Here is a 288358-nt window from a genome sequence, read left to right as displayed (position 1 = left end):
TGCAGCTGTAAGACCAAAGAAAATCCACATGGCAAGTTCACTTATGTAATGCTTAAAAGTTGGCCTTGAAAGTCAGCTTAGGATAGCTTCACTGAATTCACTGGAGAAGAATAAATAAGTCCAGTTGGAAGGGCTTCTCAAACAGAGTGTAAGAACACGTGACGAGGTTGCTCTCAGCAGGGCTGGGCTCATCATTGCATTTCAAAACTCAAGAAGAAATCTTGGCCTGGCTTCTGAAATTAGGGTGGGTTCATTCTGCGATTTAAAATATGCTCAGATCTATTAGGAAATGCCAATTGTATTGACCTTTTACATGCACAGAAGGAGGGTTGCCAGTCTGCAAAAAATGATTTTGCTTCTTCAGGGTTCCCCTCCACCACCACCAAAGGTTAATCTCAGGCTCTGCCAAGGTATCAAATTTCCCTCACACTCCCCCCCATTTTTTAGGATTTGGAAGTGTTGTCTTATCACCAGGCCCTACTCTCCAGCATCATACAATACTGGTGGCCGGGGGGGGGGGGGAGGCAGACACTAGGCTGCAGGGAGGTGTCTGGGAGGTTGGTCGCATGTGGGGGAGGGGGTGATGCACCCCCCTCTGCAGTGCTCCAGGTGTTTCCCAGGCTTGTTGCATGGGGGGTTTGTATGTGTGTACATAATGCTCATTACTGGAAGCGCCGGTAGCTGTGAATTCAGCCCACTTGCCCTTCCTTGGATCTGAACAGCTCTGAAATAGAGACATTCCAGAATTGGGGGAGGGTGTCAAGTGCAGGCGCAAGAGGTGATGTGGTGACATCATTCTGTTGCTGTGTCACATGGCCCCTGGTGCCATTAGGCCCCAGAACACTTCTGCTACTATCTGATATCATCAAGACTCACCTCAGAAATCCAAGGTTTTAGGATACAGCCAACTTGGCAGCCCTACGCAGAAAAAGTGTTGGCATGGGCCCAAGTCATCAGGAGAGGGACTGATTACTTATATTCAGAGGGAAGATATCTCTGCATTAGCCATCTCCTTGGAGGAAGTGCGCCTTGGAGGAAGGCCAGGATAAAAACGTGAACAATAAAAAAAAATTATATGTTCAAGAATATAGTATAGTATATGTTCAAGAATATAGTATAGTATATGTTCAAGAATATTAGTATAGTGATGTTAAGGCGGGCTGCCGGGAGCCTGAATGCTTAAGACTACATCAACACTAACAGAGTTAATTTCCTGCTTCCTATAAATGTCAATCTAGTTGAGGGCCTGGGTTTTACAATGATCTTCCCTATACAGGTCACTATAAGCATTCAAACTTATAGTGACCTTAAGACAAGTGACCTGTATAAGGAAGATCATTTTCACCCTAGTAAGGTTCTAAACTATGTTAATTAGTATGAGGTGCAGGGTTCCTCCGTACCTGTGGTTTCCATTTATGCGGGAGGCTTATGAGGCTTATCCTTATGAAGTCATCATCTACCAGAATTCACCTGTAATGCACTTGAGAGATACAGCACTAAAGCAGCAAGCGTTTCAGGCTGTAGAGGTTCATTTAATTATTTAAAAACATTTTGCAGAACCTTACAGAACAGCTATCTGGGCCAAAGTTCACTTGGGGACTCTAAAAAAAACTTTCAGAGAAGATTTATCTCCTAGACAGTCAAGTCCATAAATGAGACTTTTGCTTTTCCGCTTTGAAATGCCCATTGTGGTTATTTTTATTTTGTTTTCCAAGAAATGCTTCTTATGGTAGAACCTGGTAGAACCTGGAATTTCTATGAGTAGGAACAGGATTTGACCGAATTTTGTTTTTGATCTGCCAAAATAGGATTATAAAACTTAATTAGAAAAATGACACAACTTGGATTATAAATAGAAGTGTCAAATATATTTCATAATATTCAGCTCTCTGATTTTAGTATATCCTTCTTTGAGCAAGTAGACTGCATTTTTAAAATGTCATTCAGTCAAAGTACCATAGCCTGATTTAATCCATTTTCGGCCCCATCCTCTTGAGGGCCTGTGCCAATGGAAAGCACTTTGTGGTTGTGCAAGGCACACTGGGGAAACACTGGAGCCTTCCTGCTATTGCTTGCAGAGAGACAGAGGTCTAACGGAGCAGGTACGTCCAGGGGCAGGGGTAGGGCAGGGAGGGGGATGAATAGGATGGGGGGAGGACAGAACAGGCAGGAGATGGGATGGGTGTGTGAATCAAGCCTAGGGGGTGGGATTGGTGGTTCCAGTGTGTGCCAAATCCAGAGGCCCTTCTTGGGCCTGGTCTGCCTGCATGAATCAATGTAGATTTCTGCCAGCTATATCTTTGGAGCAGGTCTGAATTGACCCATTGCGGCTTCTGGGACCAACCCCAGGGCAAGAGGAAAAATGTTCCATTATCCCAAGGAGACCTCCAGCACCCAAAAATCCCCATGTGTACACACCAAGAGTGTAGTTGAAGGAGCAGGGGTGGGGAAGCAGAGTGCCAGGACTTTACTTACACTAGGACTGGTGACATCTTCATCAGGATCACTCAGATGCTACCCTTGAAACATCTTGAAGTGGACCCTATCTGTGAAGCATCAAGCTCACAGGAGGCAAACTGAGAAATTTGCCTGGGGATATAAATTAATGCCCAGGCCATTGTCTTTCCTAAGAGCTACCTGAGAGAGAGAGAGAGAGAGAGAGAGAGAGAGAGAGAGAGAGAGAGAGCACATAGCTCATATTATTTTAAGGCTATGGTTTTAAGCAAATTCACTGGTGAGTGAGACATATTGAACACAGTGGGGCTTGCTTTTGAGCAAATATGCATAAGCTCTAATGTAAGATTTATAGTTATTTGTGATATTTTCCAACCCCATCTTCACTTGTTTTGTATTTATTTTAAAACTTTTGGAATTCAAGTGTTTTCTGTAACTGAAGTTTAAAAGCAGAAATAAGTGGCAGAAGAAAAGAGCACCCTAATTAAGTGTGATGGTTAAAAGGATGGTTGAAAGGAACCTATATCTCTCTGAACTCCAAATACGAGAGACAAACAGTGGGATAGGACATGCTTGTGAGTCTGTCAGAGGCATCTAGTTGGTCTGTTGGAAACAAAGTGCTGAAGTAGGGGTCTAATCTTGGTCTAATCCAGGGGTGTCAAACATAAGGCCCACATGTTGAATCTGCCTCCAGAAGCCATTTATGTGGCCCTTGCTTTAATTGGGCTCTCCCAGCTTGATAATTGGGCTCTCTCAGATCTTGAAAATATAAACAAGATTTGCACATGTTCTCTTCTGTTGTTTGCAGCTGATGAGTTTCTACATGAGAACAAAGTGCCATCCACTGCTTAATAATCTCACTTCTGGCCCCCAGCAAGCACCATAAATGCTAACTTTCGCCCTCTGTATGATACAAGTTTGACACGCCTGGAATCCATCGGGACAGTTATTATGTTCACAATGCTATGTTCAGCAATAGAAAAGTGGTTCTATACATAAGCTGTGGTGCTTTTTCAGGTGGCCATAGTCTAAACAACAATTCTTGCCAGATTGGTTCTTAAAAGCTGACTCAGAACTTCAGGAAACATGGCCTAAGTAATGAGGAGACTATAACATTGGTTTGCTTTTCCTCAAAAAAAGCCTTCCTGTGCTTTTTCCGAGACTGGATTAGCTAGCGCAACATTCTCTTTATTGTGGTATTCTTCTAGCATTCCCCCTACTGACTTCAAGATACGTAGCTGATCTCCCACTACCACGTCTCAAAACCACAAACACTTAATTGGTTTCCTTCTCTAAAAACATATAATTCCCCGTTTGTATTCTTTTTGGTGATTCAGTACATTCAGTGAAGTGGTTCAGGGAAGCAATTTCAAATGTCGGCATCTGAACTCAGGCCATAAGAGATACTGGCTGCAATCCACAAATTCTGTAGCTTAGGGCTACCTCTGTGTAGTCTGTGAGGTTTGAAAGCTATCGGAGCACACAGAGACTATATTAGTACCAGCTAAGCATCTGCAAGAGGAAGAGAACAGATGAGAAGTAGTTTCCATATCAACTATATAAGACTTTTCAAAACCAAAGATATATGAAAATTTAATAACCAGACAAATCCTTTTTAAGACTTTGAGAAGCCTGAGGGCTGCATATTCATCTGAGGCCTACCTTGGCTGCGCACTGCATTCTATGTCAATGTCATTTTTTTTCCTTGGTGAAAACAGCTAGATATGCCTATGTTCTTTAAAAATAAAAGTATATATAAGACATCCAAATTTAATATCACAAAATGTATAGCATTATAGCTGCATGTCTCAAACACCAAAAAGCTATTTGGATTCTACCTGCAAAACACAGCATTTCTGCCTACCAGATTCTCTTTTCATCTACGAATATGTACGTTGCTTAAATAAAAATAATAAACTTTAAAAGGGTCTTTTATGCTTAGTCAAGAATCCTTGTCAATATTGCAACATATTGTTTTCTTGAGACAAGAATAAATACAAAAACATGAGCAATCCAAACTTCCCATTAGGTTTAGTATATATAATGAACTCTGTGTGTGTGTGTGTGTGTGTGTGTGTGTGTGTGTGTGTGTGTGTATTTGTTACATTTGTTATATGTATGAGGAATCTTTGAAAGGATGTGCATTTTACAAATGGTTTTGTCTAAAATGGAATTTTACAAATCATTCTTAAGCCATAGAATCTCTCTCTCTCTCTCTCTCTCTCTCACACACACACACACACACACACACACACACACACACACAGAGAGAGAGAGAGAGAGAGAGAGAGAGAGAGAGAGAGAGAGAGAGAGCGCCACAGGAGGAATCACAAAAATAAAACATAGTGAGCTATAGAAAACCTTTCTATGTGTGAAAAGTACATCACTTGTGCCTTGTGAACCACTTTTTCCAGAACTCATGTCACTAGGTAAATACTAGTATGAAGTCACTCTACAATCTGATGAGATGATTGCTTTTCCAAGAACCCTTCTGAACATAATACTGAAAACAGAAAAGTGAAAAAGGAAATGATTGGAGTGTGCCACTTGGCAACGTATTAAGGAATTTCCAACTATAAGCCCATATTTAATGCAAGCCTTTTTTTTTTTCTGAAATACTAAAGGAGGTCTGAAATATTACTTAGCCCTAAATTTCCCTTTTGCCATTACAGCCTAGTACAAGCAAGATTTGGACCAAGGGAGGCTGAACACTGAAGGGTCCAGATAGACTCCAAGCGGTGGAATCTCATGCTGAGGCTAACATGTTCCCAATCACTTACAGTGCAATGAGACATACGTTCTCAGAGGTAAGTCCGGTTGAGTACAACAGAACTTCCTCCCAGGAAAGTCTGAATTGCATTGTAGCTTCGAAACTTACTTCTAGGGGATTAATGGCCCCATCCTATCATAGTCTGGCCTGCAAGATGCAGGGCCACTACTGTAGCTTCCCTTGCATCCTTTGGGTCAGATGGGGACCAGGCTGGCTGGGTGAGGTAAGGGAAGAAATATTTGTCTTACCTTTCTGGCCACTCTGTGGTCCCCTCTAAGCCTACTCAGATCTACACTGGCATTTTTGCTGATGTAGATCTGTTAGGAGAAAGGGGGTGTATCACACCCAGGGCAGGGGTTTCAGATCCTGAGGATGCTGCTGCCACCAAGATCTTCCTCATCCCGCCCCCTTGGCCTGTCCCAATCCCATCCCAAATCTGTCCCTGATCTGCTCCCACTGCCATGATAACCATGTCGATGGCTGGTCTGCCCACTGCTGCTGCTGATGGGTGGCCTCCGGGCCTTTGCACTGGACGCTGTGTTCCATCAACAGTTGGAGAGGTAGCCACAATGGTGGACATTGTGGTACATTGACATACTTCAGGACCCACCAACATACTATGCTGATAGGACTGGGCCCTGAATCAAGTTATATCCAAGGACTATATTTTAGCCCTTTGATCATATTAACAACCATATTCTAGCAGTGGTTCCCAAACTTTCTAGCACCAGGACCCACTTCTTTTAACAACACTCTATCCAGACCCACACTGGTAAAAGTTTAGGTTTACCAAACTTTTAAAAAAAGAGATCTAAAAATAAATATTTTATTTATTTATTTACTTATAAGTAATGTTAACCAGAAAAAAAAAATCCTCAAGCATTTATCTCCCTACATTTACACATGCTTGCAAACTCCCGGAGCTGAGCTCTTTGCACGGTAGTTAGCAGCTACAGTATTTGATTTTGGAACAGCCTCAGAGCTTAAGGCAATTAGTTATCTGATCTTTCCTTCATCCTTTGGTGACCCACCAAAATTCATGTCACAACCCACCAGTGGGCACCAGTTTGGGATCCACTGTTCTAGAGACCAAGGGAAAGAGAATCCCTTTGAATGTGTAACTGAAATTCCACCCTTCATGGTATTCTGCAAATCCTGTGGAACAATTTGCCAGCCTGTATAGTCTCAATCGTTCTGCTTTTGTTGGTGATGGTAAATTCCAGAGAAACTATGATACATATTCAGCTATTCAGTCACTGGGTGACCTTGGTTACATCAATCTTTGGTAGCCATGGTTTTCCCCAGTAGAAATGGGAATACTAGAGGGAGCTTAGAATTGTTACCTAGGCATGCTTACAGAATTCTCCTTTGCCTAATTTTTCCCAAGATTTTTTGGTGCGATGCCAACTACCACAACTTTTCACCCTAGTTACAGCTTTGCTGACAGGACCTGCAGTTCTTCAATTCCTTATTTGCTTCCAGAATGTCAGCATGAAAAAGAAAAGAGCAATTCAAAGGAATAAATACTTTTTTTTTTCTCCTGAAGAAATGAAATATAAAAAAGTGCTTAGAAATTTTGGTGCACCCCTATAAACAGGCAACATTTTAAAAACTTCCTTTTAACATACTTTTTAATCAGAGTGCGTTACTTGACAAATGGTTTCTAACACAGGAATTAAGTTAATGTTATTGAATGTACCCTAGTCACAATGAGGATCCATTCTCAGATGTCCCAGGAATAGGGTAGCCTTTCCATTAAGACAGATGGAGAAATAACAGTACGGCTGCCATAGTTACAAGGGGACAAATCATTACCTGGATAGCTTCATCTTTCTGTTTCAAAATTGTCAAGTGTGTTCCATAAAACACTTCATCATATTGTCAGGACAGGACCAGATCATTCTCTTGCTGTTCAAGACCCCTGGGTCTATCATGCTGTGTGCCGCATCAAGCAGAATTATATGGAAATCAGTTCACATGTGGATATTAACCTCTTCTAGCCATGCCTTTTTCTCCCTAATCAAGGATGGAGAAACATTCAGCAATGAGTTCTTTAGGCAATGCCTTACTAGGAGATTATTTTAAACTTTTGTTTTTAGGGCTGTAGCCATTGTAATGTACAGAGGAGTAGTCCACACAAACATGGAGAAAAATGGTTATTACAGCAACCACAACAATTTATACGGCTTACTTAGCATAAATAAATTCAACAATGACATCTGATATAGTGCTAAGCACAAAGCTAGTGTGAGAAACACTCATGTGATTCTGGTGGACTGTATGCTGTGTTACTCAACCAATGGTACAGGCAACACCAGTGATACTTGAGGTGGTGTTTGGTGGTACTTGTGGGAACCCTGGGCACCTGCCACTGGGCAGCAAGACCAGGAAAGTGACACACCAAACAGCAGTAGAAGGCTTGGCTTGGTGAGCAGAGTTCCAAAATATGCTTTTCTATGCTTGAAAAAGCCCTCCGGTCCACCCCGAGCCTCTTACTGGTGCTTGTCATGTCGCATCTGGCCTCCCGACCCAGAAGTAACTGGTGATGATGTAACTTCTGGTGGTACTTTGAATAGGTGGACCATGTGAACTGGTTCGGTGGAGGACAAACACTGAGAAACACTGGTGTAGAAGTTCAGAAATTACTTGTGCAACACAGGAGAAATCTATAATGGATCTAAATATAGCAAAATGTGATATTTACCCCGAGTGCACAATCTTACCTCTGTCCAATCATGCACAATGCCTGCTACATTGGTTGATGAGGCCATCATATTCCTCCTGTGCAAGTATAATTTCAAGCACTGACATACATTTACATGCACATTCAAGTACATGACATACATTTTGGCCCAAATCCTAACCATTTTTCCAGCACTGGCATAGTGGTGCTAGCAGGACATGTGCTGCATCCTGCATTTGGGTGGCCCTCATGGAGGCCTCCTCAAAGTAAGGGAATGTTTGTTCCCTTATCTCAGAGCTGCATTGCCCTTATGTCGGTGCTGGAAAGTGGGTTAGGATTGCGCCCTTTGTGTGATAACCAGAAGACGGACAGCACTGGCTCACAAAGACCTAAGAAAAGTAGTAGAAACCTACAAAGGGTTCAAGAGTTCCATTCAGTAATATCCCCACACATTCTATGCTCTTCCATCAAACGATCACTTTGGTGATTTTGTGTGAAGCACACCTGAGATGGCAGAGCTCATGGCAACCATGCTGAAATGTTACCACTGCAATCCAACTATAACGTTGTATAGGATGCTGCAATGCGAGTTTGTCGATTTCCACCAGAATAAAAGTGTGGTTTGTGGATGCGGAGAGCCACTGAATGCCTGCTTGTCTCCAACACAGCGCCACTAAAAGCAAGGGAGCTGTTCCAGACTGTTTGGAAACTCCATAATTGTATCTCTTGAAAGCCAATGTTACCCATGAAGTGACATGTGGCCAAAAAAAAAAAAAAAATAGCAAACCCACATGTGACCAGGGCTCTGGAATAAACGAATCTGTGCAAGTACGTAAGGAACATTTGTTTTTCTTACTTTGCAAAACTGAGGGGAGTTGTCACTGGCAGCTCTCTGGACAAGGTTGGCAAAGGCAAGGTTAAATCGAAGGCAAGCAAAAGAAACACATCAAGTGGATTTTCTCCAAGACCTCATATGTGCCAGAATTAGTCAGATGGTGTAGCTGTATGTTCAAGGAATGAAAAAAAAGATTCCAAAGTGCATGAAAACTTGACACATTATTCTCATAAGAGGCAATTGAGAAACTAGAAGTCTGTGTAATTACATTACATGGTTTTTTTCCCCAGCAGATGGACTATAACACCCTACAAATCTAACTGGTGGAATGAACCAGATGCAACATAGAGTTTCATATATTAGTGCAGATATTAGTCACACGTTTCTCCCTTCAAGATTGGGCTATGACGTATTATGGAGCACTTACATTTTTGTGTTAGGTGTTCAGTAGTACACCCGCTTGCTAAGGCCTGCAGCTCTGCTCTCCCTGGAACTATTTAAATGAGCCTTCCAAAACCTTTATTTGAATAGACAAAATCATCTGGCTATTTAGGATATGCCAAACCAAATATGCAAACTGAAGCCACTTGCTGATAATAGCAAACAAAACTGATACAAAAAAGATTGTTATGATTACGAGAATGTTCATGGATCCGTTATGCAAGGAACAGATCTGTTGTACATCTTTTGCACTTAATGTTTTGCACTTTTGCACTTTGTTTGCTGACAAATCTGCTTGAATACAGTCTTTTCCTTCAATTTGCCATCAGAAAAAGGAGTCTTGATGAGATTTCAGCGCCATAAGCACTTGTGTTTCACCAAGGAGCTTAAGGCAGTTCATGAGTTTATTCCATTTTTAGGCTACTTTTCTTCAACAGAACTCAAAACAACGTGCATGTGTCACTTAGGCAGTGACCAGGCCTAGCTCTGCTTTCCTTCAGCAAGATTATCTCATCATGTGCCTTTTGACCAGAACTCCGGTCCAGATTTTGTTCTCACATCCCTCCTGTGCTAAAGGTTAGACTAGTGATAGAGGGTGAGTTGTGGAAGGTCAGCAACTGAGCTTCATATATAATCAGAGATTTCAACCCAGCTCTAGATAATGAGTTTCCCAAGACCACACAGTGAGCTTCATGGCTGAATGCGGGGTTTTCCTTGGGTCATTGCAGTCTGACCCTGCCACACTACCCATTTGTAACACACTAGGTCTCACAGTCTGTAGTGTGGAAACCATGCTGTAGTGTGGTGAAAAGGCATCACTCTCGGGGGGGGGGGGGTTTAAAAAATCTATCTCTTTATAAACCAAGCAGTAGACTGAAAGTGTGCTCATAGAAGTGATCTGTGATTGACTAATAGGCATTAGCACAAGAAACACAATGGTTGTTTTCCAGACAGCAAAGTACTACATTACATGACAAGAAAAATGATTCACAAAACTGTATATATGCTGGGCTTAAAATGAGGCACTTAAAGTGAAATTCAAAGTAAATACTCTCCCAAGGCAAAATATGTGAGAAACTACAAGGGAAGTCACATGAGTTTCTCTAAGAGAACTGCAGTTCTCAAGGGGTTTCTGAACATGTTCATGTAAAAATCAACTACACTGTGATGCATTAAAACCTGAATACGTTCCTCAAACTAAGCACATATCTGCATATTTTGCATAATTTACACCTGCTGCTATTTTGCATAATTTTGCAAATTTTGCAAATTTTGCATAATTTACATCTGCTGCTATTAGGCATGGATAAATACCTAACTCTGAAGTCCCAAACTAGTAGAAAGTTTGCTCAGCCTCTCCTGATTGTCCACACCCTGGCAATCCCACTGTATCCCATCACATGCCAAGTAGCTGTTAAAAGTTTTCTGAGTTCCAAATGCAGCCTCCTCTTGAACTGAGGGGGCAGAATGAATGGGAAGCACAGTCTTGAACATGGCTAGATCACGTCCCCTTGGGCCATGCCTGAACATTTTAGCAATCTGTTCTAAACTACCCTGAGCGCCAGCCCATCAAAAGGCAGAGTAGAAATATTCAAAATGAATCAACATTTTGATGGGGAGATAAAGGAGGGCTGCTGTGCCAGATCTCTCCCCTGCCAAGACCCCAGATATGCAGACATGCTTTTTTAGTTTGTGGCTAGATATGCAAGCTGTAGAATTTTCCCATTAACCATTGCAAATCAAATATGAGCCTGCAGTAATATCTTAGTTACATTTTCCATCATTATTTGGCTGGGATTTTTCCTTGCTTGTCTGGATATTTTGACTTTCCGAAATAACAGTTACATGAGCTTCGCTCTACTTTTAAAATAACTGCTGGTTTGTTTACAGCATCAGAGGCCATGTGAAGGTTCTTCACGTGTTACTCTTTTGACATGGAGATTAACCCCACTCACAATGAACTCTCTCTCTGTGCGCTCCTTTTGGCAGCCTTGTTCTTATTGAAGAGGTGTAAATACTTTACTGGATGTAGCCACAAGGCAGTGGAGGTTTGGGATCAGAGTTTTCCTTCTCTCAGATGAGCTGCCTTCCCAGACTAAAGAGTCCCATCTACCCGGTGGCTGTTTAGTCACCTCTTACAAGTACAGCCAAACTGGGGGCCTATTCTTATCCCCAGCCCCCAGGGGAATGCTGGAAAAAGCTTCAGGAGTTATGGAAAAGGCTTCAGGAGTCAACCTCGAGGCAAAATCCGGAGCCGCAGTCCCTGAGGCAGTTCATGGCTGAACACAATCACATTCTGGCAACTCCTGCGACGCTGCTGGAACCAACCGTATTAGCCTCTGCCTTTCCATTGGACCATTTCAGCAACATGGAGAGGGGGTATTTGCTGCATGGGTAACAGTCTATCCTCCATATCTACTTTACCCAGGCTTCGCGCACTGGAGAGGACACTCTGTTCCAGAACCACCATTCAGAGCGCGATACCATAGTCTTCTGAGACTGAAGGATGCCAAGAAGAAATACTTTATGCATGGCTCTAGCCTTAGTTTTTACTTACATTATCCATTGTTGCAATATGAAACAGTCCCAAATAGTTGTTTTTGAAACATGCTGTCTCTGGAGGGATGAGTTGATGTGATACATTTCTTAAAAGTACACGTCTCAAAGATACATTTTCACTCCAGGCTTTGAAAAATAATAGATGAAATGCTGAAACAATGATTGAGCCAGGTCCCATAAGTTAATATCAGACTGGCTTTTAAGTACGAGTGATTGCTCATACAATTAGTTCATGTTCAGTGCAGTAAACATTTGGAAATTTTTCTTTAAAGAAAATAAGAAAATATCTCTTTCAATAGTACATCCAGACAACTCCCAACAAGTGTAGGGAAGAACGAGAATTTAAATAGGAAAGCAAGTGCTGACCTAGTATACATTATGATGCAGTCCAGCATGTTGCCATGCATGTATGGCCAACCTGTAACTGGTAGACTGGATTTAGCCTTTTGACTGCATAGATATGTAAGAACATAAGAACAGCCCCACTGGATCAGGCCATAGGCCCATCTAGTCCAGCTTCCTGTATCTCACAGCGGCCCACCAAATGCCCCAGGGAGCACACCAGATACGGGTATGCCATGTGATCATGGCAATGCACCACATTTTAAATAAAGTTGCCCACAACTTAAGGTAAGAAAACGTATGGTTTAAAAAATGTGAGATACTCCAAATTTTAATGTTAGTTCCCTTGGGAGGGGCAGTTGGTTGGCGCAGAGTGAGAGCTATTTTGATGGGGTGGGGGGGAGGTTAACCCAGAGGTCTGGGTTTTCCATTATCCAATATCATGGTGACCAGACAATGCTGGAGCCAAGTTGCTGGGAGTTCTGGGACAAAGCACTATATTGGTGTCCCCATGGCATAATGGTCCCTCATGCGCCTCCAAGTCCCCCAATCCTGGCGACAAGTGATGGCTTCTTTTACCCTCTCCATTGAGGAACTGGAGAGGAATCTGTAATGGCAGCAGGTCCTCCCCCGCTTATCTTCAGAAAGTAGAACTGCTGTGCCCTGCCCCTATTTGCCAATGAGGAAAAAAAATGAGACACTTCCACTGCTGAGTGCCTCAGTTGCAGCAGCAGCTCTTTCTTTCTTTACACCCTCCCCATTGGGCCAGTGAGGAAGTTGAGAGAAGGAGGAGCTGACACACAAACATCTTGACAAAAGTTTAGGGCAATGGTTCCCAAACTGTGAGCTGGAAAATCCTCATGAAAAACCCTCTGCCCTTATACAATGTATAGGATTGTAGTTCTAATGGGGAACTGTGGCCAGTGGCCCAGTAGGCCAAGGGAGCCACCAGTTGAAAAGGTTTGGGAACCACTGGTATAGGAGTTGGCCTGGCCAGTCAGGCTCACTGAAGTGTATGAATATTCAGCCAATGCCTGAGCTGACTGAGCTCTAACCACTTCCGTGGCTGAATCATTGTTCTTCAGAAACAGCTGCAGTAGGTGCACCAGTCAGACCTTGACAAAGGCCTCCTTTGTCACAGTGGCCACCTGAGCATTAAGTAGCAAGGCTGATCCAGAACACCCACCAACTGCAAGCCTGCTGCTTCAAGGAGAGTGTAATTCAGTGAATATAAGGACATAAGAAGAGCCCCACTGGATCAGGCCAAGGCCCATCTAGTCCAGCTTCCTGTATCTCACAGCAGCCCACCAAATGCCCCAGGGAGCACACCAGATAACAAGAGACCTCATCCTGGTACCCTCCCTTGCATCTGGCATTCTGACATAGCCCATTTCTAAAATCAGGAGGTTGCACATGCACATCATGGCTTGTACCCCATAATGGATTTTTCCTCCAGAAACTTGTCCAATCCCCTTTTAAAGGCATCCAGGTCAGATGCCATCACCACATCCTGTGGCAAGGAGTTCCACAGACCAACCACACGCTGAGTAAAGAAATATTTTCTTTTGTCTGTTCTAACTCTCCCAACGCTCAATTTTAGTGGATGTCCCCTGGTTCTGGTGTTATGTGAGAGTGTAAAGAGCATCTCCCTATCCACTTTATCCTTCCCGTGCATAATTTTGTATGTCTCAATCATGTCCCGCCTCAGGCACCTCTTTTCTAGGCTGAAGAGGCCCAAACGCCATAGCCTTTCCTCATAAGGAAGGTGCCCCAGCCCAGCAGTCATCTTAGTTGCTCTCTTTTGCACCTTTTCCATTTCCAGAATAGACTGAATACTTCCTACCACTTCAGCTTGGAAGCCCACCAACAGCATCTCCATCTTTTCTAGACTGAGTGCCTCCTTATTAGCACAATATGTGCATCCTCCTCCATCATGTGTGAAAAAGATCATAGATTCATTTTGTTTTGTGCATACACAATGTAAAATCACTACCAGTGACAGCTACCCAAGCCAAGGGCATATAGGAAAACACACTTCACATGTGACTGCGCATGTGTGCTTTTTCTACATCAGCATATGTATTTATGTATACATATGTATGTAGGGGACAAAATACATGAAAAGTAAGCCTGACCGTGGGATTATATTGCTGAGTTAAAACAGAGATGGGCACCACCACCCTCCCCAGTTTGATTCAGTCATGCTGACTGATGGTAGAATTGCCAGACAGCCAATATTGTACTGGACAGGTCAGTGAAACTGTGTTCTGTCACATAACCAACACTGCATAGCTAGCAAACTCCCCCAGGCTTTGCCTATAATCCTCCCCTGGCTTCGCCTCAGACCTACCATGCCTGAACCCTGATGTGCTAATTAATTTGTGACTCCACCCCTGAACTGTCAGTTAAGTTTCCTGTAGCTGCTCTTACTCATCTTCTAGATTCTCCCCTCCCCCCCACTTGTCCTGCCCTATCCATAGCTGATGGTCAGTATTTTTGAAATAAAGAACTGGTAATCCTAAATGATAGAAAACATTCTCTGTAAAACCGTAAATACTTTTACAATGAGATGCTGTAACTTGAGCCTTAGAAGCTTCAAAAAGACACACCCACCAAGCGTGCATGGTATTGCATCACCAAACGATGGCTATACTATTAGCCTAATAAGAGCTGGTCCAATCTTGATTATTATCATGGCAACAGGTATACGGTTCAAGACTTTAATGCTTCCCATCTGTTTATTTTCTCTGCCAGTGTACAACTAGCTAGCAGACACACCTCCTCTTCTTTTGCTGTTCAACAGTTTCCCTCTCGCCCAGAAACAGAAAGCCTGGCGGTGTTTCTCATTTTCCTCTCCGAATTACTTCCTGAGCAAGAAACCTTGCCCATATGAGAGAGAACCATATCCTTGGGGAGCTGTTGAATTACACATGCCTGCAAATGTTTGCCCACATGAACTCGCTCACAGCACTTCTAAAGCCAAAGTCTGACATCATGATGGTTGATGTATTGTTCAAAACAAAACTATTATAATGCAGGCTAATTATGTGCTTCCTTCACCATTTTATTAGTTTATTGATTGCTCCCTTGGGCCATTTTTGAGAGCATCTTATTTGTCTGTGTGGTTTTAGTTCTTCGCATTTCGTGGTTGTCACTGGATGTGATCTCCAAGGGGACACATTAAACAACAACAACATTTTGTCTTTCTGTGGTGCTTGCTGATTTTCTGGGCATTCAGACTAAAGGTTTACTTTCTGAATCAATTCATAATGTATGTACAGGAAGGTACATTGTGTAATGTACTTTGTATGTACGAATATCCACCCACAGGAGTTGTCTACTCTTGTGTATTGTGTCACTCTGGAGGAGGAGACAACAAGAGCCAGCAGCAACTGTGAATGCGGCATGCTGAGAATGAAAATGGAAACTGCCATTGTATCTTCCATACAGAGGCTTCTCTTAAGGCCCATTTATCATTCCTGAGATGGTGAGATGGTGCTTGGCTTGTCTGCTGCTTTGCCGTGCCTTCTTTTCATGCTATTGTGGTAATATTTGGACCCAGAAATCACAGGGGAGGGACTAAGAACATTATTCTTCCCAAGCAAACGTTCCTCTCCCTCCTGGCTCAAAGACTGTTCATTATTCTACATGCAAGACAATGTACTTGTTTATGGGCATTCTGGAACAATTTGTGTTCCCGATATAGAGTTGAACCTGTTAAAAGCTAGCCCTGGAACTGCCTTCCAGTCTGAGAAATGGGGCCTATATATATTCATACATGCATGAATGCCTCAACCATTCTTGAATTCTGTATTCCAAGGGTGGGTGGAAGAGAAGCAAGTTCTGAATTCAGCCAAGTAGAACTTACTATATTTTCCCAAAGTGACTAATCTGGCACTCTACATTCTGTAGAGTAAGGTAAGGACAGAATTTTTTTCCCCATGAGTCACCTTGTTCAATTATTCAAGCAAAGAGACTAACTAAAGAGCACATGGAGTATTAAGGCAAGTTCATATAGAAGCCAAAAAGCAGGACTAGATTAAAAGAGCCTTGAAGTAGAATTGGGATGTGATGACTGAATACCCCTTGCTCTCTTCTTTTACTCTCCTTAAGGAAAATCTCACCCCTCAACAGAAAAAAACCTCAGCCATAGGAGAGAGGCTTCCCTGAGACAATTAGAAATCCTCACTATTGCAGAAAATCTGCAGGGCCAAGCAGACATACCGTGTTGTGAATTCCTTTTCTTTGTGGTTGGTCAGATTGGTTGGTCAGGTTCTTTGTGGTTGAAGTTGGTCAGATCTTTGTCCCAGTACTCCTTGAATCTGTTGCTATTGGATAGATTTTGGGGGAATTCTCCATGTACATGATAGGTAGACATCCACTGAGAAATAGATCTGCCTGATCTCCTTGTGGCAACAGAACCTACTGATTTAGGCCTTGGTATAGGGGAAGATCAGGATAGACACTGGGATCATATATTACTATTATTTGTTTGTAAAAATATTGTGGAAAGGCAAGTCAAGTTAACTGGAGCTGAAGCTATTGGGTGTATGTGTGTTTTTCATGACTGCTGTCAAATAATTATACATACTCCTTATCTTGTCGGTTTCAAGATGACTGGGAAATAAACTGCAGGTTATTTGCTGACATTAGGTACTATATCATGTTTCATGGGAAAATAACACTCTGCTCAACTGTTCATTCAAATGCCACTATTCATTCAAATGTAATTGAGATTGGCAAAAAGCAGCTATTTAGTCCTCCACCCAGGTTTTATTTCATAGCTGAAGAAACACATGTAAATATCCATTAATTATTAAATAGCCATTAATTAAATAGCCATTAATAGCAATTCCACAGTGAACTCTAAATTCTTTCTACAGAAACTTTCAGGTCTTTATGCCCTATGCAAAGAAATTCCTCAGGTGTCTGTTTCCCTCACTCCGGTCAACATTCTGTAACTGACTCTTCCTCCTCAGCACTTGGTGCATGTTTTGCGATATCATAGCAGCACACCCTATTGCATAAATATATAAATTATTTGGGATTTTGGCAGGGGTAGGAAAACCCAGTGTGGCTTGACTAGAGTTGAGTCTAGAGTTTCTGCCCCCCCCCCCAAACTCAACTCGAAAATGAGTCATAATGGGGGCATTTTCTGAGTCACAGAATCACCCTTTATTGACTCTAAAGGACACCCCATCCCCTTTAAAAAGCCAGCTGTGGAAAAAAAATGGGGCTGCTGCCAGGGATATGTATGTGTGTGTGTGTGTGTCAGAGTTCTCTTTAAACACTCCCCTGTTGTCCCCACTTATCTGTAAACAAGGCAGGAGGGGGTGGGAGGGACTGCGAGAGAGCAGGGACAGAAGTAACAAGAGGGAAGGGAGATCACGCGTAGCAGTTGCAAGGCTTACCAGGATAAGCCGATCCTTGGCAGCTCTATTCAAAAGTAGTCCTACTTCAGCTGGTCATTCAGTGAGGATTTCTCCTCCCCACCAGCCATGTGGTGGAAAGCATGTTCACTATGAACTGAATGTTTGGCCCATGAGATAACACCACGAAAATAGTAAGCAAGCACACCCAGACACAGGCAAACTCGAGTCAGCATGCATGGGGATGAGTGCTGAGTCAGAGGGCCCCAGATTCGAGTGTTTTTCAGAGTCTTCCATGAACACAACTCACAAGTCAATGAGTCACTGAAAAATGTGCATTTTTGTGACTCAAGTCCGAGTCACTGATTTGAGTTCCCATCCCTGGGTTTTGGACATCCAAATGTCCAAAAGACTGACATCCAAGAGACTGACATCCAAATTGGCATTCAGCAAGCCACTGACTGTCAGCCTACTACGCTGTCCAGCTTTCATGTGTAAACAAAGTGAAATGAAGTTATCATGGAATCAACACAAACCCTTTGGCTATAGCAGGAAGGAAATCTAAATAAATAAATAGCAATTAACCACGTAAGAGTCGATTTGAAGTGGAACAGATTTTTTGAATTTTCTGTCAAGAATAGGGCCAGAAAAATATTCTAGGAAAAGAATAGCTAATCTTAAAGAAACAGAGACTGTAAATGGTCTGGACATCTTTCAAGTGTAAATCATTTTTTTGCCAATGAGTCAAAAGGACAAGGCCAGATGAGGCCGACAGCTCGGAAAGGGAGAAAGTTTGGATGAGGAGCTTCCTGTATGCGAAACATCTGTGCAACGACATCAGAGGCATGCTCTCTACACAGCCCTGTCTCTAGGCATTTGCGCAATGGCACATCAAGGCCAATATCTGCCACTTTCATCCCAACACCTCCAAAATTCTAGACAGATCCAGCAATGCAGTGATTCTGACTAATCAAGACCCCAAGGAGAAGATAACTTTAGAAGTTATCTGTCAGAACCAGTGACCTAACTTACTAACCATGGGAAGTTTCCTTTCTTTGCAGGATGAAGCTTCCACCAGAGGGGAAAAAAATCTTTCCTTTCAGAAGACACCTTGCTTTGGAGGAAGGAACTCCTACAATGCAACGCAACGAAATGTTACTAGTCTTAACCGTAGTTCATAATAAAACTGTCTGACCATAGGAATACAACACAGATGACTTACAACCCAATCCTATTCCACCAGTGCAGCCATGGAAAAAACGGGAGCTCTGTATCTAGTGGGGGGGGGGGCAGATTGGAAGGCTTCAGCAGGGAAAGTGGATTTAAATATCCTTACTTCTACATAAGTCTCCTTCTGCAAAGTGCAAACACTAGCACTTGGACCTGCGCTAGCAATTTCACTCGCACAAATCTGAGGAGAGAAAGGGCGAGTGGAGGCTGCAGAAAAGGGGGGAAAGATGTGGTGCACACCACTGCTGCTAGATCACCTCCTCCCACACCATCCCCACGGTGCCCCCTTTCCATCCCCCATCCCCTCCTGTCCTCCCTGCAATCTTGCCTGCCTCGGCAGGTCTCTGCACTTCTGGCGATGCATGTGGGAAGGCCCAGGCCTTCCTGCCAGCACGCTGCTGGATAGCACTTCATGGCTGCCTTTCAGTAGTCACCACCAGCAGAATTTGTGTTCTGCTGGCATAAGAACATAAGAACAGCCCCACTGGATCAGGCCATGGCCCATCTAGTCTAGCTTCCTGCATCTCACAGTGGCCCACCAAATGCCCCAGGGAGCACACCAGATAACAAGAGACCTCATCCTGGTGCCCTCCCTTGCATCTGGCAGCAGAAGTCCACAGAATTGGGCTGTAAGACCATATCAGAATCAAAGAGTCATTAAAAAAAAATGCAAATGTAATTAAAACACACAATTTTTAAAACCAACCACCGCATTTTCCCTTGTGGATTTGTCTCAGCCTTCCATAGTAAATGTGAGAACCCACTTTCTCAACGACAACTTTTCTTCAGTCACAAGGAAAAGATATTTAGTTTGTTAGTAAAAGTAAACCAATTGTGAAAGCAAGGTGATTGTGCTGGGGATTGTGTTGCACAGGCCCTTTTTACAAGTTACAGATGGTCCAAATGAACAAAAGCACTGTTTAAGAGAGGGAATGGGTGTTGTTGAGACTAGCTTGTTCCCAACCTATGCAATCTTGTGAGAACACATGTCAAGAGTCCTCTGTGCATACAGCTGTACGCGCAGGGCTCTCTACACAAATTCTAACCAATGCACCTACTTTGGGGGAAGGAACTGATGTTGTGGTACCACTTCTCCCACATGCATTCATTTAGCCCATCCATAACAACTGAGAAGTCTGTGGATGGTAGGGAGTGTCTCAACAAATCCCACATGAAAAGCATATTATGTTTGGTCCTATGGAATGATCCCGTAACATCTGTTTAGAGCAGCAGAGATAATTTTTTGGAGTCGTAGTGCACAAATGCTGACCTTGTTGGATATCCTCTTAAATCAGAATAGTGACATAATTAGAATCGTTTTATCATAAGGTATCCAGTAAATTCAGCTGAAGCAAAAGTTGGTGATTGCCAAGTACTAGGAAGATGCTGCCACGCTGCTGCATGGTGCTGATTTTTAGGGGAAACCCTGGAGCTAATCCATCTACATTGGCATGGGCTCCTTGAAAGAAGGGCATAAATATGAATAATAAGAAGAAGAAAGGTGCAAACCATGTTTGCAGAACTGTCTGACTAAAGCTGGATTGAGATAGGCTGTTTGTAAAAGCATTGGTGCTCTTCTGGAAACCAGTAATTTGAAACACCAAAATCAGAAGAGAAATTCAAGTGAGGAGAGCTTTATAAGCATCTCTAATTTTTGATCAAGGAACCAATTAGATTGTCTACATCACTATCTGCAACTGGTGGCCAAGAATCCATTTTAAACACAGTTACTGTGGGCATCAATTGCATGTGTTGCTCTGTAAAATACACAGTAAGATTATTCTCACAGTGGGGAACACTGGAAGTGAAATGATTCTCTTTGCAGCTATTGGCATTTATTATTTTCCAGAATAAAACATCCACCGTATTTTCTACCTGTGATTTCTATTGTATTTCATCGTTTCCACTGGTCATAATAGGTCTTCACTTTCTGAAAGGTTCTCTGGTCCTTCTTCTGCAGAAGAGATTCAACTACCACAACAGAATTGAACAATGTTAACATTGGTTTATTTATTAGATTTATACTCCACCTTTCTCCCCAAAGGGCACCCAAGACAACACCTCTGGTTGTACTTTTCACAAAGGCCTTTGGTTGCTCTGAAAGAAAGACAGTTGTCTCTCCTGTTGCAGGCCTAGCTATGTTGTGCTATAGCAAATTGCCCACCTGCCAGCATTTTAAAAGCTAAAAGAAATAGAGGCCTCCTGCTTGCACTGTCCTCTTCCAGCTAAATGTCAATGTAAGAACACCAGACACTTCAACAGTGGCTTATTATTTTAGATGAAAATGCCTTCTCAACCACAGCGAACTACCGAGTGAGAAATTAGATTGGAGACCAGAAGGGAAACAAATCCAATGGGTTTGTCCAACACAGAGAAAGAAGTGGTCTGAACTAACAGTGGGAGATTTTGCAATTTTCTGGAGACTTTTAAATATAGTTTTAGTCGTTTCCCCAAATAATGTAAATACTAAATAAGCAAACAGGACTTATCCCTGTCCCCCCATGTCATTCACACCACTGAAGTGCCAGGACTTTTTGTAATGGTCCAGGAAGCTAAACACTCTGCTCTAATTTAGGAAGTTGCAAGATGAATTTTTAGGAAACACAATATGTTGAGCAGCACAACATTTTAAATAAATTTGTCCCGAATTTATCTATTATTTAATTGTGCTGCTATTACACTGCCAAAGCCAAGAACTCAATGGTTAGGGCTATTACAACATATAATGCATATTTACTCAGAAGTAGGTCTTTGATTTCAAAACGTTACTAACAGCCCAATCCTATCCCCTGTCAGTCCACAACATGCAACACTGCTGATGGAATGCACACTGCATACTATGGTGGGGGCGGGGGAGACGACCAGACTGCCTGGGAAAGGTAAGTAAAAGTATTTTTTAATTACGTACCTATAGGCTTCCTGGTAACCAATGGGTCTCCTTGGACCCACAATAGCTATTTTGCTCGTGTAGGTCTGAGAAGACGTGGGGGGCCATGTCAGCTTGCAAAAATGGGGATAGCACCCTGGGGTGTGCTACCGCCAATGGGATCCACCATTTTGCACCCTCAAAGTGCCCCTCCCGCTCCCCACTAACTCCTCTCACCCTCAAAACACCCTTGCTGCTTCCTTTACCAGTGCTGCATCTGGCAGCCATTGCCATGTGTGTAGGGCCTCTGGATATTTCTGCCAGTGGCCGCAAAGTACACGGTACTAGCGCACCTATTGCAATGCCACAGTGGCAGTTACGGCAGTGGACCAAGAGTTCCACCACAATAGGTGGCCCATAGGAGTGGACCATTAAACCCAACTGTGTCAGCTTAGAACTGAAGGCTTATTTCTTTTGGCTGCATGCCACACTGCAGCTTCCCGCAGTGCTAGAGGCATCCAGCTTCCAAATAGCGTTGCACAATACTTTTGTTTTAGCTTGATAATTCCTATCGCTTTCATATTTAGGACCCCATTCATCCTGCCATTTATTCAATAAAATCACAATTGTTTCAGAAATATCACCCCATTTTCCTTGGCTGATTTCTTTTTGTAGTGAAGGGTGTAGTGAAGTACAGTCGCGCAGAGGGATTTTTCTTTTCTAAATGGGTTTTTAAATTATAAAAGGAGTAACAAAACTCCTGGTGTTTACCTTCGAGAAGCTGCTGTGCTTTACCTCCCCCCACCCCACAATACCCAAACATTGCATTGATCCAGGGCATCATGCAGAAAATATGGCTGCTGCCACAAAAACAAGGAGGTTGCCATTGGCAATCACTTCCCCCCCCCCACAACATTCTGCCCAATGCAACATCCAAGGGCATTGTGTGAAAAAATATGGCAGCTGAAAGTGAGCAGTTGCCAAGAGGAGCTCTGATGTTCATAAACTTTAAAAAGTTTAATTTTTTTTTTAAAAAAAAGCTGTCAAGCTGCTCTTGGTAAGCCTGTGCCCCCTCTTCCTTACAAATTTAATGATCCCAAATGAGCCAGGTGTCCCAGGTTCCATCTGGCTCATTTAGGCCCCATTGGCATTCATTTTGAAATGAGTGACATTTGGATCAAATGAGCCAAATTCAGTTCAATTTTCCATTTGTTCCAAAATGGCTATCACCCCTATCAAATAATGTAGCTAGGGCTTAAATACGTTCTAGGGCTTTAACTATTAAGTGTGATTTAGTGGGCACTGCAATCAGTTCATACAGTCCAAACAGCAGGGAATTGAAAGCTTCTTTCCCTCTCCCATCATCAGAGCTGAGCACTCTGTGAGTACAAGCAATGGATTTACTGCTTTGGTGACAGAACCTGTGGAATCTATTGATAATGCAGTTTCTGGAGAGCCAAAAGACAGCATGTGTACAGCCAAAGTGGAGAGAAAAGCCGAAAAGCAAATTACCTCCAGGCTGAATCATAAGGCTTGCAGTGCTCTGTTAACGCAGACTGACTGCCTCGGATCATGTTCTACAACAATTAGGAGAAATATGCTTTATATCTGCTGAGACCTTATTAGTGATATTAGGCTGTCTAAACAAAATTGAGGGGCAATTGGAAGCTATAACTCAGAAGTCATTCCAGCCAGCTCTGAGTACCGCTGGGCTACAGCCTCTGGCAATTAACACCAAGGGCACCATTGAATCATCCTCCTCCCCAATGGAGACATCAGGTTCCAGGGGGCTAAAGCCTGAAGAACAGAGGAAAGTGAAACAAACACTTCAAAATAACCAGATTTTAATTTGATTCCCCAGAAGGGATGCCCACCTCTGGAAAAATAAAGAAAAGGTACTCATTTCTCTTACTCAGCTTCTGAACTCTCTGATACCCTCATCGAAACTAAAATGTTTTCACTTTTTACCCTTCCATTCAGTAGAATGTTCCTTGAGTTTAGGTCAGCAAACATGCCTTCTCTGATATTTCCCTCAGCACAATGGTTCAGAAGATTTTATATCTATCCACAATGTGTGTTTAAGGAGCTGGGCATTAGACCATTAATTAGAAATAAAACCAAAAGTGCAGGGGCAAACAGTGCTAGGAAGTCAGATGTGCCAATGGCATGCAACTTAGCTAGCTATGGTGATACAACTGTAATTCATTCTACTGAGAAGGATGGATACCAGGATGTACTGACTGAAGTGACTGACCTAAAGACAAAACTGGCCAAACTTTTGGAACAAAATAGACAGACCATTGCTATGAAGGAAAAGAATGGGATGCAGAGATATTAAGTGTTGTGAGTGATCTGACAGACCTAGATATTCCTATAGGATCAAGCCCACTTTCCAAAAAGCAATTAAGTCCCAATTTAGAAGCTGTCAACATGGGGCAAGAATCTGAGACGGAGAAAATGCAGCCAGCAGAATTATGGGGGAACATCTGTCAGCCTTTGACAACTAATAAGGGGGATACAGAGGCAGTGCCTAACCGTCCAGGTCTACTGCTGACTTCAGATTCTCATTTCGATAGTTTAACAGCTATTCTTGCCCCAGATCTGCTCCCCCCATCGAACAACTCACAACCCGAAACTGAAGATGGACCGGAAAGAACAGAGGAAATGGTATTGGTGGAACTTGAAGGGACATTAGACCTGACTGCAAGGTTGAATAACCTGCCATGTGCTTTGGAATCTACAACAGGATCCCTGAATTATGAAAATATTCTGCCTTGTACTGAGACAGGCAATGCCTTAGGTGCAACTTGTCAGATGACCTACGGAAGTCAAGATAATAATCCTATGGAGGTAACCAGCCCCAATGATTCAGCTGAGGATGCTGGGCCAAAACAACAACAGGACAACATGATGAGTGACTGCAATGTGATATATGTACTGCCGCAAGAGTATTCTAAATTGGATAGCGCTCAGAGATCAAGCTTACATCAAGCTGCTTCAGTGTCAGGGGATGAGACCATGAGGTTGGGAAGGGAAATGTATGCCCAGAAGATCTCAATGAGGCTGTATACAAGGAGACCTGACTCTATAATAACATCTCTTTCCAGGAGAGGGGGAATTCATTAGATAAGATTTTGTCATGGAACATTATGGAATAGAGAGGGAAAGTTAATGATAAGGATTTTTCAGAGTTGTTAAAAGGATCTGACATTGCCCTATTACAAGAAACATGGATGGTTGACCAGATTAATTTAATGGGCTTTAACTCCTATTGTGTCCCAGCATTTAAGGTGAATGCAAAAGGGCGCCCCTTAGCTGGATTTGCAACTCTGGTCTCATGTCGCTTAAGTGCTGAACCTATTGAGATAACTAACTTAGGGCGCAATCCAATCCAACTTTCCAGGACTGGTGCACCCATAATACAGCCCCGAGGTAAGGGAACAAACATTCCCACACCTTGAGGAGGCCTCTGTGACTACCTCCCCACCACAGGATGCAGTGCACACCCCATTGGCACAGTTGCACCGGCACTGGAAAATTGGATAGGATTGGGTCCTAAAGCCATTATGTTCAAGCTACCAAGGTTAAGCTTAGAGGGAAGTTAATCATTTTAGTTAATGTTTATATTCCCCCAACACTTCTAAGCCCCCAGCGAAAACAGCTGTGGAATCAATTGAGTGATATCATGGAGGATCTTGAGAGGCACTACCCACAGGCCTCTCCTGTCTGGGCTGGGGATTTTAATGCACAACTTGGATCCAATTCTTCAACACTGCGTAAAGTCCTTAGTATTGATTTAGACACTTTGCTACCCTATCCCTACTTGCATAATAGCATATCAAAGGATACACACTCTAATGCTGCAGGATTGTATTTGACTAGATTCTGTTTTCAGTATAACAGTATATGAGTAAATGGCTCCCCTGGTTTTAAAAATTTAGGTGAGTTCACCTATATAGCTCAACAGGATGCCAGTATTATTGGTTATATCTTGATCCCACTGGCCCTGAAATCAAACTTCAGGGACTTCTATGTAGGTGAATCCCTTGCCAGTGACCATCTCCCATTAATCTGTCTTCTAGAAGTAGAGAAACCAGCTTATAAAGATTTGTCTTCCCCTAAGAACAATCTAGTAAGGCTATCTAAAATTGGGGCAGACTCCATTACTAAACAAAAATTCTATCATTTAATGTGCAACCTAGCAGAACCATGCAGCATTTTTATTTCGTTAGAGGACCCACATGAGCTATTTAAATTGTATGATGGGATAATTGGACAAAGTGTGGTAGAAATGGGTCAATCAACAATTCACTTAAGGGGTAAAGAGTATTCGGATAAACGATCTTTGTTCGATAAAGATTGCAAGAACCTGAAAATTTGTGTTAAAGAGACATATCAACTGTATAGAGAGTCTAATTCTAGTGTTGTTTGCTCTCAGTATCTCCTTTTGAAAAAACAACTGAAAGCCCTTATCAGAGACAAAAGAAATTGTTATATCCTAGACCAATGGAATAGCCTGATACAATCCATCTCTCTGAAAAATTCCAAAAAATTCTGTAGTATTGTGACTAGTGCCTTCTATAAGGATGGGGATGACCTTGTGCTAATTCCCCCACAAACTTTGGTTCAACACTTCTCTTCCCTGATTTTTAAGAGAAACCGAAGTATTAGTCCTATAATGGACTGGATTCCTGGAACTCCCTGAATGGCCCCCGGTTTCCGTTGAGGAGACCAGAGAGCTTATCAACCAGTTAAAAGCTGGTAAAGCGTCAGGTCTGGTTGTGATACCTGCCAATTTACTAAAAGAACCTGAGTGGTGGGTCACTCTGTTGGCGTACCTTTTCACTATAGTTGACAGAACTGGTATATTATCTAATGATTGTACAAAAGCTATAACTGTCCCAATTTTTAAAAAGGGTGACCATAGCACACCATCTAACTTTTGCCCTTTGTGCCTTTTATCAGTTCTAGGGAAACTCTATAGTAAACATCTTTATAATAAATTGATGGAATGGATCAGTGATAAGGTTGTTTTAGGCACCGAACAACTTGGATTTATACAGGGAAAATCTACACTAGACCATTGCGTCATATTGTCTTATCTTGCTGATAAATTGGTTGCGAGAACTAATTCTAAACTCTTTGCTGCCTTTTTGGATTTAAAGGCTGCTTTTGATTCAGTGGACGGGTTCATACTCTGGAATAAACATATACATCTAGGCATAGAGAGAAGACTTCTTCTCCTAATAGGAAAACTGTATGAGAATACTACGTGACAGATTAGGGTTACACAACAAGAACTATCAGAGCCTTCCTCAACAAACGGTGGTGTTAAACAGGGTTGTATTCTCTTGCCCATCCTGTTTAATCTTTTCTTAAATGACTTAGCCCTCCACTTAGCAGACGTCGATGGTCACAGCCCCAAACTGGGCTCATCCTCTGTCCCCCTTTTGCATTATGCTGATGATGCAGGTATTCTCTCTAGGACACACAAGGGGTTGAAACAATTGCTTTCAAGTTGTGTGGAATATCTAAAGAAGAATGACCTTCAACTCAATTATGACAAGTCAAAAATGTTGGGTTTTAGCAAATTTAGAAAATTATCTAATTGGACTTTTGAAGGCAGTAAGATTGAACAAGTGAAACAATTTAAGTATTTAGGAGTCCTCTTTCAGCACAATCTCTCTTGGATCTCCCATCAAACAGCAATTAGTGCTAATGCTAAAAATACTGCTTTAGCTATTGCACGATTCTTCTACAACAGAGGAAACTCCTATGTCCCTGCACTATTGGGGTATTCAGAACTAAAATTGTTTCTCTGATTCTTTACGGAGTGCCAATTTGGTTGGAAGGCTTGGACCATACCTTGGAGCAGATCCAGGGTATGTTCTTATGCAAAATACTTGGCATGCCGGGATGTGTAGCTTACACTGCGCTTTGCCTCAAAGCAAGGTTAGGTCGGCTTGAGAGAGTGGCCTGGTTGAGGTTCTTTAAATATTGGATTAAAATCTACTATAACCCAGACCAGAATAACCTACTCTATCTTCTCTTACTTGAACCTGAGCCTTCAAGAGAGATGCTCCTCTTTAAAAGAAAAATTAAAACTCTAGGACTCGATACTGGCATAATATGTGCACTCCAACTGGAGCAAGTATTCCATCTCCAACTCAGTATTGGAGTCTACAAAGACTCCGATACATTGAGCAGCAGGACTTATGGTGTCTGGCCCTAAGATCTGCTCACCCCTATATTTTCAGCTTCTTGTTGAATACGGGCATATGGCTGATTATTTGCAGTGGCATAGCTAGCGGGGGGTGGGAGGTCAGCCCCAGGTACCACCCTTGGGGGTTGTAACACCACAAATGCCCCAACATCACTAACATCCAGAAAAACCAGAAACAAAAAATGCATTGAACCCTATGGAAAATGAAACTGAACCATATTGCGCATTTACTCATGAGTAGGCAAACTTGCCATAGTTCATCAGAAAGGGCAGGCTGAGAGGAATCCATTGACACCAGAATGGTTCCTATCCAATGAAAGCAGCTCCCAAAAAACACCCAAGAAGGAAGTCCCTCCCTCTAAGCAGACAAATGTATTAAACCCTATGGAAACCAAAAGTAAACCACACTGTTGCGTTTACTCATGAGTAAGCAAATGTGCCTTGGCTCCTGGTCAAGTCAGGCAAAGAGGAATGCAAAGCTAGCTGCATGGTCCCCATCTAATGAAAGTGGAGCTCATCAAATGCTCTAGAAGGCAGCCCCCCGAAAGAATAAACCAGAGTCTTGAGCTGGTAAGGTGGGCACTGGGGGGGCAGCTGAAAATCTTACTGATTTATTTGTGGAGGGTGTTAGTGCAGGCAGCAACCCCCCCGAAAGAATGAAACAGAGGCTTGAGCTGGTAAGGTGGGCACTGGGGAGAGCTGAAAATCTCACTGCTTTATCTGTGTGTGTGTGGGGGGGGGGTGTTATTGCAGGCTGGCTGCAGGGAAAATTCACTTGGTGAAACGGGGCTTCACCAAGACATAGTGGAAATGGAAAAGGTGCAAAAGAGAGCGACTAAGATGATTGCTGGGCTGGGGCACCTTCCTTATGAGGAAAGGCTACGGCGTTTGGGCCTCTTCAGCCTAGAAAAGAGACGCCTGAGGGGGGACATGATTGAAACATACAAAATTATGCAGGGGATGGACAGAGTGGATAGGGAGATGCTCTTTACACTCTCACATCACACGAGAACCATGGGACATCCACTAAAATTGAGTGTTGGGAGAGTTAGGACAGACAAAAGAAAATATTTCTTGACTCAGCGTGTGGTCGGTCTGTGGAACTCCTTGCCACAGGATGTGGTGATGGCGTCTAGCCTGGACGCCTTTAAAAGGGGATTGGACAAGTTTCTGGAGGAAAAATCCATTATGGGGTACAAGCCATGATGTGTATGCACAACCTCCTGATTTTAGAAATGGGTTATGTCAGAATGCCAGATGCAAGGGAGGGCACCAGGATGAGGTCTCTTGTTATCTGGTGTGCTCCCTGGGGCATTTGGTGGGCTGCTGTGAGATACAGGAAGCTGGACTAGATGGGCCTATGGCCTGATCCAGTGGGGCTGTTCTTATGTTCTTAGGGCTGGCTTCCCCTTATTTATCTGTTTTTCTTTAATTTAATTATTTAATTATTTTATTTTGCTTGATGATGTCACTTCCAGCCGTGACATCACTTCCGGTGGGTCCTGGACGGACTGTGATTCTAAAAAGTGGGTCCCAGTATTAAAAGTTTGAGAACCACTGCCTTAACTCAAAACAGGCCAAGGAGACATCCAGGGGGGAGGGGTGACACCCTAGTGACCAAAATTCTGGAAATTGTGTCTTTTAGGAATAATACCATTATGTTATATATAATTTGATGCAGAATTTCATCCATTGCTTGTGGGGAAATATTCACTGCATTTATTTTTCTGGCCATTATTATTATTCATTCCATGTCATGACTATTACTATCTCTCAGTCTCACCTACCTCACAGGGTTGTGGTGAGGACAAAATAAGGGGAGGAACCATGTACACCACCCTGAGCTGCTTAGAGGAAGGGTGGTATAAAAAGTGAATTAATTAATTAAATGATATAATTAATAAATTAATTAAGTCATATGGGGTGACCAAAATTTATGGGCCCCAGGTGTCAAATGACCTAGCTACGCCTCTGATTATTTGTATTTTTTTTAATGCCCTAATGAGTGCAGAGCCTTTGCTCTCACAAGAAGTAATATTTTACCTTCAGAAGTATTATATGGCAGGTTTACAAGAACTCCACTGGAAGCAAGAACATGTGAGTGCTCAGTGAATGTAATTGAATCTTTATATCATATGATCCTGCATTGCCTCACTATAAAGGTTTTCACCAAGCATATTTAAAGGAACTCCTCAAAAAAGAAAAAAAGAAAAAAAGGAGGGTTGGGCTGATCATGAAAAGATCCGATTTCTCCCTGCAGGTATAAACAGCAAATTATCTGAGAAAGTGGCAATGTTTTTGAAATTAGTTATTATGAGAAGGACAGTATGTTCTACTGTATCTAATGTAGTTGAGGATTTTTAAATCTGTTGTTTTTTAAGTTATATTTCTGCATCTTTATGTCAATAAAGGTATTCTGAATAAATGAGTGTGTTCCCAGATCGATAATTTAATGACAATGAGACCCATGACTTCAACACTCGTCATCTGCAGCAAAGTCTATTTGGCAAACTATTGAGGGCTCTAGTGAGCCCAATAGATTATTTTCTGTGGAATATATCTTAATTTTAGATCATGGGAGAAGGGGAAATTGCCGTCATGCCACCCTTTCATTGTACAATGGTTTGTCCTAGGATTGCATTACATTTCCTTCTGCAAATCTTTATGCTAACTTTCTTAAGTATGCTGTGCGCTTGTTAAGAAGGCTGTTTGCTTAATATGGTGGAAATCTTATTTATAGTCTTGGAGAATACTGTCTCTGAAATGCTTTTCTTAGCCATGGCTGATTGCTGGGTTGCTCAAAAGTTTTCACTCCATGACTGGAAGGAGCTTTCCATTCACAGATGCAGCCCTATCTCCTGTGCTGATTGCTTTCCAGGAAGCCCCTCTTGTTTAGAGAGCAGATACTTTGCATTCAGTCCATTGAATTGCAAATATACATTACATACCCTTAGATTTGGGCAATGGTATTGTAAAAAACTACATTCCAGAAATTGTGCCCCCAATTTTTGCAATTCATTGCTGTTTCATCTAGTTTAAAATCTAATGTGCATGGTCCCAGTTCGAGAATGCCTTTAAAATCAAAACCATAAATAAATTTTGTTCAGCTGAAATAAACTCTCAGTTTTCTTTCCTACTTTTAACATAACTTCCTCCTTGGATTGGTTTAGGAGTGAATTGGTTGATGTTCAGATGTGATTATTTCTTTCCATTATGGTAATAGAATACTTGCCTGCTGGGAAAGAAAGCGTTTTATAAGAAGAACGAAGGGGAAGGAAACTGGCAGAGAACTACATGTGAACATGTATGGCAATACTGAAGACTAACTTGAATGGACATCAATCTGGAGAGGGGAAAAAGCTTTCACATTCTGAATTAAATACAGTCCTTGATCTTTAAAAAAAAAACCCCACAACCCTAACCAAGGATAGGAAACACTAATTCTGTTGGTATTTATATTATTGAACACAGAATCACATTTTGGCTTGCCTCTAAGCTCTGTGTGAATCCAGATTGTAACGTGCAAAAGGGATTTTGTGGTGGTGGTGAAGCTTCTGACACTGGCTGGCTCTGCTTCTTGGCTCTCCCAGAGGGACTAAGCAGCCTGACCGCCTTTGGCTGTAGCTGCCTGCCACTGGCTGAGCTCTTCCATCTGAGCTTGTAAGCAGTGTTGCAGGCCAGATGTCAGAGCATAAAAAAATAAGGGCTTCCATACAAGATACACAATCTTTTGCAGTCATGCATGCTAATATCCAAGAACTCAGCGTCACTTGGTACAGCACCAACTTGAAGATCGTGGTGTCACGTTGCCGAAAGGAGTCAGCGAGTTTAAATTTTAACCTAAAGCATGAGCAGGAAAGTGCTCTGAAGGGGTTTTTCCCCTGCTTTACCACTTTTGCTTCTCCAGCAAGAGCAAAAGAGAACATTAGTGAAGTATCCCCTCTCCTCCACCCCCTGGCAGCACCTAGAGGATGAGAGTGTGTGGGACAGGTAGTTCTGAAAAGGGGGAACAAAGACAACAAGGTATTGGGGTCAAGAGGTTGCATTTTTCAAAATTCTGAATTAGGGTTTTATCAAAAGAAGATAAGACTTGGCATCTTCAAGAATGTACTTTCTTGGCTTTGTGCTTGCAACCACCACTTAATCTTGGACTGCTGCTCCAGTGTGGCTACACTGGCTGCTGGTTCATTTCTGGGCCCTATTCAAGGTGCTAGTCTTGACATTTAAAGCCCTATATGGTTTACAGCCAGCACTTTAGAGAGACCACTTCCTTCCGTATAGTCTGGCTTAATCTCTTCAGTAACCAGAGAGGGCCCTTTTAGATGTGGGGCGGCAGCAAGAAATAGGGCCTTCAGAGTAGTGGCAACTTGTAGCATTCCCTCCCTTTCTGTTTAGCAACCTTCTGGCAGAGCCTAAACTTTTTCTTAGATTAGCCTTGTGATTTCAGTATGATTAGTTTAGTGTTGGAATGTTCTGTGGGTTTTATGGGTACTGCCACCTTCTACATCTGGCTGTCCCTATACACCTCTCACCTCACCAGCCAAACACTCCCACAGATGCATGTTCTTCATTTTTCCCAGTGTACTCCACTATCAAAAGGTTTTAATTACATGAGATAGCAGTGCACAGTTCTCATGGCAAAATGCCCTACAGTAGGCAAGCTGCCTTTTAGCAGCCAGTCCTCCAGTTAAGGTAACTTTGAAGTCCTATAAGCTAACACACTAGCCCTTGTAAACCTCCGCTCCCCCAAACTCCAGGAACTGAAGTCTCTGGCTTGCTTTACTAGATGGCTAAGTGGTCCAGGCCAGATTTAGATGGATCAGTTTCCTCTCACACAGACACAGGCTGTGAATAACTAAGGGCGCAATCCTAATCCCTTAGGTCAGTGCTTTCCAGCACTGGCATAGCGGTTCCAATTGGACATGAGCTGCATCCTGCACTTGGGTGTCACTCATAGAGGCTTCCTCAAAGTAAGGGAGTGCTTCTTCCCTTACTTTAGAGCTGCATTGCCCTTATGTCAGTGCTGGAAAGACATAAGGGGTTATGATTGCTTCCTAAAGGTTTATCTTAGAATCAGAAGTTTGGTTACCCAAGATTTGAAAGGCATTTAGTTTCTTAGAGTATACATTACAGTGCAGTGCACATACAATTCTAAAGCAATAAAGCTGAGTACCTACTCAATCCCTATCATTCACCTGATCCTCTAACTACTGAGCACAGATGGAGGGTAGCTCTTCCACCTATACCCAGTATACATGCAGCCACCCCAACAGAATAGAGAGCAGCCACACAATGCACCACCTGCAGCCACCCTTTATACCTCATGGTTAATTCCTGACCAACCAGAGACTTGGACCAGCTAGAAGGTAGCCCCCACCAGCTGATGCAATGTTGAACAATCAAGCCCATCCTCTTCTACTTGGGGAATCCCTGATGCACCTTGTTATGTAAGTAATGTATGTATGTAATTGTAAGATTGGAGCTTCTCTGTGCTAGGCACCAGGGTCAACCTGCCAGACTGCTAAGCTCAGCTGTCAGTCAAAGGCTGGTGAGGAACCTTGCTGTCTCCAAAGCAGGACAGTTTCCACCTCACAAAATGGAGTAAGACCTAGCTAGTGATTTTACCTTGTTCATCACACCTATGTTTGACTGTTGTTTTTTTTGTATGGTTTGCTCTTTTAGTGTATGGGATTGCTGCTGGGTTTTTTTTTTTTTTGGTTATGTTTTAATTGTTATGAATTGTTTTTCGTATATTTTATTTGCTTTTGGTGTCTGAAAGGAAAGTGGGATCAAAATTGAATAAATTAACTGAATAAAATATCTTCCATTACTTTGCCTCTATTGGAATATGACTCTGCTCCATCATACACTGAATTTATGAAGTGTTGATACCATTTATAATGAGTTCAAGACAGTGAGCACCACAGACAATTCAGTTTAAAAAATCCTAAATCAACAATCCTAAGGCTCCCTAATTATGAAAGAGAGCTGCTAGGTTCTCTCCCATCAGAAGGAAAACATCTACACAGGCATTTTTGGCCTCGCTTGTGGAGCAGACAGACAGACATTAAAGGCAGGAATTTTGGATAATTAATGATTTGCTTTGAACAGTGTCCATTAGGAACAGTAAAGGCCAATTCAGTCACATGGGCAGAACTTCAGACTCAGCTAAGGTCTGCACCCATCTTGATTAGCAGAAGTTGTGGGTAATCGGCAGAATATCTATTTGTAAATTCCTGGGGGAAATATGGCTACTCCTCCATGTCTGCTAGTACAACCAGAACATTTATCTTGAGAAATATTTCAAGAAGAGTTCAGGAGTGAGGAATATATTCCATAGAGCAAGCGGAAAGCCATCATTTTGAAGCTGTAATACGTTCATAAAAAAGTACCCTAGCATTTTTAATATCTATGTCTTCAGGCCCTGAATTTCACTAGAAGCAGAGTAACATCTCTGTGAATGTAATATTTTGATTTTCTCATCTGGCTTAGTGAAGGTGCCAAGTCTTGAAACTGGGGGTTTTGGAAAGGCAAACATAATACAGGCTGAGTCTCATTATTCGAAAGGGTTCCCAGAACTCAGGTGGATTGAAAAAATCTCATTAAAGCAAATCCATTTAAATAATGATGTCCCTTTAAAAACAGCCCTGCTGACTTTTGTGATGTAAGACAGAGTTATTAGGCAGGCAATCCATCAGTCAGTTTCTCTCCAAGTGCTTAGAAAGGCTTCACTCCCTTCAGGAACCCCTCCCTTCACCCAGAGCAAAGTGATTATCTTTCTTTTACAGGGGGAAGGGAGAGTTCTAAGTGCCTGGAGAGAGACTGATGGGTGGATTGTCAGCTGGCTGCCCTCTCATTAATGAGGCTTTTATTAAAGACTGTTTTCCTTTAATTTAGAGGGCCCTTATCATTGTGTTGAGATAGAAAAAAAATCTCTTTTTCCACAGGTGAAAAATCCTTGGATAATCAGGTTATCACGATTGTTTCTACAACAGTAAGAAAAGTAGTTTTTTAAACTGTGATTTTAAAAGGATGCATTTTTCCCCTTCTCCAGGTTGCTATGTGCTGCTTTGCCCTTGCTACTAAACAGCCAGTATGAGGCAAGACCATGTGATGATACAGCATCACACATGCTGTGGCAGACATTAGGAGAAAGATATACTGTAATCCTATACTAAGGGCGCAATCCTAACCAGGTCTACTCAAAAGTAAGTCCTATTTTGTTCAATGGGGCTTACTCTCAGGAAAGTGTGGTTAGGACTGCAGCTTAACTTCCCTGGGAGCAAGTCCCATTGAACATAGTGGGATTTACTTCTGAGTAAATATGTATAGGATGTGAAAACTGCTTTGGAATGGAATAAGATCTGAAATGTTTTCTCAGAATAAACTGTTACACTCACCAAGAGATGGAAAATTGGACAGAAGATAAACAAAATGCAGTGCATATGTTCCTTGAGAATAAAACTGTGTTATCTGTCTTTAAATATGTGAAATAATGCCTGAATCCTCTCCTGTTGATTTATCATCTTGGATACTGCAAGAATTTGGCTCTGAAGGAACCACTCTCTCTGTAACCCAGACCTATAGCCTGGTCTTGTGTGATCTGAAGCCAAAGTTCCAGAGGAAAAGAGACTGGGATGAACCACTGAGATACAAGCTGTTCCTTCAAATCGTGATTGGAGAGGCACAGGATGGTCCAGGGACAGCACTGCTTCAGAAAGGGTACATGCAATGAGACAACCATAGCATGTCAAATTCTGCAGCTTAACTATTCACTCAAGCACAGTAGATGTTGAACGAACGCTACCACGAATCTCAGTAGTGCCTGCTGAAGACAGCCTTCCTGGGCCTGCTCCACCCGCATGGGTCAATGCGGACTTGTGCCAGTGATAACACTGGCTCAGGTCTGAGTTGACCCATAGCGGCTGCTGGGGCTTACTCCTTGCCTTTAGCAGCCAAAACTCTCCTGTGGAAGCCACAGCTGTACCACCGCATCACCGTGTGGGGGATTAGGTATGATTACTAGGGCTATGGTCTCCTATTGAACTGCAGAAGCATTTCTGTCTTCCAGAAGTATCCTGGGACAGTCCTGCACTTTTACTAGTACTCTGCAGAATATCTAATTTGGAACACTGGCAGTGGCAACCATCCTTTTGATATGCCCGGGGGGCAAATGCAACATTATAGGCACCAAAGGGAAGCAGCTTTGGTGGCTGCCATATCTGGTAGTGGCAATTACTCCACCCCACTTCAGCTCTTTGGGGTTTCTGTTTGCGGTAGCATGATGGCATCGGTCTGACTGCTGTGGCGAGATGCTGCTAAACATGAATGATCATCTTGGTGATGGCTACCACACAAAGAGGTCAAAACTGGTCACCTTGTGGTAGCAGATGTTTCTCAGTTATTAGTCTCTGATTCTCTTCAGGTGTTTAAGGAAATGAAAGAGCATTACTTGTTAGAGCTATTTAAAAACATGCAAGAGTCAGAAGGGCAGCATGAACAAAGAAGTCCACCATAAGCTCACAAAAGTTAAAATATAAAGATAATTTTAAAAACCAACATGGTTCTTTGCTTCAAAGTCTTTCAAATGAATCACTTAATTGCAACAGTATGGCTTTCAGGCCACCTTTTGAGCCCCTCCAGATGCTTTTCAAGGCAGCCTTTTTAAGATGGGCAGCTGGTGCTGCTGCTTTCCAAAAACATATTTACATTTCCCCCCATGCTTTTTAATGAACAATGTTCTTCCAAATGCCTAGTTCTCGTCCAGCAAGCGTTCCTTTGCATATGGTGAATGTCACATGGATGAACTCAGATGCCCTGACCCAGCAAGGGAGGTATCCAGCAAGGCACATGTATCAAGTCTTGCATGTGCAGTCAATTTGCATGCATAGCTACATCATGATGCTCATTTGGTCTTCACTAATTTGTTTGGCTATGCCTCTTGATAGAGGTGCACGCGCACGCGCACACACACACCTAGGGCCTGGCAGTTGCATCAGGTCTGGGAAGGTCTCACCTGAATTGACCATTTTCATTTAAAAAAAATTTTTTTTTACTGGCAGTGCCTGCATGACATTAAGGAAAATACTGTGTCAGGAGGCTCACCTGGGTTGTCTAGTCCAAGTCACTGTTACAAAACAGAGCACTCTATTCCTAACAATTAGAGGCCTTTTAAAATTCCCAGTAATGTTCCCTTACTTGTTTTATTAGGTCACTGACTCTCAAACTTCTTTTCTTCAGTGTACACCAGAAGGAAACCTGCCTGACTGTGATTGAACATTGCATTGCATAGGATCAGCAGCAGACCTCCCCAGCCCCGTGCCCAGGGCAAAGATTCTCAATGGCGCCCCCTCGCAGGGTGTCGTCGCCCCCCCTCACTCCAAAAAGCCACCCCCAATTCAACTGAAGCTCAAGGAGCTACACACAACCTCCACCTGCATCGGGTAAACTTCTGTGAGGTTCCTTGACACTTCAAACTGTGCTTCCAGAAAACCAGAAGCACAGTTTCCGCCCCCGTCAGGAGCCTCAGAGAGGCTTCTGCGGGGTCCTAGTGGCCAGTGCCTGGGGCTTTTGCCCCATCTCAGTCTATGGTAGGTCTGCTGCTGCATAGGATTGGCAGAAGTTTTCCAGGGCGCACTGAACATCACATTGCCTTGAGGGCTACTCCTGTTCCATATGGAGTGAGTGCCCTAGAGTATACTCCACATAACATTTCCCTATGGCTGCATGTTTGGTAGGGATGGGCAAGCTTTCATGCTCAGTTTCACACCCACCAAATGACAACCTATTCAGTCAGTTACTAAATTACTACTATTAGGGTGCAGTCCTAACTTGTGCTGCAACAGGCAAGCCAGGAGGCTTGCGCTGTATCCAGCACAGGATTGTGTCCAGAAGTGGCTCAGCCAGAGGTAAGGGGAAACTTTTCACCTTACCCCGGGTAAGGGCTGCTGGTCACAATGGGTCTCCTCGGACTTGCGCCACCTCTGGAGGTGGCGCAAGTCCAAGGAGAGTGAAGCAGCTTGAAGCCGCTCCATTCTCCCCGGGAACGGGGTTGGATCATAACTGCCGGATCCCAGCCCCGCCTCCCACTGACCTTTCCAGGTCTAAAACCCAACAGAAGGCAACACGACCCTATGCCAGCTATTTAGCAGGCACAGATCTGAGTTACCCCATTGAGCAGGCTGGGGCTTTACCTGGGGTAAGAGGTTAGATTCTAAAACTTTAATTAAGTATAATAATTTAGGGAAATGTTTTAAATAAAAACATAGGGATCCAAAAATGTAGAACAACTCTACAACTCTACATCCTGTGTGACAAGGAGAAGTTGGGTGTTTGGAATCTCCTAAACGTTTCTCAGCCAAGCATCTGTTAATCTTTAACTAAGATTCTGATAATGTTTATGATTTCTTGGCCTATTTTCATGAACTATTTTGCAAAGAGGCCAATGCAGAATTTGCTAGAGATGTTTGTCCATTTCAAGTGGTTAAAACCTCCCCGCTGCATGTCTTCTGTGTGCTGCCTCAAATTTGTCAATGCTTTCTGATTGATATTCAGAATGGGGCATTAATTTATTTAAACAACATTCATTTTGGGGTCTGAAGGATCTGCTTTATCCTGCCAATACACCGTTTACACAAAAGAGCTTAATTATCCAAGTTGTGGTTTTTGTGGTGGTAATTACTATATCTCATGTCAATATGCTTTGTGTTTATTTGTCTCTACATATGAATAATGTTTTCTAGTCATGGTGTCTTCCCTCATGCTTTTTATCCTTAGTTACTAATTAGCTGCCTATAATTAAAGTTGTATAGACATAAGCCTGTGGGTTTGTTATAATCAGTAGGAGGATAATTTCATAATTTCCCTTCCTCATATATACATTTCTCCAGGTAGAATATACTGTTAGCATTTATACACAGCTTTTTCTAGGCACGAAACAAATTCGATTTTTAAAATGTATAATTCCTCCCCCCCCCCCAAAAAAAAAACCCCTCTAGAAAACATATTTAGGATAATTTTCATGTCTCCAGAGCACCTTTTTTGTTTGGTTCAGGTTGTATCATATTCACGCTTGCACCCAAATAATTGTTAAATAGTAAATCATAAATGTTTAGTTCATATCATTGAGTTTTATTTGCTTGTATGGGTATTTTGATTGAATTTACTGTGACATTTGATTCAGAAAATGCAATTCTTTGTTGAGCACCTCTGATGCTCACCAAACCAGATAAGCCACTGGGCAATACAGTCAGTTCTTGTTATCCGCTAGGGTTGGGTTTCTGGAAAACCTGGTGGATACTGAATAAGTGGATACTGAATCATTGAGCCTATGGGAAAAATGGGGTTAGGCCCCTCTTCACTATACACTCTGAACTGTATGAACTTGAATCTTAACTTCAAGTTTATGGGGCTGGGTGATAATGAGGGCTCATCAACATCTGATGCTTCTATCCCTTGACTCCTTGAAAGTTGCTGGCCCAACAACAAGACCTCAGAGTTTAGCAGTAATGAAGGGGTTGCTTCACCTGTGTTCTTCCTCCATATGCCTCTTGACTTCTTCCCTAGGCTTGCCTCAGCTCCAGAGCAACCTCAGGTAACCTTCCAGGAACCTCTCATCATCAGCCTCTTATTATCACCAAGGTTGTGAAGGTTCAGATGGAGTCCCCAAGTTGGTGCTGAAGAAGGTGGGGCAAATCTGGAAGTGGACACAAATATGTCCAGCATATTAATTATTGAATTATTAATTAAATACACAATTCTGTTGTTCACAAACAACTCCATGAAGTATTTCCTACCTTAGCTTTATCGAATTAGTGCAAGAACAAGAATTTTGCCTGTATAACCAACATGACAAAGATTGGTTCAGTGATCAGTCTTAAAAATAGGGAACATTTTTCCAGAAGCTTCAACAGCTACATACTTCAACAGCTACGATCCAGGAAAGTTAAGGACATCTCAGTCTCATTGAAGAAATTGCATGTAGGCCCTTAACTGTACATTTATGTTTCACTGATTTTAATGGCACATATGCACTCTTAACTTTTGAAGGCTGGTGCCCATAGAATTTATGTTAAAATATCTATGTTACTTTTCAGTGACAATGTACAAATGAAATATTTTTTTAAAATGCAAAACTGCAAACCCTGTAAACAAAACGTTAAATTATAATGATCAAACCAAAGTTTTAAAAGTTGCATTGAATCAGTTGCTTAAAAAAAATACACATTTTTGGATACATACTCCTTCCAGAATGAGTAAATATATTTCCACAAATCAATGCGCAAGACAAAAAGACAGACAGAGGCTGTCTATCTGCAAGTCACTAGCCACAGAGTCTTGTGAAAAAATGAGCTGAAAGTAATGTTGTGGTTTGTAGCATATTCACATGCTGACAGAGCTAGTTAAAAGAAATCTATGGAGCTTGCTCACACCTGAATGCAGTCATTAAAACCATATGCCAGGGCGGGGTGGAGGGAATGATCCCAGGATTTCCTCAGGTGCCTGCTCATTATTTGTTTGAACAATGGGGACCTGGGGGAACTGTTGTGGAAATGATAAAAAATGGGAGAAGGTGTGAAATACAGTGACCCTACAAGCTTCCTTCTGAGAGAGACCTCCTATAGGATTGGAGGGGTAGCTTTTGTGCTGGGAGGGGAGGGGGAGGTTCCCTGTCTGCTTCAGTTTAGAACATGGGTCTCTAAACTTTTCGGCCAAATGGCTGCATCAAATATCTGGCACAGTGTTGAGGGCCGAAAAAAAATTAAATATATACATTAGAGATGGAACTTGAATGAATGGGCTCAAACGTCCAGGATTTCTCCCAAGCACCAACACAGCACATACTTAAATGGATTCCCATTCCCCCACCCAACAAGCACAACTCTGGTTGTGTTTGGTCAACTGGGCCAGAGGCTCTTAGGGCAGCAGAGGCTGACTGCGGGCCACAAAGAGGCTTGCCATGGGTCACATCTGGCCCCCAGGCCAGAGTTTGGAAATCCCTGGTTTAGAAATTAAAGGGTACTCCTCAGAACCGTTTTTGTACAGGGGGCCTCTTGTGGTCTGCACTGGCATAAGTCAATAATATTATTGGCCAGCATAGGCTGATTGAGGTTTCTGCATTGATACAACCTCACTGCACCCCTACGATACACAGCCAATGCCTGCCCTCCCCTCACCACTTCCACTTCGGCAGTGCCCCTCTTCCCCCTTGTGGATATAACTACTGGTTATAGGGGTCTCTGTGTCACTTGTGGGAGGCTTTGCCTCCCAAGCTGAACTCCACATGGGCTGTTTCTGGATGCTTGGGAACATTAAACAACATCTGGCACCTTTACACTATGGCTACTTCTGGGATCTCGGCAAGAATAAAAGAAGAAAGCAACGAAAGTCAAGGAGACAAAACTCAAGGTTTTGCTGTCCTGTGGTGTCATATTTCCCCACCCCCCCTGCCAATAGCTGACAATGTAATAATGCGAGAGCTGGGAAAGGCATAAAGCAATGATGTCACATCATGTTCAGTGTCCTATTAGATGAGAAAGAGGAACAGGAGATACAGAGATGACAATTCTGTGTATCTTGCAATGCCAAAGCCTGTCCCAAGACATGACATGTTCACTGGAACAGAAAAATGGGTTTCCAGCTAAATACACATATTTACTAACCACAACTCTGGATCGATCCCTGGCAATAAAAATGACCATAAATACTTACAAGATTTTTTTTCTTCAAAAAAATACATTGGAGACCAAAGATTTTTGGCAGTATCACTTATCAAAACACCAGTAAGCCCAAACTACACATTCCACGTGAGGGTGGCCCAAGAGGTGGAAAAGCTATGTCCAGTGGGGGCAATCGAGAGTGGAAAAGCAGGAAGAGGGAAGGGCTCATACTGCTCTCCTTCCTGTTTCTGGCCATTTTCCCACTACACGTTTACTCCTAAGTGGAGTTTTAACCATTTGAAATCCTTATGGGGGTGGGAGATGCTTGGAGGGGCTTGAAAGTGGAAAATGACGCCAGAAAGCTATCAGAGAGTCCTTCCTCCCCCAGGACTGGTCCTGAGAGCCTCATCAGCAGTAGCTTTTCCTTTTCTAAATGGGCTGTTGAGCTACTGTTGCACATATTGGTGCGTGCCGGCTTGTTCGGGCCTTCATCTGCTGCAGCTCCTTGACCTTCCTTTCGTCACATTCCCCATTCCACTGCTAAGCTTCTTTGAGGCAATCATTAGCTTTGTTTAGTTTTGACTACAGTCTGACAGCTTTCACAGAAGAAGCTGGACGTTTTAGAGATGTTTTAGAGACCACAGCAAAGGGCAGTTTACAGGTGGCTGCTGTCTGCATGACCTTTGCTTGTTCAGATGTAGCATATTTGGCAGGAGTCGTTTTGAAACTTTGCAGATGTTCGGGCTTCGCCCGTTGCGTTCAGCATCCTAGGGAGTAGTTTGCCATACCCCTGCCTTTCCTGGGAACAGACACATAAAACCATCCAAGTGTAGCATTAGGGAGACTGGTAGTAAAGTTAACGGTTTGGCATTGCTGTGATCTAAGCTGGCAAAGAATATGCACGTTGGCTTTGCTACGTAGCCCATTTTGGTTTGCAGAGGTACATATGAGGAAATGCACTTTTTTCTGTCCCTTCTGAGCCTTTGATGAAGCTTGTAACTGCTTCACGGTGCAATCGCATTTCAATGTTGGGTTGCCCTTGCCTTAGGTATCAGCATCCTTGTTGCAAAAACTGGGCCTTGGAAGCTGCCTTATACAGAGTCAGATCATTGGTCCACCTAACTTGGTATTATCGACAATAATTGGTAACTGCCCTCAAGAGTTTCCAGCTGAGGGGGTATTTCCTAGCCCTGGTACATAGAGACACCAGGAATGGAAACTGGGTCTTTCTGTATGCAAAGTAGTGCGCTGCCAAGGAGCTACAAACAGTGGCACACCTAGGGTATTGGACACCCAGGATGGGCCATTTGAAGCCATGGGTAGGCCTGGCCTCCCCCTCAAGATCCTCTGGAGGTGGCCAGGTCTACCTGTTGGTTTGAGTGGCCACTCAAAATGATGGATAGACCTGGCATCCACCTTGAGATCCCTGTACTGGCCACTCAGTGGCACATTTGACACCCTGGGTGTACTTAATACCCAGGGTGGAATACCCCACCTGCCCTGACTACACTACTGGCTACAAATTCTTCTCATCATTTCTGTCTCACCATATAGTAAAACTCATGGGGCAGAATAGTAAAAGTGACATCCAATGGTTGAGGCGATTGACTTTTGTGTGGATTCTGGGGTTTCATCCCATCTTTCTCTTTCAGTTCCTGAAGAATGAAATGTCACCACCACAATCCCAATAGCTGCAAAAGGTGAAGGTGGAGACAGAGAAACTGGGCATCACTTATAGCACATTTCATGGCTAGTGTGGTCCCCTTAGCTGTTAAATCTGACACCACCACTATTGTTGATTGTATGTATGTATGTATGTATGTATGTATGATGATGATGATGATGATGATGATGATTATTATTATTATTATTATTATTAACAGTATTTATATACTGCTTTTCGACTAAAAGTTCACAAAGCGGTTTACAGAGAAAAATCAAATAACTAAATGGCTCCCTGTCCCCAAAGGGGCTCACAATCTAAAAAGATGCAAAAAGAACACCAGCAGACAGCCACTAGAACAGACAGTGCTGGGGTGAGGTGGGCCAGTTATTCTCCCCCTGCTAAAAAAAGGAGCACCCACTTGAAAAAGTGCCTCTTACCCAATTAGCAGGGGTTTTACCCAATTAGCAGGGGTTTTACTGAAGCTTTATATGCAATGACTGCCTTACATGCATTTGATAGATTGTGTAGTGCTTAATGAGGCTGTTGGCCTGATTAGTTCTTCTGTGCTGTTTAGAGAATTTAATATTTACAAGATTAGTATGTTGCCAGAATGATGGCAGTGAGTTTTTTTTGGCTTTAGCTGTTTCATTTCCACAATTCCGTCCAAAATTATCATATTGAGTCCAGCTGTAAAACTCAGATCTTACAGATGGGAGCCACAATTCCATGTAGATTGCAAAGCCATGGCTATTAGTACACAGTAAAATCACAAAGCAGCATCTTATCTGGGTTGAGACTTTTTAAAGAAACACTTAATAAAGACCAAGAGAGTATTACATGGATATGGTAGTCATTATTGCTAATGCAGAAGGTGAAGCTGTGCTGTTTGAAACCAGGCACCAAATCAATCCAAATGGGCCTGGTGTTTGTGAGTGGTTTTACCCAGCTGTTAAGAAAACTTCTGAATCATTAACGTTCACTTCTGTATATAAGCAGAGAAACCGAGTTGTGTCTTAGATCACAGTCTACCAGAAATCTATGCTGCATGCCCCAAAGCATGGAGAGTGAGCCTCTGTACTCTGAAATGAGTTCAAGGTCTTCACACATGCATATTCATGTTATTCTTCACTCTCTCTGGGGAGACATCAGACATTGACTGAAGCCCTCCAACACAAGGAACAGCAGTAGGAGTAACCCAGCATGGCTAACTTGTCCCATCTTCCTCATCTGCAGTTCACCTCTTTCAGATGCTACTGAGAAAGTCCATTCATGAATGGGGGAGGGGGGAGAAGACTGCTAGCGTGCCCATTCTTCAGTTCTGCTTGGAGTGTCCTTGGATCACACCTATCCCTTTCAACATCTCATCCCAATCAGGGAAACAGAGAAAGAGCAACATTGAAGAGCACCTCTCCTTCTTCCCTGCCAGAGTGCTAAAGTGTCCTCCTTTTGAGAGTGGTTCCCTGTTTTTCCAACCCAGGTGGCTGCCTCTCCTTGCTAAGAAGTGCCCTCCAAGTATGTATGCCTGCCCATCTGCACAGATGATGGGATGGGCTCAGAACTGGGCATGACCTGAGGCATGACCTAGACCCCTCCCTCTCTCTCATACACATGCACATTAATCTTTCAGCACATGGAGAGCCAAAGAACAAATCAATGACAGACACTTGCAAGTTCCATGTTCAGCATGCACACAGATTGAACAATGTCCCATACTTGCCAACAATTTGTGGTGATTTTTCTTCTGAACCTCATTATTGTTTAATGCCAGAATCTGTTTTCAGTGCCAGGTATCCATCCTGTCAAGAAATAGATGATAAGGTTGTATAAACGGCCATTTAATAACCCTAAAAATTCATTCATCTGACTTTCCAGGGCAATTATCCAGTTTCAACTCACACTCTTGAACCTCTACCAGCTTTTCTTTTAGAAGTCAAAGACTGTTGCTGGGTCAAATGTAGATAGAGCAGTGGTTTTCACATTTTTAGCACCGGGATCCACTTTTTAGAATGAAAATCTGTTAGGACCCACCAGAAGTGATGCCATGACTGGAAGTGACATCATCAAGCAGGGAAATTTTTAACAATCCTAGGCTGCAATCCTACCACATTTATGCAGGAGTAAGTCCCATTGACTGTCATTGTTCAAAGCATATACATAGTAGCCTGTTAAAAGTACAGATCTGTAACATTTCCCCAAATGCAGTCACATACCACAGGAGCATCAAGTCTAATATATTGAAAATAAAATATTGAAATGAGTGGGGACCCACCTGAAATTGGCTCGCGACCCACCTAGTGGGTCCCAAACCCACCGTTTGAGAAACACTGAGATAGAGCAAATAAAAGGGTTTTAACTCTGTTCATTTTTCCAGAGTGAACACTGAAGGAAAGAGCTGAGGACGCTGCAGTCACTCCAGTCCTGTTTTAAACTATTTATGGGGTGACAGTGCCACACTGAGGAATAGAGCGAGATGCAAAGCAGGATGCTCCAAGCACCGAGATGTTCTTAAATGGAATGGCAGCTTGCAGTACTGTGATTCAGCAAGTAAACATGCCAACCACACGACCTTATCATATAGTAATGAAAAATAAAGTGGAGAGAGAGAGCGAGAGAGAGCGAGAGAGAATGTGATTTATTTCTGTAGGATAATATTGCATTGAAAGTAGCAGAGACAAAATGTATTTCCGAATAATAACACTGAAAATTCAAGTAAATAAAGCAAGGTGCATGCCCGATCTCATCTGATCTTGGAAGCTAAGTAGGGTCAGGCCCGGTTAGTATTTGGATGGGAGACCGCCTGGGAATATCGGGTGCTGTAGGCTTATACCATAGTCTTTCGAGACTGAAGTTTGCCAACCAAAGCAAGGATGATGACAGACTGCAGAAATTTGAAACCATTTCTCACATGACATTTTCAGCTGTTTGCCTATGGCTGCATGGAAGCATTGAACTCCAAGGGACTTGGTTCTGCATAAAAATATAGAGAACTGGGCAGAGTACTGTCTTCAGTGGAATTTAAAAAGTATAAAGCAGGGGTGCTCAGACTTTCAACTTTAGGGATGCTGGACCTTTAACAAGTGTATAGAAGAGAGAATTTCAGCAGGTGCAGCTTGTCATCTGTGGGATGACAAGTTGCACCTGCTGCAATTCTCTCTTTTATACACGTGTTAAAGGTCCAGCACCCCTAAAGTTGAAAGTTTGAGCACCCCTGGTATAAAGGATGATATCATGTATATCATCACTGTTTGCACACAAGCTCCTGGTTGAGTGTACATTTAGCAGCACACTTAGGTTCACCTCTGAGTACAGTGTGAACCCAATATCCACAAATCATCGCCGCAGATGCCATGACACAGGGGGAACGCCTCTTCCAGTTTGCTTGTCAAACAGGAAGTGGCTGGGGGTCACATATTCATAGATTCCCATATCCATAGGGGGTCCTCCATGGATAAAAAGGCCTGACTGTAACATGTGAAATAGCCCTTTGAGTACATACATCTTCATCTTGTGTCCTGCTTACTGGGTTTTACTACTGTGAAACTGCCCATGCTGTCTTCTTGTTGGGTCTGTGCTGCCTCAGTTCAGAGCCAATGTTCAAAGTCAGAGAAGACACAGAGCAGCCTTAGTGGGTGTGACTTGACCACTTCAGAATGAGAGGGGGGAATATTCCTTCACAGGAATACTCAGCACCAGACAGAACATATCAAATAAAAGGGAAAGTTCAAACCCTTCTTATGGGCAGGATAGCTTTCAACAGTCAAGCTGTTTTTGACATGCAGTTCTCTTTCTTGCATTCTGAAGTCTCCAGAAGGCTGTATCATGTACAGGTATAACCTAATTATCCATGGATTTTTCAGCTATGGTTTTATCTCAACATGATGAGATGGGTCCTTTAAATTAAAGGTAAAAAGTCATTTAAGAATAGCCTTGTTAATGTGAGAGAGGGCTGCCAGCTGACAATCCATCAATCATTCTCTCTCCAGGCACTTAGAACAGCTTCACTCCAAGGCAAGCGGCCCCTCCCTTCCCCCTGAGTATGTGAAAGAAAGATAATCACCTTGCATTGGTGAAGGGAGGGGTTGCTAGCTTAGAGTGAAGCCTTTCTAAGCACCTGGAGAGAGACTGATAGATTATCTGCCTTATGACTGTCTTACATCACAAAGGTCAGCAAGGCTGTTTTTAAATCGCCCAGCAAAGGGACACTGGTTTTTAAATGGATTTGCTTTAATGCAATTTTTGCCATCCACCTGAGTTCTGGGAACAGAACGCTCATGAATAATGAGACTCAACATGTACTATTTTCTGACTGTGTGGACTAGCTCTCAGAAGCTCATAGAACTCACCTTTTTAGACTCCTCTGGACAGGAAACCTCTTCCTCCTACTTGTTGATGCCCAAAACTTTCCAACAAAGATGTTAACAGTATCAAGTACTAAAGAACACAGTGCCTGAGGGGCTTTCATCTTTAATAACATTGGTTGCTTTGCTCATGTTTAATTGATATGGGAAATGTTTGTATTATTGATAAGGGAAACAGTGACTTATGACTACAGAAATGTATTGTTCATATATGCAGATTCTGTTGGCTTGTGCTAACCTGCAGGTTTCTGTAGAGCCTTTAGCCATAAGTCTGGCATTTTGAAGATGAGGTGTGACTGGGCAAGTTATTTGATTTTAATATCTGATACCTCAGGTGTGTGGAGGAAATTCCCTTCCTTTCTTTTTGTTTAAGTCAGATATATTTTTTGCTTCAGAAGTTTTAAAACCTGTAAATAAAAAGGAGTGGTTATTGAGGGCCCAATCCTATCCAATTTTCCAGTACCAGTGTAGCTGTGCCAATGGGGCATGCACTGCATCTTGTGGGTGGGCAGCAGTCACAGAGGCTTCCTTAAGGTATGGGAACATTTGTTCCTTTACCTTGGGGCTGCATTGCAACTGCACTGGTGCTGGAAAATTGAATAGGATTGGGCCCTAAGAGGGTTACTAGGTGTTGCTTCAGAGTTACTAACCTTTACTCAAATGTAGTGCAGATTATAAACAGGTTTCACTTGTGACGGTACTGCTATTCCCTGTTCTCTTGGGATCTTAGAAGCTTCTACTAATTCTGAGCAAGAATTGTAGAAAGGCCCGATGAGTTCCCAGACTCCAAGCAAGTCTGTGAGCTTATTCCTTCCATACAATTTAAAACCCAATCACACCTCTTTAAAGCCCTTAAGACAAGTCTACAGGAAATGGAATGACATTTTATTGTACAGATCTTTAAAAACCTATTAAAATTTGCTAGGTCTGTATCCCCAAATGCTCTTTGTGAGTTGGTGGGTTTGTGTTTTTGTTTTTTTTGTCAGCTACAGGAAAGCTAAGCATCACAGAAGACAGTTTTTTTGAAAGCTTCCCTTTCCTTCAGTCTTCATTTCATTGTTTCCATGTTAAACACTTACACACATGGGGGGAGGGGAGTACTAAATAATATGAACAGAAGGCCAAACAACCACATTCCATGACATTCTGTGGAGAATAAAGTAAAAGGGGATGGCACGGGACTGTAGACCACAGCTGGACCCTCTGGTTTCCTTCAGTGAAGGAGTTTCCAACCCCTGCCTCTAAAATGTTTCTATAAACATTCTGTCGATAAACAAATCCACCCAATTTTCTTTCTTTTTTTTCAGCTGAAGAAACTCCTACTAGCATTAAAACTCCCTAAGAAGCTATGGCCATGATTACAGCCACAGCACAGCCATTGCCTGGTGTTGGTGTGTCCCCAGGTAAAGGTCTCCACGGGAATGCCCCAAATGGCACCCGACCTGGTCCGACCCCAAATTGTGCCCAGGCTGGCTTAATGGATGGCGGAGAAACAGTTGCTGCGACTGCAGCCAGTAAGGTCTCCTGCAACTGGTCATTCTTCAAGGCTGCTGTCTGTAGTGGCACCATTGTGAAAACCTCTGAGGCACACAGGGGCAGCTTGGCTATAAGACTGACCAAAGTGTTCATGCGGCTGGGGAAGACAGCATATTAGTGGGGGGGGGGGTGTCTTGCCAACTTGTCCTATGTGGCCATTTCTCATCCTCTTTTTGCTTGGAAAGTGAGAAAGAACATTTCCCTTTCCCCTTGGAGCTGTAGCTGAGAATTATAGCCACAGACCTGGAGCAGATGGCAGTAGCTGCTACAATCTTCTTCCCCAGAGTTCCAAGCGTCTAAGCCAGCATTTTCAACCTTTTTTCATCTCATGGCACACTGACAAAGTGCTAAAATTGTGAAGGCACACCATCAGTTTTTTGATAATTGACAAGGCACACCGCAGTGCAGGTGGGCGGGGGGGGGATCACATCTCCCATTGGGCTTACTAATAAATAACAAAACTCCCACAGCACACCTGTGGACAATTCGCAGCACACCAATGTGCTGTGGCACAGCTTGAAAACCACTCAAGGAAGTGATGTGGTTTGCATCGGTGGTGGATTACAGGGGGATTTGGGGTGCCCTTCAATCTGAGTCTGCAGCTGCCACAGCCCCTTCCCTATTGAATCTCAGTGGATGCGTGGGGGGAACCTAGAGAAGTTCGTAGCCTGAATATATTAAAATTTTTACTGTGCATTAGCTATAAAGGCTCCTAAGCTCAAGACAGTAAAACTGAGGTTTTAGATGAGATTGAAATTGCTTCCCCGTCTTGAAAACATGCACAACCAGTTTATGTGCTAGATTTTTCTTTATCGGGGCTTGCTTGTCTTTCCTACTAGCTGGATTCAGTACTCTGAGAATGGGACTTCTGAAACTGTGGTCCTCACCCTGCCCAGCCATGTTTTTCTTGGCTGCATAAATTGATTTCTAGCACAGTTTCCAAATCCACAAGCAAATAGCTTAATATTTTAAGCTTTAGCACACAACTGGAATCACTTTAGCACACAACTGGCAAAAGATTAATAACAGAATCTTGTTGTTTCATGTTACCAGAACTCCTGATATTTATGGCTTAGAAGAAACATGTACCATGTACACAGATGCACTCTTCAGAGTTTATATTCATGGGAGGAGCTGCATGTTACATCTGTAGCAAATGTAAGATTTGTTTGCAAGCTCTGACCTCAGCCTAAGCTTTTTGGAGAGATGCGCTGTTTCCACTTGTGTTCGCTCTCTGATGTGAAGTGGTAGCCTGTTTCCAAGGTTTCTGATGCAAACCAAGGTTGCATGGCCTAAGACTTTGATTGAAGGCCAGCATATGGCTTTCAAGTCTGAGCTATGATGCACTGTAAAATCTCTGTCAATTCTTGGATATTGCATAAGAATAGATGGTAACAAAGTGCCATCAGACCAGCCAGACCCAACAGAGCCACAGAGTTTAACTGGAATCCCAACAGAGGATGATTTCTCAAACATGTGCTCTGTGTCTGCTCTTCTAACTTGGTATAGCTTTGTAGATGCTGACAAGTTATTTTCAAAGTGAAATAAATGATCAGTCATGTTGAACGAAATGAACCAACCACCAGATCAATCCGCTTGCCACCCTAGGACTGAAATATTTCAGCGAGTAGAACGTGATCAGGGTATGCATGCACTTTGTAAGGAATGAAACACTGAAACAAATGGGGCTCCTTCATTTTATTTGTAACTCAGAAAGAACAAACTACAACATGGCTGCTAAAATGTGTTTTTCTAATGTTTTTGCATTGGCTTGTTTTGATTTTATTGTAATTCACCATGAGTTCCTGAGGGGAGAAAAGCAAGATATTTTTTTTTAAGTAAATAAACAAATGTATCTAAGACAGTGTTTCTCAAACTGTGGGTCGGGACTCACTAGGTTGGTCACGAGCCAATTTCAGGTGGGTCCCCATTCATTCCAATATTTTATTTTTAATATATTAGACATGATGCATTTGGGAAAATGTTACAGACCTGTACTTTTAACAAGCTACTATGTATATTCTTTTAACAAGGATAGTCAATGGGATTTACTCCTGGATAAGCGTGGGTAGGATTGCAGCCTAGGATTGTTAAAAATTTTCCTGCTTGGTGATGTCACTTCTGGTCGTGACATTACTTCCAGTGGGTCCTGACAGATTCTCATTCTCAAAAGTGGGTCCCAGTGCTAAGTGTGTGAGAACCACTGCCCCTGGCACAAGACCCCCTTGCTATGGCAGGAGTTTTCTGGGTGCAGCCAGTTTTCAACTGAAAGTACTGCAAAATGAATGGGATTAATGGGATGCAGTGGAGGAAGCTGGGATAGCACCCCACACTGTCTCCCTTGCTGGGGTGGGGGACACACACAGAAATAATGGGTCTTTGGCAGGCGGCAGGTAATGATGGATTTTTGCTGGGGAGTGGGAGAAAACCTGTTATATATATCTGGCCTCTGAATGTCAGATGCAAGGGACTGGCAAGATAACATCTTGTATGCTCCCTGAGGATCTGGTGGGCCGCTGTGAGATACAGGAAGCTGGACTAGATGGGCCTTTGGTTTGATCCAGCGGGGCTGTTCTTCTATCCTTAAAATTGATTCTGTGTTCTTAAAACAGGAATGTGTTTATGTGCTTTGGGCTGAGGAAAAGTGAACAAATTGCCAATGAGAAGAGGTGACCTGGAGATAAATTGATAAAACTTGCTTGTTAAAAGTTTTGTTTTAAATTAGTGCTGCATGGCTGTGAGGGTGCGATTATGGGGTTTCATGAACAGCCCCTGCATTTCAAAATTTCCCACATCCCTTCTGGGAGTAAAGGAAACAAATGTCATTTTAACAAGCCAAACAAATTAAGTTTTAAGTAACAAAAAATGAAGAGAATAGGTAAACAAAACCCCTAGAACATATTATTTCCAAAGTCATTTTAGCCTCACAGAAAACTAAGTTTTGGTTTTATAACCCTAGCAAAATGTTTAAACTGAAGTTGGTCAGTTGCCACATAGCTTTGCCAGGGCTCTGCTGACTAGTCCATAGGACCAAGAGACCCAGGACATCCTGTTCTAAAGTCATCAAGTTGCTCTTAGTGAAATGGGTTTTACTGTATTTTCCCACAGCTGTTACAAGAGTAATATACTCATTGACTCCATAAGGCTTTTGAAACTCCAGGCCTGAAATGTGCTGTTGATTTTACTCTTTCTAACACTGCAGATAATGGAGTGTTCAAAATCTGGATAAAATGCCAGTTTCCAAATGATTTCAAATACATAAAACAGAAAGCAGATTTTGTTCTCAAGGCTCTATCAACATGCCAAGCAAAGATCTTTAATATCGCCAGTATTACTAACACATTATTATTCATAAAACAAGACAAAAGAAGAAGAAACCTCATACCCTACTTTGCTTATAAACATAACCCAAGATGGCTTATCAATAAGCTCCTTTTGTCTGTACAGTTTGTTACTAAAGCAGAAAACTGTTCTCTTTTGGGGGGGGGGGGGTAGAATTATGCATTATTTTTCCTCTAAACCCAAGATAAACGGCATTAGTTCAAAGACTGCCAGCAGGCCTTTCAAAAGTTCACCAGGCCTCCGGGGTAACTTCTTATCCAATTTGTGCCATTTCAGGAGGCTAACTGATGAACTAACCACAGGTTTGACTACTGCAGGAGAAATACTCATTAACCTGCAGTCAGCTTCTCTATAAACTAAGGACTTCTTACTCTAAAGTTTGCTTCTTCACTCGCTACAAAGGAAACTGAACCCAAAGATGTTGTGGCTCAAGGAGAGTGAAGCCAACAATGCTTCAGTAGCGCTATGGGTGCAGTGTAAACACAACACAATTGTTGGGCAGCACTCTTTAAGACTTCAGTCGCTATCTGGTTCATATGGAATCTGAAAGTAACAGTCTGTTGCTCCCCAAAATTGGTCTTAAGTGAATATGTATACATAACATTAAGAAGAGATGTGCTGGAGCAGGCCAGAGGCCCATCTAGTCCAGCTTCTTGTATTACACAGTGGCCCATCAGATGCCTCTAGAACACACAAGACAAGATACCTGTAACCTGTTGCACTTCCTTTCATCCGGCATTCAGATAGGCTACCTCTAAAGCTCACACATATGCATAGTGACTTGTGATGGGCTTTTCCTCCATAAATCTGTCCAATCTCCTTTTAAAGGTATCTAGGCTAGATACCAACACATCTTGTGGTAAGATGTTCCACAGATTATTTGTGTACTACGTCAACAAATATTTTCTTTTTTCTGTTCTGACTCCCCTGCCAGTCAATTTTAGTGGATGTTCTTTGGTTCTGGTATTGTTCAAGAGGGAAAAGAATCACCCTCTGTCCCAGGCAAATTACATAATAAATGCAAACAGAGATTTGGATTGGAGAATTTTTTTAACCACAAAATGGGAGAAATTTTAAACACCACAAAAGAAAAAAGTCAACTTCCTCTTATTTTACAGTGTAAACATTTTTTCTCCACTGAGTTGTTGAATGAAACAAAACTTCTGCTTTAGGAGGCAAAATTATTTAAAACATTTATTTTAAAGCAAAATTAGACAGACAGTTGAGGTTACATAGAAATACAAATTTCAACCAGAGCACTAAACCTCTTCATTAAAAATGCACTTTTTAAATCAATTAATTTAGGTGTTCTTGAATCGACTGACTAGTTAGATCATATTTAGCAATCTGAAAAAATCAGTAAAACAAAAGATTTTTTAAAATGTGCAAATATTTTCTGAGAATTTTGATACCATCAATAGTAAATGGCCCCTAAATATATGCTTATTACATAAAGCTTTTTTTTTAAAGTACAATAAAAATACAAATTCTATTTGTTTAAAAAAGCCATTCATATGGCTACTAAACATCCTCATTGTACAAACTGCAAAATACTATGTGACAAAACAAAATAAGAGATTTTTTCCCCCTATGAAATGTAGTCTACTCTTAGTGATCTCATCTATATCTGTATCAATAGGCATACAGGTCAGAATCCCAAGGGTTGCACACTGTGTTCTGCTCATGAGCCTGGGAACCTGCCCCCCTTCCCACTGTATACACTTGCAGCCCCTTCTAAAAGTCAGGGGAGCCCCCATTCAATGTGGCTCAAGAGTATGCAGTTGGAAGGTGGAAAAAAAAATCAGACACCTATCCACATGTGTGAGGAATCATTTTCACACATATACAGTTTTCTTTGGATCATGCTATAGATATAGATATACATGCCGATTGACTAAAAAATAAAGAAGGAAAACTTAACACAATACAGAAGAGTACAGACTCAATGGAGCTGCTAACCTAAGCAGATGCCTGAGTTAAAGCAAGTAAAGAATCTCCAACTGCTTGGCTATCTGCTTAAGCACCCTCCAGGACTGAAACTAAGCTTAAAAGGTAATAATGTTGCATAAATGCATTCTATTTTCTATGGAAATCTCACTATATAAGATCAAAAACTATATTTTGCAACCCAAGTACCAGAAAACTAGTTCTTTTCCCCTCAAAAAAATAAAACCAGCAAAATAACCTCTTAAATTTCTTTTCTTATTTTTCCCATTCAGACCCCGCTCCCCACAGATTTTTAGTTTCCTCTGTGAAAGGATTCTTTGAGAACGTCCCCATTTTTACTTTTTTAATAGACCTTGAGCAAAAATATGACAAAACATGGGAACATTAAGGAACAAGTTCATTGGTGAATGCAAGAAATGCAAACAGCGAAGATGTTTGTTTATTGCTCATTTAAAGGCTAGTGAAAAAGTCTGCAGAGGTGGCAATGATACACTAACACTCAGCGACTAGTTTCTGTGTAAAATTACAGGTGATAGCAGGATAATCTGTCCCCACCAATAAGCAGCTATCAATTCCTCCCTGTGTGTTTGTTGTCAAAATTATTATCACTGTAGGATAGAGAATGAAATTATTTATTGTAGGATCCAGGTGATATTCTGTCCTGGCAGTTTGCAGACACAAACTGCCTACTAGCTTCAACAATGTCTAGGCCATCACCACCCAATGGGCAGAATCTTGAAGGCTTTGATATGCAGAGAAGGTTTTTCTTCAAGACAGGATTTCCTCTCAGCAACTTGGCCCTTTACTAGGCAATTATGAGAATACAGTACCAAAAGTATGGGGCAGGGCAACTGGAATAAATCTAATGAATTTTCTACTGCATATAGCAATTTAACATGCAGCACAAAGCACTTCTGATTAATCTTCACTCAAATCAATAATACCTCCAAGGAACCTTGTTGATGAGTGGGGTGCTGTGTCCCAATGTGAAACAGGGTGATGTGTAAAGGACATGCTTCTATGGAAGTGTGGTAGTGGAAATAGACAATCACCACGTCACTACCACCTAACGTCAGGTTGCTGTGGAACAAGCCCCAAATTACAGAGTCCCTTTGGAATGGGAAGTGAGCTTACTTGTAGCATATCTAATGGCAAACTGATTTGTAATGATATTGTTTGTAACAAAACAGCAGGATTTTATCTGGTAAACATACTAGATACAGGGTAGATTAACATGTTATTAATAGTATGTATTAAAGTTGTTAATCTAGAGTATTCATCCACATAGTAATGGCACACAGTCACCTTAATCTGATTCAGATATGCACAGAAAATGCCCCCATGCATTTCTGTGTCAAAGGACACTCTTTATGCATAAACCCAGTCACTAACTTGAATGATGTGTTAACTTGGATTAACAGAACTGTATGTCCGTACTGGAAGGCCCAGCTTGAATGAAGGTCAGTAACAGGAATGTATGATGTGGTATCTGCAGCATATAAGACTACAATCCTATGCGTACTGAAATGGAAGTAAGGCTTATTATTGAACACAGTGAGTTTTCTGAGAAAATAGGTTTACGGTTGCATTGCAAAGTGATTTTTGACAAGACTGGATGATCATTAGCCTAAAGATTTAGAACCAACAAATTGACTGAGGGGATCTTATTTTAAAGTGACGCCACCATCAGTGATAGACTGAAAGGATATTACCTGCCAACAGAAAGAGGTATGTATGAATGTTTGAAAAAAACTTCTCACAGCACATGGTGAGTTGTTGTTAGGTACAGAAGATGACTTCCCCAATGTGGAAGGCAAAGAAAGACAGCAGAGTGATTTCATTTAGATTTCATATACAAGTGTAACTTTTTACATTTGTACAGGGATAATACTGGAACCTATTTGGAGTTTTACAGGAGCAAACCTCACAAAAAAGTTAACATGTTGAAAAACAATTTTTGGCACATTTAACAGCATTTGTAGTACATTTTTTAAAACTTAAGGTGGTGTGTTTGTGTGTTTTTTAAAGATAACAGAATGTTTTCCAAAATTCTGTTCCCGGCATCAGCACCTGCTGTCTAGAGGATCGAGACAAAATACCGTGCCTTCAAGAGTCAGTCCCATTTTGAACCCCTCCTGAAACAGAAAGAAAAAAACCCAAAGTGAGCAAAACAGAAAGAGAAAAAAAGAAAAGTTAAAAACTTAGAGATATAGACACTGCTTTCCTGAGTAAAAATGTTTATCGTGGCTTCAAATCTTCCTCTACATTTTTAAATGTATGGAAGGATTTGTCTCCATAGGAACTATGATAAGACAAGTGCTTTCATTCAGAGCACAAATCTGTCTTGTTGGGACAAATACACCTGTTATAATATTAATTTTGGATAGCTGAAAAAAGAAATGCACTCAGTACTTAAAACAAACAAACAAGATTTGTTAGCTCAGTAGTGAAGTCCATTTGAAATACGTATTTCTCTTAAGCTCAATAGATGTGAAACAACTGTGGAGACCAGTGAGGCATCTTGAAATATTTTGCCTGGTCTGTTTTTCCATTTCCTGAAGATGGTGGAGAGTCCTGTCATCCCCACAGTCCATTCAGAGAACAGGGACAGTGGAGCTCAGAGAATAAGTTGAGAAACATCGAAGTAGGAAAACTGCTTTCCTGACTTCTACAGCTCCATGTCCATGCACATTTTAGAAAGGGATGACCTCTTTACTCCAACAACATCAGCAATAACCTTCCTTGACCTGGAAAGCTTGAGCAGGATTGGCAAAATTAATGCACAAGCCTATTATGTACATAAGAATGCATGGAGAATGGTTAGCCACCAAAATCAGTGCTCTGGATTTTATGGATATTGAAATGCAAGAGCATTTCATCATTATTATGGCTACATGACTGAGGGCACAATTCAGAGGAGGACTTGGGCCAGTGCAAGTCCCTTGTGCCGGCCAAGGAGGGTCACAAACATGCCAGAAAGCAAGTTTGCACCTCCTCAGGAGTAAGTCACGACAGCTCACGAAGGTGCACCAGCACACGGAGGCTGAATCCAGCCTCCGTGGTGGCTTGTGCAGCAAGCCTAGCATCGGTCTGGCTGGGCCGACGCAAGGCTCTGGGGTGGGTGGGGAGGAGGCGGCAGGGAGCAGGAAGGGTGGTGGGCGGCCCCGGGGCGGGCGGGGAGTAGGTGGTGGGGATCCGGAAGCTATGTGGGATCCCAACCCCCGTTACTGGGGAGTTTGGAGCAGCTTCAAGTCGCTCCGCTCTCCTTGGACTTGTGCCACCTCAGGAGGTGGCGCAAGTCCGAGGAGACCCATAGGAGCAAGGGTGCCTTACCCAGAGGTATGGGGGAAAGTTTCCCCTTACCTCTGGCTGAGCCGCTTTGGGTGCCTATCCCACACTGGATACAGCACACCCCTCTTGCACCCTGAATGTACGTACAAATGTGTTCATAGTTTAATGTGGAAGAGTGCCCTTGGTGTATCCTAATGAAAATTAGCCACGTTTTCTGAAGAAGGAAAATATTTATCTGGCAACTGGCACACCAAAGACTAGGGAATTCAGTTAGAAAATATATACAGTGGATTGTATCAGATTCCTTTCTTGCTGGCTTTCAATTAGAGAATCACAGAGAAACTTTGCTTCCTTGTTGAAGGGTGTTGCCATATGTTCATTACAACCTGGAATAAATTACCTTGGATGAGGATCTGACAATGTGACAGCTCTATTTTTCAGTACAACATCTTCCATATGAAATAAATATGAGCCAGAAACTGTTACTGGCAAAGTAGCTTTTCAAGATAAGAAATGTTCCTGAGCAAGACTGGCCTTTTATCAGGACCAGTTCACTTGTGTAGAATTTTAAGTTTTTAGTTTGATATATCAGAAATGCTGCTGAGAATGATTGAAAGGTTAATTGAAAGGTACTTCTCCCTACTGGGATTTCAGTATTCCTTTGAGCTGAAGAATGCAAAATTATTTTAAAAGAACATACTTCCAACTCAATGTGCTTTGGTGCTTTTGTGAAGGCATATTTGTAAAAAGTTAATATTAGATTTGGATATCTGTGTGGCTTTTTAGACATACCATGGAAACTAGATATCTTCTGGGCAGTGATCATGGTTTTCGAAAGTAAAAATATGATCATAGCCTTGGTACATATGTTTATACAAGCAAGTACCAGTGGCACTTCCCTGAATTGCCTCATATGTGAAATGATTCTTCCCTCACAAAGAATGGAGGTGAATTGCGGGTGGAAAGACATCAAGTCGTTCAGGCACCCACATGAAGACAACCAGTTCCATTGCCCATATCTGAAATGGAGAATATCAGCGAAGTCATCAAAATGGTGACATTGCATGCTACAAGCCTGAAGTCGAACAGTTTCACTAAAGTTTTAAGTAAGCCCATACCTTTCAATAGAAACATGTATACCTTAATAATTTTCCATTTATTTATTTAGAAAATTGTACGAGTATATCTCACCTATTAGCTTAGTTCTCGGCTAACTTATCATTCACAATGGATTAATGCAGTCAGTGAAAAGCTCAGAAGGCTGTGTGCCACCAACACTGCTGTGCAGATCAGCCATCAGAGGGTCTCCGCTGGCAGTGGAGGTGAACTAGGTCAGGGAAGACCTCAGTGGCAGCTGTGTGTGCCAGATCTAGAACTTCCGTATGAGCCCAGACATGCTCAAAAGGCTCCTTAAGGCGACTTCAGCCATAGGGGACCATGGAGCTGCTCAGAAGGTAAGTGAAATTTTTCTTTACCTCTCCCACCCAGGCTGGTCCACAGACAGCTCACAGGATGCAGTGGATGCTCCATCAGCATCGCTGCACCATGAAGACTGGGCCACGGACAGCTTGTAGGATGCAGCAGATCCTCCATCAGCATCGCTGCACCATGCAGGCTGGCCCAGGACAGGATTGGACTCCTGAAGTGCTAAAGTTTAACTCCAACTTTCCTGTACACTAATTCTACCATTAAATACATTAGCATTACAGCACAAAATATTTTGCAGGAGATGAACTGAAATTCATGTAAAAACAATATACCAACCATCGTTGACGCTGCACACCCGTGAAAGCACAAAAGATAGAAGAAATATTAGAACTTTTGGTAGACTGGTTAACAACAATGCTAACATTCCTAATGTAATTATGCATACAATAAGCACCTATACTAAATACTAAAGTCTATGCTTTAGTATAGACCGTAATAAAACTGAACTGAAGTCAGATAATATGAAAGGAATATTCAACTTTTTATGATATTCAGTGAATTAAAAAGATACATGTGATAAGAAAATATACAGTTGCTTGCAAGAAATCACTATCATGTTGTCATCTTGTCTTTAATGCTATTAAAAATTTCCCCCATTGTTGAAAGCTGTAAAGCTTTACCATATCTTTTCTATATAATATAAATATCACAAAATAGTACAAAAAGGTAGCATCTTTTTACAGTGTTAAAAATGAAACCAGAACAATGGCTTTGTGGGGGGGGGGAAGAGGGGGAGGGTAGGAACAACAGCCCAATCCAATCCACACATACCTGGGAGTAAGCCCCATAGACTCTCATGGGACTTACTTTTGAGTAGACATGCATAGGATTGGGCTCTGAGTCTATAAAGCTGGAATGATGCGGCAGGAGCAAGGTCAACCTCACCACTAAAGTGGATTGGAAGGGGGCAAAGCAATTCCTTTGTTGAGCCTATTGGGGCTAAACAAATCAAAGGACTGAACAGGATGAGTGATGACGACCTGCCATGCTAAGAAAAGGGGAAGATGAATTGTTGCACATTCTGTAACACAGGACTCCAAAATGGCTACAATCAAATCTGGTTAAGGGACTCAGAAATGTCACATTCTGGTGAATCTAATCTGTCCTTGAAGAGTTCCAATTTGTGGAAGAACAACATGTGTTCTGCACACAGACAGTAATGCATGTTTCTGACACGTGCATTCCTCCTTGGAGATTTTGCACACAATGATGACGTTCCATTAAGCTTGCAATCTTCAAACCACATCCTTAGTGTAGTCCCTATTTAATTGATGGTGCTTCTCCAGAGGAATCAAGAAGTGATCTTATTAAATCCATTTCCTCTGGGGTAGCACCACAAGAGCTTGCAGAGAAGCATAATAAACAGCATGGCGTTAAAAAAAAAACCCTCTAGGAAACCTCAGCAATTTCTCATCCCATGGAGGTTGAAAAGCTCCATTGACAGATACCTGGATTAACCCACTTCCTTCTTTTTTTGTTGCAATGGCAACAGCATTTCACATGTGGTGAACAGATTGCCCATTACATGATTTCACTCTTAAGAGCCCAATGTTTACATGGTAATGGAAAACACTTTTATTTTATTTTTGTAATGGTAAATATTTGGTCACCTGCATCTCATCTAGTTTGGACTGGATGTCTGGAGGGAAATCTCCTGCTCCACAGCTAAAAGGGTCAAAAGGTTCTGCTCCAAAAAGGTCTCTCTCTAGAAATAAAAAAACAAAAACAATAAGTCAGCAACACGTGGAAGGTGGAGGCACTAAGATGGGTGTTTAAAACATTTGTAGCCAATGTGATTCTATATTCTAAACTTGTCAGAATGTGAGGAAGGTCCTAAAACCTGAGGAAGGGTTGCAGGAAGCCACCCTAGAGCAGCGCATCTAAATCTCTCTCCAAAAAAGCCACGACAAACTAAGTTTATTTAATTTTCCACAGATTATCTCAGTTCTCCCTACAGTATGCTTTCTTAACTGATCACAAGGCATCTACAGGCAATTTCAGGCTGTTTTAATGTACAGAGTAGCATCTTCTTGGAACCTATAGCCATCACTCCTGCTGGCCATTGGGAAACTGAAGCAGGCAAGAGTAGTCACCAAGTAATGTCATGTGTAGAACAAGTATGGCCCAAATCCTATCTTACTTTCCAGCACCGGTGCAGCCACAATGTGGCCCCAACGTAAGGGAACAAATGTTCCCATGCCTTGAGGAGACCTCTGTGACTGCCACCCCACTACAGGATGCAGTGCATGCCCCACTGGCACAGCTGCACCAGCACTGGAAAACTGGATAGGATTTGGCCCTGTGTCATTTCAGAAACCCACTCTCAATTCACCAGCTTGTTGGGTTTGCATAATGACTAAATTATGTTCTCCTAGCAAAATAGGAAGCTCCAGAAAACTTCAACAGAACTGAGCTGAAATTAATCAGCAGAAAGAAAGGCACTTAAAACTGTTGGCTTCCTATAGCCTTTCCAGGCACAATTCACAGCATATAGTGGAGGATATAAGTCATTGAATTAATAAATAAGAAACCATGCATATTTGAGACCTCACTTGTACAGCAGCTTCCCATGTGCTCCTGCACAAATGGAACTGTGAAAAAGTGTTTTGAGGCAACCCCTGCTGGGTAAGTGAAACAGGTTTCACTGCCCACACCAGGTTCTCTTAGCCTGATGGCATGGTAGAGGTCAACATGCAGGCGCATGGACAACGGGCACTGCATGTGCTGAAAAGATGGTCGTTATCTCTTCAATTAGCTGATCTATATGTTTAGCAAAAGAGGCGGCATAGCCCTGCGAGGGCTCCACCACATCAGACCAGACTTAGATGGGAGAATTGCATGACTTATGCCATGATCATTCGAACAATTTTACACAAAGAAAATGAGCACAACTGAAAGCCCAGAGCAACTTCTTGCTCACGTGTAAGAATCCTCCCTCTTTTCCCTGTGCTATTGCATTAATTGGAATTTTCTTATTTCTGAAATTTTATGGTTCAAATCATATGCTGCTTCAAAGGATTAGATCTGGCTGGCAGAACTATAAAAACTCATTTTGATCTGACGAACAAATCTTGTATTAAAACAGAAAATTTCCCAAACTATCACAGGATTTTTTGATACTCTCCTGTATACATTTTGTCCCACATATAACCCTGGCATGACTTTTACAAATGAAATGAGAGTGCAAATGTATAAACACTGGTTGTCCTGTATATGCATTTTTCAACCACAATAAAACTTCAAGAGACATTTAAAGCAGTATTTTGTGTGTGGTTATGTAGTATTCAGGATCAGGGAGCTCAGGGCTTAAAATTGACATTCCTCTTTCAAATATTTGTTTCAAAAAATAAATCTTGAAGTAAAAATTACTACTTTTGTACACAGGATGAGCTAATTACAAGGCATTCTCATGATAATGTACCTGATTGTTAAATTCAGTGAGAGAGATTCATGTTAAGTTACTAACCATCTTTGATCCTACACTTGTAGTTCATATTTCTATATTTAATTAAAGTAGCAACCATGCAGGACTGGGACGTTGGGAGGGGACACTGAACCCTTTCCCCTGCACCACTGTTCCCAAAACAGGTGCCATTGGTGCCAGCGGCAGCTTCCTCTCATGACAAAGACCAGCTGGGCCATGGCGAACTATTTTTGTCAGAAGCACAGCATGATGAGAAAGGATTAAACACTTGTTCCCCATCTACCTTGGTCCTGACTGGCTACCGTTTTAAATTTAAATTTTTTAAAAAGCAAGATCACAAATGATGGTGTTGCAACTCTCAGGCACAAACCTTTCTTTTGAGAAAAACATCATCTCTAGGCCTCAACAGAAGCTACTGCTTCAAGGGTCTTAAAGGTGACACATAAATAGCAAGATTTTGGAAAGTGGTGATTGCGGTGGCTTTTAAAAAAAGGGGGGAGGCATAAGATGTCATTCATGATTGGATTTTAGTTGCTCTGTCCTTGAAACCTTTTGATCTAGAAAACTCCCAGTCTTGCAGAAATTGATTTGAATACACATCAAAGATGTCTTTTTGGCATTAGGGGTGTGAATACCCCTAATGGCATTGGGGCATTGGCATTTTTGGCATTGGGGTGGTGGTGGACAGGTCGATGAAAGTGTCGACACAATGTGCGGCGGCAGTGAAGAAGGCCAATTCTATGCTTGGGATCATTAGGAAGGGTATTGAGAACAAAACGGTTAGTATTATAATGCCGTTGTACAAATTGATGGTAAGGCCACACCTGGAGTATTGTGTCCAGTTCTGGTCGCCGCATCTCAAAAAAGACATAGTGGAAATGGAAAAGGTGCAAAAGAGAGCGACTAAGATGATTACGGGGCTGGGGCACCTTCCTTATGAGGAAAGGCTACGGCGTTTGGGCCTCTTCAGCCTAGAAAAGAGACGCTTGAGGGGGGACATGATTGAGACATACAAAATTATGCAGGGGATGGACAGAGTGGATAGGGAGATGCTCTTTACACTCTCACATAATACCAGAACCAGGGGACATCCACTAAAATTGAGTGTTGGGCGGGTTAGGACAGACAAAAGAAAATATTTCTTTACTCAGCGCGTGGTCGGTCTGTGGAACTCCTTGCCACAGGATGTGGTGCTGGCGTCTAGCCTAGACGCCTTTAAAAGGGGATTGGACGAGTTTCTGGAGGAAAAATCCATTATGGGGTACAAGCCATGATGTGTATGCGCAACCTCCTGATTTTAGGAATGGGTTAAGTCAGAATGCCAGATGTAGGGGAGAGCACCAGGATGAGGTCTCTTGTTATCTGGTGTGCTCCCTGGGGCATTTGGTGGGCCGCTGTGAGATACAGGAAGCTGGACTAGATGGGCCTATGGCCTGATCCAGTGGGGCTGTTCTTATGTTCTTATGTTCTTATGTTAATACCTAAAATAGCTGTGGATCTCTTTCCTTATAATCAGTCATTGCAGCTCCCCTACTTATTTCCTTCAGAGATTCCAGAAGTGCTGGAGATTTTCTCTGATTTCCTGAGAACATAAATTGTACTTCTTCTTTGATGTTTCCCTCACTAAGTCCTAGGCTGCTTGCTGGAGGCAAGAAGTGACCCTCTGCTGCTTTCAAACAGTTTTCTTGTTTTCTTTGGCCAAAAGGTGCCACACAGTGCTCAAGCTAGCCAGGGCTAAGCACTTTTCATGCAGTTCAACAAAAACCACCTCCTTTATTACTGTGTGGGTAAATGGCCACATGTTTCACAAACTCTCCTTATGCGCTTTCCAATTTGTTCTCAAATAAAACACAATTAAATTTGACTTTTTCAAAATGGCACAGAGTTTGCTAACTTGTGGCCTGCTTTATGTTAAAAACACAACTGAGATATGAGTAAGATGCTAATGATTAGAGCTGAACTGGACTTATGTTATTGTGCTCACTCCGTTGCAAATGCGCTTGGCAGTACTGAAAAATGCCTCTCTTCTTTCAGTGATTCCTTGGCACTTCTTGGTGGGGATTCTTAACCTTTTTAACTATTACACACACACCCGAATGCCCAATATACATCCATACCACCTTTGTCAGTCTGTTAAAATCATCATCACTACCACTACCAGGTACCAATATGACTTCAAAAGATGCCAATAGCTTGGTTTAACTTTGCATATGGATAGACAGGAACAGAATGCCTCAATCTGTATTGATAATAGTGATAGTTAATAGTCTAATACAGCAGTGTCCAAACATTTTGGCAGGAGGGCCACACCATCTCTCTGACACTGGTGTCAGGAACCAGGTAAAAAGTGTTAATTTACATACTGAACTCAACAGTTTTTTCGGGCTAGGTGCCATGGTCTAGCTTTTTTATCTAATGAGCCTAAACCAAGTCTAAAGGGGGTGGGGGGCTATCACCAACACTAAAAACTGTTCAAAACTGAAAATGAAAAACAACAACTAAAACTCAACCTAAGAAGCTAAAACTAAAACCAAGCTAAAAACTCTGAAAACTAAAAACCCAAAGGCTAAAATAACTAAAGATTAAAAATAAAACTAGAGACTAAAAGCAAAAATAAAGACTAGAATACAAAGCTAAAAACTTAAACCTAACAACTGAAACTTGATTTCAGTTGAGCTTCCTCAGAGGCCACAGTTTTCCTCAGGCACTAGAACTTGGTGCTCTTCTTATACAGGTTGTAACTGATTGCCTATTGAATTAGGGAATATTGTTGTCAGCTGTTAGCTCCACCTGGCTGCTTATTCTCTGAGTAACATTTTTCAGGGCTGGTAACCATGTGTTATTCACTCTCATTGTTTCCTCTTTCCTATTCAGATTGTTTTGATGCTTATATATTTCAATTGCTTCTCTATACATACATGCATGGTAATGAATAGTATTAGACAACAACTCAGTGTGTTCAAAATCCACTTTATGTCCTGTTGTCACTGAGTGTTCTGCAATCGCTGATTTTTCAATCTGTTTTAAGCGACAGTGTCTTTCACGTTCCTTCACTCTGGTCTGTATACTCCTTTTTGAAGTGCCAATGTATACCTTCCCACAGAAACATGGGATCCGATATACCCCTACCTGTAAACGTGAGTCTCTTTCATCTTTTGGTGGTGGTCACAGGATTTGCTGTAGCTTGACTGCTAGTTTGTAAATTGTCTTGATATTTACCTTCTGTAGCAGTCTTCCTATACAATCTGTGACATGTTTGATATAGGGGAGAAAGGCCCTGGCCGTTGGTACTAGTGACTTCCCTTTTTTTTGAGATTCGTTCCTTTGTCTTTGTTGGGAAGCTCTCAGGAAGCTTCCTGGGTGACCTTGGGCCAGTCACTTTCTCTCAGCCTCACCTACCTCACAGGGTTGTTGTGAGGACAGGAAGGAGGGGAGCAGCTGTGTATACCGCCCTGAGCTCTTTGAAGGAAGGGCAGTATAAAAATGTGAAAAATAAAATAAAATAAAAATAATTTTAATCTCTTGCTTTGTGTAACCATTAGATGATTACGGGGCTGGGGCACCTTCCTTATGAGGAAAGGCTACGGCGTTTGGGCCTCTTCAGCCTAGAAAAGAGATGCCTGAGGGGGGACATAATTGAGACATACAAAATTATGCACGGGAAGGATAAAGTGGATAGGGAGATGCTCTTTACACTCTCACATAATACCAGAACCAGGGGACATCCACTAAAGTTGAGTGTTGGGCGGGTTAGGACAGACAAAAGAAAATATTTCTTTACTCAGCGTGTGGTCGGTCTGTGGAACTCCTTGCCACAGGATGTGGTGCTGGCGTTTAGCCTAGACGCCTTTAAAAGGGGATTGGACAAGTTTCTGGAGGAAAAATCCATTACGGGGTACATGCCATGATGTGTATGCGCAACCTCCTGATTTTAGAAATGGGTTATGTCAGAATGCCAGATGCAAGGGAGGGCACCAGGATGAGGTCTCTTGTCATCTGGTGTGCTCCCTGGGGCATTTGGTGGGCTGCTGTGAGATACAGGAAGCTGGACTAGATGGGCCTATGGCCTGATCCAGTGGGGCTGTTCTTATGATCTTATGTTCTTATGTTTGTTCCAAATGAAGCATTTCTTCATCTAGGTGCTGTGGCTCTAAAATTCGCCTGGCTCTATCCATTAATGTTTTTATGACCCCCCTCTTCTGTCTTGGATGATGATTGGAAGCTTTATTTTAAAACCTGTTTGTATGTGTGGGCTTTCTGTATACTTTATGTCCATTCTCCTTTTTAATAATCAAGACATCTAAAAAAGGCAATTTTCCTTCTTTTTCTTTTTCCATAGTAAACTTTATCAATGGATGAATGTTATTGATGTGCTGCAAAAACTGATCCAACTCTGTCTCATCATGATCCCATATCACAAAAGCATCATCTACATATCAAACTTAGTTTTTAGTGATGGTGATAGTTAGCACCCCCCTTTAGGATTGGTTTAGGCTCATTAGATAAAAAAGTTAGACCACGGCACCTAGCCTAAAAACTGGTAAGTTCAGTATGGGTTCCAGCCGTGAAAGCCTTAGTATGATTAATTCACATTTCAAATTTAAATAAATTTACATAAATGAATATATTAGAGATGGAACTTATATGAATGAATGAAGGTCTCACGATAGCACAAGGCCTATAAAAGGCCTTGCACAAAGCAAAACCGGCCTTTCCTTTGCTGCCGCTTCACAGACATGAAATGGCAAGGAGCAGAGGGAGCACTCGGCCTGCAGCTCGCGTGAGAGGTTGACCCTTGCACTGAGAGTAGTTGTGTTTGGTCAGAATGGGCTCCAGCAAGTCTCTGGAGGGCCAGAGGGGGACTCCCCGCAGGCTGGATTGGGGGTCCCTGAGGGCAGCAAATGGCCCCCGGGCTGGATTTGGGCACCCCTGATTCTAATCTAACAACAATTTTTAAAAAATTGTTCAGAGATTGAATGCCATAGCATGACCATTTGCTATGATCATGCTATGGAATCACTTGGTTCCCATACCCCAAGGGTTATGGGTACTGCTGGTTAAGAATTCCTGCCATACGGTTCTTATATTCATTTCATTTGCAATTGCTTTCATTGATATTGTGAAATAACCAAAAATTAACGGCTGTAGTTTTACATAGTTATATCCAGTGATATCATCACATATGACATAAGCATCATGATGGATTCCTGCCCCTAAGTTGGAATTCTGAGTGGAATGACTTATGTGACTTATCCAGAAAGAGAGGCAACAGCCAGGGGAAACTACTGGATTATTATGAAGAATACCACTTTTCAACAAAGTAGTTCACAAAGCGGTTTACATAGCAAAATAATAAATGGTACCCTGACCCCAAAGGGTTCACAGTCTAAAAAGAAGTACCGAAGAGAAACCAGCAACAGCCACTGGGAAAGATGCTGTGCTGGGGTGAGGGAGGGGGAGTTGCTCTACCCCAGCTAAACATAAGAGGACATCACTTTTAAGGGGGCCGTTTATTCCAGTTAACAGCAGTAGCAGCAGTAATAATAATACTTCATATTTGCACACTTTTTCTGAGCGTGCAAAGTGCTTCACTTGATGCAGCCTATCCAACCGTTGGGTTTCTATTATCCCCAGGTTGCAGCTGAGGCTGGGTGGCTTGCCTAAGGGAGCCTTGATGAATTCATGGTAGACGTGCAATTCAAACCAATGACATCTGGATTTGCAGAGTTAAAATAGGACTAAACCTCTGATTTGATAAGCTATGTGCAAAAATCATCCAAAATACTTTGTACCAAAATGAAACAAAACATGAGACACTTTAAAACTTTCTAGTTAGCATCACATCACTACATACAAAATATCTGTTCAACAAAATATGTAACAGTCAAAAGGGGAGAACCAAAAATAAACCCAAAACATACGCTTTAAAAAAAAAATTACTTGTAGGGTTATTAGGAGAGAGGCTAAAATTCCAAGGCAAATTGCACTGAATTAGTTGTAACTAGGTGCCACTATTACTTCTTTAATTGGCACATGCACCAAAGGTTCAAGGATGGAAAACACAATGTGCACACTCCCCCCCATCCTAGAACCACTACTTAAGGCATGGTTTCCAACTGCATTTGGTTTGGCATGAAGATGTAAGTAAATCCTTCTTGTTGCTTGGGGAAAAAAAAAAAAAACCCAGTGTAAGCAAAAGGTTAGGTCATTACAAAACTTACTGATCTCTGTAGATCTACTGGGCACTGGTGGAGGCTGTGTGCCATTGCGAGTAGGTGTTGATGACTGAGGGGATATGGGAGAAAAGGGAACCATATCAAAGATGTCAGTGGAGGGTGATTTAGGTGTCACACTGCCTGCCTACAATAAGGACAATAAACATTAGAGTAATATTTCACATGACAAAATCACAATATTGAACATTCGTTGCATGCAGAAGATAAAGGCTATATCATCAAACAGAGCAGCATGCCAAAACAAAGAGCTGATACTGAGGAAATGGCAATTGCAGACTGAGGTTTATGAGACATGCTAAAGCCTTCACACACACAACCAGTATTGTAACATTTTACATTTTCAGCATATCTGGTGTACCCAGAAATAAATGACATTTAGATACAAAAGAGCTGGAAAAAATATGAAATTTTAAACAGCGAGTGATAATTCTAAAGATCCATTTTACAGGGTAGTCTGTTATAAATCCGAAAGTACAGAACAAGTGCCTGAAATCAAGAGATATAACTTCAGCTTCATTTTATTAAGTCCATCTTGTATAATAATAGGATTAATATCCTGACAAGCTGACAGAGCAGTTTGTTCAAAACACTCGGAAAGCATTCTAAGATAAAGCAGTAATTTGGATGCCAACCTAATAATGACAATGAATATCTTCAATTTTTTTCTTAGTGCTGCAAAGATTTCACCACTAAATAAGGCCAAGGTTTCTGGATTGGCTACAGGAAAACACTGGCTGTAAAATCCTCTCTTTGATGAAGATTAATAATCCCAGTTGACAGTCATTTTACCATTATTCTCTAAGCAAGGATATTGTACTAAAAATATGTAGTAACAACATACAAAAAGGCAAACCGATTGTCAGAACAGAAGTTACATACCTCAGAACAAAACACAACTCACAAAGAGCAAAGAATCAACGTGATATACATTGCTAGGAAAATAGTCTGCCGAACTAGAAAATTTGAGCTATACTGAAAAAGAATTTCCAGTTTGATCATACTAATGTTATAAAGGAACAAAATTTACTGAATCTATACTGACTCCTACAGAAAGATGGGATAAATGGATGGCGGAGTCATGTTTATACGAGATTTTCTTCCCTTTTACCATTAGGATTTGTTTCTGTTGATGATTAAATTAGGTTGACAAAGAAAATATGTATTTATCCAGTGTGTAATTAGTCTGTGGAACTCCTTGTCACAGGAAGTAGTGATGGAATCTTGCCTAGATGCCTTTAAGAGGGGATTGGACAAACTTCTGGAGGAAAAGTCCATCACAGGTTACAAGTCATGGTAGGTATGTGCAAACTCCTGGTTTTAGAGGTAGGCTACCTCAGAGTGCCAGATGCAGGGGAGGGCACCAGGATGCACATTGTGTCTTGTTGCCTTGTGTGCTCCCTGAAGCGTTTGGTGGGCCACTGTGAGATACAGGAAGCTAGACTAGATGGGCCTTTGGCCTGATCCAGGGGGGCTCTTCTTATGTCCTTAGATACATTCACTATATAACTTTTTGTGTCTCACACATAAGCAGTGTTCACACAAATATCAATGAACAACTAAATAGGTTTACTGTGATCCACCACAAGGACATGTTCTGTAAAATTGCAACAGAGAATCTAAAACACTTCTTGCCACAAATAAATATAAATAATAACGGGGCTATCACAAATATAGTATGTGAAAAAGTCTTTTGTGCTATAGTATAGAAATGTTTTTCCTTCTACGCATTGCCCACCAGATTCTCAGACCGTTCCTTGACAGTCACAAAATGACAGTGTGCCTATTCAGGAGTGGAAAGATAAGTACAGCAAGAGTTGGGTGAACTCTTGCTTCTTATGTTAAGTAGGAGTCTGGAGAAAGCTTCAGCACATCACCCACACTTTTTATTTAAAAAAAGAGAAAAGACAGTAGCATGGTATTCCTCCATACCCAAAAGCTTAACTTCCTTTCATTAGGTTAGATATTGAACTATGGGGTTGCATCATATCTCCTTCATCTAAAGCAGCTATTTTAAACCAGTGTGCCATGGAACATTGGTGTACCGTGAGCGGTTTGTGGGTGTGCTGCTGGAGTTTGAGGGTAGATCAGTAGGACTATTGGGGGATGTGAGCCCCCCCCCACCAGCTGAGCAGTGTGCCTTGACAATTTGTCAACTTGTCAATTTGTGCCTTGTCAAAAAACTGATGGTGTGCCTTGACAATTTTAGCAACTTTTAGGTGTGCCATGAGATGAAAAAGATTGAAAATCACTGATCTAGAGAAAGAATTCCTTGCCAGAGGAAGAAAGCCTTAGGATACAAACTGGTGCACCTTTGAATCAGAACTTCCTTGACTATTTTACAAAAGTTGAAATGCAGAGGGACATGTTGAGAACTGTCACGATAAAATCCAATATTAATCTTTAAATGCCTCTGTATCCTTGAAGTTCTCCATATCCTGAAAGATACTTTTACAGAATGGACTGAACAAGGCTTTGCAGACTGATGCTTGCGCTCCTCAAGTGTTTTCTCCCTTTGCTTACAGGGACACATAAGTGATGGTAAGCATGCCAATGATGTCATTTGAAGCTTCACCCTTAACTTTCATATGACTGACATTTAACAGCTATGACAAACACCAATCATGGGGAGGGTTTCATTATGACACCACTTGCGGGGACAGGACTAAGCAATGCGTTCTTCCCTCCCAGCTTTATAGGAACACATGGGGAAAAATGTCTGAAGAGGGCTACTTTGTTCTGTGAATATAAAAAAAATTGCATATTGCTACGTTCTTCCCCAAAGAGGAGATGCATTCATCCAACCGATCCAAACTGGCTGTATACAAGTACAAACTAACCTAGATTATTTTAAATGCTTCTGCCAAAAACAGAGCTCTCAGATAGGTGAACACAGACTCAGTGTTACTGAAATTGCTCTTCATCTCAATCTTTGGACTGGCATTATTAACATTTTCTTATTAGTATGGAATATTTTTGATAAATACATTAAACTTGTTTTTGAAACCAAAAACATACTGTATGAGCATGACATTTCTTAAATGTCTACTTTTTATTTCTAATAAACTATGGCTAATCCATATAACAATATATGACCAGTAAATAACAGGAATTCATCAAGCAGCACTGTGAGTACTACAATCTCAAGTAAGTGAAATATGGCTCTGATTTCTCGAGTCCCTGCACACCAAATTGATTCCAAATGGAGTTTTGTGCGCATACGGATTGGGGAACTGCAAGTCTTAGGTAGAAGTACTATAAATTACTCTTAATTCAGTTATGTTTTTCATAATAAAAAAATCAAAAATATTTAAAAGATGAAATCACAACTAATAGCTATTTTTATTCCTCACCTTCATGCTCCACATTTATAGGAATTAATGGGCATATACTTTTCCATTGAAACCAAGAGGGCTTAAATGTGCTTAATTTGGTCTGTACTACTGTCTATGAGTGGGATACAAAGAATCAAAACATTTATTCCGTAAGCCTAAGAGATCTTTAAATTTTTGCCCCAGTAGCAGACACCATGGCATTAGAAAAACTGTTTCTGAAACCAAGATGATTTTTAAAAAAAGTTTATGATGAGTCTGTATGTGGGGATAAGTCGGAGCCCAGTCCTGAGCTGCCCAAGCACACGACTGTGGTGGCACCAAAGACGGCTGCCGCCGCATCCTGCACACCCAAGGCAGCCGCAGATGGCACCTCGGGAGAAGGGGCCTTTCATCCCCTTCCCCTGGGTAAAGGGAGTAGCCACACAGTGGGGCTATTCAATTCAGGCAAAAGCCTTCGTTTCAGGTGGATGCTTTTGGATCCCGCCTCCCTCCAGCCCCGCTCCCTTCCCCCGCCCCATCTCCCTTGCCCTCTCCCCGCCCGCCTCCCCCCTCTCTGGAACACCTCCTCCCCATCCCCGCTTTCCTCTCTGCTGTTCGGTCTTCCATGTGACCACCAATCAGTGGAGGCCAGGTGTCTGGTGGGCTAGCACTGGTGCTCGCGAGCATGCCTTATGGCACGTTTGCAACAGTATACACCGGCAGTAATTCAGCACGTGGAGCTCAGGACTGGGCTCCCAGTCACCTATTTAAAAGGGAAAAAAAGTTAAAACCTCACTGAGCACTCACAAGTCCTTGAACAAAGCCAAAGTAGCTCTTTAGATTCTGGATATTTTAAAACTTCATATAAATGCCTCATTGATTCCTAGGGAAATCTCTCACTGATATCTGAAAAAGTGTCAATATATGCTATTAAGAAAAGATATAAGAATAACTTAAGTTATTCTTCAGTTATGAATAACTGAAAAATCCATGAGGCACCTAGCAGAGTTAAGATCTTTAAAAAGTGAAAATAATCTCATATGAGTCTTTTTGGTAGGTACTTGCATTCACATATTCTCATTTCCATTTGTTTCTCTTACGTACACTGATACTACTACTAATAGTTTTAAATAAAGCATGATCCTTATTTTCAAAGAAATGCATACTAGTAATATCTGAATGACCATGAAAAGCATTTTATTGAAAAAAAAATCCATGCATAAAGCCACATTGTTTGCCAAGGACAGCCAATTGTTAATTGCAAATGGAAAAAAGAAGGTTGTATCAGCCCATTTTCAAAGTCAGCAAGCTTGTTGCAGCTCATTGTTGGAGTAAATAATGGGCATTCTTCATTTTGCACAGAGTTAAAATGAACTTCACTAAAATTACTTTTCTGCTATTCCTACCGATTCCCAACTTTCTGGAAAAATTTATGCTGTTTGGAGGTGCTTACTTTAAGATTGGAGTTAGGATTGTCTTTCATGTCACCCAATATAAAACAGTTATAGTGCAATCCTGTAAGTGTTTACTCAGAGGTAAGCCTCACTATATTCAGTAGGACATACTCCCAGGGAAATGTGTATAGGATTGCAGCCTTAGTATTTTGAAGCATTATATAAATGTTATCCTAATCCCCAATCTTCAATGATGATAGGTTGAGATCTCAAACACTTATTTGGAAATAACCAAGCTTGAGCTCAATGAGAAATTTCCACATTCATGCATTAAGAATTAAGATATATGACTTTTAGGGCACAATCCTAACCAGGTCTACTCAGAAGTGAGTCCTATTTTGTTCAACGGGGCTTACTCTCAGGAAAGTGCGGTTAGGATTGCAGCCTTATTCACTCTCCCAACAATAAATAATATCTCATGAGCTAATAATTAAGCATTTTACAGGAGAGGGAACACTTTCAAAAGTTGGGAACATGCAGTGTTATTTTAAGACTAATATGCAGGTAGGTTGGAATGTTCACTGCTTTTGTACTGTCCATAAGTATATTAAGAACATCTGGTTTGTCCTTTAACCACTGTACAAAATGTAGCACTTTGATACAATTCATACAAAACAATGATAGAGAAGTTGAAAAAAATTGACTGTTTGTGCCCAGCTGGATTACACGAGGTCTCGGGATGCTGTATTCATGGACTGGCTTTGGAAGACCACTTTTTGAAGGTGGTGGTGTTAATAGTCCAGATGACTGTCTGGAGTCAGGAGAGCTCATAGGAGTGAGTGTAATGGAAGAGATATCTAAACAAGGAGCAGAATCCTCATTGCTACACCAGAAAAAGGCTGAGGGTCTTTGAAACATGTAGTGTTCATAATCAGAGTTTAGGTGCAGCAGCTGTAAAGGAATCACAGAAGAGAAAAAATATTCTAAGGAGTAAAAGTGGTAAGAGAAGGGAAAGGTAAACAAAACACATTGTTTTTAACTGCTTTTCCAACCATTATAGAACAAAAGATAATGATTTCTTTTTTAAAAAGTATTTTTGACCCCGTACTGGCAGAAACTGAACATGTTCTTTGAAAAAGTGCACTGAAATAAAATGAAATTTTATCACACTTCCTATGTCCAAAAAATAAAAAATACTCCCATATACCATATATACAAATTCCAAGTCTGCAGTAGTTTTGCATATAACTACTAGTTTTGCATACAACATATATTTGGTTGGTTAAAGCACAGCCCATTATTTTGTGAATTTAGAACAACTTTATCAACTATTTCCTTGTCTCTCAAACATCTTGTACCAGAGAAGCTTATGAGAATCATGTTGCGTAGGCTGCCTTCATTCCCTCATAATGCAATCCTATGCATGTTTACTCAGAAGTAAGTTCCACTGAGTCTTACTCTCAGGAAAGTGTTAAAGGATTTCTCAGTTACTGATGCACATATATACATACATAATCTACCGTATTTTTCGCTCCATAAGACGCACCTGACCATAAGACGCACCTAGTTTTTAGAGGAGAAAAACAAGGAAAAAAATATTCTGAACCAAATAGAGTAATAAAATATTTAATAAACTATAACAGAAGAACATTTGAACTATGTAAAGTGAACAGCAGTCAACAGTGGCATTAAGAACCATTATCACTGTCATTAACAAATGGAGAGACTTAAAGGTTTGAGCACTCTAGTATTCTGGAAACACCAAGAACTCATCATCGCTAGAGTCAGAATTTATGAAACTCACAAAAGCAGATGCACACAAATAGGGGATCACATTATCTTTCTGCTACAATGATGTTCTGCCAAATTCCAAACCACTGGGCCTCGTGCCCGCTTAAGGCTGATCAGTCCCCCTTGTGCAACTCACTAGTGCAGCAAGCAAAAATGAGTCCAGTTCCAGTCCACAGATGCCAAGTAAATCAGTCCCATCATTCAGAGTTACCAAATCAGAGTCCAGAGCCAATAAGCCAAATTACAGTCCAAGGTCAGGTACCAGGTAGGTCAGTTAAATCCATCAGGCTATCCAAGTCCAGTCAGATTCCAAATTCAATAAATCCAGCCAGTCTCCTCCCCTGCCTCCAACCTGCACTCCTTCAAAACCCACAAACCCTTTCTGCCTCTGGTACTCCTTATATCCCTGAGGACCCTATTGCCTTCCAGTGGCTGCACCTGTGCAGCACACTCTGCTGGATGCCCAGGCCTTACCCTTAAAGGGGCCACTGCTGACACCACATCTACCTCCTCACCAGATCTTCCTGGATTCCAATACAAGGGGGGGGGAGCAGATCTCCATACATAGCAGTGCAAAAGCAGGGGAAAAGTGTGGGGCAGGTAAGATCTCTGTATAGGCATCACAGCAAGACCATTGCAAAACCCCTTGCACACAGAACCAACAAATGGAAGTGGGGGGGGGGTGCAGATCTTCATACATACCAGTGCAAAAGCAGGGGGAAAGTGTGGGGCAGGTAAGATCTCTGTATAGACATCACAGCAAGACCATTGCAAAACCCCTTGCACACAGAACCAACAGATGCAAGTGGGGGGGGGGGGCGCAGATCTCCATACATAGCAGTGCAAAAGCAGGGGAAAGGTAAGTCATCCCCAGTAGAGCCAATGGGGCTCACTCCCAGGGATGAGTGGACTGGAGAAAAGCCTGCCAGCGCCTCCTCTCCCAGGGAGGAGCCCGTCTCAGTCCCTGGGCTCCCTGGACTCACTCCCTAAGCTCGCTCCCTGGGCTCACAAGCCTGCCAGGGGCTCACTCCTAGGGATGCGTGGACAGGAGAGAAGCCCGCGATTGACTCATTTCGCCTGGAGATGGACTGGTAGCTTGAGGGTCAACATAATGAGCACCCCTGCTCTAGGGGCTTGCTCAGCAAGACTGCCACCCCACCCCCGCTTTCCTGGGAGTGAGCCCCAGTGACTCTGAGACTTACTTCTGAGTAGACACGTGGGCTTTCTCAGCGAGCCAGCCATCCCAGCCACCCACCCCCCCTTTCCTGGGAGTGAGCCCCAGTGACTCTGAGACTTACTTCTGAGTAGACACGTGGGCTTTCTCAGCGAGCCAGCCATCCCAGCCACCCACCCCCCCTTTCCCGGGAGTGAGCCCCAGTGACTCTGAGACTTACTTCTGAGTAGACACATGGGCTTTCGCAACGAGCCTGCCATCCCACCCACCCACCCCCGCTTTCCTGGGAGTGAACCCCAGTGACTCTGAGACTTACTTCTGAGTAGACACGCGGGCTTGCTCAGCAAGACTGCCACCCCACCCACTCCGCTTTCCTGGGAAGCGGAGCCGAGCAGAGCGGGCAGGGGGCGGGGCCAGGGGCGGAGTTTTTTTTTTTTTTTTTTGCAGTATTCGCTCCATAAGACGCACACACTTTTCCCCCCACTTTTTGGGGGGGAAAAAGTGCGTCTTATAGAGTGAAAAATACGGTAAATAAAATCCCAATGCATTGTTGTTGGACTATAATCATATTTGTAAGATAGATGAATGTTTACCATAAAAATGAGAAATTTACTAATAATGTAATTGTTTTTTTCCTACATAAAGACAGGTATGGGCAACAGGTCATATATGGACATGTAAAAACAGGGCAGTAAATCAGATACCTATCAATATCTGCAATCTCTGAAGGAAAGTCTGGCTGAGCGGCACCTCCTGAAACCCTACAGGGGTTCATAGAATCCCAACTTGTACAGAGGCCAGTGACAACAGAACTGTGGTTGTATTCAACCGATAACGACTTAACATGTCCAGAAGATCAAGATGGGATATCCAGTTGTCTCTGTAGAAAAACTGGAATTCACAGTTAGATTTTGGAGTGGTAATTTATACGTGTTTTTACTGACAAACTTGTATTACCAAGAAAGGGGGTGGGGGCTCTGGTGTGCAGGGTATCAATTGCTAATGTATAGTCTCATCAAGACAATTTTTTCACTGTAGTCACTATACACTATATGTTGCTTAGGGTGCAAGGGACCAGCTGCTACTCTTGTGTAAGAGTATCTTGTGCTCCTGTGTTAAGGTTGAACTAGCAAGACATGAATTATCAAGGAAAGAAGATATTAGTCAAATGGATAGTAGACAATGCAGAGTGTTCTTCAAATGAAAAATCCCCCCAAAGCAATAAAAAGTTGACATGCCCTGCAAGAGAAGGGAAACAATACAGGATTACTGTATTGCATCAAATTCAGCATAAGGCTAACACCATGCAGGTGTGAGGTCAATTGAGATTTCAAGGATTTGCACGGATGGCCAAAGCATATTTTAATCATAGGCAGAAGAAAACTACAATTCTGTTCCCAAATTGCCTTATAAAAAATATCTCTCTTTAGTTCATGAGATGGCTTTGTACTTCCTGAAGAGCCCTGTATGTTTTGCCATAATCTTATTTTTGCATTTTTAGAGTCCTAAAATGTTCTTTTTCCTACAGATTAAGTACATGGCTTCCGAAAAGTGTTCAGTTTTCTCATTCTATGATATGTTTGCAGCAATTTTCCCAGCATTATTCTGACTCTATTTTTCTGCTTCTGGGTATAACTTTTGTGGTACCTGCCCAACATTGGTTAAGACCATGAAGAAAAATAGACAAAGAGTAATGAAGGGAAGAATGAAACCAGAACAGGAGAAAGCGCTCCATTTTCTGTGCTCTTCGAAAATGAAGAGGTCTCACTTAGCTGCTCTTTTGAATCAGAATGTACATTATGTTTACAGCTCTTCTAAATCCATTTGACAAACAGGATATGATGCTGTTGCTGACTTGCAGAATGTCACTGCACAAAAAGGACAACCACACATGGTGCAGCACAGCAGCGACACTGGATGTTATTTTCTCCTGCAAGAGTTGTAGTGGAACACCAGCTGGCAGCTGATCACCAGAATATGTAGAAATTTGGACCAAAAATTAGTGGCAGAACATGGAGGCTGCTGTCTAGAGGACACTCCCTATGTGACGGAGAAAAGCCTATGTGATGAACTGTATGGAGACCTGATTTTGTCTAAGAGGGCCCAGAATTGATGCTCTTTGTTATGTATTGTATATAACCCTTCTATTTTCCAGCAACATGGGAAATAAGTGCTGGAATTTAAACATACTAACCCTGAAATGGGTTTTTAGGAACACCTAGATTTGTGGTGAATTCCACAGTCCTTTCTTTCTGCTTCAGGTGAAACAAACCATGATACCAGGAGATCTGTAATTGGTTCAGGCCAAAACACACTCCTCTTTACTTAGTATATGTCTCTTCATTCTTTTTCCCTTATGGAACTATGATTCAGATCCTGCTAACCAAAGCATCCATAAATACCCACCAACAAAAGATCTAACAAAACATTGGTTGAAATAGCTATTATATAATTAAGATCCAAACAGGCCTCCTCTTTTTTGAGCAACTGCAAATGAATTGGCAACAATGTTTTAATACCTATCAATTCCCCATAAATACTGGCAGGCAAATATGGTCTTTCCTCTTCAGAATTTATAGTGATGAACAAACTGAGATGGTTTCAGAAGAAAAACCAGAACTACTCAAAGTATGTAGACTCTCATTAATATGCTGATTTGAGTAAGGCACAGAGCTTCTTTTAAGAGTCAAAACTCTTATTGTGATATGGACTCAAGTGAACTATCATCTGGAACCAATTACTTGAAAAAAATCATATGGTCTCCAAATAATCAGGATCAAACACAGGGAAGGCCCTTGATTTAATGCCAAAACAGAGCTGAACAGCGAAAAGCACATACAAGTAATTGAAATCCTACTTATGATTTTAACTACTTATGCAGTTCTATACACATTTACCTTGAAGTAAGTCTCACTCAACTTAATAGGACTTACTTCTGAGTAGACATGCACACGATTGTGCTGCAAGTCACATGACATAGACCAAATCTCCACACAAACTGAACAATACTATACCAAACTGTTCAAGCATGATGTAGACTGTGGTTGTGGACTCAGCAATTCTTGAACTCTTTTTTCATGAGCAATACCACACTGTAGTGGGACTCTCCATGACTAAGGAGTTTGATGAACAAAATTCTATGGCCAGAGTTGGAAACCACGCTATAATAATCATGGCACAATTTCAGTAATGCCTCCTACATAATTATGCAGGAAATGGTCAAAACAGTTATTAATCTATTTTACATACAAATCTGCCTCTAATGAATATGTTATGATAAGTAGGTTAGGTTTAACAACAAAGACAGCTCAGGAAATAATTTGTACTCTGTGGAAAATTGCTGAAAGAGCACAAACAGAAATGAAATATTACCACAATACCTTTAGGATGTATTTTACATTTTCTTTTCTGTAACTCTCAGCTATAATATCACAACAAATATTTGTCATTGGGTTGGGTTGTTTGGTTGGTTGATGACAACTTAGGAACCAGAAATATGATTTTGACTATGAATAAAAGAATTCAAAAGGTGTAGACAATATTTCAAAATATTTACCAAGTGGACCTGCAAATTTAGAACTATCCATTATTCACCTCTCTTGTCCTTCAATGCAGTCTTTGTCTCCAACCCTTGGCTTCCCAAAATTTCCTGATCCTAACACCCACCCATACTCAGGGGGTGCTCCATTCCCATAATTCTAACATTTAAGTTGCAATTAAGGCACTGGGTATCAAATCTGAGCTGAATGATCTGCCCTATAATCCCAAAGATGTAGGAGCTGCATGTAGTTACCTAGCAGTGAAGAAATGAATTCTAAGATTGCATCAATTTTTATATCTCATCATGTCAGAAACATATACCCCATCTTTCAGGTAAACTTCAATGTGAAACAAAGTCAATAAGCAATATAAATAAAAGGAATAAAACAATACATCAGTAGTTAAAATAAAAATAATGAACTAGTAGATAACAAAGTTGCGGCATCCCTCACCCCAGCTGTCTCCTCATAAGGCGGTAAATCTACCTTATATGGGTTTGGAACAATTTCTCTCTTGGCTAATGATAGAAAGAAGACACAATGGTCCTCAGAGAAGTCTGTTGCAGAGGTTTTTATTCACAAGTTTGAAGGGGAAGGATTACAGATGCATCACCTTATGGCTCATTCCCTCATGGCCACTTCCCTATGTTCCTTGCTGTTACTTCAAGTAGGGGGTTCTGTCCATAGGAATCCCTATGCCCATCTGTTCCTTCATGCAGATGAGTCATCTCCCATTAGAGTCTCTCCATTAGACTTGAAACACCTCCGTCTAAAAGGGTATAGTATCTTCCCAAGGGCACTCTCTGGAGCCTGCCTTGTTCTGCCTGTTGGGATGAGGATTCCCACTCTTTGGTCCCCCTTTTCATTTCTCTTCTTCAGCAAGCACCCCCAACCTCCACCAGACTTGTTCCATCACCTTCTGTGTTACTCCTGTTGCCCAGACTGTCCCACTTTCTAGTTCTTCCTTTTCCTTGCAACACATCTGTCTTGACCCTGGTAATCCAGGCTTTCCTTCTTCCATCTTTCCCCTCATCTTTCACATCTCTATTGGCCTGTTCATCGTTCTTCCATCCTCTCACCTTCAAACCCCTCAGCCCTCCTTCTGCTCTGTCTCCCTTTGAATCCTCCCACTATGGGGGGGGGGCATTCCTGATAACTAAAAAGATAAGCGGGTTCTTAACTGGAGATGTGGAGGACTGAGTATATGGTTTCAGATATGCAACCATGTATTCTACCACTGAGCTGTAGCACATACACACTTCTAATGCATGATGCTAGCAAAATAATGAACCAAAATGCTGCATTTTGCCTTTTAATTGCTTCCATTATCCTGATTTTTCAGAGAACAAATATAATGCAAATCTAACTTACTTATTTCCATTAGATTCATGTTTTTGCTTGACATTTAACACAGCTGCAATCCATAATGAAATGGATTTGATTGAAGCAGTTTCCTAAGGTATATGCCAGCAAAGTTCCAGCATAGTTTAGCAAAGTGTAGTACTGTTTAGTACAAACTAAATACTGTTAATATATATAATATAATATATATATATACTTCTATCTCTTTTAATGTTCCTGAAAGGTTTTGTAAGGCTATTTAAAGAAGTATGCGAAACAGAAATCCACTGACTTAACTATGAATCTGTTTACAGTAATTAAACAGTCATCTCTAGGAAGCAGTTGATAAATGGTCACATAAGACATTGTTAACCATTTCAAAATTAACAATTTTAGGATTACAGAGGTCAGTCACACACTAACATTTCAAGAACAGTATTTTAGTTTATTTATTAATTAAATTACAGTGGGCCCTCAGTATCCAGGACCGGCCTCAACGTGGATACTGATTTCTGCAACTAACAAAATCTGCGGGGGCTGCCAGCAGGCTGGACGTGCCTCTCAGAAGCTTCCTGGAACCTCCTGCATCAAAGAAGACCTCCTGGACGTGACTGGAAGGCACTTCTGGTTGCATCTGGGAGGTTCTCTGAGGCCCTCTAGCGTGGGCTATAGATCTGTAATCTATATGCAAATGTACCTGGGAGTAAGCACCCTTGAACTCAATGGGACTTACTTCTGAGCTGACACACAAAGAATTGTGTTGTCTTACATCACACTGAAGATGCAATTGGGTAAGAGGCACTTTTTCAAGTGGGTGCTCCTTTTTTTTTTTTTTTAGCAGGGGGAGAGTAACTGGCCCTCCTCACCCCAGCAGTGTCTGTTCTAGTGGCTGTCTGCTGGTATTCATTTGCATCTTTTTAGATTGTGAGCCCTTTTGGGACAGGGAGCCATTTAGTTATTTGATTTTTCTCTGTAAACTGCTTTGTGAACTTTTAGTTGAAAAGCGGTATATAAATACCGTTAATAATTAATTAATAATAATACACTCAAGCTCAGAAAACGTGATCTTGATGATAGTGCACTTAAACTATCAGCACTTCTATTACCTTTTTATATTAGCTGAAACTTCTTACTGAAATTATTTATGAAGTTCTTATTCATATGACCATTAAAAAATATAAGGCAAGGAGTAAAGAGTATTTTTCTTTTTCAAAGGATAACATAAGCGATGACACTCTCACCTTCTGCCCATATAAAGCTGTCTAACATAACCAGTTTACGATGCCATTAGTCACACCAAATAATTCCCTTCTATACAATTTGCCCCAATGGTTGACAGTATATTGGAAGAAAAATGCTATTTGCGATAATGTGAGAATACAAAACAGAGCACAATACATATGAACAACTACTGAATATTACTGGAACTAAGGCATATTTTCCGGCCTAAAGTATTTGTTTTTTGCCTCTATGCTAAACTATGGCAGCTGTTTTAAAGTTATTTATGAGTTTCTTTGACTTCAGGAGAACTCCAAAGTAAGGCTGTAACCTTCACATACCTTCTATCAAAGCTGTAAGAAGTAAAGCTAGGGAGAGAGTACTTTCTTAGGAAATTTTCTCCTCTCACCACCTGCCATGAAAGAGGAGGAGGACTTCTAGTGACTACCCATTGATCTAGAGCAGTGATGCCTAGTGCCAAGCACTCGCTCCCTTCCCCACTCTTCCAACTGGTTTAAACTGCATTTTGGTGAGACCAGACTTGGTAGAGCTAGTCTGCTGCCACCAGCCCAAGGGATCCAGTTCCCAGAGGGGTTCCCTGGGCAAAACTGCTCCCCAAAAATGCTACGCAGGATTATAAAAATGCTCTCACTCTGCCAGTAGCAGCTGCAGAGCATGGAGGCTGACAAAACCACTGATCCCCATGCATGACAAGTTTTAAGCCAAAAGGTTTTATTTGGGGAAAAAATAATGCAAATAGGCTTGGTTTCTCACTGGTTCCCTGAATGGTGCTGGCTCTGCAGGGAAGTCTTTCACGAGCAGGCCCTGCTGGACGACGCCAAGAGCCTAGATCTCAACCCAGCTTAGCATAAGCTGAAGTAACCAAGAGTCCCCAATGTACGGATGGGGAGGACAAACAAACAAACAAAACCTGACGCTCCTGGTTTATTTTTGGCCCCTTCTTTATTCCCCTCGGGCTTTCCCCATCAGCCTTCCACTCTGCTCACCAGAGAGGGGGCTCTCCCTGACTTGTCCAGTCTGAAGCCTGCAGAACAGAGAGAGAAAAAAACCTTCTCAGGCCTGGAGACCTTCTTCTGGCCCTACATGCCCAGCTCTCCAGTTGGCTGGCTCCCCTTAGAACCTGAAGCACCTCAGAAATTGGAGGGAAAATCCTCCTCAATATCCACAACTGTACAACCATTTCATCACACAACCTATGTGGAAAGCAGGTGTAACTGTGTGGGTTTTGGTGCATTGTTTTTCAAGAGGAGCCTTTAAAAGAGAAAGTGCCCGGGACACACATTATGGCTGCCTGCCTGGTAAATGTATGGGAGGACATGATGAAGTCTGTGAATGCAGAAATTATGACACTGGATTGCAATGTAAGTTTTGGTACAGGAGACTGTAGGGAGGCCAGTAGAGCAAATGACTTTGAGCTGATAAATAATCTTCACATAATTAGTTTCCATATATAGCATCGTTATTAATAATACATAGTTTATTATGTTCTTGAAATATTCATTGTAATGATCCCCACTAAAAGAACACAATAGCCACATGATTTTCAGCCCAATCCTATCCTTTTCTCCAGCTGCTGCTGTAGCTGTGTCAAAAGGTGTATGCTGTCTCCAGTGCAGGGAGGGGGGTTGAATTGGGAAGCTCTGGGAAAGTATAGAGCAGTGGCTCTCACACATTTAGCATTGGGACCCACTTTTTAGAATAAGAATCTTGTTGGGACCCACCGGAAGTGATGTCAAAATAAAATATTGAAATGAATGGGGTCCCACCTGAAATTGGCTCATGACCCACCTAGTGGGTGACGACCCACAGTTAGAAACACCGGTATACAGGATTTAAATCCCCTTGCCCCTCTGTAAGTCTCCTGCTCTGCAATGGGTCTCCTTGGACCTGTACCACTGATTTCACAGGCACAGGTCTGAGGAGAAAAAGGGAGTGAGGAGGTTGCTGCTGGATAAGGTCCAGCCCATGCCATCACCACTGGATCCATCCCCTCCTGCAGCCTCTCCAACCAGTTATTCCCCCTCCTCACCCCTGCTGCAGCCTTCCCACTGGCGCTCTGGCAGAGTGTTACTTTGTGCACTGCCGGAGCACACTTTATGGCTGCTTTTCAGCAGCCAGTGCTAGCAGAATGCACATTCTGCCAGCTATAATATACATTTTCAAACCCTTATAAGCAAAATTACTGAACAGAAAAATTAAAAATAGCAGTTTATTATATAAAACTGAAATGCCACTGAATTTTCTTATACTTTCTTCTTATTATCTTGATGAGTAATGTAACTCTAGTTATTTAATGTGTATATATAAATATATATATATATATATTTAACTCTAGTTATATGATGTGCTGATGTCCAGCTATAGTTGCCATTGACATTTTGCCAAAATGGAAAATAATTGGAAGCTACCCTTTAGGTAAAAAGAGGATTTTGGAGAAAAACCAAAGTCATTGTGATAACAATAGCAAAATTATATGAGGGTGAAGAGTGTCACACATCACAACATACAATGGATGATTATATAACCACCTCTCTGAGAAACCCCCTGTTTCATCACCTATCATTCTGAACAGGCAGAGCGAGTTGTGGGGCAGGAACCAAACAGATCCTTGAGTCCATCTTGTTCTTTACAGGACAAAACTAATTCCTGTTAGGAGTCCTGCCATGTAGCCTCAGTTCCCTACATGCAAAAAGAACAAGGAAGTACGAATCTGATTGGCTCTAGCCTTTGCAAAGCCTTGTGCTTAGAGCAATTCTTGAGCAAAATTGAGGGGAATTCTCCTGCAGGAAAACAAGAAGCTGAAAGGGCAGATAGCAACATTGTAGACATGCACCTTTCAGTTTGTAGGAATCTTCTAGTCCAACTTCTTTGGAATAAGCTACATGGAAAAGGCAAAGAAGGGTAGGCCAGGGTCAAGTACTATACTGTTTCTCCTGTAGGGCAGGCCGATCCTGTGCTGACTTACTGCTGGCACTGCATCCCCAAAACGCTGCTGCTGCTACTGGCGGAAAACTGATAGACTACATGCCAATTAATTAATCAAATTCCTTGTCATAAACTGTCACAACTTTTCTAACTCCCTTCTTTGTCCTGGATGAACAACGTACCTTCTGACTGCTTTATTCACACAAAGTTCTGCGTCTAAAGCATACAGGTAAACAGGTATCCTTTAGACACAAAATTATGTGTCAAAGGGCACAATCCTAACCAATATTCCAGCACTGATCTAGCCGCAATGCAGGTCCAAGGTAAGGTAACAAACATGCCCTTACCTTGAGGAGGCCCCCCTTGACTGCCTCCCACTGCAGGATGCACACCATTTTGGTACAGCTGTGTCAGTGCTGGAAAGTTGGTTAGGAATGTGCCCTAAAGCATACAGGTTAGACTATGGGTTAACAGCTTTGCCAGAACACATTCTAAAGTATAATCTGATTGTCACTAACAAGGGAATGTAAACCTGTGAAATGTGAACCATCATACAATTTATTAACCTACGTCAATTATATTTATCAAGTTATTTTTAAATGGGAATCTTTTCATTAAGCCTTATGAAATCTCTTAATTTCATGGTTCTATTATGTTATTAAAACTGTTACTTCCCTTGAATGAGGAGCAGGATTTCATAGATCAAATATATTTATTTGCTTGATTTGTACCCTACTTTTCTGCCCTGAGGGCGCCAACACCCAAACTCAAAATTAAATATAAATACACACTGAGGAGGACTGACTTAGATACAACTGTATTTCAGACAAAAGCAAAACACTTTTCTTTAAAAACAGTGTTGGCAAAGTTAACTTAAGCATCACTTGATTTTATTATTGCATGAGTATGTAAAAGGGGGGAAGCTTTAGCTTAAAATTAAGCAGCAATAAATTTAAAAAAATTACACTAAGTTTTCAGAAGGAGATTCCATTTCACAAAAGGTGAATCCCTGGGATTCTTGACATACTTCCATGTAATTGACTGTTAGAGGCAATCCAAACTTTAAAAACAACTAGGTATATCAGGTGATCTGGTTATCAGAAAGAATGATTTTGTTAATCACTTAAATGGAGATCTAGTCTTTATATGACTGTATCCTCAATCATTCACTGAAACAAGAATAATCAGAGTCCAACAGTGGTCACATCTGAATCAAACAGTAGAACAGCCATGTGGTTTACATGAAAGCTCACACGGAATCCCAGTTAATATAATCTTATAGGAAAGGTTAAGAAAACAATCTTAATGTTAATGTTTTAATAAAATAAATGTATTGCACACAAAACCATACAGATAAGTAACCATATGTTTGTGACAAAATTCAGGGGTTTCAAAACTTAGGACTGATTTGTCTGGCAGTGTTTATTTTCTAGGAAAAGAAAAAAGAGGCTGACGTAACATCTGATATGGCAGCCTTTCCTCCAAAACTCTAACGTTTGGACACTGTCTCTCTCTACTCAGTAACTGGAGAAATAAACTCCATAGACATTCAGGGACACTTTAACCTAACCAACTTCATGCATTTCAGGGTTGAGTAAGCACTGAAAACAGATGCCAGGGCTGCATTCTCGGAAAGTCTTACACGAATTCAGCCCTGTTCCATGGTATTGATTTGGGTTACCATGAAATGCAGAGCATGGGTCTTACCATTTTTAGCTGTGTTGGTTAGGCTAGGAAAAGACAATTATCTGCTAGCATATGTAAGGGTAATGTTTACATTTACACAGGCAGTTTAAGCAAAGAATTTGATTCTTTGTTTTGTTAGACTGTCACAATCTTACAGTTACTTAAAACGCTGAAATTACTAAACAGAAGAAATGCACTGAATCTATCAGCAAAGTAAGTGTTAAATATGCTTAAGTTATAGCAGATTTGCCGGAAAAAAATGGCTTTGCTTGTGGTACTTACTGGTGATGTGTGTACTTGGGTTATTCTTAATTGGTTTTCCAAATCTTGTACCTTGTTTTTTAGCTCCATATTTTCTGTTTCTAATTCTTGAATCTAGAAAACACGCACTTATTAGAAAGGTGAGAAGACATGCAAATTAAAGAGAAAGGGAAAAGATATTGCAACCATCACACCCCTCTGCATATGCTTAGAAAAATGATTATTAAATAAAATATTTGCCATTATTCAGTAAAAATGGAAGGTGTGATTCTCATCCATTAAAACTTCCCTCCCCAAGGATACATACATAATCTTATTTTATATATTGTATGAATTATAAAGAAGCAAAACATAAATAAGGGCTTGCTGAGAGAGTGAGATGCAGATTTTGCACCACACTGCGTGCCCCAAAACAGCAACTTTGTCATATGCTCTTTAAATATAAATGCACATCTTTATCTTGTATAGTTTACTGGGCACTGGAACAATCAGTGATTGGACCGATAAAGCATTCTTTAGTGCTGTTAAATGATCACTCCTACTGTAGCTACTGTATAGCAACATGATGTAGTTTTTTTTTTTGAAAAGAGGCAAGGAGACATAAGGCATCACTGACTTCATGGAATATTCAGCTACAACCCAAAAGGTGGTCAATCAGTGCTCAAATAACTGGGGAGGGGGCAGGGAAGCCCAGCCCATTTAACTGTTGTTTCTACCCCCTTTAATATTGTTCCTTGAAGGTTGTGGGTGCCATAATTTGACTAAGGGCCCAATTATATCCAACTTTCCAGCACTGATGCAGCTGCCAATTCAGCCCTGAAGTAAGAAAACAAACTTGAGGAAGGTTTGGTGACTGCCCTACCCCCAACCTCAGGACGCAGTGTATGCTCCATTAACATGGCTGCAGCAGTGCTGGAAAGTTGGATAGGATTTGGCCCTAAATTGAAGAGGTGGTGATTGTTATTACCTACCTATTCTCCCATAATTTAGGTTGTGTAGTAACCAACAATATGACCAGTTGGGTTCCCCAACTCTAATTGTTCTACTCTACTTCTAATGAAGTTGTCCATAAAAATAAAGCCCCATGGTGACCTGCTAATTTCCTTTCCTGCTTTGGATTGTCAAATTCTGCAAATGTTCACTCTAGTTTTGAAAATGTTCCCAAGAACTCAATGAACATGTTAAAGCATATCTCTGCAGCCCTGAAGGTTTAAAATATACTTCTCTCAAAGGCAAAAGCTAGCACCACTGATGAACCTATTGATTGAACTGAACCTACAGAAAGCTGCCTTTGGCCACCATTTTGGGGGTCAGGTTGTCATTACGAAAGGCAAGGGTGGGTGAATCTAGGCACCTTATTCACTGACTTGTTCAAAGTGGGAGACGTGGCTTGGGAGCCATTACTATGGTCTTCTCCTACTGTATACAGCGGGCCTCAGGTTTTGGCCTCAACTAATCCACCTGTTGCACAGTCTGAGATTATCTGGGTGCCTCTGGAGCAAGGCAGGAATTTTTTGCTGTCCACCTGACTGGCATCAGTGGTTTGTTTGTTTTTTTCCTATCTCAGTCTGTTTCTTTGAGTTGTGTTTTTTATTCTTAGCCTGGGTGGTCACATTTTGTAGGTATGGTGCAGGTCAAGGAGTATGGATTTTGGCTTGGACCCTGAGGTCAGAGGGAAAACCAGTACTAATCCCTAGAGGCTGTCTGGTTCAAGGAGTTTGACTGGTGCTCCTTTGGAATTGAATTGCAAAGTCAATCTCAAAGGTTTTTCTAGCCTGAGGGAGGTGGTGCAGTTCAGCTTCCTCAACCCCTTGGGATTAGTATAGAAAAACTCGGGCTGCCAATTGACAGGCAGCCTGAGTCAGGGTGGGAATGCCTAAAAGGGGGATAGAAGATGGTTTGTTACCTCCTCTAGACTAGATGCCTGCACTAAAGGAGGGGGAGTTACTCAAGGCAGGAACTGCTGCAAAGTTGTTCAAAGATCTACAATAGGATTTACTCAATAAATGTGGCCCAAATGATATTTTGAATGATTTGTCTTGCATGTTTCTTGGGGGGGGGGGAATCTACTGAAATAGCTTGCTTATAAGTAAGTTCAGCTGAAGTAGTTTCATAATTTATGGACAACTTTATTACTAGTTTTATGAACTTTCTAAATTTTACTTGTCCTGCAATTAAAACTTCTATAATTCTGGATTGTCAGTTTTGCTATACTCCAACAATGTTTCACTCTAAATGGTATATTGCATAAACTGAGAAAGAAAAAGAATAAATAACTTACTCTTTTCTGTAAACCAGCAATCTGTTTTCTTGTTTCAACATCCTTCCCTCCAGACTCCAAAAATTTCCTGTAAGCCAGGTCAAATGCTTGACCAATAGTTAAAGTTATCTCTTCTGCCTTTATATAAAGTAAATATTACTGTTAGTATGTAAACTCTATTTTATGTAAGAGGAAGAAAAACCTAAAAGCGCATACTGATTTCATTGTCTACAACTTCAAGGTAACTATCCAAAGACAAACTTAGTCTGGAAAGCTAACAAGTTGGTGAATAAAGAATATGCTATCCAAATGACAATATAAAATAAGCCCAAAGTGTGCATTCCAAAACTTCCACCTTTATAAATAATTATAAAATGGGTGCTTAACAGCAGCCCTCGGTTTTAAGCAGTCTCACTTATGGATAAATCTCTGTCTTAAAAGCTAAATGCACAAGTCCCTTCTTGTCACTTAGGCCAATTAAACATGCCTATGACCAATATTTCCTCTAACCTTTGAGGAGAGGGGCAGAGTCCTACTGTGGCTGTGCAGGGATGGGTCCGGAGCACTTGGCAATGATGTCATCATCATTGCCAAACTATGGAGCTCCAAGAAAGAACCTTCACAAGACATCTATTCTGGCCATGCGGCTGCTCAGCTTAGAAGGCAGCTGCCAATGACATACTGTAATTCTTATATCACTTACTGCATCTCTTACAATTCATAAAGTGATTGCAATCTTTTGGCATAAAAAGAACGAAAAGGACATGTCCATGGTGAAGGTTCTTTGGACAAGGGAAGAGAGCTTTGGCTACAACTGTGTTACTGTTTTTAAATCAAGTCCATTTGCAGTGTAAAGAGACTCTCTCTGAAGCAATTACAGCTGGTTACACGAGGAACAACTCTAAATAGCTAAAGTTCTGGACTGACACAGAACATGATTTGCTTGTGCTTCTGCATTATGTTTCCTTAACAGTGTAACACAAAATTGTAAATCACAAAAGAGTAACACAAAATTGTAAATCACTGAATACAAGTGTTTTTCCTTAAGACAAAACAGGTTCACTAAGGCACATTTTGGGCTTATTCTATGACTTGAAAAATTATTTCTAATGGATGGTTGAGCAGTATTATTTCTTTTGGCAAGGTGCCTCAGGAACTGGAAGCAGAGGAAAAAGGAACAGTAAAATGAGATCTTGACAAGGACAATTTGCAGAACACTGCCTTAGCAATTGTGCAGCAGTATTTTAATTGAACCCTATAGCAAGGCAGGAGGGAGAAAAGTTTTCCTACTCTCAGAAGGCCATTTCTCACAGGAGTCTTTTGTACTATGATATACATTTTGTCCTTAGATATGGATATCCAAGTACAAAATGCATATGCAGTCCATCAAGCATGAAGGGTACATGTTTCACTGGATCCCACTTTAACCATACACAGCGGCAGCCAAGTTTACTTTAACATAGGGGTGTTCAAACCCCAACCCAGCAACCAAATCCAACCCTTGGGAGGATTTTATCTGGCCCTCAAGGTTCCCCAGCCTCTCAGAACTAAAAATAACTCAAAAGATGCACTGCTGGATGTATACCACATTCTGCCACTAGAGGTGCCAAATGTAATGCAATGTGATGAAAAGAAATTATTCCATTACATTCAACACTTCTAGTGGCTAAATGGCATATATACTGATGCCAAGAGATCTGGAATATAAATATAAAATATTAGTTAAAACAAAAAAGTTTAAGATTTGGGTTGTAGCTTGCTTTATGCTTTTTCAAAATTCATTCCCTCCTCTTCCCGTGCAAATCAATTTTGTCCTTAGCTCCCCTCCTTCTTCCACCCCCACCCACTTATTGTATTCAATCAAACTCTCAGCACATTGGTCCTCCATGTATTTATTATTTATTTTCTGGCCCTTGACACCATGTCAGATACATGATGTGGCCCTCATTCCAAAAAATGTGATCATCCCTGCTTTAATAAACATCTACTAATACGTGATTGCAAGGTCTGCTCTCTAATTGTAATACTCAACTTTTATATAACATTTTGAATGTACAAAGTGCTTCACATGATGTAGTCCTTAAAACAACCCTGTAACGTACGATTATATATTATAGCTGAAGTGAAATGACTTGTCTCAAGCCATCTAGTAGTTAATAGCAGAGAAAAGAGCTAACCCAAAGTTAGTCCTGACAAAAATGTTCAGTGTATACACATGTACACTTCATAGCCAGCACATGCATTTTTTTTTTAACTTGGAAGTCTTTAGCTAATAGTAAAATAGCAACTAAGGAGCAGCTCTGGATTGACAAGTGAGCATGGATAATAGTCCAAATCTGGCAGAACCAGTTGTGTAGCATAGAAGGAAAAATAGTGCATGGCTGCTAGGTGGATTGGGATATGTGTTTTCAAGAATGATGGCAATTTCAGATATCAATATGAAGCAATATTTTCAGTGACATTTTAAATGCATTACAGCAGCATAAGTGACAGGAGGTTAATAGCTTTGTGACAAAGTTGGCTTCAAAGATGTGAATGTCTGCATGTTTTCTTTTCTTTTTTACTTTAACAGGAATTACAGTGAATCTTCAATTTAATAGACTAACAGCCCAATCCTAACTAAATTCCTTCACATTGATGCAGCAGTTACTCTCCTCTGGGTAAGGAGATGTTTGCACCCTTGCCCTGGGGTAAGCCCCAGCAGCTGCAATGGATAAACTTGCATGGCGCCAGTGATATAGCTGGTGCAAGTCTGTGTTGATCTGTTTTGGTGGAAGGGGGATAGGGCTCAGCGCACGCCACTGATGATCCTGCTCCATCCGGGTGCAATCTGCCCACCCCCCACCCCTGCCCTCGCTGCTCTGTTCCACCCCTCCCTACCCCTGTGCCGGACTTACCTGCTACAGCAGGCATTCCTTCATGTGCTAGAGCCAGCTTTCTTGCCAGCACTGCGAGAAGATGTGCTGATGCACAGTACAACAGCTTTGTGTCAGCATGTGTCAGTGGAGCACACATTCCAGTGGCATAAGGTAAGGATAAGATGGTTATGTAATCGGGGAGGGGGAAGGTTGATTAATTCTAAAGGTTCTTTAAATTTTTGCATTGAAGTTGATGGAGGAACGCATGCGGAAAATGAGCAGAAAAATGCTCTACAGAAAATGGACCTAAAATGTTTGTTGCTTCCAATGCCTGACTGAGGTCTGTTAAAGCAAGGCTTCACTGTATAAAACTGGGCAGTGACTTTTAGCATTAAAAAATTCCAATCTAGCTTTAGAAAAATATGGCGTACTTACACACTTTTCACTGTCAAAGACATAGCACAAATGTTTATTTGATTCAGAATCTTTGCATATGAAAGTGAATATCCTTTTGTCAGTTTTGTCATCAGCACAGAATGATATCCTATGGAGTTGGCAGTTGTGCAGGACTTCCTGTGGAAAACAATTGCACACTTCAGGCGTTGTACTTTAGAGACAGAACACCATCTACTCAGTCCCCTGGAATAAGGCAAGATCCAAACAGGAATAAAAACCATAAAGAATCTAAAAAGGATAACCTATAATATTGTTATGTAATATTAAGTATTCCTCTGAAAGAGCAATATTCTGATAGAGCCATTTTGTCAGACATGACTACAATCTGTGTACACATCTGGATCCAATTTTCATCCACTCAAGTTGAAGCACAAACACCAAAAGATGTTCCATTCAGATACTGGGACAGCTCCAGCTTCATTCACAGGACTCTCTTGTAGGAACACATTCAACATGTTTTGGTTTCTGAGCAATTATCTTATTGCTGTACATAATGTTCTGTTGTCTATATGTTTACTGTAGTAACTAGAAGATAGTAATTTCACTTTTTCAGAAAGAAGGATGGGATCTTGAAGTATATAGCAAATGGAGACTATCGTGACATTTTAAAATCAAAAATAGAGTAATGTAAAAAAATGTATTTACTAAAAAAAAAGAAAAAAAAAAGAACCCATCCGAACTCTACACAACCCTTAAAACAAAAAGCACTTTTTGCAATATTCAAGAGAGAGAGAGAGATTCTTACTTTTGTTTTTGGATCTAGGATCTTTACTCCATATATTGAAATCTGTAATTCAACTTTTGGTGTTTTCTGCCCTTCAGACTTCTTGATATGTCTTGCAAACTAGCAATTAGAAACAAATAATTATGTAAGAACATTTGTTAGAGTACTACCAATAACTTCAGAGAAGTTTCCTTTGTTTTTTAATTTTCCCAAAATTGCAAGCTTTATTTTAAACCTTTTCCAGTATAGCTCCTGGTAAATTGAGGTCAAAAAATCAGACCTCGCTAAAAGTGCCATCACTGGAAGTGATACTTTCATCTTCAATAGCCAATACAGCAGGGGTTCTCAACCTATTGCCCATTGATCTCTGATGGATCCATGCATGGGCTTCAATAGTCTATAAACCAGACACAAAAATATGATTTTTCTCCTGTTTCCTTCCTGTTACTTTGAAAATTGTTTTTGTGAAAAAAATGGTTTTTTATGTCAAATTATGTTACAAGTAGCCCTATCTTAACCTTTCCACTTCCCATTAATGCAGCAGCACAAAATATTGACTGCTGCATCCTATGGTGATGGTTGGATAGTTGCAGAGGCTTCCTCTAGGTAAGGAAACAATTTGAACCCACTCAAACCTGCAACAGCTATTGCGCTGTCCTGAGCTGCAGGATTGGGCCTGGGAAGCATGTTAGCATATTGGTGGTGGGTTCAATTTTTTCATAAAGTGGGCCTTAAATTTTGCATGAAAAAATGAGAGTGAGAGAGACATAAAGCAGAGAAGACGTTTTAAAGGCAGGATTGCATTTTTAAGCATGCTAGGGACTTCACTCGGTGTTGAATAATTTATCCCTCTGCAATTGTTTGGCTTATTTACTGTTTTAATTATTGTTATAAAATTTTCTTTTGATCATTCTCTGCCTTGAGAATTTGTGCAAATTAAAAAGCAAGCTAGAAAAGCTTAAAGAAAAACATAAATGAATAAATAAACAAATCAATAATGTGAATTTAAAACTGGTTTCCTTTCCAACCCAAGTACCTCTTATCATTAGCAGTACCTGTGAAATTCATACTGCAGTTTCAGCTTCTTTTTTTGCTCAAGCTCTGTACATTTTTCAGCAATAAAGGCTTGAACCAGATGCAACCAGAGTTTCAAGCAATACAAAGTATGCTGTTAGTACTGATCAGATCTATCTTCCCTAAACAGAACCAGAATCTCACATTTGGCATACAAATACCTTATCCTTTATCAACATCTATATTTGTGTCGTTTTAGCCAAGAACAAAATGTTTATTAAACGACATTGAGTGCAACTGAATGCCTATAAAACTTCACAGACACTCACTCACTCACTCGCTCACTCACTCACTCACTCACTCACTGTCCAATCCTGAACAGTGCATGCCGGCTAACTGCTGGCTTACTCGCCGTAGCACCAGGCGAGCGCTTAGTAAATGGCAATATTGCTTGATTAGTAAGTCCAAAGAACATCAGATTCTGTAAGTATCATTCAACAATATGGCAGCTAGGAGCTGTAGTACTCTCTCTTTAGTACTCTGCAGTTTCTCTTTAGTTTCTCTGTAGTACTCTCTTTCTAGTATAGCATTTGAGGTTACAATAATTTTTCATATGTTTAGCAATCTTCAGAGGCTACCCCCAATTGAGAGCCCAGTCCTGTACTCGGTGGCACAGCTCCGGAAGCTCACTGCCAGGCTCCCGCTGGTGCTGGGCTAGCGCGGGGCGGTTGCCCAGCTTCTGCGGCTTGGCAGTCTCCCAGACCTCCGAGCCATAGCACAGTAGGTGGGGGTGGGGACGGGGAGGAGGCATTCCGGGGAGGGGGGAGGCCAGCGGGGGGCGGAGAGAGGGCAGGGAGGAGGTGTGACAGGGATGCGTGACGCGGGGAGGGGGGCAGGCTGGAGGCATGCCTGGGGGAGGGATGGGAGGCAAGTCCGTGGAGCTCTGCTCTGCAGGATCCAAGGCAGTCATGTAGGGCTGCGCGTCCCCCACAAGTGCCTTTACCTTACCGCCGACCTTTTGGTCAGCGTAAAGTGAGTAGCCCCATTGTGGGTCTGCTTACCTTACCTGGGAGAAGGGGACAAAAGTCCCCTTCTCTCAAGGCGCCTCCCGCAGTAGTCCGGAAGGCGCAGGATGCAGCGGCAGCCCTTCTCTGTGCCTCCGAGCCTGGGCGCCCCGGGCAGTTCAGGATTGGGTTGTTATTTGTTCTCGCATAAAATGCATAACAATTCAGGGCCTAACGACATTATGAATTCCCTCTGAAACAGTGCTTAACCAAATCTGGCTTGGTCCACTGCTGATTTGTGGTGGTGACATTAAAATCATATTGCAACTGGCATAAAGACAAGTTGAGTTTATACTGTATAGTTTAAGTTTTGCCAACATGGTACCTGCCTGAGGGAGCATAGAAAAGGAGAGTTTATGCAAGAGGGAAGGAGCTATTAGGAGATTTCACCTGATTGAAAAAAAGAATTATTGGAAGTTCAGAAAAAGTACTCCATCAGTAGCGGTGAACTTCTGGGACTCCAAAAATTCATTTGAGCCTTGAGAGCTTGAAGAAATTTTCCCCTCCCTTCTTCCTGACACCTTCTCCTTGTCTTTTTCGATGATAACATTAGAAAAGAATCCCTGTGGGGAGGGGGGAGGTTTTTTCCCTTCTCTCCCTCCCTCTTGTCAGCATGGCACGGAGCAGCTGCCACACCCACCAGGTCTAAGCAAAAGAAGAATTTTCCTGTTCTGCTTCCTTACTTGTTATTCTGCAACAATTTTAGAGCAATAATGGGAAGGGAAGGAAAGTTGTCCTTTACTTAGACCTGATGGCTGTGGCAGCTGTTTTGGAGGGCAGGGGAGAGACACTCAAGGCCTCTGAGTGGAATTTTATCAGGAGGTACAAAGTTTGTTTTGGGCCCCTTCCCTTCTCCATTGGATCATAATTTCATATGTTCACTGAATTATAATTTCTACAAATTATGCTATATAAAGCTATGTAAGCTTACACAAAATGTGAATACCAGCCTTCACACAATATATGGGAAAACATTTTCTGAGATGTCAGGAAATTTCCGGCTCCCCTCTTTTGGCTCCCAGGCCCAGGTACAGTTTACCCCTTGTGCCCTCCTCTCATGGGCCCTTAAGACACTCCTCTTCTGCTGATGCTACCACTGCTAGAAAAGGTAAGAAAAAGGTGGAGAATTGGGCAAGAGGAAGAATTTATCCAAGTTGTCCCAGAATGGCTTGGTTAACTGTCTGACAGTCCAATCCTGAGCTGCCCGGAGCCGCGGGACTCAGTGGCTCCACAAAGGGCTCCCGCCCCTTCCCCCGAGTAAGGGAAGCAGTCCCGCAATGGGACTACTCACTTTAGTCCACTGTTTGGTCGCTGCTAAAGTGAAGGTGCTCGTGTAGGGCAAGCAGCCCTCCATGAGCACCTGGGATCCTGCGGAGTTTGGCTCCACGAACCTGCCTCTCACCCGCCCCTGGGAACGCCCCCCTCCCCGGAATGCCTCCCCCACGAATGTCCCCATTCCCCATTCTGCAGCCCGGCGGTCACGGAGACTGCTGAGCTGCGGAACCCGGGCGCCGCCAAGCGGTGGCTCAGCACCGGCCGGAGCTGAGCCACCTCTGGTGGGACCCGGCGGTAAGCCCTGCAAACGTGCCTTATGGCACGTTTGCAACTGTGGTCCGTGCCACGGAGGTGCATTGCGGACCACAGAATTGGGCTCTTAGTTTCTTACAATGTAGGCGAGAGGATAACTTGAGTAATTTATTCTAATGGTTAGTGAAGCCCTTTGAGCTACATGACTTTAAGTGGGGGGACTATATTGATAGGTGAAGCTGCTAAGTAATCTTCTAAGAAAAGCTGTTGATCAAAAAGCTGTTGAACAACACTGCTCTCGTCCTGACCCATTGCTTCTAATAACTTTTATGCACTGACCCTTTCATCTCTGCCATCCCTAAAACTGGAAAAGCACAGAAGCTGTTTTTGCTCCTGATTCTGCAACAGAACTGGGGAGAAGTTGAGGACGTGGTAGTATCATCAAAAAGCCAAAGCATCTGGTCTTATGATGGGAAAAGGAACTGTATTATTTCAAGACAAGATGAGGAGGAGCAAATTGCTGGAGATTTTCCTTCCATAGTTTCCCCTTGTTGGATGCTTCGCACATTCCCCAGGAATCTAAAGTTGTCACCAGTCAAGCAAGTTCATCTCTGTTCAGAGATTAGGACTGACTTGCAGAAGCTGACTGTGAAATCACTTTTCAGGTAGATTTTTTATTAAAATCCTGGAAAATGACACTTCAGAAAAAGAGCTAAGTTTTCAAATGAAATATTTTGGAAGCATTTATGTAACATGCCACAAATCACTAGACTCTTCTAATATCCACATTTTCTCTGATAATTAGGATTTAAACCATTTTTCATACTGATACAAGGAAAGGGAAAGCAAATTCCAAGTAAAAAGAATATTGTATTCTGTCTAGATGTTACTGCATAAGAAAGCTGATAAGCAACAAGGATGCATCTTATCTAAGAGTCCTGAGGTATTCAATCTGTGCATCCCGCCTCCTCGGGGAGGCGTGGCTAGCCTTCAGGGGCATCGACAGGCATCTCAGGGAGAGAGGCTGGGCTGGGCTGCTCTGCTGCCTGCTGACTTGCTGCTTTTCTGCAGCTGTGAACGAGGTGGGTGGGGCAGCGTGAGGCTGGGAGGGCTGTGAAACATGCTGGCGGAAATGGGAGAGAAGGCTGGCTGGGCAGGCAGGCAGAGGTGCCGCATCTCATCATGGAGCTCTCTCCATGTGCAACCTCGCCCCAAGGACTACATTTCCCAGTGTGCCCCTCACCCCGGGCATCCTGGGATTGGTCAAGACTGGAGGAGAGAAGAGTTTGGAGGTGCTGCATCTCATTAGCACATAGGTGCTCCTGGCAGGCTTCAAAGCGGGAGGGAAGAGTAAGTCCTCCACTTGGGGAGCCCAGCCTGCTCTTAGTGTCCAAATGCCCCAGCCTGCATCCCTCCATCTTGCCTGGGGGGAATAGGGGTGGCATCTACATGTTGGGTGTATGTGTGTGAGCAGCCCCCATCTACTTTGGGGTGAGCTGTAATCTTGCTGGGTGTGGCTGCAATCCTTTCCACACTTTCCGGGGAGTAAGTCCCATTGACTCAAGTGGGGCTTACTTCTGAGTAGACCTACATAGGCTTGGTGTCTGTGTCAGCTTAACCCAGGATCTTCACCTTTCTCTTTTTCCTCCCCCTCCAAAAGAGAGAAAAAAGTCACTCTTGATGGCTTTGTCTCCAAAAATTGATTAAAAATTAAAATCCCCGTTCCTTTTTAGCCATTCCCCCTTTTCCTCCTGCCTCCTTTTTTTTTGGGGGGGGGGGGTACTCTGTTGGCTGCTATTGTAAGACAAAAGGCCCAATCCTAGCTAGGTCTACTCAGAAGTAAGTCTTACTGTGTTCAATGGGACTTACTCCCAGGAAAGTGGGGTTAGGATTCCAGCCAAACAGTCTCTAGGTCTCAGTTTGCATCAGTTTGCAATTAACAGATACACACAAAACAAAGTCTTTCCCTCCCCCAGCAAATTCATCACTTCCCCCTCCCTTTCCAAAACCCTCCAGGTGTGCTACTAACAAACTCAGGGCACAATCCTAACCAGGTCTACTCAGAAGTAAGTCCTATTTTGTTCAATAGGGCTTACTCTCAGGTAAGTGTGGTTAGGATTGCAGCCTCAGAGTGCTGGCAGCCTTGTTTCTAGTGTATAATTATAACACCTTCATCCCCATTTTGGGGGTAACTGAGGTGAGGTGCTGTAATGGGGAGCCGTGGCCTATGGCTGCAAGGATCAGGGGAGGCGCGAGCCGGAAAAGTTCGAGAACCACTGCAATAGCCTAAACAGTGAGTGGGCCCAATATAATCATTTAGTACTGATAGTAATAACATAAATCAGTCTGGAAGAGATATAGAAAGGAAAAATTAGATTTGCCAAAAGGATTTCATTTTACTGTAGACCACCAGCTCCACCTACTGGTAACAATAAAACCATGTATGTTGTATGTTACAATTTTACATTCTGGTATGTTCTGGGGAGACTGAGAGGAAGGAACAGAAAGACATAAAAACTCAGGTGCTCTTAGCTTGTTGAATATTTAGTCCTGGAACCAAATTATCAGTTAACATTTCCAACTGGATGCCAGTTCAAGGTGGTTCAAGTAATTACAATGGTACAATGTGCCAAAATGTATTACCACAGCCCAAGTAACATTTCAGAGAAACTGCACAGCTATTTAAGCAAGCATAGAAGTTGAGAGCATGTAGTCCTCCCAACATGCTCTCAGCTCTTTGAAGCAGCAAGCTTTTAATGAAGTGCCTTGAATCAAAACTCAAAACACATGGAAACATTAAAAAACCACAAGTTTTAATTGACCCAAAAGATTTGACTTCCCTCTATTAATAGGAGCCTAAACAGTTTTAAACATGTTCGTTCACCAATTAATTCAGCTCTTTTTGAAGTTGTGAAACTGTAGCAGTTTCATAAATTTTTAATTGACATTTCTATTATAAAAACATAAAGAATTTTTTTTTCTAATTAAGAATGAAGAAATATATATCTTTATTTTTATCATTCAGGTTTCTCATGCAGAGCATGTTCTAAGTTGATTCACAGAAATTTAATGATGCATCTTTAAAAGGAATTAAAAAGGTGACTATTTAGTTTACCATGGAATACTCATATTGAGTGTCTGAACTCATTTCTCTGTTTATTTCCCCAAACCAAGATTATTAACTTCACAGTTTAAGATACAATTTCCATCCTCTCCTCACTGCTTACCTTCTCCTATCTTCATCTCTGCTTTTTGCTTGGAAAATAAACTAATTCCACCATGTTAGTTTGTATGCAATAGTTGCACAGTTGTAGAAGAGCTTTGGGTCCAACATACTTTCCACTTTATTCCACGATAAATCACTGTAGGAGGCACCTTTTTACGTAGTAATATTACATGTTCACCAATTCTGAATAGCAAGGGCATGGAGTCTCATGGCTACTGTAAAACTTCTAAACTCCTTTCCACTGGACTCCACCTTGAGCCATTTTTAAAGAACAGTGCAAGCTTTTTCTTTTTGTTTGTTTTTGTTTAGGAGGCTGTCTTTTGATGTGCCTATCTGAGAAAAGGTCACTATACACAATTTTGGTAGATTCTCCCCTCCCCTCCCCTACAATACCCTGTGCCACATCCCAACCTGTCCCCAGGTGCTCCTTCAACTTTTAGGAGAGGAAGTCTTGTTCTATGAGCTTTCTACCACAAGTTTCCTTCTGCTCAAAGTGGTTTGGATCCAGACAGTTTGATACCTATTTGATAATGACTCCATTTTAATGTAAGAATGATGGAACTGCATTAATGAGTCTATAGTACAGGAATGACAACTATCCCCAGTATCACAGACTTGTTATACCTGTGCAGCGGCCAATGGTACAACTCAGCAGAATGGCATAAAGAAGGAGAGAGGAGAGGATAAAGGTGCAACAATGGATAACTTTAACGGAGAGGATAATACAATAACGGGAATGGAGAATCAATAAAATGCAATGTAATTTCTTCAGCAATCGCTCACACAATTCAACTCTAAATGTAAGTCATTTCTAGGTAGATCAGAGAGGGAAAGGAAATTGTTACAAGGAGAAGGGGGCATATAACAGCTTAACCAAAGTTGGATAAAAACGGAGAGAGAACAAGACATAGGGAAATTTAAAGGGTTACCCAGGGGAATTAGGGATGGAAAACCAAGGGTTTTGCAGGAGGGCAGGAGGAGAAGGGCTGGTGGAAAGGAGGGAAAGAAGCAGGGGAAATCCAAATCCAGCACATGCCTTTGGCTGAGTTGTAGTTCTCTGTAACCTCTAGGCTACAAGCAAGATCTGAGTTCCTTGGCAGGCCATGAAATCACTTCACTCCCTCACAGTGGGAGAGGACTACCTACAGTCCCATAGGAAAGCAGAGGGGCTATTGTCGAGAGAACTCACTAAGGGTCTTTTGGGGGGCCTTGATGGTCAGATTGTTCAACCCCAGCTCGAAATGGGTGCTTCCATGGTTTTTCACCCTGCTGAGGGTGCCGTAACCAGTTTAGACTTGCTCTGGAGGCAAGGGCCTCAGTTGCCATACGGCTCTTGATTAGATTTGCCATGGAGCTGGTAAGAAAAGGTAGGGTTGGGGAATTCTTCTTTCATGTTGTTTACAACTTTGTTTGCTCCAAACTCAGGAAGCTATCACGAGGTACAATGCTCGGTTATGCCCTATGAGATCCTTCATCATTGAACTACTACACTCATAGCAGACCGAGCAGAGACTGCAACAAACATTTTATTGACGATGTTGCATTCTTGAGAAATTTTTCCATTCAGTATTTTCCCAGTCTGCATTTTTCTGTGAACTTCAATTCAATCTGATATCCCAGTTTATTGTAGCATTATTTGCCAACAGCCGGAACACAGTACGAAAGTTTTCAATTCAGACATAATTTCCAACCCTCGGTAGTGACAGAGAGAGGTTAACAGTTCATTTTTTGCATCCCTTCTGAAATTAACACAATATCTAGTATCTTCAAGAATTCCTTCACACAGCCCACAGTCTTTGAGCATATTACTGCTAAACAATGTATACATTCATAACATTGACATGTGGTGGTCATTATCAAATGTTTCTGCCTGCTAATCAGTGTCTGCATGATACTATGTAGTATGCAATATTTATTCATAACTTTTATAATTGCAATTCTACATTTCTGAGGATATTAAGTCACAGTTTCCTTTTGGTTGCCCTTATTTTGAGAAAGAAAAAAAAAAGCGAGAGACCAACTCTATACATACAAAAGTCTACATGCTTTTTATTCTGTGATAGTGTAAAATAAAAATTACAGTGCTGTTCTTTTGCTACAAACAAACTTTAGAATGCTTGTAACTCTGCTTGTACTATATACATAGCATTGCTTGTAACTATATATATTGCATTTTAAAAGGCTTTCCTACCTTAAGCTTCCTAACAGCATCTCTCACAACTTCTGTACCTTTGGGCTGCTCCACTTCTGTACTGCCAAGAAACTGAAAACATTGTACTTTGTGAGAAAAAGTAAAGCAAGCTAGTCAGGTGTTCTTGTTTATTTTACATTGTCTTAAAACAAGTAGTATCTTAGCAGACAACAATCACTGTATGATGTTAAGGACTACATTAAATATACACTCGCATGTTCTAACTGATTATGCTGAAATACTTTACTGATTTGAAATAATCTTTTTGGTCTGTTTTACAGATTTCTGAGTGCTCTAGCCAACTTTAGTTCTGAATGCTTTGTAGAGGCCATAACTTTTTAGGAATAAACAAATTAGCAAGAGAAAACACAATGTTTTATGAAACCATTTCAGACTGTGGCTGAGGTTTGGACTCTAACACTGTGAAACCTGAACACAGCAACAGAATTAATGAACCAGCCCTAAAGCATGCTGTGCTAGGACATTATCATAAATCACAAGAGTTATGCCCGCATTCCTGGCACATACACTGGCACAAACATTTAGGAGCAGGTGAGAAGCATTCAACTGTACACTCAAAGTGACTTGTAGCACTGCTAATGCCAGTGGAGACTATGGAACCAATTCTAACCTTTGCATGCAGGCTCAACGCTGGCACGCACTGTTGCAAACGTGCTATAAAACACATTTGCAGGCAGTCCCGCAGGCCCAATATTGGAGTTAGCCCAGCATGAGCCTACCAGTCTGACGTCTGGCACTTGCCCAGAGTGCCAGGCAGTGGAGAGGTGAGGGGACGTGGAGGTGGTGTTCTGGGGCAGGGGGGAGGGTGGGGAGGAGGTGTGACAGGGGAAGGGAGAGGGGTGGGAGGGAACGGGACCAGCAGAGTCAGCCCTGCCAGATCCAGAGCCCTATGTCAGGCCTCTCAGCCAAGTAGATTACACTAAGATGCAGAGGGCAACATCACATACTACAGCATAGTGTTTTCTTATATCTTAAACTTGCCATAAAGGTTGAGCAAAGAGCATTTTCTTGGATGTGACATAATAGGTGGTGCATAGATTGTGCACCTTTCCAGTGAGGGACTGTGAAGTCCATGGCATGGGGGGGGTCCTGGCAAGGAGGGCGTTGACGGAGCACTGGCAGCGAGAGGGACGGCCGATAAACTGAGCTTACCCGGTCCCAGAAAACGACGAGGAAGCTTCATGGAGGGTCTACACCAGCGATTTATTTGAGTTATATTCTTGACACTCATATGATCCTATTAACTCACAGGCCCCCAGTGTACATACAGTCTCTAACATGAACCTTGCCTGTTTAGAATCACAGGGCGGGGGGTTCCTTGATGGGGTGCTCGGGATTCCCAAGACCCTGAAGGCTCTGTGGTCCAGGAAGACAATCCTGAGGTAATTGGCTTGTTTGTGGGTGGGTATAGGGTGGTTCTGGTCACCTCCTTTGGGGGATCAGCTGAGGCCTCCCGGTGGCCTTGGTGCCTCCTGGTGATATGGACTAGTTGCCCTTTGCCCCTTCTGGGGTTCTCCTGGTGGTCCTGAGAAAGGGGTCATGGCCCCCAAGGGACCCCTGGGTTTTCCTGGGTCCCCACCAGGTCTGGATTGTGGAAGGGGTGGTCCCCAGGTGGGTTCCCCCAGTGCCCGCCTCTTCCCCCTGGAAGAAGCCTGGAGGAGAGCGACCGCTTTCTCTGGTAGCCAGAGCTATGAGCCCAGCAGCCCAGTGGCCGGGCTCTTCCCCTTCCTGCTCCACCCCCAGGCTGAGATCCCACAAGATCTTGGGCTTGGGATAAATAGCCGGCCATTTGGCGGGTGGTGCCATTGCAAGCGGGCGTCCGCTGCCTCGGCTGCTGCTCCACTCTAGGTGCGGGCAGCGCAGCTGCAGCCCCGACCTCAGGATGGTTGGCACAGCTCCCCGCTGCTCATGGGAGAGGCACCCGCCTCTCCACTCACCCACCTGTGCTTCCCTCCTCCTTCCTTCCTCTCCAGCCTCTGCCTTCCCGTGGTGACCTCCTTCCTCCTCCGCTAATCTCCAGGGGTGAGCGCCGCATCCTGCGGGGTGTTGCCCTGACTCAGGGCTTGCTCCTGCCCCACCTCCCAGATAAGTGCAGCTTGTGGGGGTCCTCGGGCAACAGGGACAGTATATGGTGGTGGGATTGGAGAGGAGATCTAAATATACAGCAGTATGCTGTTTATTTGGCATGGACTGATGCTTAGAATGAGGCCTCATCTGCATGCTTGTTGGATACAAAGCACTTTACAGGAGGGAAGGGAACTTGATTAATAAAGACTCCACGAGTCATGAAAAACTGATTTGGACTCAACTCACGACTCGGGTACAGTGACTCAAAAGTTGACTTGAATAGACTCAAGTCCCAACTCACTTTTGTGTGTGTGTCAGCATGCTTGTTTACTTTTTTCTTTTTGGCCAAGCCTGACTCACAGTGTGACTTGTTTTGCATAATGACTAAGGGCGCAATCTGCTCCAGTGCAAGGAGCAGATTGCCTCTCCAGGAGGCTTGTGCTACATCCAACGCAGGTTCATTGGGTGCAGCGGCTCAGCCACAGGCAAGGGGAAGCTCTTCCCCTTACCCGTGGGTAAGGGCTGCATGCCCCTATGGGTCTTCTCGGACCAGCGTGACCTCCAGAGGTGGCGCGAGTTCAAGGAGAGTGGAGCGGCACGAAGCCGCTCCGCTCTCCCCTGAGATGGGGGTTGGGATTCGGCATAACCGCCGGGTTCCAGCCATGCCCCCGGCTCCCCTTGTGCCCACCTCTGGGCCCGCCCTCCCCCAACCAGGAACACCTCCCCCACCCCCTCCCCATGCCTACCTTTGCTGCTTGCGTCAGTGCGGGAGCCGCGGTGGAGGCTTCTGCCTGCCTGCCTCCGCACGTCAGTGCATGTAAATGCGCCAACATGGCTCCCAGTCACAGAGGCGCAAACGTGCTTTACAGCACATTTGCGACCCTCCTATGCCGGCCCAAGGGGCTTAGGCCGGCATAAGGCGCACTTTGGATTGCACCCTTAGACTCAAGTTAAAAAATGACTCTATAGCAGTTCAGGACAAGTTGTGGCAGCTGCATGTTATGACTTGCGAGTCAACTCAAGACAGGGGGTCAGACTCATGACTTGACCCATGACCTTGACACATCCCTGCTTTACATTTCTGTGGCACCTTATTAAGGGTGCAGAAGAGATGGTGCGTGTGCAGAAACCTTTTGACAAACTCCATAGCTCACATTATCAGGACCAATCAGCAATAAAGAACACATAATAGGTTTATGGTCTAACCTCCCATTTTGGCACCTGAACCAGTGAAGAATAAACCATGATAGAAAAACAGAGATAGTTTTATGCATACGCAATAAAATGGTACATAAAGTTGCCACAGCTGCAGTACCAACAATACATAAATGTAAAAGTTCCAATGATAGGTGTGACTTCTCTGAACAGTTCTAGGGATACATAATGTGAAGCCTTAATCCACTGCCCAAACAGGGAGATTTACATTTTTTCCCCTGTGTTGAAAAATGTGACATGTGCTAGGTGGGAAATGTTTCAGATCATATTTACTCAAGTAAACTGCTGACTAATTAAATTATCCCTTGAGCAGTGATCCAAAAAGAAGCTCTCAAAGAGACGAACCACATTTCTGTGCTCGGTTAACTGATATGGTGGATAGACAAGGAAAGGTAATAGGTTCTTTGATTGCAAACATACTGCGGGTGGATTAGACACTGGACAGGTTATTTTAATAGGCTGCTTTTTTCCTATTGAAACATAGCATCTCTAAGGGAATACTTAATAGAAAAACTTCACTCTCCAGTATCGTTTCTAGGCAGGCCAAGAAGTTGTGTCTTCTACTAAGTCATTTCTGCCCAATGTCGCATAGATGCAACAGGGGCCAAAGGTGTACACCTGTGGGCCGGGCAAAAGTGGATTAAAGCAGTACAGTTTGCTCCTTAGGTAAGACTCTGCCATCTCAGATGTCATCAGGTGCCATGTATGCCTTCCCAGCAACTACAGGATAAAATAAGTACCTTTAAAAACCTTGAAAACTCATTAGATTTCAAAGTATTGATGTGTCCTAAAGAGGGGGGGGGGGAACCACAACTGAGGCATTTATTTTGAAGAACAGAAAAGCAGTGTGTCATTTATTTTATTTGTTTTAACATTTAGGAAGCCGAATTAACGATAGACGATTCTTTCAGTGCCTAATGGATGAGTATTATTGTTGGACACACCCAAAAAAAAATACAGTTATGGATTTTTTTTTGAAGTTCAAGAATTTTTTGTAGACGCACAGACAAAGGGAACCACTTCATCAATAAAAATATTTTAAAAATGACATAATGAAGTACAAATATCATTTCAATGTTATCTATTGCCCATTTTCTTGATTTGCAGTTTATCAAATAAATGACACGATGCAGAGTCCACTCAGAGCTCTTTGCATATCATGTAGCCATTTAAGAATGTATTAATTATCTTTCTAATTTTTGCTCCCAATTCATTCAAAATTGTTTGATATATTAACAACATAATTGAATGTTTGAAAAATATCCCACATATACATGTCACACTCTGGGGAGAAAGTTCTCTTTTTTGCCAAGTTCAAATTAGAATAATTTAATGAGTTACAATTTATATGAAAATAAATATGTTAACTGTATCAGGGTTGAATCCGTTCAGCTATTTTTCTCCTTCCCTAATTCATTCTATGCGTTTCCTCACTGATATATTCACATATTGGAATATAGATTGCCCAGTTAGGCTCTCTTTCTCCAAATGTGAGCACACAGGGGCTACTGCCACTCTGCTAGCACAAGCCCCATTAACGAGAGACCACCTAGGAATCAAACATAAGCTTCTCTGAATACTTAGGGAGAAAGAGTGGGCTTGTTAATAAATTTTAAAGTTCACAGGTAATGGACATCCTGGAATATGAGCACTACATGAGCTCAAAATTCTCATGTTAAACAAAGAGCTGTATGGAGTAATTTTAATTATGTAGGATCAATCCATAAGCGAGTTGCAAAAAATACATTTGCTACCCATTTCATGGTAATAACCTTGACTTTTCTTTTTGCATTTGTAAAAATTGATTGAATTGACAATTGGTATTATTCAAGGCAGTTTTCATAAGAAAAACAAATGTCAAAATGACATTTCATTGCAGTTCATACATCTGAATACCTGGCATACAGAAAATTCTCTCTTTACAGCTGGGACATTTAGATTGGACACTGGCATTTATGTACAGCAGCAGCAACTTTGATGGTGTTAGAAAAGGGACAAGACTCTGTGACAACAAATATGTGGACTGCTGTATATTATGTTAATCTACATTCTAGAACAGATCTTCTAAAATGGAGATTGTCTTGGAAGGAGCCCCAGATAAGTGATTGTATATAAGAATGTTTAGGTAATAATTCCAGAACTAGCATTACATTGTTTTCAATCAGATTCTAGTCATATGATAATGTTTTGATTTTTCCTTATTATAAAGAACTTTTATATAATTGAGCCAGAAAACATAACAGAACTGTATGTAAATCTTTCTTTTCCAGTAGAGAGCAGTGTAGGATATGGTACTAAGATTAAAGTAAATGTTTCCTTATCCCTAACTTACACAATCATTCTTCAGATTTCACAACGACTTTTCAATGCCTTTGAATCATTGAATGACACACATTTTTGGCATGTGTTACCACAATGAAAGCAGAAGCAAGAAAAGAATATTGCTGTACCTTAGAATTACTGTGGTACAGGTTTTTGTAGATTACAGCCCACTTTGCCAGAAGCATGCCGCATTATTCTCAGTTTGCAGATAAAAATGTTATATGGGTACAGAGAAAGAAACATAAATAGTGGAAACAAAAGGCCAGGAAATGCACATCAAGGAGGTGTGGAACAAAAGTCAAGTACCTGCTGACCCCACAAAAGAGATAAGAAAGCATTTGAATCTCGCATGGAGAACCTGCTGCCAGATAAACCAGCTCTCATTCTCATCAGAGAAGTTCAAAAAGGGGTTGATATACAACTGAAAGAAAGCTAAACACTCTTAGAGCCCAATTTTATTCTCCCTGCTGATGCAGTGGTGCCAAAAAGGCATGCACTGCATCCAGCAGGGTGGGCAGATCAGGAGGCTTGGGAGAAGCAAGAGAAAATATTTTACCTAACATTTGCGTAAGCTTCCTAATCACCAATGGGTCTCCTTGGACCTGTGCCAGCCCCTGACCTGGCGGATGCAGTGTGTCAGGAAGTGAGGAGGATAGGATAGGATACTGGGGCAGGTCGCGGACGTCAGTACAATCCCCTCCTACTCCCATCACACCTGCCATCCCCCTGCCTGCGCAACTACTTTGCCTGTTCCAGCAGGCATGGCGGAGTCTGTTGGTGTGGTTGCCGCGCTGCAGAATCTAGCAGCAGCGCTCACAAAATGGCCACCTTTGGAGTGCTGTGTGCTCCATCACCAGCCATTTTAAAAAAACAGAATTTTGTTCTGCTGTCATAAACCCTTGAGCGCTACAGCCCAATCCTGCAATGGGGAAAGAACCAAGGCAGGAAGTAAGATGGTACGCTGAGGGTTTCTTGAGAACCAAACCTTTTATTTAAAGTGCATGCTGAAAATGGATAGTGGTACTTATATTCTGGATATTCCAACAAAAAATATAATATACTTTGTCTCTAGGCTTGTCACCTTCTCTGAATATAAAACCTGGTCCAGTTCACGTAACTATTCTACTTGTGGCTGGATCTTATTTTTCCTGGACATATTGTAGTCCAGGAAAAAAAAGGAAAAAAAATGTTCTTTTGGCCCAATTCTACTAACTAAATCATAGCCTTTAACCTCAGATTGCCTTGATCCAATTTGGCAAATGCATGAAAAATGTCTTATTTAGCTAAAAGTAAGCAGAAGTTGCCCATTTGTGAAATTATTCACCAGAATTAAAAAAAAAAAAAAAAGAAAAAGAAAAACTAAACAAACAAAAAGGAAGGGGAGATAATGGGGCAAAATCCAAGGGCAGAGGCAGTCCAGTTACCCAAACTGAGCAGGCAGCTGGTGACTTATCAAATAGTGAATACTGTCTTTCCACACCTAAATTAAAGCAAATTACAGCCTACATATTTTAAGCATGGCATATAAAACCACTTTGCATATTATAAAATTTCCCACATTGAGATTATCATGGTAAAATGTTTTGCTGAATCAGGTTTTTAGTTCCATTTAATCCACTGCTCTTCCTAGTTCCAGTTTATAGGAGGTTCCTGACCACCCTGGCCACCACTTCACCTTATGGATAAAACTTATGGAAACTTCCTGAAGTTACTAGAAATGACTTTCAGGAAATGGCACAGTCATTAGGACATTGTGTCACAAGAAAAAAGCAAGGCCATTTAGGCCCACAAAGAAACAACAGAGTAAAAAACTGGGGTCTTCCACCAAACCTTATGCAAAGGCCCTTTTTGCTGACTTCCAGTTTCCTGCCTGTGACCACTATAGGCATGACTTGCTCCTTTTTTGTCCTGTTTCTCTAGAGCTCAAGAGCACAAATCGCCTGCATCTCTACTCAGAAGTAACAGTCCTATCCTAGCCTGTCTACTCAGAAGTAAGTCCCATTACAGTCAACGGCTTATTTCCAGGTAAATGAGCATAAGACTGCAGCCCAAGTCTATGTTCTAAGTCAGGGGTGTCCAAAGTTTTTGGCAGGAGGGCCACATTGTCTCTCTGACACTGTGTCAGGGGCTGGGGGGGGGGGAAAGAATTAATTTACATTTAAAATTTGAATACATTTACATACATTTACATAAATGAATATATTAAAGATAAACTTATATGAATGAATGAAGGTCTTGCAATAGCGCAAGGCCTATAAAAGGCCTTGCACAAAGCAAGCCTGGCATTTCCTTTGTTGCTGCTACTGCATCACAGATGTGAAACAGCAAGCAGTGGAGGGAGCCCTCATCCCACAGCTAACACGAGAGGTCAAACAGTCGCCCTCACTCTGAGAGCAGTTGCGTCGGGCCAGTGTGGGCTCCAACGAAGCTCTAGAGGGCCAGAGGCTCATTGGAGACTGGGGGCTCCCTGAGGGCCGCATTGAGAGGCCTCAAGGGCCGCATGTGGCCCCAGGGCCGGGGTTTGGGCACCCCTGTTCTAAGTCTACCTTTTAACCAATTAAGGTGGGAGTTCAGCAAGTGTTCCCCAGACTCCCTCAGGTAGGATTCTCCATCAGGGTCTCTGAGGCTGTTTTCATTTCATTGCTGAATTGCATCTCCTTCAGATGACACAACCTATCAGTAATTGTACAGTTGGAGCAAGCTCACTCATGGAGGAAGGTGAACTGACAGTAGTTCATTAGGGAGCCCATACCATGTTTTGAATCTTGTTCCTTTTTTTCCAAGATAAGCCACACCATGTTTCTACATGTGGGGCTCAAGCTCCTGCTTTCGCTATCGCTAGTCAAAGAATCCCTTTAGTCCTCTCTGTTTGTCCTGGAACCTTTATTTTCTAAAGAACGTTTGCCCTCTCATCTTCAGAGAATGTGAACATCTCTCCACTCTGCATCTTCATTCACCCCCTCACTCCCTTTCCTCCTCCAAGAATCCAGGTCACGTTATATCTCCTTGTCAAGTTACTGTAATAGCCAGCACTGTAAGTGGGAGGACAGGTGGCTTGAACACACTTGCTTGTCTGCTTAGAACTCTCACTCACAGTGGTCCTCCCCACTGCCAGAAGTGGAGATTTGTCTCTTTATACCTCAATTAAACTGGTTAACCAGCTTTTTGCCTTGTGAAACACTCATTCGGATTAATACCCAGATATCTTTCAGATGGGTAGAAATAGCTACTAGGCATGGAATGGGAACTTCACAAAAAGAAAATTATTCAGAAGTCAAGGTAAGTAAACAGCAAGACAAGTAATGGTTTCCAACTTATTCCCTGAGACCCCTTCTGCCTTTCCCCCCTTTTAATACTATTGATTTCTCTTCCCGGAGGAGAACTTTTGGCTCTGAAGATTTTGGACTGTTGTTTTCTTCTTCCAATATTTTTAGAACACAACATTTACCAGACTTATGATACAAAACAACAACATGATGAAAAGCACCACACTTCTCTCTCTTCACCAAGAACTGGTGCTTGTTAGGTTGAGTGCTATTTTACGCTCTACTTTCCTGTGAACGTAAATGCTTGAATTACTGCTAATCTATTTGATTGCATCCTTGTTCTCAATTCCCCTCTGACTGTAAGATTATTCCTCACATAAATAATAGTTTGTGCATCTAATCTCATTTTTCATGAATGCCAGACTCCTTTGGGGATGTGCCCTGAGTCAGTGGTCATGAGTCTCTGGAATACTCATATTTCAGTATACACGCAAGTGCTATTACACATATCATTTGAGCAAACATGGTAACAATAGACAAATGCTTAATGCTGGGAGAGTACCTCCTCATGGTTAGGAACCCTGGAACTGTCCCTGTAGTTAACATTTGCCTCTGCTGAACATGAGGAGATCAGGTAGCACTCCAAACCAGGTCACCAGCAGGGATGTGTGCGTTTAGTGGGGATAATTCCACTGGGCCCCTCACAGGTTCACTCTCCATGGACAGCTACCTAATCTGTTTACCCAAAGCAGAGGAATAAAATCACCAGCACTTCATTCCATATTGCAATATTTAGTTTTTTTGGAGGTGCTGAAATTTTTCATGTAATATTCAAGTTCTCCTGCAAACATTAATATGCATTGTTTATCTCACTGTAAAACGAATCACAGAATGTATACTCATCCCTGCTTTTTGATGGCATTCTATAGTTTCCCCAACATTTGCAATCCTTCTAGTCCTAATCTAATCCTTCTAGAAGTACTAATTCAGTGATTTTCAGTCTTTTTCATCTCATGACACACTGACAAGGCACTAGAATCGTCAAGGCACACCATCAGTTTTTTGACAATTGACAAGACGCACCCATTGGCAACAGAGACTCGCATCCCTCAGTGGCCCTACTAACAAATGACTCTCCCCAAACTCTTTTGGTACACCTGCAGACCACCTATGGCACACCAGTGTGCCACGGTACAGTGGTTAAAAATGGCTGTATTAGCTAGTGATTCAAATATATTTCAAAATTAATAGCCTGCCAACTCCCTGCATCCTTCAGATGAACTGTACTCTACTTTTTAAGGCACTACTTGCACATTTAAGCAACATTTGTTTGATGCCTTATGTTGTTTGTTAAAGCACACACACCCCACAGATTTTAGAGTTGAAAAAAAAACTATTCAGGGAGAATATCCCAGTCAGTTTCTGCCCCAGACATATAAAACCAGTTTTCCCCCGGTTGGATCCTTTGAGGAAGATTGATTGTATGAATGGAACACAGGGAACCTGCTTCCACAGCAGCTCCACCAGTACAAGTATTATGTTTGGATGCGCCCAGTTGTCTGTTTAAGGCTTCTGAGGATTGCTATGAACAAGTCTCCTGGAAGAGAGTTGGTCAAATATGGTCAAGTAAGTGGACAATATACAACTACAGCAGAGGAAAGCAGAAAAGCATTCTGAGAACTCACAAATTCTGGAAATATTTTCACTGGGCATGATTTCATTTTGGACAAGTGTCTCTGATTTATTCCCTTTTGAGCAAGTGCTAATAACATTTCACTGAGTTGCCCATCATAGCTATTATTCCAAATCAATGGCTTGAGGAAACCACAGGATCAACCCTTCCACAGATAACTGCAATCAAGTGTACAAAATTCATTGTAGCTTCAAATAAACACCATGTCCCATCCACTCTGCTACTCTGATTTATTTATTCAGAAAAGCACATATATGACGACTTGTCCTGCCCAATAGTCAGCTTTGACTTTTTTCAGCTTCATAAGAAATATTTTCTTTTGAGACAAGAACTTAGCGGTATAGCAGCAAAGAGCACCATATCGGAACAGAAACCTGTGAACACACAGTGATGGTTTCTGACCAAATGCACTTTAGCAAATCGTCAGGCGTGTTTTTCAAGCCACTATCTTGATTTTTGATGCCACTTGGGAATAAGGACGGTAATCTTGCTCATAGTCAAAATGTTTATATTACCCTGCCTTCACTGGAATTTATGGTGTACAACTATATGCAGGATTTAAGCCATAATTAGACACCTACGTTCTCTCGCATTTTCAGTCAATACATTGAGGCTTCCAAGTAAAGTGACTGTTCGTCTGCGCTGAGGGTTTAAGGGCAAACAAATATTTAGACAGCTCCAAGTAATGAAGTTTGTACAGCAAAAGTTATTTTGCTGCACAAACAACTAAAAATAATATTTTCTCCAAATTGTAGCACATTTTATGGGTGGTAATATTAGGTAATACTAAATTTAAGTATTTGCTTGAATAGTGGCATTGCCTCAACACCACAGAAGATGCAAATAGAAGGGCTGCTGTTTAGAAATGCTGACAACGAAGACATGTTATTACGAACCCAGATTTAACCCATTTCTGCCCAGTTCACAGGTGTACACATTTGATCCCTGTTGTGTATATGCAGTGTTGGGCAGAAATGGTTAAGGAAGCATTAGGGCTAGCTGAATGTTTGTAGGTGAATATTTTTAGTGTGTGAAAGTAAGTTTAGGGGACCCAACATTTTATCGAAAAGATTCCCCCTGAAGATCAACACTGCCTTTTTTTCTGCCCTGTTGCACCTGTATTCACTATTCCTCTTGACAACTGTTTTGGTGCATTTTTTTTCCCTAAAAGAGTGTCATCCTTCGTTCCTGACAGTGCAATCTAGCCAATGATTGATGATGTATTAAGCATGACAACATCTTGGTCTCTTGTAGCCAGGTTTGGCAATATGATTACAAGTAAATCAGAGTTAGGGCAATGTTTCTTGCCTTCATTCTGCATTGGAAAAACCAGTTTGATACTCTTCCAAATTTATTGTCAAATTGAGGGGCTGGACAAACAGGTTTTTGGTGTTCTGTTTGCAAAATACAATATCCTCTTTTCAGCTCAGTCGTTGCATGCATATATAAAGAGCAACACACTTCATGATGATTTTATGAAGGTGGGATGTGGTGACTACTGTGCTAAAATTCCTGATAGGATTATGATGGTCATTATAAAAACACCTAAATAATCTCATAGATCTTCTATGAAGCCCTTTGAATATAGCACAAATCCCAGTCCTATCAGTTCCTGTCAGACTATTGGGGCGAGGGGGAGAAGCAGAGTGTGAAGTGAGGCCAAGTGTGCATCTTGGTGCAGCAACAAGTTTTGCTCTAACCAAAGAAGCAGTCTTGACCTAAATGATCTTATAAGGGTCAGACCTCTCTTGAGTAATCCTCAGTGATGGTGCACAGACTGAATTCCTGCTTAATACTTCCCCTGGGGGCTGGGGGATAAGAATAGGCCCTCAGTTTGGCTATACTTGTTGTAAGAGGCGAGTAAACAGCCACCGGGTAGATGGGACTCGTCAGTCTGGGAAGGCAGCTCATCTGAGAGAAGGAAAACTCTGATCCCAAACCTCCACTGCCTTATGGCTACATCCAGTTATGGAAAAGACTTCAGGAGTCAACCTCGAGGCAAAATTCAGAGCCGGAGTCCCTGAGGCAGTTCATGGCTGAACACAGTCACGTTCTGGTAACTCCTGTGGCGCCGCTGGAACCAACCGTACTGGCTTCTGCCTTTCCATTGGACCACTTCAGCGATGTGGAGAGGGGGGATTTGCTGCATGGGAAACAGTCTATCCTCCATACCTACTTTACCCAGGCTTCGCGCACTGGAGAGGACACTCTGTTCCAGAATGCGATTCAGACTGCGATACCATAGTCTTCCGAGACTGAAGGATGCCAACAACTTCCCAGTTCCTTTGTTCAAGATATGCTGCAGGCTTGAGCCCAGTCAATTACCTAATGATACAGCAGTAATGGGCAGGCACACTGGGAAGAACTGGTGCTGTCACCATTAATGCTGCTACACTGTATAGCAGCAGTTCTCAAACTGTGGGTCCTGGACCCACCAATGGGCTGCGACCCAATTATTGATGGTTCACAAAACTGACAGGGCAAATTAGGCTATGTGCATCAAGAGTTAAACAAGCTGCTACTGAGGGGGGAGCACTGATGCCCAATCACCATAATAGCTATATCCCTATGCATGTATAAATCAGTCAGCAGCCTCTAGGGCCTCTCAAAAGCTTGAGAACTACGGCTGAATAGTATTGCTGGAGATTGGTTCAGTTTCTGCATGTCAGATGCTGATAACAAACAAGACGCTAGCTATCTCCATCATATCTAACTTCTGAGCTTCCAAAAGCATCTGACTGCTTATGCTTCTGGCAATACAATGATAGACTTGATGGATTTTGATTTGGTCCAGTGGGACAAACGATTCTTATGTTGTTGGAATCAGTACACATCTGCCAAGTGTACCAAAGAGCAAAGAATACTGGCATTAAGCAACGTGTTTGTTGTAGAGACTACATCAGAATCAAGCTAGGTGTATATTTCTCCCTAACCCTGCAAGTAGAAGGCAGTCGAATGAGTACCCAGCTTCAGGAGCCAAGATGGCTGCCAGTGCAGCTGCTTTCTCAGAGTGCTCCGGCTTTTAATTTATAAATATTCGTTTTACCCTTCAGTCCCGTTTTTTCTTTTACTCCCTCATTCGCTTATCTTAAAGTTTATTTTTCTTTTTACAAGTGAGTGAGATATCGAGAAGCCTTTGAGTCATTACATAGCATAGTAAAGTTCCTGAAGGGCATAATGCTGACAGCCTCCTCAAAGAAAAAGCCGACAATGCCGACAGCCTCTTCAAAGAAAAGACAGAGAACCAGCCCAGTGCCGAGTGGGATCGACAAGAAAGGTGCCAAAAGGGAAAAAAAGAACTTAAATAATGTGGTGAAGGTTTCCCCTTCTATTGAGCCCTTTCTTTTACAAACTAAATTAAACTCCTCGCCCTTAAACTCTAAACAAGAGTTGGAGGCTACAAATGTTACCCCTCTCTGCTCTTCTTCTTTGGATTTATCAGCAGTTTGTTTATCTCACCCTGATAAGGAAGGATTCATTCAGAACACAGATTCTGTTATGCTAGGTGGAGAACAGACAAGCCTGGATGCTAGTACATCCTCTGTGGGGAAACTAAAAACTTTGGGAGATGCCTGTTTAACTTCTTTGGGAGAGTACCCAGCTTGCTGAGGAAAATGTATCATGACTGTGGAAGCCAATGGCAACCCACCCTGCTTCATAGTCTGCCTCGAAAACATCACTGAAGTGGCGCCACCCCAAGGGACAGCAATGACTTGGGGCTTGCACAAGAGACCTTTCTTCCTTTCTTTCTAATTGTATTGTATTTTTATTTTAACACTGGTTTTTAGTATGGTAAGTCACCTTGGATGCCTTTTTTTCCCCAAAAGAGGCAAGTATATTCACTTTATTGACTTTTTGCTCCCCCCCCCAATAGACAGCTTGTCCACAACAATGGTTTTAAAAACTCTGCTACTTTGCAACACCAATTCTCAGCTTTTTTTGAACATCAGCTTTTCAATCAGCAGGCAATGGCTGAAGAAGCAGCAGGTCCAAACTTTCTCCTGCTTATTTCTTGACAGTGAAAATGGATGGATCAGAAAAAGTTGTCTGGGAAGTTATAGGCTATATTATGACAACATGCTGGGAAGCTGCCTTTCTGCCAATGGCAGTGTCTTTGGTGCAAATTACTGAGCAGCCAATTCATCATGAACACCATATGAATAAGGCAGTAGCAGCAGGCTCCCGCACACTCTCCCGGTTTATCAGCAGGAAAGGCACCTGCAGCAGTATGTTTGCTCATCCTGGGTTGTCAATTACATTAACATGACTCAATTCCTTACTGGGCCTTCACTCATTGCTGGTTCCTAAACTTGCATGTATTGAGTATTGTACTCCACACATCTTCATTTATATTCAACAAAAACAAAACAAAAACAAAAACATTTAACAAAAAAAAAACTCTACAGTCAGGGAATTAGAGGGCAGGTCCTCTCCTGGATTGAGACCTGGTTGAAGACCAGGAAACAGAGAGCGGGTGTCAATGGGCAATTCTCACAATGGGGAGAGGTGAAAATCGGTGTGCCCCAGGGGTCTGTCCTGGGACCAGTGCTTCTCAACCTGTCCATAAAAGACCTGGAGACAGGTGTGAGCAGTGAGGTGGCTAAGTTTGCAGATGACACCAAACTTTTCTGAGTGGTGAAGACCAAAAGTGACTGTGAGGAGCTCCAGAAGGATCTCACCAAACTGGCAGAATGGGCAGCAAAACGGCAATGTGTTTCAATGTAAGTAAGTGTAAAGTCATGCACATTAGGGCAAAAAATCAAAACTTCACATATAGGCTGAAGGGTTCTGAGCTGTCTGTGACAGATGAGGAGAGAGATATTGGGGTGGTGGCGGACAGGTCGATGAAAGTGTCGACCCAATGTGCAGCGGCAGTGAAGAAGGCCAATTCTATGCTTGGGATTATTAGAAAAGGTATTGAGAACAAAACGGCTAATGTTATAATGCCATTGTACAAATCAATGGTAAGGCCACACCTGGAGTATTGTGTCCAGTTCCGGTCGCCACATCTCAAAAAGGACATAGTGGAAATGGAAAAGGTGCAAAAGAGAGCAACTAAGATGATTACTGGGCTGGGGCACCTTCCTTATGAGGAAAGGCTACAGCGTTTGGGCCTCTTCAGTCTAGAAAAGAGACACCTGAGGAGGGACATGATTGAGACATACAAAATTATGCATGGGAAGGATAAAGTGGATAGATGCTCTTTATACTCTCACATAACACCAGAACCAGGTGACAGCCACTAAAATTGAGTGTTGGGAGGGTTAGGACAGACAAAAGAAAATATTTCTTTACTCAGCGTGTGGTCGGTCTGTGGAACTCCTTGCTGCAGGATATGGTGACGGCATGTGGCCTAGATACCTTTAAAAGGGGATTGGACAAGTTTCTGGAGGAAAAATCCATTATGGGTTACAAGCCATGATGTGTATGTGCAATCTCCTGATTTTAGAAATGGGCTATGTCAGAATGCCAATGCAAGGGAGGGCACTAGGATGAGTTCTCTTGTTATCTGGTATGCTCCCTGGGGCATTGGGTGGGCCGCTGTGAGATACAGGAAGCTGGACTAGATGGGCCTATAGCCTGATCCGGTGGGGCTGTTCTTATGTTCCAAACTAAATTCATCGCCACACTGTTTTGTGACCTATATTTGAAAGCACTCCTTATCACAAATGATTCACATTGCACTTTTACTTCTATGTATCGAATTACATGTCCAATTTGCTTAGATCGACTTTGATTCTTTAATTCTCTTCCTTCCTCAGCCAGAGGTCACCTTATTGTTCCCGCTTTCAGCTCAATTGCTATTACTGGCAAATCTCTTTGTAATCCATCTACCATACCATTATTCAGAACAGCTGTGTTATCTTGCACTCTTAGCTTATTGATTTTTCTATAAACCCAAGAGATGAAAATCTTTTTTTTTAACTTTACCTCAAGACCTAATTGTCAAATCAACCTTCCCAATGATTTTTTAAAACTTTACAGCAGATGATTAGAGCTGCAGTACTTACTGCACTTGGCAATGTTTTCAAAGGATGATGAGTTTAGACCAGCGTTTCTCAACGTTTGTCCCTCACCATACCACTTTGCATAGTCCACTTATTGGAAGTACCACTGGAAGTAACTGGTGATGATGTCTTCATCAGTTCCTTAAGGACTGGGAGGCCAAAAGCAATGTGACTAATTAAGACAGACCAGTAAGAGGCTCAGGACAGATGGGAGGACTTTTCCAAGCATGTGAAAAGTACGCTTTGTAGCTCTGCCAAGCCTCCTACCACTGTTTGTCGTGTCACATCACTGGTCTCACTGCTGGGCAGCAGGTGTGTGGGAGTCCTGTGCGTACCGCTGGACACCACCTCAAGTACCACTGGTAGTACCTGTACCACCTTTGAGAAACACTGGCATAGACATATTGCTTTACAATTTTATTATACAGTACTTCTAAACTATAACTAGGGGAAGCGAATGTGTAGAATCTTCCTGCTTAAACTAACAAATAATTATTCTACCAGAAGGGTTATTTGGAAGTTTATTAGCTATTCATGCAACTCTCTGAGTGACAAATGTTCTATACAGAACAGTATTATTACTAGTCAGTTGTACAACCCACCACATCTTGACAACTACAAGGGCCTTCCCATGTCCCCGTTCACATTGCAAACAGGACATGTACTCATGGATAGGCCAGCAATTTTCAATCACTGTGCCACGGCACATTGGTGTGCCACGAATCATCTGCAGGTTTGGCATGGGAGTTTGGGGGAGGGTCATTTATTAGTAGGATCATTGGGGAATGTGAGCAGTGTGAACACTGAGGTGCTTCTTGTCAATTGTCAAAAAACCAATGGTGTGCCTTGACAATTTTAGCATCAGTGTGCTGTGAGATGAAAAGCTTGAAAATCGCTGATTTGGGAAATGCAAAATGTGTGAGTAAACACAGGAAGATGAACACAGCTATGAATTCACTAACCTGAAAATGGGTCAGGCTTTCATCAGTATTGGCCCATATTCTGAATTCTGATCTTCCCAAGCTTACCATTTAAAGCACAAGTCAAAAGAATGCACAATGTAGATTTCATTTCATTATGCACCATGCAAATATACAACATTTCCCCTGCATTTTTGGTGTTGTGCATTCAACCATACTGCTCTGCTAAAACTTCAGTGAGCAGAGAGATTCATGAAGTCTGAATGTGAAGAGAAACATGCCCAGGTTAAATGTGATTTCAGTCCTCAGGCAGAATCCACGCAGTGGCAATAATTTAAAGGCTAATAACAACATAATAAGCTCACTGGAGGCTTGACCCATTCCTATAAAAATTAATTATGAGCAGCTTGACTGCCATTCGAGCAGGACCAAGCTCTAAAGGGCCTGCAAAGCAGCACTATAGCTTTAAAAAAATGGCAATTTTATAAATTTATGCAACATTGATCATTGTGTGATAGATCTCTTTCCCCTATCTGTATGCAGTATATAATAGAATCCAAAGTATCTCCTGCATTCAGCAAAAATGCTCAAGTTCTAATCACTGTTTTATAGTTTTATAGGCCATGTTTTCTAGTGTGCTTTCGACTTCACTCCGCTTATGTTTACTGATAGCATTAGATGTGTATCACTAGAGTTTTGTCATAAATACTAAATGTTCTCATCTACCATAGAGGAGTGTTGTGAGTTTTTTTTATAAAGCAACATTTATAGGTGCAAAACTAGCGAGAACTCTGTATCCAATAGTAGAACATGATACTCAACTCTCTATCTGTTTCTATCACTATCTGTTTTTTTTTTCCACTCTAAGTTACTGATATAACATGGCTAATACAGTTTTGAAAGCACCTGGGACCAAATTTTCTGCAATATGCTGAAAAACAGCAGTCAACAAATACTGTTGCCACGGAGAACAAGAATTTAATCCTGGTGACCAGACTGAAAAGCAGTCTCCAGCCAGGAGAAGGAAGGCACAGTATTTGTGCTGTTTGTTTAAAACTACTGCATTTTCCCTATGAGCACCTCAGTGATGTTGTCTGCCCAACCTCTCCTGCTGTTGACTCACTCATCCTGTCTTACACTGCTATCCTCCTGGTGGCTGACTGAACACTACATTTTTATTATGTTTTAGTTCCTGCTTCTGTGAGGGACTCTCCAGTCCCTTCCCCTTGCAAATACAGGTTGAGCCTCATTACTCGTGTGGGTTCCTTTCCAAGCACTCACCTGGATGGCAAAACACGCACTATAACAAATCAATTTAAAAAACAGTTTCTTTGCTCTGGTGATTTAAAAACAGCCTTGCTGACCTTTGTAAAGTAAGATATGAGTCATTAAGAAGACAATCCATCAATCAGTCCTCCTCCAAGAGCTTAAAAAGCTTCACTCGGCCCCTCCCTTCACCAATGCAAAGTGATCACCTTTCTTTCACGTGTTTAGGGGGAAGGGAGGGGTCGCCTGGAGAGAGAAGGATTAATGGATTGTCAGCCAGCTGCCCTCTCTCTCTCTCTCATTAAGGAGGCTATTGTTAAAGGACTGTTTAGTTTTTTAAACTGATTTTAAAGGGGTGCATTTTCCCCTTCTCCAGGGATCAGCACATTCCTTCTCATTTGCAGGGGCCATTTGTGTTGAGTCAAATCCGTGTATAAAAAATCAGTGTATAAAAAGGCTGGACCTGTACTCTGAATTATCTCCCATCCATTTTCCATTTCAGAAAGGAAATAAAACAAAAGCCCAACATTTTGCATTAAACTTGTCCTCCCAAGACTTGGGATGGCAGTGGTGGCAGCGACAGAGATGAAAACAAGGAGATGATGGTATTCTGATTGTGAGAGCTGCTCGATGGGACCTGGAAAAAAAAACTTTTTGTGTTTGATGGAGACAGAGCCTATCTGCTCCAATTAGGCATGGAAATAAGGAGGTGGGAGGGGGGTTATTTAAGTTCTTGAAAGCGGGGCAGCAAATCAGATATAGAGAGGAGGAATACTAACTGTCCTGGAAGCCTCTCTCCTTATTTGAGGGTGGGCAAGAGTCCGGCTGCAGTTGCACAGTGCAAAAGGAACTCTGCTTTGCATAGTGCAAAAATCTGCATTATTTTTTTCAAATAAATATGTAATTGTACTGCATTAACACAGTTTAATAAACATACATTTTTACTACCATGTCCAGACAATTTCTGAACCTCTTGTTAGGATAACTGTTTGTAAAGCCACACTGGTGTTTGTGTAACCCTGCTGAAAATTATATGTGCTTATGCTCATCTGACAAATGCTAATACCAAGCCAGATTTGTCAGATTTGTCATCTGACAAATGCTAATACCAATACCACTTTCAGGTATAGTGAAAGTGAGAGGAGATTAACAGGAAAACACATGCTAGCCCCAGCCCCACTGATGACATGCACATACTAACCCCACCCCTGCCCTTCTGACATTCAATATGTTTGTGCAGAGTAAAAAACTGAATGCAGAGTGTTTTTCCCTGTCACTGCAACCCTATAATATTTGTGGTAGCACTGAACAACCAAAAGAAACTCTCCCTGCATTTACTTTTTGCCTCTACAGATAAATGTTGAACACTGGGAGTAAAGGGGCTAGCCAGTCACACTGATTGCATCAAGGATAGCATGAGCATTCCTATTAAGCTTCTTGTGCGTTTGCAATCCACAGAAAAGAGAACACTGGAACAGGGTTTGTTTTTTGGTATTAATTTTCCCAACTTGCGCAAAAGACACTCTACAAATAGAGCAGAAAGTGGCTACAACTATCCGTTGATTAACATAGTGTAATTATATTAATTCATCTATTCAATGTAAACTAGAATTGGATTTCTATCAGACCGGTCTCCTGTAAAGGCATTCAGTACCAATGGCACTGTGATTTAGAACATATAAAGATGCCATGAATAGCCATTTAGGTGACAAGCATAAAAAGATAGGAGCTTCTCCTACACAACCTGAAATTCAATAAATGGGTTTTAAAAAGGGATACAAACACTGCCCAAAACAGAAGCAGTTTAATGTTTCAAGATTATCAAGTTTAAAGACATCCCTGGAATGCCCACTCTGTAAATTGTGAGTGCGCTATGAAGAGAAAAGTGGGATATAAATCATTTAAATAAATATATAAATAAATGCCTATATAAATCCTCATTGTATGGATGGTGCATTAATCAAACTGGTCAAGAGAGATGATGTGAAAGACCATGGGGTTCTAACATCAGAATCCCCCCCCCCCCTTTAACAGTTAAGCTGTCCTGATCCAGCAGATCTCTGGATATATGAAGGATGCTCACAGTTATTGAGTTCCTACATGAGCAAAGATTTCCTGTTCACTGAAGAGGATATAACATGCTGTTTTTTTGTGTTGGGTCGATGCATATCTGTACATGAATGTGTGCTGCATGTGACTACACGGATTACACTGTGGAAAGCCTACAAGACACCACCTGTCCCCAAATTTATTATTATTATTATTATTATTATTATTATTATTATTATTATTATTATGTTCTGCTGGAGTACAGATCAAATTCAATTGTTTGAATAAGCTTCCCCTGTAATGTCTGTTTATTCACCAGTCTAGGAACTCATTATCATCCTTGAAAGATATTGCTGGCACAATTGCTTTGGCTAGAGCTGAATAGAGAAAATTGTGCCCAATTACTTCCTCCCTGCCAGTAGTAGGAAGAATAGTAAGGAACACCAGATGGAACACCAAAAAATCATGTTCTATTCTCTACCTTGCTACTAGGGCACAGTAATTAGACTGTGACCCTCCTTTCATCAGGCCTGGGAAAATGAACAAGGTGGTAGAACAAGGCTGAACCTGGGACCTTCAGCATCTGAATACCACAGTCTCCTCCTTCCTCTTTCCAACTTTCCTACAGTAAAAGAACTGCAGGGTGCAGCATGTTGCAGCAGATGCTTCCCCTCACTCATATCTTTCAGACAATTTTTCCGTTTCAGGAATAGGTTCCAACTCTGGGTGCAGTATGCAACATCTATGATGCAGCCTTTCAAAAGACTGGGGCAGGTCCTGAGTCTTTATATTGGGTCCTGGCCCACCTGGTGGGTCCTGGGCAGGCCCTGAGGATTTCTGGTGGGTCCCAACTCACCTGGTGAGACTGGGGTGGGCCCTGATCATTTCTGGTGGGTTCCGGTCCACCCGGTGGGACTTGGGCAGGCCCTGACCATTTCTGGTGGCCCCCAACTCACCGGGTGTGACTCAGGCAGGCCCTGAGCATTTATGGTGGGTCCAGACCCACCTGTTGTGTCCTGGGTGGGTTCTGAGAATTTTTGGTGGATTACGGCCAACCTGGTGGGTCTCGGGCAGGTACTGAGCATTTCTAGTGGGTCCTGGCCCACCTGGTGAGTCTCAGGTGGACTCTGAGCATTTCTGGTGCGTCCCAGCCCGCCTGGTGGGTCTCAGGCAGCTCATGAGCATTTCTGGTGGGTCCTGACCCACCTGGGCCGGAAGTGATGTCATTAGGCAGAAAGTCATATCATTATTCAAGATATGGGAGAGCCAATTTTCATGTGTGCTGCCCTTACAGCAGTAACGTCTCAGTATTGCTCAGCCGCTGAGAGCCTGAGGGCCAGATAAAAAGCTTATGGGGGCCGCATCCACCCCCTGGGCCTTATGTTTGACACCCCTGATCTAAAGGAATCAGGCGTGGCTCTTTCATAATGCCATGGTTGGTGGCCTGCAGACCAGCAAATGGTTGAGCCACTGGAGAATAAACAACTCAAAAAATCAGCTCAGCAGGCAGACAGCTCAGCAAATCAGTCTCCTCCCTAAGCAACAAGTTGTGCAAACTTAGCAGCCGAGCCAGTGTTAGCAACTTGGCAGAGCAAAACTAGGACTCAATGGAATCCTTGTGTCTCTGGACCCTTGCTGGGCTGCAAATTGTAGAATCACTCTCTGGCCATTTGTAATAATGGTACTGAGGTCCAGCTGAAGTCTTGCCAGGCATTCCCTCTTATTGCAAACTGCCATAGTGGCACAGACTCCCTGGTTTAGAATCGCTTCCATATAATATCCCCAATTCAAAATAAAAACCCAAAAAATTTTAATTCATAAAGTTATTGGCATCATATTTTGAACATACAGCACAAACTCTGTATGCTCACTCCGAAATAAATCATACTGAGTTCAAAGGGGCTTACTCTCAAGTAAGGGCAAAGAGGATTACAATCATAGTTACTAAGGAAGATACTATCAGAAAAGGTGATGGGATGTTGCTCATATATTAGTTTTAAGCAAAGCAAGAGCAGCAGCTACATTATTGACTTGAATGGGAGAGTTCAAAAGGTGCCTGACTGCTTAATTGGCTATGCTCAATAGTTGGAGGTACCATAATGGGTAAAATATTCCTCTGTACTGCATCACTTAGCCCATATAATTCAACATAGCAAACCTGATTTTAATGGTTCTTTGTCAACCTGAATATCCGGCCCTTAATTATTTTATTGCAGCTGCAACAGAAAAAAGTTCCCATTTGTAGGTAATAGGAGTTTTATAAGTTACACATCTGAATTTTCAAACTCTCATATAAATAGAATGCAGTATTCGAAAACTTCCTCAGAGTAAGGCTTTTATGTTCACTTTATCTCAACAGTGCTGCACTGAAGTCTCATAAAATTATATCTAGTACAACTAAATTCAATTTTGAACCTGATACTGACTCACACATCAATGAAATCAAATTGGTATTTTTGATAGGTATCTCCACTACATACTAACGAAGGCTTTTACGTGACAATCCATCACTCTAGTTACAAGGCCAAGTCTAGTTACAAGGCCAACACAAGGCCAGGTCTGATTAGTATTGGAACGAAAGTGCGCACAATATGAAAGGCCCATTAGACAATGCAGTCTTGATGTCCTCTTTTCTATGTATCATTCTTGCTATTGAGAGGTAAACATTTTTTACACATTTCTTGTTAGTGAGAACAAGTGACACTTGAGGCACTCCAAGCTGAGGAATACTTTTTTTTAAAAAAAGAAATATTATTAGGCAGAAGCCAAGTCTGGTAAACATCACTGAGTTAGGAAATAAAAGGACAACTCCTTGCTTTTGTTCTCTGTGCACAAGAAGCCAACAAATCAACTGTGTCTGAGTTATTCACATCTCAGATGACTCCTTCTACAGCTCTTAACACAGAGACATTTTTCAGAACTGATGACCATTCTGCAACTACAGGCCGAATTAGACACGTCAAGTGAGAGCCATGATTAGGATTTCCCATAATTTTTAAATGTTACTAATCAGGAGCCCCACTTGCCTGCCTTAAAGAAAGAGGAAAAGGTACACTGGGGGAGGAAAAGGAACCCCTTTTGTTCTTTTCCCCAAATAAGTGTCCCCTCCTAGCTGCTGTTTCATAGGGGAAAACACAACAACAGCAACAGAATCTGTATGCCTTCCCCACAACAGAGCTAATAACAGTGGATTTACACTGCCAAAAGGGTAAAGGAGGAAAGGATTAAACACCCTGTTCTTGTGCCACTTCACGGATTTTCAAAGCAGCCACCTAGATTAGTACCACAAATCAGTGAGCAGAAGCTCCACATGCCGACTGTTGTGGAGATGTACTACTGCATATTCAGCAGTTGTGTGTGTATGGAGTAGGGGTGGCTTCTGAATGCTCTTCCACAAAAAGTGTTCGCCATTCATACAAAAACAGCAACTTAGTGAAAGGCTTACCTAAACTTTCCCAAAATCCTAGTTTTGTTTGTGTAGGTCACTGTTTCTCAAACTGTGGGTCCGATTAGGTGAGTCGCGAGTCAATTTCAGGTGGGTCCCCATTCATTTCAATGTGAATTTTATTTTTAATATATTGGACTAGATGCTACCATGGTATGTGACTGGATTTGGGGAAATGTTCTGTTCTGTTCTTTTAACAGGCTGCTAAGTATATACTTTTAACAATGATAATCAATGGGGCTTAGTACTCAGTAAGCGTGGATAGGATTGCAGCCTTTGGGATGTTTGGAGAATTTTTTAAAAACAGATCAGCAACTGCTTGGGAAGGTTAGGAGGGTGCTTCTTTCTTTTAAATATATTTTTAAACATATTGTACACTTTCAATTTACTTACATGATTGATTTGATTTGGTTTTGTTGTATGGGGGAGTTAAAAATTTTCCTGCTTGATGATGTCACTTCCAGCCATGACATCACTTCTAGGTTAATGGCATCACTTCCACTTGGCCCTGGACAGATTGTCAGTCTAAAAAGTGGGTCCTGTTGCTAAAAAAAGTTTGAGAACCACTGGTGTAGGTAATATTTTGTGTAGAAAACACTTAAAGGGTATATGGAAGCCACCTGATTTAAAACTGTTACTCTGAACATTAGCCACATTCCTCACTTTACTAAGGATACATTCACTGCTCCATAAATAAGAACTCTGCACAACTTATTTCATTAGCCAGCTCTTGGTTGACTGACCATTCCTACATCCTTATCAGGGACAAGGGATACAGTTGATCAAAGCTGCATGTATGTTATGCTTACACAAGACCACAACCAGACTAAAATGCAAGAAATTAGAATCCTGAAAAAATTGTATGCACGTGTGTGTTGTTTTTAAAGCCAGGTATTTAGCCAATAGCACTTGTGATTGATGTAATTCCTGGTCTAATTCAGAATTGGAGAATGTCCATTAGAAGGCTATCATGAACCCTTGAGCAACCTTGTGGACCGTCGTCTCTCATGCTCTTTTCCAACTCACGGTTGGAAAGACTCCAACATCGTATGGTGGCTCAAGTTTTACAGCCGACACTGAGTGCATAAACGGTAACACCTAGGGACTCTTGAAACAAGCAAAGTATTTTCCATTGTTCATGATGTCTGTGGATGTTCAAGGCAGTATGTAGAACCTACTAGAATATCAGAGCCTTGAAAGCCTCCTTGCTATATTAAATATAGGAAAGAAAAGGGGTGTCAGGAAGAGGGTTCTGCCATGGAGAGGGGCAATCACGGAGGCCTCCTCATGGAAAGGGAATATTTGTTCCCTTAACTTAGGGCTGTGCTGCAGATGCATCAGTGCTTTAAAGTTGGTTAGGATTGGGCAGTAAGTCACTTTGAATCTCATACAGCAGGAAACAATTTTTTATGAAAGAAAATGGAAAGCAAAATCAGAAATTGAATATTTGCTAGACATCAGGCACTTTGAAACAAGGTAAGCAAGCAGACCCCTCACCTTTGCACTATAGGGAATATAGTGTTTTGATAAAGCCTCAGGAGTGTGCATCCACGTTTTGTCTGCAAAAGGGAAAAACACACACATAGTTTAGTCTTACTTGTTCTAATGTTACTTGTTAACTTTCGGCATATTCATCCTTCAAACTAATTTAATCCTTATAAATACATACTTTTAAAAGGATTTTCCCTAGTAGTGAAAATACACTAAGAGCATTAACATACATATAGGTACCATATGAATGAGGAGCTCTGCATTGGCACAAAGATGGAATAATGAATAGCTTTCCTAAGACCTAGTGCAGTCACACATTTGTATAGTACTTGTTAAGTGTTCAAGGCGGTTTCATATAAATTATCTCAATAATCCTTGCAACAATCCCATAAATTGGGCAAGTGTTACTGTCCCCATTAGAAGATGGGGTGAAGCTGGAAAAACAATGGCTTGCCTACGCTGTGGGACAAAGAACACTTATCAGACAGCATATTAGTATCTGTCAAGTTGTTTAGGTAGAAGGCTACAGCAGCTGCTGCAACACCCAGAAGATGCTAGTCTGCTTTGAGGAAAAGAGGGTAAGAGGAAGGAGCCATCCTGGGAGCAGGATGCACTTCTGACTTAGCCAGGTGGCTAAAAAGATGGCAAGAGTTGATGAAATTAAACATTTCTTCACATCAGTAGCATGGGAGCAGCACAGCTATACTTTGTTCACCCATTCATATGCCCCAGTGAGGCAGAATAAAAGTGTAGTCAAATTCATTGAAATTTCTCCAACTTTTCTTCACTTACTTATACACTGAAAGGCCAGCTCAAACTGATAGGTCTTATAATGTTCCTAAAAAGATGCTTTGGTGAGTCTGCAGTGAGGAAAGATGGGGCGGCCACCAAAGTATTTCTCTACATACCCTCACTCTCCAAACTGGAGGCAAAAAATGGTACCATTAAGAAGTAGCCTTTAGTCATGGGACTCAGGGAAGGAAACGCACACCAAGAGTGCACTTTGCTGGGCCAAAGCTGTTTCACTAAGAACAAAGAATAGCAAGTCTCTTGTTTATAACTGTGTGCATGCTCAGTGCAACAAAGAAGAGTTATTGAAAAAGCTGCAGCAGCATTATACCAACCCCAAGAAGTTTCAGCTAAACCAGCAGTTGCCAAATTTACGGCTGCTGTGCTGCCCTCCGAACTCGGAAGTGAGTGGCGATGACACAAAACACATCATGTCATGATGTAACTGACATTCACTTCCAGGTTTGGAGACCTAAAGCAAGCCTCCAAACAGCGGTAAGAGGGTCAGGACTGGTGGGCTTTTTTTGGAGGGTGCGGGTTTTGCAGGCTGCAGTTCTGCTGAGCCTCCTGCCACTGCCTGGAGGCTCATGCCATGGTCTCACTGCTGGGCAGCAGGTAGCCTGCAATGCCCCGGCAATTGCCTCGCGATGCTCCAGGGCATCACAATGCACAGATTGGGAACCACTGATCTAAACTGTTCTATCAGCTCTCCTAACTGGTGACTTGTTTGCTCTTCTGTTCACCCCATAGCCAGCCTATAGCGCAGGATCAGATAATTAGAAGATGCAAATCTAATTCCTGCCTCTCCAGTCTTAGTGCTTGGTCTGGGCTCCACTATCTCATAAGAGCTAGGAGGAGTAAGTTGTGCCAGACAGAATTTTGATGGGTAATGGCTCCCCCTCCCTCTTGTTGTACTGTCCAGTCAGCTGGCTCTGATTAGTGCCATAAGGAACAGGGTGTAAAATGTGGCACCACACTGCACTGATAATTAGTCAAACATCTTTGAAAACCAAAGGTTGCAATCCTAACCACATTTTCCTGAGAGTAAGCCCCATTGAACAAAATACGACTTACTTCTGAGTAGACCTGGTTAGGATTGTGCCCAGGGTTGAATAAGATTGTTATCAGCTTGGTCACTCTGCATTATCAGGCTCCCTCAGATAATTTTACTTTATGAGCTTTGCCTCTTAAAGTGAAAAGATTGCCTCCTCCTAGATATGGAACCCCCCCCCCCCCCAATTTTTCAAACATCACATTGCCTTCCAGAATGTTAGGAAAGTATCACTACAGGGTTTAAAAGGTTTGGCATTACACCAGAGAAAACTTTCAAAGAATTATTGCATTCACTTATTTTAATGGATTCAGATAGAATTTATATTTTGCTCTGAACAGTGTGTTGATCATGTTGGCTATTCAGCCCATCACTTGAAAAAAAGAAAAGCAACAATTTTTATTGTTTCCAGCTATAGGTTTAAACTTGAGATTTTCTTACATATATTATTGCTTTCAGCTGATGTAGTTTATTAATGCTTTAATTTTCTTAATGTATTTTATGGTGAAATTGTGAAATCTCAAGGGACGTTTTGTGATAAGCTAAATGTAAATTCCCAAAATAAAAAGATAAAATTGTTTCATATGGACCATTAACACACTGTCTCAAACTATGTGGCAATATTTGGCCGGAGCATACCTTTTAAAAACACTTTCTACGCTCAACATAACTTTTTCTTTACAAGAAAAATCTTTATAACTTTTTTCTTTCTCCTGTTTGAGCAATTTGTACCATTTTGTCCCTGGTCTACTTATTACGCTTAGATAACAGATGTGAATTGCTTTAAGAAATACTTTCCCATATTGCCCTCAATATAAATGCTGTTTTAAGGAGTGTATTTAAATGATGGGAAAAAATACCCTAAACAGCATAGGAAAGAAAACCAAAGCAAAGATCTCATATGGCATAGTGGGAAATGTTTAATAATGTCTTTCAGAAGCTAGCAGAAACCATTTCTGGTTTCATATTTGGTTGTGGGCCAATACTTTAAAACTTTTATTCATGTTGATAAAAAGGATTCACTTATTAGACAATTCCCATTTTACCTATTTTAATAATTAGTCACTTTAAAACTGCTAAGAAAATTCCCAGTTTTCTGGGAGATCTCCCACTGGGCCTATATAAGTGGCAGCAAGAAGGTTGAGTCTGCCACTGTCAGCTAAATAACAATGAAAATCTTGGCTCCCTGGTCACATGATGTCAAGTGGGAAGACTCTTAGCCAAATGGAACAGCTGGGAGCCAAGGCCGGGGGCATGAACTTAAGGGAAGGCTCAACTTCTAGTTCATGTTGCAGGAATAACTATGGGCTGGGATCCTTTTGCTCAAAAGTGTTCTTCCTGCCTGCCACCTTTCCTCCGCAGCAACTTACTTGTTGTTAGGGTTGTAGAGAAGTTGTAGGGATTGAACATTTGAACCGTTTCTTTTTTATAGTCAAATCTAAATCTGACCTGTTCACCCCTTTTTTTTGGATTGTCCCCCTCCCTTGGCCGCCCTGTGAATTATTTTGTCCAACTCACTAATCCGAGCAAAAAAAGGGCTTTCATGTTAGCGAGACTGAACATATTTCCATCGGCAATGCACCAAGGGAGATTTTCTAAAAAAAAACCCATTCTAATAGATTATGATAGTTTTGTTCAGCTGAACCTGATACCCTGGGTCACATCCTTCTTCGGTGCTCCGCCCATCATAATCTTAGGTCCCACCTACTTGGCCCCTTTCTTTCTTCTCTTCCTGTTTCCCTTGTTGATCCTTTCCCAATTCTTCTTAGCGAGGATTCCCCTCCCATCACCAATTTGGTGGCGGAATTTCTAGTGGTAGTCTCTATGGCAAAGGTCAAACGCTAATACCTGGTCAAGTGTATCTATTTGCTATATTCATTATTGTTTGTGGACTTCCAATATGCCAATAAAGGTTTACCAAAGTAAAGTAGTTGGACTGCAGTTGCATAAAGAGACTTGCTTTTCTAGCTGGGCACTGAGACACCAGCAATCTGGTGCCGTGACTTAATGCAAATGACCAGAACTCAAACTGCTTTCACAAATTCAGGGGTGGACTATAGGATTATCAATAAAAATACAACACAATATGCTTAAAAACCAAAAGGATATCCTCCAACCTCCAGTTTTCATGCCAGCTCCATGCTGAACTTCATCCAGAATTGTATTTAACTACGAGTAATTAAAACTGAATTACATCTCATGGAAAGTCTTCCAGTTTTGTTTGCTTCACTTGCTGAAGCCATCTGGATTTAGCGGAAGTATTCCTTGCCTGAAGGTTCCTGGGTATTTGTGGAATACAACAATCTGGAGTTTTAAATTTGTGATGCACCTTGGCATCCTACTCCAAGGCAGAAGAGTAGACTAGATAATATTCAGATTTCCACCTCCTTGAGTATATGGGCCTAATTAAAATGACACAGTCAGCACGAAAGGTATCAAAAGTTCTACTGCATTGTAATACTCCACTTCAGATGATCTTGAAGATCCTTACCGCTATGGACACACAGGGCCTGCTTAAGAGACCGCCTGCACAGAAATCAATCTGAAGTCACAATAATGCAGCAAGGTGCAGGGCCTTTTGTGTTGTGGCACCATGTCTTTGGAATCAACTTCCAGAAATTTTGAGAATAGCCTTTCTCTATATTGTGATTCTGCTTGGCATTGAGGAGGGAGAAACCTCCTAGGGACACCTTTTTAGTTTTACACCTATAGGTTTTTGGTTGCTGTTTAGATACTATTTTTAGTATCAAAAATAGTTACTGCAGGGGGGGGAATCTGCAGTTTCAGTTAACTGCAGATCAGATCCACACACACCCGCCCCGCCTCCCCGCATGCCCCTTATGGAGGTGAGCTCTGCTTTTCTTGCCTCTGGAACATCTTCTGATCCCAGCAGTGGCTGCACGCACCCATCAGCTGCCTCTACCAGGCTCAGAATGCCTCCTAAAGGCCAAAAAAACACTGCCGGTTTTTGGCTGAAAATCAGGCATTCTGAGCCCGGCAGAGGCCGTGGGTGGACACATGGTTTCTGTGTGTCTGCGGTTTCACTTAACCGCTGGGGGGGATTCCGGAACGGAACCCTCATGGAAACAGGAGCATGCCTGTATGTTATTGCTGTTTTTACATCTTTTTACTGCTCCTGTTTCATTTTAATTGGTTTTATTTACTGTTTTAAACAATTGTTATATTGTATTTTTGTTGTAGTACACCACTTTGAGCACTGGAAAAGCAGTATAAAAACCTTAGAAATAAATAAGCACAGGGGCAGCCCAGCAATGAGGCTGACTGAATGGATGTTTCAAGTGGTGGGTTGGGGGACATGACAAATTCTCAGAAGGTGTCTAGCAAGCTGCACTCATCCACTACCTCTGTGGGTTTATCTCCTACTTCAGGTCCACTATTATTACCTCAGTTCTTTTCCTAATCACTTGGGGAAAGGTCTACTGTCCTTTCTCCCCTGTCGTTTCTTGCAAAATAGTGGGGTGGGAACAGTGGCGTCACTAGGAATCAAGTCACTCGGTGTGGGAGGCCTTCGCATCACCCCATGCAGTCGGTGTGGTTATGTAGCATCGCCCCGCCCCCACTGGTTTTTTGGCTGTACCTTTTGTTAGAACACAGATATTTCAATGTGGCTTATTTCATTGCATTCTACATGAAATTACACATTGATTGATATATAACATGATGGGATTATTCCTCCAAACTCTGATTTTAGTGATTTGGAAAACTTGTAGAGTCTCTCTCTCTCTCTCTCTCTCTCTCTCTCTCTCTCACACACACACACACACACACACACACACACAAACCCCTACCCCATGTCAACTTACTAACACCTTATTGCAGCACTTCTCAAACTTTTAGCACTGGGACCCACTTTTCACAATGACAATCTGTCCAGGACCCTTTGGAAGTGATGTCATGGCCAGAAGTGACATCATCAAGCAAATTAAAATAAATAATTATAAATAATTAAATTAAAATAAAATAAATAATTAAATAAGGGGGAGCCAGTCCTGTTTCACCAAGTGAATCTACTTTGAAGTAAGTCCCATTGTGGTCAATGGGGCTTACTCTCAGGAAAGTGTGAGTAGGATTGCAGCCTGTGAGCCCAATCCTATGTCTACTCTGAAGTAAGTCCCACAGTGGTCAATGGAGCATACTCTGTAATCTGCCTGCAATAATAACCCCCCAAAAAGAATCAGTGAGATCTTCAGCCCTCCCCAGTACCCAGTTTAAAGTTCTTCTGTTTCAGGCATATCAATACAAAGACCCTCCTGGCTTTGCAAGTGCAAAACAGAAAACTTCCCCTTACCAGCTCAAGCTTCTTTTTTTGTCCTTTTTAGTGTGTGTGTGTGGGGGGGGAGGCTGCAATCTGTTGCGCTCCAGCTCCATCAGATCGGGACCATTCTGGTGCCCTCACATTCCCCTTTGCCTGGCCTCACCACCAGCCAAGGCAAGTCTTCCTACTCGTGAGTAAACACGACCATGTGGCTGTTTGCTTTCCATAGAGCTCAATAGACTGCAGGAGGGAGGGAGGGACTTCCTTCTCAGGTGTTTTGGGGGCTGCATTCATTGGATCAGGACCATTCTGACGTCCTTGGAGTCCTCTCTACCTGCCCTGCAAGTTTGCCTACTCACGAGTTAACGCGGCCATGTGGCTTCGTTTCCAGCGCAACAGACTGGGATAGGACCTCCTTCTCGGGTGTTTTTTGGGGGCTGCATTCATTGAATTGGGACCATTCTGGTGTCATTGGACTCCTCTCCACTTGCCCTTTCCGACGGACTAAGGCAAGTCTGCCTGCTTGCAAGTAAACACGCGATACGGCTCACTTTCACTTTCCATAGGGTTCCATTCATTTTTCCTTCCGGTTTTTTGGCCATAACTTTTGAATGAAAGGAGCAATTTCAATTCCGTTTTTTGCATTGCACTCCGCTGGCCATTCTGCATCCAACGGTGTATGGCATGACATGGTAGCTCCTAATGCTGCGAAGTTAGCACATCCTCCCCCTAGGGCATGTAGCGACGCCAGTGGGTGGGAAGGATGCTTGGAGTGGCCTGGCACTTTACAAGAAGTGGCTGATAAGGAGGTGGTGGTAATGGAGGAGAAGAAGATGATGATGATGAGTATGTGCTGGTGGTGAATGTACGTGTTCTGGTAGGCACAGGGGATTGTACTCATTGGCAGGCATGGCAGCAGAATGTGGGAGGGGGCTGCAGATCAGCTGCCATGTCAAGCAGCAGATCAGCTTGGACATACTCAGCCTGTCTATGTCAATTCCAGCTTATACAGGAAAGATCTATCTCAGCAAAGAGAATGTAACATCTAAAATAATTCTACTGTGTTTAAACATCTGACAGTCAAATATGAACTGGAATATTTGAAACAGCAGCTTCAAGAAGTTTTCTCCATTAATACCGATGGAACATTACAATGGGCATGCACAAAACAACCAAAGATAATCTGAAATGGGAAGGATTAGCTGCAGATGTAGCCGACACCATCCCTCAAGCTTCTGCCTAAACAGAATTTAGTTTCAATACAACAGGAAAACACTGCTACGAAATTCAGAACTATGGGGGAGAGATACTACATTAAGTAGTTTAAATGAAGATTACTGCAAAGAAATCTTGCAACGGGTGTATTCAATTTAATAGATGAAGGAGTTTAACAATAAAATCCAGACAGCTGTGCTTCTCCACCCATTTCTTTTAAAATTAATTCTAACCAGGCTTCACAGTTCACCACTTATTTATTCATTTTGAAATAACAAACAGAATGCAGCATTCCAATAGATTCATCTAAAACACAAAGTGTTGTGATTGCTTTACTACTAAGAGTACATTCTAGGCACTGCATGAACGTCCAATGGTAATGTTCCCAGCATAGGAACTGAGGGCATTTTCTCCAGTAGAAATCTTCCCAACAGTATTCCTTGGTAAGACAACAAGTCTCAAGGGCCACTGCACCTTTCCCTTTACTCGCAGAGCTCTGCTTTGCAGTACATCACAGCAACACAGGGGCAATTTAAAAAACAAAAACCCTACCCATTCTCCCCCTGTTGGCGTAGCTAGGTCATTTGGCCCATAAATTTCTGTCACCCCATATGACTTAATTAATTAATTCACTTTTTATACCACCCTTCCTCTAAGCAGCTCAGGGTGGTTTACATGGTTCCTCCCCTTATTTTGTCCTCACAACAACACTGTGAGGTAGGTGAGACAGAGACAGTAATAGTCATGACATGAAATGAATAATAATAATGGCCAGAAAACAAATGTGGTGAATATTTCCCAACAAGCAATGGATGAAATTCTTCATCAAATGGTATATAACATGATGGTATTATTCCTAAAAGCCACGATTTCCAGAATTTTGGTCACTAGGGTGTCACCCGCCCCCACCCCCCAGATGTCTCATTGGCCTGTTTTGAGTTAAGGCAGTGGTTCTCAAACTTTTAACACTAGGACCCACTTTTTAGAATGACAATCTGTCCAGGACCCACCGGAAGTGATGACATAGCTGGAAGTGATATCATCAAGCAAAATAAAATAATTGTAAATAATTAAATTAAGAAAGACAGATAAATAAGGGGAAGCCAGCCCTGTTTCACCAAGTGAATTTTCTCTGTAGCCTGCCTGCAATAACACCTCCCCCACACACACAAAATCAGTGAGATTTTCAGCTCTCCCCAGTGCCCACCTTACCAGCTCAAGCCTCTGGTTTATTCTTTGGGGTGGGTTGCTGCCTGCAATAACACACCCCCATAGATAAATCAGTGAGATTTTCAGCCCTCCCCAGTGCCCACCTTACTAGCTCAAGCCTCTGGGAGGGGCTGCCTTCTGGAGCATTTGTTGAGCTCCACTTTCATTAGATGGGGACCATGCAGCTAGCCTTGCATTCCTCTTTGCCTGACTAGACCAGGAGCCAAGGCACATTTGCTTAAACACGAATAAACATGACCGTGTGGCTTACTTTCGCTTTCCATAGGGCTCAATACATTTGTATGCTTGGAGGGAGGGACTTCCTTCTTGGGTGATTTTGGGGGGCTGCTTTCATTGGATAGGAACCATTCTGGTGTCATTGGATTCCTATCAGTCTGCCCTTTCCGACGAACTATGGCAAGTTTGCCTACTCGCGAGTAAATGCACAATATGGCCCAGTTTCATTTTCCATACGGTTCAATGCATTTTTTGGTTTCCGGTTTTTTTGGCCATAACTTTTGATGGAAAGGAGATATTTTAATCTGGTGTTTTGCATTGCATTCCGTTGGAAATTCTGCATCCAACAGTGTATAGCATGATGGGGTTACTCATAATGTTATGAGTATGAGTGATGTTAGCGATGTTGGGGCATTTGTGGTGTTACAACCCCCAAGGGTGGTACCTGGGGTGGACTGCCCCCCGCCCCCCGCTAGCTACACCACTGCCCCCTGCTACTACTGGGAAGCAACATCAGGGAAATGGGGCAGGATAAGGGGGTAACCTCTACACTTCCACTCATTGCCACTTCAGCTCTTGCAACTGGACTGTAAGTATTTTTTTCTTATTTTTCATTCTTATGAAAGAAACACATTTAAACACACAATACAAACAAAACAAACAATTGCAAAGATCAGCACATAACAATATCAATACCATTACAAGAAGAAACTAAGATGTATCTGTTTTCTCAAACAAAACATGACAAAAGGGGGGACACAGGATAAGTAAAGGGGGAGAACAGGGTAAATAAGATAAATAGATTTAACCCTTGAACCCTTAGTAGCTGTGACACTGGCCAATGCACCATCAGGTAGCAGGTGAGGGGTTGCATGGGGGGGCCTTTTGCACCAGGACTCTGAGCTACCTGGTGCTACTACTGAACTTGGAGAAGAACTTTGCAGGCCTGAAGATCTCACTTTTCCTTGAGATGGGTTTTAGTCTGCCAGCATCTCTAACATCTGAACAACAGAACTTACACTGCCTGACATAGTTAGTGTAAGCATAGGACTGGCACAGGATGCACTATCCTCAGTTTGCAACTTCTGCAGAATGAGCATAGCAGGGATTTGTGCATCTCTTTACAGTGAAACACATGAGTTTCCTTCCACACGTCATGTAGGTGGAGAGATGAACAAGTAAGCTTGTCCTGGCAAAACTCTGTAAAGTTCCAAACAAGTCTCAGTGGAAAGAAGTCTTTTTAAATTATGAATTGTCAAGGAAACAACATCAGATTTGGCAACAAAGTTTCTGCAGAAATTTTCTCAACTAAAAGAAAATAATTTGAAGATCTCAAGTTGCTAATCAGCACGGCCAATTCAGCACATAACGTTTCAAAGGGTGCAGAGTGTAATCCCAGCAGCAGTAACACCCAAGGACTCAAGAATTCACACAATCTTCCCTCCAGATGCTTTATTAATCACCATCATCTTCAGAAAAAGTCTTATTGGGTTTACTGGAAATTACTTTTATTAATGCTGTCAGCCACCTTAAGAGTGCTGTGGTCAGAATGTTGGGAGATAAAAAATAGTTAAATGTTTTTCAGTATTCAAAACAACAACAACAACAACAGTATTTATATACCGCTTTTCAACTAAAAGTTCACAAAGCGGTTTACAGAGAAAAATCAAATAACTAAATGGCTCCCTGTCCCAAAAGGGCTCACAATCTAAAAAGATGCAAAAGAATACCAGCAGACAGCCACTAGAACAGACACTGCTGGGGTGAGATGGGCCAATTACTCTCCCCCTGCTAAAAAAGGAGCACCCACTTGAAAAAGTGCCTCTTACCCAATTAGCAGGGGTTTTAAATTAAACAGTTTTAAATTACCACTTTCTGCCTTTGTCCTTAAACACACTCCTCCTAATACAATTCTTACAAGGTGATTCATCCAATTTTAAGCACAGAAAAGACTACCTAACGCAGAAAAGAGAAGACTACCCAAACAAAAGCAAGTGGAGGGAAAAAAGAAAGGCGATAGATTTAAGGATGTTAAAGTGAATAAAAATATATTAAACAAAAATAAAAGTTAATTAATAAAGTTAGCACCACATTCTCACTTGAACTTGAAAGTGTTCAAGTGCTTATAATAAGGTCTCAAAAGCCATAATGAATCACAGCAGGCAATTGTCCAAGAATGGGAGCATAGCAGAGACGTGAGGGACCAAACTTAGCGACCATCATCTGTCTTGTCATGACTTTCACTTAAAATTACCATCCGAACTCACTCCTCAAGGCCAACATTTTTGTACAGCTTTAATATGCTGAAAGAGTTAGAAAAGATTAGATCAAGGCCATCAATGGATATGTCATATAATGGCATTAAATCTACTCTCCGGCTCGAATAACAGCTATTCATAAGCTATTAATTATTTATGATCTTATTGCATGATTTTATAAACACTTGGCAATTTTTTGCCAAGAGGAAAACTCTTCTTCCATTTGATATTTTGCTTGAATGAATCATGCTTCAGAAGGCCAGAGGATTGAGAGACCTGCATTTAGCAAGCAGAAACAAATGCAAGTGCTTTGCATGTGGCAAGTGGAAAGCTTCTACAGGATTTATATGTTTACAATATCTGAACATATAAAGCAATATATAAGCCAAATAAACTTTGGCTTTAGAATAACAGCCCTATCCTATGGTCACATTATGCCAATGTAACATGTGTTCCACTGGTCGAATGCAGTTTGCAGCTGTTGCATGTGTGATACTGCTGGCATGCACAGCAAACAGCCAGATCCACACGAGGACGGACCAGGACTTCCCAATGGAATAGGTAAGGCCACTCAAGGGTCGGGAGGATGGTGGGGAGGGGTAAAATAAGGTGGGCAGAATAGTGAGGCTAGTTTAAATGGCAGCAGTGCCCACCAAATTCTAACCCCCAAATTCTGATCCACCTGCACAGCTCTATGCAGACTTGTTCCAGCTATCAAGCCGGCACAGGTTAGAGTTGACCCATTGAGGCTGCTGGGCCTTATCCTGAAGTTAACTAGCTTACAGCAGAAGCTAGTGTCGAGCAGCAGAAACTGCTGGCGCCACTGTTTTGCTGCACAGGGAGTTAGGATTGGGATGTAAGATAATTTACTTGCAGAAATTAGAACCTTTTTATGAAATGGTGCAACCATGCCCTGGTTCACATATTATCACTGGTGGCCATCACACAGTGGAGAGGCAGATGGGAACCCTTCCCTTCTACCATGCACTTACAATTATATAATGTATAACAACAATGGTAACTTAACAACAGTTTTTCCAGAATGGAATGGAAATTAGATTAACCCAGATGGAGAAAAAAGAGGCAGTAAAATATCTAAAAGATATTTCCAACGAGTTAACTAGGACATCATTTACAAAGCAAGAATTCCAACCTCATGAGCAAAATATATCAGAACAAGATCAAGGAAGATGCAAGAAATAAGCCAACTGTTAAAAGTTATGAATAACTTGCTACATTAAATACTTAGTACAATGGATCTCAAACTTTTTAGTCTAGGACCTACTTTTTAGAATGGCAATCTGTTGGGACCCAACGGAAGTGGCATCATCAAGCAGGAAGAATTTTTAACAATCCTAGGGGGCAATCCTACCCACACTTACCCAGGAGTAAGCCCCACTGATTATCATTGTTAAAAGCATATATTTGTAGCCTGTTAAAAGTACAGATCTCCCCAAATGAGTCACATACCATGTTGGCATCAAATTTAATATTCTAAAAATAAAATATTGAAATGAATCGGGACCCACCTAAAATTGGCTCGCAACCCACCTAGTGGTTCCTCACCCACAGTTTGAGACACAGTGGCTTAGGGCACAATCCTAACCAGGTCTACTCAGAAGTAAGCCCTACTTTGTTCAATGGGGCTTACTCTCAGAAAAGTGTGGCTAGGATAGCAGCCTTAGTGAGAAGGCACTGGATAACCTAAATGTGTGAGCCTGCTAACATAGTTTTACATTGCTTCTTACTACTGGAAGCAATAATTCCCAGGTGGGAAGCAAACAGGAAGATAGATGGCATAAATATTGAAAAAGTCTAAATTCAGATTATCCATTTTGATAAAAGTTTCACAATTAATGTTGGATTCAATGAAAAATTCAGACAAAAACGTCCTGAACATCAGTTCAGTGTATAATATGCAAATGAGGGTTATACTTTAAGCCCTCAGGTATGCATGGGCAACTTTCTCAATTAAATGCCCCTGATTAAAAATAATTTACAAGTGAGTTTTTTCACCTGGCATTCCCAGCAATGATTTTTAGAGACTTATATTCATTCTTTTGCTATAAGACTCTGAATGTCTTATCTTTGTTGTGCAGCATATCTTCCTCCATTATAAAGCACAGGCTTTACAAATGAATTTATATAGCAACTTACTGAAATGACAGAGGGCTGTTAATTCAGTATTGCCAATAGTATATTGGAATCCTTGTGCATTCTGAATATTTAATGTTGGGACAAGACTAAACACTACTGACGTAACCTCAGAGACGTATGGGCTTGCTTTGGTAATGAAGTAATGGGCTGAATGACCAATTCACACATTTAAAAAAAGGTAAAGAACATCACATAATGTTGTTTCCTTAATCTCCTCTTCCTACTTCGAAATATTATTCTAATTTAGGGAGCACAAGAACAGCGTCATCACCCGCCATTACTTTTTCTGCTCATACTATTAACTGGTAATACAGGCCTACAAAATTGAGGGTCAGAAAAGTTTTTCCCAAACTTTATGGTGGTTTGATATGAATTTGGGGTGCCAATTCCAAAAATGGCATCCGTTTTGCCCTATCATGTCTAGTTTTGGAGATATAGTATAGCCTCATTAGTGAATGGTTCAAGCAGCTTCCGTATGAGGAAGCCATGGTGAAGGCTTCCTCATGAGGAAGCTGCTTGAACCATTCATAAAGAGGCTATGCTGTGTGTCTCCAAAACTAGACGTGATAGGGCAAAACGGATGCCATTTTTGGAATTGGCACCCCAAATATACCCAGGAATTGGTGTAACATTTAAGGAAACAAAATGTGTGTGGGCCAGTGTAACTGGTAAAAAATGGTATAGTGTAGAGCTGAGATGATTCAGGAAGTTCCTGGTTCATATCTGCTCTCAGCCATGCACTCACAGGGTAGTTTCAAGGTGGCCAATCATGCAAGATGATGAGGACACTGACCTACCTTACAAGGTTTTTCTGAGGATTACAGATATGTGTGTGAAGCAGTCCAAGAATTTGAAAACAAATACATGTTAAATAGTTGTTTCTTTCTCTCCCCCCCCTCCCCCGGATACAATTTCTGTCAGGAGGAGGAATCATTTTCTCCAGAGGAAAATGATGATGCATCATTTCTGCCAAAGGATAAAAGTTGCTGCCATTCTACATGCTGCTAGGAGGCACAAGCATGCCATTCTGGAACTTCCGCGGATATGGGTGAATGCCTTTTCCCGAGGTCCAGGGCCGCCGCCCCCCCCAGAGGCAAGGGGAGCTGTGCTCCCCTCACCACCACAGGGAGTCTGACTCAGCAGAGGCCAAGGACATCCGCCTCCCCCTTGCCTCCCCCCACGCCACCTCTCCATTGCTCAGCACTCCCACGGAGTACAAGGAGTACACAGAGTACGGAGGTCACCTGCCCTCTGCCTGGCACTGGCTCAGTGCAGGCTTGTGCTGAGCCAGCACCTGCGTTGACTGGGCTGAATGTGTCGCAGGCATGCTTTATGGCATGTTTGCGACACTGTGTGCCGGCACTGAGCTGGAATGCAAAGGTCAGGATTGGGCCCTAAGTCCCTCATTCTTTTGTTTAGAGCCATGTTTTTAATTCAGGGACAGACAAGAAACTTGCCCTTTTTAAAAATTAAAGCTCCTATTGTCAGGTACCTGACAATAAGGTACCTGATTAAAAAAAATGGTTACTATACTGTAAACTAGATTTTGCGATCCATAAGACAAACAGAGCAAGGCAATAACAAGTACTCCTGATTGTTTTTCTGTCCTGCCTTTCAGTGACTCAATTATATGCATCATGTCCTGGAAGTGCTAAACATTTATAGACTGTAAACTTGAAAATTGTCAATTTTATTACCTGTCCATTCAAATGCAATTGTGTTCTGTAACTTTTTGGGGGGAGATTCTTGTGTTGTCCTTGAGTTCTCAACATTAAATTTTTGACTTTTCACATTTCCACAAATGACTGCCATAAAAAAAATCATACTGATCTGACTTTGTTGTTTGGAGAAGTCCTCCTTTTCTAACCTGTCATTTCTAACACCCAATTATTTCAGTAGATTACATTTAGAAGTCATACTTGTTGATTTGTTCCATATGATTCGGTGTATGCACAGGACCATAATGCCTCAAACTGTGCCATTTGTAATAGCAGGGCTTTTTTTCTAATGGAACGCGGGGGGACGGAGTTCCGGCACCTTTTTGCAGGGGCCCCTCCCCTTTGGAGGCATTCCAGGAGGGGGGAGCAAACTAGAGGCATTCGCTGGGTGGGTGCTGGGGGGTGCAGGGTGGGCGGGTGCCTGGCCCCTGCCTGACTGCACAATGACCCCCTCCTGCCCCCATCTCCAAGCTCTCGCCTGAGCCCAGCCTGCCTCCCCTCCCCCCGCGCTCTGCTTCCCAGTGCAGCTTCCAAGCCGGTGGAGGGTGCGGGGGACACGTGCCGACGCCGAGGAGGAGGACGGACAGCCAGCCAGCCAGGGAGACGGGCCAGGCACCCACGGAATGCCCAGGTACTGGCTTGGTGGAGGAGGAGGGGAAGGAAGCTGGCTGGTGCAGCCCCGTGCCAATCTGCAGCAGGAGCCTAGGCTTGTCTACTCAGAAGTATGTCTCATTGTGCTCAGTGGGGCTTGCTCCTGGGAAAGGGTGCATAGCCTTGCAGCCTGAGAGCCCAAGCATGTCTACTCAGAAGTAAGTTCCATTGTGTTCAATGGGGCTTACTCACAGGAAAGTGTCATAGCCTTGCAGCCTGAGTAGACAGGCAGAGAAAGGGCTCTGAGGCTGCAGTCCTCTTTCCTGGGAGGAAGCCCCACTGCTTCTAGTGGGACTGACTTCTGAGTAGACAGCCACAGGCTTTGGCTCTGAGGCTGCAGTCCTCTCCACACTTTCCTGGGAGGAAGCCCCACTGCCTCTAGTGGGACTGACTTCTGAGTAGATAGGCACAGGAGGGGCTCTGAGGCTGCAGTCCTCTCCACACTTTCCTGGGAGGAAGCCCCACTGCCTCTAATGGGACTGACTTCTGAGTAGACAGGCACAGGATTGGGCCCTGAGGCTACCATCCTATCCACAGTAAGCCCCATTCACTAAAGTGGACTTCTGAGTAGACATGCATAGGATTGGGCTCTTAGGCTGCAATCCTAGGCACTTTCCTGGGAGTAAGCTCCATTGACTAGAATGAGACTTACTTCAGAGTAGACATACCTAGGATTGGGCTCTTAATCCTGGCAGAGATATATATCTGCACATGCTAAGGGCAGGTGAAAAGGGATTCTACGTGTGTACAACGTGCTGTCCAGCCTTGCCAGAGATCCTCCTCATCCTTCCCCCACAAGCATGCCTTCCACCAGCCAGCGTTTGCAGCTCCTCTCCAGCAATGCACAGCAGCTGCTCAGGGCAGCAGAGAACATACAATTGCATGCCAAGCACCTTCCCAAAGACACAGTGTATTCTGATACCTGAATTAAAACATATTTATTCGCTTGTTTGCAAACATAGCTGTGCACCTAAGGACCCCTCTCATGTAAGAATTCCTTTTTTGTTCTTACTCCCACAGTTGCTTAGAGTAATTTTACTACATGGAACTCATGTAAGCCATTTTTCGGAATCCATTCACTGCTTCCTCTCCTCGAAGTAGTGCCACACTACATACTACACGCTACAAGTGCACCTGTACAGTATTTTTCCCCATGTGTAGAAAAAATAGCTAGGGGGAAGGGGATGTGGAGATTGACAGCCCAATCCTATGCATGTCTACTCAGAAGTAAGTTCATCTTAGGGGGGAAGCACATAAAAAATATTTTATTTCTCCAATAAAAAATGGTTTAAAAATAAATAAATGATTAACAAGTTGTGAGTTCCTGCACCTTTTTATTTACAAAAAAAGCACTGTGTAATAGGCTGAAACATCAAAACATTCTACTTAAGCTGCTGTGCATCTCTTCTTTGTTACAAGATTCACAGCCCAATCCTGACCTGTGCTGGCCTAGCCAGACTGCACAGCCTGCGCTGTATCTAGTACAACTTAGGAGGTGGCTGGAGGTTTTCTTGGGGTGATATACTTCCCCTTACCCCAGGTAAACTCCTGTTACTCCTATCGGGCTTCTTGGATCTGTGCCACCTATTTAGCTGGTGCAAATCTGGGAAGCCCCGTGTAATGCCAAGTGGATTGGGAAAGAATAGGATACAGCTGATGCCTGTTCTGGTTATCCCACCCCCCTCCTGGGCCCAATTTACCCCTATTCTGCCCTCTCCCTGCCCAGAAAAGCATTAGCCTTTTGAAAATGCTGGGTGAGGAAAGTGGATGAGAGCAAGGGAGGATTAGAGTCTGGTGGGCCGCCCCTGCAGACTCTAGCAGAGTCTGGAAGAGCCGGAGAAACAAGCTTGGTGACCACTGCTGTCATCAGCACATGACTAAGAGGCAGCAGAACAGCAGGCTTTAAAAGAGGATTAGACAAACTTATGGGGACAAATCTATGAAGGGCTACTAGTCATTATAGCTCTATGCTGCCTTCAAGATCAGAGGCAGCATGCCTCTGAATACCAGCTGCAGAGGAACAATAGTGGGAAAGGAGTATGCCTTCATCTCCTGCTTATGGTCTACCCAGAAGCAACTGGTGGATCACTGCGGAAAGCAGGATATTGAATTAGATGACCCTTTGGCTTGATCTAGCAAGGTTTTTCTTATGTTACGAGGTGTGGTGAGGTGGCTGGTGGGTACAAGATGCCACCTCCCCAACCCACTGTCTGAAGCAGTTGCTTCATTCTGCCTCACCGGCAAGCCACTGGCAGTAAGGCAAATATGCAGCACACAGAAAAGTTCAGTCTGCATCAAGTGGTTTTTAGTTTGACCGTGACTCATTTCCCCCTCAGTACTATTCCTGTCGTGAAAAAATTCTACAAGTGACCCTCAAAACTAAACAAAACTCCAAGCGTTCATTACAATATATTCCACACAAATGCATACAGATTTTTTACAAGTTTCAAAACCCAAACTTTCCAGCACTTGTGGAAAACTTACAGTCCAATCCTAACTAAATGGTGCCTGTAGGGCAGAGTGGCACCAGCATGTGCTCTGCTGCATCCTGCGGGTACCCAGAAACCATACAGGGGTGGGGAGTGAAGTAAAAGTATGTTTTACTTATTCTCTTCCGCTCTCGCATGGTCCCCAATGGGTCTACTCGAACCTGTGTCCACTATTTAGCTGATGCAATTTTGAGTAGAGTGAAGGAGACATGTTAGGGACAAAACAGGGGTTAGGATATCAGAACTCTTCCCAACAATATCCACCCCCGTCTGCCCCAACATGCCCCAATCTGCCACCCCGCTCCAACTGATGCTTACCTGTACCAGTGGGGTGTGATGGGGTCCAGTGATCATCTTCTGGTCCTGCCACCTCTTGCAGCAGAGCTCAGAAAACGGCCACCAGCTGTGTGGTGCGTACAACAAGAAAACCTTGCATTTTTATTGAACATAAGAGTTTTATGCCTTCAGTGAAAACTGTACAGAAACAAAGAATATTAGCAGCTATCTTACAGTGTTTTATCATCATTGCTTTACTTAAATAAACAAAATGTTGAATAGCATGTTTTATAACTATGACACTACTGTGGTCAGTTGGTCTACGAAGAACTGATAGTGAATATCAATAATGGCAGAAATCACCAGAGATGGGAACTCGAGTCAAGTGACTCGAGTCCGAGTCGCAAAAATGTGTTTTTTGCTGACATGTTCACACTTGAGTCATCTGTGTCAATGACTTCGGCATTGGCTGAGGCCACTGACTCAGCACTTGGTCCCCACGCATGCAGACTCGTGTCTGTCTTGTGCTTACTTACTTTTTTTGCAGAGTGAAAGTCCTCCCTGCAATGATGGCCCTCATAGGGTCATCATTCAGACTAGGTGAGCAACAGGGAAGTTCCGGTCAGGAGGCAGGGAAGAGTTAATGTTTTGCTTTTGCACTGAGCAAGAGGTGGGGGGGGTAGGTGGGAGAGGGCTCTCTTTTCCATCTCTGAAGGAACCGATGGTCATTCGATGAAGGATGGGCTATCTGATTTGTTTCTTTGGATAAAGTAGGTGGAAAGAGGAGCCCAAGGCGGTTCTTGCCTTAGAATTGGCTGTTGTTACTTGGGAAAAGGAAGCCTTATTGAATGCCTGGTGCAAATGAGACCACTTTGAGAAGAGCTGCAAAGGATTGGGTCATACCGGTAAACCTCCCAGTGCTGCACATGGCCCTCCTCTATCTTGATGCTTATGTTCCCACTCTCACACAGTGGGAACATAACTCTCACTTATGTTCCCACTCTCACACAGTCCACCCCACCCCCTCCCACCTTTACAGATAAGATGGGGACAGTAGGGAAGGGTTAAACTCTCTCTCTCTCCAGCAGCAACTCCATTTTTTTCTGTAGAGCCATGGTTGGTTTTTTAAAGGTAAAGACTTGCGACTCAAGTCACAAAATTGTTCTGGGCCATTTGGAAAGTCTACTCATTAAAATTTGTTTTTGAGTCATGTCACGGGGCAGAGACTTGTGACTCAGGCTTGACTCACCCATCCCTGGAAATTACAGATACTCACAGATAACATTACTATTACAGCTACTTAGAATACTTTCTAGACTAGAGCAGTGCATCTCAAAATTTTTAACATCAGGACCCACCTTAAAAAAAGTTTCACTTTACCAGGCGCTCAGGGCTATTATGATAATTGGGCAGCAGTGCTCCCCTCAAGAAGCAGAACCCTTGATGCACGTAGCCTAATCTACATTGTCAGCTTCACAAACCACCAAAAACTGGGTTGTGACCCACTGGTGGGCCACGGACCAACAGTTTGGGAACCACTATTCTCGACTCTTAAACGTTTGTCCTTAACATTACAATTATCTTGTTAATTATAAAAATCAAGCATAGATTCATAAATTTCTTGAGCTCTGAGCAGGGACTCACTGCTTATTCATTTCTTTTTCAGGGTGTTTTAATTATTTAATGTTTATCAATAGATTCACGCAAGTATTTTTATATTCCTACTTGAGATATGAAAATGAATGGACATGGGTTAAACGTCAAGTGAAAGATGCCTGGTAGATTCAGTTTAGTTGGCCTGAGAGGGCAATAGGTTCTTGGGTTACAGACATCCAATTTACAATCTGACTTATGGACGGCAATGTCAGGGGCAGGCAGTCTGTCTGTTCTGGTGCTTTCGCACAGGTGTGTTAGCTCTGAGCGAAAGCAAGAGCCAGCTATTCTGATTTACATCCATTCTGATTTCTGGACCAACCTCCAGAATGAAACCAAGATGTAACTCGGGGAATCAGTGTACTCAAATACAAATTGCTTCCTGTTATTATCCCTTCTGAGCAGCAGCCTCCAATCTGGAGACTGCTATGTGCCAGAAACCCTTCACTGGCACAAACAGAGCTTCCTGTTCTACCAGGGAGCCTACTGTCTTCCTCTCTGATCTCCGCCTAAAGTTCACACTGGCTAGCCACCTCTGTGTGGAAATCCAGGTGCAGAGCACGCAGAATTAGCTTGGCAACACAAACTTTAGGAAAGACTGGAGAGGAAAACAACAGGCTCCCCCATGGAATGGTAAGTTCCATTCACATGGGGGAAGGATTTTCATGGGCGCTGGATCTGGCCTATGGGCCAGGGTTTGACATCCGCTACTGTAGAGTGCAGGTTTCCTGCCTGCTTGTCCACCTGTAAGTGTTCTGCTTATAGACTCCTGTACAAGCAAGATAACAATTACTTTGCATGACTGTAAACAAGAACACGAAGGTAATGGGCATAGGGGTACATGGATAGGAGCCCCCTTAACCAAAATTTCTGGTATCCACGGGGGACGATGACAACACACCACATCCCCTACAGATCCGGGGTGGGATACCTTCGTTTATTTGTCTGATTTTTCTCTATGCCCCTATTTCTCAATTACAACTTTTTTTTCCATTCTACACCATTCTTTTTCCATTCTACAGGTATGTATTCTCAGACAAATTAACACTCCCTAAAGATGTAATAAAGTTATTTAATTTTTAACTTTCCCACCAACTTTCTGGCAAGAGTTGAGATACCAGGGCAACAGCCCTATTATCATGACATATCCAAAGGGAATGACTGGGTTTACTGGCTACTCGAGAAATGACACTTGTTCAGTGGTAAATAACCAGCTGCATTTTCTGATGTTCTAGTAGCTAGAATGAGCAGACATGAGCTTTGTCCCTCTTCCCACTCATCCATTCTCCTCCTCCTGCTCAAAGATACCAGAAATTTTCAATCCCAATTTATGAGAAATTGTAATTTGTGATTTCATCCAAACACAAAAACTATGGCATATAGTTGCCTACAAAACGAGATTTGTTCCTGGTTTGACAAACTATTATTTGTCTGTTTTTACAAAATGGCAGACTATAGCTTGAACACACACAGAAAATCAGATGTTTCCAATCTCCATGTTTGAGGGCAAGATGGAGAAAGCAAACTGGAAACATACGCTTGGAACATTAAACCATACTGAATATAGTATGTCCATAGCTTTGTATACAGTTCAAACACAAGAACATAAATTAGGCCTTTGTTCTAGGATTTTCACCCATCTGATTCAGCACCCTATAGTTACAGACAAAAGGTTCCTAAGGATTTGAACTTATCAAATAGGCCAGAGGTTCCAGAGCTTTCTCCGTTCACATTGCCCCTACAGTTCCCAGGAATTTTTTCATAGTGTTCCTACAGTGCCATTGTGGTGTGTTCATTTGAAGTTTAAACTACCCTGTAGCACCTGTAAATTAGCTGCTGAGCTGCAGGGCAGAGATTGGGAGCTGCGGTTATAGACCGCACAATGAATGCCACTGATTTATAGATTTCTGCATAAAAGAAGAAAGTATTCCCTTGTTACCCTTAAAGCAAACATGTACTAAGGTATTTTTCTTCCCTTGCAACAGAAACACAACAATCCTCAAGCAATTAACTGAACAGCAATAAAGATATACTGCACATCCTTGAAGTATTTGTTGCTAGATACAAACCAGAAAAAGCACACATGCCTACTGGAGACAAGTTTCAACATCTTTAACTTTAGTGAATGGATTTATCCCCAAGGACCAGAATCAAAGTTTAGCACAGCAGCTCCTAGAACCATTAAGAAGTAGTTCAATGTGAACAAAAGCAAGATGGAGATCAATCAAAAGCCATAAAGATGGTGATTCAATTATTTTTGTATAACCATCTGGTTTTTTTTAAAAAGCAATACAGGAAATAACAGGAGTCTTAACACAGACACTCTTGTTTCAACTCCAGACAGAATCTCCTGATAGCATGTGTAGTGTGACTCATTTTAAAAGGAATTATTTTCCCTGATTTGAGACAGTTTTTCTGTAGTACAATATTTAGACTTTGACTCATAACAGATGCTTCCATTATGATAAATAAAAAGCAAAAATAGAGGTAAACTTCAAAATGGTACTAAGGCAAAACATTTATTAATATAGCATAAGTATGAGGCCTGATGTCTTTTGACAAAAATATTTGTGAAACAGTCTATGTCAGTTAGAAGTCTGAGCATTTGTCTTTTTAAAAGAGGAACACCTACAACTATTGTCCTTGATTAAAAACGTACATATAAGGCTTTCTTCTTATTTGTTCTATATTATTATATTGTACAGTCCCTTGTTTTCTTCTAAGCACCTTGGAAATTATTACTGCTCAGACAGAATTGTAATCATAACACAATACATGATGCACTGTGACAAAATATCTCCTTCAAGAGCAATAGTTATAAGTTCTCCTATTTTCAAAATGGCAGTTTCTCAAAGTTCTGGTTCACACAGTTTCACAGTTCCCTTTGAGCAGCCATTTTTACCAAAACACTTTGGGCAGTGTCCTCATTAAAAAAAAATAACTTTGAGGTTTGCCTCTCTTTTCCATGCTGCCTTCCTTTTCTATTCAATTTCTCAATGTAATGCAAATCAAACCACTCACCCTTTTTCCTGCTAAAAGCACGGTTCATGATGAGAAATCATCCACTGGGTGGGAAATGTAATCTAGAAAAAATACACATTAGAAAAGACATTAATTTCACAAATACTATATACTTTCAATTATTCATTCCATATTATGTGCTGTTCAAAAAAAACATTGTAATTGGAGCACTCCAATTAACACAGAACAAAGCTGATATGTTATACAAATTACTTAAGGCTGAAATCTTAATGTGGGGATGACGACGACTGAAGCTGCCATCCTAAATATTCTTCCTTGGGAATGTTTCTTTGAACTTTATGGGATTTACTTCCAAGCATCCACATGATCAAGCTGTGCACTGAATGAGACCATCACCCCAGTTAAATTATTTGAAAACTCCAGTGCCATATTTCAAAATAATCTTTAAACTATCTTCTTACATTTGGGATTAATGTACTTTTATAGGATGAATGCAGTCCTCTCAAGCAATTGTATACACAGAAAGCAAAATACACTTCTGGGATATTTGTGCTGTTAGATATGAACTACAATCCAACAGGACGTCGTATTTCACTCTCCCGAAATGATACTTAACCAGGCTGAATTCTGACCAATATTTTTAGACTTGCAAGTGGAAATATTGCACCCAGTTTACTTTGAATTACTGTGCAGGAAGTGAGAAACAAATCTGCTTAAAATTATTAATAGTAAAGTAAAATATTGTTGGCTAAGAATACCACAAATTATATTTCTTAGTCTTTCTAATCATCCTGATCACATACGTATCTTTCACAGCTCTATCCTACCTAAATTCCTGTGCAGTGTATCCCACAGGATATTTTTGGCTGCTGGAGGTCTCCTTGGCATAAGGGGACTTTGTCCCCTTGCCTCTGGGTAGGCCCCAGCACAACAGGTCAATTCGAACCTGCACCACCAATATTGCTGATGCAAGACCATGTTGATCTGTGCAGGCAGATCAGGCACAGGGAGGGGGTTTAGATATGGCTTGCACTGGTGCCACCGTTCTGACCCCTACTGGGCCTGATACATTCACCCCTGTCCTTTTGCCACCCTATTCTGCCCTGTTCAATCCCCTTCCTATGCTCAATTTACCACCTGTGGCAGGCCTCTGTCACTCCACTGGTATCAGCAGAAAGGTTCCTTACACTGTTGCTTTATGGCACTTTTGCAACAGAGTGCGCCAGTGGAATGCATCTTCCACTGGTACAGGCCTTCATTAGGATTGGGCTGTTAGTCTTTTTATCAAAGCAATCCAATTTCTCAAATAATGAGAGCTAAAGCATTGTTACATATTTAAAAAACACTCTTTATTCAAAGTTGCTATCAAAGTGATGGAATTTTGGCACCTATATTGATATTTTTCAGGCAAAATGGAGTGGATAATTTAAAATACTGATTGGCAGTCATTCCAGATACAGTATTTGGTTTCCCTCAGTATATACTAGTTCATACTATTTTATATTACATAATAAAAATGTATTTCTTTTAATGAAATGCATATCAAGTGTAAACACTGCTATAAACCAGGCTGAATACGATCTAATAATGTTCAGCTGAACACAAAATGAAGTGGCAATTTAACTGAACAGAAATTACCATATACCTAAAATCATGTATTTCTCTGGAATACTTTTATATTTTGTTTAGCTGAAGACTCATTGTTACTGAATTGTTTTAGCTGTGATTTGTAAAATGTGAAGCTTGGGTAACAAATCAGAAGCACATAGCAGGAATTCATTAGCTTAATAGTTTACATAATGTCTAAGATTAGACCCCGCTAAGGAATGCAATATCCCAGCTTACCAACGGACCATGAAATCTGAGGATTATGCTCTCAACCCAAGTTCATTAACAGTGAGCAGAAATGTTGTTATACACTTTAAGGAAAATACAACCGATCCTCAGAACTCATGAAATATGATTTTCTTGTGCAGAAATCAGGTTGGTACTACAATGCATAATTTTCAATGTTGTCTCATACTGCAGTATGGCTGCTTCTTCTGGTCTTCCCACATGTGGTACAAAAATGTCAAAAATAGATAAACTTTTAATAGAGATGAGCTGAAATATTTTAGTAGCAACACTTCATAGATCTCTTCATAAATGAATCTCACAGGATAATATGTGAAGCTATGGGGAGAAGAATTCCTGAAGGCAAAATAAGGCCTGAGACAGAGCAACCACCATCATTTTATATATTAAAACAGAAACGTTTCTGTACTTGACCCCTGATCCCAAATTACTAATGACTTTACTCCACTTACTGTACACTGTATTCATGAACTAGCTTCTGAAATACGATGTGAAATACTTCTGAAAAACTAGTTTCTGAAACAGAGTGTTTACTCCACTATGGATTTGCTTGGACTTAAAATGCTTTCTGTCAGCTGGTTTTGTTATAGTGCTGTTTGTACTTTAGTATGGGAGGTACCTTCATGAATTTAGCTATTGTTATATGTGGCACCTAGCATCATAAAGCTAATTTGCAGCATACATTTTTAAAAGCTGTGGTGAGACTGAGTTTCTGAAATGAGCCTTGGAACATGACATCATTCTAAAATCATTACAGGTAGATTACCCCTTATCTGAACATCCAAAATCCAGACTGTTTCAAAATCCAGACACTTCTGTCCAACACTTTAAAAAAAACTTTCTGTAGTGTAAACACTAGGTACTGTGCTCATGCCCACATACAATGCAGATACAGGCTGTAAGTTCTATTCACTGCTCAGTAGTGATATTGTTGAAAAATGTCAGAGGTCAGCAGACACCCATATTGGTAACAGTGAAAAGAGCAAGAGGAAGCATTTCTCATTATATTTATGCAATTATTCCAAAATCCAAACAAGTCTGAATACAGACACCTTCCCGTTCCAAGCAGTTCGGATAAGAGATAATCAACCTATATATACACCTTATGAATCTACATAAAATTATCAACAAAGCTAAACACTATCATTTTGGTGGCCCCTAAGAAAACTATTACTAGGTTATATAACAGTCAAACAAATTCAGCAACACGTAGTAAATCAAATCAAATAAAAAACCTTTATTGGCATAAAACAACACGTAGTAGTTGAATAAAATGTTATGGGGTGGTGACGTAAGTTTTTAATTCTACTGGCCCCTGTGGCTTCATAAGCAACTTGAATTGCAGCAATTAGCAGTTGCTCTTGTCATTCCGCAGCTCACTACAGAACTTCTGCTGGAGCAAATAGGTCGGCAACGAGGGAGGATATTTGTGGAGGATCAGGGTGGCACTAGCACAAGCCAAGATCCTATGTCCCCTTCATGGCCTGATTCTCCTCAGACTTACACCAGCTAAAGAGCTGGCACTCATGAAGGGCAGGTGTATCAATGACTACTAGTCATAATGACATATCTACTACCTCACATTCAGCCGAAGTGCACCTCTGAATACATCAGTTACAACGGAGCAATGGTAGAAGAGAGGTATTCCTTTTTCTCCTGCTTAGGGGCCTGAAGCAGCAAGGCTGCTTTTATGTTTTTATACAGCAACTGACTCACAGTTTTAAACTAAGGAAAGACATTATCGGCTCTCAATACATTTAAACACTAAGAAATGAACTTTTCATCCATAACAAAAAAATGTGATTAATATCTTCTTCAGGATGCTATGTAATTGAGAAGTCATGCTTCAAGGCTCATTCCAGAAAATCAGTCTCACCATAGCTTTTTAAAATGTAAACTGCATATTAACTTTTGTGATGCTGATTGGCCACATATGAAAATAGCTAGATTCACCATACTAAAGGACAAACACTACAACAAAACCAACTGAATGCAAAACATTTAGGGCTCAATCCTAACCCCTTATGTCAGTACTTTCCAGCACTGGCATAGCGGTGCCAATGGGACGTGTGCTGTATCCTGCAATTGGGTGTCCCTCACAGAGGCCTCCTCAAAGTAAGGGAATGTTTGCTCCCTTACCTCAGAGTTGCATTGCCCTTATGTCAGTGCTGGAAAGCACTGACATAAGGGGTTAGGATTGCACCCTTAAGGGCAATCTGGGCCAAACTGGGCTACAACTGAACAAATGCTTTCATTCTAAGAGTAGTTCTGGATCCACCTGGTAAAAGAAATTCATGCCTTACAGATTCCGCTAGCATGCAGCAACAGACAGTTTGCCTGACTGCTGTGCTGTCAAGTCTTGTTCGAAGCACATGCAGAGCAATTTTTGCTACCTAGCCATGACCCTGCTGCAAAAATTCACATAAGAATGGAATGTGGTTCAAATATTCAGACTGAGGCAGCCCTAATATTATTTTGAAATTTCTTCTTGCACCCACAAAAATCACTTTCATTTTTTTGTTTTCATGGGATTTGATTTAAAAATCATCTTTGTATCAAACCATCCTATCCAGTATCCAAATGCCAGATTACAGGATAGCTGAAAAATACACTCAAGAAAATTTTAACAGTTTAAACACTACAAAAACATTGTGCAGTGCACATGTGAGAAATTACATACACAGAACAACAACTTCCCAGACGTCCATGCAAGCAAATTTTATATAATAAATATAAATCCCAATGTATTTTGAAAGGAGGCCAAATCTCGCAACTGTAATCTATTTCATGGATTCTGGGGAATGGAACTGAACTGATTTTGACAGTTCAAACCAATACTAGGATGCTGCTAATTCACAACACATCGTTGTGGTGGTTTCAAACCTTCCTGAACCAAGACCCTGAGATATCTAATTCCAACCTGTCCAACCACTTTCCAGTTTCCTCCAGTCCCTAACTTGCCAGGGCCTCGCTGTTTGCTAGAGATTAGAGACACTCCTGAGTCATCATCCCCACGCCGTGTTCAGTAACAAGGCACTCCACCAGAACTTAGGGCAGAATTGCAATAGAGATACCGTTCACAAATGAAACTGGGTTTATTTATAAAGGATACCTCAGTTGAAATCTTTCCCTCAAATGTCTCTTTTGTGATAAAGCTCAGTGATTTTAGCTCCAACTCCTCACAATGAATTACTAGGAGCTTGCTCTTCTAGATACTTTGAGCCTGCTTAACTCCTCTTCCTTTCAATTGGTCATTTGAGAGGAAATTTGAAACCAAACAGTCCTTCCTGAACTCATATTTAACAAAAAGCCTATGCTATGACAAGGCAGAAGCTAAAATTATTTCTCTGGCATCTTCGTTTTGAGGAACACATAGGCCACACGTCAGTTGTAGGGTCAAATACTCCACTTACAATTCATGGACAAACAGAGATATCTGACAAACAGAAAATGAAAATTAGTGAGGCTTGGTGCCCAATTCCGATTTTGTCTCACATTGTATGTGCAATGACAAAATATGCTGCTGCCCGGCATCCAAAAATTCCAACTAAAGCTGGAGGGATTTAATTTCATAGTTCTTATAAACAAAAATAATCATTCAGAACTCTAACTCTGCATGAGGTTTGGAGTCTAATCATATGTTTGGATGTGACTGTGAACTGAGCCTCAACGTCACAAGAACGTAAAGGAAATTAAAGTGCATCACAATAATGAATATTAATGTTATAGTTGGAATGTATTATTTATTTACTGAATTTCAATCCTGGGTCTTCTTCCTATCTGTGAGGCACAAGGCAGTTAATTTATTTAATTATTAGCAGCAATCTTTCTCTCAAATGTCTCTCTGTTATGATAGAGCTCAGTGATTTTAACTTCAACTCCCCGCAATGCTTTATTAAATGAATCCTGCTTTATGAAATGCTTCTTCCAGTACAGAGTCTTTATAATAAATGGGCATAATCATCTTCCAGTAAGTAGCTGCCAGGGAAGCCAGGCCCACCCAGAGAGGAACAGTAGGGATAGAAACAGAGGCCCAGCAATGAGCAACTCCACAGTGACTTAGTTTGTAGCAGGGGAGGAAGGGTCCTCTTGGGGATAATGCTGCTTATCTCCCTTCCTGGTTTCAGCCAGCACAGCCAGGATGATTACCCTGCTGTGTTCTCAAGGGCAGGGGAGGTTTCTGAGCAATCTGGGGGAACAGGCCAGCAGTGATTTGGCTGGAGATCTGTTTGCTTTTACTTTCAAAGTTTCCTTTGTGCTGGGAGAAGAGCTGAGTTAAAAGGGCATGGAGGCCTTCGAGGGGCAAGGCCTTGTCACACAACCCGACTGTGAGTACAATCCAAGATACTCTAGGCCAGTGGTTCTCACTCCTTTAGCACTGGGGACCCACTTTTGAGGATCTGTCAGGACCCACAAGAAGTGATGTCATGACCTAGGCTGCAATCCTACCCACACTTACCCAGGAGTAAGTCCCATTTACTAAGCATTTTCATACTAGCCTGTTCAACATACAGATCTGTGACATTTCCCCAAGTGCAGTCACTTACCAGGATAGCATCAAGTCTATTATATTAAAAATAAAATACTGAAATGAATGGGGACCCACCTGAAATTGGCTTGCGACCCACCTAGTGGGTCCCGACCCACAGTCTGAGAAACTCTGCTCTAGGCCAGCGTTTCTCAAGGTTTGTCCTCTGCTGTACCACTTCACATGGTCCGCCTATTCTGGTACCGCTGGAAGTAACTGGCGATGACATCATCACTAGTTACTTCCAGGTTGGCAGACCAGATGTAATGCAACAAACACCAGTAAAAGGCTCAGGGTGGACAGGAGGGCTTTTTTTGAGCACAGAAAAGCATGCTTTGGAGCTCTGCCCACCAAGCTGAGCTTCCTACCGCTGTTTGTTGTGTTACACTCCTGGTTTTGCTGTCAAGTGTCCAGGGGTCCCATGGGCACCACCAGACACCATCTCAAGTACCACTGGTTGTACCCAAACCACTGGTTGAGAAACACTGCTCTAGGGCAGTGATGAGGAGGAAACAAGCGAGATACTGAGACCCCTTCAGGATGGAGCTACAGTACTGTGCTCCAGCCCTTGGGGCCACTCACCACACACCCATACTCTCCCAGATAGCCACACAAAATGTCCCTGACTTACAAATACTTAAATCATGAACATCAAGCTTGTGAATGGGCCTGGTCAGCACAATGAAGGAGGCCCAGCTATGACAACACTGCTTGGAGACTATACCACAGCTTGATAACTTTGAAAATAGTGGCCGCTTGCTGTGGCAGTTGGGTAGATAACTGCTCAGTAACATTGTAGAACACTGAAAATCTGCTGGCCAAGTGGATGGTGATCTGGTTGTGGAAGAGATTAAGTAACTCCTTTGTCATGGACAAATCATTTCCTGGTAGGATTTAGAGTAATTGTGGCCCCTCACCTGCAGAGGATGGGATACTGTAGGTACAATTACAATCCAAATTGTATGGGTAATTATTGCAGGATACTGACTGTTTTATAATCAATTTTATGCTACACTGGGGTTTTGTATTCAATGGACTATTTTGTACACTTTGAACGATATAATGATTTGTGCTTTACTGAAAGATTTCTATTGCTATATTATGGGGGTGGGCAAACTTTCAACTTTAGGATTCATTTGCGTAGGAGACATGAATTGTGTAGGTTCATTTTTATTTATTTAATAGATCCTGGACCTTTAACAATTGTGTAGGAGAGAGAATCTCAGCAGGTGCGGTTCATCATCTGTGACATGACAAGCTGCACCTGCTGAAATTCCCTCTTCTGTACCATTGTGGTCCAGGATCCCTAAAGAGCAAAGTTTGCCCCCCCCCCCCCGCTTTATTACATTATATTTATAATTATCCATTTGGGGCATGCATATACATGGATGAAAAGTGGGGTAGAAATCTATTAAATAAATAAAAATGAACCCACCAGTATCAAAAATGGGATATACGAACTCATCTCTCTTTATAATAACAATACTGCAGTGGAAACACTGCTTGTTTAGAACAGGGCAAGTAATGTGCCCCTGAGACATATCTGGTCTGACAAGACCTTTTCATGCTGGCTTATACAACTTTGCTCTGCTCTTAACTCACAGAGTGTCCATTCCAAGAGAAATACTTTCAGATAAAAAAAAAGACCCATGGCAAGTGTCCAGGGTATGTTGCCCTGCCAGCACTGCATGAGGCCAAGAGCTTGGCCAGCATGCCACCAACAACAGCCATCCATCAGGAGCAGCTTTTATTGCGAGATGGAAAATGGCACTCCCACTGCCATAATGATAGGGGACTTACTGGATGGGGGAATTATAAATACTGTTAATAATAATAATAATAATAATAATAATAATAATAATAATAATTGTGGCGGAAAGGTGGAAGTAAGGGCACAAGTTTGAGCAGAGTGCAGCCAAGGCTCCAGATGTTGCCTGTGATGAGGACAGGTGGGCAACAGCCAAGGGGTGGCCTGGGGTAGGGCAGGGAGCCCAGGCAGATTGCTCTGATTCTCAGGAGGAGGATGATAATGGTGCAGTGGAACCCCTACCCTTCTGCCTCCTCCCCACACTCATGCCAGGGGGCAGTTCTTTGGAGGCTCTTCACCTTTCCCCCAGCAGCAACCTCCATGAATCTTGTCTTCTTTGGAGCCTCCAATGTTCCTGCATCCACCCCCCCCCCCAAGGACTGGCCATGTACACATATTATAGTAGGCTGGATAAGTCCCACTAGGTCTTGAACTGTCTGCCCGCAGGTCTATATAATGTTCAAAAAAAACTTCTTAAGGCACATGTGGAATTGCCATAAAACCTAATAGATAAAATCTTATTTAATATAGCTGATCTGCTAAACAGAAGGTTATGAAGATTAAACTACTTGATTAAATTATGCATGATAATTTGTATTAAAAGCATGTGTGGTGGCTTCTGCACTCTGCGAGGGTTATTAGCATTTTTTAATTCTTTCTATCAGGATGTGATAGATCCTTCAGTAATTACTGCAACTATAAAATATAAACAACTATAAAAATGTTTGAAGAATATTGTCTTATATGGTTTAATTGCCTTTTTTGAAACTAACATCTAAGCTGTACATTTTTTAAGTAGGAAAACAATTGAAAGCATTATTTTCATTTATTTGATCTTCCCACTGTTCAGCAGATCAGTGTTCATGGAGGAGTCCCTATGTTTTTATTTCTTTGATAATCTCTGGCTTGATTTAAAAATTTTATATTGCGTACCACTATTGCTGGAAGACAACCAATCATAGTGCATTCTAGAAACAGAATTGTTTGACATATTAGTTTTCTACCCATTATGCAGTAAGAAGGCATTGCCAGGGGTAATTCAATGGACTGAAATCTATGCACGTAGACTTTCTGTGCTTCAGTGGGAATTGCATTAGGCTCTCCATACTATATCCTGTATTAAATTCTAGGGAAAGGTTTTCAGAAGAATTTGACTATTTAAAAAGAAAAAGGAAAAAAAAAAATAGTTGTTGCAAAGTTATCAACAGTTCTCTTAGAAGGGTGCTAACTACTTGCAGTATAGCTATCAATGTCAAGAAAAATTACTTTTGAAATCAGACCTTTAGAGAAACGTTTAAATGGAAGTCAAACTACGTTGAAAGGTGTTGAGAGAAAAAATCAGCTGGCTGTCTATGCATTCTTATACTAATGTAGAAAAATTGGAAACACCTTGCCAGTGTTGGGAAAACCCAGAGTGGTTTGACTCGAGTTGAGTCGCCGAGTCACCGCCCCCCACGACTCGATTTGAAAAAGAGTCATAATGGGGACACTTTCTGAGTCTGAGTCACCCTTTAGTGACTCTAATGGACGTTTGTTGCCCCCTCCTTTAAAAAGTCTGCTGTGGAAAAAACGGGGCTGCTGCCGGGGAGTGTGTGCATGTGTTGGAGCTCGCTTTGAACACTCTCCTGCTGTCCCCACCCAAGGGTAAAGAGGGCAGGAGGGTTGGGACGGAGGGAGAGAGCTGGGACAGATGCGGCAAGAGGGAGGAGGGTCATGAGCAACAGCTGGGCAGCTTAACAGGATGACCTGATCCTTGCAGCTCTACTCAGAAGTAGTTCCACTGCAGCCGGGGCTTCAGTGGGGCTTCCTCCCCCAAGTAACAACAGAGCCATGCCTGCAAAGTGTGATTGCTCCTCTGCCTCCTCTCTCCCTGGGCTAAGTTGTCCCCTTCAAAAAGCCACGCGTGACAAAAACAGGGCTGCCGCTGGTGTCAGTGTGTGCGTATTTGTATGTGTTTCTCGGAGTTCTCTTCATTCACTCCTGTGCTGTCCGCTTCTATCTGTAACAGGGCAGGAGGGACTTAGTGAGAGCAGGGATAGAAGTGGCGAGAGGGAGGAGGGTCACAAGCAGCAGCTGGGCGGCTTACCAGGACAACCTGATCCTTGACAGCCCTACTCACAAATAGTCCCACTGCAGCCATTCTTTCAGTAAAGGTTGCTCCTCCTCCTGCCCTCCCTCAGTTAATGGAAATATGAGAATGCCCATCCTTTGTCCAATGATAATCCATTCCTTCCTTCCTCTCAGAGATGGGAAAAGAGAGCCCAGTCCTGTCTCCCCCCTCCTGCTCCCCCCCTTTCCTGCCTCCCGGCTGGAACTCCCTACAACTCACCATCAGGATGCTTGCCCCACAAGGTTTTCCATGTGACTAAAACAGTAGGCAAGCATCCCCAGACACAGACAGACTCACACGCGGGGATGAGTGCTGAGTGAGGGGGGGGAGCCCTGACCCTAGTTTTTTCAGAGTCTTCCACATATGTGACTCATGAGTTACCGAATCACCCCAAATCATGCATTTTCATGACTCGAGTTGGAGTCACTGACTCAAGTTCCCAACATTGTACCTTGCTACCTCACACTGCTGGAAATTTCCAAAATGAGAAGTTTTGGAGTTCAATTTTTGTTCAATTTTTTGAACTTGGAGTTCAAGTTTTGGAGTTCAATTCGGTTTTGGAGTTCATCAATCCCAGATGCAAGGGAGGGCACCAGGATGAGTTACCTTGTTATCTGGTGTGCTCCCTGGGGCATTTGGTGGGCCGCTGTGAGATACAGGAAGCTGGACTAGATGGGCCTATGGCCTGATCCAGTGGGGTGGTTCTTATGTTCTTAATTCTGACGGAATTCACATTAGGCCCTGAAGGATCCTCCCCACCATGGCAGTTGTACTGAAATTAGTTAGTAATGATGAATAGTCACATGCACAGAAATACTTTATCATGCTCCATAACTGCACTTTATTAAAAACACACACACATACACACATGGGAATTTTAACTGGACCAAAATCCAAAAACTGATTTAGAGAGATGTTTATCCTTCTCCTATAACAGCATTCAACCCAAACCATAATCAAATCCCCTTAAACAAAAAGAGTCTAATCAAAATAAGGGCTCCAGTAAACAAAGTGCTCAGAAAATGGCAGGAAGAGCTTGCCACATTTTAGATGCAGATACGGTATATTGCCAAAACTATGGAATGAGTGGGTTAGTACACAAACTAGCAGTTAAAAGTGACAAACCTACAAGTTAGACCCACGCCTTTCTGAATTTGGTGCCTGGACCACCACAGCACCAAAACTCCCTGCTTTCAAATAGCGCCACCCTGTTGTCTGTATCTCCTCCTTACCATAGCAATATCCCCAAATTAGTGAAGCAATTCATTCAGTCCTGGGGATCGTACTGCTATGATGGATTGTCAATATAATGAAATACAACCTAATTAAAGTCACTATCAATACAATTGTTATTCCTTAGGAATTGTGTCCTTCAGACAGGGTAATGGAAGCTAGTGTATTTCTAAAAATAAGAAACTTGTACAACTTTAGCTACTCTTACCGAAATGCAGATGAAATTGAGATGTTGATGAAAAAAATTTTTTTAATGGGAAAGAGTTGAAGGTTCATGAAGGAATTCAATTTGGTTTGAAAAGAAGGTGAATACTTTAAGATATTTTTGGATGTAGTTCAGAAATAAACCAACTAATGTGAGCTTGGAGAGCTTTTCCCATTCCAAGGGTAATGGAGAAAGGATATAGAACTGTGCCAAATTTTGATAGGATCTGATGTTTGGTGCAAAAGTTCTGTTTTGGAGGTGGTGAAAATCCAGTTGAAGGGCAAGCCACCCTTTGAGAAATGGCTTTTTTTTGCTGAACAATGCATGCCATAATCTCTTCCTCTCCCTTTGAAAGCACTTTGCCAAGACAGGAAGGATCATGGTGACCACCAGGTGGACGGCTTCCTTAAATCATGGTTACCACTTAGAAGAATACACATGCTTCCCCATCTGGCAAAGCACACTGCAAGTACATAAGAACATAAGAACAGCCCTACTGGATCAGGCCATAGGCCCATCTAGTCCAGCTTCCTGTATCTCACAGCGGCCCACCAAATGCCCCAGGGAGCACACCAGATAACAAGAGACCTCATCCTGGTGCCCTCCCCTACATCTGGCATTCTGACTTAACCCATTCCTAAAATCAGGAGGTTGCGCATACACATCATGGCTTGTACCCCATAATGGATTTTTCCTCCAGAAACTTGTCCAATCCCCTTTTAAAGGCGTCTAGGCTAGACGCCAGCACCACATCCTGTGGCAAGGAGTTCCACAGACCGACCACGCGCTGAGTAAAGAAATATTTTCTTTTGTCTGTCCTAACCCGCCCAACACTCAATTTTAGTGGATGTCCCCTGGTTCTGGTATTATGTGAGAGTGTAAAGAGCATCTCCCTATCCACTCTGTCCATCCCCTGCATAATTTTGTATGTCTCAATCATGTCCCCCCTCAAGCGTCTCTTTTCTAGGCTGAAGAGGCCCAAACGCCGTAGCCTTTCCTCATAAGGAAGGTGCCCCAGCCCCGTAATCATCTTAGTCGCTCTCTTTTGCACCTTTTCCATTTCCACTATGTCTTTTTTGAGATGCGGCGACCAGAACTGGACACAATACTCCAGGTGTGGCCTTACCATCGATTTGTACAACGGCATTATAATACTAGCCGTTTTGTTCTCAATACCCTTCCTAATGATCCCAAGCATAGAATTGGCCTTCTTCACTGCCGCCGCACATTGGGTCGACACTTTCATCGACCTGTCCACCACCACCCCAAGATCTCTCTCCTGATCTGTCACAGACAGCTCAGAACCCATCAGCGCATATCTAAAGTTTTGATTTTTTGCCCCAATGTGCATGACTTTACACTTACTGACATTGAAGCGCATCTGCCATTTTGCTGCCCATTCTGCCAGTCTGGAGAGATCCTTCTGAAGCTCCTCACAATCACTTCTGGTCTTTACCACTCGGAAAAGTTTGGTGTCATCTGCAAACTTAGCCACTTCACTGCTCAACCCTGTCTCCAGGTCATTTATGAAGCGGTTGAAAAGCACCGGTCCTAGGACAGATCCTTGGGGCACACCGCTTTTCACCTCTCTCCATTGTGAAAATTGCCCATTGACACCCACTCTCTGCTTCCTAGCCTCCAACCAGTTCTCAATCCACGAGAGGACCTGTCCTCTAATTCCCTGACTGTGGAGTTTTTTCAGTAGCCTTTGGTGAGGGACCGTGTCAAACGCCTTCTGAAAGTCCAGATATATAATGTCCACGGGTTCTCCCGCATCCACATGCCTGTTGACCTTTTCAAAGAATTCTATAAGGTTTGTGAGGCAAGACTTACCCTTACAGAAGCCATGCTGACTCTCCCTCAGCAAGGCCTGTTCGTCTATGTGTTTTGAGATCCTATCTTTGATGAGGCATTCCACCATCTTACCCGGTATGGATGTTAGGCTGACCGGCCTATAGTTTCCCGGGTCCCCCCTCTTTCCCTTTTTAAAAATAAGTGTGACATTTGCTATCCTCCAATCTTCTGGCACCGTGGCCGTTTTGAGGGACAAGTTGCATACCTTAGTCAAGAGATCTGCAACTTCATTCTTCAATTCCTTAATAACCCTTGGGTGGATGCCATCAGGGCCCGGTGACTTATTGATCTTTAATTTATCAATGAGGTCTGAAACATCTTCTCTTTTAACCTCTATCTGACTTAACTCCTCGGTTAGGAGGGGCCGTTCGGGCAGCGGTATCTGCCCGAGGTCTTCTGCCGTGAAGACAGATGCAAAGAACTCATTTAATTTCTCTGCCATCTCTAAGTCTCCTTTTATCTCCCCTTTCCCTCCCTCACCATCCAGAGGGCCAACTGCTTCTCTGGCGGGTTTCCTGCTTCTAACATATTTGAAGAAGCTTTTATTATTCCCCTTAATGTTGCTGGCCATGCGTTCCTCATAGTCTCACTTGGCCTCCCATATCACCTTCTTACATTTCTTTTGCCACAGTTTATGTTCCTTTTTATTCTCCTCATTAGGGCAAGACTTCCATTTACGGAAGATACAGTCAGTCCTTGGTACTTTTATTTATTTATTTATTTATAAACTTTTGGAACAGCGACTTTTGGAACCGCAGAAACTTCAAATACGCATTTTTTTATCCTTACTGTGAATTGTTTTTCTTCTCTTACACTCGTGTTGGTTTCCTTAGGGCCATCCAGCAAAAGGGAGAGAAAAAAATAAATATAACAGTAGGCAGTCCTTTTATACCCAATACAGTGTATACTGTACACTGGGTATATATACAGTGGTATATATACAGAGGGTATATATACAGTATGTACAGTGTATACTGTATATACTGTATTGCACAGAAAGTTCACAGAACCTAACCACATTAAATCCCACAGGATTAATTATTCAGTAACTGCGGTTTCCTATCCGCCGGGTTTTTCAGCAACCTAACCTCAGTGGATAACGAAAATTGATTGTATATCAGTGTTGTTTTTTTTCTCCCCCAGGAACTTGGGGGGGGGGAGGTTGATGGCTTTATTCTGACTGTAAGACTTCTTTAAAAACAGGATAATACTTCTGAAGTATTAAAATAAGGCTACTGGTATATAAAATAAATCTCAGTTGAGTGAAGAATTATTTCTACACCATGGAAGAGAGCGGAACCTTCATATTCCATAAGGCCCTTGAAGTGTACAACACAGTGTAAGAATCCACTGAATGAAGCAAAAGCTGAAAAGCATTCAATTCCCTATTATATTCCACTGCAATTTATTTTCCAAAAAGACGGCAGTAGCCATGGTGCCATTATGCATACAACAAAAAATTCCATTTTTTAAAAAGAGAGGGGAGGGAGGAACTGTACAGAGTTGTTCAAAGTAACAACAGTGTTTACTTGGGATGATTACACAAATTGGATCATTAAGACTTTTGTCACGGCTCCAACAGAAAAAAGTTTTACTTCCAATGGCGGAATGCTACTGCGGGGAAACATTTTTACTCACTGTTAGTATTCATCACAATTTATTGGCATATCACGTAGAAACATAAGTGTTCACTGGATAACCTCAAGAGAATCCTCTTCTTCAACAAACAGCTATTTTTATGCATATTTAAAATAGCCTACTTGATGAGAGTCATCAAAATGATGCTTAAAAGCAAAACCCATCTGGAATTATGTGTGCTTTGTGTGTATATCCACTCTAATGTAATTCAAACTGTATTAGACAGTAGGCAGCTAAAGCTCATTCTTTTTACATGATATGAACAAACATGCATCAGCGCAGCGACAAGGAGACTAAGAGTAGGGAGATGCTCTTTACACTCTCACATAATACCAGAACCAGGGGACAGCCACTAAAATTGAGTGTTGGGCGGGTTAGGACAGACAAAAGAAAATATTTCTTTACTCAGCGTGTGGTCGGTCTGTGGAACTCCTTGCCACAGGATGTGGTGATGGCGTCTAGCCTAGACGCCTTTAAAAGGGGATTGGACAAGTTTCTGGAAGAAAAATCCATTATGGGGTACAAGCCATGATGTGTATGCGCAACCTCCTGATTTTAGAAATGGGTTATGTCAGAATGCCAGATGCATCCTGGGAGGGCACCAGGATGAGGTCTCTTGTTATCTGGTGTGCTCCCTGGGGCATTTGGTGGGCCGCTGTGAGATACAGGAAGCTGGACTAGATGGGCCTGTGGCCTGATCCAGTGGGGCTGTTCTTATGTTCTTATGTAGGCATGCAAGAGAGCAGAAAGGGAATTTTTTCAGGAAAGGAGACTAGGGCAGCTGCTCCCCCAATGTACTAATTGCCGACATGCTGTCCTCAGAGATACCACTGGAAGTGACTGGCGATGATGTCATTGCCAGTTGTTTCTGGATTTGGAGACCGCACTTCCAAGGTCAGTAAAGAGGCTCGGGTGGGCTAGCGAGCTTTTTCTTGCACTTGAAAACCACTCACTAGAGCTCTGCCTGCTGGCTTGGGTTTCCTATCGCTGTTGAAATCTCCTGTTGCAGTCTCACTGCCAGGCAGTGGGTGTTGTGTATACCAATGCTGCCTGGTGTATCACCAGTGATACACATACCACTGGTTGAGAACCCCTGGAATAGGGTGTTTGCATTGCGAATGAAACTTTTGAACAGTGTTGCTGCAGGACAACTCACAGCATGATTGTTGCACAGTGCTTTTGTAAGATGTTCAAACAAAAGTCACTTTTTAAAAATCCTAGAAGGCGAATTTAGGTTCTTCTCAAAAGGAGCCAAAATATACACGCCAACTTTCAATTGCAACTAGATGACACTTTAAATATCTTGAAGACTTTTGACAGACAGAAGCTAGGATCAAAAGAGCCCAAAGGCTTGGTCATCTCCAGTGAGTATTTACTGACTTTTGTCTGGGCACAACCCAATTATCTTTTATTGACTTTTGCCTGTGTACAACCTAATGAACAAGCGAGACTAGTTTATCCCAAGTTGGGATAAACTAGGCCACTTTACTGAAAAGCAATAAGAACATAAGAACAACCCCACTGGATCAGGCCATAGGCCCATCTAGTCCAGCTTCCTGTATCTCACAGCAGCCCACCAAATGCCCCAGGGAGCACACCAGATAACAAGAGACCTCATCCTGGTGCCCTCCCTTGCATCTGGCCTTCTGACATAGCCCATTTCTAAAATCAGGAGGTTGCGCATACACATCATGGCTTGTAACCCTTAATGGATTTTTCCTCCAGAAACCTGTCCAATCCCTTTTTAAAGGCGTCCAGGCCAGATGCCGTCACCACATCCTGTGGTGGATGTGTTCCACAGACCAACTACACGCTGAGTAAAGAAATATTTTCTCTTGTCTGTTCTAACTCTCCCAACACTCAATTTTAGTGGATGTCCCCTGGTTCTGGTGTTATGTGAGAGTGTAAAGAGCATCTCCCTATCCACTCTGTCCATCCCTGCATAATTTTGTATGTCTCAATCATGTCCCCCCTCAGGCGTCTCTTTTCTAGGCTGAAGAGGCCCAAACGCCGTAGCCTTTCCTCATAAGGAAGGTGCCCCAGCCCCGTAATCATCTTAGTCGCTCTCTTTTGCACCTTTTCCATTTCCACTATGTCTTTTTTGAGATGCGGCGACCAGCACTGGACAATCACAGAGAAAATACCTGCATCAGGCAAAACCTGAAATTCCCCTCCCTGAAGTGTGGGCAGCTAACTTACAAGAGACAGAAAATGATAATCTATTCCAAAAAAAGAACACCAAGACATTTCCACTCAGTGCTGTGATCTGTCAACAGATGGACTGATCTTGTCTATGCCAACTGCGAAGATTCAAGGCAGCTGTACTGCATTGATTCCCCCAAGCCAGAAAGCCTTTGAGGTTGCCTTTGCAATCCAAGCCAGAGGGCTCACCAGCCAGCCCCTCTGAGTTGGCAAGCCTCTGAGGAGCAGTACTGGCATGCTTACCTCAGAGTACACACAAAACCCTTACTCGTGCCTCCCAGGCCAGCGCAGCACCTGACAAAAAGTAAGGTAAAGAGGAAGGAAAAACAAAACAACAGTCAACCACTTAATCCAGAAGCCAAACTGGGATAGGCAAAACACCACCTGCTAATGCCAATCAAGCAGATAGCAAAAAATTCCTACCCAGCTCCCAAAAGGGCAACCCACTAGTCTCACACTGTTTCAAAGGGAAGGGTGGGTGGGTGCATAATAAAGCTGAATCACATCATTTCTCTCCGTTCATTTTTTAAACAAGCAGTTATAGAAAGCTACCCATCTGAGCAGAGCAATTATGTGAGGAGGGGGAAAAGAGGGCTTGCTAAAGCTTCAGCTCCTACTTCTACTTTCTACTTTCCACCAGTGGGGGAAAAGATGGAGATAGATGTTTTCTCTCATGGGTGGAAAGCAGTTGTTGATTGTAGAAAAAGTGGCCTGAAAGAAGATTAAGCAGTCCCTTGCTCACTCTGTACCTCCATTCACACTGTTTTTTGTGACTGCTTTAAAAAGTATTGGGAGACTGTTACACCAAGTTGTAAGTTTTATTCCTATCTGCAAATTATGGGAGAACCGGCAGGGATGCTTTATTGTAATTGATGAGGCTCCCCTCCTGATTCCCTCTAATTTCAACTGAACCACTTTTTACCCCCTTCTCCATAACCTTCTTTAAAAACAAACAAAAAATCCAGTAGCTAAGGGGTCTAGAATGACAGGGGAGTCTCTGCCCCTGGATAGTTTGAGCACTGATTTGGCACTGTAAATATAAATATTTTGGAATATTTTCTTGCCAGTTCTGTAGAAGAACGATGCCAGATTACAATCCTACTGATTAAAGATAACTAAATCCCTCAACTAAATCTTTCAAAATAATTGTTTTTCCATTTATTCGTCTTTCAATTACATTAATGCAGTGGTTCTCACACATTTAGCATCAGGACCCACTTTTTAGAAAAAGAATCTTGTCGGGACCCACCAGAAGTGATGTCATGACCAGAAGTAACACCATGGAGCAGGGAAATTTTTAACAATCCTAGGCTGCAATCCAACCTACACTTACCCAGGAGTAAGTCGTATTTACTGTCATTGTTAAAAGCATATACACAGTAGTCTGCTAAAAGTAGAGGTCTGTAACATTTCCCCAAATGCAGTCACATGCTATAGTAGCATCAAGTCTAATATATTAAAAATAAAATATTGAAATGAATGGGGATACACTTGAAATTGGCTCGCAACCCACCTAGTGGGTCCCGACCCACAGTTTGAGAAACACTGCATCAATGTCCTTTTTTGACCTTAGTGCTTGTCATTTTTATATACTTAATTTAAGAAAAAACTGTTTCAGTAATTTTGTCAAATCCCTCACACACACACACCCCCACACACAACCTCCTCATTCCCTTCTACCACCCAGACTGGCTTCCAAGTTCAGAGAATTGTCTCTGTAATGCTAACATTTGTGATTCATAATATTTCGCAGGCTTCTTATACACTAATTCCAAACTCTCTAACAGCAATGAAGATGCAGGCAAGCAACTCAAGCAATGAAGATGCAGCTGGTTTTCATGAACTACTCTAAGTTGCTATATAGGGGAAATAAAAGAAAACTGGTATTCCCAAGCACTTCAAAAAGATATTAGGGCTGTTTTTACTCTACTTTCTGATTTGGTTGCTGATTCATACTTCCCCACTTGATTGCTAGTGCTTGCACCTCTGTTCTTTATCCAACTTTAAACAGCCTCCCTCATTGCAGCCCATGCAGATCACTATTTACTACTGCACGGAACAAACCTCTATAAATACTCAAAACCTCTATAAATAACGCAAGTGCAATTGTAAGGAAACAGAAATAAAAAGTAACAAAAATACCTTTCTAGCCAACAAAAGAACAAAAAGCCACAAAGCTCTTTATGTGTTTTCAAACTGACTCCATAATATGTTTATTTTTGTCTGTATACATAATATATGTGTCATACACTTATGAACTTCTAGAAAGCACCAGAATATAGTATTGGGTTTTGGTGAAAACCGCTTTCAAACACACACCCCAGTTTACTGATAGCATCAGATGACATCTAGTTACTATTGCCCAACTATTGGGCAATAGTCCAATGACATCTAGTTACTATTGTGCAAAATCCCGTTTAGCACTTTTCCCATATCCAATCGGCTCAATTACACTGGGAATGTTCTTCATGAATCAAAGTTATTTTTCTTATAAGAAACTAAAATACACGCATAAATAAATCATCAGGAAATGTCACCCATGTCTAGTTATTAAGTTTGTTGAAAAAAGCAATCTGTTGTTGATAAAAATCAGACATGCATCACCCATCTACAAACTTAGGCCTAGACCAAACGTGCAATAACCCGCATGGAAATGAGCATTTCCCACAGAATAACCACAGGTTTGGCTGCAAAACCCATGTGGGTTTCCTTATCTGCAAGACATGCATGAATTTTTTTGGCCACAAAATATCCAAGTACCTCTTTTTCACCTCTTAGCCTGTGAGCCCACAGAGCTTCCACATGGGATTTTGAATGCATGGTTGTAAAACCCATGTTATTCTCGATAGATGAGACAGCATCCTAGACTGCTCCCTTGGGGAGCTGTCTCCACTACAGCTCCTCTTCTCCTTGTTTTTGGCTTTAAAAGGCAGCTGTCTTTCCCCTTTGCTTGCGGCCAGTAGGAGAGACAGCAGCAAAAGAAGCTTTTGCTTGATCTTTTGCTCCATCTGCTTAGGATGTGAAAGAGAAAGGAGAGAAGGAAGGGAAGCCAACAGCACTTTGATCCTCTTCCAACTGAGGATGGGGGGGGGGTGCTGTCTGTTTATCTTACCCTCTGAATGCCTACTCAGAAGTTAATCCCATTGTGTGCACTATGACTTACTCCCAGAAAAGTGTTTATAGAATTGCAGCCCAAGGCCTGGGAAAGGAGATTTGAAATTTGTCTCTCAAACTACTACTTCTCCACTTGCATTGCTTTCCCTGCTGAAAGTGCCTGCATTAAACACTGGGCTTCCTTCCACCGAGTTGAGTAGTTCTTTTCTCTTTTCCCTGCTCAGTTGCCTTCACAGGGAAACTGCCTTCCAAAACACGGCTAAAGACACAGAAGACTGGACAGAGGTGTGTGCGTGTTTTCTCCCATCCTCTTTTTGGTTTCTACATCCCAACAGATCCACTGAGAAGTTTTTGAAACACTGTAAACTTGGTGTGTACACGCACGACCAAGGTTTCCTTCCATCAAGCAATATATATATTTTTTCGCTTGCTCAGTTCACAGAGGGACCAACTTTCTAAGCATCAGAAGGGATGTGTGTGGTTGTGATGTGTTTTGTTCCTGCTCTTGGAGATTCAAGTCAGAGACAGCAGCCTGAGGTTGAAGTGGGGATTGTCTGAAGCACTGTGCTCTTTTGCCACTTGTGTACAAAGGAAGCAACTTCCAACTCCTTCCCACAAATTAAAAAGGGGACAGAAAGGTTTGCTGCCTGAAGTAAATTCAAAAAGGTGGAGGGAAGGGGAAGCACATGTCAGGTAAAGAAAAGACAAAATCTCTAACTAGGTGCAACCATTTATTAAAATATTTAATATAGCGAAGTGGACCTTGTCAGTCAAATTATGAAGGAAAGCTCTGAACCTCCCCAGCACTCCCACCTACTTCTTAACAAACGCTACCACCCTGCTTACAGCAAACATCCAGACCATGCACAGTGCTTAAGTGTCCAGGTCATTTGTCTTCAACTACCTCTTCTTACAACTCAATTGGCATCACTGGCATACACTTGAGAAAGAGGAAAGAATATGTACACCAACAAAAGGTAAAAGACAACCAAAAAAGCAGGAGTGTCACAGTGGATGAACATGTTACGCCAGCAGCCAAGTGATTAGTCAAAGCATTCTTGCAATGGATTCCAGATCTTTCCCCCCTTTTGTTAATATTTGTAAAGCTCCTTTGGTAACCAGATCACTTTTTCCTTGTGAAGTTTCCCATTTCCGTTACCCAGCTTTGAATTGCAGCAGCGGAGAGGTCCCCTTGGCCTTCCAAACTTTTAGTATGAAGAAATGCAGCCAGTTGCAGCCAGGCTTGCAGAGAGCCAGTCAATGCCCACAGTCTTGGAATACAGCAAATTAGCAAAAGAAGGAATTCCATGGTACAAAAATTAATCTGGGTAGCTGATTCTGCCTTACAAGCTGTAACACATGAATTAGATGACCATCTCTTGCAATGTAACACCAGCAATTTCGCCTTGCAGAAAAAAAGTAACTTAACAAGTACCATGAAGGACCAGTGCTAAATTTTCAAATATATCCCTTAAGTGCTTTTAGTAAGGGTCTCCTTTTCCAAACATTATTCTAAACAACTTTTTTGTGGCAGTTAAGGCCACAAGAAGCCTTATAGGTTGAGTCTCGGTATCCAAGAGGGTTCCGTTCCCAGAAGCCCCATAGATGCCAAAAATGGAGTTAAAGGAAATCCATTTAAAAAGCTATATCCCTTTGCTCAGCAATTTTAAAATAGCCTTGCTTACCTTTGTAATGCATGACAGAGGCAGCAGGCAGGCAATCAATCTCTCTCCAGGCGCTTAGAACATTAGGTGCTTAGAGCAGCGACGCCTCCCCTTACCTGGAGCACAGCATGGGGAAAGAATGCAAAGAGGAGGTGATAATCATTTTACATTCTTTCACATGCTCAGAAGGAAGGGAGGGGTCACTTGCCTTGGAGTGAAGCTATTCTAAGCGCATGGAGAGAAAGATTGTCTGCCGCTGTTACAATGGTAAGTGAAGCTATTGTTAAAGGATTTTTTCCTTTAATTTGAAGAACCCCCCCCCCACCTTAATGCATTGAGATAAAACAACAGGTGAAAAAAAAAAATCGTGGATAATTAGGTTATGCCTGTATATCCAGAAAGAGTATCAATTGGATACTTGTACTTGCTTTCTTTCCAATGCGTCCTTTGTTAAACAGACTGAGGGATGATAGTAAGAGCTGAGAGCCCAATCCTGAGCTCGCACCTGTGTCGCTCTGCTGGTGGTGAGTGTCACAGTGCTGTAAAGCACATTTGCAGCCCTTAGCACTTGTGCTAGCGCAGTGCCAGCCGGCGCTGGGCTAGCCTGGTGGATCACTGCTGCTCCTGGCTTGGCAGAGGCGCGGACCACCAGGCAGAGAGGTGAGTAGAGGTGTGGGGGGAGGTGGGGAGAAGGCCATCTGGATGGGTGGAGGCGGAGGGAGGGCAGGGAGGAGTCATATTGGGGGGAGTGGGATGGGAGGTAGGCAGGACCAGTGGAGCTCTGCTCCACCAGATCCTGAGCCTCCGTGTCAGGTTCACCACCTGACACGGAGGCTCTTGATTCTACAGCAAACCAAGGATTGCTATAGAATCAAGTAGCCCCATTGCGGGGCTACTTCCCTTACCTGGGGGAAGGGGACAAAAGCAATAACACTGCATGCATGTAGAACAGAGCTGAAGATAGCACTACAATCCCACAGATCCCCAAATACCCCAGAAAATATCAACTGTTTTAGGTTGAGGATTCACAAAAGACCCTGGCATTGTGCATGCAACAATAAGAATACTTTCTACATAGAAAGCATATACAGGCACACTCCACTAATATGGCAGATTAGGTTACAGACAACCGCCGTAAAGAGAATACCATCTTAAAGCAAAGAGCAGCCTTTTTTTACTTGTCAGTGCATATAAGCCTAAAAATATATTTATACTGTAGTATCACACTTACTGCATTAAGTGCACAATAGTTCGAGGCTCCCACAAAGATGCAAAAGTAAAAATAATAAATAATGCTACAGTATATGAGCCTGGGTAACAAAATGGTGCCTGCTGACTTGCTCAGTTCTGCTCAGAGTCAGCTGATGTGAGCATCACTGCTGAAAGTAATAAGTATGAATATAATTGGGGGGGGAAAAGCAAAAAGCGCTACAAAGCAAAGCCCCTTAAAGCAGTGCTTTAAGTACACCTGTATCTATAAGGAGCATGAAAAAAGTGGGGGGCGGGGCAGTGAGCGAGCAGGGTGTCTCCAGGACAAGCTCCTGGAAAACAACGAGTTTCTCACCTGAAACTGCGGATCTAGGAGATCTGGTAATGACTGCCAGGAGAGGCATTGTTATCCTGATGGCGTTAAAGTACCTGGGAAGTTTAGAGCTCAGCCGGAGAGTTTTCTTTTCAAGACTTTGCCGGTAAGGCAGTCAGGGAGGCAACTCGGATCAAACCGCGAAAACTGCTGAACCCCTGTGGAGATACCATCTACAGGATTGTGGCCTTCCAGGTTGCTCATAGAGGAGTACTTATATTCTGAATAAGTTTTTAATTCAATATGGACAAGAAGACTTTCAGAAGTATCTTCCTCAGTTACTGTACTCCGTTCAATCCACAATAACTAGGCCAAACTTAGTCTTATCTAGACTTAGATCTATTAATTGCTAGTATTTTATGTCGTCAAGAGCCTATGTTAGGATGCTGTGATGGGTCATATGTATGTTCAGTTGTATACTATGATTGTATTGTTATTTTTATGCTGGTCGGTGACCATAATAAAATTGAACTGAACTGAATTTACCATCTACTGAAAGAAGATATTTGGAAGAACTAAGTAAGTACTGTTCGTGTTATGCAAATTCCAGTTTTAAAGGATTGATGTAGCTCAACGCTTTGGAGGAAAAAGGAGAAAGAAGGGGAAGACTCCCCCACTTCACTGCAGATTCTTACACTTGAGATCATTGAGCATTTGGTATTATATGGAGCATGATTTCATTGACATATTTTTATAAATATGCAACCCGGTATTGGATATAATTTCTTTTTATTAGACTCTGGACTCGGGATTACTCTGGATTCTTCACTGTGGCAGGATCATTTGAAATGCTGATTGGTAAACGCCACTGTGGTGCCTATCAGTAGGAACAAAGAAATTCTTTACATCCCATAGTAAAAGAGAGTTGTCTATGGTATCTAGTGAACTAAAAGATAATTGCAAGGGAAAATATGATGGAGTTCCCAGAAGAAGAATGGCAGAATTTTATGCAGAGAAAGATAGAAAAATTGCTTACGATGAATCGAAACAAGATGATTCAAACTTTACAAGTACAAATCAGCGTGGAAATTCTAAGCCAACAGGTAACTAAGCTAAGGGAAATGGAAGTTAAAACTATAACATCGGAGACAACTAATGATCGACAATCGGGCAGCCCAATCCAGAGCTGCCCGGAGCAGCAGAACCTGGCGGCTCCCTGGCGGGCTCCCGCCGAATCCAGAGCCTCCCGCGAAACTGCGGGAGGCTCCTCGGGAGAAGCAATATAATTGCTTGAATAAACTGGCAATTATATAAATTAATCCATGTTGGTGACAGCAAAGAGATCTCTGATTTTTCACTTACCTCATTGTTTAGTATGCTACATACGTACCTAGTAACAGCAAGCATACAGACAGATTTCATAAGGATAGCCAAGTTCTTTCTGAAGTCAGAAACTGAGCACTCAGTTTATCAAGGAGGTAAAATGGAAGGGAGGTCAAATGTTTTAAAATACAACCTCAAGAGTGGGTGCGGCACACCTTAAATATCTGGGCTTCCTTCAAACTAGAGACGATTGATCCACACATCCTAATCCCAGGTGGGCCGCACTAGCTGGCTATACCTATACTTTTTAGACTAAGGTTTTTAAAATTTCATTTAAGAAAATGAAGGAAGAGGGAAGAAAGAAAGTAGCTGAAAAACAAAAATGCATTTCTTTCTTTTAATGAAAAGTAGATCAACATCTGAAAAAGTTGAAGACTGTTGGTATAAAAAACTGTTGCTATACTATTCCCAGTAAAGGACACTCTCACTTAAATAAAACAAAGCAACATTTGTATGATCAAAATCTGACTGTGAATTAAAATGCAAGCTTTCAAGCCTCCCAATGCTCTTTTTCAGGTGAGCAGCCTAATCCTACCTAAACGCCTGCGCAGCAATACAGTGCTGCCAGTTCAGCTTCCACTGCATCCTGTGGGGTATTTTTTTTCTCCTCGGGAGAAGGGGACCTCCCTGGGTAAGGGGAGCAGCCCCGCAATGGGGCTACTCACTTTAGTGGTGACTGTTTGATCGCCGCTAAAGTGAAGGTGCTCATGTAGGGCACGCAGCCCGCAACCAGTGCCTAGGATCCTGTGGAGCTCAGCACCGCAGATCCACCTCTCCCCTGCCCTCCAGAACACCCCCGACCATGCCTCCCCCCTCCCTGGAACGTCTCCCCCATGCCCCTGACCGCCAAACGGTGGAACGCAGGCGCACACCAGGCGGTGGCTCAGCGTTGGCCGGAGCCGAGCCACCTCCGGCAAGAGCCCGGCGGTAAGCCCCGCAAACACGCCTCATGGCACGTTTGCAACTGTGGTCCGCGCTGCGGAGGCATGGCGCAGACCACAGGATTGGGCCCTGAGTCATTGACAGATGGGGTAAACTGGAAGTTCAAAAATTATCAGATTGCAATGGAGAAGAGATACTACGATTAATAGATCTTGAAGGGATCGAGCAAGAAATTGGTCAAGAGAGGGAGGGGATTTGCCAGGACCTGGAGCTGTTGGAAGAAGAGGATGGATTTTCAAGAATGAATTGTTGAGAGGTGTTTATGTGAAGTTTATCAGGAAAAGAAAGAAAAAAAAAAGAAAAAAAAAGTTTAGAGATGATGTAAGATTTGAATTGATACCTAAAATGATGACATGACTTGGCAGTTATGTGACATTTTGATGAATTAGATTTAAATTTGTCTGTTATTGTTATGGAATTCACAGATGGGGAAATGATATGAAGGTAGAAAATAAAGTCTAGAAAATAATGGATATGTAACATATGAAAGTGATCTGATAGATTTGTTTATAATAAGATTTATGACATGTATTTAGTAGATTAATTTGTATTAATCCACTTGACGGCAACTCCTCTCAGCCGCCGAGGGTCAGCTCATCAGTACATCAGCGTGTCGTCAGTTCTCAGGTACTTCCGGTTGTTTTGAACTGGCAGCCTCAGAACTTCAGGCATACAAGGCGGCAGCTCTACCAACTGAGCCAGACCTCCTGCCTCTTCCTGACGTCCCTTTCCCATGTTGATTGATTTTTTCGTTTTGGTTTCTAATAAGCTATATTTTGAATCTTTGCCTGCCTAGTCCATGTTCATAGGTAATTAAATGGACTGTCACATCTGATAACTCATGGGCAGCTAATGCAGTTTGATTTTTAATAAGAGCCCCAGGGGGTTCTGTGCTATATTGGGAAGAGGGGTTTCCCAGAGAGTCCCCTTGTGCCTGATCTCTGTAGTGGAGAGGACTATCACTTTCCCTCTCCATTCAACTGCTGACCCAGTAAAATGGACAACAGAGAGAAGGAAAGGGTGTATGAACACAAAACACTAGGCAGTATTCCCCTTGGTCAGCCTGCCTTCTCTTGGTACCTTCCCTGACACATATGTTTTCAGAGATGCAAGTGCCTTCCCAAAATGGGAGAAGGTTAATCTATAACAGTTGTGAAAGATGATTACAGTCAATGTGAACTTTTACATCACTGGAACTAAATGCACTTTAAGCATAATCATGATGAAAATGAAGGTGAAGTTGACAAGCAACAGCAGGCTTCATGTACTAGTTTAAATTTAGTTCAGCTGTGACATTTTCCTTGTTGTACTAATCAATGTTAGGTTGATTTAAGACAAATTTATACAGAATGGGATAAATTCTAAGAACTAAACTAATTAAGAGGCTTCATTTTCTAGCAGAACCTATGATGGATAAAGATTCAATTGATACACACCCAGCTAAATTTTCAGTATGTATCTCAGTTTTCTTCTTGGAAAATAAGAGATGTGCTTTTGGAGAGGGCTGCATTCTAAGCAACATTTGTTGTGCTACCTCCACCTAGACTTTGAGAAAATGCCTAGATGCAGAAAATGTTGATATTATCTTAACAAGTCAGCCCAATGGCGAGTCAAGAAGCATGACTTGAAGCCCAATGGCGAGTCAAGATGCTCATGCATCTTGATGCCATCTCAGCATCTCAGTCTTCATTCCTTCAAATATGTGTATGAAGTGAAGCTACAAAGCAGAAAGGATAACACATTACAATCTTGCATTGATTACTTCCCAAAGAAAACGTCAAAACCCGCCATCCAAGTAAGTGGGTTCTAGTTCAGAAATGTTTATGCTAAAATAAATGAGAGAGTGTCTGTCAGTCTTTTTCAGTTAGACTGACATGGCTACCCCACTGGAAGTCATTACTTTGTGGTCTAGCAACAGCCTGTTCAAAACAAAGATAATAAAAATGGATCACTTCATCATGAATGGCTCAATTTTCTTTTTTAATTCAGGAAAGTAAAGCTTAATATCTACAGAGGTCTTTTTTTTTTTTGCTTTGAACCATTTATTTTTGGGATCATTTTGCTGTAATGCAGTCCAGTTTAAATAAAAAAAAACCAGATTGTTGTGTGCATGTACGCCAAAGACTAAAGTAGGCCAAAGACTAAAAGGGCTGGAGATAGGATGAATTGCTCAGGTTAAGAAGTCCTCAAGTAATAAGGACATCGGCATGACTAATCTAATAAGCAAGTTAGATAAAAGGTGCTATTGGAAAGAATTGTTTACAAGATGAAAGGAAAAACCACCAATAGTCTTGTGGCAACTCAGAGATGAACTAATTTATTGTAGCATAAGCTAAAACACACTTCGTTGAATGCATGCAGTGTTATCCTAATGATAGGTATAGTTATGAATGTCTTCCCTTCATGGGTAATAGAAGATTTGGAGATAATGAAGAGATGCCATGTGGGGTTGCAATTAGGGTTAAAAGGGGGGATTTAATCACAGGTCTCCCATATCACATCTGCTTCAGTCCCTCATTGTCCCTTAAGGTAAATTAAGAAAGTTTAGTAACAATATATATTGAACCTTTGATTTAATGGACTTTGGAAACAACAGGTGTTTTCAGCTCCATTAAAAGGTAGGCAAAAATAATTAAATTCCTCCTGCAGTGAGAATTAATTCATTGCCTGGACTTGGTCCCCAAAGAAGATTTGCACATATTTTCCCCAAATGTACTTTAAACAAAGCACCTTAACCCTAAGGATGAAAATGCAAGCAAACTTGTACTTAAGCTCAACTGAACAACAATTTGGGATTTACTTCCAACTAAACATATACAGCAGTGATTATTATTATTATTATTAACAGTATTTATATACCGCTTTTCAACTAAAAGTTCACACACATTTGATTCTCACACATTTAGCACTGGGACCCACTTTTTAGAATGAGAATCAGTCAGGACCCACTGGAAGTGATGTCATGACCAGAAGTGACATCATCAAGCAGGGAAAATTTTTTCACAATCCTAGGCTGCAATCATACCCACACTTACCCAGGAGTAAGTCCCACTTACTACCATTGTTAAAAGAATATGCATAGTAGCTTGTTAAAAGTACCGGTCTGTAACATTTCCCCAAATGCAGTCACATACCATGGGAGCATCAAGTCTAATATATAAAAAATAAAATATTGAAATGAATGGAGATCCACCTGAAATTGTTCGCAACCCACCTAGTGGGTCCCGACCCACAGTTTGAGAAACACCGATGTACAGGACTGTACTATAGAACTCTGTGGAAGATGAGGAAGTCCAATTTATTGAAAATAAAATATTAAGCTACAGTGATATAAGGATAATTTAGAAACCAAACGTCCTTCTCTCTTCAGGAAGGTTTACTTTACAGGTGTGCCTCCGTATCTGTTCCAGAATCCCCCGCGGATAGCTGAATCTGCGGATATGGGGGGCTGCCCCCCCAAACTCTGGAGGCAAAGGGATAAAACGGGAAGTAACTTTTTTTTTCCATTTAACATTCAGAGACTTGCAGAGGTCATGGCTGTCCTCTGTGGGGCTCAGAAGACCGTCCGGAGGCAAGGGGAGCTGTGCAGAAGACCCTCTAGACGCGGAGTGGGTGTGCAGGGGGAGGAGCAGGGGTTGCGCAGGGGGAGGAGCAGATTTGATCTGCAGATACAGCCCCCCCATACTTACTTACTTTCATTAGCCAATTACCACTCTGGAAATGGTACCGACTTTGTCGTCTCCAGCAGAAGCCGAAGACAAATTCTATGATGACCTGGCCACCACTATCCCCGTAAAAGAGCCATTGTTCATCCTCGGCGATTTCAATGCTAGAGTTGGTGCTGATCGTGGCCCACTTGCTTAGGTCAGTTCGGCATTGGGAAGATGAACGAGAATGGCCAACGCCTGCTAGAGCTTTGCTGTCATCATGGTCTCTGTGTCAGCAATACGTTCTTCAACACGAAGCCCCAACATAGAGTCTCTTGGAGACACCCAAGATCAAAGCACTGGCACCAGCTCGACATGATTCTCACCAGACGCTCCAGCCTTCCCAGCACCAAGATCACACGCAGCTATCAGAGTGCTGCCTGTGACACTGACCACTCCCTGGTGTGCAGCAGAGTGAAACTGCAAACAAAGCGACTGTATCACACGAAAAAGGAAGGAAGACCTCGCATTGATACAAGCAAGACCCGGGATCAGAGAAAAGTGGAGGAATTTGCACGAGCGCTTGAGGAATCTCTTCCAGGCCCGGTCGATGCAAACGCATCCAACAGATGGGAACATTTCAAGAATGCCGTTTACAACACCACCTTGTCTATATTTGGCAAGAAGACCAACAAGACGGCAGACTGGTTTGAAGCCCACTCTGAGGAGCTGAAACCAGTCATTGAGGAAAAGAGGAGAGCTCAAGCAGCACACAAGGCCTGTCCCAGTGAGCGCAACCTGCAGGTCCTCCAAGCTGCTCGCGGCAAAGTCCAGCAGATTGCCAGGAGATGTGCTAACGACTACTGGCTCCAGCTCTGTTCTGAAATACAGATAGCAGCTGACACGGGCAACATCAAGGGGATGTATGATGGTATCAAGCAGGCCCTAGGTCCAACACAGAAGAAAATTGCCCCTCTGAAGTCTGCCACAGGCGAGGTCATCCAGGATCGGGCGCAGCGGATGGAACGCTGGGTGCAGCACTACTCTGAGCTATATTCCAGAGAAAATGTAGTCCCTGAAGAAGCACTGAACAACATTGAGTGCCAGCCTGTGCTGGAGGAGCTTGACAGTGAACCAACCCTAGAAGAACTTCACATGGCCCTGGACTCCCTTGCCTTTGGCAAGGCACCTGGAAAAGGCAGCATCCCTGCTGAAGTCCTAAAGTGCTGCAAAGAGATCATCGCTACTGAGTTGCATGAAATCCTCTGTCTCTGCTGGAGAGAAGGTGAAGTACCTCAAGACATGAGGAATGCAAACATCATCACGCTGTACAAGAACAAAGGTGACAGGGGTGACTGCAACAACTACCGTGGCATCTCTCTCCTTAGCGTTGTAGGAAAGTTGTTTGCCCGAGTTGCACTAAAGAGGCTCCAGGTACTTGCAGAGAGCGTCTATCCAGAATCGCAGTGCGGATTCCGAGCCAACAGGTCCACCACTGATATGGTATTCTCCCTTAGACAACTGCAGGAGAAATGCAGGGAACAACGACAGCCACTCTTTATAGCCTTCATAGATCTCACAAAGGCTTTCGACCTGGTCAGCAGGGACGGCCTCTTCAAGATTCTCCCCAAGATCGGATGTCCACCCAGGCTCCTCAGCATCATCAGATCCTTCCACAAGGACATGAAGGGCACTTTTGTCTTTGATGGCTCCACATCAGACCCCTTTGACATCCAAAGCAGCGTGAAGCAGGGCTGTGTTCTTGCACCAACCTTTTTTGGGATTTTCTTCGCTGTCCTGCTGAAGCAGGCCTTTGGAACTGCAACAGAAGGCATCTATCTCCGGACCAGATCAGATGGAAAGCTCTTCAACCTCTCCAGACTGAGAGCAAAGTCCAAAGTCCAGCTGAAATGTCTGTGTGACTTCCTCTTTGCCGACGATGCAGCTGTCACTACCCACTCTGCCAAAGATCTCCAGCAGCTCATGGATCGTTTTAGCAAGGCCTGCCAAGATTTTGGACTGACAATCAGCCTAAAGAAAACACAGGTCATGGTTCAGGATGTGGACTCACCTCCCTGCATTACAATCTCTGCGCATGAACTGGAGGTTGTCCATGACTTTGTGTACCTTGGCTCAACGATCTCCGACATTCTTTCTCTCGATACCGAGCTAAACAAATGCATCGGTAAAGCAGCTACCACATTTTCCAGACTCACAAAGAGAGTCTGGTCCAACAAGAAGCTGACAGAACATACCAAGATCCAGGTCTGCAGAGTTTGCGTCCTGAGTACACTTCTGTACTGCAGCGTGTCATGGACTCTCCGCTCACAACAGGAGAGGAAACTGAACGCTTTCCACATGCGCTGCCTCCGGCGCATTCTCGGAATCACCTGGCAGGACAAAGTTCCTAACAACACAGTCCTGGAACATGCTGGAATCCCTAGCATGTGTGCACTGCTGAAACAGAGATGCCTGCGTTGGCTCGGTCATGTTGTGAGAATGGATGATGGCCGGATCCCAAAGGATCTCCTCTATGGAGAACTCGTGCAAGGAAAGCGCCCTACAGGTAGACCACAGCTGCGATACAAGGACATCTGCAAGAGGGATCTGAAGGCCTTAGGGATGGACCTCAACAAGTGGGAAACCCTGGCCTCTGAGCGGTCCACAAGGAGGCAGGCTGTGCAGCATGGCCTTTCCCAGTTTGAAGAGACACTTTGCCAGCAGTCTGAGGCAGAGGCAAAGAAGGAAGGCCCATAGCCAGGGAGACAGACCAGGGACAGACTGCACTTGCTCCCGGTGTGGAAGGGATTGTCACTCCCGGATTGGCCTTTTCAGCCACACTAGACGCTGTGCCAGAACCACCTTTCAGAGTGCAATACCATAGTCTTTCGAGACTGAAGGTTGCCAATACAATACTCTGGAAGCCATGACTTCTTTTTGCCAAATAAAATTCTGCATAAGTGTAATTTGTGAATAAACTTCTAAATTACACAAAGTGTAATTTGTGAATAAATAAATAAATCCAAACTCCAGTATGGATTATTGAGCTGCTATGTTTCAGACTACAGCATGCTATTATATCAAATTAACACAATCAGATGACTGCACAGTAGCAGCCAATCAATTAAGAACTACACTAAGACATGTCACTGAAACATAAAAAAGCAAGAAAATCTACAGAGTTGGCAACACAATTTCATTCCAGGCTTACTGAATACTTCATTATAAAACTCAGGAAGGTCCATTATAGGATTTCTGAACAACTTAATGATGTGAGGAGCTGCAAAATTCAGGACTGCTGTCCTGATTCAATGCTTTTTGTTTATGGAAAGAATGAATCCCAGGGTGATCTATCTATGTTCAAAGCATCAGTAGCAGTCAATAATAGATGTGAATTACAAGGTATTGGCTCAGTGCTTGATATCTTTTTCCTTCCCTTGAGTGTAACCCTCCCTCTTTACAAGACAAACATGAAAGGCAGCCAGCGGCTTGTTGTGAATGAGCAATGAAATCCTAGATATTATGTCTCTATCCTTGCCACTGAAGCAATAAATGAGGACCACAAATTGGGAACTGATGCCAGGCACTCCACCAAGCAAACACAAACCCTTTCCTACTACAATATGCACATATGGGAACTGCCTTGCAATGACTCCTACTCACAGATGCAGCTTGCAAACTCTCAGCCTCCATGTCAGAGGCGGGCAAACCAAGGGCCACACTGCTGGACAGAAATTGTACAGAGGGCCATAATGCACACCTGTTGCTATCATTGCCATCATATTCACTTCAATAATAACACCGCATGGAAGCAATTCATTCAGTTTTTACCCAGTTACAAGTTAAACTTTCTTGTTCATTTTTAAACATTTTCAATTAATTTATCTCCAGGTAACCCTCCATCCCAAAAAGGAATCTATGCAGTTTTTTTCCCATTAGCCAACCACTCTCTCTCTTCTCACTGCAAAAGATGCAACAGCACTGCAGCTCTGCAACTGAACGTCACTACGCCACCAGGCAGTGATGAGGGCATGGAGGGGGCGAATGGGGCAAAACTGGGCAGGGGGAAGAACAGGGAAGCAGCAGGAGGGAGTGGATCCAGCAGCACATGCCAGATCCTATCCTGTTTCCCTCCCCTTTCTCTCCTTGGATGTATGACACCAAAAGTGGTGGTGTTATGTTCAAGGAAACCCATAACTGGCCAAAGGTTGACACAGAGTTAAGTAAAAAATACTTGCCTTCTGTTAGCCCTTGGGCAACCCCCCTCCCACTGCTAGATGTGGCATATGCCTTTTTTACTGGTGTGGCTGCATCACTGGGGGGGGGGGGGGAATAGGATTGGGCTCTTAATGAAGTTAGCATCCCTCTCCATTCCCAGAATTCATCTGGACAGTTCTGTAAACAAATATGTTGGTCAAGCTGAAATAATCTGTTTTTGTTTGAGACAAACCACTTATTTTGTTTGGTGTTTATTATTGGGGGGAAAAAAACAGACAAAAGAAAATTCCTCAGAAATGCAAAACTTCAACTTACAAACTGAGACTTATGAAGATTTAGATCAGCTGTATCACTTGCTGAACAAAGAATAGATGTCAAAAGACCTGCAGTTAGGCAAAACAATGGATAAAAATGCTAACATGAAAGCTTGTTTCGTTTTACCACCATCGTGAATGATTAAAGTTGATGAACAATTAATCTGTGTTTATTTTTCTGGGTCCCTAATCCCTTCAAATTCTTTGCTGTCATGTTTTTAAATTTATATCTGGGACCACAAGGGCTCAGCTCCAATTCCCCTTTCAGCAATCACTCAACGTCTCATGTGCTCAGATCTGTCATGTGCACACACACATACACATGCACCCCCCTCCCCACTAGGCAGACTGCATGACAGCCACATTGGTAGAGAAAACGGAAGGTAGAGACTCTGAAGATTGAATTTATTCAATTTATTTTTGAAGACTGAATTTATTCTAGAATATATTATGATTAAAGATTTTCCCAATCAAAAAATAAATCTTTATCCAATCAAGAGATGGGGAAGCATTCTTCTCTGAAAACTCATCCTCTTCTTTGGGTGAAGAAAGGGATGTTAACCAGAGACCTGCCAATGATTTTCACCTGCCAAAGCAAAACAGAATGTCCCTAATCCCTGAATATGCCCATATTTCACACTGTACCACAAGAAGAGACAATTCTGACTTCCATCAATTGAGAAAACTCTCTCAGTGTTTTCTACAAGTATGTATGCAAAAATCAGTAAAGTTCATTACTCACCATATGCTGGTAATCCAGCTACCTTGAAATGAGAATTAATTTAAAAAAATCGTGCCTGTATTGTAAAATGGTTTTGATAGCCATACAAGCCTGTTAACAAGCCTATTATGTACTGTATTACAGTTTACATAAAAATCATACAATTGATAATTACACTTACCACTCAGAATGCTCATATTCAGCGTTTATGTGCGCGCTTTCAAGTACAATATGGCATAATTTTGTTTCGGGTTTTAATGAGATAGCATTGTTCTATTAACATACAATATACGAGTGAAGCAATCACAGCTAGGAAATGGTCTCAGTCCTTTCAAAATAAAAGAAGAGGAGAAATCCCACAGGCAACCATTAAAATCTATAGAACTATTTGTATCTAATAATCTATTTCAGTGGTTCTTACACATTTAGCACCGGGATCCACTTTTTAGAATGAAAATCTGTCAGGACCCACCGGACATGATGTCATGACCGGAAGTGACATCATCAAGCAGGAAAATTTTTAACAATCCGAGGCTGCAATCCAACCCACACACATCCATGAGTAAGTCCCATTGACTATCATTGTTAAAAGAATATACATAGTAGCTTGTTAAAAGTACAGGTTTGTAACATTTCCCCAAATGCAGTCACACACCATGGGAGCATCAAATCTAATATATCTAATATTTAAATTTTAATATAATATAATATATTAAAATAACATATATTTAATAATATATTTAAATAATATATATAATAATTAAATATTAAATAATAAAATATTAAATTAATATTAAAAATATTAAACTATGTGCATGTGACAAAGGGCAAGTTATCAGCTCCATGGTCATCACCCAATGACTGTAACATTGATACCAAGCACCTTTGAAACAGCTATCAGGAATCCAACAGCATAGACAAAACTTTCAGAGGAAGTAATTCACACATCTAACCAGAAATAAACAAGAGATATGAAGTGATGCTGATGCACATGTGAAAAAGCACTAAGATGAGTCAGTCCAAGTACTGTTTTTCCTCCTAACCAGGATGCAGCTTCTTAATTAATTGAATCATTAAGTTTATCTTCTTTTAAAACATTTGTATCCTACTCTTTCCTCTAAGATGTCTGAGCAAGTATACAATCTCTCCCCCACTTTACCCTCATAACCCTCTTTGTGAGGTAAACTAGATTGAGAGCACATGGTTATCCAGTCACATTCATAGCAAAGTGTGAATTTTAAGCAGGATTTCCCCCATCCAACTCCATTACTTGAAAGGTCACAGTACAGGTCCACCCTTGTTACACACAGATTTTTTATACACGGATCTGACTAAACACGAATGGCCCCTGCAAATGAGAAGGAATGCGCTGATCCCTGGAGAAGGGGAAAAATGCACCCCTTTAAAATCACGATTTAAAAAACTGCTTTTTACTGTTGCAGAGAGACAGTCATACAAGTGATTACAGGTATAACCTAAGTATCCACTGATTTTTGTATCTCAAAGCTGATGACAAGGGCCCTTTAAATTAAAGTTGTTTAATAATGCCAGAGAGGGCAGCCAGCTGACAACCCATCAATCATTCTCTCTGTAGGTTTCACTCCTCCCTTTCCCCTGAGCATGTGAAAGAAGACTAAATGGCAGTGATTATCATATTCTCCATTCTTTCCCCCTTGCTGGGGCTCCTGTGAAAGGAGAGACTGCTGCCTCCTAGTGAAGCCTAAGCTCCTAGAGAGAGACTGATTGACTCTGTGTGCATTACAAAGGTCAGCAAGTTTTTAAATCACCAGAGCAAAGAAACTTTGTTTTTTAAATTGATTTGCTATAGTGCATTTTTTGCCATCCACGCGAGTTCTTGGAACGGAACCCTCGCGAATAATGAGACTCAACCTGTAACTCATTCAAAATATTCCATCATATTATGATATCCAAGTCTGCTACTGTTCAGCAGTTGCAGTCACATATTTTAAAATGGTCAACATTAAACTCTTACCAAGATGAGCTCAAACTTGGGTTAGCGCAGTTGCTCGTCTTCATGTAAAATGAATCACTTGTTTGTTAACATACTTGACCTCATGCCGTTTTCTACTTTCCAGGTTCTAGTGTGGATGTGCTAAAAAAAAATGAAATAGGAAAAATCAGCCACAAAGCTAGCATGCTACCAAAGTGGTTATGTTATTTTTATTTTGCTATTCTGTCTTTTTGAGGTTGATGATTATTATAAATTGGTTTCAACAGGATCATAACTCTCTCGTATACACTGAAAAGTCCGAAGACACAGCTTGCAACACTTAATGCACCCCTTGAGTGGAAGTTTTTTTGCCCCCTTCTCCTGAAGCTTCCTTGTCCCAATATTTCACAGAATGTGAAGAGCACAAAAGAACGGTTTCCTGCACTGGCTGTAGGAGATCTACTGATATTAGGGTTCTTAAGAAGTGGATGTGTCAAGTTCAAAAGACTAAGCCCTTCATCTCCCTTTCTTCTTTAAAAAACGTGCTAAAGAAAAAAGAGTAACTGAAACTCATTGAGATTCACACAACATTTGTTTTCTGTAGCAAATACATCCCTGCTCTGTTTATGCTTTTCCATTAAAAGTGCGATACTATTGAATGAGCACGCTAGAACATGTTTTTAGAAAATTTAGGCTGAAAATAATGCTAAAAGTGAGCATTGCAAGCAAAACATATTTCATTCCTGCAAAGAAACAAAAGCAGCAAAGAAACGAAATTTGAAAACAAGCGACCATAACACCTGTGAACTTATAAGAATTAGTATAACATGATACAAACACATGTTAAGTAGGAATTTTGCTAGGCTTAGGCCTGTAAAATAGTCCTTGGCGTTTTGAATCCCCCTCCTCCAAAAAGAAGAAATAAGTCTCCAGAGCTCTGAGAACTCTTCAGGGTTTGAAGAAATTCTCAAACTATTTTTCCTTCTTCTCCAGTGTCCAAGATGGCAGGGCATAATAAAAATGGCAACCGCACCAGAGTCCAGATGGGTAGGAGAGGGCTCTCTTCTTTCTCTCTTTCTTTCCCCATTGTGCTATGCCCAGGATTGAAAAGTCTTTTCTCCTTCTCCTTCCCTTGTTGCTCTGTTAATCCATCTCTAATTGTAAATTATTGGTCAAAATTACAGTGGTTTAACTGTAAGATATACTAAAAAGTACTGTCAGCAGTGTAGAAACAAGGATAGTAAACAAAGCTTAGATGCATTTTAAGATCTAATTATTTGAAAAATAATTTTACTTTTCATCTAAAGTAGGTATAGGCACCCAGAAAGATCTGATATGCAAGACACGTATGAAACTAGAACATGAATTCCTTCTGCTTAGCGATGAAAAGCACTGCAGATCAGAACAGCTGTCTGTCTGAATTGTGCTAATCACCTCTCTCTGAAAGGTTCAACATTTGATAACACAAATTGTCATCTTGCAGTCTTTTACAATGCACGTCAACTTAATCAAACGGGGTTCCACCTTCCAAGGGGGACAACAACCACAAGAATCTTGCATGCAAATACATTGTTTGGAAACGCAAGGTACAGAAAATCATGGAGAAGCAAAGCAGAGAACTCCACATAAATAAAGGTGTAGTGGTTCATGAGTTAGACTTGGAATATCCAGGTTCAAATCCCTCTTCAACGATGAAGCTTCCTGAATGACCTTGGGCCAGTCACTCTTTCTCTCAGTCACACCTACCTCACAGGGCGGTTATGAAGACAAAAAGGGGAAAGGCACTATGTACACTGTCCAGAGCTCCTTGGAGGTAGGATGGTGTAAAAACATGGAAATAAAATAAAATAAATATGTTAACCTCCACATGCTCGATCTCGTCTGATCTCAGAAGCTAAGCAGGGTCGGGCCTGGTTAGTACTTGGATGGGAGACCGCCTGGGAATACTGGGTGCTGTAGTCTTAAACTATAGTCTTTCGAGACTGAAGGTTGCCAACCACCAAATATCTAAACAGTACACTGAAGCCCATCCCCTAGACTTCTGGGTAACTTTTTCAAAAAAAAATTTCTGTCCTATGAGGTTTTATCAGACATTGTCCACATGCTTTCAGACATATCTACACAACTATAACAACTAGAAATAGGTCTGTTTGAAAAATATTGAAGGAAAAATATTGAAGGTTAAATTTTAACTAAATCCTGAGGTGAAAACTATATTCTGTAGCTTTTCTGTAACCGCAAACCTGCAGCCCTAGAAGAGCAATTGGGCTGAGGGCAAACCAAAAAGAGAGAGGTTTTCTGGGAAGGAGCATCAGAATGCAGGAGGATACAGAGTTCTGTAAGAGGATCAAGAATGTTTGATGACAAAGAAGAACAAAGGGCTTAAAAAGATATGGTTTTTAATCCTTATAGCTAATTCCTGGAAGGCTCAAGTAGAAATTCTTAATGGTTTGATCTCTGCTGGAGTGGGGAAGTGGAGTAATGGAGATTTAAAAACTCTACAGCTTGAGTTATTCTTTGTAGTTTGTATGAAACAGTTCTTCTACATCTTGTATAATCAGGAGTGGTATCAAAGTGGGTAGGCCCAAGACTTTTTGCCGCCTTAGGCAGCAGTCCAAATGCTGCCCCACTTTACCTGACAATGTGCCAGCCTCTGCTCTTGGTCACTCTCCAATGCTTTAGCTCAGTACTCCCCACATTTCCTCTTCTTCTCTTTCCCTCTTTTCCAATCCAGGGAATGGAAGGAGGAGCTGTAGAGGCAGCTAGGAGAACAGAGATGGGCACCCTCACCAGCCTGCTGTCTGAAGAAATCCCTTCAAGTTGGTCTCATGGATGGCCCCTGAGATTAACGACTGGCCAGGCTGAGTATCATCAAGGGCCTAATTTGGCCAGATCAATCCTAAACCATCAGTGGTAGTAGCAGCAGTAGGGCCCAAGTAACATTAGATATTCACAGCCAGGAGAACATGGAACCCTATGGAGGGTTCAGTGCAGGGCTTTGCCCTAAAGCTTCCAGCATACTGCACAATGATGACCCAATATGGTTCACTATTATAAGTTTTAACATTGTTGCTGTTCTCTAAATGGTTTTGAAAGGTAAAGCTAAACATTGCTCCCCCAAAGCATCTGGTCTGCTTGAATGCTATGTTAAAATTCTGGAGTTGAACAAGAATTCAAATACATTTCAAGACCTGCCACAGTTCTCTACTCAAGCAAAGATATTTTCCCTGTTTAAATATGATTAAGACTTTTTAGGCAAAAAAAATCCTGCACTGATTGAATATAAACAATAGATGTAATCAGTTTTGTTATAGTTATAATTCAAATGATTTTATATTTTTATAATACAAAGACATGTTTGGAATTAAATCTTGGAAATCTTAAAGCAAGTATCGCATTATAATGTTTGGAAAAAATCTTATTCTTCAACTCAGGTCCTCAGTTCAAAACAATATTGAACGCAGAACATGTCGAGCTATATTGGTAGTGCTAGGAAACTTTTGTAATTGAAAAGTTGAAAATGCTTGATTCAAATTCCAAGTGATACAGCTTTCATTTACTTTAAAAAGTTACTGTTTTGTTCTTATGGATGTATAACAACTCTGGAGGTGAGATATGTAGAAAAATGGGAATTCATCCTCTAATATCTTCAAACCTAATCTTGTACTCTACGAACAGAAGGGTTTTAGGCGTGAAGGATAGTGGAAAACACAAAAGAAATGTATAATATTTTCTAGGACAAATTATTAACTGTTTGTGTGCATTTTGTCAGTGTTGAAAAATGTTTACCCTTTCCAACATAGTTCTATGTGCCTTGCAAAAGTATGTGTTTACTCAGTTGAATTGTTTTAGGGTCATCATACATTCAATAAGGTGATCTACATCAGCTGTTCTCAAACTTTTAGGTCTCCAGAGACATTTACGCTCCTAGAGTACTATATGGGGGGAAGGAAATGTCAGTACAAACCAGACAGGGGGTAGATGGTGGCCACTTATGGCGTACTCATGGAATCTCTGAAGGAATCTCAGAGAGCCCCAGGGCTCCTTGGAGCACACTTTGAGAAATGCTGGTTTACACAAATGCTGGTGTAATTATCTCATCCATCTACCCTTGATGAGATGGAATCACTCATTTATTTGTTGTAGCAGTACTGGAGGGTGGTGAAAGAGTACAGCACAGAAGAAGCACTAATATAAGTGGAATCAAAACCACTGAAATAGATGTAAAAAGATGAATAGCTCCAATGTCTGAGTATTTCACTGCTGAATCCCAAGTGTCTACTGGAATCTGAATTCACAGCTAAGTTTCTCAAGAATGACCACATCTGCATGAATCACACCAGCAACAGAGAACTCCCGTGACTAAGGAACTGCCATATGTCTACCAGCTGTAGTGTGATACACAACTTTCAAGAAAAACTAAGTTAGAAAACCACTCATTTCCGATGATTTCATAGCTGTAAATTAGATGACATTCTCCCAAGTTTCTGGTAAACTCCATTAAAAAAAAATCACCAGTGTTTTGCTTTGAACAAGGCCCCGTTTTTGTAACCTTACTTGGAACTCTTAGGATGTCTTAAGTCAGGTTCTATAATTCACTTTTGTGTATGAATTAGGTTCTAATTAGTTTACACAGAAGCAATGCAAGTTCGAAAAACAAATTACAATTTTCTCTTGAGAGCTTATACTAAATCCAGGCTAACCCTATTAACCAAACTTTGAGTACCCGTGGTTTTCAATGACATTTTATAACAACTGTTAGCAAAAACAACTGGCTTATTAATTATTTCCCTAAACACTCACAAAACTATATTGTGAGAATCTCCTTATTCATATACTATAAACGTTCAAAGTATTCCCTTCCTTGCGTTTTATCAATAAGACCTTTAACATACATATACAGTTGTGCGCCACTTAACGATGGGATCAGGACCACGATCTCCAGCGTCAAGCGGCGCTTGATGCAATCTGAATCCTCCTCGGGGAGGGAAGGGGATGCGCCACTCCCCTCCCGTCCGGAGGGCTGTCTGAGCCTCCCAGAGGCAGTGCATGTCAGAGCACTGCCTCTGCGAGGTTCAGACTGAGTGAGGGAAATCGTGTCTCATGCGACTTCCAGTTTCATGGAAGAACTCGGAAATTGCACGAGAGATGCGATTTCCCTCAGTCTGAGCCTCCCAGAGACAGTGCTCGGACATGCACTGCCTCTGGGAGGCTCAGACAGCCCTCCGGAGGCAATGGCATTCAGAGGATTGGCGTGTGCGCCCCCAACGACCACGTGTTATCGTCGCATATGCAATCCTGGTGCGAGCCAGTAGATCGCTAAGGGACACACACCTGTAGTTTTTAAAACTCTATTTTTAGAAATGCAAAGCATTTGTGAATCACTATTTATTTTGTTTGTCCCTCATTTATTGATTGTTCTTTATATTATTTTAAAAGTCAATCATACATCAACATTGGAGATTCTTTTTTTTTTTTTGTAAACACAAAACAGAAGTGGCCCACAGCTGCATTAGCTATGCTATGGGTTCTCTGAAATAGGATTGAATTTAGTGGTAGCATCAGTGGTTTCACAGTCCCCAAGACATCTGGTAGCATTATTATTTTCAAAACATTCAATATTTGTTTCCTCTCCCAAACTGCATTAAGAATGTTTTATTAATCAGGCACATCCATCTCACTGGCTCCCATCATGTCTATGTGAAGCTTTCACTGTTTATTTAATAACATATATCATGGAGATACCAAATATGAGCATCTTTCTGAAGGACAGAGATGGGGCTGCAATCTAATCTTACACCATTTCATCATTATGACAGCTCTGCTCCTGCTAAATCAACAATCCACAATTAAACTGTCCATTTAGCAACCCGAATCTATTTGCAACATATACTTCCTTTTGCATATTGAAATGAAGTGTAGTCTAATGCGTTTGTACAATATAGTATGATCAGAGCACGACACGGAAGGGCAAGGAGGTCGTACACCACAGTCTAACCCCCCTCAGATGATGGATATGCCCCCAAAGCTGGAAAAAAATGCTACACCAATGACAAAGGCGGCAACAGGAGGAGTAAACCCGTGGGAACAATGAAGATGGGAAAAACAACAGAAAATTGCATCTCCCATTGCCACCCCTCACCCAGCTATCTACACTGGAAAATACCAACCCCAGTATATAAAGCTCCAACCAAGGAAACTCTAGGTTAGATGATAGGACACATGGCATGAGGCGATACCTCTCTGGCCTCTCAAAAAGGAACTCTGGTGTTGGGAGCCATGGTGAAATGGTACTCTGAGTACAGAGGGAGCACTTCACACAAATTGCCTTTGGTCCCTCACAACATGTAAGGCAAGATATTATGTTAACACTTGTCTTCCCAGAATTCTTATTGCAGGTATACAGAAATATATTTTCATTATACTGAAACAAAGATATTTCATCTGGCAGCTATGCATGTCCCCCAGTTTTCACAGTACACCAGAAGCATAAAACTCAGATGTGCAACAAACTCATATATTTACTTCCTTTGTTTCTGGTTAGGGCTTGCTTCAGCAAAACATCCAAACCTGCTGACATTTATTGTATGTATATGATTTTTTTCTTTAAAAATGCAACCAAGATAGGGTAGACAATAGCCATGGAAATATATAGTTTGAAGGTGCCTTCAAGAAATCTGTGTGAAAGAGAAAAGATGACACGGCAGGCATCTGATACAGCTATGTCCTTTTCACTCTGATTCTAAAGTAAAATTCATGTTTTGTTACAGTCAGTTGCATCTGCATTGGGAGAACATTGACACCATTAAAGATATCAAATACATTCCAAGCTGTTTTTATCAAATACTGTTTTAAGAAGCTGCCTTATGTTAACTATTTTTCTGATCAGGGGATACATGTATTTCCCTTCTTCAACATACAACTGGGGTACACGGATATTGGTTCACATTCCTCACCTCCTCGGATATGTGTGCAACATATCTTCTTGTCCAGAGATTACCACCACTTTTCATCTCTCTGATCTCATGATCCTGTTATTATGAAAACAAAATAGAGTCTACCTGAGCCCTCAAGTGTCAGCCTGGTAGCCCTTGCTCAAATAGGAATGAAACTCTATTAGTAATGAAGGTGTGACAAAGTCTAAGAATAATGGTAGCAATGACTGCTACTATAGATACCATAGGAACAATGTATTGTTTTGTTTAGGAAGAAGATATTAAAGACACAGATAACCCAGTGACACCTGTCACTATTGGATATGAATGTGGTCCACCAACAAACATACTAATAAGAAGTGAATAGTGGCCTTCAACGCAGGGACTCTTATCATCCTTTCCAGGTGACATTTTGACATTCCACATATGCCCTTCATTAAAAGCAACATCAATAGATTATCGTAATGGGTACAAGATGTAAATGTAGTTTCAACCTTGGCTGAAGGCAATCTGGCTGGTAATCACAATTATAAATGCAACTCCTGTTGCTGAAAATGCCAGTAAATCTTGCACAATGGCACTGCCGGGTTAAGATAAAAGAACATTTAGCAGAGGTCTAACATCCTTGTCCTTCAGACAAGGAGAGAACTAGAGCACACAAGTTTCTCACCTACCTATCAAACTCCTGTACAAAATAAGAACTAGTATTGCTCACAATTAGAAGAATAGGAGACTCCCTGGCAGTGAGTCTCTATTACAGCAAAGCTTCAGGAGAACCTGCAAGATAGACCATGGCTTCCAGGGATAATTCTGTTCTAATAGCACCAATAGATAATAACAAAGCATTAGGTTACTACAGCCTGTCCTCACTGGATCTAGATGCCAACCATCAGACATCTAGTAGTGAAATTTCACTCGACTTGTACACAGGAAGGAAGGAAGGAAGGTTCTCCTACACTACAGATCATAAAACATCATGCTAGTTAATCTATATGCCCTATAAATAAAAAATGCAAATATCACAAAACTAATATATTTTGTAAAAACAAATATGTAGATAAAATGACACATGCATCTCTTAGTCCAGAGGATATTTTCTATTCTAAAAGGGATACAAGTCAGCACCAGAACTTTTTTACCCTAATCAATTCCACCAACAGAGATAAATCAGTGCAGAAAGATGCAAATATATTCATTATAAAATGGCTCCTTTATTCTTGTTGCATGTACACTCTCCACTTACTACAGATTGAGTATTAATGTTATTAACATAACCATATAAATCTGAACTCAAAACCTGTACCTACAGAATACTTAGTCCAATGAGAACTACTAGTTGCCTGTATTGATGGTGCATGAAATGCTGTGGCACCTTCGCTAATCCAAAGGTTCTCAAACTGGGGCATCAGGACACACCAGCCTGAAGACCTCTGCCTTTGCTCCTGTAGGGGGTAGAGGGGGACGAATGCAGAGACACGATCCCCAGGATTGTGCCACTGCCAGAGGCGCAAGGGGCTTTCTTTTACTTTCTAGGATGCAGCAGCAGTCTCCTGCGAGTGCGGGGAGCTCTGCAGAAGCCACTGAAGGGCTGCCCAAGCTACAGATAATATTAGAGCTGCCTTGGGTGCCCTGTGAAGACCTGTCCTGTGAAGACGCCAAGATGGCGGCCAGTAACTACTACGGGTTTGCTGCCGTCGCCAGGCCCCCGTACAGCTGTTCTCATGGCTGAAACATGGTTCTTCTTATCCCCCTGGGGGCTGGGTTTAAGAATAGGCCCTCAGTTTGGCTGTACTTGTCGTAAGAGGCGACTAAACAGCCACCGGGTAGAAGGGACTTGTCAGCCTGGGAAGGCAGCTCATCTGAGAGAAGGAAAACTCTGATCCCAAACCTCCACTGCCTTATGGCTACATCCAGTTATGGAAAAGGCTTCAGGAGTCAACCTCGAGGCAAAATCTGGAGCCGGAGTCCCTGAGGCAGTTCATGGCTGAACACAGTCACGTTCTGGCAACTCCTGCGACGCCGCTGGAATGCCAACACACTTGGGTGCCCTTTGGGGAGAAAGGCGGAATACAAATCCAATAAATAAATAAATAAAGTAACGATCGCCACTCACTTCCAGTTTGCTTTAGCGAAACCAAAAGTGGGTTGCGACCGTTATTTTGACATTCTCCGTGGCTTGGAGAGCTCTGCAGAGGCTTCTGCAGGGCTCCCCACACCCCTGGGAGGCTACTGCTGCATCCAAGTAAGTAAATAAAAGCCCTTTGAGCACCTGGCAGTGATGCGATTCTGGGGTCAATGCCACTGCATTCCCCCCTCCCCCCGTAACAACTTATTGCATCACCCGAACTCCGGGAGAGTTTGAGAACTGCGGCACTAGTCCATTTTGTCATTAACTTTTGCAATGAATACTCTACTTTGTTGGATACAATAAAGGAAGATAATCTCATACTTACCCATATGGTACTTAGGCTGTTTGAAACATCAGTTTTGTGAAAGGCAAAAAATGAAGAATTACTGAAGAATGCCTTTCTTTCTCACTGCAGAAAGGCAACACAGGGCCCAATTCTATCCAACTTTCCAGCACCAATGCAATGGTGCCAACCAGGCACATGCTTGGCGGAGAGGCAGTCATAGAGGCCTTCTCAAGGTAAGGAAACATTTGTTCCAGGCTTTTTTCTTGCAAATGCAAAGATCCAAAAAGAAAATTAGAACATCAGAAATACATTTTGTCACCTGTATTTGTCACATTTTGCTTCACTGAGGCATTTAGAAGGTTTCTCTCTTTTGTTAAACTATTATAATTTCTTAAGGACTAAATTAGGCATACAAGTGAAGCTTTTCATCAGTTAGTTCATAGTAATTAATATTCATCCTCTCGTTCTTGCTTTTGTGTCTTTTTTTTCCTTTGATTGAAATTCCTCCCTCTCTTTTTCTCTTTTTTTGGCCAAGCATCAATTTCAATTAGTCTCCTTATTACAGCCTTTGCTCTTTTCCTTTTTTTCAGCGTCTGTTAAAGATATTGACAATCAGGGCACTGCTGAGCTATGCTGAGTCATTCATTGATTCCCTTTCTCTTTTAGCCAGGGGCTGCTCCATTTTCTTTGCTACAGCCTTCTTTCTAACTGAAAATGCGACAATGGATTTCATTATTACTGGAGTCAAACGCCATACTATTCCAATTAAGTATAACAATGTTATTACAGTAGGGGAGATTGCTTGATAGCACCACTGAGTAGACATGCTTGGCAGATCCCTGCACAAGAAGGAGAAAATAGTTCTATAAAGGGAAAAATACCTGAGCCAGAAGAAATACTTACATGAATTAGATTTTAAAAATAAACAGGTGCGCCCCCATATCCACATGGGTTCCATTGTGGAACACCCCACAGATAGCTACAACTGCTGGTATGGGCGAACACCTGCTCCCCACAACCTGGACCCTTCAGAGGTGAGGGGGGACTGGTTCCCCTTGCCTCCAGAGGGGCTTCTGAACCCTGCAGAGGCTGCAGACATCTGCCCGCGCTCTTGGTGAGGGGCTCAGAATGGCTGTTTTCATCCAAAAAAGTCACTTCTGGTTTTTGGCCAAAAAAGACATATCAGAAGGCCCATAAAAGTTATATCAGTGGGTATGCCTTTTATGATATGCCCATAAAAAGCATATCAGAGGGCCGGGGAAGCCCCAGAGGGCTTCCCCAATCTTCCTAATCCCTTAAACCTTATCTCCACCCAGGTGCAGCTGCTGATCTGACCAAAGCATCATGTGGTTCAGCTGTTGCTTTCCCTTCAGCCCCACCATGCCCCAGAGCTTCACCTTAGTACAGGGTGCTGCATCTGGTTACACTGCTCACACAGTGAATCCAACTTTGCATTGTTGGCATGGTCGGATGGTTGAGCTAAAGGCTGCCCAATGAATGCTAGGCAGGAGCAGTCCTGGTTCAGGAGAATTCTGAATGGAAGACTGAAGATGTTGTGATAGGACAGAGCCAGGAGGAGTTGCTGTTGTGACCTCACTGTGAGACAGTGACAGACTCAAAAGCGATGCTGCAGGAATGTGTAAAAGTGTGGGAAGTCAGCTTCCAAGAAAGAACAGTTTGGCCGACCTGAAGTTGCTCCTGCTGGCAGCATTCTCAGATGCTGAATATGATGACCACGCCATGAAGGATTCCATCTGGAAGTGAAGGATTCTCTAAGCTGCTTGCTGAACAATTATTGTGATAACTCATTAGTAAAATTGAGTTTAGTCTAGCCTGCCTATGTGAAACGCCTTGAGTCTGTAAGACTCTCCCAATGTGTTGTGAAAATCAGTGAGAAAGATGGTATACAAATATTGTAGTAATATTATTTTCAATCCCACTCCCCCTTGAAGATACTAAAATGTATAACTACATTGCCTTTCATCTTGGACCAGGCCTGCCAGGGGTTTCTGCACCACCTACCACTGTAGTGAGTTAAATACTTCTTGTCAATTAGATTGTATGTCTTTCTCTTCCAACCATCCATAGGTCTTCATCTTCACTTTAAAATACAATGCACTAATTTGGGTGCCTTGAAGCCTACTACAATGATACTGCAAAACAAAACAATAGTCAAAAATATATGTACACCACAGCTCTTTTTAGGTTTTAGTTACGTTTAAAGTGGGTTTGCTCTCAGTCAGGTTTAAAATGGATTTCATAATATTATTCAAGATCAACTTATACAGAAGACTTCCAATCAGAATTAACTAAGAAAATGGTGACAACATGGTCAGAACTAGTCTCCAGGGAATCTGGTGTAAACCAGCTCTCTCTATTGACTACTTTCATATTGTCACAAACTAGGACTCTAAGTTCATGTAAAACAAAACTTAGCAGGCAATTTTCTGGAACAGTAACTACAATAAAGGAGAGATCAATATTTCATTACAGATGGTGACTGCAATAAGGGCATGCCTTACATGAAAGTATAGAAGGCCTGTGACTGACATTGTTGATTTTTTTGCCATTATACTACTAGCTTTGTTCAACCATGGCTCATTTAAGCCATTTCTGCCCAGCATTGCATATATGCAACACAGATCAAATACCTGTGGACTGGGCAGAAATGGGATTTTAAAAAAAAAGCCTTAGTGAGATTTCAGTCTCAGGACCCAAAACTACTACTACTACTCCTTCTAATCACTGGGCAACACTACGTATCTCAATGTAAGAAGCTGCCATATATGGAGTCAGATTCTTGGTCCATCTAGCTCAATATAGTCAATACCGACTGGCAGTGACTCTTTTCAGTTTCAGACAGGAAACCTTTCTCTAACCTACCTGAAGATTCTGGGGAATGAACCTGGGACCTTTTGCATGCAATTTATGTGCTTTTAACACTGAGTTATGGCTCCTCCTAAACATATTCATAAGTTCCAAACTATTTTTATATGTGCAGAAAATGTAGTTTGTAAGTACTTGATTTTTCTTCCTTCTGGGAACACTACTCCCAAATGCTAACTTAGTTTTCAAATGTCTCATAAGTGTACACAGTCTCTGTTCATGGGGCAGTTCAACTATAGTAGGGAGCACTGGGTGTATGTTATTATGGTTGGAACCAATTACATGGGCCTTCCATTCTCAAGTGGGATCTTCCCTCCCAACAAGATGCCATGTGTCTAAGTGATCCATTCCATAACCAGACCCAGGAAGGCTAACTTTATGACTAGAAATCACTTCCCGGAAGAGAGGAGAGGAGAGAGAAAGCACACAAAAATGTGTGTAGAGAAGGCACCGAGAGGCCTTGTCTTCATAGGTCATATAGCCTCTGTATTACGAGGGTAGTACAATTAGCCCATTAAGGGCTCACAGTAAGATATGCACTTTAACCAATTATGTGGAAATGCTTTAAATGCAAATTATTTCCAGGTTTTATATAGACGTGTGAAACAGTTAATAGTAAATTTAAATGATTTTCTCATATAATTATACATTCTACACTATAAAATGTCTGTATGCTTTAACTGCTGTTTTAAAATGAAGAAACATCTGTTTAATAAGCAGGAACCTGACTCCTTAGGAATCTAGAAAATAATTTCCGATTACACTAAAATAGCCAGCAGTCATTTTAAGTCATACATTTAAATAATAAACAGCTGTTATCTTTGCAAGCATCTGTTTGGTTGCATGTCAAGTATTTCCCAAAAGCATTTGTCAAAAGATAAGAAAAATTATGCAAATAGTAACTAGTGAGAACAGATTTTGATTTTTTCCTGAGGTAATCCATGATAGCTTGAGTCAATTTCAATCAATTCAACTTTTCTCTCCAATATGTCATATCCTTGATCTCCAAAGTGGCTTTCTGCCTCTTAAAATTAAATTAAGAACTGTCATTTCAGTCTCAAATTCTATCTCCACTCACTGGAACTTCCCTAAGGATTGCAACACAACTTTACCATGATCAGCAAATTAAATATACCTAATGTTTCAACTCCAAAACACTTTTAACGAAGTTTAGTTATCTGTTTCATATATACGAACACACTACAAAAGTCACATATAAGCAGGAACAATATTTTTCCTCCTGAAATTTTATTTCTCTCTGTGTAATGCTTGGTCTCATGGGGTTTGCAGACATTTAACATAGCATTTCCTAAAAACTTGAGTATCTAGAGATATATCTACTAACATGGGTCAACTTTCATTAATCCTTTTCTCTAATTACCTTGTTGTATCACTATGCTTCTGCATTTCTGAAAATTCCTTCCATTTAAGAAGTGGTTTGCTTAATTCATCCCAGCATGTGTTACATTGGAAAAATCTAGCTCTCTTCATAAATATAGGCCATTCTCATGCTTCCATTTCAAACAACCTTGGCCCTATAACACAAATGTGTCTTCGAAAACCCAAGGGGTAATACTTCAGTACCTGTTTTATTGGTATGGATAATTATCTGGAATTTTCTTTATACCTGATTCTGTGCAATTTACTTTTTAGCTGGGGAAAATTGATAATCAGCGACTGGCTGCACGAATTCTTGCTGTATAGAAATATTTTTTAAAGAGAGATACTGAACATACATTACATATTGCATCTGAGTACAGATTTTCTGCACTCAAGTCAGTGCTGGTGCCAGGTTGCTAAGGGTTCTGGGGTGGCACCTGCACTGGACACTGTTTGTCCAACCCCCTCCATGACGGCACATTAAGCAGGTACCACTAGTACTTGTATTGAGAATTCAAGGGATCAGTCCAGTCAGGTGGGCCTTTTGATGGGCACTCATCTCAAGTAAGTGTCCAAACTGGTGAACTCCCAAGTTCACCCCTGACTTCATTATTTTCAATGAATAAAAATTTGTATCCACAAATAGCACAACAAAAGCTAGACTTGTGGTAAAGTCTTGTGCGAAGCTAGACTTGTGACAAAGGTATAAAGCCTTGTGCAAAATTAGACTTGTGGCAAAGATATACTGGCAAAGCCCAATGTGAAAGCAATTATCTGAGCCTGTATCTGGCACTTTCTGTGTGCATGTGCTTGTAAATTCAACTTTGTTTTTCTTGTCTTCCCTAACTATGCGTTAGGGCAAGACAACAAGACAGAAAGGAACTTGACACAACCAGTAACTGTGTGTGCATTGTGTGTGCATTGTGTGCATGTAAAATTTCAAAACATAAGCATCTGCTCTCCACTGTGACACACAATTTGCAGCACAACTGCTTAGTTTTTGAGAAAGAAAAAGAGAATTCTGTTTCCCGACTACTAGAAATCTTTTTCAGAAAATCCTCTGACTTCTGAGATTTCACCAGGCAGTACTCGCAAACTATCAGGCATATCTTCACAACTACAGCAGCAATTCTATTATTAAATAATGCACCTGTGATACTGTTTTCATAATGAAGTTAGTTTAAATTACACAAGTCACCTGTGCTTCAGCATGAATTCCACACATTGGTCACTATGCAAATAGTCAAAGTCTGCAATCTATAACACTCTTTCCTAGGAATAAGTCCCATTGAACACAACGGGAATTACATCTGAGTAGACATGCAAAGAATTGCACTGAAAGTCAAGCACAGAACACTGTAAGCATACAGTGTGGTTTGTGACTGACCCCAACTACATCAAAAAGCAAGCTGAAATACAGGGCACTTCTAGCGTGACTTCCAATAGTGCCATGCAAGGAGACAGGCCACCAATGTGTAGGCAGACATGCTTGCATGCTAAGAAACGCCTTGGATTAGGACCAACCTAATTTTCTTTTTAAAAGTACAGGTGCCCCTCCCCCATTTATGGATCCTACCCTCCACTCTTCAACATTGTTTATAGGCTTAACACGCAAAGCATTTCTTGCTTTCACAGGTCACTATAAGCTTGTGAGCTTATAGCGTGTGCAAGCAGGCTGCTAGCAGCCTGAATACTTGAAGAGACTAGATTGGTGTTTCTCAAGCAGTAGTACTTGCACCACCAGTGGTACTTGAGGTGGTGTCCAGTGGTATGCAAGGGACACCCAGACACCCACCTTCTGGTAGTGAGACTAGCAATGTAACATGACAAGCAGCAGTTGGAAGCTCTGTTTGACAGTCAGGACTATAATGTGTGCTTTTCATGAGCTCAAAAAAGCCTTCCAGTCCGTCCTGATTCTCTTACCGGTGTTTGTCATGTTGCATCTGCAATGACATCATCGCCAGTTACTTCCAGTGGTACATCCAATAGGTGAACCATGAGAAGTGGTACAGCGGGGCGCAAATGCTGAGAAATCCTGGACTACAACTAAGATTAACCAGAAGCAGGAAGTTAATTGCTTCCTGTTAACCTTCTATCAAGACTCTTCAAGCATTCAGGTTGCTGGCAGCCTGTCTGCACGGGCTACAAGCTTGCATGCTTATGGCTACTTGTAAATGCAAGAAAACACTTTGCTGCAGTAAGCGTATAAACAACGTTAATAGGCATGGAGGGCCATAGAGATAGGGTTTCCCCATAACCACGGTTAACAAATCCGCAGAGAACCCTGGAACGGATCCCCCATGGATATGGAGTGGGGGACAACGACACCTGTAGTCTTCAAAATTCTACTCTGTCAATCAGTTTTTACCATTTTGGTGAATACATGATTTCTTTAAAATAGAATATGTAGAGAAAGAGTTCTCTCTCGTCATTCTTTACTAGCATAAACTACCCTATATGTTTCTCTGAATGCTATCAAGAGCACACATAAACTGAACTTTTTTCATTCACACTTGCTAATGCTCAACTATTTCAATGTTACCTGGCATTTTTCTAATCTCAGCTGTGTGAAATGGAAAATGTCGCTGAACATCAAACTAAAGTCAAGACCACCATTCCATTCTTCTTCAGTTCTTTTTTAGAAAGTTCCAACAGTGTAGGTTGCAAAGAACAAAATGACAATCATATTCATATAAAGTCCTTACAGCTTCAGAGGTGACATTTCAAAGAGTTCAGTCCAATTTCCTTGCAAGCCAACAAAGAAGGGATTTCAAATTTTAGATAGAATTTACCGTCTGAAATGAAGATTAGTTCCCAGGAGTTTTTGCAATTGTTGCTACCAAGCTCCATGGTTTTTTCCCCCTATTCTTTCACCTTATGGATGCAAAATGAAAAATGGTTCTGTTTGCAATCACCAGGTTAATTATGATATATTGCTTTTATTATTTCAAAACTACAATCTACTTGTATTATGATAATCATATTTTGGTGCCCAAATAAGAGAGCATTTCTGCCAACAAATTAAATTCCAAATGCATGCTCCTGTAAATATTTTTATCATCATAACAAACCAGAAATGAACTCCAATCACCTACATAACTAAAAACAAGCATAAAATGTATCTTAACATACATTTTCAAGGAATAAATGGGATAAAATTAAACAGGACTAGAGGAACATTTTCATTTTTGAATATTTAAGGAAATAAACAGGCTTTCCTTCAAACAGTACCAAGGAAGACTAATGCCTGCAACTAGAAAACAAAAAGGTAGATGAAATGCTATAGCTGTTGAATTTACTACAAGCATATTCAACAAGCTACTCAACAGAGAAATGATAAAAGTATTTCACGAGTTCACAGTGGTAAATAGTTTTAATAAAAGCAACAAGTGTACAAGTTCATTCTCACATCAATAGCACAATTCCTAAGTCAGGCACACTTGAACTTAGGTTGGAGAACAAAACAGGGACTATGAAAAAGACACCAAAGAAAATACTACACAGAAACACTAGGACTAGGCCAAAGGCACACCTAAGAAGGTACAGCTTCCTGTATCTCACAGTGGCCGACCAGATGCCTCATGGAGCATTCAGGTTACCTGCATCTTGTGCATGATACCTGTATCCTGTAGAGCAGGGGTGTCCAAAGTTTTTGGCAGGAGGGCCACATCGTCTGTCTGACACTGTGTCGGGGGCCGGGGGAAATAAAGACTTGATTTATATTTCAAATTTGAATAAATTTACATACATTTACATAAATGAATATATTAAAGATGAACTTATATGAATGAATGAAGGTCTTGCAATAGCTCAAGGCCTATAAAAGGCCTTGCACAAAGCAAGGCTGGCCTTTCCTTTGCTGCTGCTACTGCATCACAGATGTGAAACAGCAAGCAGTGGAGGGAGCTCTCATCCCACAGCTCACTGAGAGATCAAACAGTTGCCCTCACACTGAGAGCAGTTGCATCCAACCAGTGTGGGCTCCAACAAAACACCGGAGGGCCAGAGGCTCATTGGAGACTGGGAGCTCTCTGAGGGCCGCATTGAGAGGCCTCGAGGGCCGCAAATGGCCCCAGGGCCGGGGTTTGGGCACCCCTGCTGTAGAGCACCCGACGCTGCAGCCTTTCTTCATAAGGGAGGAGTCCCAGTCCAGTAATCATTTTGACTTTTTGCATCTTTTTCAATTCCACTATATCCTTTTTGAGATGTGGTGACCAGAATTGGACACAATACTCCAGATGTGGCCTTACTGTTGATCTGAAAAATGGTATTATAATATTGGCTGTCTGCAAAAGGTGAGACGTGTTTCTACTCTCTTACTATATGAAACACACACATTCTCCATAAAGTGCTACTATACAAGATATGAGCACTGTCATCTTCAGGAATCAGTGGACTCAAGGTCCATTTTGAAACAAGCCGATGGACCTTGACGAGAAGAATTCCACCTCTCAGCCCAGGTGAAGTTCAGTGTGTTCCTTGTTTCTGACCACATACCATGAATTAGGTATTAGCAGAGGTGGAAACAAATTCAATGTGATGAAGGTGCCCAAAAATCTGATTTTTTTTTTCCCATCCTGCACAAAGCAAGTGGATAAAAATGTGGTATTTGTCTCTTTGTTTTTGTGGGGGGGAAAAAGGAATGCTGGCATCAGGTCAGTTCTTGTACATCCCCACTACTAATAGCTGCCATTAGGCTTACGAAGGGACTCATTAAAGAATTGTAAGACTTCCTCTTGGCCTACCTCAGAAAGAGTTGCTGTTATTCTTCTTTGATGCCTCAGCCAGATACAGGTATGTGTTACAAAGCCAAAAAGTACTATAGTGCCCATTGTTAAATTCCAGACAAGGTTTAGCTCAAGAACTTGTTTTCAGGGCCAAAGCTTTCAGCTGAACTGTGTCCCTCTCCTGCCACAAAGTTGTATCAATTGACTTGTGAAGAAGATCAGCAGCTAAAGAAGAGTACCGCCCATTACATTTGTATTAATATGTCAAGATAATAAATACGCTAACCTACCTAGATGTATTCTGATGGGACATAAATATTTTAAGTAAAGGCTTAAGCCCTAGAGCAGGGGTCTCCCAACCCCGGCCCAGGGGCCAGATGCGACCCGCAGCAAGCCTCTTTCCGGCCCGCGGCCAAGTCTCTTGTCCCCTGAAAGCCTCTGGCCCACTCAACTGAACATGACCAGAACAGTGCTCTGATTATGTCTGGAGGGTGTTCTGAGGGCCAGAGAGGTTGAATGAATGAGCCCATTCATTCATTTATTCACTCATCTAGGTTCCATCTCTTATTTATTTATTTATTTAAATTTTATATTTAAATTGTTTTTCCGGCCCTCCACACCATGCCAGATGTTTGAGGCGGCCTTCTGGCCAAAATGTTTGGAGACCCCTGCCCTAGAGCATTGTAAAATGCATGCTGTCCATTCTTCAGAGCATGCACAGAGTGCCATATTCCTACTAGCAAATACAGTTGCTTCTCCCTGCTGTCATCCTCCATGAGTACACTCAAACATTTTATACAAACAAATGAAATGCAGGAACTTCACCCAGAGAAGTGCTTCAGTTACTGTCCCTCAAAAGTACTGAAAAGTCTAGAGCAGAATTTGCCAGGAATATTTGTGATTATTATTAATAAAATACTTAAATCCTATTTTCTGCCCCCCAAATATTTAAAAGGTAAGTTTAATTTTTAATTTAAAGACAGCCACTGTACTGCTTGCGATATGGAAAAAGTCATTATTTATCCACACTGAGAACTGTGAACTTTTTAGACAGGAAAAAAGATTTGTAGAAAACAGTCTATGGAGGTGTTTTCACAGCAAGTATTGTGCTTCTTGATATCATTGCCAGAAAAAAGAACACATCCCGTTTGCATAACAAGTCTCTTTAACTTCAAAAGGGATCACAAAGCCAGAGCACAGTGAGAATGAGCCCTTCCTGAAAAGCCTCAACTGGAATACTGCTTTACTCCATTTTCTGCTAACTTTAGAAGTCTCCTGATCCATAAACTTCAACCAAGCAATTCACAAAGTACAGAACCTAGCTGAATTTCTTTCAGGCTAATATCTTAAACTGCCTCTACATTAATCTTTTGCGATACAATCAAGTTGTGAACCTATATGGAACCCAAGGGTTCTTTGCTAGATTCTTGCAAAGATAATTTGCAAGAATTATCAGCCCAATATTCTGCTTCCAACAGCAGTCAGACATGTGTCCCTGGGGGCTTAGCTTACAGGCAAGGAGGCAAAGCCCATCTCTTGTAATTTGTAAAATATGTATTGGGCTACATCAGCGATTTTCAACCACTGTGCCGTGGCACACTGATGTGTTGCAGGATTTTAGGGGACGGTTCTGTAGTAGTAGGGTCATTGGGGGAAACGTGCTCCCAGCTGGCAGCCTTGTCAATTGTCACAAAACTGATGGTGTGCACTGAAAATTTTAGCAGTGTGCCATGAGAAGAAAAAGGTTGAAGATCACTGGGCTAGATGAACCATTTATTTGATTCTGAATACAGCACTTCTTTACATGGTCCATCTAGCCTTGACGAGGTTTTCCAAGATCTCAAGTAGCATCTCCCAGCCCTGCCATACACCATTCTTTTAAATGGCAATGTTAAAGATTGAAGCTTGGATCTTCTATGCAAAGCACTAGTCTCAGAAAACTTGTAATATTTCCTAAACATAAAATATAAAAGGATGATGGTAACAAGTGAACTTAAAAGTAGTGTCAGGTGAATTATTCATGACAGCCAACATAATGAATATTCAGTGTTCTAAAATTTAATTCAACATAAATCGTGTCACTTATGAAAAACAAATATCAGCTATGAAACAATTTCATTTGTTATCTTAATTTCTCTTGTTCTAGTTAGCATTTTAAAAAAGGTATAACTGAGTTACAACTCTGACACTTTAAGTTTAATAGAAGTCCATCTAATTTGAGGGGCTTGCAGCTTGGCAAAAGAGACAAAGGATAAATAATAGTTTTACTGATCAGCCGACCTAATGGTCTGTGTTCTACAAAGTATAGCATCTGATTAAGCCCTCTTTCACAGAAGTAAAATCAAGAGGAAAATCACACAAACTCAATTTTTCCACATCAAGCTGACATATTCCCCACATATTGATGGAGGCACCAAGCGTGTGCACCCTAAACCCTTTGCCCAGTGGTACTCTGTGAACAAATGGGCAAAAATAATCTTCTAGTATAGTACTTGGCCAGTACGACTTTCAAGGCGATTGCAAGATTAAGATTTGATGGAAAGTTTTTTAGAGAATTAATAGAGCTTGGCCAAGCAGACTTTGGTAGCAATGAAATAGGCTCTCCTACGAGACTCCTCCAGTTCTCAGTGACCTTCAGGAATACTGCCAGCCATTCTGAGATCATACAGCAGGACAGGAATAAATAACTGTAGCAGAAGACTATGCCATCATACTTCTCAAGCCATAAAGTTATGTAAGCAAACAGTGATGGCAGGAAAGGCTTCAGGCAGGAACATCTAAGAAATGATCTTCTCTCCCCAAGCAGTTCAGGATAGATGGAAATTCCTAGACTTGAAGAACCACAGAATGCTTTCTTTCTTTGAAGAGGTTGCCTTAAGAAGAAATATACCTATTCTGGTGAAGTGGATAGGAAAATTATGCCCAAGGACCTTTGATCACATTCTGGATAAGCCTCAAACCCTCTTGTCCATCACAAAACCATCGCATTTGGTCCATCACAAAAATAAAGCAGAGAGAGGAAGTTGAACTTTTTCATATACATTTGTCAAATTTTCTAAGAACCCTAAGAATTATTTGGAAGATAAATTTCTAAGTGTCGGTACTTTACAGAAAACAACCTGCTTTTTATATAATCAAATATCCATCAGCTAATAAAATGCACAGCAATATTAGCTCAGTATCTCAAGTCTACATTTACATGTATGGCTGTCCCAACCTTTTTTCTTAATAGAAGCTTTGTCCAATCCTACATATTTCTTCACAGATACCCTAAAAGGAGCTGCAAGGACAGGGGAACATGGTACCAGAGCAGAGTCAAGAATGGGGAGAGGCTCAATTAATCTCTTCATAGGAAAGAGCAGACAAACTTGCACAGCCTAGCATAAACCTGTACCAGCCCTAACTTAACTGCCAGTGTGGTATAGGAAGGAAACAAGCCATTACATGTGGCACAGCAATTCAAGGCAGACTGATAGGATAGAACTGATAGGATAGGATTAAACCTCGCTACAAGGACTCTTACTTCAAGTAAGAGTGCAGGAAACAATGCCAGAAAATAGTAGATTCAATACTGCTTAAAGAATTGTGCAACAATTGCGCTATGGGAACTACTATCTTGAAGGACTGTGGTGATATTAAAACAGGTGGGGTTGTATTATATCATCGTGAGCTCTTGGGATAAAAACAATAAAATATATAATAAAATATTAAAACCAAATATACTATGACAGAGCAGCACAGCTGCTGCTTGGTTTGTAACCAGTGAACACACTGAATCTGCGCACATGGACTCTAGCAAAAAAAACACCTATGCAATGGGGAAATGGGTTCTTAAGGCAGACTGGCTTAAAACCTGCCACATACTATCACAATTCCATCACAGAAATTGGAAAGGACCTGAACGGCTTTCCTTTTACACTGTTCACTCTCCCCCAACATGACCAGAAATGAACATTTCTGAGCAACTATCAGATACCTCCATCATCCATCCAAGCATCCAATTTCTGCCATAAAATATCAAGACTCTGATAACTCAGATGCCAATATTTTATGCTATTCTGGGAACATGATATAAGGCTATCAGTTCAATTTGATTGCCACTTATTTTTGACCAATAACTATCATGTGTGTCACTAAAGTAAGTCACCACATGTTCATTATTTCGGCTGGATGGCTAGAAATCGTTTTGCACCCAGAATAGGAAAAAAAATGCTCAACTATAAAACCTGCTAAGCATTTAGATTGCTATCCAATATCCTAAATTGGGAGTAAGCCCCATTAAACTCAATAGACCTCACTTCTGAGTAGACACACTTAGACTAAATTCCTATAGGCAATTTAGATATTTAAAAAAGAACGATTTTAAAGCACATTTGAACTGTACAACTTTTGACTTGTATCTTGTCTTATACTGCTGAAATATGCACCTTTTATGGCCATTATTCAATTTTTTTGAGTAGACCTAAATGTCCTGGTATATACATCTGGAAGTACGTGCCACCCCAGGTTGGGAACCCCTAGTCTAGGGGGTTCCCAGGTCTCACCTATTTGGTACGGCTCTGGAGTTTGCCTGATATCTGCATGAACAAAAGTCATTTCCAACATCCCAGGAAACCAAATCCAGGACAAGGTTATGCAGGTTAAGGTTGGTTTAAAAAGTTTTAAGATGGCAAGGGCAGAACATCCCCACTTACTTCCCCATGCCAAATGAGAAAAGTCAGCTATCAAATGGTGCTCCTCTTCTATTTAGTGGCGGGGGGAGCAAGTGTCCCATTCACCCCAGCATAGCATATTTTCAGTTGCTATTGGTTATGTATTGTTTTAGATTATGGATCCTCTAGGTCAGGGGTGTCCAAACTTTTTGGCAGGAGGGTCACATAATCACTCAGACACTGTGTTGGGGGCCAGGGAAAAATAATTAATTAACATTTAAAATTTGAATAAATTTACATAAATGAACATATTAGAGATGAAACTTATATGAATGAATAAAGGTCTCGTGATAGCTCAAGGTGTATAAAAGATCTTGTGCAAAGCAAAGCTGGCCTTTCCTTTGCTGCCGCTGCTGCTTCATAGATGTGAAACAGCAAGCAGTGGTGGGAGCCTTCAGCCCGCAGTTCACTTGAGAAGCCAAACAGTCGGACCTCACATTGAGACTAGTCGGGTCGGGCCGGCACGGTCTCCAGAGGGCCAGAAGCTCAATGGAAACTGGGGGCTCCCCAAGGGCCAGATTGGGGGTTCCAAAGGGCCGCAAATGGCCCCCGGGAAGGGGTTTGGGCACCCCTGCTCTAGGACAAAGAAGCATTTTTGTTGAAGAATGTTATCTAAATCAGGGATGCCCAAACCCCGGCCTGGGGGCTACTTGCAGCCCTCGGGAACTCCCAATCCAGCCTGCGGAGAGCCTCCTGCCTCCAGTGAACCTCTGGCCCTCCAGAGACTTGCTGAAGCCCAACCTTGACTGTTCAACCTCTTGCATGAGCTATGGGATGAGGGCTCCCTCCACTGCTTGCTGCTTCACATTTGTGATGCAGCAGTGACACCAATGGAGAGGTCAGCTTTGCTTTGTGCAAGGCCTTTTATAGGCCTTGAACTATTGCAAGACCTTCATTCATTCATATAAGTTTCATCTCTTATATTCATTTATGTAAATTTATTCAAATTTGAAATGTAAATTAATTCTTTTTTTTTCCGGCCACTTTCATTTCCCAGAAGTCACCCAGAAACAATGCTGCATCATCACATGCCATTCTCAAGGGACTTATGAGAAACCAACAGTGGTCACCAGCAAGTGGCTGCACAGAAGAGAACCATTGCTTCCAAAGTCCCATTTTCATACTCACTGCACCCTTCCAAATAGCCACAGCATTCCTCATTCACTTCCTTAAAATGAGAAATGAACAGTGGAAGGGGCAGATTTTGGCTCGGCTCTAACACAGAGATAGATGTTATTGGATTCCATTGAGTTGAGTTCTAGTAGAGAGAGAGAGAGCCTTGACTTCATTCCAGATGCTGGAATAAACCAGTGGTGAGTCTAGCTTCCACTTATATCCTTGACTACATACTTTTGTTTCTTTCCATAACTGAAAGGTTGCCATCCAAACCTATGGATTAATGTAAAGGGTTATGAATAGGGATCCACTGGTGATTATGGATGGTGAGGGATCTCTGCTGAGGGGGGACCCGTGGGAGGAGTTCTTGCAAAGTATAGGTCCTCTTTGCATTCATACTTACCATACATCTTAATGCTTTTGCTAGTAATATTTTGCAAGTCTTCAAAACAGACTCATTACCAAATTCTAGTTTTCTAGTAGGATTACACTGGTGGTTGGCAAACTTCAGTCTCGAAAGACTATGGTATAAGCCTACAGCAACCAGTATTCCCAGGCGGTCTCCCATCCAAGTACTAACCAGGCCTGACCCTGCTTAGCTTCCAAGATCACATGAGATTGGGCATGTTCAGGGTAACAGTACACTAGGAATAATAAAAAGAAATGCAAGTAGAAAAAGTCCTAAAAGCAAGAAACACACACCAAAAAAGGTACCATTTATATGAAGTTGCTTGGGTAGCAGCTATGATCACAATGCTTGTTTCCACTTGTATTTTCTTCCTAAAAGGAATTTTATACTTTCTGACACTATGCATTTGAAATGGGGATTCTACTGTTACACAAAGAACTTCTGAGGCTCATTTGCAGGACAGAGAAGGTAATGACACTTGACAAGTGAGGGACCTCTGCTACTGAAATGGAAAATTGAGTTGGGAAAGCTTCTCCCAAGTAGGATTTACGCTTGTGTAATTTCATAAATGAATATGCCATATCTATTTTGAAAGCTCTTCAGGCTGTGCTACAGTAGGATTTAAAACTTTATCTAAAACGGAAACTTGTAGTGGTTGGGTCAGCAACCACTTTGTTGACAGGCTGTTCTGAGACAGATGACAAGTCCCACCCAACCACCAAATGGCCTGATGCCAAGACTCATGCCCCTGTTGCCACAGTTGCTGGTCATGCACACCCACTTTTAGCCTCTTGGGTAAGCACTGGGGAGGTCTAAAGACATTGATTAAGAGGTTAAATTAGTTCCAGAAGCTGATGCCAGTTGTAGAGCCCTAATTTAAACAGTTAATGCATTAAGGGCTCTCAACTTTCATTTTACTTAATACATTTTTATCCTGCCTCCCCCCCCCCTCCAAGAGTGCTCACTTCCGATAAACCGGAAGTGGAGCGCGATTGCTCCACTTTCACTTTTGAAGCATCATAGAGCCCTGTGGACAGCCACGCAGGGCTCCCCGCATGCCCAGGAGGCTGCAGGAGGCTTGGGTAAGTGTACCCAAGCCCCTGCAGCCCCCCCCCGAGCGGCACGATCCTGGGAATTGGGCCTCTGCCTTCCCCTCGCCCCCGCCAGAACTTACCGCAACTTTCAAACTACCTGGGGGTTTGAAAACCTCAGGTATATGCTATAGACACTATACTACATTCAGCCACTAGATGGGGTGAACAATGGAATCTAGTGGAATGAAGTTATAATTATTTAACAGCACAAAGGTAGGAAATCAGATTTTGGTACTTTCCCCCCCTTGTTATATCTAAAGGTGGACCTTGGTATCAGTGGTGAGTCAAATCAGTGGATACCGATGTCCCACCTGTACATCAAAACTGCAGAGCATTTCAAAACCAAACCAAGGAGCGGCAGACAATATTAAAATTCACAAAACCAAAAGACAACACAGCAGAAGTAAAACAGCAATAAAAGTGGCAGTTATAAACAAACATCTAGCTAAAAACCTTCTATATCTAGCCACACAACTTTTTATTACACTTTTATAATTTAGCAAGATAAGAAGAGCCCTGCTAAATCAAACGAAAGGTTCAGCAAGTTTAGCATACTGTTTTGCACAGTGCCCTACCAGATGCCTCTGAAAAACACAAAATCAGGACATTGAAGCAAAAGCCTTTCCTTGTTTTTTCTCTTCTTCTTTTTACCCTCAACTGATATTCAGGAATTTCAGACAAAGGTTCCACATACCCACCAGGAGAAATAACTAGTATAGACCTCTCTTCCATAAATTTATCTCTTTTAAAAGCTGTCTCTGAGTTTTTCCCAGCTCCAGTTTTACTAGCTAAGCCACCTCTTCATTATCTTTTCAAATTTCCATGAACGATGGAATCCCATTTTGGAGGTGCATGTTCAGTGCCTTGACTGGGATTGCCTGATGTTAAGGAACCCTGTACCTGTATATTCAACTATTCCCTTTCAATTCTTAAAGAAGAAATACATGCATGGAATCAATCTCCAAACACCAAAAATCTGATCAGAAGATATAGAATCAAACAATTAGCTTTTGTACATGGCTTTTAGATCTCATTACATACAAACTCATTAAGAATATAGGTGGCTAATTACATGGGCAGTTCTTATTTTTCCTATTATAAATTAAGACTTAGCTGCTACTGCTGTGGGATGAGGTGTCATTACCACCTAGAGCTGCTTATATAGAAACAGAATTGGAAAGATAAGTTCTGTTTATCAAGTTCCAACCAGACATTTCAGTCAATCAACTGCATCCTGGGTTCCTAACCACAAATCAAGTTGTATCAGCAACTTGTCCCACTTGGAGAGCAGTGAGAGCCATTTATTGGAAAAGAGAAAGAAAAACGAGGGGCAGAAAAGAGAGAAAGAGAGAGAAATGGAAGTGGAGGCTTTCCCTTTACAAAATCACATATTTCTTACTAAGATTCATAAGGATGGATTTCAGTTTCAGACACAAGATACCAATGGAATTTAAAAGAAAATGTAGCTATGGAAAATTGTTTTACATTTTCTTTAATGGGAGACTATGGTGTCAACATGTACACTACCATGGTTTTTTTACGTGCACAGGTCATACTGAGCCTTAGTAAATGGGAATACACAAGCGCATGTAGAATATACAGAATTAAAAGGTGTTACCCCTTCCTTTAGTCAGTGTCTATAAATTTTGTTATTCTTAGTGCTGCTTTTATTTTGCTGCTATTAGATGTTTTAATCTGCTCCAATGTATTGTCGTTAGCTGGCTTTAATGATGTTGTGTTTATTTTATATAGAGGTATAACTTAATTATCCATGGATTTTTCACCTGCAGTTTTATCTCAATGCAATGAGAAGGGCCCTTTAAATTAAAGGGAAAAAATTGTTTAACAATAGCCTCATTAATGTGAGAGAGGGTAGCTGGCTGACAATCCATCAGTCATTCTCTCTCCAGGCACTTAGACAGCTTCACTCCAAGGCAAGCAACCCCTCCCTTCCTCCTGAGCATGTGAAAGAAAGATAATCACTTTGCTTTCTTGCCTCCTGCTCAGGGTGAAGGGAGGGGTCACTGGTTTGGAGTGAAACCTTTATAATCACCTGGAGAGAGACCGATTGATGGATTGTCTGCCTAACACTCTATCTTATATCACAAAGGTCGGTAAGGCTGTTTTTAAATCGCCTAGAAAAGGAACATTGTTTCTTAAATAGATTTGCTTTAATGCCATTTTTGCCATCCAGATGAGTTTTGGGAATGGAACCCTCGCAAATAAAGAGACTCAGCCTGTATTCTGTTTTTAGTTACTTTTAAATCACCTTTTGTATGGGCAGGAGATCTGGTCTAGAGGGTAGAGCTGCCGTTATGCCTAAAGATATAATCTGAAGATCACCTGTTCCTGATCACTGGAAGCCCAGGGAGCTGCTAGACCTTGATGAGCTCTTTTGGGTGAGAGCCAAAGAAGCCACCTCTGAAGTTCTTTGTATGGGAGGAGATCGCAGTCAGAACGTGACCAGACTGTGAGAAGATCCACCTAGAATGTAGTCAGTTCTTGAAAGATAGAAAGAACTCCTTTGTGCATTGTAAGAACTCCTTCAGGGGTTTAGAGAAAGCCTGCCCATGTAAACCACCTTGAATAACACCAAAGAACCAATCCATTGGCCAGAAAAGCAGTATATAAATAACTGTTCTTGTCACTTTGAATTGTGGAAAAGGGGCTATAAAACTTGAAATAAATAATCCAACACTGATAGTAAACCAGGACTGTGGCTAGCATTCCATTTTATTAAGGACAAAGTCATATTTTTGGAACAAAATATTTAATATTATAGCTTCTATTTTCTCCTGGAACTGAACTGGCAGTGTTGTGCGGGGGGGGGGGGGTGAGGACTAGCTTTAGGTCTACAAGAAAAAAAAAATCCCAACTGTTCAGTAGTCAGTTTCGGTACTGAAAGTGGGGACATATTCAGTTGCATTCAAGCTCTTTTTATTGTCCTGCTAGCATTTTACAAGGGACTTAATGGTGCCATACAGCTATGTTAAAATCCAATTGCATTAATGGACTAATAGCTGTCTCCTACCCTATTTAGTTTTTAAATCACAGCAAAAAGGCTCATTACAGCATTATCTACATTTGGATACGACTTTGAAATACCGTTAGGAATGGAAAACCAGTGAGAGTGCAGTCACTCCTTACCTCTGGCTCCACTCCTAGGGTCAGCATGTGGGGAGGGGGTGCATCTTTCCTCAGGAAAGAGGTAGAATGAACAGTGTCATGTGTAGCATTGCACTAATGTGCAAGGTAGCTGGAAATGGAAGGGGAATGCATTTAGAATAGCTCTGCTCATCCTTTTTGCAGTTAGTTTAGCAAGTAACTTTGCCAAGCTCTTTGAAGTTGCAACTGGAACTACTGCTTTGAGGCCTTAGTCAATTTGGCTTTGGTACCCAGTTTCTACTCATGGCTTGTCTTGGTTATGGTTTTGAGCTATTGCCTGCCCTTGACAGTTTTGACCTCATAGTCTTCATGGAGCAGCCTTGATTGGTTGCAGATTCTCGGCATCTTGTCAAATGTGGCTGCCTTCACACAACCTCATGGTCCACTAATTGTGACCTCTCAGTCTCTTGTCAATTTCAGCTTCAAGGCTCTGGCCTCAGAAGACTCTCAACTTTGTTCAATTGCAGCCAGTGGCTCTGGTCAATTTCTCTGGGGCTTTGTAGCCCCTGAAAATAGAGAGGCCACTGGGCCTGGGTGCTTGGTGCCTGGAGGACTGAGGGCCTGGCAGAAACTGGAAGTCAGATTTTACAGCCTAAATGAAATGGACACATTGCTCTTGGAGGAGAAGACACTGTATAGCTGTGAAAACAAATACAAAAAATGCACCCAAAAAAGGCTAGGAGGTCTAAAGTGGAAGGAACCAGTTTCCTCACTTCTCTCTCATCCTCAAATGAGGATGAGGACTTTTGATACAGCAGAGATGTTTGTCTGGATGTCCCTGAATATAGACAGATTTCTGTACCAAGCATGATCAGAGATCTGATGGGATGGGGAAGTTTGGGATGCTGGTAAGTCCCTCAGGCTAGGTCTGTTAAAAAAAAAAATAAAGATCTCAATTTGCAGAGTGGCAACCCTGGAGGATTGGAATTTTGCCAACAATTCCAGTACTTTGGGCACAGTGTGCAAGGGTGAGGTAGAGCTCACCTTTAGTGCTACAGATTCAGTACTGCAATGTGAGAATTCCCCCCTTTTTTCCAACTAGCTAGATAACTTGCTGCCAGTATTGGGGCTAATATAAATGGCACATACCTCACATGGATAACACGCAGATGTCACAGCAATGGCATGCTGCAGCCAGGACACCACACTGAATAACAGTCTGTGTGGCAGTTCCTGTCTTTGATAATGCTTAATGTCTTGTCCGATATACTGATGAAGCGATTCCAGTTTATGTTCCATGAGTCTGTCGCCTGGTACCTGTGGTACTCACTTGTTTTGGATGGGGTAGCATCTTCAGTGGCATTTTGAGTTACTCTGATGACCAGATTCAGCACATTGACAGATGATGCTCTTCTGCTTCTTGTAATTTTTTTGTACTTGTCTGCAGAGCAATTGTTAATCACTGAATGTCCTTTTTTTTTCTTTTGGCAGAAATCCAGTTATGGCTCTCACTGTGCAGTGAATCTGCCACTGTCAAGTGGATTGGCAATAACAGCAGGCTGTAGATTGATGCCAATGGTGCTTATGCATTGCCTGAAAAGTGAGCAGCCCCAGGCCGCCTTAATACACTTGGGGGATAATGATTTGGATAAGCTAAAAGGAAAGACCTCCAGTTTGCAAATGATTTCCAGGTATTGAGGGCAACTTGGTCAGGGCTTCTCACCATCTGGTTGGAACTCATTCTACAATGAATTGGAAGGAAGACATGAACCCCACAGAGCTGCCAAAAACAAAAAGATGAAACATGAGATAAAACCGTGTCTGTTGGTCACTGGACCCAACACTGAGGCATGATATAGTGATCACTCAAACATTCAGTATCATTTGAGCTATCTTCATAGTGCCAATGGGGTCTACCTGTCAGATGAAGGGAATGATTTGTGTTTTTTAGAGATTTGCAGCATGGAGTGCCTGAGGCTACCCTAAGTAGTTAGGGGAAAGGGAACAAAGCTCTGCCCCTTTCCTATGGAACACAGTCACATATTTTAGAATGTCATTGACAAGGGGCCTCTGGAAACACAGCTACAATGAAAAGGGGAATTGGAGCCTGGGGATTTCTGTGAATGAAACCCCTTTGGGGAATTGCTACTCAGAGTTTTGGGGCTTGAATGGAAGTGATTCAATCCTATCCAACTTTCTAGCACTGGTGTAGCTGTAATGCAGCCCCAAAGGGTACAAGTGTCGCCATACTTTGAGGAGGCTTCTGTGACTGTCCCCCAACCGCAAGATGCAACACATGCCCCATTGGCACGACTGCACCGGCACTGGAAAATTGGATAGAATTGAGTCTTCAATCAGTTGCCTCTTTCAACACATTCAGCTGTACAGCTTTCAGAATGTGGGAGCAGTCAGGTGACTGCTGCTGATTTCCGAGCCCAGAGCAGACACCCAGGGGGCAGCCAAGGTGTGGCGGCAGTTTGCACTCTACTCAGAACTGCATTCCCTCAGAGGGTTCATCCAGACTATCACTGATTATATTACTTGCGATGCTGCAGATCTCCATTAAAATTTACTTTAAAAGTTTTTGCCCCAATTTAATCCAATATCTTTGTCTCTTATTCCTGAGTGTGGACAGAAAGAGCACAACCCCTCAATCCTGCTCTTCTTCTACTACTTCTGTACTACTGTTGCTACAAGGAGAGTGAGGTGTGGGGACATTTGACAGCATAAGTTTTATAGCAGTGGTTCTCACACATGTGGCTCCGGGACCTACTTTTTAGAATGAGAATCTGTCAGAAGTGATGTCATGACCGGAAGTGACATCATCAAGCAGGAAAACATTTTACAATCCTAGACTGCAGTCCTAATAACACTTAACTAGGAGTAAGTCCCATTGACTATCATTGTTAAAAGAATATACATAGTAGCTTGTTAAAAATATAGGTCTTACATTTTCCCAAATGCAGTCACATCAAGTAGCAACAAGTCTAATATATTAAAAATAAAATACACGTTGAAATGAATGGGGACCCACCTGAAATTGGCTCGCAAACCACCTAGTGGGTCCCGGCCCACAGTTTGAGAAACACTGTTTTATAGGATTCTCTTTTCACAGCACATTTCCTACCCCTTTCAGTGGTTTATTTCACCAGTTGAAACTGCTTTCGGAACAAGGCAACATGGATGCTCCATAACTACAACTCACGTTTTCTACAACCTCTACGTGGATTTATTACATTAAAATAAAACAAAAAAAAAATAAAGAACACAATCCAATATACATTTGTTTCTATCCTGATTTGCTCTTAAAAGCAACTGAAGTTTGAGCATAAACCTTGCAATGGAGACACAAAGCAGCAGGAATGCTGTATTATCCCTGCAGGGAGAGTCTGTAGTATTAGAAAAGAGAAGAACATCAAGCTTTTAGCACTGTACAGGGCAACAATATATCAACTGTGATAGAGTACAATTAGGGTAATATAGCTTTCTTTTCTTTTGAAAACTAGGACTGCTTCTGCAACGTGGGAACTCACAAAAGACATAATAAAAAGCCTGATCTGGAAGCACTATTTTAAAATAAAAAATCATTTTTATCTAATATCTCAACTAATAAACAAGATGGGATAGGATTAACTCTTCAGTACCTAAAAAAGTGAACAAATACAGGTCATCCCTTGTTATCTGCTGGGGTTCCATTCCAGAACCCCTAGTGGATGATAAAAATCCATGGATTAAAAAAGCAGTGGAAAAATAGATTTAAAGACCCAATCCCGGTTTCTTGCCCCTCCATTGCTCCTAATGGAATATATCGTGCCTCAACATCTACAAGGGTTTGATTCTGGAACTCCCTGCTGATACCATAAAATGTGTTAAATAAAAGTAGTTTAAAAAAATTAAAAAGTGCGCCCCTTTACAATTGTGGTTTAAAAACAGCTTTTCTTACTGTAGAATTGCTGTCAGCAATTAGAAATGCAATGGACTCCCTGCCTTTGCCTGGCTCAGCTGAAGAATGGAATGACTGCTTGTATGACTGTCTCTCTACAAAGGTAAGAAAGCATTTTTTTAAACTGTTATTTTAAAGGGGTGCATTTTTCCCCTTCTCCAGGGATCAGTACATTCCTTCTCATTTGCAGTGGCCATTCATGTTGAGTCAAATTCATGTATAAAAAGATTGGACCTGTATTGTCAAATGACCTGACCCAGGCTTCTGCACAGGGACATATGACCACAGCAGTAAATCCGATGCTGTCTTTCCAATACTTTAATGTGAGGAAACAGAGGAGTCCCGTGTACACTGCTTATCATTTTGTAAGGTATGCCCATCCCACACAACACCCCGTGATTCATCCTTACATAAAAAACTTTGCTGCAAGCAGTCTGAATATAAATCCTATATATCTCTCAATCTGCTAACATTCCTGCCTCCTTCTCCTGCCATTCATATAGACTAGAAGTTTTCATCTGTCTTTTGTGTAACAAAAAAAAAGTGAATTTATACCTTTGGTCCACTTTATTATCCTTAGTTCTTATAAATGAAGTTGGAGCTCACTCTATTCTCTTTAACACTGAATAAATTTTTCATCTTTGCATTATTTTAAATGCAGGATCATGAATAAAAACACTGAACTAAATGCACAAGTGTGAGGCGAGACCACAGTGAAAGTAGTCAGTACTTAAAACACAGCTCTGAAGCATCCATGGCCATTGTAAGAGTAACCTTAAGTCACAAAACTGAAGCGATCTTGTCAATTCAGCCATATGGTTTACATGTAATTTCCATTAAGGTAGGAAGTGAAATCATGTATCTCATATGCGTGCAGGAAATCTGGCTACTTTTCTATTTTTGTCTCCATAAACATGTAGACCTAAAGATAACTCTATTATGTTCTTAGATTTACTCCTCAAACTTTTTCCACATACTCAAAAAAGCAGTGGTTATATAACATGACAGATTTTTCAAGCACTCCCTCTCTCTTGTCAGCAGGGATACTGGGTAACTTCTCAAAGACATGATGCATTACACAAAGATTCTTCAAACAGGAGGTGTGCATCAGAGCATATAACATTTTTAGCACAGTAGTATAGTGAAAATCCTCCATTTTCTTCTATTTTTCCACCCTTCTAACAACTAAGGGATTCCTGTGATGCCATCCAAATGCAGCAGGATTGGGACTACAAGCCTGTACACCAGTGGTCCCCAACCTGGGGTATATATATCCCCAGGGGTACTTGCCAGGACCTTTAAGGGTACTTGAAAAGAATTGAGTAATGGTGGAGAAAGGCAGGTCTGTATTAGAATGCCTTGCGGGACTAACATGAGGGGTACTATTTATGGAAATGGGCTGCCAAGGGGTACGCAAGTGAAAAAATGTTCGGAACCACTGCTATACATGATTACTTGAAAGTAAGCCCCATTGGATACTATAGGATTTACTTCTAAGTAAACATGCACAGGATCATGCTGGGAGACAAAAAATTATGCAGGAGATGAAGGGAAATTTTATTCCTTTTTGCACAACACAAGAATCAAGGAACAATCACTAAAATTGACTGGTGGGAGAGTCAGAACAGACAAAAAGAAATATTTTGTCACCCAGCATGTAATTAATATGTGGAACTCATTACCACAGGAGGTAGTGATGGCCAAAATGCCTTTCAAAGACATATTTATGGAAGAAAAGTCCATCATGGATTACAAGCCATGAACCCTATATACCACCTCTAGATGTAAGGGAGTGGCAACAGGATACAGGTATCTTATTGTCTTATATAGGCCCAGAGGCATCTGTTGGGCCACTGTGAGATACGCCACATTTGATTTGCTTTCAGCCGGTTTCTTAACTTCCACTCCAACTTTTTGCCTAACCCCTGTCCACCTTCCAACCTTGTTCAGGCAGTTGTCTTATCCTTGCAAATGCCCTGTTTTGTCCTTTTTATTTTGCTTCTTTAGTCCCAGTGTAGTTTCAACCAGCTTTCTTAAAAACCCTTTATTTTACTTTTTCCTGAATGGTCAGGCAGACCAATCCTGAGCTGCCAAGTGTGCGGGGCTGCTGCGGCACTGAAAATGGCTACTGCGGCACCCTGAGTACAACCAGGCAGCTGCCAGCGGTGCCTTGGGGGAAGGGAACATTCGTCCCCTTCCCCTGGGTAAGGAAAGTAGCCCCACAATGGGGCAACACAATTCTGCAGCAGCTCTGGAGCTGCTGAAGAATCAAACAGTTCAATAATGAGCCATGGGGAGACAGAGAGTTCAGGATCCAAATGAGCTGAGCTCCACCGGCCCTGCCCTTCTTCCGCCCCACTCCCTACCACTGGAACACCTCCTCCCCATCCTCCCCCCACCTGGAATGCCTCTTCCCCACCTCCCCCCACAGCCCCACCTACCTCTCTGCCACCTGGCAATTCAGGCAACTGCAGAGCAGTGGAGCACTGGCTATGCACTGTTACTAGTCCAGCGCCAGCTGGCGCTAGGCCTAGCTCTGATATTTGGCCAGTGCTAAGGGCTCGCAAATGTGCTTTACAGGAGTGCATGCCAGCAGTGAGCCAGTGCACAATGTTTAGGATTGGGCCCCCAGTTCACTCCGGAGAGAAATGGTTTGACCCATATTTCCTGACTGCCCAACTTCTGCTACTGTCTGGTTTTAGGAGAACCTCTGGATTTGGGGGCGTTCGGCTACTCAGGGAAGCAGGTTTACCCAAGTCAACCTCTAGTCAAGGTGAAATGGAAGCTAGGAGGAGGATGCCCATTGCTCCACACTAGGCAATGGTCCTGCTCCACCCTTCTTCTTCCCTTACAATTGGTTAAACTAATTTGCTGAGAGGTATACATAATAATAAAGTTACATGGGAAATAAACATGTGTAGATTTACTGAACTGCTCTTTAGTGCATACAGTATAGGTAAACATCGCTTAGCGACATTCCGACCAGTGACAGGTCATGTATGTGACAGTCCATCGCTGATCACTGGTCCCCCTCCAAGCCTCCAGAGCTGAAGAGAGCTGTGGTCCCCTTGCTTCCCAGGACTTTTCTGAGCCCTGTGAAGGCTGCTTCCCTGGGCCTCAGAATGCCTTATAAGGCAAAAAAAAAAAAAAAGTCACTTCTGGTAAGCTTTTTGGCCATTCTGAGCCTTGCAGAGGCCACGTCCGGATGCGCACAGCCTCTGTAGGACTCAAAAAAGCCTCCAGAGATGAGGGGAACTCAGCTCCCCTTAACTCCAGAGGCTATGAGCACGTGACATCTTTCAACATTTGTTTCATTTGAGGACAGGGTGCGGGAATGTATCCCTGTCATTAAGCAACACACACCTGCATTTGCATAAGGGTTCTGTTTCTCAGAACTAATCTGCACAGCGTTTACACCTATGGGATACTGTTCTGCAGTTTTGGAGAGCAGCTATCGGGCAGCTATGCTGAAGGACTACCGCTTTACTCCATGGCTTTAGGCTTATAAGGTAGTACAAAGATCTCCCCCACCCCTTTCATTAAAATCCTGAAGAGCCAATAAAGCTCTGAATCAATATCTGGAGCCACTGATTGACTGGATAAGAAGGAACACTCTGAATCTTAATCCAGAAAAGACAGCCATTTTGTTGACTGGGACTCCAGTTGATCTGGAAATAGATATGGGATGGACTTGAAGTGGCCCTGAAGAGTCAAAGTCTGCACCTAAGGTCTTGATGTATAGGTGGCCGCTAGGGCCTAGAGTTAAGTTTATCAGGTTAAACTGGTTTGCCACTGCAACCATTTCTGGAAAACCATCTTGCCATGTGAATTCATGCCTTGGTCACATTGAGAATGGACTACAATAACACCTCCAATTACAGTGGAAAGCAGAACACTGCATGAAATAGTGCTTTAGGAGATGTCACTGATAAGGCAAGAAACTGGCACCAATTGGCCAAGATACACTGCTCTCATTGTTGTAGTTGCTGTCAATCAACCCAGAAACTAAGAGGAAGCAGTGATCCGTGTATTAGCGTAACATACTCTATGTCAGGCTGCCTTTGAAAAGTGTTTAGAAACATCAACTGATAAAGAATGTGGCTTCCAGGTTATTGATTGCAGGTGGTCACTCAGATAATGCATAAGAACATAAGAACAGCCCCACTGGATCAGGCCATAGGCCCATCTAGTCCAGCTTCCTGTATCTCACAGCGGTCCACCAAATGCCCCAGACATTTGCGGCCCACCAAATGCGACATCAGTCTTACAGCAGTTGGGTCCCAAGTAGTTTCTGGGTTCAAATTAACATGCTAGCATTGACTTCTGAAGCCCCTAAGTCAGTGTTTCTCAAATTGTGGGTCGGGACCCACTAGGTGAGTTGCGAGCCAATTTCAGGTGGGTCCCCATTCATTTCAATATTTTATTTTTAATATATTAGACTAGATGCTACCATGGTATGTGACTGCATTTGAGGAAATGTTACAGAACTGTACTTTTAACAAGCTACTATGTATATACAGGGGAGGACACCAGGACGCAGGTTGCGTCTGTTGTCTTGTGTGCTCCCTAAAACATTTGGTGAGCCACTGTGAGATACAGGAAGCTGGACTAGATGGGCCTTTGGCCTAATCCAGTGGGGCTCTTCTTATATATTCTTTTAACAATGATAGTAAATGGAACTTACTCCTGGGTAAGTGTGGGTAGGATTGCAGCCTAGGGTTCTTAAAAATATTTCTGCTTGATGATGTCACTTCCAGTCATGACATCACTTCTGGTGGGTCTTGACAAATTCTCATTCTAAGAAGTGGGTCCTGATACTAAATGTGTGAGAACCATTGCCCTAAGTGGTCTGGGCCCCAAATAAGATTGACCTTTTCCTATATTAGCCTACCTTTGTATTAAACTCTTCTGCTGCTGAGGCCTTGTCTGTATTCCTCATTCTGTCTGAAGACTACATAAGATAACAATTCTCTGCAGTGGCACCAAACAGTGGCACACCTTCCCTAGATATGTCAGCCTTGCTTCATCTTGGTTACATTTTAGGTAGCTGTTAAAAGGCAGGGTTGTTGAATGATGGCTCTGGTGTAGATATGTATTTAATTGCTGCAGTTAATGTTCTGGCTGTTGTGATGAACTACTGCTGTTTTGATTATGTTGTGGTATTTATATTTCACATTAGAGTTTAATACTGGAAATGGAAAGTTGGGGAAACATTTTCAAAAAATAATAGCATTTGTCCATGCCTCAGGACAGAACCAGGGGCAAAGTAATCAGAGGTACAATTTCAGTACTGCAAGGCAAAGAAGCTTGTAAGGGGGCAGATTCATAGGAAAGTTCAAGGTAAATATATGACAGATTTAAGTTTGAAATCAGCATTTGTTGTGTTTAACACCTTGTAATAAACTACATCACTATCAGGACAAACAAGCATCCTTTAATAAGTAGGAATTTGCTCCTCTGGCATGCGAACCAAGCATAAAGCTCTATTTAACTGCTCTCATCAATAAACCCCATGTAGAACCACCAGTGATTTGACAATATATTTAAGTATTATTGAGAAATAAACACTTACAGTCTGAAACATACAGACTAGGGGTAGCTATCTTCCAAAATTGCGCTTGTAATGAAAAGCACTATGCACTAAATTCTCATTCCTAGTCACACACACTTAGGGGGGCAAAAATCTGAAAACCAACTGAGCAGATTGCACCTGCCCTAAAGTCAACCCAATCAGCCATGAAAGCAGCCAGGGTCATGACATAGAATGGCTATGGGGCTCACATACATTGCATGAGTAAACAAGGGCCTGTGGGTGCCATTATCTGCCCTGTTTGTAACTTTGTTCTGTATTTAAATCTACATCAGTGTTGTTCAGTACACAAGTGGCAAGTGTCAGCCTCCAACACACAGAAGCTGGTAAGAAACTCAGTCACTTGATCCCAACTGCTAAGTAACACTCGTGAAGGTTACCATAGGAATTTATCCACTGTATCAGGAAGCCTGCCTAACTCTTTATGACATGTATTGTACATTGCTCCTGAATAAATCAGAGTTTCATAAAAGGCTTAACAACCCTCAAAGCATTGTGCTTGGAAAGCCTCATTGCACCAATTGGGACTTGGACCAACACGCAGCCTTATGAATGCTGAAGCAAAACACTGCAATTCTGAATCAATTTAGTCAGAAGTAGTCCTACTAAAGTTACTTGTACACATGAGTAAGTAGCTGCCAAACTAATCACCATGTAATCCCACTAGCACAGTTTCTAACTGAACAAATGGAGTGAAATAAAATATCACAGCAGCTCTGTGCTTCCTAGAGAAGGCAGCAATTAGCATTAGTGCTTGGAAATAATCCTACTGAGTGTCATGCTGTCCTCTTGCAGGCAAACAATTCCCACAGGGTGGGTGCCTTCATGTTGGACAATTTGCTGATGTAGAATTCGCAGTCAGGATTAGCACTGCAACTGCAGGATCAGACATTAAAAACATTTCAGTGACAGATATCCTTACTTCAAAACCTCTCAAGCACTGCCAAGCATATCTAACCACTTAGCAAGATGTCGCTCACTGACAAAGCAACATGCAATCAAAAACTGAGCAAGTGAAAGGGAACACATTTGATGGGTTCATTTGATCACAGTATTCAGAATACTCTGGAGAGAGGAATAAGCAACAAGCTAACAAAATAACTGAGCAACAGTACATTGGCTTTGGTAGGAATTTTCAAGTTAGGGCTTAGGGCAGATATGAGAGAAAATGCTGTGTAATGGCCAACAGTGCACATTCTAACCTGGGAATACCCTGGTTTAAATCTAAATACAGCCACGAATTTATCTCAGTGGCCCCAGCGACCCCCCCCACACCCATTAATGTTGTTTAGATGCTCACTGCAGCAAAAATGTTCCTTTCTTTTACAGGACGCTATAAGCATGCAAGCTTATAGTGCAATGTGCAGACAGATAGCAGGCAGCTTGAATGCTTGAAGAGAGCAGGTCAAACGTTAACTGCTTCCTGTTGACTCTTCAAGCATTTAGGCTGCCTGCAGCCTGCCTACACATTGCGGTATAAGCTTGCATGCTTATAGTTTCCTGTAAAAGAAAAAAAACATTTCATTGCGGAAAGCATCATAACATTAATGGACATGGGGGACCTGGATTTGAGGATATGGGGGACACCTGTACTATGCTTGCCCTATGGCACTCACATCCAGCTTAGGCTGAATGACCGTAAACATGAGTATTTTTAAGACTACATGATCTTTCTTTCACCACTGATCCTGTTCAATTTGTTGGAAAAACCATAGGGTTACTTTTTCAATTGGTCTAAACCAGGGGTGTCAAACATAAGGCTCAGGGGCCAGATGTGGCCCGCAGAAGCTTTTTATCCAGCCCTCAGGCTCTCAGCTGCTGAGCAGTGCTGAGGTGTTACTGCTAAAAGGGCAGCCCCACAAAAATTAGGCGCTCTCATATCTTGAAATATGATGAAGATTTGCATGTTTTCTCTTCTGTCATTCAAATTCATTAATTTGTAGTTAATGAATTCCTAAGTGAGAAAAAGTGCTTATTTTTGGTTATTAGGTTGTTTAATGACATCACCTCCTGCCTAACGACATCACTTCTGGCCCTTAGCAGGCATCATGAATGCCATTCAGCCCTCGGTATGAAATGAGTTTGATACCCCTGGTCTAAACTCTAAAGCAGGGGTGTCAAACATTAGGCCTGTGGGTCGAATGCAGCCCCCAGAAGCAATTTCTCTGTCTCCTATTCTAATTGGGATCTATCATACCTTGAAATTATCAACACATTTTCTCTTCCATCATTTGCAGCTAAGGTTTTTCTATGCGAGAACAAAGTTCTTATTTCTGGTAATCATCCACTTAATGATGTCACTTATGACCCTCAGCAGGCACCAAGAATGCTATTCGGTCCACCTTCATGTTGGACAATTTGCTGGTGTAGAATTTGTAGTCAGGATTAGCACTGCAACTGCAGGATCAGACATTAAAAACACTTCAGTGACAGATATCCTTACTTCAAAATCTCTCAAGCACACAAAGCCTCACAAGTCTAAAGTTTACTTGTGAAAAAAAAATACAAATTTATGATAAATTATTTTTGCCAGTTCTCATGTATTTCAATAATAATGCCAGATATTAATAACAGAACATTTAAGTGACATAAAACTAACCTGCAAATGATAAATTTAAAGCAGAACACAGTTTTTAAAAATATTTTCTCACAGATATATTCAAAAATATTATGTAATCTTAATAACCTTTTCTGAAATACACTGCTAGACACCTGATTAATGGCTTAGGGTCCATTCCTATCCAATTTTCCAGTGCCAATGCAACCGCAATGCAGCCCCAAGGTAAGGGAACAAACATCCCCTTACCTTGAGGAGGTCTCCATGACTGCCTCCGCAGTTCAAGGTTTCAGGGCAGGCCAGAATCAACAGTGGAAAACAGGATAGGATTTGGCCCTTCATCTAATTAAGTTGTCCTAAAAAGCTTTGTGGGTTAATATAGCTTTTATTGACATTTACATTAATTACTTCCTTTTTAAACAATTCAAAATGCATTTTATAAGCCAATATCCTACTATAAAATGTAATGAAGTTATCCTGTTCACTCTCAGGTTGTTTCATACCTAATGACTGAACACTGTATCTTCATAAAATTAAATTTTATTATAGTGCTTATTTATGGTTATTACCTTACACTGCCCAATTATCTGATGGTATATAGCAAAATATTGCACTGAAATTGCAAGTAAGAGTCCCAGTACCATCTGATTGGTCTGCAAATACAAAATACCTCACATTTCAAATTCATATTTATTATCTATTCATTCAGCCAATCTATACTCTGCCTTTCTTTCCAAGAAGGGGGACTCAAGGCAGTTTAAAAGGAACACAAATACAATCGAACAGTGGTTCTCACACTTTTAGCACTGGGTCACACTTTTTAGAGTGAGAATCTGTCAAGACCACAGGATGTGATATTGTGACTGGAAGTGACATAATCAAGAAGAAAATTTTTTAACAATCCTAGGCTGCAATCCTACCAACACATACCCAGGAGTAAGCCCTACTGATTACACAGGCCTACAAAATTGAGGGTCAGAAAGGTTTTTCCCAAAATTTATGGTGGTTTGATATGAATTTGAGATGCATAGTTTCATTAGTGAATGGTTCAAGCAGCTTCCTCACGAGAAAGCCATGGTGTAGGCTTCCTCATGAGGAAGCTGCTTGAACGATTCACTAATGAAACTATGCCGTATCTCCAAAACTAGACACGATAGGGCAAAACGGATGCCATTTTTTGAATCAGCACCACAAATATACCCAGGAATTGGTGTAACGTTTAAGGAAGCAAAATGTGTGTTGGCCTGTGTTATCATTGTTAAAAACATATACAGAGTAGCCTGTTAAAAGTACCAATCTGTCACATTTCCCCAAATACAGTCACATACCATGGTAGCAACAAGTCTAATACATTAAAAATAAAATATTGAAATGAATGGGGACCCACCCGAAATTGGATTGCAGCCCACCTAGTGGGTTCCAACCCACAGTTTGAGAAACACTACAATAGAATAGCTAAATACAAATAAAACCATAAGCCACCATGCTACACAATCCAATAAAATCGGTAGTGCCACACTACCCAATTTAAAAGATTGAAAAAGAGTGAGCAGCAACATGAAACATGATCTAACATAACATCAATATGTAAAACAGTCAAAGCAGCCATAGAAATTCAACAAATCAGGTTTCGCAAATAAAATATACCCCATTAAAGTCAGCCACATCAGCAATATAAATCACTCAGAAGACACCCCCAGAAAAGATATGTCTTCAAGCCCTGCTGTTCTCAAATCAAAGGAGATGAAATTCCATAGCTGAGATGCTACCACACAGAAGGCCCTCTATCTTGATACTGTTCTCCCAACAAGGGAGGATGATATGCACAAGAGGGCTCCTTCTGGTGAACGACAGGTATGGGCTGAAATGTACAGAAGAAGGAAGTCCTTTAACTACTGGGGCACTGAGCCACAAGAAGCATTCAAGTCAAAACCAGCACCTTGAATTGTGCTCAGAAACAAACCTGCAGCTATATAACTGCCAGAGCAGCTTTCTGACAAAGGTGAACTACCAAAGTCCCATGACTACATGGGTTGCTGCATTCTGCACTAATTGCAGTTTCCGAACAATGTTCAAGCCAGCCCCACATAGTCCACCTTACAGTAATCTAATCTCAATGTCACCAAGGCATGAATCACCATGATCAAGTCCAAAATGACTCAGGTATGGCCACAAGCACACTAGCTAAAGTTGGGCAAAGTCACCGCTAGCCACAGCCATCACCTGTGATCCAAATTAGTTGTTAATCCAGAAGGACCTCCAAGCTGTGAATCTGCTCCTACAGAAAGAATGAAACCCCATTCAGAACAGGCTGATTGTTCAAAATATTCATAATGGATTTCTGGAACAGGATTTCTGTCCATTCCCTGCCTCATCTCCACCCAGTTCATAGTTATAATAGAACTTAATTTGATTGGGACCCAAAATTAAAATCTTAGCCTCTTTCTGACAGTACATACAGAAGGATCAGGGCTGCAGTTGTTCTTATTCTAATTGATGTAGAGTTAATTGAGATAGCTATGTCTGCTAGCTGTATTCATGTTAAGTTACTGAATGCTAATTCGTTAAATTATATTGAGGAAAAGGGTAACTCATGCTTCCCTTCTCTGGGGATATCAGTTGGATAGTTTTATTCATGAGTGAAAGTTTGGCAAATTAGAGTTTGATGGATGTTTCAGAAATGGGTGTTCTTGTAAAAAAGAAAAAATGAATTGCGTCAAATGCAATAATAAAATCATTATTCACCATTTAATTCCTATAGTCTTTGGGCGGGAGAGAGAGAGAGAGAGAGAGAGAGAGAGAGAGAGAGAGAGATTTACCCCAGATTTGAAAACTGAATCCAAGAATGCTAAGGTGTATTCAATTGTATATTTTGCTGACAACGATTTCTGGCAAAGATAATGATGCTTATAAAATTCAAAATAAACCCATTGAGATATGATAGCAGGACAAGTAAAACAATTACATAATACATTCAATTTTCTTCTCTCTCTTTATACTAAATGTCAAAATGACTTCAGAACCAGAGCACAAATCTCCTGCTATGAATGTGCCTTAATTGTTTATTCAGTGGAGAGGTCAGAGATTCAGGTAGTTTGAAAGAACCGTATTCCTGAGGGGGGACATGATTGAGACATACAAAATTATGCAGGGGATGGACAGAGTGGATAGAGAGATGCTCTTTACACTCTCGCATAACACCAGAACCAGGGGACATCCACTAAAATTGAGTGTTGGGAGAGTTAAAACGGACAAAAGAAAATATTTCTTTACTCAGCGTGTTGTCGGTTTGTGGAACTCTTTGCCACAAGATGTAGTGATGGCGACTGGCCTAGACGCCTTTAAAAGGGGATTGGACAAGTTTCTGGAGGAAAAATCCATTACGGGGTACAAGCCATGATGTGTATGCGCAACCTCCTGATTTTAGAAATGGGCTATGTCAGAATGCCAGATGCAAGGGAGGGCACCAGGATGCAGGTCTCTTGTTATCTGGTGTGCTCCTTGGGGCATTTGGTGGGCCTCTGTGAGATACAGGAAGCTGGACTAGATGGGCCTATGGCCTGATCCAGTGGGGCTGTTCTTATGTTCTAATAGTGCACAACTATAACTCCCTGGAATTTCTTGTCCACACAGACAAGGAAAACCTTCAAGACAAAAACCTTGGGAGAAAACCAAGTGCAAATTGCATAAAATCATCTCTAGGCTATAAAGATTCATTCCAAAATCCTGTTGTACAGCTATTTCCTACATTTTCTCCTGCTCCAAGGGTCAGCGAATAGGAAAAGATTTTCACTCTTGAAAGAGATTTCAAATGCCACCATCAACATTCACTTTGAACATTCAGCTGAATGCAAAGCAAGACTGAAAATGGGAACTGTAAGCCATGGCATACATAGGAAAGATACATTTTTGTGGTAAACACAGAGAATAACGATGCCTTTGTACATTTTTAAGCCTCAGGTTCTTTATTATTTCTCTGCAGCCCTGTTTCTCGGGACTTATAACTGGTTTCAACTATAATTGTGACCTTCCATTAGAAAATTCAAAGTAGATTATTTGAGGATTCCAAATTTCTCTCTTCCATATGAGGTCCATATGACATTAGTCCATATGACATTAGTCCATATGTCCATATGACATTAGTGGCCAGACTGCACCCAGCGCAATCACTGGGTTGCACAAGTTATAAAATACAAGGTATGCACAATTACCTAGTCAATACATGCATTGGTTTTTAAATATCAGATGATCAGTTGCATGTTTAAAGTATGGTTTTTCATTCTGTGAGGGTGTGCCTTCTATGAAGTGCCAAAGAAGAGCGCCAAGAAATCCCACAGTCCATTTAGGCCCAAGAACTAGTCCAGGCAGTAGGTCTCTGTCCAGACAAACACAGCCAACTTTTTTTCTATACCATCAATTTAGTCAGCTCTTCCACTGATTTTGCCAAATAAGCCACACAGTTGCACAAATGAAAAGAGCTGGGGTTATCTTTCAAAGAAACAGATTCGGAATGCTGCACTGGTTAACTAATCATCACACACACTTTTCTAGTCATAACTGCCCAGAGGAAGAGCACCTTGTGCAAACCGAAAATCTTAAATTTTATACTTACCTGCGAGGTACCATTACCTGCGAGGTTACCATTTCTATTAAGGAATACCTAATGGTAAATAACAAAACAGATAATTCTTTAGGGGTAATTGAAAAAGAATGAAATAATGGCAGAAAAAGGCAGGCCGTGCTCCAGAATGCCTTGCAAGGCAGGAAGGGAGGTAGCTAGCTAGCGGTGAAAGCCCCACCAATAGCTAGTTTTTGGTTATCAATTCATCTATGAACCAGTGATTGAAAACCAGCACAGTAAAAAAGCTGAAACATAATATGGAAAGTGATCAATCACCCAGAATTTCTCAGCACACTTCTGGTGCAAAACAGTGCAAAGGCAGAGTCTTCTGTTCTTCAAATAGATGAAAAGAGAAAATATGTGATGAATACATGAAGTCTGGGCTTTCATATTGAGAAGATGAGGGCTTGTATTATTAATTACAAACATTTTGCTAATATGAAGGGTACAATTTATGGAAATGGGCTGCCAAAGGATATGCAAGTGAAAAAGGTTGGGAACCACTGCAGGAGATCCATGAATCAAATCCACCTTTAAGGTGGACATGAAGAGAACCATGAATCAAAGACACCTTTAAGGTGTCTGGTGTGTTAAGCCAGAAGCTCTACATACAACATACAACCCATAACACATAACTCTAGAGTGTGCAATTCAATTCACAGCAGAGGGATGAGATATTTGCAAGCCCTTTTACTCAGAAGTAGACCCACTGCTTTCCATTGGTGTTATTCTTAAGTAATGGTGCACTGAATTGTAGCCTGGGAAGGAGGGTCCCATCCTGGTGTTTCAAAAAACAGACCTGCTTTGAAAGCATTTGCAAAGCATTTGCAAAGCAGAACCAGGCTGCAGCAGAAGGAAGGAGAATAAAAGGTTAACTTTGGCTGGAATGTTCCTGGAAAGTAACTAAGGAGGTGCCTGCCTGAGCTGAGCAAAAGCTCAGCTGAGAAAGGAAACTGTTCAGAGTTGAAAGGCTCTGCCCTCTGACTGACCCAGAGATAAGGCAAAGTGATAATTGGAGCTTGACTACTTGGCAAAAATTTCACCTACTATACGTGAGTAGCTACGGTATTTCAGGACTAGTGGCTTTCCTAGTTGCCCTCCGCCTAACGATAAATGAATCCAAAGAATGGCTGTGTTTAGCACAGTGCCTTTCAACCAATGATACTACTAGTACCACTAGTGAAACTTTACAGTATGGCTACTTGACCCACTGCCATGGTGACCATATGGCCAGACTCTGCCAGAAGTGGAATGGCTCTATCAGTGGTACACTGTGAAAAAGAAGTGGCTGTGCAGCTGCCTTGAAAAGGCACAATTTGGGGAAATGGCTACAAAGTGAAGCAGAGATGGGGAGACAGCAGGAACTGAAAAAATTGCTACAGGGACAGCTTTGGGGCAAACTACTCAATCCTGTGCCCAGGAATTATCTCTGGTAGCACAGGTACTCACAGAAGTTTAAAAAAAACAACACACCAGCACCCCAAGGTAAAATAAGCATTAAAAAAGGTTGAGAACCCAGGGTTAGCATGCACAACTGTGCTTTTTCATCACTATCTACTGCAACTCTTTGCATGCCCTCCCAGGCTGCATCCGAGAGTCAGATGCATCTGCTTCTGACTCTCCCATATAATATGTGATGAGGCCAAGGAGGGAATAGGTAGAAATTGGCGACTCTCATACACAAGCAGATATCAGGATTTAAAAAGAGTTGCAATTATCCAGATGCACAGGTGGAATCCTCAAAAAGTTTTGGTAGTACAATCCAGGAGATTTTGGTCGAGGATACGTTCCCATTATTTAAAGTTAGTAAATATTAATGTCTTTAACGTTTGCTGCAGAACTGCAAAAATACCTCCACTTTGTGACTTAACAGAAAAAGAGCATCCTTGCTCTTTCATATAATCCTAAAGTCTGCAGTTTACATGCCCACAAATGTAGACCCTGTAATCCATCTTCTTCGCCACCATGAACAGCCTACCAAAACAAATTTCTCCATCACATTCTCCTCAGTAAGCAGTTCTAATATGCAAACTAAAAGAGTTTTATTCCAACATTTAACTACAATTTTTTTCTCCCTTTGGCAGGGTTGAATCCCTGTTTCAGGTTTATTAATTTCTTTGCTTCTGGGATACATTGCTATGAAGTCCACATAAAATTCAAGCATAAAAGACTCATTATCTATTCTGTAAGCCTAAATGTGTGGATAAGTTCTTTCTAGATATTTATGGCTGATAGACAAGGTTGCGAACACAGTAAAAAACATCCACTTTTTAAAAGTGATGTTGTTTATCTGAACACACAAATCCTAAACATTCACACTGGAGTACAGTTCCTCCATCCCACCACAATTACTCTGAAAGGTATTGTTTTTAAATATTTGTAAACCAGACTTCAGTGAAAAAAGTTAGCAAGGATGTTACATAGTAAAAGAAAGAAGATACTTATCTGTCCCAAAAGATCTCACATACACTGAGGAATGCAAAGGCGAGATGAATGCAGTCAATTGCCATCCATCTGCTAAATCAGTTGTTCCCAACCTTCAGGAGCCTGAGGACCAACGACACAAAAAATGGTCATGGGTCACATGCAACCCCCACCCCTGCACACAAATGTACAATTACATTTGTAGTAATTAGAGAAGGTTTATTAGAGATTTATTATTTTTAGAGAAGATTTGTGGGTTGATACTTTTGTTGCATCTCTGCTCTCTGTAGTGCTCCATGGGGGAGTGCTGAAGTGATCGAAGGAGTCTTTTTTTTTGGAACTTCATGGACCAATTTTCGCAGACCACAATTTTCACAGAATTCTCACTGACCACTTGTGTTCCATGGACCACAGGTTAGGAACCAGTGAGCTAAATATGAGTCATTATTAAAAGTGTCTTTTAGCCCAATTAGCAGGGATCATTTGTGCGTTGTCCTTGTGCCTATTATTGTCTTTGCTACCATAGTTCTTGTCACAGTAAAATCTCAAATTCATCCGAAACTGTAACAAGCACATAAGAGCATTTCTAAACTTCACCCCACATGAAGCTCTTCCATTCATTATCATCAAGTGAGGTATGACACTCATAGGAACAACACGGACAATTTGTTTCTAAGATCATATTTAAATATACTCAGAAGGTATTTGGGATGGTCTGCAGGAGGATCACCAAGTTGTCAATTTTAACACAATTATCCTAGCCCCATCCTAGTACTGGATCAAGAAACTACAGCACTGGGTGTTCTAATCTGACAAATGTTGATATTAATGCCTATTTTCTGAAAACTAATACCCTATTGCAAGGTTGGCCAACCTTTCAAACTGTAGGGCTCCTGGATCTTTAACAATTGTGTAGAACAGGGGTCTCCAAACATTTTGGCCAGAGGGCCGCATCAAATACCTGGCACAGTGTTGAGGGCTGGAAAAAAATTTAAATATAAAATTTATATAAATAAATTAGAGATAGAACTTAGATGAGTGAATAAATGAATGAATGGGCTCATTCATTCAACCTCTCTGGCCCTTAGAACATCCACTAGACACAGCCAGAGCATAGTTCCTGTCACATTCGGCCAAGTGGGCCAGAGGCTTTCAGGGGACAAGAGGCTTGCCAAGTGCGGGACAGAGGCTTGCTGCAGGCCTCATCTGGCCCCAGGGCCAGGGTTTGGAGACCCATGGTGTAAAAGAAAGATTTTCAGCAGCTGAAATGCCTTCTGAAACTCCTTCCTCAATACAATTGTTAAAGGTCAAGGAGCCCTAAAGTTTGAAAGGCTGGCCACCTCTGCAATAGGGCATTCCGGTTGGCTGCTGGAATTTGTGAAATCAGATAAAGCATACATTCACTGAAGTGCAATAAGTAGCAAGCCAATTAACTGCTGGCAAAGTTACGTAATGCAAACAGCTCATCACCAAGGCATTTATTCTTCTTTTCACTAAATACCAATTTGAATGTATTTTATCTTTGTAAATAAAAGTGATTGCACTCTGAATTAATGTAGTGAATTGTGTTATCACCATTATTATCACTACCACACAAGCATTCCAACATCCTTTCTAATTCCTAGTTTGTTTGATCTCCATTAACAAATGGACTCAGAATGAATTGCGAATTGTGAAAACTTAATTTAAAACAGTTGACATCAACCACAGTTGCATCCTTTCTGAATACATTTTGGCAAAGCAATAGCAACAGAAAAACACATAGACAGGTATGCTTTAAAAGGTGAAACTCATTACTCACAGAGCATGAAATAACATCAACTCTCTGGGAGAGTTTGAGAGCCATGAAGTCTTTGCTGCAGGCAACAGGGGCGGAGGGAAGACCGAGATGTGATGCCCAGCATCGTGCCTGTGATCTGGGCGCAGGAGCGCGCTGCCACTCGCTCCTGCCTGCAGCAGTCTCCCGGGGTTTGGGGGACCCCGGCGCCAGCCTTAGCAGGGCTCCCCACACAGCGCAGAGCCCTCCAGAAGACAATCATGGCCACTTTCAGTTTTGTGATTGTGAAACCAGAAGTGGTCGCGATCATCTTCTGGATGGTTCTGCGCTGCATGGGGAGCCCTGCTGAGGCTGGCGCCAGGCTCCCCTGACCCCTGGGAGGCTGCTGCAGGCAAGGGTGAGTGGCCGCATGCCCCTGCGCAATGCCAAGCATCGCGTCTCTGCCTTCCCCCGTCCCTCTCCTTAAGGGAGAACTACCCAGGGCTCGCAGCAACTGTTACCCTGCAGATGCCTGATCTCGTCTGATCTTGGAAGCTAAGCAGGGTCAGGCCTGGTTAGTACTTGGATGGGAGACCGCCTGGGAATACCGGGTGCTGTAGGTTTATACCATAGTCTTTCGAGACTGAAGGTTGCCAACCAACCAGGCTGGGGTGTCACAACACCCCAATCTAAAAACCACTGTTCTTATGGAATAGCACAGTCACCTAAGATTTGCAAAATTAGAAACAATGCGCAATAACTGAAACATGGCAACCCTACCCCCACCTGAAGCTGCTTTCCCCTTTCTTTCTAAATTGTTGGGTGTCCATTTGCACATTTGCACGTAGTGTGTGGTTTCTCCTCAGACTCCAAATTTTAAAATGAAAAACAATGCACAGAATTTGATTAGCCAGTCTGGGTCTTAAATATTCAGATACTGTTCCATACAAATAGAAATTCAAGCAGCGTTGTGCAGCTATTCACAACTATCTGAGAAAATATGTATGTTAGTTTTTTACTACCAACTGTTAGGTTTGCAAACCTGCAAAAATTTAGTACCTGAAAACATCTCAGGCAACCTTACCAGTACCCGTCATGAGACACGCACAAAAAGATTTCATTGAAAATTGGACATATACTACATCTCTTTTTACATAAAATATACAGAACAGTAGCTCATATTTTTCCATAGCTCATATATTGTCTATTGGTCCCAATTTCTTTGATACTTCACCTGTTTCATACTGGCACACAAGTTTACAATTCAGCTTGTATCCAAATGCTCTGGTTTTCAGACCTGTAAAAGCTGAAAACCTTGTAATCATTTCTCCTTTGACAATGATCAGTTGCACAGCCCAAAGCACTACTCCCACACTGCCAGCAGCTCTGTCAAGTCAATGGAACTTTGACAAGAGCAGCATTCCGCACAAGTGAACTCTGCGACTATTGCTCATATTGTCCACCTGTTTCCCCACATGTGGCAGCTTCCTACACAGATATCGCTCCATGTCAGGAAAAGCGACAGTGCACAGCATTACATTGCAACATGAAAGGAGTATACAAGTCTGAACTTCAGACATGCACCAGTATGGGGGGGAAGGGAGTTGTGGCATGGTGGAACAAGTGAGTGCTTGTCGCACAATAGTCTATATGGGTTTTTCCTACTCAGAAACAATATGCATGTAAAGAATTGCTACATACAAAATAACCCACAGGAATGAACTAAATGAGACTACAGCTGCAATCCTAACCACACTTTCCTGAGAGTAAGCCCCACTGAACAAAATATGACTTACTTCTGAGTAGACCTGTTTAGGATTGTGGCCTATCTTTACTAAAATCAGAGTACACAAGGTTAGGGTTTCAATGCCAATAGGCACCCAAAAATTTTAAGAACAGATGGACTAGAGCAGAGTTTCTCAAACTGTGGGTTGTGATCCGATTGTGGGTGGGTCACAAAGCTGCAATGGACCGCAGCTGATAGCAAATGAGCACAATCCACTGAACCCTAGGAAAAGTGAAACTGGGCGATAATGCATATTTACTCATGAGTAGACAACTGTGCCTTGGTCCATTGCAAAGGGCAGGTAGAGAGGAATACAATGCCCCCAGAATGGTCCCAATCCGATGAATGCAGCCCCCCAAAAATAACTCCCTCAAAATAACTCCCCCCCAAAATTAACTCCTTGGAAATCCCCCCTCCAAGCTGACAAATGTATTGAGCCCTATGGAAACAAAACTAAGCCACACATTCACATTTACTCATGAGTACGCAAATGTGCCTTGGCTTGTGTGGAAGGTCAGACAAAGAGAAGTGCAAGGCTACCAGAATGGTCCCAATCCTATGCATATGGAGCTCAACAAGTGCTGCAGAAAGCAGCCCCCCCCCAAACCATAGTACATTAAAAAGAGGCTTGAGTTGGTAATACTTTTTTTTAGTCTTGTAAAGTTAGGTGGGTTCTGATGGTGTGTAATTTTAAAAAGTGGGTTCCAGTTGCAATAGATTTGGAATCACCGCTTGATTGGAAAGTGGTGTTGTCTTTTACAGATTCCTCTCATTCCCACCCACCCACCCCCCACACAGTAGAGTCTCATTTCCTCTTCTCATCATTCAGGGTTCTTAATGCTGTTTAGATAGAAGCTTTGAATCTCAATCCAGCCCAAACAGAAAACATGCTGGATTTAAAATTGATTTTGTCCCAAATCACACTGAACAGGCTTAAATAGAAGAACTTAAATTGAACCGGGCATTGGGTAGGGCTGAAAATTTTACAGCTTTTAGGGCAGGGGGTTGTCTGTCTTTTTACAGACAGGCTACAGAAAGAATTTAGTTGGTGGAACAGGGCTGGCTTCCCCATCTCATCTCCCGTTATTTAATTATTTGTTTTTTTCTTAAATTTAGTTATTTCTAATTATTCATTTTAATTTATTTATTTATATCCTGCCTATCTAGGGAAAATGGCACAATTTCAGTGCTTGCCATGGGTAATTTCAATACTTGTTGTATTCTGAGGAAAGCACTTCCTGCTTGGTGATGTCACTTTCGGCCATGACATCACTTCCAGGTTAATGACATTTCTGGCAGGTCCCGGAGAGATTGTCATTCTAAAAAGTGGTTCCCAGTGCTAAACATTTGAGTACCACTGGACTAGATATTTGTTTCAGTTGTCTGTAGCAAGCAGTCATAATAATACTCATTCTTCACTGAGCCTGGAATACAGTATTTCTTCAGTTTTGCTTAAAGTTCTCCTGGCTTATCCTGAGCAGGCAGATACAATCTATAACATTTACATCAGTGAAACACTATGGCCTGCTTCAGACAATTGAAACCTGGGGTAGCATCAAAGGTCAACCAGGTCACACATTAGCAGTGGGCCCACACCCATTAGAGGGCCCACCTGGTTCGATCAACTCCTGAAACCTCATTACCAATAGCACCCAATGCATCAGGGAACAGGCAGGTGGTGTCATGGGGAATTCCATGAGAAACTTTGCCCAAGGCTTCCAGAAACACAGTGCTGGCACTGATCTAAACTATAGTTTAAGATGACTGTGAACAAACTTCAGACTCCTACAATCTCCCTTCTCATTTAATCATGAGGGGAGGAGACAAAAATATTTCACTTTCTTTTTATATCCAAAATTGGGAAACAGGTTTGCTAAAAACAAACAAACCAATATCTAACCATGGTTAGATATCCTAGTTTGTTACCTAACCAGAGTTAAAATAAACCCTATTTTCTTGACTTCTGATAGATGAGAAACTGCAGCTTATTTTAAACTGAAAGTGGAAGCTTTCGATCTCCATCCCTTATACAAAAGGGAGAAGAGAAGGAACATGTCAGCACAAGGTGGTTCGCAATGAAGTAAAACCATATTTTAGATGAAAGATAGGCTCACAGGCCTGATTCAGTCTAACATTCTGTCCTCAAAAATCTGTTAAAGATCTCTTTAGTAAAGTTGATCTTTGTCATCCTTATGTTCAAAGATTCCTGCCACATATTCTTTCCTTCATATTTCCTAGAAAGGACTAGCAAGCTATGAACGAGAAAGACACTTTCTTTTCGTGACTGTTCAACTATGGAATGAAGAAGAGTTGGTGACACATATCTAAGGGAATTTTTAAGGAGGCTAACTAACCACTGAACTACAAGCTCATGAACAGCATAGAGCACAGCTTGACATTCAGTGCTCAGAGCCGGAAGGGATGGTAATGTTAAGAAATGTGTTTTTCCTCGCAAATTAAACACAGGTGTTGTAGAAATTTAAAGAGTAATTCAAAGTCCCTGTTAAATAGTGGGTCCATGCAAATAAATGAAGGCCAAGAGATAACAGCTAAACACATTTATTTCATCTTCAGAACAGAACCTAGCAATGAATACACAAGGCAAACACCCCTTGCTTTATACCCCTTAGCTCTGCCCAGATTCCCCACAATTGGTGCTGTTGAATCAGTCTCAGTCCACCTGATTGGCAGGCTAAACTAGAGGGGCAATCGGACAGGTAAGATCTCGATCCACCTCCCAATTGGCCAGACATAAGACTGGGCCAATCGGCTATGCAGAATTTTGATCTTGCATAACTTATACATTAAACTTGCATACGTAACAGTCCCAAATGTCATTTTTACAAAACACATTTGTGAGCAGAGAAGCCGGAAACATGCTTAACTTCACCAGTCAAAAAACTGCTGCTCCTCCAGCTTTGACAGTATGCAGTCAATTTCCTGTTAATTCAGTTCCAAAAATGTTGTCTATTAAATTATCATCCAAGAAAACACATTGGCATTTATTTTTTGTTGTTGTTGCACTGCAGACATACTCTTGTTCTCCTTTAAGAAAACACAGATACATGTTTGAGGTCAAATTTGGCAATATGTTAAGCATGTAATAATCTCTGCCGCACTTATTCTTTCTTAAGAAATGGTCAAAGGGAGGGGGACCAACTATTCCCCAAAACATTTCCTCACCAAAAATCTACCCAGAAGTTGCTATTTACCCCAAGCATGCCATTTTCTATAATATTGCCTTTCGGGGCAAATAGCAGCAGCTGGGGAAGGGAAGAGTCTAGAATCGAATATTCTTGGTTCAAACCACCTCCCCACAAAGCACAAACTCCCCCCATCCCTTCCCTTGCACTTCCAATCCCTATTTCTAAAACACATGAACACAGGAGAGATTACGTGTTTAACCTACCATCTTGTTTGATCCTCAGAAGATTTATACATTCTTACTCTAACTTACTCTTACCTCATCCGTGAAACTGGATAAAAGGATAAGTGAACTGTCCCTACCATCCAAGAGCAAGTAAGGCAGTCTGTAGATTTCAAGTACAACTTTTTGAGGGTAGGAATAATTTCCTTGTAGCGATTACCCCGCTGCAACACGGTGTTGTGACTGCAGGGTGCCATGACCGTGTTTGGAAACTGCTGTTGTAAGGGAAGCAAGTATTATTGCAGCTCTGGAGGCTGAGGCCAAATGACATGCCTAAGACCACCTGGGGAGCTCATGGTAGAGGAAAGATTTGATCCAGGGAGGGGTCCTGCTTAAGAGATCAGGGCCCAATCCTGACCGACTCGCGGCAGCTCAGTGCCGGGGTGCAGTGTTGTGAACATGCCATAAGTTACACCTGTGACATTCACCACTGGGCCAGTGTAAGCCCATGCTAGGCCAGCGCCAGGTGGACGATGAGCGACTGCTGCCCAGAGCTCCAGTCAAGCACTGGGTGACAGAGAGGTCAGTGGGGGCATAGTGAGAGGCATTCTGGGGCAGGGAGAGGGGAAGGTGGAGCAGGGAGAGGGAGTGGGGTGGGAACCATCACCCCACATCAGGGCTCCCAACCTGACACAGGGTTGCTATACTCTGCACCGGCTAAATAGCTGGCACAGAGTCAAGTAGCCCCATTGTGGGGGTTCTTCTCTTACCCAGGGAAAGGGAAGAATGCCCCCTTCCTCTGAGGAGCCACCAGTGACCGCCTGGTGTGCTCAGGATGCCAAGAAACCATTTTGGCACCGCTGCAGCCCTGCGCACCAGGCAGCTAAGGACTGTGCTATCAGTCTTAGCCGACATACTACATCAGCTTACACTGTAACCAAACTAGCCTTTAGGCACCACAAAGTCAAGAAAACACACCATCCATTTCTCAGTTTTTACTACCTCTTTCTCCTCTCGTCTTCTTTTAGCAAAACTGAGACTGATATCTTATTTATGAAAACGGGGAGTTAAACACAGAATAATGTGGGAGCAGAAATTATGTTACGGAAAACATTCAGCAAATTTATTCTAGTTTAACAAAATAACATTTTCTCCAAGGATTGCCTACATGCAGTTAGAGTGTGGAGCTTGGGAGAAAAAAATAAATTATTTTTTACAATTTTTTTTCCTCGAGAAAAACGCAAACTCCTTTCGAACGTAACATTGTCTAAACCAATGTATTTATAAGCATAATCTAAACTCTTTGGAGAGAAAACACATATAAAAAGCAAAAGGCATAAACTGGAACAGCAAATACCCAAGCCAGCTCCAAAGAAATCATCAAGTGAAGATGTGCTCAGTTCTTTCTGATGGAGAGCAAATGATAGCCTAGTTGCATCTCTTTCCTGCTGACTACTGGGAGGTAGATGGGAAAGATTGTTTTCAAAGAAAGCCCAGAAGAAAATGCAAGTCAGAACTGCAGCGGTCATCTCTAATACTTCAAGTGACTTAGGTTTATGCATCATATTTTACTGATGAATTCAAGCATGCCTTCTCAATACTAGATAGAAACAGAATATTTTAACATAACATGCACAGAAACCTGAAGCATCTTAGCTGGAAATGCACTTAAAGAAGTACTTCGCAAACTTCTACAAGGGAGTTGGAGCACTGTAAGTGTGCGTGGGGGAGGGAAGGAAGGCAGCAACATGATCCCTAGGATTGAGCTGCTGCCAGAAGGGAAAGTTTTTTCCCCACTTATCTAGGGGGGTGCCAGCCACCGGGGCGGAGGGGGTGCAGGGAGCCCTGCAGAAGCCTCCTCAGGCCTCCCCAAGCCAATGTAATAGTAAAAAAATTCAAGTAAGAGCCACTTCCAGTTTTCAATTGAGAACAGGAATTGGCTTTCAATTAAGTTTTTGTTGTTGTTGTTGTTTTTTACTATTACAGAGACAGGGCTCCCTGTCTCTCTGGATGCCAGCACTCCATCTAACAGTAGTGGGAGCTGGCCACCCCCCTCTCCTCTGGCAGCAGTGCGACCTTGGGGATCGTGTTGCTGCCTTTTCCTCCTCCCTGACCCCTAAGGGACCAGAGCTATGTGCTTCCCAAGCTGATGGGTTGCATTTAACTGAAAAAGAGAAAGATCATTTACTTTTAAATAGAGTGAATAAGTTTTGAAATACTGAAATTACCTACTGAGATGCTTTTTGGTAAGAAGCAGCCTAGTCAACATTTCATATGTAGCAGGATTTCAGTTTCTGGAGCAATGTCTCCGAGAATTATATAGCAGTGGACGACCGTAATAATGTCTCTAACACAAATCCATGGTGATCTGGCAGATCAGACACATGAAAGATCTTCACAGGACCCACCACAGTTGTCTAAAAATAATACTCTGGCAGAACAATCTACACAAATCAACTCAGAAGTAAGCCCCACTGAGTTTAATGGGATGTATTCCAAGGTAAGTATGTATAGCAGAGCTATTCAAACAGGGGCGTCGTGACACCCCAGCCTGACAGCCCTGGCCTCTACACCCTTAATTGGTAGGAACAGGGGGAAGGCAGCAACCTGATTCCCAGGATCGCATCACTCAGGGGGACGGCACGGACTGGGATGCACTCACCAGTCCCTGCAGCAGCTTCCTGGGGTGTGGGGAGCCCTGCGCGAGTGTCTGCAGGCTCCGCAGCCTTCTAAAAGTGGAAGTGGAGCAATCGCGCTCCACCTCCGCAAAACTGGAAGTGGAGCGTGATCGCTTCAGTTTTGGAAGGCTAAGGAGCCCTGCAGACGCTCGCACAGGGCTCCCCACACCCAGGAAGCTTCTGCAGGAACTGGTGAGAGCATCCTAGTCCCTGCATCCCCCCTGAGCGAGGCAATCCTGGGGATCCTGCCTTTTTCCCCCCCCTCCCCTCCCCTGCAAGACTTACTGCAGTCTTCAAACTTCCGGAGAGTTTGAAAACTGCAGGTGTATAGGATTGCAACCTAAGACACACATATACATACATGCCCTCCCTAGGAAGTCACAGGCAGCTGACTGGGAGATCTGTCTTCCCAAGAACACTCACTGGATCACTTGTGTATCACTTACTGGACAGAGAGCTAAGGCTGCTGTTTTCAAACTCCCAGGGAGTTTGAAAGCCGCAGTAGGTTCTTGCAGGGGCGGGGGGAGGCAGCGGGGCAGGGGGGGAGAAAGCTGTGCAATCCCCAGGATTGCGCCACTCAGGGGGCCTGCAGGGGCTGCGCGGTTGTCCACAGGACTCCCCAAAGCTTCCCAAGTGAAAATGGAGCTATCGCACTCCACTTCCAGTTTAGCAACCCGCAGGGGATTTTCAACTGCTGTAGGTCTCCTTGGGGTAAATGGATATTTGCCTCCCTGCCTAGGGAAAGCCCTAGCAGCCAATATGGGGCAACTAGGACCTACGCCAGCTCGATTGCTGGCACAAATCCATGTTGCTACGTGAAGGCACATCAGGCCTATGATTGGGGATCTGCCCTCCTCCCCACCCTATCACCACCCTGTCTCGCTCACCCCTCCCCCATTCTGCCAACCCCTGCTCATTTAAACCCCCCCCGCCTTCCTCTAACCCTCTGTGTTGGCTAACTTCCTCCAGAGAGAGTCTGACGTCCACTGGCGCACAGAGCTACCCCCACACACATTTGTCTAGTTGCAGTTTGTGATGGCTGTAAAGGAGGTTTCACCAGCAGAACTTGAATTCCACTGGCGTAATCCTCCAATAGGACTGGGCAATTAAGTCTTGGTTCCCTGAGATGCTGTCCACAGGCAGGAAAGGACACACAACCAGCACACCTCAGTCTTGTTTACCTCCTGTTCCACTGCTCTTCTAGCCTTTCATCGCCATCTTTGCTGTTCCATCCATGAGTTCAACTTGAAACAAAATAGCATTTAATAATACTAACCATTTGTATAGCACTTCCTGAGTGTTTTAATCCTTTCACATGCATTACCTTGATATAACCTTCACAATAACCTTGTGGTAAGCGTTAACATCCCTATATTGCAACTGAGAGCAAGAGGGAGTGGCTTGACTAAGGGCCCAATCCTATCCAATTTTCCAGTGCCACCATGCTGATGGGGTTGTATCCTTTGGTGGGGAGGCAGTCACAGAGGCCTCCTCAAGGTCAGGGAACATTTCTTCCCTTATGTTGGGGCTCTCATTGCTGAGAGTTAGTATACAGTTTCATAATCAGTGATGTCAGTTTTCTGTCCCCCCAGGAGTTTATAAACTAACTTTTTACAGCAAAGAAAACAGCAAAGGAAGAGATAGATAATTTTATTCCGCAAAATCTGCTGCAAAAAAGTTTTATTATACAATATATATAACTGTTTCCTGGTTTGTAAAGGTTTGATCTAGTCTCTTCAAGCACTCAGGTTGCCTGTAGCCTGCCTGCATGCACTATAAGCTTGTGTGCTTGTAGTATCTTGTAAAAGAAAGACTTTGCCCCATAAGCATCTAAACATTAATGGGTGCTGGTTCAGGGATTTGCAGATAACTGAATCGGAAGATGGGGGGGGTGCCTGTATTTACATTTAAAAACTGATCTTCAAATACATATTTACATATAAAAGACACCAGTTATCTCACACACACACTGCAAATAATTTAACTTAGGTTAAAGAATTTAACTTAGGTTGGCTGGGCTACCAAAAGATGCGCACATTAAATGTCAACCTATTTTTCATAGATACAAAGACAGCTTGCTCTCATTAAGAATCCCAAAGATCAAAGTGACCTCAGCAAATATAGCCTTTTAAAAATACCACTTGATTGCCTTTAGCTTTACAGCTGCAATGCCAGTTAACATCCCTCTGGCTCAGGAAAGTTTCTATTTATGAATTCTCAATAGAGAGTCTGGTAGACTATAGAAGTCAGAAACAAAAAAAACAAAAAAACAAAAAAAAAACTCTGGATGAATATACAAATGGGAAGTTCAGTTTACAACCCCAAAGAAAGTACCACTAGCAGAAATTGTTTCCAATAAGCAAAAAGAACAAATTATTCTCCAAGTGGTAACACTGCAAGCCAAATATCCCTGATTAGGAAGTACTCCCACAAAAGCGAAAAGGACCATTCTAAAGTGTAACTTCACAAGTACAGCTCTTTAAAGCATATTGCTGATAAAATTAAGTCTACAAAGTAGTCATAATCCTATCATTTGGCCTCCTGTTTATCAAGAAAAGTGTTCTTTCTGATTAGGGGACTGCAGTACCCTTGTGATTGGCTTCCCAGACCATTCTTTGTGCATGCTAACCCTTGCTAATTGGGTAAGAGGCAGTTTTTCAAGTGGGTGCTCTTCTTTTATTTAGCGGGGGAGGGGGAGAGTAACTGGCCCTCCTCACCCCAGCACTGTCTTTTCTAGTGGCTGACTGCTGGTGTTGCATCTTTTTAGATTGTGAGCCATTCTGGGACAGGGAGCCATTAGTTGTTTGTTTGATTTTCTCTGTAAACCGCTTTGTGAACTTTTGTTAAAAAGCGGTATATAAATACTGTTATTATTAATTATATTAATTATTATTATTATTATTGATGATGATGATGATGATGATGATGCTCGGTAGGAATTTTTGGAATTAAAATTTGGACCTAGATCAATGTTAGCATGAACTTTACCATCATGTATGTTTTCACCACCATCATACTGTAATGCATGTGTAACATGAATTAACTGGTGTTCCTTCTTTACACATACAACAAATGTTCAAGTGGTGCATGCAAAAGCAATTCAGAGGTACACGTCCCAATGTGTTTCAAACAAATGTGCTGTTCTTCAGAAGATGAAAGTATCTAGAAATTGTGCATCTCATCACACTGTGCAAATTGGAGAAATTTAATAGAACTGTGTGCTGACAAGTCCCTAGTTCAGCCCTACATACAATCAGACAGCAGAACCTGTATTGCTTGAGCTTTCTAACTTTCAATTGGGTGGGGTGGGACGAGAGGGGAGGCTGAGCTTGCTAGTGTAAAAACAAGGAAAAGTCAAATCCGCGGATGATAGGTCCACAGATGCTGGAGCCACACTGTAAGCTCCACTGAGTTCAATGAGACTTAGAGGACACTCATATCCAACTTCCCAGCACCAGTGCAGCCACAATGCAGCCAAGGTAAGGGAACAAATGTTCCCATTCCTTAAGGAGGCCTTTGTGACTGCCCTGCACACACACACCCTTGGCACAGCTGCACCAGCACTGGAAAGTTGGATAGGATTGGGTCCTTACTCTCAAGTAAGTGTGTAGGACTGCAGCCAAAAAAAACCCAGCAATCATGGATATAAATGAAGCTATGCTTGTCTTAAGGCCAAAACCACGACTGATTCAATCTGGTATACAAAATGCAAGCAAAACCACTTATAATAAGGGGAAACTAATTTACAAAGTTGCTAGGCTGCAAGAAGCCTGACAATTCAGATTCACAGTTTCTTTTAGGCATGCTCTCTGGTCTGAAACTGCTGAAAAAACTTTGAATATATAAACAAAACCCTCTTGGAAGTCATAGATAATTGAAAATAATTCCAAACATGCTGTTTTAAACCACTGTTTAGAGTTCTAGAGACCATGAAATTTGCCAGTGGAGATGCCTTTGCAAAATGTATTTAAAGCCAATAAAATCAAGTTAACTTTCGTAATTGACACCAGATAATCTGTAATGAATTGCATAATAGCACATCACAGGAAATTCATATAAACTGTCGTTCCAGTCTGAATGATAAATATGCACACACACACAGACTATATATAAACCTTCACATTATGGACACTAATGTTGCCATTTGGTAATGCTGACATATTGCATTCATACACCACAATACAGCGCTGAAGCAGCCAGCCAGTAGCCAATTAACTACAGTTATGGCAAGATGCAGGGAGTATTAGTATCAATTCTAGCTACCAAATCAGCTTTTAAAAAGGTTTCCCCTTGTATTTGCACAATAAGTTTAAGAACATAAGAACAGCCCCACTGGATCAGGCCATAGGTCCATCTAGTCCAGCTTCCTGTATCTCACAGTGGCCCACCAAATGCCACAGGGAGCACACCTGATAACAAGAGACCTGTATCCTGGTGCCTTCCCTTGCATCTGACATAGCCCATTTCTAAAATCAGGAGGTTGCACATACACATCATCATCGATTTCTATATCCATTCCTGGAAAACTTTCATGGTTCAGATACAGACTTGGTCCAGTACTTGTTGGATGGGAGAAATGAGTGCCGCTCATCAAATGTAGCAAAATATATGTATATTTAAGGCACTGTCGAGGCGTAAATTCCTCTGTATTTCTTTGCCTGATCCATGATTGGTGGCTACCTTGAATGTTTTAATTTTGTTTTCTTGTTGGATTGTTTATGCCAATAAAGGTGGAATGAATGAATGAATGAATGAATGAATGAATGAATGAATGAATGAATGAACATACACATCATTGCTTGTAACCCATAATGGATTGTTGCTCCAGAAACTTGTCCAATCCCCTTTTAAAGGCATCCAGGCCAGATGCCGTCACCACATCCTGCGGCAAGGAGTTCCACAGACCAACCATATGCTGAGTAAAGAAATATTTTCTTTTGTCTGTCCTAACTCTCCCAACACTCAATTTTAGTGGATGTCCTCTGGTTCTGGTGCTATGTGAGAGTGTAAAGAGCATCTCTCTATCCACTTTATCCTTCCAGTGCATAATTTTGTCTCAATCATGTCCCCCCTCAGGCGTCTCTTTTCTAGGCTGAAGAGGCCCAAACGCCGTAGCCTTTCCTCATAAGGAAGGTGCCGCAGCCCAGCAATCATCTTAGTTGCTATCTTTTGCACCTTTTCCATTTCCACTATATCCTTTTTGAGATGCGGCGACCAGAACTGGACACAATACTCCAGGTGTGGCCTTACCATCGATTTGTACAATGGCATTATAATATTAGCTGTTTTGTTCTCAATACCTTTTCTAATGATCCCAAGTATAAAATTGGTCTTCTTTACTGCCGCCGCACATTGGGTCGACACTTTCATCGACCTGTCCACCACCACCCCAAGATCTCTGTCCTGATCTGTCACAGAACCCACTAGCCTATATGTGAAGTTTTGATTTTTTGCCCCAATGTGCATGACTTTACACTTACTTACATTGAAACGCATCTGCCATTTTTCTGCCCATTCTGCCAGTTTGGACAGATCCTTCTGGAGCTCCTCACAATCACTTCTGGTCTTCACCACTCAGAAAAGTTTGGTGTCGTCTGCGAACTCAGCCACCTCACTGCTCAACCCTGTCTCCAGGTCATTTATGAAGAGGTTGAAGAGCACCGGTCCCAGGACAGATCCTTGGGGCACACTGCTTTTCATCTCTCTCCATTGTGAAAATTGCTCATTGACACCCACTCTCTGTTTCCTGGTCTTCAACCAGTTCTCAATCCAGGTGAGGACCTGTCTTCTAATTCCCTGACTGTGGAGTTTTTTCAGTAGCCTTTGGTGAGGGACCGTGTCGAATGCCTTCTGAAAGTCCAGATATATAATGTCTACAGGTTCTCCTGCATCCACATGCCTGTAGACCTTTTCAAAGAATTCTATAAGGTTTGTGAGGCAAGACTTACCCTTACAGAAGCCATGCTGATTCTCCCTCAGCAATTCTGATCAGCCATGCTGATTCTCCCTTTGACTGGATGCATTACAACATGAAAATATTGTACATTTTTCGTACAATATTGTACAAAATTGCATAACATTTTTAGCTTTTTCTTCCTTGAGATTCCTTTGGCTAAAGTTGCAAGTAAAAATGGGGAAAAAAAACATGTTTACAGAGACAGATCACTCTTCTAAAGCAAACACATGTGAAACAGATTAAGGGCACTATTATGGTCTTGGTCTCCTTAGCTGCCTCTGCTCTGTCATTTATACAGCCCATTATTCTTTCCACAGAAATACAAAGTCCGGAAGAAAGCGCTTTGTTCTCAGAAGCTTCACTGTTTAACAATTCTGTACTATAGAACAAAGCGTCTCTTTCCTTTACCTATTTAAACATTTCATTTCAATCATCTTAATTACCTCCATTTTATTTTTATAACCTTGTTGTTGTTGTTTACATTGTCCAGACAGTACCAGTAAAATGGACATCACGGAATCTGACATTACTTTCATCCCTAGAACCAACACACAGTAATAATCAGAACTACTGGAGTTTTATTTAAAAACAAAGTTTTTGCAGTCAGAACAAGCCACCTTGCTATCCACAAGATGTAGGCTCAATTATTTCCAAATGCAGTGTGGTTTGTTAACAAGATCAATAGCGGAAGTAAAGCAAAAGTATGTGAAAAGACCATAGGCATAAACAAAACTCATACTAGCCAAGTCTAGTCAGAGAGAGGTTCACAGAAGGCCCGACTCTATGTAAGAAAAAGTGTAGGAAATAAGGAGGCATCCTTCCCTCTCCACATTCACAACCTCCTCTGGAATGTTTTTGATCTGAGGTACGCAAAGGTGACTGGATTTCCAAATATTGTAAACAAAGAGGCAACACAAAGCAAGACTGAAACATTTTTAGAGATTAAAATACATAATCAAAGAAAGTACACCCACTTCAAGCCATCCTCCTTGAAATGACATTCATTCTGCTGAGCAGAAAGACAGTGCTGTTGCTGGGAAGGCTGAACCACATACCTGTGCTCATCCCAAGCTAAGATCAGCCACCACATCATCCCACACGAATGAAAGGCAGGCAGGGGATAAAAGGTAGAAAGGAACACTATTTCTCTCTATCTCATCAAACGTAGGACAGGTACAAGGCAGGTCTTGGCATTACATTAAGGAGAGAAGTTCTATGGGATGGAATCATGAGGAATGCAAAACTAGAACATGAAGGTACCTCAAGGAAGCACTAAATCAAACATTTGTACTGTTGAGATTTTCTAGACCAGTGTTTCTCAAACTGTGGGTTGGGACCCACTAGGTGGGAAGTGAGCCAATTTCAGGTGGGTCCCCATTCATATCAATGTTTTATTTTTTAATATATTACGATGCTACCATGGTATGTGACTGCATTTGGGGAAATGTTACAGACCTATACTTTTAACAAGCTACTCTGTATATTCCTTTAACAATGATAATAAATGGGACTTACTCCTGGATAAGTGTGGGTAGGATTGCAACCTAGGATGGTTAAAAATTTCCTTGCTTGATGATGTCACTTCTGGTCATGACATCACTTCCGGTGGGTCCTGACAGATTCTCATTCTAAAAAGTGGGTCCCGGTGCTAAATGTGTGAGAACCACTGCTCTAGAAAAACCAACTTCCCATGTTTTCTTTAAAATCCCCAATTAAGGCATTTCTCAAGCTCCTCTATTACACTTTAACCCAAAAAAGGTTCAAGACCCCATTCACTCGGGGAGTTAAGAAGTGGGAAGTTGTTGTGGGATGGGTCCATAGCACCGAAAGGGACCTCATACACCATTCATTTTGGGACTCATTCAGGTAGCCCTGATTCGTTTTAAGTCTTCCATTCAATTAGGTGGGTTTTCAGATAAAAAATGCTTACTTTTACTGTTGTTCTTGCCACTGCTCAGAAACCTCCCAGTAGGCACTATCTTGAATAGCCAGAGAGCCCTGAGAGTCAGTTGCTATGCTTACCACCCCAGGTACCACCGTGAATACTCATACTGCTTCAGAATTGCATTTCCTGTCCCCACTGATGCAGATAGTGGAGAAAGAATTTTAAAAATGTAAAAATGAATAAATAAATCTTATACAAACCCATTTGTTTAACCTCAAATTGATTTTGGACTGAATGGAGCCCCATCAGTTTGGTTTCTATTTACTACTAGAATAGATACAAACCATTACTATCCAATTGTCCAACTGTCCTTACAATTGGGAATTGTATTCTCTGACACAATGTACATCTCATCTATTTAGATTTGATTCCATCATCTGTAGTCCACGACAGTCCTAATAAAGCTCTTTTTATCTCTTCAGACGTATTTGGTACGCTACATGTTCATGCCTAAATCATGGAGAACTCAAGACTGCTGCTGGATTCCGAGGTAACAGCGTCTTTCAAAAAGAGGGAACATACTGTTTCTAATATGCAATGGAGTTGCATAGAACGACTGACAAGAGCTATTTTGTATCAGATCATCTTAAAAGCTGACCACGTCCCCAACTTTCAACAGAGAATTCTGTTTAATCATTGTATCATGTGAAAGCCTTTAACGCTTCAGGCTGATTTAAATGAGGATAACTTAGAGAATACTCTCTGCTAGTATAGCTACTCATATTACTCAAATTATATCAAGCTACTCAAAGTACAATCATGAGCATTACAGAATAGATATACAATAGCAACAGATCACCAAAAACCCTTAGAATGAATCGTGCTGACTAGCAGAAGCTGTTTTACAATACCTAATCATCCTATACAGCAGGGATGTCCAAAGTTTTTGGCAGGAGGGCCACATCATCTTTCTGACACTGTGTTGGGGGCCGGGGAAGAAAATAATTAATTTACATTTAAAATTTGAATAAATTTACATAAATGAATATATTAGAGATGGAACTTATATGAATGAAGGTCTTGCAATAACTCAAGGCCTATAAAAGGCCTTGCACAAAGCAAGGCTGGCCTTTCCTTTGCTGCCACTGCTGCATCACAGATGTGAAGCAGCAAGCAGTGGAGGGAGCCCTCGTTCCACTGCTCACATGAGTGGTCAAACAGTCGCCCTCATGCTGAGAGCACTTGCATCAGGCCAGTGTGGGCTCCAGCAAGTCTCCAGAGGGCCAGAGGCTCATTGGAGACTGAGGGCTCCCTGAGCGCCTCATTGGGAGTCCTTAAGGGCCACAAGTGGCCCCAGGGCCAGGGTTTGGGCACCCCTGCTATACAGCATAATGTTGTTGGCATCCTTCAGTCTCGGAAGACTATGGTATCGCGCTCTGAATGGTAGTTCTGGAACAGAGTGTCCTCTCCAGTGCACGAAGCCTGGGTAAAGTAGGTACGGAGGATAGGCTGTTACCTATGCAACAAATCCCCCTTCTCCACGTCGCTGAAATGGTCCAATGGTACGGTTGGTTCCAGCGGCGTTGCAGGAGTTGCCAGAATATGACTGTGTTCAGCCATGAACTGCCTCAGGGACTCCAGCTCCGGATTTTGCCTCGAGGTTGACTCCTGAAGCCTTTTCCATAACTGGATGTAGCCACAAGGCAGTGGAGGCTTGGGATCAGAGTTTTCCTTCTCTCAGATGAGCTGCCTTCCCAGGCTATCGAGTCCCATCTACCCGGTGGCTGTTTAGTCGCCTCTTACGACAAGTACAGCCAAACTGAGGGCCTATTCTTATCCCCCAGCCCCCAGGGGATAAAAATTTGCCCCGTGGTCGGCAGGATAATAGCCATACCTATATTCTTCAAATGTTCATGAACTTAGTCAACCAGAAAAGTAAAACTTTTCTTTCCAATGAGACACCAAATGGAAAAGAACGGAAAAGTAGCGAATAGTGAGGCACAGGGGAAATTATTTTGCAGTGCTCCTGACTGAAAACTAATCCATTATCCTCATAAAAACTGCCTTGCTGGATCTGAGTCCAGTAACCTGTTTCCACCAGTGCCCAAACAGTGACCCAGGTACCCTTCAGAAAGCAAACATGATGAAGACAGCCTAATTTACTAATTATCTGGTAAATTAATAGTATACTATCTTTGCAATGAAGATTCCATGTTTAGTCATGGTGGATAATGCATACAGTCAAACCTTTCCTCTATGGCAGTGGTTCTTACACTTTTAGCACCAGGACCCACTTTTTAGAATGAAACCCACCAGAAGTGATGTCCTGACCAGAAGTGACATCATCAAGCAGGAAATTTTTTAGCATTCCTATGCTGCAATCCTACCCACACTTACCCTGGAGTCATTTACTATCATTGTTAAAAGCATATACATAGTAGCCTATTAAAAGTGCAGATCTGTAACATTTCCCCAAATACACATATGGTAAAATCAAGTCTAATATATTAAAAGTAAAATATTGAAATGAATAGGACCCACCTGAAATTGGCTCGCAACCCACCTAGTGGGTCCTGACCCACAGTTTGAGAAACACCGCTCTATGGTTTACGTAGTTTCTTATAACTCCATAATTATTTGTGCATTGTTTGCAGTAGAGGGCTTTTGTCTATCCTAAACTTACTATTAATTTCATTAATAATGTACTACCCTAGGATCTAGCATTAAATGAGAAACACTAAACCCATCTCCATCCAGTCTGTCAACCATATCAATACAAATATATTAAACTTCCATTCTACATGTGTTCTTGTTCGCTACTGGGACTTGAATCACCCACCACGAAGGCTGAATCAAAGGTGCAAAGACAAAACTCCCCAAGCCAGCATTCTATCTAATGTATAGCTTTGTTTGTTTGAGCTACTCTCTGTTATGAAGTAAAAATAGCCTACTGCATTTTAACTGAAAATTAAGTATTCATTTTTCATGCTTGGCTAACAATAGACGTGTTTCGGACTACGTATGTACTATACAGAACAAGTGAAGCTTAATTATTTTAAGGTATATCTTCGTGTTCTCCTGTCTTAGACATATCAGTGTCCTCTCCCATTTTTCTAATATAGTCGAACTTTGGAATCCACAGGAGATCTGTTCCCCAACTAACCTGGTAAGTTAGTTAGTTAAAACCATGGGTCCCAAATCTGCATATGCAGAGGAAGGACCAGTAATCATATCTTGGACTACACGTTCTGAAATTCAGATTTATAAGGATGCTATACACATTTTCCTGAAATAAAGCCACACTGAACACAATGGGACCAACTGCTGAGTAGACACATACATATAGGATCATCCTATAACTATACTAACAATTTATGTGCAGGTTTCCAGAAGCATCTTGGTCTGATCAAGAGCAAAGCTCTTCTTATTTCAACAGCCCTGTCAGTCAATTATGCCCAAGCATTTTTATATTTTATGTCTTTATAAGTTGCCCTTTAACCTTCTTTCTAAAAAAACTTGCAATCTTAGAAGTTTGTTTCTTTGGAAGCAAGGATGATGTACCATTAACAACCTTGATCAGTGATAATTCTAGTTGCTCTCTGTACTTTGTCCAGTTTTACAATATCATTTAAAATGGGAATAACAGGCCAGTAGAAGGTATTCCCAATGTAGGCATAACACTGTTTTTTATAATGGCATTAAACTCCTAGCTGTTTAAATGTCAGGTCTTTTACTAATTATTCCTTATGTCAAATTTGCCCTTTTTGTCTACTGTGAGAAAGGTTGTCTGAACCTCACTGTATACAGTGAGGTTCAGACAACGACTCCCTTTCCTGCGTAGTCGCAGCCAGACAAGACCCCATCAGTATTAATGTGGTCAGGATTGATCTGAATAATTTAGTTCTATTGATAACTGAAAAGTAAATCCACCCAGAATTACCCTTTGATCACATACTTAGACAAGTGATAAAGAGCTGGCCAGTAGGATTTATGCTGGTACAAAAGCATAATTAGACCAGGATAAGTGGCTGGCAACGTTAAATAGTATTAGTAAAATAGTAAGCACAAGAACATAAGAAGAGCTCTGCCACAACCTGTCAACCACAAACTAATTACATGATCGGTAAAGAAATATTTTCTCTCCCAACACTCAATTTTAGTGGATGTCCTCTAGTTCTGGTGTTGTGTGAGAGGAAAAAGAACATCCCTATATCCACTCTACCCATCCCCTGCATAATTTTGTATGTCGCAATCATGTCTCCCTTCAGGCGCTTTTTTTCTAAACTGAAGAGTCCCAAACACTAGCATTTTATCAGGATTTTTGAAGAAAAGTTTGTTCAATGCAATTCACAATTCAGACACCAGACCTAGCAAAGGATTGTGAAATGTATTGCCTCTTAATTGGTTGTATGAAGCCCCATGTCCCCAAAAAGCCTTTCCTAAAGGTTGAAAGGATTCTCTGAAAGAAGATGAGATATTGGAATTTGGACCGGGGGGGGGGGGGGAGGCAAAAACAATCTTGGCCACACCTTGAACAAGTCTCACATCAATTTTTGACCATTTCCATTCTCCAGCCACAACACACAAATTCTACAACATTCTTGAATGTCACCCTATCCTCAAAAGCGGCTTTTTGAAGAGTGCAGGGGACTGTTGTGGAGAAGAGGTGAGAAAGCTCCATTGCACAAGAGGACCCTGGTTCCAACCCAGTCATGCTTCGGAAGTTTTTGTTGAAGGCATTTTTAAAAAAGAAAACATGGCAGCATCTAACTCCATGAATGAACACACACGCACATCCTTGCAACTTTTCTCTGTTCCCTTCACAGGCCTACAAACATAGATGATACTAGTCCCAAAGTGCAATATTCAACAGGATTTCTCCTCTGCATCCCACCTCCCTAACTCTATGGTAATGTGGGCCTGGGCTTTTTCACAAGTGGTGTCTCAAATGTGAAATTCCCTCTCCCTGGAGGTTTGCATTATCCTGCTTGTTTTTCACTATCCAGTTGATACATTTTTATTCCAACATGCACTTTCTTCTTGACCTGATTAATGGACTCTGGGAAACCTGGGATTAATGGGATTTTGGATTAATGGACTCTGAGATATCAGTTCAATTTGCTTTATTGTTTTTTAATTGCTCTATTTCACTTTTCCCTCTTTACAAGTACTCAGACAGATTTTCACTTATCCATACTGCACATATTTAAGACCATCCCCCTTTATCCATACCAAGATTTTCAATATAAGGTCTGAAAATGGGGGGGGGGGGGACCAAGTTACTTACAGAGGCAAGGTTGCTCCCATTTTACCCACTGTATTGTATCAATACACTTTGAGCTCTGGAGATAAGGGGAAAAATTTGCTTCAACACCCAAGATGGAATTCCAAGTGGTCAGATCAAATTTTGGATTTCTCCCCCTGGTAGGACAGAGGTTCAGAAGCACCCCCTTTCTCAGATCTGCTCCTGCAGGCTTTAAGAGAAGCACTCTTCATGGCCCTCAGAATACCAAGCACAGCTAGGGAAGAGATGTTAGATGCACTGCCTGATGGGTACCACGACCCCATGCTTTCAAGCACGTACATTACATGCTCTCTTTTACAGTGTATCTATTTTTTTTCTCTTTCTAAAAATCACCTAAAGAACAGAAGAGGATAAAAAAAAAACCACTGGAAAAGTAGACAAACAGGTGAAACATAAGAGTTGCTCACAGTTTGCCATGTAAGACTGAGGTGCTAAACCTCATTATTCAATGCTACAACTTGTAAAACATTTTCGTTACTGACCTTAATACTTTATTGATGCTGTATAGAGTTACTAAATGATACCTATTTTATTTCAATGTGTCACACAACTTCTTCCTTATACTATTAGGCTATTAGAGCGATTCTTAGGTGAACTTGTCACCTACCTCATAGGGTTGTTGTGAGGACAAAAGGAGCAGTTATGTACACCGCTCTGAGCTCTTTGGAGGAAGGGCGGTATAAAAATGTGGGGAAAAAATAATAACTTGGAATTGCTATGGAACAAGATTAGATTTTTCCCCATTAAAATTAATGTAATTATTGTGGGTTCAATCCTGAACAGTGCATGCCGGCTTACTGCCATAAAGCACGTTTGTAAGGCCCTAGCGCTGGCAAAGTACTGGTGCTAGTTCAGCAATGGCAGGTCACTGGTGCTCCACCACTCGGTGGTCGTGCAGACTGCAGGGAAGCAGAAAGGTATGTGGGGGTATGGGGGGGAGGCGGAAAGGGGGTGTTGCAGGCTGGGGGGAGGGCAGGGAGAGGGCAAGGAGGAGGCATGCCAGGGGGAGAGAGAGGGGTGGGAGGGAGGAGGTTCCAGTGGAGCTCTGCTATACCAGATCCTGAGCCTCCATGTCTGGTCTGCAGCCCAATCTGCAGCCACAGAATCGAGTAGCCCCATTGTGGGGCTATTCGCCTTGCCCGGGGGAAGGAGACGAAAGTCTTCTTCTCCCAAGATGCTGCTGGCGCTGCCTGGTTAGTATTTAGGACACCACAGCAGCCATTTTTGACGCCATGGCAGCCCTGCACTCCAGGCAGCATAGGATTGGGCTGTGTATTTGTTATCTAGATTTTCACTATATGTGCTGTTGTCAGGAATGGGTTAGGTACACATAAAGACAGAAAGGTGCATATGCCATTTTGAACATCTTTGTTATAGAAACACACTTATACATTTAAAACAAGCAAAGGCAGGTGTAACTATGTAGCTAGTCAGCTTAAACAGATGCTTTATTTGATTACTCATTATCTTTCAATTTTCACCCTCATCCCCTGTCTCATTCCTCAGTGAACCACTGAGCTGTGTCATTGACCACAACAGACTCCTGCATAAGAGATAGCTTTCCCCCTGTGTGCATGTTACTGTGCATTTAAAGCACACCTGGTAACCGTTTACCTACTTCAGCTGCTTTTTGGAAGAAAAAATCAACAAAGGTTCCTTTCACTAAAGGACAACAGGGAGAGACTCATCGTTAAACTCCTGCTAATTTAACAAAGCGCACCTTTTAAAGTGATGCCTTCTTATATTTAGTCAAGGCAGGGTAACCATTCTTCAGTCCACCATGACATCTTTTCTAATGGTTGTTGCTGGTTTCTCTTCTGTGCCTCTTTTTAGACTGCAACTCCTTCAGGGACAGGAACCATTTATTGATTTATTTTGCTATGTAACCCGCTTTGGGAACTGCTGTTGTTGAAAAGTGGCATATAAATACTGTTAATGACAATATTCAAGCCTTTACAGGCTGAGACTAATTACAAGGACTAATTACTGTTCCTACTTCCTATTTTAAAGAAAGCATAGTGCCATGAGAAAATTACCTTTTGTTCTAATTTTTGGTTGGCTGATAGAGTACCATTAGCTAGCAAATGTTTCATCAATAGCTGGTAGCTACAAGCCTAACATACTCCACCTGCCTGGCTGAAAACTGCAGATGAACAGATTGGGCAAGAAGAATGTAGCAGAGAAAGAGACCCTTTTTTTTTTTTTACTTTTTCAGATGGCTGGGATGCCCAAATGTTCCTACTTGGAAACTTCTTTAAAGACTAACACTGTTTCTAGGAGCTTACCTGCTGCATCTGCACACAGTAATTATTGAACCATTTTACATTAGATGTTACAAGCATTTAATAAATCATATTTTCTTCTCAAAAGGAAAATGACTGTGCAAGAGGCTATTTCCCTACCTTCTACTCCATGGAGAAGTAAAAAAACAGTGTCAGTTGTTGAAATTCTTTTATAAGACCTGTTCAAAAATATACATACTAAGCATCACAGTTCACTCCAACGTTCAAACTAAAGCATCACCAGTCAGCCTGCTTGGTATGTTCACTAAATAGCTTCTGAATTATTTCAGCATCACACATTTATTGGAAGGAATGCTAAAAATGAAATGTCTCTATTCAAAAGAAGTTGCCAACAGTTATAAGATATGGGGGGACAAGCAACAAGTGACTGCCATCTCCATCATGCCTTGCTTGGGAGCTTCCCAGAGGCAATACTGTTAACTGATTCCCTTCTTGGGAACAGTGTGGCGCACTACCTGGACCAGGCAAGACAGTGTTTGTAGTCTTGTGAAAGCTTTTCCAAGGGCATCAAAGTCATTGAGAGAAAAAACCCCTGCATCTACCCCTGCTAATTGGGTAAGAGGCACTTTTTCAAGTGGGTGCTCCTTTTTTTTAGCAGGGGGAGAGTAACTGGCCCACCTCACCACAGCAGTGTCTGTTCTAGTGGCTGTCTGCTGGTATTCATTTGCATCTTTTTAGATTGTGAGCCCTTTTGGGACAGGGAGCCATTTAGTTATTTGATTTTTCTCTGTAAACCGCTTTGTGAACTTTTAGTTGAAAAGCGGTATATAAATACTGTTGATTGATTGTTGATTGAGAGAAAATAAAGGGTTCAACCCAATATTGTGGCAATAGAAAGGTAAAACGATAAAACAATGACATAATTACAAATATAACAATAAACGTTAGTATCATTCTCCAGTTTTAACACTAGAAGGAGAAAACTTAATGGGTGTCAAATACCACAATTAACCTTTCTTGTCCTGTCTGACTTTTATTTCTTCCACAAAAATAAGTCTCAAATTGCCTTTTATGTATTTCGCAGTAGCTCCTGATTAAGCAGTATTATGCCACATATTCTGCTGATTGAGTTGAAAAATATCACAGAAGCTTAATTTTTCAATCTTCTCTCCTTCACTCTCCATTTGTTTTGGGTACAATTCAAGAATCCAGAGTTCAGGTTTGTTATTGCAGCCACTCTTAAATGAGAAGCTGATGTTACTGCTCCACTCCGGCCCCACCCCCATGCCCTATGTCTTTTGGAATTAAGTCACATGGGTGCTTTTTGTCCATCTGCGCAGAGAAGGTTGCCTTTGCAAAACAACTGTGTGTTCATTAGTCTTAGCAGTAGTGTCCGTTTTGTTCTCAGACACTGAAGCACTTTGGCTGAGACAGCAGAACACTGTCAGTGTGCAACTACAAAAAAAAATCTTTTTCTTTCATTCCCATATTATTCATCATTCCCTTCATATTCCTGATAATGCAAGAAACTTTTTCCCTTTGTATTCCATGTGCATATGTATGCGTGTTTCTTCTACAGTCATGTAGGCTGAAATCAAGAATACTGCATCAGTTAAGCTTGCTAAGCATATTTCCAGATTTATTATGACCTTGATCAAAAATGCAGATATATTGGACCAAATGCATGCGTGCCCCATCCGTCATCTCTTCCTCTCCAAGCAATTTCAAGTGAAGAGATACACCCTAGTCAACACAGCGTCATCGAGCATTCCCACCATCACCCTATCAAAAGATCTACTGACAGAAGTGTGCCAAGGCAGTACTTTGACAACTGATAGTTACGCTGAGAAGATCAGTAACATGTCAAACCCTCCGGGCCAATTGTGTCAAGAGACAACACAAAGGTGCCATAATGGTTTGTATGGAAATGGAAAAGAATGATGCTTCCTGTATTCTGAAACATCTTCCTGATCTTCTGATCCCCCCCAGTAGCATCCTATGTTACTTAAAACTCTCAGCAACCTTTTCAGCTACATCAGGTCTTTCCTTTCAAACTCATACCAAAACCTAAGCAGGTTCCCTTGGGAGGAAACAAATCCACTGGATTGGCACCTGCTGACAAAGCACCTCAGCTTGGACTGCAGCCCATTTATTCACTTAGAAGAATGCCACTGATAATCACAACCATCCTGAAATCTCTCCAAGAGAAAACAAGCATTGAAAGCTACAAATGGAAAGTAGGTATCACTCCCATTTTTTAAAAAAGGTGCCAGTCGGTGAGACCCTGGAAGACCTCTTAATCCAAGTGTCTCCCACAAAACTGTTGATGAAGAAAGAAAGAAAGAAAGAAAGAAAGAAAGAAAGAAAGAAAGAAAGAAAGAAAGAAAGAAAGAAAGAAAGACCATGTACAAACACACTCAAGTCTAGCAGGATCCTAGGCATGTTTACTTTGGAAGCAAGATCCAGTGAGTTCTATGGGACTTTGGGTACCTGGGAGCAAGACCCACTGAATTCAACGAGACTTACTTCTGAGTAGGCATGCACAGGACTGGGCTGGCAGGCTACCCACACTTGCTTGGGAGTGAGTCCCATTTACTTCCATGGGACTTACTCCCGAGCAGACCTGCCTAGGCTTGGGCTCTGGCTGCCCGAGCCAGCGCGTGGAGAAGTCCGCAGGCTTCGCTGCGCTGGAGATCGCCTTGTCTCCTGCTCAGGACCTTTCCAACCTGCAGCATCCCCCCTCCCCCAAGGGATGGTGAAAGAAGAGAGGAGGGAGCCCGTTTCCGCGGCTTGCCTCTTCCTTCCTTCCTTCCTTTGGGAGCCAGCCAAGCACCGGGGAACTTTTCCTCGCCCGAGGCGACGATGGGCAGAAGGGATGCTGGCCGAGGGCTTCCTTGCTCCAGAAGGACCGCTGCCCCCAGAGACCAGAACAGCCCAGCAAACAAACGCGGGAGATGGAAAAGTTTCCCCGCAGAGGCCCGAGGAGGGGGGTGCGCAGGCGGCCAGCCCTGCCCCAAAAGTTCCGGGGAAAGCGCTGCTGCAAAGGGAGGGAGGGAGAGAGGGGAAGGCAGCTTGCAAGCAACCCCGCCGGGGGTGTCCCTCCCACTTCACAGCCTCGCCCCAGGAGGCCGGCCAGCGTTCAACAGGCTTCCCCCCCCCAGCCACCCTTTGACCACGGGCGCCTTCTGCTCCTCGCCATCACAAAGGGACGCCAAGAAGAGGGCAGGTCCTCCCTCCCTCCCGCGCCCACGCCAGGCAAAGGCTGCAGTCCTCTCCACACTTTCTGGGAGTAAGCTCCATTGACTCGAATGGAACTTACGTCTGAGTAGACATGCCTAGGACTGGGCTGCGAGTCAAAGAGAAGGGAGGCTGCCGGAGCTCTCGCCTACCGCCTCCTGCCCTCACTCCAGGCAAGGCATTCCGGAGCAGCTGCCAAGCTCCCCCCCCCCGCCGCCCCCGTTGCATCCAACTCGGCGGAGTTGCAGCGAGTTGTGCGGGTCCCTCCCGGAGACGGTCAGCGCGCGCCGCGCTTCCCGGGCGCACTGGAGAGGAGCAGAGCCCCGCGCTTGCCTTGGATTACCTCGGCACGGGAAGGGAGCTCAGCAGCCCTGCGGGTCGGAGCTTGTCCGCGGCGCACGCAGCCGCCGCCGTCTGCAGCAGCCACCTCCTTGGCTTCCACCTCAGCCGCGGAGACAAAGTTTCCTGACGTCACGGCCCTGGCTGGCTTCCCCGCCTCGCTCCCGCTCCGTCGGCTGGGAAGCTCCGAGGCAGGCTTGCCTGCTCCCGGGCTCCCTCTGCCTAGCTGGCTACAAAGGGGAGGCGGGCGATCAGCCTCTGTCCTTGCCAGGCTGAGCACATTTGGCTTCCCCTGCCCTCCTCCCTACTATCTGTTGCCCGTGGACAGGCAAATAAAACTTTACACCTCTATTTGCACAGCCTTCCGCCCTGCTCACTTTCTCGCCCCTTCTTCTTCTGTCTGGTATTCGTGGGCACAAGCCTAACCAAGTCTACTCAGAAGTAAATCCTATTTTCTTCCATGGGGCTTACTCTCAGGAAAGTGTGGTTAGGATTGCAGCCTCTCCCTCTATCCTGTGGGAGCAATCCAGCCAGAGGACTTGATTTACTTCATGTATCCTATCCTCACTTACCTGGGAGTAAGCCCCTTTGAGCTATTATGGGGCTTACTTCTGAGTGGACATACATAGGCTTGGGCACTTGGTTGCCCTTCAGTGCAAGACTGCCAAGGTGGCATATGTACTGACATTCAGAAGATAAGATGTGAAGTCTCCACACTGAAGCATAATGAAGTCCTTTGCATGTTTACTCAGAAGTGCATCCTACAGCAGTGGTCCACAAGGTTTGTCCTCCGCCGTACCACTTCACATGGTCCATCTATCTGAAGTACCACTGGAAAGTAACTGGCAATGACAACTTTGCCAGTTACTTCTGCGTTGGGAGGCCAGATGCAACACGACAAGCACCAGTAAGAGGCTGAGGATGGATGGGAGGTCATAATTCTTGGTCTTGCTGCAGGGCCGCAGTTGTCCAGAGGTCCTGCGAGTACCACCAGACACTCGTACCTCAGGTACCACTGGTGGTACCCGTACCACTGGTTGAGAAACACAGTCCTATAGCATTCAGTGGTGCAGATAAATGTGTGTAGGATTTTCTGAAAAGTGAGGCAAAGCCCCAGTGATTTGAATGTGCCGGTGCTTAACTTTCTCATTGAAGTCAACAGAGCTGAAAAAGCCTGTAGCTGGTCTGTAGCCAGCCTGTGTAGAAAGAGACCTTGGGTACTAATGCAAAACAAAGGAGTCTTGTAACACCTAAGGACTACTAACACAGGGCCCAATCCTATCCAATTTTCCAGTACCAGTGTAGCGGTGCCAATGGGGCATGCACTGCATCTTGTAGTGGGGCAGCAGTCACAGAGGCCTCCTTAAGATATGGGAACATTTGTTCCTTTACCTTCGGACTGCATTGAGACTGCTGGAAAATTGGATAGGACTGTGCCTATATTTATTTCAGCATAGACTTGAGAACACTATCTCCTGATGTTGTCTGATCTTGGAAGCTAAGCAAGGTCAGGCCTGGTTAGTACTTGGATGGGAGACCGCCTGCGAATACCGGGTGCTGTAGGCTTATACCATAGTCTTTCGAGACTGAAGGTTGCCAACCAGACTTGAGAAAGAACTGGGATTCAAAAGGAGAGCAGATGCAGAAGGTCCCAGGTTCAATCTCCAGTTTTGGGTACAGAAAAATTCTTGCCTGAAACCCCGGAGAACAGCTGCCAATCTGTGTCAGTATGGACATTGATGGACCAGTGGTCTGATTCAGTATATGGCAATTTCCTACAATCCTATGAGCTTTCATGGACTACTGTCCACTTCATCAGATACATATCATCATCAGATCAGTTGATCTTTATGGTGCTGTGAGACTCTTAGAACATTTCTTTCAGTAGTGAGTAGTCACATGTGATATTATGAATGTGGTAGAGTGGGGTATAAGCATGCTTTCTCTTCCACCATTGAAATAGCATCTTTAGCAAGGGAAAGCATTTGAACCAGCCATAGGTTGCACTGTAGTCATTTTGACACAAAACGAAGTGCGGAGTGTATGAATATATAAAAACATGGCAGGAGTAAAAGATGTACAAATAGAGCAAAACACCATGTACTTCATTATGGGCACTAGATATTTCTTAGGATCTATTGTGGGAAATTTAGATTGAAGCACACACATTTAAGTCAAGGCAATCCAAACTGGCATGGCAGACATAAAAGTGCTGCCAAGGAACACAAGAGGGTTTGTTCTCTTTATGAATGGAAGCGTTGATCAATTCATCATTCTGATTAACTGATTCATTAATTCATATGCCTCTGGCAGGCCTTATTCTCTCTTGCACTTGTAAGCTGTGAATCAATGTAAGCTGAGTAATGTCAGCTAAGGTATGGAATATATGACTTAGAGTCCCAGGCTAGAAGATTATTATTAATCATTTATATAGAACTTTTGTTTTCTTGTTATCATCAGCAACCTTGTGAAGGAAGGTCATTGGTACTATCTCCATTTTCCATGTTTTGATGGAACTGGTGAAATATTAATTTGCACAAAACTAATGAGAAAGTTTTCTTGACTGAGGTGAAATGGAGCTGGATTAGAACACAGATCTTTTTGGATTGTTAAACCTCCATAACAATATCCTGGTGATGAAGAAGAAGATAATTTATATACAAGTGTATCATAGGACGGTGTATAAATTAACATTCTAGGCCTAGGGCATCATGGTATTCAAATCTCCAGCTCTTTTCTGTTTCCCACAACTGAACTCCACTCAAACGCACCCAGGGCCCAATCCTATCCAATTTTCCAGTGCTGGTGCAGTTGTGCCAGTGCAGTGTGTGCTGCATCCTGTGGTGGAGGGGCAATCACTGGGTCTTCTTAAGGTATGGGAACATGTGTTCCTTTACCATGAGTCTGCATTGTGGCTACACCAGAGCTGGAAAGTTGAATAGGATTGGGCACCCCGGCATCAGAACTGTGAACAGTTGCAGGCAATATTGAAGCCAACTTACTCTTGCAAGGAACTTGTAAAGGGAATGACCTTCAGAAGAGCAGAATTGCAGGGGATTTTGGATCCTCCTCCATGATAAGAAAAATCGCATATTTAGAATCATGTCGAAGGAGATATCATCTCAACAAAACCCTTTGTCCAATATTATAACTACAGTAATACCTCCTATAACACAACTAATAGGGCTGTTCAGCACTCTTTATCCAGTGTGTGATTGACAGCTGTTGTAGCCAGTGAGAGCTGTTCATTCTGGGTAGTGTGGGGCCAATCAGCACCAGTTTCATGCCTTGTTGTTGCTGGTGCTACCTATAGTGATATTTTGACACTGTTTTTTCTAAAAATGTACCTCCCCACATAGTCTTGGAAGTGTTACAGTACTTGGATGGAAGACCACCTGGTAATACCGGGTGCTGTAGGCTTATACCATAGTCTTTCGAGACTGAAGTTTGCCAACCAGTTGTGTAGTCATTTACTAACGTCAATCTATGATGTCAGCGCTAGTCTGCAGTGAGACTTTCTAACATCAACAACGTAGGATCGCAGGTGCAATCCTAAACTCATTTACCTGGGAGTAAAGCCCATTGAACTCAGTGGGAGTTCTGAGTAGACATGCCTAGGATTGCAGTTAGTGAATTTCACATCTGAACAGATATTTCAACCTAGGTTTCCTCAATTCAAGATATCTGTTTTGTATCATTGATTCATAGTCAAAGAACTGCAAGAGCAAGGAAGCTCATTAAAGCCTGCACAAAAAGAGGAACAACGACAGGCACTCCACTCACGGACGGCGCTTGTCTTTTTTTTTCAGAAATTCATCCTCTTCCCCCTTCCCCAGGTGCCTTATACCACCCTCCTTTCAGAAGTCACTGACTCGCAGGAAGACACTTGTCAGGGGGTGTAGGCAAGGCTGTATTAACCCATGCTGAGCCCATAGGCTTTCGGGCCCCTAGGACCCGGCCCCTAGGCTGGTGCTGCAGGGAACCCTGGTCAATCAGGGAGGTTGCACAGCCTGGTCAACACGCGTCAACTGGGGAGGTTGCACAGCCTCCCTCTGGAACCTGGAACAGCTGAGTACACAGGTGCTGCTCAGTCCCAGCACACTCAATGTGCTCAACCCCGTGACGGCCACTCCACCCACCCCCTGGAAACAGGGCTGGGCATCCAGCCATGCAGGTGCCGCTTGGCCCCTGTTTGCCAACTGCCCCCCAGCGCTACAAGTTGGGTCCTCACAAGTGCTTCACGTCGCCTGGCTTGGCTCAGCTGAAAGCGACAGGACCTGGCTCAGGCCTTGTGCTCCAACAAAGAGGCAGAGAAATTGATGGGCCCCTTGTCCTTGCAGGGCTCCTAGGCTTCGGTCTAGTCAACCTAATGGACAATACACCCCTGGGTGTAGTAAGGAGGGAATTGGGAAGTTGGCTTCCATGAAATTCCTTGCACTCATGGTCCTTTACGTATGCACCCCACAGCATCAATTTTACCTGCAGGTCACAGACAGTCCTCCCTCTTTTGCAGTACTGTACTGCAGAAACAACCAAACTGAAGAAGGATATGTGCTTTCACCCGACCCTACCATATTACCTCTTGGTATGCAGAACAAATCTACATAAGTCATTTTGCTTCTCCCACAATGTAAAGGCTAACTGTTTGTAATGCTCATTTTCAGAGATCTGCAGCCTTTTCCTTGAAACTTTGTTATTCTCTGACAAATAGTAGCCATTCAGGATCATTAATGGGCTGGGTTTTTTTTCTTTCTTTCTTCAGAGCAGTCTAAGCTGTTTTGGTTTGTAGCCACCTGGAATGTCTCTGGAATGCACAGAATTTTCATCACACCCACTCATAAAAGAACTTAGGAATGTTAGCCTTCTTATGCAAAAAATGAGTGAGGCTCAATGTGTAGAAACCTAAGACTATATACCTGTATATATATATAGTATATAATATAGAAAAAAATGAAGGATTAGCAAAGCTCAGTAATAAGTCCAGAATCACTGTTTGTTTGCATATATAGGTTCTCCCATCAGCAACCTTTGGATCCTCTCTTGGGACTGGAAATCAAGGATATTATTCATGCTAATTAATCACCAAACTCCTCTCAATGTTGGCTGCTACTGATGTACAGGGGTGACCTGAATATGCTGACTACATCTTCCTTTCCAGAGCATCCTTTTATAGACACTAGCTCATCATATGCACTGGATGTCCTCTGGTGCTCTTAATGAAGGCTATTGAAATGGTTGTTAGTCTTATAAGCATTCGAGCAGAGTACAGATATTTGAAATCTGAGTTGAAAGAAATGTACCTTGAAATAATAAACAATACCGAAAGGATGGCTGCCTTCTCGCTTTTGACAGCTTGGTATGTATTTAGCAGTGTTGAATTCTGCAGGAGGTGCTGGAGCTCAGGTGTTCCCGATGCCCAACCATATTGTACAGTATAACTTAGGTCACAGCCTGATAACATTATGTTTAGTGCTTTTATGCCTCCCACCCTGTAAGATTCTGATGTGGAGTAGGGATTGGAAACACAGTGTAAGAATATCAGGACCACAGGCAGTGGCGTCACTAGGATTTACATCATCTGGTGAGGGAGGCGTCACCCCATGCAGTGGGCGGGGCAGTGCCCCAGGTGGTGGGCATGGTGATGTACCATCACCCCGCCCCCACTGGTTTTTTGGCTGTACCTTTTGTTAGAACACAGATATTTCAATGTGGCTTATTTCATTGCATTCTGCATGAAATTACACATTGATGGATATACAAGATGATGGTATTAGTCCTCCAAACTCTGATTTTAGTGATTTGGAAAACTTGTAGAGTCTCACACACACACACACACACACACACACACACACACACACACACACACACGCCCTGTGTCAACTTACTAACAACTTACTGCAGCAGTTCTCAAACTTTTAGCACTGGGACCCACTTTTTAGAATGACAATCTGTCCAGGACCCATTGGAAGTGATGTCATGGTCAGAAGTAACATCGTCAAGCAAATTAAAATAAATAATTATAAATAATTAAATTAAAATAAAAGACATAATTAAATAAGGGGGAGTCAGTCCTGTTCCACTAAGTGAATCTACTTTGAAGTAAGTCCCATTGTGGTCAATGGGGCTTACTCTCAGGAAAGTGTGGGTAGGATTGCAGCCTGTGAGCCCAATCCTATGCATGTCTACTCTGAAGTAAGTCCCATAGTGGTCAATGGAGCTTACTCTGTAGTCTGCCTGCAATAACAACCCCCCAAAAAAGAATCAGTGGGATTTCCAGCCTTCCCAGTGCCCAGTTAAAGTTCTTCTATTTCAGGCATACCAATACAAAGTATGGTATGCCTCCTGGCTTCACAAGTGCAAAATAGAAAACTTTCCCCTTACCAGTTCAATCCTCTTTTTTGTCCTTTTTAGTGGGGGGGGGGGGAGGCTGCCTTCTAGGGCATCTCCAGCTCCATCGGATCGGGACCCTTCTGGTGTCCTCACATTGCCCTTTGCCTGGCCTGACCAGGAGCCAAGGCACGTCTGCCTACTCGTGAGTAAACGCAACCGTGAGGCTGCTTGGCTTTCCATAGGGCTCCATTGCAGCTGAGAGGGAGGGAGGGACCTCCTTCTCCCTTTTGTGTTTTTGGGGGCTGCATTCATTGGAGCAGGACCATTGTGACGTCTTTGGAGTCCTCTCAGTCTGGCCTTTCTGACAGACTACTCGGGAGTAAACGCAGCCACGTGGCTTCGTTTGGGCTCAGACTCGCAGCTGGGAGGGATGTGACCTTCTTGTGTGTTTTTTGGAGGCTGCATTCATTGGATCGGGACCATTCTGGTGTCATTGGACAAGTACTCCTATTCGTGAGTAAACGCACTCACTTTCACTTTCCATAGGGCTCCATGCATTTTTTCCTTCCAGTTGTTTGGCCATAACTTTTGAACAAAAGGAGCTATTTCAATTCTGTTTTTTTGCACTGCACTCCGCTGGCCATTCTGCATCCAACAGTGTATGGCAGGGTGCGGTAGTTCCTAAAGCTGCGAAGTTAGCGCATCACACACACCCCGGTGCATCACCCAGTGCAGCCTGCCCCCCCGCACCCCCCTAGCCACGCCAGTGAACACAGGTAAGTTGAACCACATATTGCAGGGAGGGAAGGATGGGGTGGGGGGACTTGGTACAGGGCTGACATTTTCAATGGGAACACCAATGTGTAGTTCCTCCCCAAAGCTACAGTGACAGGAAAGCTTTCTGTACGTGCTCAGTTGTTGCTTTTTCTTATAAAGACTTCATATATTTCGGGACTAATTCTTGATGTTGAAAACAGATTATGGGACTCAGGCATGGGACAAATTAAGCCCTGAGGCTCAGCCTTGAGCAAGATAATCCAGGATGAAGCATTCCACAATATGCATTCATCAAGCCAGCCAACAGCCCATTACGGGAATCCTCATGGGTGCAATTAATGGTAGGACAAGAATGAGCTCAGACACAGCCATTGATATATGCACTGTTGGTTACACAGTATGGAAACCTGAGTAATCAGTTCTTTTTACCTTTATCACACAGAGATCATTTGTAAGGGATTTCTTGCGACATCTTATTCCTGTCAGCATTGTAATTTGTAGACCAGTGTTTCTCAAACTGTGGATTGGAACGCACTAAGTGGGTCATGAGCCAAGTTCAGGTGGGTCCCCATTCATCCCAATATTTTATTTTTAAGATATTAGACTTGATGTGACCATGATATTTGGGGAGATACCCCAAATGCATTTGGGGAAATGTTACAGATCTGTACTTTGTACAGGCTACTATATATATGCTTTTAACAATGATAGTAAATGGGACTCCTGGCTAAGTGTGGGTAGGATTGTTAAAACTCTTCCTGCTTGATGATATCACTTCCAGTCATGACATCACTTCTGGTGGGTCCTGACAGATTCTCATTCTGTAAAGTGTGTCCCCATGCTAAAAGTCTGTGAACCACTGATGTAGAGCAATTTACCATAGTTTTGTTCCATATATGTGGAAACAATCTAGTGTCTTTTTGTTGAAGTTCATTGCCATTAAAGGCATGCACAGGGGTGTCAAACTCGTTTCATACAGAGGGCCAAAGTTAGCATTCAGGGCTCCAGCTGAGGGCCAGAAGTGATGTCATTAAGCAGAAGGTGACATCATTAAGCAGCTAATGGCCAGAAATCAAACCCTGTTCTCATATAGAAACTCATTAACTGCAAATGACAGAAGAGAAAGTATGCAAATCTTGATCATATTTCAAGATTTGGGAAAGCCCAATTTTCATGTGGGCTGCCATTTCAGCTTTAATACCTCTTCCACTATCACTGCAGCATTGTGAATTGGCAAACCTAAGTGGCAACAAGGCTCAAAGAGCAGTAAATGATTGTAGGAATTTAATTTCATAAATGATTTGACCTAACAAGATCATTTTTTTTAACTTCAAAATGTTAGCTGACTCACAGCCCAATCCTATCCACACTTTCCTGGAAGTAAGCCCCATTGACTCTAATGAGACTTACTTCTGAGGTGACAGGTACAGGATTGGGCTGCCAGGGCCCAATCCTATCCCCTGGTAGCCCATAGTATGCAGCAGCACCAACAGAGCACATGGTGCATGCTATGGGTTGGGAACTGTAAGTAAAACGACTTAACCTTCCCATAGGCTGTCTGGTCTGCAGTTGGATCTTTGCCAGCTCCTTAGTCCAAAGAGACTTCTACCAGCAGCTCCTGTCTGGGAAGAGATGAAAGAACCTTGGTGTGTTTGACAGCCACCAACCCAAATCACCATTTGGAGGAGTGTCTGTTAGTTTTGTAACCTTTTTTAAAGTAGAAAGTGCTTATTTGATTCCAGTGAAATTGTATTGCTCTTCTTCCTAAATAGCTCCACTCACAGCTTGTTTCCTGGATTAATAAACAGTGAAAGATGGCTATTACCATGGTACATTCATGTGGAAGGTGAGCAACGGAAGAGTGACAGATGAATTGTTCTTGTTATGCAGTGTGGATATTCCCTTGCCATAATAGGATGCCACAGGGAATAAATGAGACACGACAGAGATGCATTTCTTGTCCACTCAGCAAGAAGACATTGTCTCTCTCCTATTGTAATGTGACTTTGAGAAAAGTACCCAGTGCACATCTTCATGAATGCATACTTTATGAGCTTCTTCAAAAAACGGTTTGGTTTATTCCGTTCTCCTCACTGGAAACTCTCCCAAAGAAGAATTTTTTTTAAAGTACTGCTGAAGGCTTCAGTAGGACCAGAGGTTGTTGGGTCATAGGTTTCCCCATATTGTTTGGGGAAGGTCAGGCGATTCAGTTTTGGAAAATGAATTTGGTATATCAGTACATCATAAATTGCACCCAACGCAGGCAGATTACCTTTTGCCCATGTCAGGAAACAGAAATGGCTATCATCTTTGCTCTGAGCCCAAGGGTTGAGCTTCGTGTGCTGATTTTGTAGATTAGGTAGATTTTGGAGGAAGGCTCCTGCTGAGTGGTGTTCAAAGACCTTGATGTCAGATTGACAGAATAGGGTTTGAGAAACCTAGCCATGTTAATTTTTACAAATGTCCAGCATAAAAGAAGAGCTTTTGGGGCATCTTCAGGGATGGACACTCAACTCAAGTTGCTAAGCGGCTATTATGGACAACTTGCATTGACTTGAGTTGTGGACGTCACTGAGCCTGACTCAACTCTCAATTCAGAGATAGTGACTTGAAAAAGAGTCTGGATTCAAAATGAGTCCTATCTCTTTAGTGTGTGTTCTTGCTTACGGGCAGTCCAGTCCTAAAGCCAGCAGCTCTGCCAGGTGCAGCACCACCAAAATGGCTACTGCTGCATCCGGCAGCACTACCAAGGCTGCCAGAGGTCTCTTTGGGGGAAGTCTCAAGCCCCATAATGGAGCTTCTCAAGTCTGCGCTGGCTACGTGAAGGGCCTTCTGGCGTGATATGGAGTTCAGGATCCAGCAGAGCAGAGGTCCACCAGTCCCACCCCTCTCCCACCCTGGTTCCACTCCCCTGCCCCGCTCTCCACTGCCCTATTCTGCCCACTCCCTGCCTCCCCCTGCCCCAATGCTACTTACTGCTGGACTGCGCTTCTGGAGCACCAGCCAACTTTCTAAACGGCACTGAGGCTCAGGGCCAGCTGGGGCTGGCCCAGCGCCAGCGGCCCCTGCTCTCCAGGTGCCACAGATGTGTAGACACTGCACTGCTAGTGCTTTCACTGTTTAAGGTTGGGCCCTTACACAACCCACCACCATCTTCCTTTTTCTCTGTGCATTTTTGCTCAAGGACTCGCAACTCGTGACTCAAAATGACTCAGACTGGAAGGATTTGAAATTTTTCTAAGTCAAGTCCTGGCACGCACGCACTATGACTTGTGAGTTGAGTTGAGTCACAGGGCCAGTGACTTGTGACTTGACTCATGACTCAAGTTTGGTGACTTAGGCACATCCTTGGGCATCTTTCAAGGGATAAAAGTAATGGCTACCAGTGTTGAGGAGTAAAATAGGAACCACTGTTATTTATCTGTTTGAATGATTTATATCCTGTCTACAGAATAAAGTTCTTGAGGTGGTTTACAATATATTTAACATGGATTAAAATCAGATAATATATTTGTTTATATATTATTTATTTATAATATAAATGAAGTCCTCAGTTTATGAGGAACTGAGGCTTTCTCACCCTGCTACTGATCCTTCTCACTCCTGGTGGTAAGAGGGAGGGTGGGAGGTCTTGCAGCCAAGGATTTGGCTAGTCCTTTCAAAGCAATATATGAAATTTGGGGTCAAGCTAGATACAAAGTAGAATATTCAAGACTGGATCTCCCAAGATATTTTGGTTTCCAAAAAGCGGTAATAGGTGGGGGAGGGGGGAAGCTGATTTGGTTTGGGCCATGACACAGGAATAAAGGGTTATACTAGATCCCCCAATTTCATAGCACTCATCCAAATGCCACCTCTCAGCTGCTTTTAGCAAAACAAAAAAGATGTAAGTTCATGGATTTCTAAGGATATGTCTATTTTGGCCCTTAGGATCCATTTCATGGATCTTGCTGGTACTGGAGGGAGAGCATTGGAAGGTGCAGCACTAAATATTACAGTGATAAGCCTCTCAATTGGAGAAGCCATTGATTCCCATTAGAAATTTTCACTATTGTGCTCTGGAAAGCTTCTGTCCCAGTATGTATTCCCAATCTGAAAGTGATGTCCTTGAATTATCTTTCTGCCCGGCAAAGCCTAGTTTGAAGCAAGACATGAAGTGATTAGTTCAAGAGAAGTGAAAATGGAAATTGGTTTTAAAATTCTCATAGCATCTAGACCCTGTTGTAAATTGCTCTCTCTCTCTCTCTCTCTCTCTCTCTCTCATCAGTTTTACTGTTGGGTTTTGCACAATGATTTTATTTTTAAGCCACAAGAAATACAATCACTTTAAGGACAGTACAAGATGCCTAGAAAGAAAACCAAGAAACGGCAAAGAAGAAAGTTGGTGAGGCAGGAATAATAGACTGGAGTCAAATTTCTCATTCTGCCTAGAGCTGAAGCTGCTCCCAGAAAGACAGAACAGTGATAAGCTCCAGGGCTTCTGGGCTACTGCAACGGCAGTGATTCTTATTGATGACAACCAATCACCTGCACGCACAGGAAACAAAACCAGCATCTGCTGCTCTAGCAGCTTGTTAGCAGGATGAGTTGACAGCCTCAGTGCTTGCTTTTCCTAGCCTACTGACACAATGGGGAAAGTTGTGAAGCTCCAGAGTCAGAGGGAAAAAAAGGATTATCTGGTGTTCGGCCTACGATCCCCAGCATGTTTACTTAGAAACAGATTTCATAGAAGTCCATGAAATTTAACTAGTACATAAGCCTAATTGTGTATGAATGCCCATGCTCTGTTTTGGAGGACGTGTGAGTTACCCGGAACTGTAGGAGACAAAGCTCAAATTACTTGTGCCTGGTCCGCCCATTCTTTTGGGTTACACCAGGGGTGCCCAAACCCTGGCCCTGGGGCCACTTGCAGCCCTCGAGGACTCCCAGTCCGGCCCTCAGGGACACTCAGTCTCCAATGAGCCTCTGGCCCTCCGGAGACTTGCTGGAGCCCACACTGGCCCAATGCAACTGCTCTCAGCATGATGGCTAAATGTTTGACCTCTTGCATGATCTGTGGGATGAGGGCTCCCTCCATTGCTTGCTGTTTCACATCTGTGATGGAGCAGCAGCAGCAGCAGCAGCAAAGGAAAGGCTGGCCTTGCTTTGTGCAAAGCCTTTTGTAGGCCTTCAGCTATTGCAAGACCTTCATTCATTCATATAAGTTTCATCTCTGGTATATTCATTTATGTAGATTTATTCAAATTTGAAATGTAAATTAATTCTCTTTCCCCCCCCCCCGGCCCCCAACACAGTGTCAGAGAGATGATGTGGCCTTCCTGCCAAAAAGTTTGGACATCTCTGGGTTACACCATAAAGGGAGATGTGTGTTCTCCCAAGATAGGGATAAAATGTGCATCTTCCTGCATAAAATATGTGCATCCTCATCCGCCCAGATGAGACCTGAAAGCAAGGGCATAAGAAGGGCAAATAATTCAGCTCCTACTCTTGCTCTTCTTTCCAACATCTGAAGTGGCTCTGTGAGGTTAAAAGATCGGTGGCTTGCCTAAGGCATTCCCTGAACATGAGTGCCCCTGATTCAGCTTCTCTACAAGCCCACCAGCTTTCATACTAGAACCTTAACATATGGCTGAAATATATAGAGCTGCATCCAGAGAAAGGTAGTCCTAAAGCACCATTGAAATCAGTTAGTTTGTTGTAACCGGCTTAGGTACCACTAATTACAATGAAACTTGGAACTAACTTTCATTAGATATACAACCCAGTCTCTTTTACATCATATCTCTTTCCTGATCCAAAGCTTCAAATCTTACCCAGAAAAATTTGGTGACTAATTATTATCAACAGTATTATTAACAGTAATAACTAATGTTATTTGTAATTTAACAGAGAGACATCAAAACACATATCCACACAAACACCCCTTCTCCTGTAATCATTTGCTTACACTTGCAATCCTAGACTCACTTTCCTGGAAGCAAGTCCATTGGACTCAGTGATAGACATGCATGATTGTGCTGCAAGCCATTTGAGAAGTCAGCATGATTCTGTGGAATGTGTGTTGGATTTGAACAAAGAGGGATTTGGGCTTAAATCTGGTCTCAGCCTTGAAACTCCTTAGATGACCTTGGATAAGCCACTCTGCCTTAGCCTCCCAGATACCCATATCCTCTGCCCTGAACTTCTTGTCAGTGAAGTGAGATAAAATGTGATTAAAAACAAGCCTTGCTTAGATGTTTAGCATTTTGTTTGCTTTTTGTGGCATACTGCAGATGGGATTAATGTGTAGGTACCTTTGTAAAAGCAGTATCCAAGAAAATATGTATTTTGCGTGTGTGTATTTTAAAGGACAAGTCAGAGTGTGTACACTTCATGGTGTCATTATATAGTGGACATATTTTGTACTAGGTTGACTGTAACCTGGTACAAAAAGCATCCATTACACAGAATTTTAAACTTGTAAAGTGTACACATATGTCTAGTATATCATTTCAAGGATACCAAGAGGGCAAAGAATACATTCACAGCGCAATCCTATCAGGTGCTGGAACAGGCAGGTCAGGAGGACTGCGCTGTATTCAGCACAAGATAGGGCTCCAAAGTGGCTCAGCCAAAGGTTAAGGGAAAACTCTTTCCCTTACTCCAGGTAAGTAACTGCAGCCCCTATGGGTCTCCTTGGACTTGTACCACCTCAAGAGGTCTCCTCAAGACTTGCACCACCTCACTGCATAAGTCTGAGGAGAGTGGAGCAGCTTGAAGCCACTCCACGCTGCTTGGGAATGGGGGTTGGGATCCAGCATAACTGCTGGGTCCCATAACGGCCTCCAGCTGCCTGCCTGTCCTCCCGCCCCCAGGACTGCTGTCTGCCCGCCCTCCCCCTGTCCCAGAATGCCTCCCTCCTGTCGCCTCCCCACCCACCCCAGAGCCTTGTGTTGCCGAGCTCGGCCGACACAAGGCTCCCTCCCCATGTTGGCGTGGAGGCTAGATTCAGCTTCTGCATGCCAGCGCATGTCTGTGCAGTGGCTCAGCCAACTCTTGAGGAGGAGCAAACGTGCCTTATGGCATGTTTGCGACCTTCCTGGACTGGCGCAAGGGACTTGTGCTGGGCCAGGGTGCTGTTAAGATTGTGCCCTTAGTAAAATAATTACAGATGGGATACAAAAATGAGCTCTACTTCAAGTTACAGAGAAGGGGGAAAAACCCTCAAAGGTGGAAGAACTGAAGCATAATGGCTGCAACCCTGTGTCTAGTCTAGGTCTGGAGAACTTGCGACCCACCAAACTAAAAGCAGCTTGTCAGTCATACAAGGTATATGACTATATATGACTGTATACAAGGTATAGAACTATGGCCCAAATCCTAACCCACTTTCTAGCACTGGCATTGCTATGCCAATGGGACATGTGTTGCATCCTGCAGTTGGGTGTTACTCACGGAGTCCTCCTCAAAATAAAGGAATGTTTGTTCCCTTACCGCAGAGCTGCATTGCTCTTATGTCAGTGCTGGAAAGTGGGTTAGGATTGCACCCTAAATGACATACTATATAAGGCCATAGCTTATAAGGTGCTTGATATCCTCCCTCCCATTTTTGCAGTGCAAGAGCTACTGGGAATGGCTTTTCAGACACGCATCATCACATGCCAACAGGGGAATCTACTTTGTGTGCTGTGTAGTAGCCAATAGAACAGCCCAATAGTTTGGTGGGGAAAGACAAGAGAGATGAGGATAAAGGTGCAACAGACAACCTTTATTGTGAGGACAATTTCCAAACACAGGGAAGGAGAATGAAAACCAGTTTAACCACAGCCAGGCCCAGAACGAGGAGGGGGAAAGAAGCGGGAGTGTCCAATGTAGGGAAATTAGGAGAGTTTCCCAGGGGAAACTGGGGCTTTAAAACCAGGACATTTGCTGTAGCATGTTGGAGTGGGGAGATGAGATTTTCAGTAGATTTTCCTCTACCGTCAACAGCCAGTTCTTTTACATAGGATATTCCCAGGCTGACCATCTGAGGAAAACAATTCACTTTAAAAATGGCCTCTCTGGCTTTATAGATGGGGAACACACACACTTCCTAGACACACTTACTGGGAGTAAGGCCAATTGAACTCAATGGGACTTCTGAATAAATTTGCACAAGATTATATTGTATGATGTTAACTCATAACTCATATAAGATTATATTGTATGATGTTAACTCCATACTGCAGAAAAATACATGTAACAAAGCTCTGACATAATTTTTAAGAAAAGCATCTTCAAGAGGAAGAAAGTGTGATGAAGAAGCAAAAGGAGAGATTGATCTTTTCCCTGAAGGATCCTTCTTTGCTTTAGATTGCCTCCCTCAGTTGATTTCCCCCCCAGTATGGTTTCAGATACTCATGCTTCCCTAATTTTGCATGTCTGCCATAAAGCACGTTTGCAAACCATCAGCACCAGCCCAGCATCAGAACTAGCCCAGCACCGGATCTAGCCGAGCACCAGCCAGCACCAGGTGAGTGCTGGTTGTAAGCTGGTGCTCTTGCACTCGACAGTCGCCTGAACTGCTGAGTAGCAGAGACGTAGATGGGGGCATGGGCGGGGGGAGCCATTCCAGGGGTGGGAGAGAGGCGGGACTGGCAGAGGTCAGTTCCATTGGATCCTGAGCCTTGTGTTGGACTGTGCGGCGTGACAAGGGACTCCTCAATTCTGCTCTAGCTCAAGAGCTGCTACAAAATCAAGTAGCCCCATTGCAGGGCTACGTCCCTTGCTTGGGGGAAAGGGACGAAAGTCCCCTTCTCCCAAGGAGATGGCAACAGCTGCCCAGGGCACGTTGGATACCGCAGCAGTCATTTTGGCACTGCGGCAACCCCACACTCCGGGCAGTTCAGGATTGGGCTGCTCATGTACATCTCTTTTTTTCTGCCTTTGACTTCTCAGTCATCTCTCAGTAGTACAATTCCCAAAGTACAGCTATGGTGGAGGAATTAAGGTTACCTGTATTACCTGTTTCTGGTAACTGTGACAGTAAGTCATATGCAGTAAGTCACTGAGGCTGCAATCCTAACCACACTTTCCTGAGAGTAAGCCCCACTGAACAAAATAGAACTTACTTCTGAGTAGACCTGGTTAGGATTGTGCCCTAACTGACTTTAAGATGAGGTCCTGAATATTAAGCAGAAACTAGTGATTCCCTAGTGTGAAAACATTTACAAGTCTAAACATCCAAAAATACTTAACTTTTAAAAGTATAAAAATTGTAAATCACAAGAGGACAGAAAAAACTATTTACCCGAATGACTAAAGGCCCAATCCTATCCAACTTTCCAGCACTGGTGCAGCCGCAGTGCAGCCTGTAGGAAAGGGAACAAATGTTCCCATATCTTGAGGACTATCATATCATATCCCATATCATATCCCCACCACAGGAAGCAGGGCACGCCCCATTGGCATGATTGCACCGGGACGGGAACATTGGATAGGACTGGGTCCTTAGGGCCCAATTTTCCAATTTTCCAGTGCTGGTGCAGTTGTGCCAGTGGGGTGTGTGCTGCATCCCATGGTGGAGGGGTAGTCACCGGGGCCTTCTGAAGGTATGGGAACATGTGTTCCTTTACCACGGGTCTGCATTGTGGCTACACCAGAGCTGGAAAGTTGGATAGGATTGGGCCTTAACTCCTGCATGCTTAATCTCTATTCCATCCAATTAGTTAACCATAAGGTGCAAGTGGACATTCTAGGAAAAACAGTATATCTAATCTGATTTGCAGAGTTCAAGCCTGAGGGGGGAGAGGCATATTCAGGGGATAAATGGCAGATTAGCATTTCCCCCCCCCCCCCAGTAATACCGGCTGAGTGAATGGTACAACAACAGATGTGCAGAACTAACCAAGAATTTGCTGAAATCATAGGCATGTTGACTCTTTAAATGGCTTGTTGACTCTTAAAAAAAAATAGCAATCCAAAGTAGGGTAAAGCCTTTACTAGAACAAACCAAAGGATAACATAATATCAATCAGCAGGTTCTTGAGTTTTAAAGATCTCTTCATCAGACAGATGGACCGTGTGGGGCGGTGGGGGGGATTTTCTGATTTTGAAAACTGGTTCAGGAAACAAATGTAAACATGCTTTAGGGACTGCTTTTTTATTATAGTGTGTACAACTGTCCATTTTAAATAAGGAAATGAAACAGGGTTTATTAAAATGCTTGAACTATACTGTGGAGGGGAGGATGAGCAGAGAAACCAGACATGAAGAAAAAAACCAGTGGAATGGATCTGGCTGAGCAAGCAGTGAGCATTTTTTAAGAGTAAGGGAAAAGGTTATTTTTTTCCCATGGATTCCATCAAATTGCAATTAGTGGAAAATGTGAGATTAGAAATAATAAAGCATGTGTAGTGGAATAAAATGAAGCAGATTTGAACACTCCCATGAAGTTACAGTTATAGAGTATGAATTAGAAAAAAAGGCCAGATAAAAACTTCTGCACAGAGCAGTAACAGGGCCCAGGCGTATCCAACTTTCTAGTGCTGGTGCAGTTGTGGCACAGCCCCAAGGCAATAAAAAAAATGTTTCCTTACCTTGTAGAGGCCCCCATTAACTAACCTCCCACCACAAGATGCAGTGCACACCCCATTGGCTTGAATACACCAGGGCTGGAAAGGTGGATAGGATTTGGCCCACAATAACTCTTGTACTTTAATGAAGTAAAAGCTTTTCTATGCGAAAAACAATAATTAAAGACTCAATGAGCAACAGTGACTACTGTCACAAACCTGGTCCTATGTGGGGTTCAGAAACAGTGTTTATAAGATGTCATAAGACAAAGGCCTGGAATAAAATTTTCTCCTCCAAGATATTTCACTGTCAGGTTGACCAAAGCAGGAGTCTCCCTTGGAGGGCTCACTAAGGGCTCAATTCTAAACGTCCTCAGTGCCGGTGCTGGTTATTAGCCCAAGTCTCTTAAGTCTGTGCAGGTAAAATAGCTGGTGCAGACTTGAGAAACCCCTTTGTAGGGCCTGGTGCTTTCCCCGGGGGAAGGGACGAAAGTCCCCTTTCTCCGAGGAGACCTCCTGTGGCCTCGATGACGCAGCTGGTTGCAGCAGTAGCCGTTTTGGTGCTGCTGCATCCAGCGAAGCCGCTGGCTTCAGGATTGGGCTGCCCAGCAGTGATTCTATGCACATTCACTTTGGAATAAATCCCATTGAACTCAATAGGTCTTATTTCTGATTTGGCATGTATTGGATTGCTTTGTTAGGCAGTGCAATCCTATGATATGCATGATATTCTCTGGGTGCAGTTTCTGTTACCCCCCCCCCCCTGTAAGGACAGGCCAAATAATGCTATGTTAAACACTTAATTTGACCCAGCATGATAATTTTTTAAATTGATCTCAATGACAATCACACAACTTATGAGCTGCAGTTTGCCTTGGGAGGGAAACTGACATTGGCAGTATGATCCAGTCAGTTAAGAACATCTGTGGCATTCATTTCAGCTGGAAAGTTACCCATTCTCTTACTGTGAAAATAATGGGATGTAAAGGTGTTTGATTGAATCATGAAATTAGCTATCTAGGTAAGTATTTGTAAGAGCCTGAGGTGTTTTTATGGTGTCATACTGGAGAAGATGTGAGATTGGGAATTAGTTGTTGAAACAAAGGGTTAGTTTGTGAGCTTGAGCAAGCATCTAGCACATAAATTTGATGGAAATAGCTACCTCAGTAACTAAAATCCTCAGAAACAGTTAATATGATAAATGCAGGCCAGAGAAAAAGAAAAGCCCCAAACCACTAAAAAAAAAAAAATTCTAATCAAGAGCAAATGAATAATTTTGATGCACATTTCATGACAAAGTCAGTTCTTAAGTTTCCCATTGGGTCTCCATACACAGTGCTTTATTTCATTTTCTAAGGTGCAGGAAATGATATGTCTGATTATCTAAAATTTTGAAATTCCTTCCTATATACATAGCACACCAACTGAGTTACCACTCAGAAGCAAGCCTTGGGTGTTATATTTTCAGGTGTTTAATTTATCTCTCCTGAAATCATTTCAGATTATAGTATTGGCAAAAAGAAAACATAGAAAGACTTACTGATGAAATACTACTGATGAATAATGAAGAAAATAAAATCTGTTTTAGTTATGAAGCCCTTAAAAGTCCTAGAAACAGGTGAGATTCTGGAATCATAGGGTTGGAAGAAAGAATCACTGCCCAATACAATCCAGGACTGGGCCAATGCATGCAGGGCTTCATGAGAGTAGAACACAGTTTTGCTGTCATGAAATGCTGCTGGCCTAGCACGGAGAATTCCATCAGTGGCCATTTTAGGAGTACTGTCCCCTGAGGCCACCATGCTCCCAGTCTTTTGGTGGAGCTACCTACACCACCAAAGCATGTAAGGCAGTGGCAATGGCAGGGAGCGGGGTGGGAAGGGGTGAAACTGGGCAAGGAGGGGGAGAAATGGAGAAGGGAGGCTGTAGAAAGGAGTGGATGCACAGCAATTGCGCATGCTGGATTCTATCTCCCTTTTTTCAGTCTCCCACCCCCTTTCTCTCCTTGGACTTGCGGCACTAGCTTTGCTGGCGCAGGTCCAAGGAGACCCGTTGCAGTGTGAGAGGCTTTCAGAGGTGTAAGTTGATTTAAACCTCTTTTCACTTTTGAAGCCTCCTAATCCATCCCCCTCACTGGCTACAGCACACCCATTTTTGGCATGGCTGTACCAGTACTGGGGGGATAGAACTGGGCTCTCAGTGTAAGGGAAGATCAGAAGATCATCACGTGGATGATGTGGTGTTGACAGTGACCCCATGTTTTGACAGCTGTTTGACAGCTCTGGGAAGGGCAGGGCTGGCTGCACAGCTGTAATCAATCAAGGCCAGTGGAGACCTGGTTGGACACCTGAGTTTCATTTGACCTTTATGGGACTTTGAATGGACATGGACTGAGGAGATGGCTCACCTGAGACTAATTTGGACTTAACAAGGGGCTAACAAGGTAGCTAACAGGTGAGCTGCATTTTGGATTATGAGACATCCAAGGATAAAAGGCAGCTTCAGCAGTAGCAAGGCTACCTGACCAAGAGCTCTCCTGACCCAGAGGGAGATGCTACCTGACTAGAGGGACCCCCAGACCCAAGAGGCTACCTGATCCAGGCCTATGGGAGAAGGGGACTGCCAGGACTCTCCTGGAGGACACAGAAGAGAGGACTGCCAGGACTCTGCTGGAGGAGACACTCTGCTGAAGACTGAACTGTGCTTTGGAGACTGGATTGGACTTGGACTGGAGGCTTCATACCTTCACCCACTGAGTTGAGTGGAGTTTTGGGGAGGGAAAGCCTCTGGACAAGAGGACTTGCAGGGATTGTATGTGTTTGTAGCAATAAATTTTGTTAATTGCTCAACTGATAAGGAGTTCTGTTCATTTCTTTGCACACCACAGCTGTTGTTCTTGGAAAAGGAGGGTGTTAAATAGCCAAAAAGTGGGCATTAGAAAGGAGTTGGAATATTTGGACGGGACACTCAGTATATTAAGTCCAACCCTTTTCCATCCTGAGACAAGTTCATGTTCTCTGTATTATGGCATCACATGATCTGCTGGGAACAGGAAAATTTTGCTTTTTCCTACATCTGGTCTACAATCACCCTCTCAGTAATGATTCAGCAAAAGACACTCATCCATGAAAGTAAACTTCTGGATCCTACCTCACATGTAAATCCTGGCCATATCAATCACAGGACTCGTTTGCATTTAACATATTTATCACCTGTGAAATACAACATTGAATGAGAGCGTGCATGCATGAATATGTAACCACAGATTTTGATCTCTTGGCACTGTAAATGTCATATTTTAAAATGGGTTCAGTTAATACAATTGTCAGTGAGTCATCTTGGTTAGGGCTACATATGCAGCATAAAGGGGTGGAGATAAGCTGATGGATTGGTAAATTTACTGTGGGCCCAATCCTATCCAACTTTTCAGCACTGATGCAGCCAGTGCTTTTTTTGTAAATAAAAAGGTGCAGGAACTCACAACTTGTTAATCATTTATTTATTTATTTTTAAACCATTTTTTATTGGAGAAATAAAATTTTTTATGTGCTTCCCCCCTAAAGATGAACTTACTTCTGAGTAGACATGCATAGGATTGGGCTGTCAATCTCCACATCCTCTTCCCCCTAGCTATTTTTTCTACACATACTGTACAGGTGCACTTGTAGCGTGTAGTATGGCACTACTTTGAGGAGAGGAAGCAGTGAATGGATTCCGAAAAATGGCTTACATGAGTTCCATGTAATAAAATTACTCTAAGCAACTGTGGGAGTAGGAACAAAAAAGGAATTCTTACATGAGAGGGGTCCTTAGGTGCACATAGAAACAGCTACTTTTGCAAACAAGCAATTAAATATGGTTTAATTCAGGTATCAGAATACTCTGTGTCTTTGGGAAGGTGCTTGGCATGCAATTGTATGTTCTCTGCTGCCCTGAGCAGCTGCTGTGCATTGCTGGAGAGGAGCTGCAAACGCTGGTTGGCGGAGGGCATGCTTGTGGGGGAAGGATGAGGAGGATCTCTGGCAAGGCTGGACAGCACGTTGTACACACGGAGAATCCCTTTTCACCTGCCCTTAGCATGTGAAAACGGGTGCAGATATATATCTCTGCCAGGATTAAGAGCCCAATCCTAGGTATGTCTACTCTGAAGTAAGTCTCATTCTAGTCAATGGAGCTTACTCCCAGGAAAGTGCCTAGGATTGCAGCCTAAGAGCCCAATCCTATGCATGTCTACTCAGAAGTCCACTTTAGTGAATGGGCTTAGTGTGGCTAGGATGGCAGCCTCAGGGCCCATTCCTGTGCCTGTCTACTCAGAAGTCAGTCCCACTAGAGGCAGTGGGGCTTCCTCCCAGGAAAGTGTGGAGAGGACTGCAGCCTCAGAGCCAAAGCCTGTGGCTGTCTACTCAGAAGTCAGTCCCACTAGAAGCAGTGGGGCTTCCTCCCAGGAAAGAGGACTGCAGCCTCAGAGCCCTTCCTCTGCCTGTCTACTCAGGCTGCAAGGCTATGACACTTTCCTGTGAGTAAGCCCCATTGAACACAATGGAACTTACTTCTGAGTAGACATGCTTGGGCTCTCAGGCTGCAAAGCTATGCACCCTTTCCCAGGAGCAAGCCCCATTGAGCACAATGAGACATACTTCTGAGTAGACAAGCCTAGGCTCCTGCTCCTCCTCCACCAAGCCAGTACCTGGGCATTCCATGGGTGCCGCAGCCCGTCTCGCTGGCTGGCTGGCTGGCTGTTTTCCTCCTCGGTGGCGGTGCATGTCCCCCACGCCTTCCACCGGCTTGGAAGCTGCACTGGGAAGCAGAGTGCGGGGGAGGCAGGCTGGGCTCAGGCGAGAGCTTGGAGATGGGGACAGGAGGGGGTCATTGTGCAGTCAGGCAGGGGCCAGGCGCCCACCCACCCTGCACCCCCCAGCACCCACCCAGTGAATGCCTCTATTTTGCTCCCCCCCTCCTGGAATGCCTCCAAAGGGGAGGGGCCCCTGCAAAAAGGTGCCGGAACTCCATCCCCCCATGTTCCATTAGAAAAAAAGCCCTGGATGCAGCCATGTCAACAGGGCATGTGCTACATCCTGCAGTAGAAGGGGAGGATTCATGAAGGCCTCCTCAAGATAAGGGGATGTTTGTTTCCTTAGCTTAGGGGTGCACAATGGCTGCATTGGCCCTGGAAAGTTGGATAGGATTGGGCCCTGCAAGACTACAGGGGAAGGTAAACCATTTGATATTCCTTTGTGTTTGCAGATCAAGGAAAAAAGTTGTGATCTTAATTTAATCTGGGTCAGAAATCATCTCTTATTCCCCCTTCTCTCCACCATCTCCCCAAGCTTCCTTCCATTCAACCTATTATAATTTACAATACTGGTACCATGCTAGTACTCTGGCAGTGGTGAGAAGCTGAATCATGCAATTAGCAATTGACTGAATCATGAAATTAGCTAACTAAATCAGTATTTGTAGGAGCCTTTCCTGTTTTTATGGTGTTAGGCTGGAGAAAATAGGAGGCTGGGAATTGGTTCTTGAAACAAGGGGTTAGTTTATGAGCTTGAGCAAACAACTAGCACCATATATTGGCAACTTCAGTAGCTAAAATTCTCCAAAACAGTTAGATCCATTGTACCATAATAAGCGATTGGTACTGTCAGGTCTGACATGTGAGGTAGGATCCAGAAGGCCTCTTTCATGGATGAGTCACTTTTACTGAATTATTACTGGCAAGGTGAGTGCAGTCAATACAAAGGAAAAAGCAAAATGTTGCCAGTAAGTAGAACCAAGGAAGGAAGGAACATCTCTCTCACTGTGTCCTGATCTGAATACTCTGCTGCATTCATCACTATTTAAAGTCTGGAGTCTAGGGGATAATTCCTGTGGTTGGTGCTCATGGGGGCTATGCTCATCCCTGTCTTTAATCACAATTACAGCAG

At 42.3% G+C, this 288358-nt stretch overlaps 1 protein-coding gene and 2 pseudogenes across 1 annotated transcript; 1 reads left to right on the top strand and 2 right to left on the bottom strand.

Annotated features, from left to right (window-relative positions):
* Positions 1–53554: 53554 nt before the first annotated feature.
* GULP1 (GULP PTB domain containing engulfment adaptor 1) lies at positions 53555–264876 on the bottom strand. The gene is made up of 12 exons (XM_066635363.1): positions 264800–264876; positions 188373–188492; positions 151463–151524; positions 128469–128530; positions 102700–102771; positions 93699–93797; positions 92933–93070; positions 89661–89777; positions 87401–87493; positions 68704–68842; positions 60669–60763; positions 53555–56414 (listed from the first exon to the last, which is right to left on the bottom strand). Exons 3-12 carry the CDS (start codon positions 151488–151490, stop codon positions 56343–56345), a joined length of 915 nt encoding a protein of 304 aa, XP_066491460.1. The 5' UTR covers positions 151491–151524; positions 188373–188492; positions 264800–264876; the 3' UTR covers positions 53555–56342.
* Positions 213032–213150, bottom strand: LOC136637984 (5S ribosomal RNA; annotated as a pseudogene).
* LOC136637030 (5S ribosomal RNA) lies at positions 238503–238622 on the top strand (annotated as a pseudogene).
* Positions 264877–288358: the final 23482 nt, after the last annotated feature.

The sequence above is a fragment of the Tiliqua scincoides genome, chromosome 1 (genome assembly GCF_035046505.1).
Source record: "Tiliqua scincoides isolate rTilSci1 chromosome 1, rTilSci1.hap2, whole genome shotgun sequence".
Lineage (NCBI taxonomy): Eukaryota > Metazoa > Chordata > Lepidosauria > Squamata > Scincidae > Tiliqua > Tiliqua scincoides.
Note: the sequence above shows the minus strand (reverse complement) of the source record. Positions and strands in the feature narration are given on the sequence as shown.

Coding starts and splice junctions, on each gene's coding strand:
- GULP1 (XM_066635363.1), bottom strand. CDS start 151,490: ATGAACCGTGCTTTTAGCAGGAAAAAGG. Junction 128,531..151,462: donor TGCTTTTAGCAGGAAAAAGG/GTGAGTGGTTTG, acceptor TCCCTTTTGCAG/ACAAAACGTGGATGCACACT. Junction 56,415..60,668: donor CCAAACTAGATGAGATGCAG/GTGACCAAATAT, acceptor TTTCTGTTTCAG/GAGGGGTTCAAAATGGGACT.